This window comes from Macrotis lagotis, chromosome 1, assembly GCF_037893015.1.
Source record: "Macrotis lagotis isolate mMagLag1 chromosome 1, bilby.v1.9.chrom.fasta, whole genome shotgun sequence".
Taxonomy (NCBI): domain Eukaryota; kingdom Metazoa; phylum Chordata; class Mammalia; order Peramelemorphia; family Peramelidae; genus Macrotis; species Macrotis lagotis.
Window position 1 is genome coordinate 442,327,113 of NC_133658.1, and position 271,807 is coordinate 442,598,919.

General features: G+C 35.5%; 5 protein-coding genes, 1 long non-coding RNA gene and 1 pseudogene across 12 annotated transcripts; 3 read left to right on the forward strand and 4 right to left on the reverse strand.

The window, feature by feature from the left end:
- Nucleotides 1–2,926: 2,926 nt before the first annotated feature.
- Nucleotides 2,927–39,806, forward strand: GNPNAT1 (glucosamine-phosphate N-acetyltransferase 1). 5 transcript variants are annotated; one of them, XM_074213338.1, is made up of 7 exons: nt 2,956–2,972; nt 12,251–12,320; nt 26,482–26,649; nt 27,722–27,784; nt 28,237–28,364; nt 29,960–30,021; nt 35,878–39,806. In XM_074213338.1, exons 3-7 carry the CDS (start codon nt 26,496–26,498, stop codon nt 36,017–36,019), a joined length of 549 nt encoding a protein of 182 aa, XP_074069439.1. In that variant the 5' UTR covers nt 2,956–2,972; nt 12,251–12,320; nt 26,482–26,495; the 3' UTR covers nt 36,020–39,806. The 5 variants fall into 5 exon arrangements, with proteins under 5 accessions (XP_074069442.1, XP_074069439.1, XP_074069440.1 ...); XM_074213337.1 differs by lacking the exon at nt 2,956–2,972 and adding an exon at nt 3,013–3,061; XM_074213341.1 differs by lacking the exon at nt 12,251–12,320 and having other exon boundaries at nt 2,927–2,972.
- Nucleotides 34,665–39,842, reverse strand: LOC141506511 (THO complex subunit 3 pseudogene; annotated as a pseudogene).
- Nucleotides 39,843–40,106: 264 nt separating this feature from the next.
- Nucleotides 40,107–92,779, reverse strand: STYX (serine/threonine/tyrosine interacting protein). Of its 2 annotated transcripts, XM_074213343.1 has the most exons (11): nt 92,426–92,756; nt 72,800–72,832; nt 71,400–71,453; nt 61,253–61,350; nt 56,884–56,944; nt 51,653–51,689; nt 51,018–51,057; nt 50,886–50,936; nt 49,701–49,773; nt 42,961–43,054; nt 40,107–41,070 (listed from the first exon to the last, which is right to left on the reverse strand). In XM_074213343.1, the coding sequence occupies exons 1-11, from the start codon at nt 92,480–92,482 to the stop codon at nt 40,997–40,999; spliced, it is 672 nt and encodes a 223-aa protein (XP_074069444.1). In that variant the 5' UTR covers nt 92,483–92,756; the 3' UTR covers nt 40,107–40,996. The 2 variants fall into 2 exon arrangements, with proteins under 2 accessions (XP_074069444.1, XP_074069445.1); XM_074213344.1 differs by lacking the exons at nt 71,400–71,453; nt 72,800–72,832 and having other exon boundaries at nt 92,426–92,779.
- Nucleotides 92,780–97,161: 4,382 nt separating this feature from the next.
- On the reverse strand, nt 97,162–123,196 carry PSMC6 (proteasome 26S subunit, ATPase 6). Its single transcript, XM_074213342.1, has 14 exons — nt 123,051–123,196; nt 121,957–122,036; nt 121,838–121,877; nt 119,827–119,879; nt 113,232–113,299; nt 112,660–112,774; nt 111,074–111,161; nt 110,199–110,260; nt 109,987–110,110; nt 109,597–109,658; nt 108,135–108,255; nt 107,935–108,015; nt 103,006–103,077; nt 97,162–97,379 (listed from the first exon to the last, which is right to left on the reverse strand). The coding sequence occupies exons 1-14, from the start codon at nt 123,175–123,177 to the stop codon at nt 97,261–97,263; spliced, it is 1,212 nt and encodes a 403-aa protein (XP_074069443.1). The 5' UTR covers nt 123,178–123,196; the 3' UTR covers nt 97,162–97,260.
- Nucleotides 123,197–143,816: 20,620 nt separating this feature from the next.
- On the reverse strand, nt 143,817–146,858 carry LOC141506514 (uncharacterized). Its single transcript, XR_012473909.1, has 2 exons — nt 146,628–146,858; nt 143,817–144,178 (listed from the first exon to the last, which is right to left on the reverse strand). It is a non-coding gene; the product is annotated as an uncharacterized LOC141506514 (long non-coding RNA).
- Nucleotides 146,859–147,045: 187 nt separating this feature from the next.
- On the forward strand, nt 147,046–247,133 carry TXNDC16 (thioredoxin domain containing 16). 2 transcript variants are annotated; one of them, XM_074213345.1, is made up of 21 exons: nt 147,046–147,550; nt 151,462–151,572; nt 152,281–152,479; nt 154,260–154,342; nt 161,342–161,415; nt 162,516–162,590; nt 170,341–170,462; nt 180,022–180,112; nt 184,427–184,583; nt 189,938–190,104; nt 190,503–190,563; nt 196,227–196,359; nt 217,504–217,650; nt 218,412–218,471; nt 222,268–222,436; nt 222,765–222,901; nt 229,796–229,880; nt 232,275–232,413; nt 234,140–234,300; nt 235,508–235,698; nt 240,179–247,133. In XM_074213345.1, the coding sequence occupies exons 3-21, from the start codon at nt 152,311–152,313 to the stop codon at nt 240,340–240,342; spliced, it is 2,385 nt and encodes a 794-aa protein (XP_074069446.1). In that variant the 5' UTR covers nt 147,046–147,550; nt 151,462–151,572; nt 152,281–152,310; the 3' UTR covers nt 240,343–247,133. The 2 variants fall into 2 exon arrangements, with proteins under 2 accessions (XP_074069446.1, XP_074069447.1); XM_074213346.1 differs by having other exon boundaries at nt 222,268–222,433.
- Nucleotides 247,134–255,623: 8,490 nt separating this feature from the next.
- Nucleotides 255,624–261,817, forward strand: PTGER2 (prostaglandin E receptor 2). The gene is made up of 2 exons (XM_074213347.1): nt 255,624–256,475; nt 257,584–261,817. Exons 1-2 carry the CDS (start codon nt 255,624–255,626, stop codon nt 257,773–257,775), a joined length of 1,044 nt encoding a protein of 347 aa, XP_074069448.1. The 3' UTR covers nt 257,776–261,817.
- Nucleotides 261,818–271,807: the final 9,990 nt, after the last annotated feature.

Below are 271,807 nucleotides of genomic sequence, written 5' to 3' on the forward strand. Positions count from 1 at the left end.
AACCTGAAAAATATATATTTTTTTTCCAATTATATGTCAAAATATTTGCAAAGTTTTCTCCCCTTCCCTTCCCTACCCCAGCTCTAGATAGCAAATAATCTGATATGGGTTATACATGTATAATCATGTATTGCATATTTCTATATTAGTCACATTATGAAAGAAGAATAAGAACAAAAAGGAAAAATAATGAGAAGGGAAAAACAAAAACCAAATTTTAAAAAAAAAGTGAAAAATAGTATATTTTGATCTGCATTCAGATACTGTAGTTCTTTTTCTGGATGTGGATGGCAATTTCCATTTCAGGTCTTTTAGAATTGTCTTTGATCACTGTATTGCTGGGAAGAACTGGATCTATCATAGTTGATCATTGCACAATATTCTCCTGGTTCTGCTCACTTTACACAGCATCACTTCATGTAAGTCTTTCCATGTTTTTCTGAAATCTGCCTGTTCATTATATCACAACTTGTTCAACAATTCCCCAATTGTTGGGCGTCCCCTCAATTTCCTATTCTTTGTCACCATAAAATGATGATGTTTGTCTTTTACGCTCCGTGAAGACCATGACATCAGGGAGGTGATACCATGACAAGCACATGAATTGGATTTGGGTGAGGGGGGTGCTGTGCTCAGTCACCAGCTCTACTTTTTCCTCCAGAACCATCTGGGTCCAATGGCCAGATATGAATCGGGATGACTGAAGATGGTCCTGGATGCAAGGAGGCAATCAGGATTAAGTGACTTGCTCAAGGTCACACAGCTAATTAGGGTCATAAGCAGTTTAGGACAGCTTGGATAACAAAAGGCTAGGCCAGTTGCTTGGTAGAGAGAGATTGAGATAGAGAGAGGGAGAGGGAGATGAAGAGAGGGAGGGATAAAAACAGAGAGAGACAGAGGACTGGCTCCAAGCTGAGGTCCAGCTTAGTTTTCTATAGACTTGCCCCTTATCTGGACACTGATGGCAAAAGGGGAAATCCCTTTCCCTTTACAACATAAGTAGAAGATTGGGGGGGGGGGGTTGGGAATGAGAAGGGAAACAAATTTTATATTAAACAAGGAAACAATAGGAGTCAATTTACATCTCAAGAGCAAAGCTCCTTCCACACCTTTAACAAGATTCCCAGATATAACCGCATTAAAAATTACAGAATTTGTTTCTGATTATAATTTTTCTATATAATTCTCTCATCACTGGTAGATATTTTAGAACCTTGCCAAGGGACAGGATGTAGTATGAGCAACATTTCTTACTCATAGGCTAGGTTTACAACAACTACTAAGGCTAGAAGAACAACAAAGGTTAGGCACCTTTCCCTAGATGGACAATGAAACCATTCACAAGACTGAATTGTTTTTTTTTAAAGATTTTTGCAAGGCAATGGGGTTAAGTGGCTTGCCCAAGGCCACACAGCTAGGTAATTATTAAGTGTCTGAGGCGGGATTTGAGCTGACTCCAGGGCTGGTGCTCTATCCACTGCGCCACCTAGCCTCTCCATAAGACTTAATTATTCAGGGGAATAAAGCTCATACAATTTAAATAGTTTTCTGGTCACTGGAGGCATAAAAATCCTGGTTATATAAGGAATCAGATCCTCAGGCTTGATGGACTTTCTGCTACTTTGCAAGCCAATACATCCTTCATTTTATGTGCATCCTTCAGAACCTGTCTTGTATCCTTGTCAAATGTTCTTTTTAGTGCTGTTTACATAAGCTTTTTTTCCTATTCTATATAATCTACGCATCATATTTTGTTTCAATCTTAAAAAACTTGCTAAATGATTGACTGACAAACTGTTAAGCCCTTGCTAATTCTAAAACGTTGTGCTAAGCATTGAGAATACAAACAGTAAAGTAAGACAGTTCCTGCTCTCAAGAAGTTCAGTCTAAGGGAGATTTCAGGTTCCATGATCCTTGGGGTGCAATGGCAATGCAACTTCTTTAATAACATTTCTAATGAATATCCTCTTCTGGTGCTGAACTATTTGACAGTGCTAAGGTGTCTTTGGTGGTGAGAACTTTGCTTTCTCTGTTTTTTGTTTTAGTAGCTCTTGCTACAGAGGAAGCAGGGGCAGCAGCATCTCCAGAAACAGCTAGGTCTCTCTGAGAGAAATGTTTATTTAAAATAATCAGCAATTGGGTAGATCCATTTTTTTTTCCCCTTTCTGGATCCTCATTCTCTATAGGCCAACTCAGCCAACATCTGATGGATGCAATTACCCAAATGACCAGGCAGTATCCTTTCCATGCTGGATGGGAGTATCTACCCAACTAGAATTTAATCATTCTGGCCCATTGTGTTCCAGTCAGCCAGGAAGCAACTGAGGCCAAAAAAGTTTATATGAAAGTTGCTCATCGCACAAGTAGTATTGGTAAACTGCAGAGCTGGAACTCTTCTGTACCATTTGTACCTTAACTACATAAGAGCTAAGCGAAAAATAATGGAAAGAAGAAACAACAGATGAACCAGGGTGTTAAGGAAAATCTCCCTCCTTAGGGGCTTGGACTAAATCACTTGTTTTCAGAACTCTGAGTATTCGTCTGTGCAATGAGAGGATTCGAAAGGATGATTTCCAAAACTCCAAGTCGTGTGAAAGGAAACTAGCCATGGAGACGCAAAAGGAACTGCGTCTAGGGTGCTTTGTTTTCGCTGCTCCTCGGGGGTTGTTCACGAAGGATGACTCCACAGTCCCGGAGCTGCGAGGACAGGCGGGGTCGGACACGCCGTGGGCTGGCGCGACTCCAGGCCGGGCGGCGGAGCGCGGCGAGGCGCGGGGCTCCCGGAGCCCGCACCGGGCTGGCGCCCGGCCCCGCCGCCCGGCCCAGCCCTCCCCGGCTCAGGCGCCGCGGGCACACCGCCCTCCGCTCGCCTCATGCGTCAGGGGGCGGGAGCGCCGGCGCTGCCACGTTGGAGCCGCGGCGGGCGGAGCGCGGGGACGGCGAGCCGGAAGGGAGCGGGAGCCGGCGGCCAGGTGAGCCGCGGGACCGGAGCGCCGCGCAGCGCGCTGATGCCGGAGGGGCCGAGGCGGCTCGGGGCTGGCCCGCGGTGCGCTCGGGGAGGGTAGGTGCCGGGTGAGTGCCGACGGCGGCTTTAGGACCGCGTGGCGCTTGTGGTGTCCCCGGGCGCGGGGCTGGGGGCGCAGACCTGACCGGGAGAGCGCCCCGAGCCTCCGTCTGCCGCTACAGATGAGCACCGCGACTCCCCGGGACTGGGCCGGGCTGGGGGAGGTGAGGGAGGGCCCGGCGCGGCGGGGCCCGGCGCGGGGCCGGCCCCGGGCTAGAGGGAGGGCTGCGCTGGCGTGGACGAGGCTGCCCCCGCCTCTGCCTTAACGCTTCCCAGCACGAGGGTTCAGTAGCCTCCCGTGGCCCCGAAGGAGCCGACCCGCGCAGGCCCGGGGCCGGGCTGAAGGGGAGACGGCTGCGTCCCCCCCGCCAACCGGGGTCCCTTCTCCCCTCAGCGATCTGTTTACAAGGATCAGCGTTTTCTAAGATTTGAAGAAAGCAAATGGTATATATTGTAGTGGATGAGAGATACTCGCTTATTTAAAGGAATATCTTCACCTTCATTTATTCATATTCAATAGCATGTGTTACAGATGGATTATTGTTTTCATCGAAAGCATGAAAATAATTTAAAGATAAGAAGTCTATTATAAATATTCCAATCTAGTTCCTGTATTTTATCAAGGAAACGGATTGATAGCTTCGCTGGCTTGGCTCCAGTTTCATGGCTACTAGTACAATTGGAAACACAACTCAAGTATCTTCAGTTTTTCTCATTATCGCTTTTTCTTTCTAATCTGAGTAGCATCGATCTAAACTAAGATTAAGTCTGAAAATCTTAAAAGTTAACTTAGGCAGAGCTGTTCTGTTGAAGTGTTATTTGAAACAGACGACATGATGTATTGAAAGAAAAACTTACCTCTTGGACTCTTCACAGGGACTTTTTCTTCTTAGGTTTTTGTATGTAAATTCAGCAAAATTGGAGTATTTTGTAGATTGCTAGGCTTGACATTCTTTGCACTTAGGAAATCACAAGTCCTCTAAGATACTCTAAATTCTTACTTGTGGGTTTTGACTAGCTTGTGATACTGGACAAGTTATTTGACTAATGCATTGAGTAAAACAGATATAAATTTATGTTTTATATACTGCCCAAATTGTGGGACATGAATGGTACAGAGAAGGTGTAGTACTCTATGAGCAAAGCAGAATTTAAATAGTTCAAAAGAAACCCAAGATGCTCAAATTTTGAGAATCTGCTTCAAACATTCACTCAGCCTGCCTGTGGTAGGGCCTTCTGAACTAGTTATCCGTCTGATTAGCCATAGTCAGGCACTGAAACTTGATCCTACCTTAGTGATGTCATTTTAGACCTCTTTGAGAGGAAGAACAATAAGCAATTAAATTATAGAAAATACAACAGTGAATGTTATTTGAAAAGTAATTAGAGAAACCAATGGCCCAATAAATGTGATAACTGTGAGCCTGGCATGAATTACAAGTCAGAAGGGAAGAAAGATAGAGAATGCCAGAAGGAAGCAGGAGTGTTTTGCAGGGAGTATATTACAGAACGGTTTTGAATTAGTCTTAGCTCCAGTGACATTTTCCCTTGGGGTTATGACTACATACACTAATTTTATTGGAAAGAATACTGGGATTTAAGTTAGAATTTTAGTCATGATTCTGCCTCTTTACTTTGTAGTCTTGGGTGCAGTTTCTAGACCTGACTCGGCCTCAGTTTACAATTTGTAAAATAATACTTAAGCAGCATAGATAATAGTTTTAGAGTTGGGAGGGACCTAAGAGACCATTTAATCTAGTCTATTTCTTTTCACCTTTTTTTTTTCTTTTGCAAGGCTGTGGGGTTAAGTGGCTTGCCCAAAGCCACACAGCTAGGTAATTATTAAGTGTCTGAGGCCAAATTTGAACTCAGGTCCTCCTGACTCCAGGGCCTGTGCTCTATCCACTGCACCACCTAGCCGCCCCTAGTCTATTTCTTTTATGGATGAAGAAATTGAGACCTGGAAAAACAGCTTGCACAAAGTCACAAGGAGGAAAAGAGCTGAGAGTTGAACTTTTGAGATTTTTGACTCCTAATCTAGCACATTTTTCACTGTATCACATCTCATTTATCTGACTTCATTAGGAGATAAGTAATGTCTCTTCCAGATGAATAAATTTTATTACTTTAAATGCAAACCCTTTTTAATTTAAATATCTTTTTTTTTGTGGGGCTGGGTTTGGTTTTGCAAAGGTTAAGTTGACTTGCCCAAAGTCATACAGCTAAGTAATATTAAGCCAGCATCAGACACTTAATAATTGCTAGCTGTGTGACCTTGAACAAGTCACTTAGCCCTGTTACCTTAAATAAAATTTTTTAAAAATATTAAGTGCCTGAGGTTGCATTTGAACTTAAGTCCTCCTGACTCCAGCACCAGTGCTCTATCCACTGTACCACCTAGCTGCCCTTTAAACATTTTTTTCAGGAAAATCTTATAATAAAATTTTGCTCTTAAGGTTAATTAAAACTCAAATGAGAATTCAATATTGTATTTTGCTGCAATACAGTGAAGCCTTGAGAATCCTTTGAGGTATGTTGGGATGTTAGCCCCCTTTACCACAAAACCTCAAAATTCCTATGCATTTTTAGCAAAAGGAAAGTTATGACAGAGTATATAGAGAGCTGACCTTAGAATCAGCAAGATTGAGTTCCAGTCCTGTCTTAACATATCCTGTATAAACAGGATAATGTTTGGGCCTCTCAGTATTCCAGGTGATTTATAAAAAAACAAAACTTTTCAACCAAATCTCAGGTTGAATGTATTTATATTGTATATAGTGTTACATTAATAAAGGTTTTGCCACATCTTCTAAATCTTGTATTTTTTACTTTTGACATAGAGTATATTTATCTTTATTTTAGTCAAAACTCAAAAAAGACTTGCAGTGATAAGTTTCCTCATTAGGAAGTCTCTATACCAGTGAAATCACAGGTCTGTCTAGAAGGGAAAAAATAAATAAATAACAAAAAACAAGCCTACTAGCTATTCCCTTGGAGTGTACACTCAAATGAGTCACAGAGTATTATTGTACCATATGGGATCTAATGAATAAAAAGCTTGTGCACTTCCTGGAGGTTCAGTCCAGCCTCTTGTCATATACTGGCTCTGACCCTTGGTAAGTCACTTAATCTTTTGCTGTTCAAGGCAACTTTCTATGATTGCAAATTATAGAGAAAGTGTTAACCTGCATTGAAAAAGTCCTCAACTAGGAGGATCCTTATATCAGTAAAATAATAATTTGCAATCCATATTCCTATCCTTTAAATATAACACAGTATAATAGACACTTTTTTTTTTGCAACTAAAAAAGCTGAAGCTTGGACAGGTTAAAGGACATGCACTGAACCAGGATTTCACTACATCCTGCAGCCTCTCAGAGGACCTTTTTTCATTTCTTCTAGGTACTTGCCTGTGTTGTTTCGAATAAATAATGTCCGAATAAGAAGTACTTTAGAAGTGCATGAATATAGAGTACAACTGAAAAGGTTTAAAAAATACATTCGTATACTATTAAAAAAATTTTGTGCCAGTTTTCCTGCAGGTCCTCCAACACTTATCATTTTCTTTTTTTTTTTTGTCAGCCTCTCCAGTCTGATAGATGTGAGGTTAAATATCAGAGTTGCTTTAATTTTCATTTTTCTTTTTATTAGTGATTTGGATGCAATTTTCCAGTTGTTGATTGATTGTTTGAATCCCCCCCCTTTTTTCTTCCTGTTTAGTGTTTAGTAAAGCCAAAGATTATATTTTCTGAGGAAAACACTCCCTGTTTGATAAAAAAAAAAAACTATGGGGGGGGAAATGGAAAGTAGTTTGGAAGAAATTAGGTATAACCAATATCTCACAATATATAATAAGATAAACTAAATGGATATGTGCACATCTTAGGTATCTTAGAGAAACAAGAAAGAAATACCTTTTGGATCTGTGGAAAAGGAAAGACTGAAGACTAATCACTAAATATGACTGAAGTGATAGAATCACAGAAGATTTAATGGACAATTTTGATTATATAATAAGTTTTTTGTATAAATATCTTACATCATTAAAATCAGAAGGGAAATAAGTAATGGGAAAAATTCTTTATGGGAAAGTTTTTGATAACTATCCAAGTTACATAAGGAATTAATTCAAATCTATAAGTCTTAGAACTATTACCCAAAAGATAAATGGTCAAAGAATAAGAAAAGCAGTTTTCTTTTTTCTTTATATTGTTATACAAAAACCTATCTATACAGTATAGTGATTTAAAGCTTCAAATCCTGTCTATTTTAATCTTATGCACTTAATACATTTTTTAATAAATAGTACCCAAGTTATTTCCAATAAAAGTGATGTGAATTCTTTTGTTCAACCCAAACAAAGCATTGCATTTAAATTTTTTTATTTTGATAGCAAAGTGATGTAATAGTTTTACTATTCCTTTTTGGCAAAGTGGTTTAAGTGAGTTTAATTCAGAGCAATACCACTATACCAACAACCAGTTATATTGAAATGAATGTGGCATATCCTTTGATCAGTTGGGGGAAGGGATTAATGACCTCTTCTGCCAACTGAGCAAATTAAAAAATAAAACAAAACCCAACCTCTGAAAAATAGCATTTTAAGTTCATTACCTCTATTGGGAGATGGGTCACATATTTATTGGACTCATTTATCATTGCATTGATCAGAGTTCTTAAGCTTTTCAAAATTGTATTTCTCTAGGATGTATAAATTCTAGTTCTGTTTACTCTGCATCAGTTCATAGTAGTCTTTGCAGTTGTCTTTGTAACTTTCTGTTTCATCATTTCTTAGGACATTTCATCATACATAATACAATCTGTTTAGTCATTTAGATACCAGGAAAATAGCTACTATAAATGTTTACTCTTTCTCTTTCACTGATTTCTTCATGGCCTAGACTAAAAGTATAATTGAGTCATATACATTTTACTACTTTGGGCATAGTAATAAATTGTTTTCCAGAATGACTAGGGACAATTTATGACTCCATCAAGAATGCACTAGTGTGTACTTTATGTAGTCTTGACTCCTTTCTTCCTTCTTTCCTTTTTCCATTACTGAACTGTGCTGTTGTTTCCAATCTGGGCCAGTTTGCCTCTGCACACCTCCACGCCTCCTGGTAGTCTTTTTGGAGTTGGTCTTAGATGGGCAGTTTTCCAAGAAAGAAATCTCAATTGTCTACAACTATATGAAAAAATGCCACAAATCACTAATAGAGAAATGCTAATTAAAGGAATTCTGACAAAAAAAGGGCAATGAGAAATGTTGAAAAGACTTCAAGAAAACAGGTACACTATATTTATAACAACTCTTTATAGTTGCTCCAAACTAAAAAGTAAGACAGTTGGCCCTTATTATCAAGAATGATTAAACAAATTATAGTATATAAATATAATGGAATAATATTGTGCCATTAGGAATGATGAAACTAGGAAGATTTCTATGAACTGATAGTGAAATGAACAGAATTAGAACAATTTAAACAACATTATGGGAAAAAAACTTTAGAACTGATAAATGCTCTGATTAACTACAAGTCCAGAGGACTATGTAAAATAATAATAGTAATAACTGGCCCTTTATATCGTGACTTAAGGATTTGCAAAACATTTAGACTTGCCCAGGATAACATAGCTAGTGTCTGAAGTAGTATTTGAACTCAGTACTCCCTGACTCCACCATCTACTCTTCAACCTAACTGAAGCTGAAACATGATACCCACCTCCTCCCATAGAGTAGTTGATGGGCTTAAAATGTAGACTTGGGGTGTACATTTTTGGACATGACCAATATAGAAATTTTTGCTTGATTTTGCAATTTGTTAGGTTTTATTTTTTGTTTAAATTGTTCATGGGGGAAGGGAAGGATAGTAGACTTATAAAATAATTACATTTAATTTTTTTGAAGGAGCTACCTGTTTATATCCTTTGACTCTTAGGCTTTGGGAGTATTGATTTTAATTTTTATGAATTTGAATCAGTATTTTATAGATCTTGAATGTGAGACTTTTATCAGAAACTTGCAAAGATTCCCCTCCCCAGTTACCTAATTCCCTTCTAATTTTAACTGCATTGATTTTGTTTGTGCAAAAGCTTTTTAATGGTACATAATGTCCACTTTATTTTCTGTGATACTCTCTATCCCTTGTTATTAGGGTCTTGTCCACAGATATGAAAAGTAATTTCTTCCTTGCTTCTATAATTAATTTTTTATATTTCCTTTTATTTGAGTTTTCTATTCATAATTTCTTAGCAGACTATTTCTGAGTTTTCTCAGCCCTTTTTGTCAAATATTAAACCCAGCAGATGGTTTCTTTAGGGTTATTTTCTCTTGTTATGTACATAATCTATTCCACTGATTAACTTAACTTTTAACTAGTACCAAATTATGTTGAATACTGTTTTGAAGTACAGTTTGAGATTTGGTATCGATAGACTCCTCACTTTTGTTCATGATTTTCTATGAGATTCTTTTTTTTTTCTTTTTCTTTTATAGGTTTTTGCAAAGGCAAATGGGGTTAAGTGGCTTGCACAAGGCCACACAGCTAGGTCTGAGGCCGGATTTGAACTCAGGTACTCCTGACTCCAGGGCCGGTGCTCTATCCACTGTGCCACCTAGCTGCCCTGATTCTTAACTTTTTGTTCTTCTGGTTATCTAACTGTAAAATAATTTTTGGTAGCTTGATTGATGCAGCATTGAATAAATATTAGGTAGCATTGTTAGTTTTCTAATATTGACTTGGCTTACCCAGGAACAATTATATATATCTCCAATCTTTAGGTCTCTGATTTCCATAAAAAAATTTTGTATGGGGCGGCTAGGTGGCATAGTGGATAGAGCACCAGCCCTGGAGCAGTACCCGGGTTCAAATCCGGTCTCAGACACTTAATAATTACCTAGCTGTGTGGCCTTGGGCAAGCCACTTAACCCCATTTGCCTTGCAAAAACCTAAAAAAAAAAAATTGTAGTTAAATTTACATTGTTCCTTTATATGTATGGAAAGACTTCAAAGCATTTTAAATATTGTTATTTTGAATGGAGTTTCTCTAGTTGTATTTGCTTGGATTTTTTAGGGTTTTGTCTTTTGTCAAATACTTTTTGGGTGTCTATTGATATAGTCTCGAAATTTTGTTATTTTTATTGTTGATATTTTGTGTTACATTCAGGAGCAGATAGTTGGTGTCAGGAAGACTCATCTTCCTGAGTTCAAATGTGACCTCTAACGGTGGCTATATAACCTGTGGGACCGCTAGGTGGCACAGTGAATAGAGCACTGACCTTGGAGTCAAGAGGTCTGGTTCGAAATAGGCCTCCCACAACTGACAGACACTACCTTAACCAGGTTACTTGACCGTGATTATCTTTCCTCCAGGGCCATCTCCAGTCCTTCTGATTCATATCTGGCCCCTGGAGCCAGATGACACTGGAGGAGAAAGTGAGTCTGGTGACTTGCACAGGCCCCCTCACTCAAATCCAATTCATGTGCTTGTCATGGCATCACTTCCCTGATGTCATGGTTTACTTTGAGAAGGAAGAACAAATATAGTATGACCCAGGGCAAGTCATTTAACCTTGCTTGTTGTCTCGGTTTCATTATCTATAAAATGAGCTGGAGAAGGAAATGCCAAACCACTTCACTATCTTTGCCTAGAAAACCCCAAGTGGAATCATACAGAATTGGGCATCTGAAATAACTGTACAAACAATAAGAATTACTCTCCTAGTTTTCCTTATATCAGACCAATCCCACATTCCTGGTATAAACTCTTATTGTATCCTATTTGCTTACATTTTATCCAGTATTTTTTAGTCACTATTTATTTGGGATATAGGTTTGGTTCTCCTACCCACCCTGTATTGGCTTTGTCTCCCTGGTTTGCATATCAAGACAATGTTTGTATCATAAAGAGTTTGGAAGAGTTCATTTTCCTATTTTTGCTACATTTTGTATATTAATTTTTTGATTGTTTAATAGAATTTACTTTGTAAAGTTGTCTAAACCTAAAGTTTTTTTTTTGCTTTGGGCATTAATTTATGGCTTGTTCAAAGTTCTTTTTCTAGTACCTGGACATATAATCTATTTACTTCTATTAATCTGGCCTTAAAATATACGTGTGTGTGTGTGTGTGTGTGTGTGTGTGTGTGTGTGTGTATTCATTTCATCTAAGATTCAGTTTTATTAACTGGTAATAGAGCAAAATCATTTTTCATAAGTTTCCTTTTTTAATTTACCATAATTTCTGCAGCTCTCCTCCCCTACCCTATCTTTGATAGGAACACTTTGTTTTTCAATCTTTTTAAAATTCAGACTAATCAATGTCACATGTGTATTTTTATTTTTATTTTTTGCTTTTACAAGGCAATGGGGTTGAGTGATTTGCCCAAGATCACACAGCTAGGTAATCATTAAATAATCCAGTTTGATATAGGATTTGAACTCAGGCCCAGGATCAGTTCTCAATGCATTGTGGTACCTAGCTTCCCTTGTTATGTTTATTAATTTTTAAAAAACAAATTTAGTTTTGTCCATTATGTTTTTAAAATGTTTGTTTTAAATTTTATTACTATTTTTTATTTTCAGAATTTGATTTAGCTGGGAAAAGTTTGATTTGTTGTTTTTTATTTTTTTTCCATTTCATGCTAGATTAATATTTGTCCTTCTGTTCATGAAAACATTTAGAGATATGAAATAACCCCTAAATACTGCTTTATATATGTACATAAGATTTGGTTTGTTTGTATTGGTCTCTGACTTGTTCTTTGCCTCACAAAAGCAACATGTCTACTACAGTGCCCGGCACCGTGGGGATAAAATAAGATAGGCAAAAACAGTCCCTGCCCTAACATCTCACATTCTAATGAAAGACAATGTAAACAACTATGATTATATAATATTTATAGGCAAACTAGAGGGAGGCTAATAGCATTTGATGGGACTAAGGTAAAGTCCTCTTGCCAGAAATTAGGATTTGAGTTGAATCTTACTAGCATTGGAAGCAAAGAGGCAGAGATGAAGAAAGAGAGAGAATTCACTTTATGGGGACTATTACCTCAGTTCTCTCATCTGTAAAATAGGGATTATAATAGCACTTACCTCACTGAATTGTTGTGAGGAATAAATGAGATATTTTGCCTAGAATATAGTAGGAACTTTTAAAAAATGCTTATTTCCTTCCTTTCAGTGAAAAAGCATGGAGAGATGGAGAGCTTGGTTTGAAGAACAGCATTGTAAAGTATAAGAAGGCTGGAAAGGTAGGAATGGTTGAGGTTGTGAATGGCTTTAAAAGCCAAATAGCATTTAAATTTGATTCTGGAGATAATAGGGAGTTACTATAGTTTATTAAGTAGGAGAGACAGTGCTTTAGGAATATTACTTTGGAAACGGAAGAGAAGAAAAAAGAGTAGGGAATAATTGAGGCAGAATAAATAGGCTGAATAGCTCTATCAGAAGAGAGAAGGGGACATATAAAATGTAGCAAAGGTAGAAATGACAGGACTTAGCAAAAGACTGGATGTGTAGAATGTATTTTAGAATTGTAGCTTATCTGCAATTAATTTTAATTCTTCAGGGGCTCTTTGTTGAAGATAATTTAGTATTTGACTTTTCTTCATTTGTTATGAGGATTTTATGGCACAGTGTAATTTTATTTTTTGTAAAGGTGTTAATGCATAAATTCTGTTGACCTTTAGTAATGAAGAAAGATCTAATTCTAATTTTTTTTTTTGCAAGGCAAATGGGGTTAAGTGGTTGCCCAAGGCCACACAGCTAGGTAATTATTAAGTGTCTGAGACCAGATTTGAACCCAGGTACTCCTGACTCCAGGGCCGGTGCTTTATCCACTGCGCCACCTAGCTGCCCCAAATTCTAATTTTTTTAAAGCTCTCTCTTTAGATCCTGTATCTTTTTTGTTAGATTTGTATACAATTGAAAGGGATATATGTTGAGGTCCCAATATTATCATTTTACTTTCTTTCTCTGCAATTTAATAACTTTTCCTTTAAGTATTATATGCTATGACAAAAGTTGAGTTCACCTTTGTGATCTATAAATGATGTGATGTTTCTGCTCCCTTGCCTTTTCCCTATCCCCAATCACTTGTCTTTATGCTTTCTTTCTTTTTATTTTCCTGTGTTGGACTTTTGATTTACTTATGACTATTTCATCATTTATTTTGTCCTTCTTTTACCCTTTTCTCTCTCTCTCTAGCCTCTTATTTCCCTGTTCATCTAGTGTATTTCTACAGTATGTTTTGAGTGTGTTTGAGTGTTCTACTTTCTTTTGCCCAGTTTAGGAGAAAGTGAAGTTCATAGGATACTTCTTTCCACATCCCTTCCTCTGTATTTACATAAGTTTTACTCTCATATACTCTTATTATGTAAGTTTTTTTTCCCCTTCTCCTTCCCTCCCTAATAGAGTCCTCTATCCTTTTCTAATTTTTTCTTATTATTATCAGAATAAAACTTACCTTATTTGGCTATATATATGTAAAGACATTAGGTCTCTGATAGAATACTTCTTCCCTCTCATGTAAATAATGTAAATAATTTGTGCTTACAGTCATTTCCAGTTGATAAAAACAGGTTTCTCTTGCCTCTTGTAATTGCATTTCAAAATATTTACTCAGTTCAGGTTATTTATTTATTTGTTTGTTTATGTTGAATCAGAATATGTGGAAATCCTTTATTTCATTAGATGTCCATTTCTCAAGACTTATGGATCATGTCACCAACAAAAAAGAGGATTAGATATTTTTTCTGATCTTCACAACCTTCCTCTAAAATACAAATTATGAGCCAGCTATATAGCAGTTTAAGTGATTTTCATTGTCTGGGACACCAAGAGCACAAGGTTAAAAATAAAATCCCATGAACCACACTCATTCAGTATTCCTTCCCCTTAACCCATTGGGCTCCCACTAGCATGCTTTACTATCCATTCAACAAGCAAGCTTGTGAAAGAAAACTACTCTATCTTAATCACTTCTTCTACTGCCTCTTTTTACTGCAGTGGGAATCCAAATTCTAAATTACTGAAATGTACTGAGACAACTGTTGCCAAAGCAGGAAACAGAGAGGGAGCAGGATAGGATATGTGTTTGGGTTTAACATAGAACCCCTATATGCTGCACTATCCTTACCCTGCTTCAAGAAACCCAAACTTTGATCATCAAAAACTTGCTCAGAGCTGTTAACACTGCAATGCTGGGTAAAGGACTGAGAAACAGGGGCCTTGAGCAAGACCATGTGGCACAACATTAAACCTGAGTCAAACTGCCCAGCATCCAATTGGAGCCAGTTCTATCATCTCAGAGTCAACTGGGGTAGAGATCTAGGGTAGTGAATTATGAATTGCCCGGTGTGGGAGGAGTCCAGCTGAAATGCTTTGAGATCCAGTCTGGGGGAAACCACCATCAGAGGAAAGTCAACAAGTGAGCAACAGAGGTATAAGATCATAGACAGAAGAAAATTAAAAGTCCTTGACCATAAGCAGAAATAGGGAAGACATGAACGACAGAAATAAGACGTTCTAGATCTAATAAATGAGTTAAAGTATCTTTTGAAGATATGCTATAAAACAAGAAAATGAATTGACATGCAATGAGGCAGAGAATCCTGTTGATTTGAGGAGAGCAAAGAACCCTGACATGCTGTTCTTGAGGGGTTTAAAAGAGAAATGAGAATTATGAATTTGTGGCCTACCTGTCAGAAATAACTGACAAAATAGAAAAAACTTGAGTTTGTGATGACAAGTCTCACCAAAGAAATAAAAGACAAAGTGATTGAGAGGCAAAAAAGCAGTAATATTAAAGAAAACATTCTGTCCATTGATTCTTTTAAGTAGTCTCCCTACTTAAATTAATAAAAATAAAATATAAAGAGACTTTAATTTTTTCAATTATATTTAAAGATAGGTTTCAACATTCATATTTGTAAAGTTTTCTTCTTCCCACCCCCACCCTTGCATAGCAAGTAATCTGATATAGGTTATACATGTACAATCCTATTACACATTTCTATATTTGTCATGCTATGCAAGAAGAGTCAGAAGGGGGGGGGGATCATGAGAAGGAAAAAAGCAAAAACCAAATTTAAAAAGGTGAAAATAGGTGTTTTGATCTACTTTCAGATTCTATAGTTCTTTCTCTAGATGAGAATGGCATTTTCCATCTCAGATCTTAGAATTATTTTCTTTGATTACCGAATTGCTGAGAAGAGCTAAGTCTATGATAGTAGATCATTGCACAGTGATGTTGTTAAGATGTACAGTGTTCTCCTGGTTCTGTGTATTTCACTCAGCATCAGTGCATATAAATCTTTTAAGATTTTTCTGAAATCTGCCTACTCACCAATTCTTATAGAGCAATATTCCATTATAATTATATACCACAACTTGTTCTACCATTACCCAGTTGATGGACATCCCCTCAATTTCCAATTATTTGTCACCACAAAAAGAGCTGCTATAAATATTTTTGTACGTGAGTGTTTTTTTTCCTTTTTTATGATCTCTTTGAGATACAGACTTAATAGTAGTATTGTTGGATCATAAGATATGCAGTTTTGATGCCCTTTGGCCAAATTGCTCTCCAAAATCACAACCCTACTTTTCTTTCCCTTCCAACATTTATTTCCCTTTTTAGTTATATTAGCCAATCTGATAGGTGTGTGGTGGTACCCTAGAGTTGTTTCAATTTGCATTTCTTAAATTAGCATTTTTTCAAATGTCTCTTGATATGCCTGTTTATATTTTTGGATTAGTTGTTATTTTGAAAGCATTAGTCCAACATTTTAATTTTTTGTGAATCTGTTTCAGGATTATTTATTGTAAATGACATAATATTGTGTTCTTCATTTTGATCTATCTTTTCATCTTTGAAAGATTGTTGAGGTCTGCAAGAAGAGAAAAGTACATTTAAGAGGAAATGTAAAATACTCATGAACAAAGTCCAATATAGGAAAATAAAGGCAGAGTAAAAGGAAAGTAAGTATGTGACTTAGGGGCGGCTAGGTGGCACAGTGGATAGAGCCCCAGCCCCAGCCCTGGAGTCAGGAGTACCTGAGTTCAAATCCAGCCTCAGACTGTGTGAACTTGGGCAAGCCACTTAATCCCATTGCCTTGCAAAAAGAAAAAAAACCTAAAAAAAAAGAAAGTGACTGGTAGCAGGGAAAAGTGAAGGGGGGGGATAGAGAGTGGCAGTAGGAGGGAATGAAGTTCTAGAGTACCCAGAAAGGGAAATAAATCCTATCTAGAAAGGGGAGCAGAAAATTTAATTAAAAATACTAAAGAACAAGATAAATTGAAAGAGAGGTGAGAAAGCTGGGATTCTATTTCTTTGTTTTTTTTAATTAGTTTTAATTAAAGATATTATTTAAGTTTTACAATTTTCCCCCCAGTCTTACTTTCCCCCCCCCCCCCACGGAAAGCAATTTGTCAGTCTTTACTTTGTTTCCATGTTGTACATTGATCCAAATTAAGTGTGATTAGAGAGAGATCATATCCTTAAGGAAGAAACAAAAAGTACAAGAGGTAACAAGATCAGACAATAAGATATCTGGTTGTTTTTTTTTTCCTAAATTAAAGGGAATAGTCCTTGAACTTTGTTCAAACTCCAGTTCTTTATCTGGATACAGGTGGTATTCTCCATTGCAGACAGCCCACAACTGTCCCTGATTGTTGCACTCATGGAATGAGCAAGTCCTTCAAGGTTGAACATCACTCCCATGTTGCTGTTAGGGTGTACAGTGTTTTTCTGGTTCTACTCATCTCACTCAGCATCAGTTCATGCAAATTTCTCCAGGCTTCCCTGAATTCCCATCCCTCCTGGTTTCTAATAGAACAATAGTGTTCCATGACATACATATAACACAGTTTGCTAAGCCATTCCCCAATTGAAGGACGTTTACTTGATTTCCAATTCTTTGCCACCACAAACAGGGCTACTATGAATATTTTTGTACAAGTGATGTTTTTATCCTTTTTTATCATCTCTTCAGGGTTTAGATGTAGTAGTGGTATTGCTGGATCAAAGGATATGCACATTTTTGTAGTTTCAAATTTCTCTCCAGAAAGGTTGGATGAGTTCACAGCTCCACCAACAGTGTAATAGTGTCCCAGATTTCCCACAGTCCTTCCAACAATGATCATTATCCTTTCTGGTCATATTTGCAAGTCTGAGAGGTATGAGGTACCTCAGAGAAGCTTTAATTTGCATTTCTCTAATAATTAATGATTTAGAGCCATTTTTCATATGGCTATGGATTGCTTTGATCTCCTCCTCTGTAAATTGCCTTTGCATATCCTTTGACCATTTGTCAATTGGGGAATGGCTTTTTGTTTTAAAAATATGACTCAGTTCTCTGTATATTTTAGAAATGAGTCCTTTGTCAGAATCATTAGTTGTAAAGATTGTTTCCCAATTTACTACATTTCTTTTGATCTTGGTTACAGTGGTTTTATCTGTGTAAAAGCTTTTTAATTTAATGTAATCAAAATCATCTAATTGGTTTTTGGTGATGTTCTCCAACTCTTCCTTAGTCATAAACTGCTCCCCTTTCCATAGATCTGACAGGTAAACTAGTCCCTGATCTTCTAATTTGCTTATAGTATTGTTTTTTTTTATGTCTAAGTCCTGTAACCATTTGGATCTTATCTTGGTAAAGGGTGTTAGGTGTTGGTCTAATCTAAGTTTCTTCCATACTAGCTTCCAATTAAAGCTGGGATTCTATTTCAAGAAAAAAGGGGAAGAATTAAATATCAGCTAAAAGCAGAAAAGAAAAAAGATAGGCAAAATTTTTTTCCCCCAAAGATAACAAAGGAAAAGGAAGGAGAGTTCAGAGTGAAGGAAAGAAAGCCAATGTAAGTAGAGCCACCTTAAAAATTTAACTTAATGTAAATGAAGAAATATACTATTTATAGCAGAAGGGGGGAGGAAGACCTCTAATAATAGAGACAACATGAAAAAAATATAGAAACTTTAGAAATGACTGGATTAAACAATCCAAGAAAGTGAAAAAGTGACAGTCTAAATAAGAAAATTAAACTTATTGCTTATAAGAAGCACATTAAAAAACAGATGTATACAGAATAAAATAGGTGCTGAAAAAATTTATTATGGTATCAAATGAATTCAAAAACAGAAGTTGCAATCATGCTATCAAAGCAAGAACATATTTAAAAAATCAAAATGGTATAAACAAAACATTATTTTAAATGGAACCTTAGAAAACCAATCAGTATCAATATCAAATACTCCAAATAGTTTAAAAGTCGAATTCAAGGGGTGGCTAGGTGGCCCAGTGGATAGAGCACCGGCCCTGGAGTCAGGAGTACCTGAGTTCAAATCTGGTCTCAGACACTTAATAATTACCTAGCTGTGTGGCCTTGGGCCAGCCACTTAACCCTGTTTGCCTTGCAAAAACCTAAAAAAAATCAAATTCATAAAAAACAAAACAAACAAAAACTATCAACTGAGCTATAAGAAGACACAGACAAGGACATAATAGTGATAACAGCAGTGTTGGAAGGGATGTGGGAAATCTGGGACCCTAATATATTGTTTGTTGGTGGAGCTGTGAACTCATCCAACCTTTCTGGAGAGCAATTTGGAATTTTGCTCAGAGGGCAACAAAAATGTGCATACCCTTTGACCCAGCAATACCACTACTGGGTCCATACCCTGAAGAGATGATGAAAAAGAGTAAAAACATCACTTGTACAAAAATATTCATAGCAGTCTTGTTTGTGGTGGCAAAGAATTGGAAATCAAGTAAATGTCCTTCAGTTGGGGAATGGCTTAGCAAACTGGTATATGTATGTCATGGAACACTATTGTTCTATTAGAAACCAGGAGGGACAGGAATTCAGGGAAGCCTGGAGGGATTTGCATGAACTGATGCTGAGTGAGATGAGCAGAACCAGAAAAACACTGCACACCCTAACAGCAACATGGGGATGATGATCAACCTTGATGGACTTGCTCATTCCATCAGTGCTACAATCAGGGACATTTTGGGGCTGTCTGCAATGGAGAATATCATTTGTATCCAGAGAAAGAATGGTGGAGTTTGAACAAAGACCAAAGGTTACCTTCAATTTAGAAAAAAACTATTATCTTATTATATAATTTTGCTATCTCTTATACTTTATTTTTCTTCCTTAAGGATATGATTTCTCTCTCATCACATTCAACTGAGATCAATGTATACCATGGAAACAATGTAAAAACTAACAGAATGCCTTGGGGGGGGTAGGGGGAGAGAAGCAAGAATGGGGGAAAATTGTAAAACTCAAAATAAAATCTTTCTTAAAAAAATGATAGTTATCAGAGAAGACAAGTGAATCTTTATTAGCTATAAATACTGTATAAAAACATTTTGATTTTTTTAGTGGTATTCCTGCTTGGATTTGGAAATATCCATTATTAGGGTTATTTATACATTTGCTTTTTCTAGACAGTATGTTTTGATGGAAAATTTAAAATTTTTTGAATGGGAGGGAACTAAAGTGAAGTTTCTGCCAGATATCTCTTACAAAATCTTATTTTTCATCCACACCATGATGTCCAATAATCCCAGGCCATCTCCCCTGCAATAGCTGTTCTCTTTCATTTTTCTCATCTTTACCTTCATGAAAATATTTTGCTTTACAGTATCCTCTCTTGAATCCCTAGTCTAGTATCATTTCACCAATTAATCCTATCAAGCCTCAGCTATGGATCATCTGCCACTTTCACTCCTATACATTTGAAACTGAATGAAGGTGATGAAAATCGTGCAACTGCCCTGACTATAAATTAGTCTATTAACTTAACTGGACTGTTGTTAGGTAGACTTACTTGACCTGCCTCATCATTCCCACTTCTCTTGGCTGAGAATTTTGTCTTATAATTTTATAGAAAAAGTGAAACCATTCACCATGAAGTCTTTTTTCTTCCCTCTTTTTTATATCATATCAGATGTCTCCTGCCACTTTATTATTCTTTCATGTCTCGTATAATGAGGTGACCTTTTTTTGTTGTTGTTTAGGAATCAGGAGCTAAAAGTTTTTACAGTTTTTTTTTTTAATTTTTGTTTTGCAAGGCAATGGGGTTAAGTAACTTGCCCAAACTCATACAGCTAGGTAATTATTAACTGTTTCAGGCTGAATTTGAACTCCTGATTCCAGGGCTGGTGCTCTGTCCATTGCAGTTGATCATCATTACAATACTGTTGTTGTTGTTGTATGCAATCTCATATACAAGAATCTCTTGATTCTGCTAGTTCACTTGCATTAGTTCATATAGGTTTTCCTATATTTTTTTCTGAAACCATCCCTCTCTCGTCATTTTTTTTTTACTTTTTTCAAGGCAATGGGGGTTAAGTGGCTTGCCCAAAGCCATACAGTGCCACCTAGCCACCCCCTCGTCATTTTTTAAAAAATTTTTTCCTTATTTAATATTTATTCTCATTTTGTACAAATAATTTTTTATACGTTAATAAAATATTCTTGTTTAAGAGTAAACAAAATACTGCCTCCCCCCAAAAAATATAAACTAACTTGAGCGAAAAAGTAAGGGGGAGAGAAAAAAATTAAAATTTAAAAAATAATAGTAATAATTGTAGGTATGGCCAGGTGGTGCAGTGGACAGAGCACCAGCCCTGGAGCCAGGAGCACCCAAGCCCAAATCCAGCCCCACACGCCCAACAATCACCCAGCTGTGTGACATGCAAGCCACCCCAACCCCACTGCCCTGCAAAAACCAAAAAAGAAAAAGAAAAAAAAGACCCAAAATAAAATAAAATAGTAATAATAGTAGGGGCGGCCAGGTGGCAGATAGAGCACTGGCCCTTGAGCCAGGAGCACCTGGGTTCAAATCCGGCCTCAGACACCCAATGATCACCCTGCCATAGGGCCCCAGGCAGGCCACCCAGCCCCATTTGCCCTGTACCCCCCCCAAAATAATAATAATAATAAATGTGCTTCAGTCTGTGTTCCAACACCACCAACTCTGTCACAGGTGGATCACATTCTTTATGATAAGTCCATCACAAAAGTTTCTTCCATATTTTTCCAACATTGCCATTGATGATCGCAACTCCCTCCTTTCATATTTCTTCACTACCATGTACTATATTTTCTCTCTCCTTTCACTCTGACTCTGCTGTTAGGGTAGCTGAGTGGTGCAGCAGACAGATCCCTGGCTCTGGGACCAAGAGGCCCCGAGCCCCCTTACCACCCCTTAGGCCCAGCATCCACCAGGCTCTATGGTCCCAGACAGGCCATCCAATCCCAGCCCCTTGCAAGAAGTAAAAAAGAAATGACCACTCTCACCCCATGCCTTTCCCCGTCCCCCCCTCCTTCTTACTCCAGATGCCTTATACCCCATTGAGTATATATGCTGTTTCCTCTCCTAGCCACCTCTGATGAGAGCAAAGATTCCCTCATTCCCCCTTGCCTTCCCCCCTTCCATATCATTGCAATAGCTCATAGTAATAAAGAAAAATCTTATTATATGAAATATCTTGGCCTATTTATTCCCCCTCTCCTTTTTCTTTCTCCCATTAACATTTCCTTTTTTTCTATTGACTCTATTTTTACACCACATTTTATCTTCAAATTCAGCTTTCTCCTGTGCTTCAACTATAAAAGCTCCCTCTACCTGCTCTATTAACTGAGAATGTTCATATGAGTATTATCAGTATCATTTTTCTATGCGGAATACATGCAGTTCATCATCATTAAGTCCCTCATATTTTCCCCTTCTCCTCCACTCTCTATGCTTCACCTGAGTCCTGTATCTGAAGATCAAACCTTCTTTTCAGCTCTGGCCACTCCAACAGGAACATTTGAAATTCCCCTGGTTCATTGAAAGTCCATCTTTTTCCCTGGAAGAGGATGTTCAATTTTACTGGGTAGTTGATTCTCGGTTGCATTCTAAGCGCTTTTGCATTCCAGTATATTATATTCCAAGCCCTACGAGCTTTTAATGTAGTTGCTGCTAAGTCCTGTGAGATCCTGATTGCAGCTCCATGGTATTTGAATTGTGTCCTTCTGGCTGCTTCCCTTTGACTTGGGAGTTCTAGAACTTGGCTATAATATTCCTGGGGGTTGGTTTTTTTTGGATCTCTTTCTCAGGGAGATCTCTCGTCATTTTTTTTTTTTTTAGGTTTTTGCAAGGCAAATGGGGTTAAGTGGCTTGCCCAAGGCCACAGGGTTAAGTAATTATTAAGTGTCTGAGAACCAATTTGAACCCAGGTACTCCTGACTCCAAGGCTGGTTCTTTATCCACTACGCCACCTAGCCGCCCTATCTCTCCTCATTTCTTAAGAGTACAGTAGGGCAGCTAGGTGGTGCAGTGGATAGAGCACCAGTCCTGGAATCAGGAGGACCTGAGTTCAAATGTGAGCTCAGAGACTTAATAATTGCCTAGCTGTGTGACCTGGGCAAGTCACTTAATCCCATTGCCTTAAATAAAATTTTTTTTAAAAAAGTACAGTAGTATTCCATCACAATTATATGCCACAATTTATTTAGCTATTTTTCCAGTTGATGAGCATCAATTTCCAATTCTTTGGATGACCTAACTTCTTTACAAGGGCCACCCTTTTATCTGTTTAAGCAATCCTGTTTCTATCCTGTCTCCTCAAACACTGATCTCACTTTATCACTTATTTTCAAACTCTTCCTTTACCGATTTACTTCTTATTGCCTACAAACAAGTCTATGTCTTTCCCCCATCCTAAAAACATCTTTGAAACCCTATTTCCTCATGTATAAGATGCACCTTGAAAAAGGAATATATAATATAAAGTTATTGAACTGAAGTTTTATTCATCATAAAATTCATACAGCTCCTCATCACTGTCAAAACTCCCATCCATTAACTTGTCCTCATCTGTGTTTGATGATGAATCACTATCTTAGGAGAGGCTGTACCTGCTCTCCTGCCTGTACGCTGGTTCGGGGTTGACCACACCTGACCATACTTAGTCCATTCTGTTTCATGAACCTGAAGCACCAACTGTGTCCTTTGAAATCAGTCACTTCTTTTTCATCACAATTCTTCTGACCTCCTGCTGACCCATCTTTGTGGACACAGGAATTCCACTGGTCCTTTGCTCTTCAATCCATCTCTTCAATTCCCTTTCTAACTCAGACCATTTGGCTGCCTTGCCTCTCATGGCCCTCTTCTGCCAAGGCATTTTCAGTCAGGTTTCTTCTTCTCATAGCTAAGCTGGGATAGTTTTCCCAGTTGGAGGAGGACCAAACTGACTTTCAGCAGCATTTCCATTCACTCTTGCGAAGTGGATCACTTTGAACTTGAATTCAGCACTGTTCGAAAATCTTTTTTGAGTCATTTCTGGGCTGAACATGGCAAAACGTAACCTAATATACTTTTTTTTTGGGGGGGGGGGTGTTGGATTTTGCAAGGCAATAGGGTTAAGTGGCTTGCCCAAGGCCACACAGCTAGGTACTTATTAAGTGTCTGAGGCTAGATTTGAACTCAGGTACTCCTGACTCCAGGGCCAGTGCTCTATTCACTGCACCACCTAGCCACCCCACTAATATACTATTAACAAATGCAAAGCAATGAGTACAAAGTGCGAAAAAGCAAGAAAGGCAAGTAAAAAAATCCACAACTGGGGTGCCTAGGTGGTGCAGTGAATAGAGCACTGGCCCTGGAGTCAGGAGTACTTGAATTCAAATCCAGTCTCAGACACTTAATAATTGCCTAGCTGTGTGACCTTGGGTAAGTCACTTAACCCCATTGCCTTGCCAAAAAAAAATCCACAACCACTGTATAAGATGCTCCCAGTTTTTAGACCCCATATTTTTCAAAAAAGGATGTCATATATGGGGAAATATTCTGTTCCTGCTAACTAGTTTCATGTATCTTCTCTATTTTAAACTCCTCAAAAAAGACTATCTGCTATGTCTCTTTTCATTCTCTTCTTAACCCCTGGTTCTGGCTTCTGACCTTATCATTTCAGTGAAATTTCTTTCTCCAAAGTTAGCAGTGATCTTTCTCAATTATTCTCCTTAATTTTTCTATAGCCTATGACACACATTTCTCTTTGATACTACTCTTTTCTAGGCTTTTGGGATACCACTCTCTTGGTTTTCTTCCTATCTGACCACTCCTCATTCTCATTTGAATAGATCCTTCATCCAGATAATGCCCTCCCATATGACTTTGTCTTGGACATCATGGACTATTTCCCTCTATACCACTTCAAATGATGATTATCAACAGCTCCATGAATTTAATTATCATCTTTATGATGATAATTTTCTTTTCTGTTTTGCATCTTCAGCTACTTTTCAGACATATCAAATAGGATCTCAAACTCATTATATTTAGAATTCATTATCATTCCCCCTGAACCCTTCTTTGTCCTCCCCCATACTTTTTCTATTCCTATAGAGGACAACATAATCCAGTCCCTCAAATTTGATATCTAGAAATGATTCTCTTAGGAGTTATCCTTTACTACTCATTATCCTTCATCCCTGTTAGATCAATAGTTCTTGGCAACAGATTGTATATCTTTGTAGCCTGCAGGTAGATATACTTACTTCTCTCTCTGCTAAACATGCTCCATTCAGTCACTACAGTGATTTTCCTAAAATGGTCAGATCATGTCACCCTCTCCACTGTAGTGATTTCCTCCTACCTCTTGGAGAAAATACAAAATCCTCTGTTTGACATTCAAAGCCAATCATAATTCAGCCCTCTCCTACCTTAAAATTATAATCTTAATCATCACAATGTATTCAACTCAGTGACACTGTCCTGCCTTTTCCATAAGATACTCCGTCTCCCAGCTCCAGGCATTTTCTCTGACTGTCCCTCATGTGCTTAATTCTAGTGCCTTCTCTTTGTTAATTATTTTCTATTTATCCTAGGTGTAGCATGTTTGTTATTTGTTTGCATATGTTCTTTTTTGTATCACCAGTGCTTAGCATTGTCAAGTAATAGATGTCTGTTAAATATTGATTGATAAATTTGTGCTAGCCAAGTTCAACTGAAGCTCCCAATCCCCCCTTTTTGCAAGGCAATCCTCTTACACTTGCCCAACTAATGAGACATGTATGAAGCTGTAACAAAGGAGATGTTGAGGAACGTTCAGATCCAGACTTTGAAAGGAAATGTGAGCCTATTGTAGACAGCTTTTCAAGTTTAGCTAAGAAAAGAAGGTAGATTTATGGGACAAGAGCTGATAGGAATCATTGAATTTAGCAAGGATTTTCAAAGGCTATAGAACTTGAGCATATTTGTAAGCAAAAGATGGGGGGAGTGGCTAGGTGGCATAGTGGATAAAGCACTGGCCCTGGAGTCAGGAGTACCTGGGTTCAAATCTGGTCTCAGACAATAATTACCTAGCTGTGGCCTTTTGCAAGCCACTTAACCCCGTTTGTCTTGCAAAAACCTTTAAAAAAAAAAGATAAGAGGTTAAATATTGGGAGAGGGGCAATAGGGTGGATAATAAAGTGTTGGGAGGGGATTAAAGCTGGCCTTTAATGAAGAACCATCTTCTCATCAAAGACTGAAACAAAGGAGGAGCTAGTCAGACAATATCAGGGATTTAGAGGAAGAAGAGGTAATATCTAAGAAAGTGGCCTCAATTTTCTTTAGTTACAACATGAATGTTTTAGAAGAGAGGGTATGGGGGCAGCTAGGTGGTGCAAAGTGGATAGAACACTGACTTGGAGTCAGGAGGACCTGAGTTCAAATCCAGACTCAGATGGGTAATAATTACTTAACTATCACCTTAAGGGAAGAGGTTCAGAGCATCTATGGTATATTGATAGGAAAATAAATTAAGGAATGTGAGAATCCATTTGAGATTTGCATAAATTTATAGTATTCTCTGTCACTATGATTTCACTATTTTTTCCATTTCTGTTAAGCACTTTGTTAAGGAAGAATAAAGGAGAAAGGTGGTGTATTCCAGGTTTGGAGTGTAAAAGGAAAGGAAAATAAAGAGTTTCAAGGGAAGAGGAAAATGTAGAATTGAACTGATTCTTCCTAGATTGGGAAAGCAGGAAGTAGTAAAGGGAAAGTACTGAAGGCTAGTGGGGATTGGTCAGAGGTTGGGAAGTAGGATCTGAGTTTTTCCCCAAAATGTTGATAAAATCTGAAAATGGTAGAAATTTTGAAATTTTATAAACTAACTCATATTTCTTTCATGGTATAGTGGACTTGGAGTTAGGAAAAGCTAGGTTCTTAGCCCTATATGCATAAAATATTTTACTAATATAAATGTGAGATATGATTTTAAAAGTTTTGTTGTGGCAAATTGGCTTTCATACCTTTTAAAAACTTAAATTTAAGTGATACTTTTTTATATTATTGCCCTGCATAAGAATTTAAAAATCTATTTTTTTTCTGAGACAAAGTTTTTTATATAGATTTTATTATTTTAATTTCAGGCCTTATTGCAATCATGAAACCTGATGAAACACCTTTGTTTGACCCAAGTCTGTTGAAAGAAGTGGACTGGAGCCAGAACACTGCAACATTTTCTCCAGCCATTTCCCCAACACACCCAGGAGATGGTTTGGTTTTGAGACCTCTTTGTACCGCAGATCTAAACAGAGGTAATTGCACATTTATTAATCTTGATTTGAATTGGTTTATTCTCTTTCTTGTGCTAACGAAAGCCAATTATTATTGAAATATATGACAAAATTTAATGTTTATGATGTATTTTTGCATCTGTATATTGAAACATTGTATTCAACATTAAATAAATTAGATACATAATGAAGATAATTCAGGAGGAATGGTAGAACTCTGCCTTTTTTCCTCACCCTCTATTCTCCAAATTTCCTTTCTTCTGGGAGAAATACCACCTTCACTTTTTACTTCTAGCTCCCCCCCAAAATAGCTTATTAAATAAATGCCCTGATTTAAAAGTAAACAATGATCTCTTTTCAGGCTATAAGAAATTACTAAGTAGACAAAATCATTTTCCCACTTTTTCTCCAATAATAATTTTCCTAGATAAGTCACACTGGAAAAACCTTATGGAAAATGAAACTAAATACATAGATTGTTTCACCAGATTAAACAAACTGAAATATCTAAATCTAAAGCAAAATGGCTGTCATGACTCTTAAAGTAAATGTTTCCAACTTAAAGCTGAACAATATGATTTTATAGCTACAAGAATTTTTTAGGTTTTTTTTTGCAAGACAATGGGGTTAAGTGGCTTGCCCAAGGCCACACAGCTAAGGTAATTAAGTGTCTGAGGCTGGATTTGAACTAGGGTACTCCTGACTCCAGGGCCGGTGCTCTATCCACTGCACTACCCAGCCGCCCCTGCTACAATAATTTTTAAAAAGATTTCGATCATTTGAGAAAAAAAATTATTTTTAAAGCAGTTTCTGTTTCGGATGCATGCCATAAATTCTGGGCTAATTAAAAATTGTCATGTTTTGTGTAATAATTGGTATCACTTATGAATGCAATCCATTTATATTAAATTTTTTGAAAAATATGCTATTTTAAAAAATATTGTCATTTGAGATAAGTATGACACTTAAATGCGTTTACATTTTTTTTTGAGGGGGGAGTGGTAGAGAATAATAGTGATTATATGTAAAAACATAGACCTGAGTTTTAGTTCTTCGAAAATGCAACTTTGTTTCATTTGTTTTTCTGAACTAGGATTTTTTAAAGTACTTGGTCAGTTGACAGAAACTGGAGTGGTCAGCCCTGAGCAATTTATGAGTGAGTATACATCTGTCTATATTATCTGAAAAGGAATAAAGGTATCCCTTTATTGTCTTCGCTTGGGCTTTGTTGTGCCTAAGTATTTAAGTATTTATTATATGTAGCTTACTGTAGTCTAAGTTTGAAACTTACCTCTCTATTTCCGTGGATTGATGCAATTCTTATCCTGATTTGGAAAGTTTCTCCTGTTTTAAAATATGAAGGTTCCACTGTATGTGGAACTTCTCCACCTAGCTGCTTTATCAAAAAAAAAAAATAGGATTGTTTTAAAACATGCCATCCACATTTGAGACTGGAGTATAATCTCTAGGTCACTTTTCACAAAAGATTTTTTTTTTCTCCACCAATTAAAATTTGTCTAAAATGTTCAGTTGGCAGAACTAGCTGTTCTGTGACCTGGTATAGTTGCACATCTAGTGTATAATGATATCTTTTCTTGTTCCTTACAGGATCATTTGAGCACATGAGGAAATCAGGGGATTATTATGTTACAGTTGTAGAAGATGTCACCATAGGGCAAATTGTTGCTACAGCTACTCTGATAATAGAACATAAATTCATCCATTCATGTGCAAAGGTATACTTCCCCTCTTATTCCAGACATGACCTTTCTTGATCAAATGAGACAAGATACATTTAAACAAATTAAGTGTTTAAAACAGTTATACTTCTAAGAACAGTGAACTTCAGAACCAGGAAACCTGGTTTTAGATCTCAGTTGTGACAATTATTAGTCTTGTGATTCTAGGCAACTTACTTAATAATCTATGTGAGCTGACTTCCTTTAGCTTGAAAGTAGGGATAATTAGTCATTTATCCTGTAGGGTTTTTGTGAGAAAAGTGCTTTGTCAATTAAAAAAAAAAAAAAAACTGACAAAAGTCAGCTATTATAATTTCCACCAATGTATCTTTTTTCGATGATTCTTATAAAATTAAAAATCTTTTCTTTTGGAAGAAATTTTGCAAAATTATATTTAACAAATGGAATAAAAATCTCAGAATTGGGTACAGAAAAAAGATCCAAACCATGTGCATGAAGTCTTAGAAGCCAGGTATCTAGAAATCTCTACATTTGCTACATTTGTTGCTATCTAGATTACATCTAGACTGCTATATTTGTTGCTATCTTTAAAATTAGCAATGCTCTTCCAAAAAGCTTTATCTCTTTTAAAGCATTAATAGTTCTAAGGAGAATCCCCCAGTTTTAAGCATGTGAAGTCAGGGTCTGAACTGGGAACAAGATGGTAAATTTAAGATGACAGCACATTTGCTGCTGGGTTCTGTGCAAGTTCTACTAGGGAGGAGTTTTTTTTTTTTGCAAGGCAAACAGGGTTAAGTGGCTTGTCCAAGGCCACACTGCTAGGTAATTATTAAGTGTCTGAGGTGAGATCTAAACTCAGGTACTCCTGACTCCAGAGTTGGTACTCTATCCACTTCTCTACTTAGCTGCCCCTAGGGAGGAGTTTTTAAGGCAAAATTATTGCTTTTTTTTTTTAAAGGTGAATTGGAAGTGGCAGCTAGGTGGCGCAGTGGATAAAAGCACCAGCCCTGGAGTCAGGAGTACCTGGGTTCAAATCCGGTCTCAGACACTTAATAATTACCTAGCTGTGTGGCCTTGGGTAAGCCTTAACCCCATTGCCTTCTAAAAAAAAAAAAACCAACCAACCTAATTTAAAAAAAAAGGTGAACTCATACCAGACAAAACATATTTCTGAGATAAAGAAATCATTATAAACAGAAAGATTAAGAAGATCTTTCTGAAGGCATATCAAGGAGCAGAGTCTTTGTTTTGTTTTGTTTTTTTTTAGATTTTTGCAAGGCAAATGGGGTTAAGTGGCTTGCCCAAGGCCACACACACAGCTAGGTAATTATTAAGTGTCTGAGGCCGGATTTGAGCCCAGGTACTCCTGACTCCAGGGCCGGTGCTTTTATCCACTGTGCCACCTAGCCACCCCAAGGAGCAGTCTTGACAGAGACCAGGGTCTCTGATTCCAAATCCAGTAATGTTGTCAAAATAAAACCATATTCTGGTAATAGTGCCATACAAGCATATAAATAATACACATTTCATCTTACTATTTATCAAAAGGGTGCCAGTAATGACTATTTTTACTTGCTAATTTATTGGATAAAAGTTTTCAAATAAACAAAAGGATAAAAATATTTTCACAGAGAGGAAGAGTGGAAGATGTTGTTGTAAGTGACGAATGCAGAGGAAAGCAACTGGGAAAACTGTAAGTATTTTTCTACAGAAACAATATCAACTTTGATGTTCTTCATTCATCTTCTAGTCTGGCTTCAGATATTTAGTAGCTTTGTGACCCTGGGCAAGTCACTTAACCCTATTTGACTCTGTTTCCTCTTATTTAAGAAATCAGCTGGAAAATGAAATGGCAAAAACACTCCACTGTTCTTGCCAAGAAAACCCAAAATGGTGTCTTGAAGAGTTGGACACAACTGAAAAATGACAAGAAAAATGAGCTTAAAACTTCTTACAAATTCATTCTTTAAATACCTCTTTTCAAGTCATCAGTTTTTATGTTCACATTTAAAACAAAAAATATTTATCAAGTTAGTTTTAAAATTCCAGTATAAAGTAAAATGAGCTATACTTTTTTGGTGGCAATTTTTTTTTAAGTTTTTGCAAGGCAGTGGGGTTAAGTGATTTGCCCAAGATCATACAGCTAGGTAATTAAGTGTCTGAGGCTGGATTTGAACTCAGGTTCCTGACTCCTGACTCCAAGGCTGGTGCTCTATCCACCCTTGGTGGCAACTTCTAAAATATGAGAAATGACTGATAGTAATTATAGACCCAGAGAACTTTATGATGACACTCCATGGTCTGGAATCCTGGAAAATCCTGTCATGGACCTTAGATTCACCATAGTACCATACACTCTGGCACACAGTTTTCTGAAATTGTACACGGGGAAAGGGCAGTAGGTTTTAAGTCAGTTTGGGTTCAAATCTTGGCTCTACTGCTTGCTACTAGTATGACTTGGGAGTTCAGTAGACCTCTCTGAGCTTCACTTCTTTGAAATAATAAGACTGGGCTAGGTAGCCTTTATGATGGACCCTTTCATGATTGTTTTAATTTTGAAAAGGTTCAAATCTGTACTCATATATATATATATATAAAATTTAGACTCATACAGAAGTCAAATGTGGGAGGAATATGACTATTTATGGCATTAACTAAAGATTTAAGATTTATCAAATATGGGTGGCTAGGTAGTACAGTGGATAGAGCACCAGCCCTGGAGACAGGAGTACTCGAGTTCAAATCCAGCCTCAGACACTTAATAATTACCTAGCTGTATGACCTTGGGCGAGTCACTTAAACCCATTGCCTAGCAAAAAAAACCCACAAAATTATCAAATAGCCTTAATTTATCATCCACTAACATATATATATATATATATGTATGTATTCTGTATACATGAATATATGTGCATATATATGTGCACATACAAATATATATATAAATATATATTCAAACCTATTTATAATTATAGTATTTTTAAACCTTTTTTTTCAAAATTTAAGGAATGAAGAAATTCATCAAAGAGAAACAATTACAATGAAACCTAAAAGAAAACTGTGAAGGAAATTGATGAATAATTTAAGATTTTTTAAAAACAAAATTTATTTTTTTATATTTTTTAAAATTTAAGGCAATGGGGTTAAGCGACTTGCCCACGGTCACACAGCTGAGGTCGTATTTGAACTCAGGTCCTCCTGACCCCAGAGCCAGTGCTCTAAACACTGCGCCACCTAGGTGCCCCTAAAAACAAAATTTAAAATATTTTTTATTAATTCCTTTTAAAATGTATTTATTCTCTAACATACCCATAAAATCATTAACATATTTTTAACAAGATTCAAGAGGAATACACCAATTTAAATTTTAGGCCATCTAAAATTTGAATTGCTTTCAAGTTCCAGGTTGTGTTTTTTCCTTTTATTAAAGATTTTATTTATTTTGAGTTTTACAATTTTTCCCCTAATCTTATTTCTCCCCCCACCCCTGCCACAGAAAGCATTTTGTCAGTCTTTATATTGTTTCCATGTTGTACATTGATCCAAATTAAGTGTGATGAGAGAGAAATCATATCCTTAAGGAAGAGACAAAAAGTAGAAGAGATAACAAGATCAGACAATAAGATGTTTTTTTTTTAATTAAAGGGAATAGTCCTTGAACTTTGTTCAAACTCCACAGCTCTTTATCTGGATACAGATTGTATTCTCCATTGCAGACAGCCCCAAACTGTCCCTGATTGTTGCTTTGATGGAATGAGCAAGTCCATCAAGGTTGAACATCACTTCCATGTTGCTGTTAGGGTGTACAGTGTTTTTCTGGTTCTGCTCATCTCACTCAGCATCAGTTCATGCAAATCCCTCCAGGCTTCCCTGAATTCCCATCCCTCCTGGTTTCTAATAGAACAATAGTGTTCCATGACATACATATACCACAGTTTGCCAAGCCATTCCCCAATTGAAGGACATTTACTTGATTTCCAATTCTTTGCCACCACAAAAAAGGGCTATGAATATTTTTGTACAAGTGATGTTTTTACCCTGTTTTATCATCTCTTCAGGGTACAGACCCAGTAGTGGTATTGCCAAAGTGGTATTGCACATTTTTGTTGCCCTTTGGGTATAGTTCCAAACTGCTCTCTAGAAGGGCTGGATGAGTTCACAGCTCCACCAACAGTGTAGTGTCCCAGATTTCCCAAAACCCTTCAAACAATGATCATTAATTATCCTTTCTGGTCATATTGGCCAGTCTGAGAGGTGTGAGGTGGTACCTCACAGAGAAGCTTTAATTTGCATTTCTCTAATAAGTAATGATTTAGAGCAATTTTTCATATGACTATGGATTGCTTTGATCTCCTCATCTGTAAATTGCCTTTGTATATCCTTTGACCATTTGTCAACTGGGGAATGGGTTTTTTTTTTTAAATTTGACTCAGTTCTCTGTATATTTTAGAAATGAGTCCTTTGTCAGAATCATTAGTTGTAAAGATTGTTTCCCAGTTTACTACATTTCTTTTGATCTTGGTTACAGTGGTTTTATCTGTGCAAAGGCTTTTTAATTTAATGTAACTGAAATCATCTAGTTTGTTTTTGGTGATGCAGGCTTTTTTTTTTAAACTAGTTTTAATAGTTCAAATTTTAGTTTCTAGTTCATGTTAATTTGAACATAATTGTTACAGGATATTTACAGGTCTCTTTCTAGAATGAAGTTCTAAAACATGGCCTAAAAAAATCTTTTTTTTAAGAATGCCCCAAAATTTAACTCTTATTTAAAGTTAAAATATCAAAATTATTCTTAAGAAATACTTTCGGGGTGGCTAGGTGGCACAGTGGATAAAGCACCGGCTCTAGAGTCAGGAGTACCTGGGTTCAAATCCGGTCTCAGACACTTAATAATTACCTAGCTGTGTGGCCTTGGGCAAGCCACTTAACCCCGTTTGCCTTGCAAAAACCTTAAAAAAAAACTTTCCCCCAAATGTTACATTCCTCTTCACCACTCTGGACCCACAAGTACAATGAGTATAAGCAGAGGAGAGCTCTCAAGACATATCATATATAAGCATCATCCCAAATGAGGTAGTAACTTGGATTTTTGAGGTCATGCTATACCACCTACAGTCACTCAAGCAAAAATATCTAGACTAACCATGTAACCCTTGGGTAAATTACTTAGCCTCTTTATGCCACAATTACATCATCTGTAAAATAGGGGTGATAAATCTCTATACTCTCCCCCTAGGGTTATTGTGAGGAAATTATTTTGTAAGCCAAGTGCTATAAAAAATGGATCACAGTAATTTAGAAGTCATCTAATCTAACCCCCCTCCCCCCTTACAGAGGAGGGAGCTATTATTTTCAGGAATGTGGCACTAAGGTACCAGTCATTCTTTTTCATCTCTATTCAAGATGAATAAATGAAATTACAATATGGGTCATGAAATTTTTGATCAAGGAAGTGAAGTCATCTCTTAAGATCAACAAACTTTGAGAGTCTGCAAAGGTTATGAAACATACCTTTACAAAATCTTCTCAAAATTAAAAAGGAGAAAACTATTCAGCTACCTGAAGAAACTCCTAGGACTCTTTAAAGTACACAGGGCAAGCCCCTAAGAAAGAAAGATAATGGGATTTAATAATCCAAATCCCTCATTTTAAAAATGAGAAAATGGGGTGGCTAGGTGGCACAGTGGATAAAGCACGGGCCCTGGAGTCTGGAGTACCTGGGTTCAAATCCAGTCTCAGACACTTAATAATTACCTAGTTGTGTGGCCTTGGGCAAGCCATTTAACCCCATTTGCTTTGCAAAAACCTAAAAAAATAATAACAAAAAATAAAAAAATAAAAATGAGGAAACTAAGGCCCAGAGAGGCAAAGTTCCAAAATAGAACTAAGCTGTGAACAGAGACCCCCCCCATCTCAAATCCAGCCCTCTTTCTATTGTGCTGACTCCAAATTCAGTGTGCTCTTTGCATTAAGAGATTACAATGGAAACTCTTACCACTCTACAAAAATACTGCAAACAAACATGGTATTCAAACACGTGGAAATGGAAACAACTTTTTTTTCTATAGGCATGTTTGGGGACAAGGGAGAGTTTAATCAGGGAGACACAGACAAAATAAACTGACAAAATGAAGCCTGACTTTCCCAGGTCTTTATCCCAGCCTCTCGAGGTCTCTTGAGACGCCAGGCCACCATGAATGTCGGGGACTCACACTGTACCTCCCGGAGCTTATCACCTGTCTCTACTTAAGCAGTGTCAATAAAGTGATCTTCAGATGCTGATGCAAGCATCTTCCCATCATGACTAAAGTTGAGGGTTCTAACTGGCCAATCCACACACACACACACACACACACACACACACACACACACACAAATTCATCAACATCCCAAAGGCTAACCAGTGCATCTGCATCTTGAAAAACATCACACACACACACACACACACACACACACACTAATTCATCAACATCCCAAAGGCTAACCAGTGCATCTGCACTTCCTGTGGCAAAGTACTTCCCCATGGGGTCAAATTTGATACAGATGCAGTTGGAAGGATGAGCATAAATTGCACAGGTTTCAGCTCAGGATAACTGAGAATGTTGATACAACCATTGCCATTTCTCAGGAAGAACATATTGTTATCACTATTGCAAGAGATTTCAATTTACTTCAAATTTAAATTGTTAAATTGTACCTCTGATTTTGAACGATGGGTTTTGGCATCAGTGCAAGTTACTACATCATCTTTGTTGCTCACAGCAATGGTCTGCCCATCAGGACTCCAGCAAATGTTAATATTCTCCCCTTTAGTATTCACAATAGCCATGCATTTTGTAGTTCTAACATCCCAGATGCAAATAGTTTTGTCCCCAGATGCAGTGACAAAGAGGTCTGGATTACTTGGATACCAACAAAGTTGATCCACACTGCCCCCAAGTCCTTGGTAGTTATTTTCTTTTGCCAGGCAACCCTTCTCCAGCAAGAAGACACTGGTCATCTTGTCGAAGGAGCTTGAGGCCAGGCGGTGCCCATCACAGCTCCAGGCCACCGAGTGCACCTTGGCGCTGTGCGCCGGAAACTCGCGAATCTTCCTGTGGCTCCGAAACAGCTCCTGCATCCTGGCCACATAGTAGGACGGCCCCCAGTCAAGCCACCCCAGGACCCAACTCTGCCAACGGTGCTCAGTGCCAGCACAGAGCTCCCCACAAGGGTAGAGGTGCTGGCCACCCCATGCACAGAAAGCTGGTCCTGGGTTTTTATTCTTAACACTGACAAGCTTTTTGTTTTGTTTTTATTTAAAACATTTGTGGCAATTTTAAAAAATACTACCATCTTATTTCCATAGATCATTGTGTTTTTTGTATATGTAATAGGAGTACATATCTAAAAATCTTGTAGTTGATAGATGATATAAACTTTAATCACATTTATATTTTAATTTTGAGAAAATCCTCAAAGTATAAATTTTAATTCATTTAAAAATTGCATGCTGATAATAAAGGATTTATGAACGACCCTATTCTTATAGTTTATTCTTCTTTTTCAGGTTATTGTCAACACTTACTCTGCTAAGTAAAAAACTGAACTGTTACAAAATTACCCTTGAATGTCTTCCACAAAATGTTGGTTTCTATAAAAAGTTTGGATATACTGTATCTGAAGAAAACTACATGTATCACAGATTCTAAAGTAATGTTAGCAAAAATGATTTTTAGAATGAAAGCAAAGAAATTTATTACAACTAGGTTATTTTAGCAAATCAAAGAATTTTATTGCTACAAAACCAGTGACTTCCCCTTCCTCCCTTAAAATATGGCAAAAAAAAGTTTGGCATATTGGAAGATTAGAATAAAAGATTAAATTGAGTTCAGCATATCAGACTATAAATGAATGTTATGAAGGAGATGACTTTTAACCAAAGGAATATATTTTTAACTTGAAATTTTTTCCTGTATTTTTCTAAAGTTGGATTTTATTTCTTTGTAGTCAGAATCTGTTTTTACTATCTTATTTGTTGACTATCTTACTTTTTATTCTTAAGAAACAGATTGTGAAAGAGAATATCCTCTAGTGTACAAAAATTACTAGATAACTAGTTTCTTTAGTTATAATCAAAGACATGGGTTTAATTGCAGGCTAACTTCATAATATTAATAAACTAGCCAGTGTAACTCATTTGAGGAGCTAATAAAAATTAAAAACTTTCCACTTGTGGTGGAATTTGATGAAAACCTATTGAATATAGAGGGGAAATGATGAGATTCAAAGTAAGAAGTAGCTGTTTTTACTCGTGAAATGTAATGTAATTTGCTACATTGTGGTAACCTTAGTTTTCCCCAATTCTGAAAACATATCTCATGACTTTGATGCACACATTAAGTTTTGATGAATGATTATTTTATGGGAAAATTACAGTGCTTTTCATAAATTTGATGGGAATTTTATCAGTGATAACATGCACTTTTTAGTATCAAATAAAAATTTAAAGTTAATATTCACATGAATAGTAGTAGTACTCTTGATAGAATTGTAATTTTTTTTCATGTGCTTCCCTAATTTTTCTTGATCCTCAGGTAATGGTCAGTGTTACTAGGTATTAGTTGTTTGCAAATTAATAAAAGATCATCTGTTTTCATCATCTGCTATTGCTTTGCTTCTGATTCCTACCTACCAAAATGGCAAGTGCTCTCCTGGATATATTGTTTTATAATAGCAAATTTATAGTAATACTATATAAATATTAATCACCTTTTTGAATATTTTGAAGACATTTTTGAAATAAGTAGCTTTGCCATTCATAGGTGGTGCCTTATTCTTTATTAGTGAGGAAAACATGCTGAAAACAAATGAAACAAAATAAAAGGGAAAAAACTCACACTCAAGCTGGAGATTTAAGATTTAATAAAATCTTAGTGTTTCATATCACTACATCTAATCCAAGAGAATTTAAATTTTAAACTATTAGACCTAGAAGGATAATTTTATCTGGTATTCAAGTATTTGAAGGTTGTGACAAGGAAGAAAGATCAGATTTATTCTGCTTGAAATCACAAGACAGAACTAAGCAATGAGTGGAAGCTGCAGAGTAATTATTGAATTCCCAGTAATTACTGACATCCAAAAAAGAAAATGGAATGCCTGAAGTGGATTCTTATTAAAAGTTCTGGTTGGACTAAATGATCAGTTCCTATGTTCTTTTCTAACTCTAGTTTCTGTGATGTAATAATTCTACTTAACAAATAACCAATATAACTTTTAAAAAATGAATTATCAAAAGTCAGTTTTGGTGATTTTAAAAATATAAGATTCTGAACTGAATGTTTTTTATGTAATTTGAATTTTAAGCCATTCTGGACTACACATTATACTTGCAAGGTTCTCAAACCTAAAAATACATAAAAGCAATTCATGATATTAAATGGTTAAGATCAGTTTTAAATGAACCAATTCTTTTTTTTTAATACAATGGCACAATATGCTATTGTCCATCTTGTTTAAAGTGTAATATTTTCACAAAATAAATTTTTAGTATTTTTGCCATTTGCAATCATCCCAAAATGTCCTTTGTCCAAAATACATTGTTAAAAGTAGTCTTAACAAGCTGTTCTTTTTGAATGATTTTGCTGCACAGTCAAAAACATGTCAGTAAAATATTAGCAATTCAGGGGGGCAGCTAGGTGGCAAAGTGGATAGAGCACTGGCCCTGGAGGCAGGAATACCTGAGTTCAAATCTGGCCTCAGACACATAATAATTACCCTAACTGTGTGGCCTTGGGCAAGCCACTTAACCCCACTGCCTTACAAATATATATATATTAGCAATTCAGGATATACCCTGAACATGACATCCTTATAGGACAAAGCTAGCTTGTAAACCTGAATATTTTAAATGATTGTTAGCTGCCATGAAGGAGTAAAAAGAAACTCCAGCATTCAAAAATCATTCAAATGACAGGGTCATGAGAATTTTTTTTTTGTAAAAATCATTTTTAAACACAAATGATTCAGATAAACATGGAATATATTTCATAATTGAGGTCATCATTGTAAAATTAGCAGTTGCTTGTAGACATTTACTATAATAAATTGAGGTCCCAATATATATATATCCCAGTTAAGTATTTTAGATTTAACTCAGTTGAAACACTATGAAACAGAACATTTTCAAACAGTTCCTCTTGGTTTTCTGGAAAGCTAAGACAAAAAACTTAATATTCTGTTTCAAAAGTTAATTAGTGGGCAAAAACTCTTGCTGTTAAAATTTCTCACCTTATAGAAGTAACCAGCAAACAGACTAGACTAGAGAAAGTACCATGAAAAAAATGACAAATAATTAGGAAGCAAGAAAAAAATTTCAATTCCAATATATGAAAAATAGTTGATGGTGAAATGTTACTTTTTTCTGCAAAAAGGAATTAGTAGATGTTCAAGACAGTATGTATGTATATGTGTGTGATTAATATGGATTTTGCTTTAACTTATTTGTTCCTACAAAGGTTCCAGATTGGGCTCTAAAAGTCACATTGACTGAAAAACTAATGTATTCATCATGAAAATCATAATAGTCTTAGGCATAGTTCATTTCAAGCACCAAATGAAAAATTTTAGATTCACAAACTCTAAAGACTAATGTTGGAAATATGAATGGAAAAAAATTCCATTAAGGAAACAAAAATTAAACAACAATTAAAAGAAAATAAGACATGGAAAATCAGTACCAAATTTGTTCTTAGATATTAATTTCACTTTCAAGACTATTATGGTCTGTGAGGCACTGTTTTAACTTAGAGTGCTACAAAGGCACTTCAGTGAGATATGAAAAGAAAAAAAAATCACAAATCAATGGGTACATTTAAATATGGATTTCTCTAAACTAGTAGAAAACAGTTTAAGAATAAGTAATAAGATAAGCTTTTGGGGCCTATATACTATTTTTAAAAATTTTAAGAGAAAAATGACTAAAGAATGAAACTGTATCAAGTATTGAGAATATGACTAACAATAAGGGGCTAAATGACATTTATCCCATAGCAATCCATTTAAAGCAAACTAAATCAAAATCCAATCGATGATTTTGGTTAAGTCTCTAATGAAAATCTGCAATGTTGTACTAACTAGTAATACTGACTAATTAGTTACTAACGCTACAAAACTGAATACTCTAAAATTACCCTAGGGCTTTGTAAGAGTGATGATTTTTAGGTATTTTTAGGACTTAAGGTATTGAAAAGATTATGTAACTCATATGACATTAACAGGAAGCCAAAAAATACCAACTAAATAGTTATCCTGAAGTATTAAGTTAAATGTTATATGATTTAATAATGTATGTTTTTATTGGCATTTTTTGTAGGTTTTAGGGGGAGGGTGGGCAGAAAAGGGAAAGTCCAAACTAACAAAGTATAACAGTATGTATTCTGTTGCATAGTATCATTTATTGTACCTACCAGGGAAAATTCATTAAGCACTGAAAAAGGTGAAGTATGGTTTAAGTTTAGATTTTTTTATCCAACAAAAATAAAAAGGGGAAAAGAGATACATTCATTTCTGTTTCAACATTTTAGAAAAACAATAAATATTTTCTTATAATACCTTTTGTTTGTAAGTAAAAATATTAAAACCAAAAACCATAAAAATGTTTGCTTTAAACACTTAATTGATACAGAAACCATTATGAAGGGCACTGCAAAGAGAAGTTTCTGAGACTATTATATTCATAAAGATAGCACAGAATGGGTTGGGAAATTTTTATAATAAGCTTTTTCCAGTTTAAAAAAATAACAAAATTTTTGGTAAACATTTTAACTACTTCTAAGTGCTATCCAATTTGTTGGCTACAATAAAGCTAATTAAAAAAATAATAGAAGGCACTTTTCTATTACTTAGAAAATATGTTATCCAGAACTATTCCAAATATAACTTATAAAAGAGAAAAAGCTAGACATTTTTCCAAAAGAAAATCCAAAAAGGAAAATTCACTTGAAACTTCTAACTCAATCTCTATTTCAGATATACCAGTTCTGTATTTGGCAAAAGGAGGTATTTTCCTCTTGTGTTAAAAGTTTTACAAAGGTTGCCATGATCTGAGGTGTATCAGAAGTCCAAGGAAAGTTTTCAAGCATGAAAGGGTGATTAAGGTATATAAAAATTTACTCAAAATGTGGTAGATTCTTGCATTAGTATTTCAGTGAGAAGTTCCACCATAAAACTCAACTGTAAAATTATAAAAATGTATAATCAACACAAAATGAATTTTAACAAACTTCTTTAGTAAATAGTTATAAATTACAAATAATTTTTATAAACAAGCCTCCCCAACTTGCAATTTGTTTTAAAGTAATAACTTTATATCATACAAATAAAGAAATTTTCAAGTATGAAAAGTGCATTATTGCAATAATACTTCTTTTGCAAGTCCAAAAATCTTGTTTTGTAATAAAACTGTAAAGTGTTAAAAAAAAAAAAAGGAAAACAATCAGTGCCATCTATTCAAGAAGTCCATCATTTTCTTAAAATGCTGCTGAACAAGTTGCAGAGAAACCTTTGTTTTGTTGGAAGCAACATGTTTTGTGGAAAAGAAGCTACTTGCATTTTTCTCATTTTACATTGTATTTTCCCCTTCACATAAAGGAATTCAAACATTATAATATGGGTCTGAGGTACCATCATCCATTCTGGGCAGCTGCAACTTGCATACTTCCAAATTCCTCCTCTTCTTCATGTGTACGTTTCAAGCTACCTGAAAATTAGAATATAAACAGAATATAAAGCTGGCTTGTTGGCAGACATTCAGGTGGCAAATTAACCCAGCTATGACCTATAAAAAATTACTGTGAGATTAAAGACTTGCATGGCAGAGATGGTTTTTACAACTATTTTAAATGCTTATATGAGATACCTTTCAAAAATTGTGTTTTTTAAAATACTTTTCTTATTATTAAGTAAGTTGCTCAAGATCACTCAGCTAGGCAATTATTAAGTATCTGAGGCTGAATTTGAACTCAGGTCCTCTTAACTCTAGAGCTCTATCCACTAGGTCCCCTAGCTGCCCCTAAACTATTTTTCAAAAACTGGTTTTATAATGTTCTTTGTACTTCTGTTAGGCTACTCCAAACAAGTGATTTAAGTCAGACCTTTCTAGCAGGAAGAAATACAGAAAATCTTCCTGTATTTGGAGAAAAATATTCAATTTTAGCATTTCATTTTTTAAAAAATTATTCTGTTATATATACTACAGTATATAGTATTAGGTGCAGTTGTAATCATTAGTACCAAGAACATGTTGCATAGTTTTATAGTTGCTACTTTCAGATGAGGAATCTGCTACAAAGAAGTTTTCTGGGACATAGGCAGGCATCTTTTGAAAAAATACCCATTCCAGTCTTTTCTACAACTAACAAAAAAGCAAGAGATTTCGAGATTTCAATAAAGGAAAAACTACAGGGAATAGAACAAATTAAACAGGTGAGGAAAGGAAAGGCAGCTTCATCAGAAAATTCTTTTTTACTTATATAAAGATTGTGTTATAATAATGGGTAGGTATTAGTTCAATGGGAAGATTCAAGCATGAAAATAGTCTTGTACTTTGATAAAACATCCTCTTTATCAGCAGAAGGACCACTTAAACTACTTTTGTTTTCCAATATTCATTTTCATTTGGTGTCATATATAGTACTAGTCAGAAAATCTGAATTCTAGACCCAGGTTCCAATACTAATTATGTGATCTGTTAAACTTCTCTCATGAATTTTCTTATCCACAAAAATGAGAATTTTATAGAGAGGGGAGGTAACTAACAAACAGAAAACCAGCCTTTAGGATATAGAATAGTTACCCAATCTGCATAAAATGAGTTCTCTACTCCAATACAATCACAAATATGGGGGAAAATAAAATAAAATATTAAATAAATTAAATAAAAATTAAATAAAACTAAAATTAAAGTTCAACTACCACTTCCCCAAATCCTCAAATATTTTTCCACATGTGGAAAGAAAATAGAATAAGAAAAAAAATTTGTGGTCCAAACCTGTGATTTCATCTGCATAGAAATCTCTCAGTAGACTTTTTTCACCACTGCAGATCTGCAACTTGTTCACTACTGTAAGCCAGACCTGCCCTTTGTCAGATAGTATCACCCAAGTATCAACCAAAGTGACTTTTATCTTTTCTCACTATATCACATTTTTTCCTCAAGAAATTATATCAAATGAAAATGAATTATTGAAGAATATATTTTAATATCCTAGCACAATGAGAGCTTGGCAGAAATTAATTTAGAAATAAACATACCAGGTATGGAAGAGAAATACATTTAAAAAACTTTAAAAGAAATTGTATTTCAGGAGTTCTTAACATTTTGGTAACTTTCAAAATAATTGCTTTTGGGTTTGTAACATAAGAAACCTTGGCCAATTGAGTAATCAAATTAATTAGGTGGCTAAATGTTTTCCTTAGTCAACTCTAACATAAGGCATTGATGTATATATCTTACATTTATAATTTTTTGTAACGATTCACTAATGAATTATTTAAACCTGAAAGTTAACAACTGCTTAGTGCTGGGCCCAAGTGAAGAAAAATACCAGTTTTCATCACCTTCCCTGTGAGCTCAAGACAAAATTCTCACCTGTAGTACCAGACTGAACAGATAATGATCTTTCCAGATGCAGCGGTGACATCATCTGTATTGTTAATTTTGCTAGATAAATGGCCTCATATTCCTATTTGAACAAAAAAATTATTGTAAATATTAATTATGACTTCTTTCATGTAAAACACATTCAATGAATCCTCCATTTATTTATTTATTTATTCATAGAACTCTTTTGAATCCTCCATTTAAAATGAGGCTAGGTTTTATAGTTGCTAAAAATGATTATAGAATTGCAAATAGCATCACACTATTTAATAATTTGGTGACTAACAAATCAAGGAGGTAGTACTGAGCTAGTGATCAGCACAGTAATGAGATGAGCTAAGTTCTACAACTGTATTCTCCATTTTTTCAGTTAGCTGTCTATATGAAGTTAAGCATCTATGAGGATTCTGTAAAATGGAGATAACACCTGTCCTACCTTTTTCTTTTTTTCCTTTTTTTCAGGTTTTTTTTTCTTTTTGCAAGGCAAATGGGGTTAAGTGGCTTGCCCAAGGTCACACAGCTAGGTAATTATTAAGTGTCTGAGACCAGATTTGAACCCAGGTACTCCTGACTCCAGGGCTGGTGCTTTATCCACTGTGCCACCTAGCTGCCCCTGTCCTACCTTTTTCACAGGATTATTAAAAGGAACAAATGAAATACTATGATACACACTAATTAAATGCTACTAATTAGTATGGCACAATTGGCAGCAAAAATCAACACTGGCTTTGCAATTTCTTAAAATCAAGTATGTTTTATTTAATCAAGTATTTTAAGTATCTATATATGCCAATAAGTGCTAAGAAGACAAAGACAAAAGTGAAGCAGTTCCTGCACTCAAGCAGCAAAGGGGACAATATATACATACATACATACATACATACATACATACATACATACATACAGGACTACAAATACAATTAGTACAAGTTAGCCTTAGGGAAGACACAAGCAATTAAGGTAATAGGAAAGGGCCTCACATAGAGAATAGTGCTTAAAATGAGAATAAAAGAATCCAGAAATTGATTGCAAGCCTTCCTGGCATTGAAGACAGCAAATACAAAAGCACAGAGTTTGCAGGAAGTAGGCTTTTACAGACTGAACTGTGGACATGGGTAAAGACTAGGGGAAAAAATAGGCAGGGCTATGTTGTGAAGAGCTTTAAATGGCAGAGGAATTTACATTTTTAATAAGGAGTCAAGTTTATTAAAGGGGAATTGGGGGGAGGGAGGTTTGACATAGTCTCTGTGGAGGATAGATTCAAAGCTTGACATAGCCTCTGTGCAGAATAGATTCAAATCAAAAGATACCAAGTAGTAAACTATTGCAATAGTTCAAGTAAGAGGCAGTAAGGATCTGAAATAAAGTGAAGGTTTGTGTGAATAGAGAGCAGTTGGATATGAGAAATATGGAGGTGACAAGATTTGGCAAAAGACTAGACAATTGACATGAAGAAGTGAGAAATTTAGGATAATAGTGAGATAATGAACCTGGGTAAACAGATGAATGCTGATGCTTTTAAAGGAAACAGGGTAATTTGGAAGAGAGATGACTTGAGAGGAATGCTGTTGAACTTAGTTTTAGGATACATTGAGTTTGAGATGTTTGCAGGACATCCAGTTTGAAAAGCCAATGTATGAAATTGAAAGTCTGAGAGATGAAGGATGCAAGATATTTGAACATATTTTATATACATACTTTAATTTGCATCTTGGCAGTGCCATTAAGATTTAAGGCAATGATTACTCTTAAATTTTTTAAATCTTAATAGTATTTTTCTCCAATTACAGATCACACTCTCTTAAATGTAGGACTTTTGCAAACCTGTAGCTTGGTTCTCTTTTCTCTCTATGGTCTTAGTGACCTCATCAGCTTTCATTGTTTTAATGATCATATTTATGTATCTAGTATAGTACTATATCACTAACTGCTTTTTGTATAGTTCAAACTAGATAAATCAAAGAATCCAGTAAAACAAAACTTACCTCTTCTTTCAGATCTCCCCTTTACAAAATCTTTCCTATACTCCTTGATTTCCCTCATGCTACATATTTTGTTATTGCATCTACCTCTTCTCTACTCACCTAGCTACTTACCTTATGTCAGACTCTCATTACCTCTCACTTGGTATATTGCAATGGCTTCCTAACTATCCCTGCCTTAAGTTTCTTGCTTGTATGTAGCTTTTAAAATGATTTTTTGAAGTGCAGATCTGGGGCAGCTAAGTGGCACAGTAGATGGAGCACTGGCCCTGGAGTCAGGAGGACCTGAGTTCAAATCCAGCCTCAGACACTTAATGATTGCCTAGCTGGGTGACCTTGGACAAGTCACTCTTAAACCCCCATTGCCTTAAATTAAAAAAAAAGTGCACATCTATCTCCTATTCAACAAACCACATTTCCTGTAGAATAAAATATGAATAATTTTTTTCCACTTTTTATGCCCTTTGGAACTTTTATAATTTGTATAAAAAGCACATCTTTCCAGTCTCAATATATTACTCACCTTACTATATAGTAAGTATATATGAAACTTCATTTCCCGACCTTGCTTTTTGCATTGACTGTCCTATTGCCTGGAATGTACTCTCTTCTCTGCTCTATCTCTAAGAATCCCTTACTTTTTTATACTCATTTCAAGCATTATTTCTCCAAAAAGCCTTGTCTGATTCTGATTCTCTGTCTGCAAGTAAAATCTTTACTGTATATTTCTTTTGAATATGTTTAAACATATATTAAAATATATGCTATCACAGGGATTGTTTTGTTCTTGTGGGGTTTTTGTCTTTGTATCACAGCAATGTCTAGCACATATTAGAGATATTTAATAAATTCTTTTTGATTGCTGGAGAAGTGATATTTAATAAATTCTTTTTGATTGCTGGAGAAGTTAACTGTAAATCAGTAAAATTGGTAGTGTATCACATTTTTTGTCTAGTGCTCTCTAATTCTTTTATACAGAGTGATTTTAAAAGAACTGACGATGAGTGAAGTGAGCTAAAAACTTATAAATTTTTTTAAGTCTGAAAACTTTTTAGGATTGAAATGAGAGCAGTAGAGAGGAAAAGTGGAAAAAATAAGAGCTATATAAGAAAGAACTGGAAAAGGAATCAACAGCTTGGCATGAGAAATACCTTAATCAAGAAACAAACTGAAAATTATGATGGGAACTCAAGATAGCATGTCGTATCAACACACTGGGATAGCAGCAACAAAGTGAAATTCTCTTTTCAAAGTCACACAAACAAGTCTCCGAACATTTTTTGATCACCTATTCCTATCAATAAAAAAAATTTCTGATCATGTACTTGCACTGAGTATATTTCCTTATTTATTAATTACATATGCTACTGTAGTAAATATTGTATACACTATAAAATCTTCACAAAAATAGAAATTCTTAAAATGATATAAAGATGAAATAATATTTGATCCAAGGGTCAAACTGAGTAGGGAAGTGACATGGTCAGAGCTGTAACCTAAGTAAATAATCTTGGTACCTGTGTATATGGGGTAAAGTGAAGAGGAGAAGGCTGTGAGGCAAGAGGACTGAACCAATTTGGGAGACTATTGCTGGAGTCCAGAAGAGAGGTGGTGATTGTATGAGCAAAAACAAGAGGGTAAGTATGAAAACTGACTCCCTGAGTGCCTATAAGATTGGTAGTGTCCATGAGAGTTATAGGGAAATATGATACATGAGCGAGTATATCTATGATTAAGATCACAATACGGCAATGCCTGTTCATCCTACCTAACTCATTCTGACCCACTCAAAATGAAAGGTGGGAGTAAGGCTCTCACTTGCCTCTGCTTTCCAATGGGAATGTACCACTGCCAGAAGGTAATCTGGCAGTGTATTCTGTTAACAGCATTTGCAGATTGGTTAATTTAAATTATAGTTTTCCTAATACCTTGAAACTCATCTCTGAAAAAAAAGACTGGAAAAATTTAAACAGCAAAAAAGCAAGGATGGAGTGGGTGTGTGCTAAGGGATAAGGGTAAATGTGGTTGTATAAAAGACAAGCTGTCTGTTCGCCCTCCCAATGGTTGATAACAAGATTTGGATCATTCTCATCCTAGAAACCAATAATATAGACTACTCCAGTGTAATAAGTACTACATATATCATCTCCATTTTATAAGAGTTTCCTAGAGGAAAAACCTGAGCCCAGGGTCACATGGTTATTTAAGTGCAATAGGAAGCTAGGTATTTTGACTCTCAGTCAAGCACTTTTTTTTCCATTCTACTATCTGGTCTGCTCAAAACTATATATTATTTTTTTAAGTTGTTTTTTTTTTTAAGTTTTTGCAAGGCAATTGGGTTAAGTGGCTTGCCCAAGGCCACACAGCTAGGTAATTATTAAGTGTCTGAGGCCAGATTTGAACTTGGGTACTCCTGACTCCAAGGGCCGGTGCTCTATCCACTGCGCCACCTAGCTGCCCCCCAAAACTATATATTATTAAATAAGAATTTGTCTAATCCTGCTATTTTCATTATTATTATTATTATTTGTTCCTATAATATTCGAGGTTAATTTCTAAGATTCTGGGTAGCTTAAATATCAAATGCCTCTGAGCTACTTCTCTCATCTTTAAACATTTAAAAAAGGTTTTAAAAAAATTTTTGAATACCTCTTGTCTTATAACAAGGAATTAAAAGAATAGATCAACAAAACTAAACAACACATGAACAAGTTATACACCCACAATCAGTATCTCACCTCAACAAAAAAAGGGGAGGGAGACACATTTTCTTATCTTTATAAAGGATAAGTTTTGGTTACTTTAAGTTCTTAGTATTCAGTTTTGGTTAAAAAAATATTTTTAAATTGGTATCATTGTAATAAGAATTATTGATAAAATAACATAATTTAAGATTTAATAAGAGTCTCAATAACCATCTAATCTAAACCATACCCTGTGAATACCCAATGTAACACAGCTAACTCTAGAATTAAGTTTCTTCTGACATTAACTCTAAATTGACCTCTTTGCAAAATCTACTTTCTACATGATAGTTTTTCAAATATTTGAACACAATTTTCAGATTTCTCTGAATCTTCTAATGCAGGCTAAATACCTCCTTGATATTCTCCACCCCCCCCCCAGTTTAACTGGCACCTCATTTGTCATGAACTTAGGGCATTTCTCCAAATTGGTTTCTCCTTGTGGACATTTGCCAGCTTATCAATTTCTTCAACTATGGCATCTAAAAGTGAACATTATACTCCAAAAAGGTCTGATGAAAGCAGAATAAAGAAAGAATACCAACTATTTCCTATAAATTATGCTTTTCTTAATGCAGCCCCTAAAAATCTGACACTTCACACTAAGTCATATTGATTGATTTTGCTCCCAAATCTTTTTTCAGACAAAACATAATTCTAACTTCAACTTCTAGCTGTGAATTTTTTTGTGCTTTTATATTTTTTCCTGATTTCATTTTATTATATTTAGCCCAATATTTTAGCTTGTTAATATATCTCTTTGGGGGCCACTAGGTGGCGCAGTGGATTAAAAAAACCCAAAATACATCTCTCTGGATTCCACTGTGTTAACTATCACTTTCAGCATATTTGGTAAACATGCCAACTAGGCTTTTATTCAAGTAATGAAATTGTTAAACATTTATAAAAAAAAATAGTCTAAGAAAAGTTATAACAATCTTAGTCCTGGTCAAAGAAACTGATCATAAATTTAAATGCAGGTAGGTGATCAATAACTGTGATAGCACTACTACCATTATAGACCCAATATTATGACAAAATTTTGCTAAAAGTCTAAACTGAATACTTTCTTAAGAGGCTTCCTCTTAACACACTAGCAAATAAACAGATTTTTTTTTTATATTTTTGCAAGGCAAATGGGATTAAGTGACTTGCCCAAGGCCACACAGCTAGGTAATTATTAAGTGTCTGAGACCAGATTTGAACTCAGGTACTCCTGACTCCAGGGCTGGTGCTCTATCCACTGCGCCACCTAGCTGCTCCTCAACAGATCATTTTAAAGTACCTACTATATGCCATTTAGTTAGAAAGAAAGCATTTATTAAATGATTATCTATTAGATACTGTGTTAAATACTGGGTATATAAGTACATAAAAGGAATCAATCTCTATTTGCAAAGTATTTACACCTATAATTATTCTTTAATTCCAGTCATTCAAGTTGTTCTAAATCTATATAACTGCATTACTGTTTAGTTTACAGCCATTTATTGATGATGATGGTGATGTTTGTCCTTCATCCTCAAAGAAGACCATGACATCAGGGAGGTGATGCCATGACAAGCACATGAACTGGATTTGAGTGACAGGGGGCTATACTAAGTCACCAGTCTCACTTTCTCCCCAGAACCATCCAGGTCCAGTTACCAGATATGGATCAGGATGACTGAAGTTGGTCCTGAATGCAACAGGTCAATCAGAATTAAGTGATTTGTCAAGGTCACATAGCCAGTTAGTGTCAATTGTCTGAGGCTGGATTTGAATTCCCATATTCCTGACTCCAAGGCCAGTGCTCTATCCATTGCACCCACTAGTCACCCACATCTATCTACAATAGAATAGGGATGACACTATAGTATTTTGGTACAGCAAATTAGTGAGATAAAATAGTACTTTAAAGATCTTACAATCAAACACAGTATTCAAGTTGTAGCTATAACTACATTGGCAATCTTACCTAATTAAAGCAAATACCTAAATGAAGAGGAGTCATAGTAATTACCTGAAGCTGATGGACAAATCCAGCATTAGGATTAATACAGAACCTTCTTTCTTGAACATATGTAAATGCCTCCCTTAAAATAAAAAAAGTTAAAAGATGTACCTGTAAGTGTTGTGGATTCATAAGTCTTTCAGAAATACTGCTTTATAAAATAAAAAAAAATCACTGCTGAGAGGTATAGTGATAAAACAGAGAAATCAATGGATAGGATATTAAGCAGGATCTGAGTTCAAATCCTATTACGACAATTACAAGCTATGTTAATACTAAGTACAACACAGTCTCTCTAAGTCTTAGTCCTCTCATTTGTAAAACACGGTTAATTCAACTTATACTATTTCACTGGATTGTTATGAAGAAACTTCCTACACTAAATATCTCTAAGACCAGTATTCATTTATATTCACATCACATTCTATCTAGACAGAAGATTCTGAAAATTTATCTTATGATATTTACACTTTGGGACATAACCAATGTGGAAATTCATCTTAATTGACCATACATATATTACAAGGGTTTTTCTCTTTCTTCTTTCTTTTTTGAGGGTAGGGTGGAAGAGAGAAGGGTTATGACAGGCTTCCAAGAAAGATGAAAAGAACAGAAGATGAGAAGGAACCACAGACAAGCAGGCAGGCTTTAATAGTTATGTGTTGAATTTATTCAATACTTAAAAAACAAAACAAGTGCTATATAGTAGAAATTTGCAATTTCCTAGACAAATCAACGAATTTTAATCCACAATGTAAATAATGGAAATGTTCATTTTATTTGGTGTTTATCAAATTCAGAATAAATTTTTTTGAAATTTATCTTGACTGAGAAAAATTAGCTACCTATATTTAAATTTTAAAAGAAGTTAACCCTAAGTTCACAGGAAGAAAAAATATAACCAGAGTTTAAAATGTATCAAATGCAAAACATTAGGTCACCAAATTTTTTAAAAATCTATCTGTCCAGTACTGGTGTGGCATACAAAGAGTTTCCATATTTTTTTTCTTCTCTTTTTGATGTAAATTTAAATGGCAACATTAAAAGTTCTCCTAACAATCTTACTCCTGTCTGATCATAAATTTAAATGTAAGTAGGTGATCAATAACTATGACAGCACTACTCCTACCAAATAGACCCAATATTATGACAAAGTTCCTTTCTATTAAAAGTCTAAACTGAATACTTTCTTACCTGTATTTCACTCCAAATGTTTCCATAATGTATGCAATAACTAAGGCAGCACTGAAAAGAAAAATACTTTTAAGATAATCAATCAAAATTATTCATGAATTAAATACTTTACACAAAGGGACAGCCTAATACCTTCTGGAAATTCCTGCATTTCCATGGACAAGAACTTTTCCTGAAAAACAAGAATTTTTACATTCTAACAGATATATCTGAATCATTAACTAATTAAATATACTAATCATTTCATAAATATAATTCACAAAAGTCCCTCTCTTTAAAAAGGTTTCTAAAAGAAACACATACTTCTTTAAAGATTTTATTTAAGAATTCAAATCTTTTTTATTTAAGAATTCAAAAGCCTCTTCAATCCATTATTTGTATGAATTTATATAATTAGGATTTTAAAAAAAATCCAAAACATTTTCTGGTATAGGGAGCCACCATGAGGAATTTCTACCAAAGCAAATCAATAGCTTCTGTGCATAATAATATAATTAAATCATGATAATGCAGCACTAGACTTGCAGCATATAGAAGTAAAACTTTTTTTAGGCTGTATACATCAACAAAATTCTATGAAGACAGTTTAAAAAGCTCAGAAAATAGTAATAATCTATACTGAAAAATCTCCAGTCTTGTATAAATGGTATAAACTTGCCATATCTTGATTTCTAAATCAGTAACTAAACAATTCAGATGTTTTAAAAATTCTTTGAATCCTTTCCACGAATAATAAAAATTAACTAAGAAAAGAAAAGAAAATTTACCTCCTGTTTGTAAACTTCCATCAATAAATTCTTTAGTCTGAAGATAAAAAAAAAATAGGTTGCTAAAAGAAAATAATTAAGATTTATAAAAAAATCATATAGAACTGAAAATAGTTGAAGATACACAGGTTTTAAAAATAAAGTTGCAGAATTTTTCATTTTCAAGCATTTAACTTGTGTGTGTGTGTGTGTGTGTGTGTGTGTGTGTGTGTGTTCAAGGTAGTGAGGTTAAGTGACTTGCCCAAGATCACACATCAAGGTAATTATTAAGTGTCTGAGGCTGGATTTGAATTCAGATCCTTCTGACTTCAGGGCCATGCTCTATCCAGTTTGCCACCTAGCTGCCCCTTAACAATTATATTTTAAATATCTTTTTTGGTTTTTTTGCAAGGCAATGGGGTTAAGTGGCTTGCCAAAGGCCACACAGCTAGGTAATTATTAAGTGTCTGAGGCCGGATTTGAACTCAGGTACTCCTGACTCCAAGGCTGGTGCTCTATCCACTGCACCACCTAGCTGCCCCACAACAATTATATCTTAAAGTAATTGATGAAGGCTAACTTTGTTCACTTGACAATTAAATTCTACCAAACTAAACAACTATTGAATGACAGTGTCCCCAAAAGACAATCCATAAAATATTTATTTTAAATTTTATATATATATATATATATATATATATACACACACACACACACACACACACACACACACACACACACACACACACACACACACATATTTTGGTTTTTGCAAGGCAAAGGAGGTTAAGTGGCTTGCTCAAGGCCACACAGCTAGGTAATTATTAGGTTGTCTGAGACCGGATTTGAACCCAGGTACTCCTGACTCCAAAGCTGGTACTTTATCCAATACACCACCTAGCCGCCCCTATTTTAAATATATTTTTTAAAAAATCAAGTATTACCAGCATCTCTAGGGAATGAGTTAATGAAGTTATATAAATTTTCCTTATAGCTAAAGACAATGAAGAAGTGGTGAGTAAAAAAGCTGTTTGCCATATGTTACAAAAAAGAAATTCTGAAGGATTACCAGAGCACAAAAATGTCATCAAAGAAATGCACAAGTGAAAAAGATGACCCAGTTCAATGAGCAAGGGAACCAAATAAGTCTACATGACGAAATTCCCTCTTCCAATGAAGTAGTTGCCTCCAGATCACTTTATAAAGAGGTTAAATGATATGTTCAGAGTCACACTCCCAGTATGTCAAGAGGTGAGACACGAATTGAGCTCTTCCTGGCTCCCAAATCAGTATTCTATTCATTCTGCCACAGTTATTCATCAAATATCATGGTCAGTCATTTAACAAGTGTTTATCAGGTATCTATTATGTGTACTAAGTACTGTGTTTTATAATAAGAAAAATATATTTGGTTTTGGATTTTATCATTTTAAAAATTTATGATATGCTGCATTTAACTGTAGATAATGTGACAAATAAAGCTAAATAGCTATGGCCCCAGCAAAGGTCCTCTCAGGCTCTTGACCATTTGCGTCTACTTCATGAATGAAATATATGAAGGGAAATGACTCCGTAGGCAGTAGAACATATCTGATATAAATGAGTCAAAGGTTTCAGCTTTCTTCAAAAGATTGCTACTGATGTTCTCTGATTCATAAATACCCTTCATGACACATATGATTTCTATAACATTAAGGCAAAATAGGTTGAAGAACTTTGTTAGATTGTACCCACTCTTCTGTTTCCTATATAAGGTGTTATGGAAAATTTATTCCAATATTTAAGAATTTTTATCACTGTTATTAGATTACAATACTATTTTTATTTTTTTTTAAAATCAGGTCTCCCTCTCTCACCCAAACCAGAACTATCACTCATAGACCTAATCTCTGCTAATTGTCATGGAAGCTATTACTTGCTCTATTTCCAAGCTGAAATGGTTCCTATTTTCCTTATACAGCTTGGTGGGTCCCTATTTTTTTTTTTAGGTTTTTGCAAGGCAAATGGGGTTAAGTGGCTTGTCCAAGGCCACACAGCTAGGCAATTATTAAGTGTCTGAGACCGGATCTGAACCCAGGTACTCCTGACTCCAAGGCCGGTGCTTTATCCACTATGCCACCTAGCTGCCCTGGTGGGTCCCTATTCTAAAGGCTCACTAATGGTGCTGGACTTAATTTGGACACTCAATCAGCTTTCACCCACTGCAAGACTAAATAATCTACTAATCTTAGCTTCCCTAATAGCAGGGTTTGCAATGCCTTTATATGAAGCTATATTGCAATACTTCTGAAAAATTAAGCCTGTTTTAACAACCCCTCTATAATGTTCAGAAACCAAGAATACTAAAAACTACATCTTTGATGTTAGAGGCATTTCAAAGCACTACCTGAATGCTGAACCAATTTCCTCATGAAAACTCTTATATGATACCCTGTGTCTACAGGTTGAATCAATGAGTCAACAGGTAGTTGTCAAGAGGATGTTAAAAATTTCTCAGATATTTTGCTCATGGTGAATAATACTACCATTGTCTGGCATTAGAAAAATTATCCTGTCAGTGATGTGCCTTTTAGAATAGGCACAGGGATGCCATTAAGAGGCTGAGATCTAAAATGACTCTGTCCAGAGACACTGCAGAGTTAACCTAATATCTAAAGTGCTTTTACTAAGGTACGTTGATGATCTGAGATATAACTAGCCCATTCAAGACTACTGAAACAGATTACAAAATGAAAGCTCTCAGCCTCTGGGAAAATACTAATATAGCAAAATAAATCTATGAACATTACTTAAATTTGCCATTATGTCAAAGATATGCTTTTTTCTGTGACTTCATCAATAAGTCAATCAAATAACAAGCATTTATTAAATGTTAAATGTATGCATGCAATATGCTAAGTTCTGAGAAAAAAAAAGACAAAAATAGCCTCTGCCCTCGAGGAACTTAGATTCTAGTGGAGAAGACAGTTTGTCAAAAAATGTTGAGAGGTCAAGAAGTATGAAAATTAAGATAATTAGGTTTAGCAATTTGGCAATTTTAGAGATCAGTTTCTATAGAATAAAGAGGTTGGAAGTCAGACTAAAGAGAATTAAGAAGAGACTGAGAGGAAAGGAAGTAGAGTAGAGTATTTTATGTACTTAATTACAAATATATTGTCTAACCCTACTGGGATTTATTGAGAGTCCTGGTGTTATGTGTCACCTCCATTTTTGATAAACACATCACCTATGTTTTTATTCAAGTTATAGATAAAAATATTAAAAGTACAATATCTATACTTTTTTTACTTTATTTTTCTTGAGGTTTCTTTTTCGGGGGGAGAGTCTATGGGTTTTTTTTATAGCAAGACTATTATGAAAATGATCTGCATTACTACACATTTTTAATTTATATCAAATAATTTGCTTTTTCAATGAGGCAGGGTTGGGTGGGAAGAAGGGAGAGAATTTAGGAACTCAAAGTTTTAAAAATGAATGCTAAAGCTTATTTTTTATATGTAGAAAAATGTATATATATATATGTGTGTGTGTGTGTGTGTATGTACACACATATACATATATGTTCAGTTAAAAAAAGTACAATGCTTAGTACAGATCTTTGGGACCTATCTCAAGATACTAAAATTAAGACAACCAGAGTTGTCATATAATTTGGATTCAGACTTAATTTTTTAGGTGTATTCAATGTGAAACAATCAAACTGTATTACCAGTTAGCCTACATATTATTAATACATGATTATGATATAACTCTCACAAAGAGGTTCATACTTGGCAAAGTAATTAAGGATTTTGCACAACTGGTAATATTCCAGCTAAACTGGAGCCATCTCTTAGATGATAATGATGTTTGTCCTTCTTTCTCAAAGAAAACCAAGACATCAGGGAGGTAATGCCATGATAAGCACATGAATTGGATTTGAGTAAAGAGGTGCTGTGCTAAGTCAAAAGCCCCACTTCCTCCTCCAGAGTCATCTGGGTCCACTGGCCAGATATGAGTCAAGACAACTGGAGATGACCCTGGATGCGAGGCAATCAGGACTGAGCAATTTTGCTCAAAGTCACACAGCTTGTTAAGAGTCAAAGCACCAGCCTTGGAGTCAGGAGTACCTGGGTTCAAATCCGGTCTCAGACACTTAATAATTGCCTAGCTGTGTGGCCTTGGGCAAGCCACTTAACCCCGTTTGCCTTGCAAAAAAAAAAAATCTAAAAAAAAGAGTCAAGTGTCTTAGGGGCAGCTAGGTGGCGCAGTGGATAAAGCACTGGCCTTGGAGTCAGTAGTACCTGGGTTCAAATCCGGTCTCAGACACTTAATAATTACCTAGCTGTGTGGCCTTAGGCAAGCTACTTAATCCCAATGCCTTGCAAAAACCTTAAAAAAGTCAAGTGTCTGAGACCAGATTAGAACTCCCATCCTCCTGACTCAGAGGTTAATGCTTTATCCACTGTGCTACCTATATAACCCTATCTCCATATCAAAATACTATAGTAGATGGATGTGGGTAACTAAGGGGTACAGTGGATAAAGCAATAACTCTGAAGTCAGGAACACAGGAGTTAAAATCCAGCTTCAGACACCTGACCCCAACTAGCTGTGTGACCTTGAGCAAGTCCCTTAACCCTGATTGCCTCCTTGCATTCAGGACCATCTCTAGTCATCCTGATTCATATCTGGCCACTGGACCCAGATAGCTCTGGAGGAGAAAGTGAGACTGGAGACTTAGCCCAGCACCCCTCATTCAAACCTGATGTGCTTGACATGGATCACCAATCTGAGGTCATGGTCTTCTTAAAGAATGAAAGATAAATCCTTAAAGAATGAAGTATCATCTGTACTAGAGAAGGGAATATCCACACCAATGAGTTTATAGGTCTGATATGCCTAAATACCTAGCATAATCCTTGGCACAGAGTAGAAGTTTGATAATACTTGCTGACTGATTAATCCATCTAAAAATCAAAAGGGGAAAATCACAGTATATCTTTGTTTTCTTGAGTAGGCCAACCTTAAAAAGTGAATATAAATTGACTTTTATAAAATGTTTATAAATGTACCAATATATTTTAGTAATCAGTATAATTCAAATATTCGAGGAAAGTTTGAAAAAAGGTACTATAACCCTCATAACTACAGAAATATGAATTATTATTATTATCAGATTTCTCTAGAAAGGTAGATTATTTTCTTAGACAAACTGTAGAGTTACATTCAAAACTAAGTTACAGTAAGAGTCAATTGTGATACATACATACCATTGGGAAAAAACGTATTATATTTTCAACTGGATTATCTGCAATATCCAGTACCAAATACCTGAAAGTGAAATAAACAATTTAGAATTAAATTATCTTTTTTGAAAAGGAACAATAAACAGTTAATACTGAACATTTCTTAACTGTAAAATATATTAGAGTTTAACTATAAAAATGTAAAGAATACAAAATTTAACAGGAATATAATCAATATTCAGTATTCATATTAGCTCATATTGCTTCATACTCTCAAAGAATTCTTTTTTTAATCTGTACAAACATATGATAAACAATATCATTTGCATTTTATAGAAGGAAAATCAAATGATACATGAAAGTTAAATATCTTAGGCAAGTTAAAAAAATTTGAAAAAATATTTCTCTTTGATCTCAAGTCCTTAGCATGACCTCTTATAAGAAACATCCTAATAAAACTTGATTATTTATTGCCACTTTATTTTGTAACCACAGGTCACAGCATATTAGAATGCTCTTAACATATGCTTGTTGACAGGACACTTCCCAAATTTGAGGAGCAGGAAGAAGTAATATAGACCAGTTCTCTGTCAAAGCTGTTTTGCAAAATCCTAAAATATGCACCAGACCAATTTTTGCCTGGGAGGAAAAAAAAAATCACAATGGGCAAATATTCCAGCCTGGGTCATTCATTATAGGCAAACAGAAAAAATATCTGAGAATACTAAGTAAGGTAAGGGGTCTAGGCAGTGGAAACCAAGCCTTTCGGAACAGAAACTGAATTAGAATCTATGTATTAGGCAAGAAAAGGGTCAGGAAGGAAGGACGATAGGATAGAATTCAGAGAGCAGTACAGCACTGTTGCTTAATCCTAGACATGAATTAAGAGGGAGGGTGGCAGTTTAGCAAAAGAACAGGCATCAGGCTATGAACTGAGCAAGAAACAAGTTCAGAAGCAAGTGGTAATTCTGTGACTCTGACCTCAAGAGCACAGTAAAGTCTCAAAAACAATCCCCAGCCTAGTCTGAAACCTGAAAGGGAGAGCTCAGATCAAGGAATAACCTACAATTCTTTCTGTCTCTCTGTCTCTGTCTCTGTCTCTCTCTCTCTCTCTGAAGTTCCTCAGTTTTCCAGCTAGCTTACAAAGACTGGGGACAATACTGATAGCAGCAGTCTACTGGAGCTCCAATCAGGGGTAGTTCCACAATGATGTTGCTTAGGCCCAAACACAAGTTAGCTTGTAAACTCAGACCAGAAAAGTAGTGATCAGACTTTGTTCTGGATCAGATCATTCTGGGCACAGTGAAAGCTGGCCTAGGTAGCCCTCAAGATCCTTGAAGAATATAGCTGTCGATATCTGAAGAAAACAGCAGAAGCCATTAGAATACAAAAGAGGGCCATGCAAGACCCAAACATTATTTCCACAAGTGTGCAATGCCCTAACATAAAAACCTGAATTTAGGAAGCAAAACTGGAAGAATGAGTAAAAAAAAAAAAAAATCCCTTCATAAAGAGCTATTATAGTAATAGGAATGTCCAATTTATAAGCCTTAAAAAAAGAGGATAACTTTGAAATATATTGAATCAAAGACTCAAATAAAAATACAGCTTGTGCACAATTTCAACTAAAATTCTGGGAAGAAATCAATCAAGAACATGTATAACTATAGCAATATTTGCTGTCTTGGAATGGGGAGGGGGAGAGAAATTTGGAACTCAAAGTCTTATAAAAAACATGCTAAAAACTTCATGTATTTGGAAAAAAATAAAATACTATTTATAAAAAAAGGGATTAAAGCAAGATATTTAAAAAAGTGAAGACTTTACAAATGAGAACTCTAGAGGAAAGAAGAGAAAAAAAGAGCTATGCTGGAAAGGACTTGCAAAAAAGATTAACAGTTTAACACAAAAAGCACAAATCCTAACCTAAGCAAAAAAAGTGCTTGAAAATTTGCATGGACCAAGTATATTAGGTTGATAACTCTTTGAGAAAATGAGAAATATTAAAATAAAGATAAAATATTTTAAAAAAAGAAGAAATATAGGGTAACTGATATGGAAAACAGATTGTAAGATAACTGCCCAGGTAGCTTATAATCAAAAAAGCAAAGTGAAAACAAAGACTCCATCAGTCAATACCTCCTGAAATAAAGCCTACAGTAAAAATTTCCAGAAATATCATAAAACAAATCCACGACTTATAGGTCAAAGAAAAAAAGATTTCAGGTCTCAAGGTGTCACAGAATTATATAAGATTCAGCAGCCACTACTATAAATAACCAAGTCTGAAATATGATATTCCCAAAGATAAGATTGTAGGTTTATAACAAAAAAAAATTTATCCATCTCTAACTTAAAAACTGAGATCATCAATGAAATGATCAGCCACAATTTCAAAGGGCTCATGATGACATTACCTATCTCTTAACTTAGGATGCAGACTGAGATTTCAGTGGGGGTTTTTTGGATGTGGTCAATGTGGTAGTTTAGCTTGACTGTATATTTGTAATAAAAGGTGTTTTCTTTTTTTAAATTTAATGACAGGAAGAATTGATAAGGAGAAAAATGAAGACTTGTCAATTGAAATTAGATTTAAAATTAGAATTAAAACTAGATTTAAAGATGATTATTCAACGAATGTTTCTAATATACAACTTCCATATTTAATTTTCATTCTAAATATGTAAAGAAGACTATGCTTTCTTGACACATACAAAAATGGGATATTAACTATTTCCATGAAACAAACAGGAATATATTTGGAAAAAATATTATCTGCAAGTAATCATTGAAGAAAAATGCTAAGGTCAGTAATCTTCAAACTTCTAAATATTTAAATACATTTTAAACTACTCATCTCTTATCTAGAGGCAGAAAATTACCAGATCCTCCTGAAGTCAGAAGAATAAGCATCCTGAAATGTCATTCTTATCTTTCAATTATTGGTTGTTTTTGTAAATACCACTATCTGCCCACTAGGACACCCAGCAGTTCCCAAACCCTTTTAAGTGTTTTTACTTCTAAGGACAATCTAAGAAGAGTGTGCAATGAAATCCTAAGCTTTCACCTTCAGTTTCAGATTGCTACTTGTTCTTTCCAGCTTGACTTTCTATCCACATGTTCTAAAGGAAAAAAAAAGAAAAGGGTAGAAGGGAAAAAGAAAGACAGAGGACTCTCAAGGCCCAGATAATGAGTTTGGGCTGCTGTACTACTCTGGAACTCTTTTTCATTGCCATCTTAAGAGTTCAGCATGCCTTGATTTCTTTTCTGTGAGCAAAATAAATTTGAGAACTAAAGTTCTAAAGGGAAAAAAAAGACAAGGTTCATGATACCAAGAATAAAAAGTACGTCCTACCTCTAGAGGTAAGAAGGTGAGGTTCAGTTTGAGAGCATTTTACTCACATTCAAAGATCTCAGGGTGACTGGAAAAAGAGTCTGCGCACTTGAGAGGGAAGTTTATAATGGCCCAAAAATACACACACACACAAACACACACACACACACACAATCACACAGAAATACACACAGACACACACAAATAAAATGAATAAGTAATTTGCCATGAAATGAAATCTACCTAAGAGATCACCTACTGAAAATCTGTCAAACCTCCCTCCTCTTATTTCAGAGGTGAGAGACTTAGGGTGTATAGAATGTCAGACATAGTAATACTGCTCATTTTTGCTTTTTTCCTTTCTTTTTTAACCTGTTAGAAGGTCTTTGGGCAAACATGAGAAATAAATAAATAAATAAATGAAAGCAAGACATCGCTAAAAAATTTTTTTAATTTGCCAAATGAGATGCAAAAGGACTACTAAAAAAAGGCATTGTAAAATATAAGATCAGTGTTATACTAAGTATTCTTAATGATTTTATACTTAAATGCTACAGCAACTAATTTATGAAACAATGATATTTTGAAATTACCTCTTAAGGGTAATATTATTAAATGTATTTATTTCTTTTTACTGGAATATAAAGTTGTTCTTAAGAAATCTGGCAATTTATTTAAATGATGAATGACCTTAAATCCTGGGATACTGAAAGGAAGCTCTGAGTCCTAGGAATTTGCTAACAATGATGCACATTAAGTAAAAAGAGTACAACATAAAATGCTATTTCATAAAATAAATTATTTAGGTTAAGACACTCTATTAATTAATTTATCTTACACTTTGGTAAACCTAAATTATAAATGATCTTGATTTTAAAATCACCTGGCACAAGTCATTTTCTATGAAACCAAAGGGAAGGCCATTCAATAAGACTTCATACCAACAACCACCACCACAAAAAGCTTTTATTAAGATTTTCTGATGACTAGTACCTGATATTTTGAATCACAGTTCCCAACTCTTCCCCACCCCAAATTACACCTACACATATTTCTTACCTAAATAATTGTTGAAAGTTTGGTTTAATAAAGTTTGCTTCAATGTTTTGTCTTATGCATATTACATGGGTTATTCCATGTTTCTGTAGTATAGGTAGCTGTAAAAAAAGTATAGAAGTTTAAAATATGAAATGTCTTCTTAAACACATTTTAATAACATACTAAAATCCTCAGAAAGAATAGGAAGTTCTCATGCTCTGTGTTGTTTGTGTGTGTGTTTGCCTGCACTGGTGTTGGGGGTGCTTTAGAGAACTTACTGTACACCAACACCAATTGTCACTAACAGGCTGTTAAATCCAAAAGTTCTTGGAATAACATTGCTCCCCCAGACCAATGCATCTCTACTTCTAGTTCAACCCCTGCAGAAAATGTCCAAGGAACAATTTGTTCCTCTTTGGTGCTAGAACCCCAACTTCATCAGCAGCCTGAAGGACATGGAAAAGAAAATCTCATCACCAAAGTCCTTGGCATTTTCAAATGGTTCAATATTAGATACAGATATGGTTCTGTCAATGGTAATGACATTAAAAAGAGTATGTATTACGACTTGCTTTGCTGTTGAATAATAGGGATAACCAGACTTTTCCGTCTGATTTGCAGTTAAAAACTTTTATTCATTGTCTTTCATCATTAGAATGTGAGATTCTTAAAGCTGGGGCTGACTTACTTTTTCAATTATATACCTTGTGTTTTGCATATAGTAAGCATTTAATAAATATTTTTTATTTATTCACAACAGAGAAACCAGAAGTGGTGATCATAGTAACATAGTTTAGAATTACTAGAATACAATTTTCAAACAATTAAAATATATTTTGAGTGCTTTCATCTGTACAGATGATGTGCATAAAACTAAATTTCTGAGCTGATGAGACCTTATTTTTACAAATTGAGTCTCACCACAAGGGATTTTCCAAACTTTTTCATCCCTTCTCAAACCTCCCATCATCTTTCCTTCCTTCCTTCCACCCTCAATTGAAAACTCTGCCTCTTATTTCACCGAAAAAGAAAAATGAGACCATTAGATAAAAACTAACTCTTCTCTTCTGTTCCTCCTTATACATCACTCACATGCCTTTTGCCACTATTTAAATCCTCCTTCACCTCTATCTCACAATTAAGAGGAAGCCTCTTTCCCATACCAGCAAACTTTTCTATATTAGCAAATGATTCTCTAGAACAGATTGCCCCCTCTTTCATGCCGACTCTCTCAATAGTCATCAGTATTTTCTAGGCTACTGGCTGCTTTCCAGTCTACTAAAACCTACAAATATTTTCATGTCTCAAAAAACTCACTTGATTCCATCTAACTCTACTGAAATATCCTAAATTTCTCCTGCCTCCTGACTAAACTCCTACTTCCCTTTCCTCTTACTCTTTAATTAGCTTCCAACCTCAAAATTCAACTGAAACTGCCCTCTCTATAAAGTCACCAATAATTTCTCAATTGACATATCTAATGACATTTTCTTGATCTCCAACACTTTTGATATCTCTGCAGCCTCTCATGCTCTCAATTACCCTCTCCTTCTGGAAACTCTTTTCTCATCAGGTTTTCCTGACACTATATTCTCCAGATTTTTCTCCTACCTGTGTGACCACTCCTCCTATTTGGTAGTTGACCCAGGTCATGCCCACTAACAATGAATATTTTGGATGCCCTCCAAAGGTTGTCCTGAGCACTTTTCTCCCTCAATACTATTTCACTTGGTGATCTCAGTCATCCAATAGATTTAATAGTCATCTCTTTGCTGATGATTCTCAGATCTATATATCCAATTCCAGCTTCTATACTGACCTCCAATTCTCTCATCTCCCACTGCAATATGTTGTAGATATATTAAAATTAAAATGTCTAAAACATTGTCTTTTCTCCAAGACTACTTTATTTCTAACTTTCCCATCACCATCAAGGGTACCACCATCTTCCAAGTCATCCAGGCTTGAAATCTAGGTATCATCCTTAATTCCTTACTTTTCTCTTTCCTCCCCCCTCAATCCCAATATCCAACCTGTTGCCAAGGTCTGAGGAGTCTACCTTCATTTTTCTTATAGACTCTTCTCCTTTTTAGTACTGATAAAAACCCTGATGCCCTTCCTCATCAACTCAGCTGAACTACTGCAAAAGTCTCCTGGTTAACCTCCTGCTGTCTTAAGTCTCTATTCTAATCCATCCTTCACTCAGCTGTCAAATTCATTGTCTAACTACAATCGCAAATTTCAGTGACTATTACTTCTAAAATCAAATACAAAATCCTGTTTGAATTTTTTAATCCTGTTACTACCTACTTAACATCTTATTTCCCTCCACATACTCTGCAATCCAGTGATACAGAACTCTCCTTGCTCTTCCTAACACAAGATTCTCTCTCCCAACTCCAGGCATTTTCCTCCTTCATATTTTACTTGTGGTTTCCTTCAAATTCTAATTAAAATGACACCTTCTACAAGAAGTCTTTCCCTCTTGCCCTTAATACTAGAGCCTTCCCTCTAAGATTTTCTCCATAAATTCATTAGAATTTATGAATTCTTAGAGAGCAGGGACTAATTTTTGCCTTTCTTTGTATGTCCCAGAACTAAGCACAGAACTTGGTTGAGAGCAGGTGCTTAATAAATGCTTACTGAATTGACTGAGACTCTGGATAGGATGACAAAGTATATACACAGCTGGTTAGTGATACAACTGGACCACACCTAATCCTTTTGGATGCTAGTTTTTCCACTAAATGCTAGAATGAATTTAGGTAGATTCAAATTATCAATTATTTTCAAATTTCCTAAGTCTTTAGTTTTTTAAGTTTAGAATCTACAACATCCAGTATGATAACTTCCAATTATTTTTATTCTTAGATTTTGGGTTTTTTTTTCAAGGCAATGGGGTTAAGTGGCTTGCCCAAGGCCACACAGCTAGGTAATTATTAAGTGTTTGAGACCGGATTTGAACCCAGGTACTCCTGACTCCAGGGCTGGTGCTTCATCCACTGCGCCACCTAGCCGCCCCCTGTAATGTCACTTTCCATGAGGTATTCAGCCTGTAATTCTACACAGCTAATCCTCTATCTGCAGTGAACAATGAAAGAGATAATACAGAAGAACAATTAAATCAAAAATATGTTCATTTTTGTAGCACCTTCACATGTCTCACATAGGTTACAACTGAGATGACAAGTCTCAGTATTGAAACCTTAAAAATAAGAGGATGCAAAATGTTTTTCCAGCACCCTTTATGCCTGGTCTCTAGTCTACAGAAGAAGTAGGGAGGGCACTGTCTCCTGCCTATTCTCTCTACCCATTTTTCTGATCTCTAGTCTCCAAAGGAAGAGAAGAGCCAGTTCAAAGTACCAGTCATCTGTAACTGTGGTGAAGGGAGAGGACCCATGTTCTAAACATAAAGTTCTGACCTGGACCCCATTTCTCTTATCCCTCTACAAGAGTAGTCAGCAAATTACCACACATGCAGACTTTCTATATTACCCAAAAGCAACAAATTGTTTTTACTTTTTTAAATTAGAATAAACTTTATACATTTAAAAACTATTTTTTAGCTCTTGGTCTATTAACATGGAAAAAAAAAATACCAGGCTTTCCATAGTTTGTCATACCCCCTTCTCTGTATTATTTCACTTGGTGATCTCATTAGCTCCCATGGACTCAATTGGCATCTTTATGCTTATAATTCTCAAATTTACTTATTTGAGATTAAGCATTAAGTTCACTGCTGACCTCCAGTCTTATATCTCTAATTTCCTAGCATCTGACACTGGATATTCTAAAGACATTTTAAACCTAACATGTCCCAAACTTTATCTTGCCCTCTCTGACCTTTATTTTCTTCTAAATTTCCCTCAAAATCTAGTTGACATTCTCAACTCTTCATTCTCTCTCATCCCTTCAACCAGTCTGTTGCCTAGGCCTGTCAATTCTAACTTTGTAACTTTACTCACAAACATTCTCTTCTCCCTTGTGATATTCTCACCCTGGTATAGGCCTTCATTATCTTATGTCTAGATTGTTGTAATATCCTACTAGTTGGTCTACCTGTCACTCCCCACTTAGTCCATCCTCCTCTCAACTGTCAAAGTAATTGTCCTTAAGGATGATAATGTTAACACCCTACTCAGTAAATGCAGCAAATCTCTTATTTACAGATTCAAATATAAAATTCCCTAGCATTCAAAGACCATCATGACCTTCACTTCCACCACCTTTTTAGTCTTCTTACTCCTTATACTCTAGCCCCCTACCTTTCCCCCCACCTATATACTGTGGTCCAGTGAAACCAGCTTCCTTACTATTCATAAAACAAGATACTCCATCTTCCCACTCTGACCATTTTCACTGTCTATGTCACATAATCTCCTTTCTCATCTCCAACTCCTGTTTTTCCTAACTACCTTCAAAATTCAGGAAGCCATTCCTAATTTCCTTAATTCTATCCCTAATTCTATCCTTTCCTGTTGATTATTCCTCATTCATCCAATACAAAGCTTATCTGTACATAGCTATTTGCATCTTGTCTTCCTATTACTTTGTGAGCTCTTCCAGGTCAGAGATTTTCTTTTGTTAATACAATACCTGGCATAGTAATTATTTAATATTAAATGGTTACTAACTGACTACAATTTTAATTAATTCATATTCCTTGAGCACACAGGCAGAAGTAGGGAAAATTAGGAAAATTAGATTAGGATTTACAAAACACTCCTTTAATACATAAGTAAATGATCTACAAGCAACTAACAGAATTGACTGCCACTTAGTCACCAGTGAAACCCAAAATTACACATTAACTTTTACAATGATTATCCAGAGTTCTCAGATGATATTTTCATTAATATCATCATCATCAGCAGCCTCATAACTACCACCACCACTACTATCACTAGGATTTGTAAAGCACCCATGTGAAAGGCATTATGCTAAGCATTTTATAAATATGATCTTATTCTTTTATTCTCACAATAACCCAGGTATTTTATCCTTATTTTATATCCCCATTTATCCTCATCCTTCAATTATAGGGATGCAAAAAAAAAAGGAAAAAAGTAAATAATAGCAATGAAACATTTTTAAAACATCTAGAAAACCATATAAGTTCAGAACTGTTTTGTAATTACTACATGAAAGTTAATAATCTTATTTTAAAGCTGAGGAAATTGAGGCAAACAAAAATTAAGTGGTTTTTCCAGAGTCATAAAGTAGTATCAGAGACTGAATTTGAATTTAGGTTTTCCTGGATCTTGGCCCAGCACACTATCCACTACTACCCACCTAACTGACATCCTTGTATTTTTTTTCCCAGAATCATAATCAATAATTTTCCAGAATCATAATTAGTAACTGAGACAAGACAGATGAAATGAGTCTTCAGGGGAATTGGGAAGACAGAAATATAGGGATACCAAAATGGCTAAGTTTATTCTATTCCTGTAGACAATCTGGTAGCTTCTAATCCATTTATTGAAATTTATAAAGTACAGTTATCCCTTATACATTGTGGGGATTAGGGGAGTGATGCCTCTGTGATCTAGAAAAAATTTTTTTTTAGGTTTCTGCAAGGCAAATAGGGTTCAGTGGCTTGCCCAAGGCCACACAGCTAGGTAATTATTAAGTGTCTGAGACCAGATTTGAACCCAGGTACTCCTGACTCCAGGGTTGGTGTTTTATCCACTGCGCCACCTAGCCACCCCAATCTAGAAAAATTTTTAAAAAAATTTTTGGCTCCCCCTGAAGTCTAAATTATTATAATTTCAAAAGATAAAATATGCTGATATTATACAATACTATACATATATTTTATACATTTCTAAGTTTCTAAACTTTTTCCTGCGTTGTATGATGGCTTTCCTGTATCATCTGTAGCTTCTGCAAAGCTCCCCCAAAATTAACAAATAATTTCATATGCTGGTCCAAGGGGGAAAGTCATGATAGGGAAGGAATAAACTGTACATGCTAAGTAAAAAGCATTGTGTAACATACCAGCTATAAAAACAATTCCTTCCCTCTGGGACCTATACTAGAAAATAAAACATACTACATATAAGTAAAATATAGTTTGAGTAGGGAGAGAGCATTATTAAATACAGGGATAAGGAAAAACCTATAGGAAGCAGCATATAAACTCAACCTTGAGGAAAGCTAAGAATATATCTTGTGTGTGTGTGTGTGTGCGTGTGTGTGTGTGTGTTTGTTTGTGTGAGTGCATCAAATGAATCAGAGTTGAATGAGCAGAATAATATGAAATTATGACCATAAAAAATATAAACAACCATGTAATATTTCAAATATTGAGCAATATAATGAGTAAAGAGGACTTAAGAAGCCTAATCATAAAAAGCATGACTTCATGACAAAGTGCTCTTGGAATAGAGGCATAAAAACATATAAATTACAAAATAGCCAATGTGTTGATTTGTGTTGTTTGACTGACTTACTGATGACAATAAGTATAGTCCAAAAAGGCTTCAATTATAAGGAATGTAAAAATAAAAAAGGAAAAAATGCAAATAATATCAATGACACATTTCTAAAATATCTAGAAGAGTGTATAAGTTCAGAACTATCCTGAAGCTATTACATGAAAATTAATATATACTTCTGAAAAAAGAAACGTTAACAGAAGTTTTGCAGATAATCCATTTATTTATCCTTCATAGTTATTGGTATTTAAGTTCATAGAATAAATTTCAGAAGAAAAAAGAAAGTACAGTAGGTATTAAATTAGGAACTTGATAAAATCTATGAACATTTTTCTATATAAACCAAGCTTTAAAGAATTTCTAAGCTAGTTATGTTTATTAGATGAGAGTACTGATAGTACCTAACTGGAAAAGAATCAGTAATTATCATACCTTTGGCACAATAAACATATTTACTAAAAAAAAAAAAACCAAACCAATGTTAAGTAAGATCAGTTAGTTGGCTCAATGGAGAGAGTGTCAGACATGGAGTGAGGAAGATTCATCTTCCTCAGTTTAAATACGACCCTCAACATTTACTAGCTTTATGATCCTGGTCATGTCACTTTAATCCTGTTTACTTCACTTTCCTTATCTGTAAAATGAGCTGGAGAAAGAAATGGCAAAACCCCTTTAGTATTTTTGCCAAGAAAAGTCCAAATAGGATCATAAAGAGCCAGAGACAACTGAAATGACTCAACAAATAACAAAAAAAAAAATGTTAGATTTTTAAATCCTGTGATGTCCAGCATGTCAAAGGGCTGGCTAATATCTTAATTCATCATCAAAAAATCTGAAAACTTTCTGATTTTATGTCAAGTTTAGGGTCAGGTTGGCTAGAATAGAGAGTGTACGTAAAGAAGTACTTTGAAATAAGCCTGAAAGATATGTTCATGGAAGATGGACTGGAGAGAGAAAAGATTGGAAACTGAGAGTCCTTATTAAGAGTCTACTAATGTATTAGGTCCTACCTAGGATTATAAAAAAAGGAATGAAATAATTTTAACTCTCAGAGAGCAACACAGAAGACAAGCACATATACAAATATACATAACATAAATGCAAAGTAGATAAATACAAATAAAGTAGTTATATAAAGTAAGGTGATAGGGATGGCACTAGCAATTAACGGGATTAGGAAGAGGTTAATGGAAAATGTGTTTGAGATGTGTGTCTTAAGAAATGAAGTCTTTGAAATGGAGATAAGGAGGATGTACATTCCAGGAATATGTGAGAAACAAAGGCATAAAGAAGATGGAAGGTCAAGGGGTAAGGGACAGAGAGGTCAGGTTGGCTGAATCAGCGTGTAGTCAATCAGCAAGTGTTTATTAAGCAGTTATGTGCAAGGTACTGTGCTAAATCCTGGGGATGATAAGAAACAGAAAATATTCAAGGGACTTATGGGCTAGAAAGGTTGGGACCAGGCTAGGGTTTAGTTTTAAAAGTTAAAAAGAAAAGTTTAATATTATCCTAGAAGCAATAGGAAACAATAGGAACTGGCATTAAGGAACAGATTTGTTCTTGAGGAAAATTACTTTGGCAGGAGTATATAGGATAGACTAGAATAGGAAAAAGTTTTCAGGCAGAGAGACTGAGAGGCAATGAAAGTCAAACTAAGTGAGTAGCTGAAAGAGTAGACAAAAGAGGTTTGATTCAAGAGCCAGTATGAAAGAAGAAATGACTGATTATGTGTGGTAACAGAGTAAGGAATCCAGGATAATGCTACATTACTACCCTAGAAGGTTGGTGATATCTTTGATAGAAATAGTAAGTTTAAAAAGGGGAGAAAAGATTGGGACATTCTGACTTTGAAATATCTCTTGAGACACTAGTTCCATGATCTAAAATGTCTGATAGGCAATTGGTAATGTGGGAATTGAAACACAGGTGAAAGACTAGATACATAGATCATGGAATCATTGGCAAGTAAGTTTAAACCTATTGAATCTTATGAGATTACCAAAACAGAATAATGTTGAGAGAGTACGACAGAAACTTGCGGAACAGTGGGCATGATATGAATGCTGAGGTAGTAAAGGAGAGTGAGGAGAAACAATCAGGAAGATTCTTGAACCAGAAGGGCATAGAGGCACAATGATAAATGATTTGGGGGTGGAGGCGAATTAGAAGCAGAGGGAGCTTGGAGACAAGCTGGAAAATATAATGAGTTGTTTTTATTTTAGGATTAATATGGGATATCCAGTTGGAAATGTCCCATATACTATATGGTTCCAGAGCTTAACTGATTCCTAATCATTCTTTAAAGGCCAACTCAAATGGTATCTCACCCTTATGAAGCTTCTCCTCATCACCCAAGTTGATTAAGGTCTTCTCCCAACAGAGTAGAGAGAGGACCTGGTTTCAAATTCCACTCTGATTTTTATTACTTGGATGACCTTTTTAAAGTTACTTGCTTGGACTTCAGTTTCCTTAACTGGAAATCAGGAGTTTGCCTCGGATGACCTGAGATTCCTTTCATCTCTAAATCTATGCTCCCTCAGGCCTCTGCAACCTTAGAAAGTATTTCTGTAATATTCTGTGTCATCTGTTTTTCAATCCTACTAGACTACACTGAATGTGACTTGAGTGTACTGACCATGTTTCACATAATCTCTATGTATAGAAGCTAATACAATGTCCTGTTAATAAGTAATTACTTAATGTATTTGAGTCACTTAAATCTCTCAGTGCTCTGGCCAACTCTAAGACTAAAAGTTGCAGAGATGGTGCTGACCTATATAAGTTGAGGAAGTTTCTTTAATTATTCTAGGTGTCAGCTACCAATGAATGTTCAGCCTCTAATGTCTATTCCACAAAAACAGTGTATATGTGTGTGTGTGTGTGTGTGTGTGTGTGTGTGTGTGTGTGTATACTGTAATCACAAAGGCACACTCATTCACTTTGGCTCTCTAGCTTGACTTATTTTATTATAATTCATATAGAATTTGAAAATAGTGTTTAAAAGCTAATTCTTATATCCTCAAGACTTTTTTCAGATCTAAAGTTTAAGTTGTGCCTTCAATAATGAATTCCAAATGTAGCATTTCAAAGCAGAATTTAAAAATTTACATCTTTTACCTCTAAAGAAAAAGATCAGCATAAAACAAAATTGTGTCAATTAATCCAGAGCTAATTTCAACTTTTACTTTATGTGAGCCTAGCATAGAAGACTTTTCTAAAGTGATTCTTATATTCAGTCCTTAAATTTTTTCTTTAAAATTAAACATTAGGAAAACAAGAAGTCAAAATAATAAATTTAAATTGTGTCATTTCAGACATGTCTCCATAATCCTATTTGGTGTTTTCTGGGCAAAGATATTAGAGTTATTTCACATTTCCTTCTCTAGCTCATTTTACAGATGAGGGACTAAGGCAAAAAGGATTAAGTGCCTTGTCTAGGATCCCACAGCTATAAGTGTCTGAGGTAGGATTTAAACTCAGAACCTCTTGACTCCAGGATTGGGGCCACCTAGCCACCTTCATAAATTTAGATATAAATTTAATATATAATTTTATATAAAACTATAAAGCTTTATAAGCTTAAAAAAAATCACTGACTTTTTAGGATACTATGTCTATGTACTTTTTTTTTATAGCTCCCACCCCAAACAATTTTTTGTTAAGATACCTTGCAACAGAAAATTTGGTTAATAAGTTATCTCTACGAATATAACCTAAAAAAGTCATACCTTGCTTTTCATAGCTGAAGAATATGGGCCCAAAAATAATCCAGGTAAGATTTCCTAAAAGAAAAACTAATTATAATTACCAATGTAAATCCACAAACACTGACCAAAGACAAGTTTGGGTAAGAAAAAAAAACCTTAAGAGATCATCTAGTCCAACCACATTATAGAGATAAAGAAACAAAGAGCTGAAGAAAGAGGAAATGACTTGCCCCAGGTCACATTATTAGATGGTAAAGACAAATTTAAAAATCAGGCTCTGACTTCTAATCCAATGTACTTTCTATTAAATCACACCATTTTATATTATATTCACTGATTTGAGAGGGAGTTTTCATTAAGTACAAAATATGTCCAAAGCTTCTGTAAATATATGCCATATGCTAAAATGAAAAATTTAGTCTTTAAAACCTTACCTTTATGAACTATATTTAGAACTCATTTAAACAGCTAGTTCTAGTAAAAACATTAGATATGGTCACTTTTTTAGTGGCTATCTCAAAGTTCTCATATCCTCTTATTCTCCATCCCTTGCTAGATTCTATGATCAAACTGGAGGAAGAACTCCTTTTTTGAGCATTAAAATCAAATCAACTGTGATGGCAGAAATAGTTACTATTGTACCTTTAGCAAAAAAAATAAACAAACCATAAATTTAATATTTGAAATAAAAATTGTACTTTCTGAGTCTAAATAGACAGCTATAAAAATGCTGGTGTTAAAAACTAAATACATCAAATTATGAAGTTAGAGACTTCATAGAGCAAGTAAATATTTACAAAAGTTGAAGAATTTTCACTCCGGTTCTGTGTTAGATGATAGTACCTACTTGGTTAAGTATAATATAGTAGTCCAGCTTTAAATACCATGAATATTTGTATTAAAAAGAGAAACAAGTTGAAAATGACTTTGTCTTAAAATACATGCTTCCCAACATGTAGAAAAGCTAATCAATAACTTAATTCCTTTCATCTAAAAAGTTTTCAGTTGAGTATGTTGAGGACTATTTTCCCATGAGAAATTAAGCACCACAGCAATGATCCAAAGTTAATTCAGCTAGAACTAATATAATCTTCAAATGGTTATAAATGTTATTTTCATTTTAAAGAACTGATTTACTCAAAATCATATAAATTAGACAAGAAAAATTATAACTGCATCTCAGTCTATTTTCTAATAATTAGTCAAGATGACATCAGCAGGCTTATTTTCTAATAATTTATCAAGATGTCAATGTTATAATAATTTCATCAGCATTCTAAGTGGAAAAGCATTTATTCTCATTTTTTCTGGTCATCTGATTTAATATATTTACTTTAAACATAGGGACAACTAATGCATTAACATGACAAAACTATGACCTTTAAACAAAAATTAAAAGGACTAAAGGTTAAAAATCATACCTGCATCTCTCGCCTCATGGGATAGGTCCAATCCTTAAAACACACACAAACAAAAAAGTTAAGTAAAAATTTTCCTCTGATTTAATAAGCCAAAAATTAAAATTTGCAAAGTATTGTATGATTTTTTAAAAATAAGTATTATAAAAGAAAAGAATGGATAATTGATGTTTGTTCTTTGTTCTTGAAAAGACACCAGGGCAGTGATGCCAAGACATGTACATGAACTGACACCAGTCTCACTTTCTCCACTGATCCATCTAGGTCCAGGAACCAAATATGGATCTGGATGACAAAAGATGGCCCTGGATTTGAGGCAATCATGGTTAAGTGACTTGCCAAGGTCACATAGCTAGTATCTGATGCCAGATTTGAATTTAGGTTCCACCTAGCTGCCCCAATGGAAAATAATACATAATGGATAATAACCTTATTTTGATAATGCTATTTGCAAGTGTCAAGAAACAAACACTAAATAGGTATAGATATAAATAGATAAGCTAAAATTCTGGAGATATGATTCTGATTTTATTAATAGCACACAACAATATTATCATTAGTCATATTCAAAAAGCTAACAACAGATTACTCAAAAGTATTTCATCCTTTATCTTAGGTTACTGTAGTGAAATAACCAGAATTTGAGCCTAGGTCCTTCCACACTTGATCCAATCCTCTTTTCAATGGCTTTTAGGAAAAGCACTGGGAATGGGGGATAAAATGAAACGAAGATAATCAAGATTATAGGAGATAAATCCTGAACTGGTAGGAGGAGCTGGGGCTTTTCCAAAGAAAAAATTTAGAGTAGACATGATAGCGGTCTTCTTTATTTGAGGGACTGATAAATGAAAGAGGGATTAGACTTGTCCTTCATGGCTTCAGATTTCCCCAACAAAAACAATTCTAGTGTAAAATTATAGAGGTTTGATTAAATATAGCACTTTCCCTTTTTCTATTTATTTGCTTTGTTGTGCTGTTTACAAATTAAATACTAAATTACAAAATAAACACTGATTTCTGTGTTAAAAGACTTTTTTTTCTTCCATCTATTCTCATTAGAATTTTAAAAATTTATTATTTTATTTTTCCTTAATTATGTGTAGAAACAATTACTATTCACTAAAAATTTTTTTAGTTCCAAAGTCTCTCCATCACTGTTCTTCCTGCATTGAGAAGGCAAGCAATTTGGTATAATTGTACATATGCTATCATATAAAACATATTTCCAGGTTAGCCATGTTCTAAAAGAAAACAAAGACCATAAAACTTCACAAAAATAAAGAAAAAGTAAGCTCTGCTCTGCATTCCCAACTCCCTAAGTGCTTACTCTGGAGATAGATACCACTTTTCATTATAAATCCTTCAGAATTGTCCTGAATCACTGTATTGTGAAAATAACTATTCACATTTGATCATCATACATCTGGTTCTCTTTACTTTGTTATCAGTTCATGTATATCTTTCCGGGTTTTTCTGAGAACATCCTGCCCATCATTTTTTAAAGCACAATAGTATTCAATCACAATCACACACAAATCACATACATCTCTTCAATGTCCAATTCTTTACTAATGCTAAAAGAGCCGCTATAAATATGTTTTGTAAACAGAAGTAATTTTCCTTTTGTTTAAATCTCTTTCCTCCTCTTTCACCCTTTATCCTTGTGAATTGTGCTATTATGTTTATTATAGTGAGAGGTATTCTGTGCAATGCATCCTTCTCACTTGCCTTTACCAGAATAGTATACCACTTCAGCAACATGCATTAGAATTTCAATTTTCCCACATGCCCTCCAACATTGTCATTTTTCTTTTCTGGGATATAAGTCAATCTGATAGGTATGAGGTGGTAGCTCACTGTTATTTTAATTTGCATTTCTTTAACTAAAAGTGATTTAGAGCATTTTTCATGACTGTAGTTTTGATTGCTTCATTTGAAAAATCACCTACTCATATCCCTTAACCATTTGTCAATTGAGAAATGGATCTTATCAATATTTTACATATTAGAGAAATAAGGCTTTCTATGAGAAAACCTGTTATTAAACTTTTTCATTTATGATTACTATGTATATTCCCTCCATCCTATATTTTTCTCTCTCCTTTCACGATGTCCATCCTCAAAACCAATCTGCCTTCCCTTCCATCAGCAGCACCACCCGCTCTCTTATCCCCTTCTCCTATTTTGCTGTATATTCCCTCTGATTCAATTTAGATGAGACCCCCTCCAACTTTCTCCTCCACTCTAAAAGCTTTTTAAATATCTTTTATGTAAGATAATTTATTATTTTCTCCCTCTCCCTTTTCCCCTTCAAGCAATACATTACTCTTTCTCTCCCCTAAATTTTATTTTTTCAGACTCCATCATATTCAACACACATTGAGTCTATGCATACTCTTTTTTTTTTTGCAAGGCAAATAGAGTTTTAAGTGGTTTGCTCAAGGCCACACAGCTAGCTAATTATTAAGTGTCTTGAGACCAGATTTGAACCCAGGTACTCCTGACTCCAGGACCAGTGCTTTATCCACTGCGCCACCTAGCCGCCCCCTATACATACTCCTTCTAACTGCCCCAATAATGAAAAAGTTTCTTTGGAGTTTACAAATATCATTTACCCATTTGGAATGAAAACAGTTGAACTTTTTTGAAGTCATTATGATTTCTCTTTCATGTTTACCTTTAAATGTTACTCAAGTATTGTATCTAAAAGTCAAATTTTCTGCTCATCTTTTTTCATCAGGAATGCAAGAAAGTCCACTATTTAATTGAATGTTCATTCTTCCTCTCCTGTCTCCACCCCCCCCCAAGTTGGTGATTTTTGGTGGCAATCCAAGCTCTTTTGATTTCAAGCCTTCATATCCTTTAATGAAGAAACTGATAAATCTTTTGTTATCCTAACTGGATCCATGATATTTGAATTGTTTCTTTTTGACTGCTTGCAAAATTTTCCCCTTGAGGGTTCCAAACATGGGTGATATAACTGGTGGCATGAAAGGGGACTCCTGTAATCTCCTTCTAAGCCTCTTATCATCTGTGGGCTGAGAGGTCTGAAAATCATCACTTCTGCCAGTGATTCAGTTAGCCTCCAAAGTCTATTGCTGGTTTACTAGGGTGGCCTGCACTGGACTGTAATCTACTTTCAACCTGGTGCAAGACTTTTTTCTTCTTTTCCTTTTTTTTGAATTTTACAACCCCCCCCATCTTGCTTCCCTCCTCCCACAGAAGGCAGTCTGATAATCTTTACATTGCTTCCATGCTATACATTGATCCAAATTGAATATGCTGAGAGAAAAATAATGTGGGGGGTATGATTTTGTTTATAAGTATAGCCTGATCCATGGTCATTTTAAAGGTCCTTATGAAAATAAAAATACTGTGTTTCTAATTTTTTAAATGAATATTTGATAATGAAAGCAAGAAAAGGGTAAAGCAAGAATCTTCCTACTCTTATTTCACTAGAAATTAATTGTGATAGTAAGACAAGATCAAAATTAAAGATATAAATATGAGCATTAGCAAAGAAGAGAAAAAAACTATGCCTATTTGTGAATGACCTATTTATGTGCTTAGAAAACCTTTTCCTTAAGGAAAAAATAGAATATAAGAGATAGCAAAATTATATAATACATAAGATAACTTTTTTTAAAAATATTTTTAAAGTTAAAGGTAATAGTCTTTGGTCTTTGTTTAAACTCTACAATCCTTTCTTTGGATACAGATGGTATTCTCCATCACAGATAACCTAAAACTGTCCTGATTATTGCACTGATGAAATGAGCAAGCCCCATAAGATTGATCATTGGTTGCTGTTAGGGTGCACAATATTCTTCTGGTTGTGCTCATCTTCCTCAGCATCAGTTCATGAAAATCTTTCCAGGCTTCTTGCAATAGACATTTTTGGTCAACCTTTTAAGTTGTCTTGGACTGGAAAATTGTTTTCCTCTGTACTTTTGTGAATTCTGCTGCTGCTCCAGAATTTCTTTTAAGGTATTACTTAAAAGTTTTTTGAATGGGTTTTGGGAAGACCTTAGAAAATTCCCTGCCCTTTTCCCACCATCTTGGTTCTTCCCCTTCCATTTAAAATTAAAAGATGATGTCTAGTCTTTGCTTTAAAATCTCCAATGAGAGGGAACATACTATCTTGTGAAATAATATATGTCACTCTTAGACTGCTCTGATTATTAGGAAAATTTTCCTTAAATCAAAGGTAAAGGTGCTGCTTTACAGTATCCACCCCATTGCTCCCAATTCTGCCCTCTGGTTCCAAGGAAAATAAGTACTTGGTAACTCTTGAAGGTGGAAAGATGATGGTGTTTGTTTTTTGTCCTTGAAGAAGACTATGACATCAGGGAGGTGATACCATGATAAGCACATGAATTGGATTTGAGCAGGAGGTACTGGGACCAGTCTAATTTTCTCCTCTGGAGTCATCAGGATAACTAGAGATGACCCTGGAGATGAGGCAATCAGGGTGAAGTGATTTGCCAAAGATCACCTGACTAAGAAACTGTCAATTGACTGAGGCTGGATTTGAATTTCCAAGGTCAGTCCTCTATCCACTGTGCCACTTAGCTGCCCCAACTCTTCATCTTTCTCTATCACATCTTAGTTTCTTTTCTAGACTAAAATATACTAAATCTCCCTCAGGCAGATATCATGAACATGTATAGAATAAGGACTCTTAATTTTGTCTTATTTTGATGTACTTCTAAGAAATATGACATAACAGGAAAGATCTATGAGCAAATTTAGGCATTGCTATTTCAAAAAAACACAATTTTTTAAAAAGTTAGTTTTCCTCAGCATGAAAAAAGGTGCTTGACTTGCCATTCTTTCCCAGAATATATTTTTTGGGGCTTTGCAAGGCAAAGGGGGTTAAGTGACTTGCCCATGGTCACATACCTAGATAATTATTAAGTGTCTGAGGTCCTATTTGAACTCAGATCCTCTTGACTCCAGGGCCTGTACTCTATCCACTGCACCACTTAGCTGCTCCTCCCAGAATATTTTAATCACAGTAAGTCACTATATCTCCACCAATTAATAATCTCATCACTCTCCTAACTTTGTACTTTCTGCCCTATTATTACATATCTCCTCTCCCTTTCCTGACTTTCAAAACTATATACCACTCAGTTTGTCCTGCCTTCTCAATTCAGTTTTAAAACTATACATTGTTCAGCTTGACCAAGCTTGTGAAAGTTCAAGGGTAAGTGTCCACAGTTCAGTTTTTTTCCTGTGCAAGAAAAAAATGCTTTGGCTACACTTAAAAAATGCAGAAAACCAAGTCAATTCTTCAACAATTCTTTTCTATTTGGTTGGTTGACTTCCAGCTAATCACTGTCCTTTCCAAAATATAGCTCCCAGAAATGAACAAATACTCTAGAGATGACCAGACCAAAGCAGAATACAAGACTATCAAATCACCTGTTTCATGTTCCATTAGTTGAATTTGTGGGACGTTTTGGCTGCTAAGTTATGATCAAACAGTTGATATCTGTAGCACTGGGGGGGGGGGGGGGGGGGGTGGAGCCAAGATGGAGACAAGGAGAGGACCTTCTCTCAGTTGCTCTGGAACAAAACTTATAAACCAAGGACTCTAACTACATTTTCGAGAGACAGAACCCATAGAGGGACCCAGTGAGGCAGTTCTCCAACCCAAGGTAATCTGGAAAAGAGCGAAAAGGCTTGGCTCCACCGGTCAGAGGGGTGGCCCACCAGAGTGAAGGAACTTCAGACTCCTGGAGGCAGCCCCAGGGTACTGGGAGCTGCAGCTCACAGCAGCACGGCAGTTTCCTGATCTACACCCCAGGAAGCACCAGGCAAAACTTGGGGGGAACAATAGGGGGACCTCTGCACTTGAAGCCCAGCCCTCACAGGGCACAGAGCAAGCAGTGTGGCTGGGGCAGCCCAGATCCAGGAAACAGAAGCAGGCGGAGCCTGTAAGCAGGAGCCCCCAGGGCATGAGCCCATTGAGCTGAGGGAGGGGAGTGAAGAGAGACTACAGAGCTCTGTCCTCTGGCTCTGGAACAGGACTCTGGGGCTCTGACCACATTCAGATCCTGATCACAGTCTAGGCCCCCCACAGAACAGCAGGGACCCCCCACCTCAACCCCATGGCAGAGGGGGGCACATATGGTTATTCACAGACCAGGAGGGAGGACAAGAGCCTCACACACTGAGAGCCTTGTGGGGGTGTCCTAAAAGCTCAGGAAGCACCCCAAAAACAGGCTCAGGCTGGGAAAATGAGTAAGCAGAGAAAAAAGAGGAAGACCATTGAGAGAGAGGAAGCACAAGCTCCTGCATCTAAAGACTCCAAGAAAAACAGAAACTAGGCTCAGGCCATGACAGAGCTCAAAAAAGACTTTGAAAATCAAGTGAGGGAGATAGAAGGAAAATTGGGGAAAAGAAATGAGAGAGATGCAGGAAAAACATGAAAATGAAGTCAGCAGCTTAGTCAAGGAGATCCAAAAAAATGCTGAAGAAAATAACATGTTAAAAACCCAGCATAGGTCAAATGGATAAAACAGTTCAAAAAGTTATTGAGGAGAAGAATGCTTTAAAAAGCACAATTGGCCAGATGGAAAAGGAGATAAGAAAGTTCTCTGAGGAAAACAAGTCCTTCAGACAAAGAATAGAACTCAGGGAGATTGCTGATTTTCTGAGAAATCAGGACTCAATACTTCAAAACCAAAAGAATGAAAAATTAGAAGAAAATGTGAAGCATCTCATTGAAAAAAACAACTGATATGGAAAACAGATTTAGGAAAGATAATTTTAAAATTACTGGAATACCTGAAAGTCATGACCAGGAAAAGAGCCTTGACATCATTTTCAAAGAATTACTACAGGAAAACTGCCCTGATATCCTAGAAGCAGAGGGCTAAATAGAAATGGAGAGAATCCACCAATCCCTCCGAGAAAGAGATCCCAAAAAACCAACCCCCAGGAACATTAAACCCAAGTTTCAGAACTCCCAAGTCAAAGAGAAAATATTACAAGCAGCCAGAAGGAGGACACAGTTGAAATACCATGGAGCTGCAGTCAGGATCACACAGAACTTAGCAGCAACTACACTGGAAGCTCGTAGGGCTTGGAATATAATATACCAGAAGGCAAAAGTGCTTAGAATGCAGCCAAGAATGAACTACCCAGCAAGGCTGAATGTCCTCTTCCAGGGAAAAAGAAGGACTTTCAATGAACCAGGGGAATTTCAAATGTTCCTGCTGGAATGGCCAGAGCTGAACAGAAGGTTTGATTTTCAAATACAGGACTCAGGTGAAGCATAGAGATTGGAAGAGAAGGGGAAAATATGAGGGACTTAATGATGATGAACTACATGTATTCCTGCATAGAAAAATGATACTGATAATACTCATATGAACCTTCTCATTTAAGAGAGCAGGTAGAGAGAGCTTTTATAGATGAAGCACAGAAGAAAGCTGAATTTGAAGATATATTGTGGTATAAAAATGGAGTCAATACATAAAAGGGAAATGTAATGGGAGAAAGAAAAAAGGAGAGGGGGAATAGGTTAAGATATTTCATATATTAAGATTTTTCTTTATTACAATGAGCTATTGCAATGATATGGAAGGGGGGGGCAAGGGGGAATGAGGGAATCTTCGCTATCATCAGAGGTGGTTAGGAGAGGAAACAGCAAATATACTCAATGGGGTATAGACATCTGGAGTAAGAAGAAAAGGGGGGGAAGGGGGAAGGGGGGGTGATATGAGTGATGGAGGAGAGGATGGACCATGGGGGGAGAGTGGTCAGATTTTCTTTTTTACTTCTTAAGGGGCTGGGATTGGAAGGCCTGTCTGGGACCATGGGGTGGTATGTGGGTTCGGGACCTCTTGGCCCCAGAGCCGGGGATCTGTCTGCTGTGCCAATCAGCTACCCTACAGCAGAGACAGAGTGAAAGGAGAGAAAAAATATAGTTCATGGTAATAAAGAAGTATGAATGGAAGGAGTTGCAATCAGCAATGGCAATGGTGGAAAAATATGGAATTAACTTTTGTGATGGACTTATCCTAAAGAATGTGATCCACACATGACAGAGCTAGTAGTGTTGGAACACGGACTGAAGCACATTTTCTTCTTCTTCTTATTATTATTACTATTATTTAATGGGGTGTGTTGCAGGGCAAATGGGACTGGGTGGCCTGCCTGGGGCCACACAGCTGGGTGATTGTTGGGTGTCTGTGGCTGGATTTGGACCCAGGTGCTCCTGGCTCAAGGGCCAATGATATGTCTGCCACCCAGCTGCCATTATTATTATTATTATTATTATTATTATTATTATTATTATTATTATTATTATCATTACTATTATTATTTTGGGTCTTTTTTGGTTGTTTTTGTAGGGCAATGGGGTTGGGGTGGCTTGCATGGGGTCACATAGCTGGGTGATTGTTGGGTGTCTGGGGCCAGATTTGGGCTTGGGTGCTCCTGGCTCCAGGGCCAGTGCTCCATCCACTGCGCCACCTGGCCATACCTACAATCATTATTATTATTATTATTATTATTATTATTATTAATTTTTCTCTCCCCTTTACTTTATCACTTATGCGGGGTCTATATTTTCTTGGGGGAAGGGAGTATTATGTTTACTCTTTTTTTTAAATTTATTTTTATTAAAGATATTATTTGGGTTTTACAATTTCCCCCCAATCTTGCTTCCCTCCCCCACCCCCCCACAGATAGCACTCTGTCAGTCTTTATTTTGTTTCTATGTTGTACCTTGATCCAAATTGGGTGTGATGAGAGAGAAATCATATCCTTAAAGAGAAGAGAAGTCTAAGAGGTAACAAGATCAGACAATAAGATACCTATTTTTATTCTAAATTAAAGGGAATAGTCCTTGCCCTTTGTTCAAACTCCACAGCTCCTTATCTGGTTATCTGGATACAGATGGTACTCTCCTTTGCAGCCCAAAATTGTTCCTGATTGCTGCACTGTTATGTTTACTCTTAAACAAGAATATTTTAGTAATGTATAAAAAACATTATTTGTACAAAAATAAGAATAAATAGAATCAATACATGATATTTATAGCACTGTCATATTATTAACACTTCCTATCTTTTTTTTGGGGGGGGGGCAGGATTCTTTTTTGCAAGTTAATGGGATTAAGTGACTTGCCAAAGATCACACAGCTAGGCAATTATTAAGTGTCTGAGGCCGGATTTGAACTCAGGCCCTCCTGACTCCAGGGCCGGTGCTCTATCCACTACGTTACCTATCCTTCCTATCTTTTTAAAATGATATTCAACTATACCTTTTTGTTACTTACTTTAAAAAAAAAGTTTCATTGAAGAATTTTGTCATTATATTAGTCATTTTCAAGTACTTTCAGATTGAACCCTCCCCTCTCTTATGACAAAGAAAATCAAGCAACAAAATTCCACACAGAAATTTTTCTGCAACTAAAAAAATGTTCTGTGCCTGCAATGCTCTACCTTTCTGCCTTAAGGGTGCAAGGTATGCTTTATTACCTCACTTCACTAACTTTTCCAATTCTTCAGAGTTCAATTTCCTTTTATTGAGCTACTCATTTACATTGTTTTTCCATACTGGGCCTGATTCAAACTAGGAGGGGACTAATGTATGCCTGATATGTTGGGATGCAAAGGGGCTTGTAGATCATTCAACATTAAAAAAAAAAAATTTTAGGGGCAGCTAGGTGGCTCAGTGGATAAAGCACCGGCCCTGGAGTCAGGAGGGCCTGAGTTCAAATCCGGTCTCAGACACTTAATAATTGCCTAGCTGTGTGGCCTTGGGCAAGCCACTTAACCCCGTTTGCCTTGCAAAATAACTTAAATAAAAATTATTCAGCCATAGCAGAAGGATATTCAACAAGGATATATACTAATGTCAACTGAGCTGATTTAGCACAGTGAAGCTCTATTACTGGAGCTGTCCACAATGATTCACTAATCAAATCGTCTTCTAAGTTCCTCATAGTTGTTTTCTATTCTGACAATCAGGAAGTGATGTCAAGAGCCTGAAGCCTGTAGTCCCCTATGCTATCCAAATATCAAGAATGGTTTGGGGAGCAGGTAGGTGGTGCGGTGGATAGAGCACTGGCCTAGGAGTTAGGAGGATTGGAGAAGATCTATCCTCAGACACAATGGTTACTAGATGTGTGATCTTGGGCAAGTCACTTAACCCTGATAGCCTCTCCTCCAGAGGCTCTTCAGTCATCCTGATTCATATCTGGCCACTGGATCCAGATGTCTCTAGAGGAGAAAGTGAGGCTGGGGACTTAGCATAGACCCTCCCTCACTCAAATCCAATTCATGTGCTTGTCATGGCATCACCTCTCTGATGTCATGGTCTTTAAGAACAAAGGATAGGCCAGATGTGGGCTTGGGTGCTTGTGGCTCCAGGGCTGGTGCTCTGTCCATTGTGCCACCTGGCCATACCTACAATTATTACTATTATTTTTTTTATTTTAATTTTTTTCTCTCCCCTTTACTTTATTGCTGAAGCAAGTCTATATTTATGGGGGGAGGGGGTATCTCGTTTACTCTTAAACAAGAATATTTTACTAATGTAAAAATAACATTAATTGTACAAAATGAGAATAAATATTAAATTAAAAATTTTTAAAAAGAACAAAGGATAAACATCACTCTAACCATAATCTTATGGTCTTTGTATATTTTGTTCAATTGGTTCTGTTTATCTGGATCTATATCACGGAACACAGATTCAGAATCTGAAAGAAATTATGGAGTCAATCATAACTATTTTACAGATGAGAAAAATTGACAGTTCATAAAAAAGTTCATTTCTGGCTTCTCAGAATTTTCATCCTCTTGAAATCTTCATTTTTATGATTTACTCATGTACCATAATATTCAATTACATGAAGTTCCCTGCTATCAAAGTACTGCTATAAGTATTAAGGTATATATGCTGGGCCTTCCCCCCCCCGCCCCCCGCTTTTGAGATTTTTGATAGTATAAACAAGAATTTAATTTGAATTTGATGCAGCAGATAAGAGATGGTTGAAATTCAATGCCCTTCCAAAGTAAACTATTAAATCTGGTACCCTAGCTAGGCTGACCTTGTGAAGAGCATAGATAAAGTTTTTTCTCTCATCCTTGAGAAACTGAGTTTCTATTATAATTAACTACCAACTGTGCCTCAGGAGAGGAAAAGGGGGCTTCAGAGGGAGAATTGTTGACTCAGTCTTGGGTAAAAGCTGACAGCCTGGGAAAGTACTGTCTCCCTTATCTATGGGACCCGGCATGAGAAGATCTTGGACAAATCCTTCTTGATTTCACTCCTCTCTTTTTACTCTGAACTTCAACTTTGGTAACTTCATAAGTGGAAAATTCCCTAGCCTTATAAACATAAGGTATAATCTGGCTGACACCCAGGCTTACACCTCGCCTCCCCAAGGCAGTCAGATGATCTACCTTTTTGACTCCCCTCAGTTTTTAAGCATCAATATAGATCTATTGACTCCTTTTTGATTGAAAGATGATTCCTGGGGTGGCTAGGTGGCGCAGTGGATAGAGCACTGACCCTGGAGTCAGGAATACCTGAGTTCAAATCTGACCTCAGACACTTATTACCTAGCTGTGTGGCCTTGGGCAAGTCACTTAACCCCATTGCCTTGCAAAAAAAACACCAAACCTCAAAAAAAAAAAAGATGATTTCGTAAGTGAAATTCAATGATTTAGAACCAGGGATTTCAGAACTCTGGGATGCTTCCAGAATCTCTTGGGATTTTCCATGACAGTTTAGTTCACTTTTCTTTCATAATCCCTAACTGATAATAAAAACAGTTTAATTACCTCACAACTCCAACAATAGTGTGTGTGAATCAAAATTCCTGACTTCTCAATCTCTCCAATATTGTCTATTATCATTTTTTTCATTTTTGCTAAATGATATTAAAGTTAAATATTAGGTTTTAATTTGCATTTCCATCCCTTCAAGAAAAATGAGTCAATCTAGGACAGTCCTAGATGTCCTTGGACAGGATGGGATATTAGAGCAGGGAGTGCTTAGAAAATCCACCAGTGTCTCCACAAATTGTTCTCCAGTCCCTATACTCAGTTTTGTGTAAAATATACCATACACCTAACCCACATGAGAAATGTTGACATTGGCTTCTTCAGAAACCAGGTTGAAAGTAGACACATTAAACTTCTGCTAGTCACCAGACTGAATATTCTTTGTCTATTATTTAGCAAATTTATATATTAATATATTAATAATTATATTATTAAACACTAGGCAATAGTCATAGTACTTAACAATGACAGTGGTTGTAGAGAAAAAATGTTTTCTTAAACAACCATAAGTGCTGTGATGTTGAATTACTTGACTTGATTATTTGGGGGTTGAAGAAATCAGTTTAAATCTTAACAGTAGATTTAAGAATATTCAAATAAGACCCCCTCCCTATCACTGATAAGATAGTAATAGGAAAAAAAGGGCTACTATAGCTTTAAAAAAGAGGGGAGGGGGGATATACCAACTATAAAAAATGCATTTATGTATATCAATCCAACAGAACAATCACCAGGTGAGAGCTCAGGAAACCAGAATAACAAAAATGCCACTCGGCTACCCTCATTTTCTGGATTTCAAGCATGTGTTCATTTACAATTATCAACTTCGGTTATCTACCGGGGAATGTCCCTCAATGCCACATATTTATTTTAATTCCTTGGATATTCTGGATACCAGACTGATATCCATTTATCACCCACTAGTGATGTTGGTTATAAATATTTTCCCTATTTTATTTCTTTTAAATCTTCTCTTCAATGCTTTTATTCATTTTTTTAAAATTTTATGTAGTTAAAATTATTTTTTATCTTTTATAATCTCTATTCCTGGTTAAGAATTCTTCCTCTAAGTCATAATGCCACTAATACACTTTTGTTTTTTTAACCAATTAGTTTTGGTTAAAATCTACAAGTTTTGATGATCTCGACTCCAAAAATTGAAATCTCATTCATATCTTTACAATTTTAGATCATTTCTTCTTCTAGATTAATTTTATTGTTTATTCTAATTCAAAAAAGTAAACTGACCTGGCACAATCATGAGTAGTGGATTTTTTGCCAATTTTGCAAATATATTTATGTAAATCTTATGCCTTGATAAGATAACTTCCATATATCTTACCTAATGTATGATTATTTAGTATAATCATTTCTTATTATTATTGATTATTTGGGTGGCGTTGTAGAAAGAGCACCAGCCCTGGAATGAGGAGGACCCGAGTTCAAATACAGTCTCAGACATTTAATATTCGCTTAGCAGTGTGACTGTGGGCAAAGTCACTTAAACCCATTGCCTTGCCTACCCCCCCGAAAAAAATTAAAATACTATATTGAAATTCTGACTTTTATGGCTTATATTCTATTTTTATGGTTTTCTTTTTTCTTTTTTTTTTTTAGATTTTTTGCAAGGCAAACGGGGTTAAGTGGCTTGCCCAAGGCCACTTTTTATGGTTTTCTAAGTACATAAATAGGTCATTCACAAATAGGAATAGTTTTGTCTCTTCTTTGCTAATGCTCATATTAATATCTTTTAATTTTGATCTTGTCTTACTATCACAATTAATTTCTAGTGAAGTAAGAGAGTAGGAAGATTCTTGCTTTACCCTTTTCTTGTTTTCATTATCAAGTATTCATTTTAAAAAATTAGAAACACAGTATGTTTATTTTCATAAAGACTCTTTAAGTTTTCTTTACTGTTCCTTTAACAAAATTTTTTTTAACTTCCTTATTCATTTTCTACTATTTTACTTGAAAACTCAATTCATTAATATTTTTGTTCTGGTAATACAGTTTTCCTTCCACATCACAAGGGTTAAAGGTATGGTGCACCAGTGATCTGGAAAAAAATTTTGGCCCTCTTTTTATATCAGAGAAGTCTGAATTTTTTTCTTGTTCTTTTAAGGGATATTTACAGTACCTTATTGTAAAATTTGGGTTAAGTAGTTGGTCATCTGCTAGCCTTTTGGGTATCATCTGTGGCTTCTGCAAAATTTCTTTTACCAACCCACAATATGTCGAAACTGTGATGGAGAAAGTTGTGATGTGGAAGGGACAAGGGTATAACTTTTTAGAGACATACAAATATTCTCTGAGGTCCTTAAAAGAGATCCTCAAGGCTTTCATATGTTCATATTATTATTTTGACTATAAATATTTGTTGTGTCTATGGCTCCTTATGCTCTAATACTTTATTAATTTTTGTAAAGGCAACATAGGACATTAAGAAATTAAGAAATGTGTGTTCTTGCATATTTCCATTCAGAAATTACCAAAGATCAGTAAATTAAACACCCTGAACAATTGACTATTTTAACTTTTGTTTATCTTTCTGATGGACTTATGAAGTTTCCAAGGGTACTATTACAAAATTATAGAATTTGAGTGGGAAGAGACCTGAGCAAATAGATATTCCAATCCATACAGGAAAAGAATCTCCATTATAACATACTAGACAAGGGGTCATCTAACCTCTCCCTGGAGACCACCAAGAAGAGGGGAAATAATCAATTCTCTAAGCAACTCACTCTACTTTTGGACAGCTTTAATAGTTATGAAGATTCCTTTGAAATACTTGAAGATTGGTCCAGTCTTCTTTTTTTTAAGCTAAATATGCTAGGTTCCTACAACCAAACCGTATAATACATGGTCTCAAGACTCTTCACTACCCAGGCTGCCCACTCCCCAGATAAATTTCCAGTTTAACCACATCCTTTTTAAAAACTGGAAAGCACAGAACCGAACACAAACCTCCAGATAAAGTCTTCTAACAGGGCAAAGTAGATTGGAATCATTACCTCCCTATTCCTAGAAGTTATGACCCCTGAAAGCTTTTTTGCTTCAAGACACCTTTACTTATTCATATAGAACTTGTTGTAAAACCTCCAAGTCTTCTTTCAGAACAACCATTATCTAAACATTCCTTTCCATTCTTTGGCTTGTGAAATGTATTTTTTGGGGGCACCCAATTGCAAGACTTTACATTAATCCCTAATGAATTTAAATTTATTAGATTCTACCAATGTTGATGCCTGTCAGTTTGGAATTCTGTAATTCAGTATATTAGGTATCTCTCTCAAAGTGTGGACATCTGCAAATTTGAAGAGCAAACAATCCATGCTTTTAAACAAAATCACTGATGAGAAAAGTGACTTTCTATCTCCAATTATCTTCACCCAGAATGGAAACTTGGTTTCCACATCTGGCTCCCTGAGATCTGAGAAGTGAACTTTTTGCCTTCTCTTGCTGGGACTCAGCTATATGATACAGTGGCTATAGAGCAGTGGGACTGGAATCAGGATGCTCTGAGTTCAAATCCATTCTCAGACATTTACAAGCTCTGTAGCACTGGGCAAGTCACTTAAAAAGAAGGCAAAAAACACCATGTACTCTCCAGACTCTTACAACTTAACAAGAGAGACAACATGCCAACAACTATGTAACATACAATCTATAGGATAAAACGGAGATAATCAACAGAAGAAAGACAAAAGCATTAAAAGGTACTGGGAAAAGCTTCTTGTAGAAAGTGTGATTTCCCCTGGAGCTTGGAAAAAGCTAGAGAAACTAAGTGGCACAGAGAGGGAAAGCATTCCATGCATAAGGGAGAGTGAAAATTCCTGTAGTCAGGAAAAAGGCAAACTGCCATGCTGACAAGAAACAGCACTCTTAAGTTCAATCATCAAACTATCTGTATCCACCAGATTATATTCTCATCTAATATTTTTCTTCCATCTTTTCCACAAGAATCAGATGAAATACTTTATAATTATATTTGAAAAAAATCTAGGCAAACTAGAGCCACAGGATTCCCTTTATCTACTAGTTTAGTTATTTGGTCAAAAAGGGAAATGAGAATAGTTCTTAATAAAGTCATGCTAGTTCTTTGTAATAAACAATTGCCTTTCTAAATGTTCACCAACTATCTCTTTAATAATATTTTCTAGAATTTTTCCTTGCAACCTGGCAAACCTTTTCTAGTGCCCTTCTGAACACTGAAAAATTTGGCCTTTCCCAATCCTGTTACAACTGTTCCATTTCCCATGATTTTTAGGTTTTTTTGCAAGGCAAACGGGGTTAAGTGGCTTGCCCAAGGCCACACAGCTAGGAAATTATTAAGTGTCTGAGACCAGATTTGAACCCAGGTACTCCTGACTCCAGGGCCGGTGCTTCATCCACTACGCCACCTAGCTGCCCCTCCCATGATTTTTCAAATATTAATATATGTGACTTAGAAATCATATCTGCCATTTTTGTTTTAGGATATGTAGGAATGTCTTTAATTCATCAAGCACTGCCAGATACACCCTGATCATAGATATCAATTTCCTGTTACTCACTTTTGTGATTCTCAGTGTAAAGCTGATTTTCTTTTTAGAAAAAAATAAACAGGAAAAATTGAGCAGGTCTGTCTTATCTCAGTTCAGATCCCATATACCCAAAACAAAAACTTTATTCTTCAATTTTTTTTCTAACTTTAAAAAACAAATGGAAAAAAGACCACAAATGCCTCTACCTTTTTGTTGACAGTTTCCATTGTCATCTTTAACTCATTTTAACTTTTAGAGTTCCTCACAATGGAACTAAGTCACATTCATATGTGTGTATATATATACTTCTATATATTTCTTTGTAAAATCTGGGTGAGCTGATCAGTTCGCTCCTTGATCTCTTCAGAGAAATTAAAGTATTTCATCCTCATTAGAATTGTTTACCTTTGTGTCTATATAATTTCATTCTTGAACATCTTCCATCCCTCCTAAGCCAACTTTCCCTGAAAAATTTGGAAATCTGCCTTCTCCCAAATATAAGGAACATCCCAGAGTAAGCCAACCCTTTTTTGTCAATCCTCCTCAAGAACATGGACTGTTTTGGTGTCCCTAGTATTCAGTACTTAATAAATGTTTACTAACAGACTGGCATTGGAATCATTTAATAAATGCTTATTAATGTGATTTGAAACATGACTGGAAAGGTAGTTGGGCAGCTTAGTTGTGAAGTGTCTTGATTCCAAGGAATTTGAATTTTATTCTAGAGAGAGCAGGTAGCCATTGATGATTAGGGATGGGGAGGGTCAGATCTGTTTTAGGAATATCAATTTGGCTTCTGTGTAAAGAAAGATTGGAGGGAGCAAGACCAATTGGAAGATTTTTGCAGTAGTTCTGGTAAGAGCTGACAAGGGTCTGAACCAATATAAAGATTTTTTCGAGTGAAGAGGAAAAAAAATGGAAAAAATATGGAAATAGAATCAATAAGACCAAGCAATTGGTTGAATTGGGTAAAAGGGAAAAGGTTAAAAAAAAAAACAAAGGAAAAAGGAAAAGTCAGAGTTAACTTCAGGATCTGAAATCTGGAGTTTTCACATCTCTAAAAGAGGAATAATAATTATCTCACAAAACTGTTATAAGATCAAATGGAATAAAGTATATAAGATGTTATAAATTTTAAATATAATGCAATATCATAATAACTGAATTACTAAACTCCCTGCAGATCTTTTTCACTTCTCAATCTGGCACTTGTTTCTGAAAATAGAGTTTTTTTTTTCTCAGAAATTAACATCCTTGAAGGCAGGTACCCATTTAATTATTTTTGTCTTTGTAGTCCCAGTGGTCAGAACATAGTAGACAACTTATCAAATTTAATCTAATTTTACATTTTGTTCACCTATTCTAACTTGCTGAAATCTCTTTGCATCCTGATGTTCAATACATGGAACCTGAAGTTACTTTTTTTTTTTTTTTTTTTTTAAGGTTTTTGCAAGGCAACGGGGTTAAAGTGGCTTGCCCAAGGCCACACAGTTAGGTAATTATTAAGTGTCTGAGACCAGATTTGAAGCCAGGTACTCCTGACTCCAGGGCCGGTGCTTTATCCAACTATGCCACCTAGCCGCCCCTGTGAAGTTATTTTTAATGGTACTTTACCATTTCTCAATTTAATAAGCATTTTAATTCTCCTTTTCAAGGTGATGAAGAGTGCCATGCCTGGATCCAGGAAGACCTGAGTTTAAATCTGGTCTCAGACATTTACTAGCTTTTTGTGACCCTGCGCAGATCACCTTACCCTGTTTGCCTTACCTATCTCATTTGTAAAATGAGCTGAAGAAGTGGCAAATCACTTCCATATCTTTGCCAAGAAAACCCCAAATGGAGTCACAACTGAAAAACAGCCAAACAACAACTTTACTTCACTGTTCTCCTCTTAGTTCCCTATAAGACAATCCTATATTTTCACTCAAGATATTAGTTCATCATTCCGACAGTTCAAATTATAAACATAAAGTATTTGCCTGAAAGTCCTACATTAAAAATTAGGAAGGCAAATAAACCAATGTACAAACCATAGAGATCCTAGAGTAAATATCCAACTAAGTATTATGAGATAAATTCACAATCCTTAAGTGATTTTTTAAAAATATAATACTATAACATTACTTTGTTTTCAGTTAAGTAGTAAGCACCCCCAAAATCTGCATACTCAATCTCTATTACTTTTGTTGCTAATTTTATAAAAGGTTCTTAAAAACAACTGACCATACGGTAAATCTTACTTCTCTTTTTCACTTCTGAATACAAGAAAAACAGGTTAAAAACCTATTTTTTTAAAGTCTTTCCATCATTTAGGTAAATGGCTAAGGAATGACAGTAAGAAATTTTTATGTGCAGTAGTAAACTGTAGCAGTGGTTCTAACATCAAAAGACAGACTGTTTGGTTAAAGAAGAGCCCAGACCTGGTTCAACTAGTTCATATTCTTGGTCTCCAGATCTCCAGAATAGAGTAAATGCACATACCAGATTCTCTTAGTTTAAGAGTGTAAATGTTGACAATAAATGCCTCATTTTCTGATTCATCTTGAAATGATTCATTTGTTTTCTCAAATACATTTTTGGGTCGAGTTTGGGATTTGAAGTTATGATCACTAGTGATGTTATAATGATTTCTTTCTAACTCCATACATTCACACTTCTGAAACCAATAAATTATTTCAATATGTTCACAGACTTTAAGAAAGTCAACTTACCAAATAAAGTGCACTTTAAGTAAAGCACAACAAAAGTAGTAAATACAAACAAACGAGTTGGCATACTGAAATTCTTTCAAGTTACCTTACTCCTCATATTAATCTCAAAGAGTCAAATTTTTTAAGTTGTTAATCAACTCCCTCCTTCCCCGATGAGAATTCTAGCTAAATTTTGGAAAATCTCAACGGTACTTGCAAAGTCCTGCCATCCCATTCCTGGGGGTTGGATTATCTGTCCCGGAGGGACGGGTTGAAATCGAGGCTAGCTTTCGATAAAAAAACAAAACCCTCAAATGTCTCGCCAGGCAGGGGAAGGGCATCTAGATTCGGGCCGGCCCGGCTCGGCGCACCAGAGGAATGGGGCAACGCCGCCTGGCGTGGCACCGGGGTCCGCGGGAGGCGCGAGCCTGGGGCCCGCCGCAGCGCCGGGGAAGCGCCCCCACGCCGCTCCTCCGGGCGAGTGCCGGCGGCCCGCGCTCGGGGTCCGCGGGAGCCAGGCCGAGGCCTCGCGGGCCCTTAGGCCGGCGCGAAGGCCCGTATGTGGCGAGGGCTGCCGATGCACCCCCGGGCCCGCCTTACCTCCGCGTCTTCTTTGGACTGTGGCAGGGTGGGAAACTCCAACTTCACGTCCTCCATGGCTACAGCCGGATACGATGCGGGCTAAAGGGCCGGGGCCGGGCCGGCCCGCACCTCCCGGGCACGCTACGGGGCTGCCGGCGGCGGCTGCAGCGGGCAGGAGGGCGGCGGGTGCGGGCTGGCTACTGATACACGAAGGCCACAAGTCCTCGGCGGCTCCGGCGCAGGCCGCGGCGGCGCGGCTGGGCGTTGGGGAGCTCGCGCTCCGCCGCCATGCTGGTCCTCACGGCCGCCCCCGCCCCCGCGACCCCGCCCCTGCAGCTCCCCGCACTCCGGAGCCGCCGGTTCCGCTCGGCCCGACCCGGGGAACGGCGGCCCCGCCTCCGCCCTCCCGCGGCCCGCCCGCCCCCCGCAGGGCTACGTCCGCGTGCGGCCCGACGCTGCGCCCCCGAGTCACCGCGCAGGCTCGGCCACGCCCCCGGCCCGCCGGCGGAGCTGACGCAGCCGCGGGCCACTTCCTCCTACGGAGCGCTGCGCGAGCTGGGCGTGCCGGGCCGCTGGCCTCACGGAGCGCGGCTCCGGGACAGCCAGGCCGGGCTGCATCGCCCTGCCAGCCCGGAGTACTGTTTCGTTTTACCTAATTGCCCTGCTTAATATACGCGGTGCCGTCCACTGGCGATGGCTTCAAATTCATACCAAAAGATGACCCCTAATGTGTGAACATTGAGGCACTGAGTCCTAAAATCTAAAGTGAGTCTTAGTATTTTTCCCCACTTAGGATGATTGCACCACCTGCCTCCCCCCCACCCTGTTTACATGTAGGAATAGTATCAGAAGTATTTCCATTCGTGTTTCCGTAAAAGAACAAAAGAACTAAATGCAATTCATTAACTTTAGTACATATAGAGAGGCAGCATGGTGTAGAGAGAAAGTTGACTTGAGTCATAAAGACAGGGGTTCAAGTAATATATCTCTGACACCTAGGGGCAAATCATTTAACCTTTCAGTGATGCCAAACAAGTCTCCAAGACAATAAAATTACTAAGCTGAAGCCAGATCTATTGTTTGATGTTCTCTAGAAAAATGAAATGTCTAGTAAAAAAGGTGTAAATTGCATCTTGCAAAAATGCCATATTATTCATTACATGTAATGACAAATCAAATTATCTGTTGCTTTTTTTAAACAAAGTATAAGCTAGGGAAACATTAAGGATAGAGCAGTATGATGTGAGAAAAGCAAGGAGGAAGCTGCTGCTGAGGAAATCACTTCAATGCAGACTGGCCACTGCTCCATACTTTTCAATCTCAAATTTGAATATTGGAGAACTGGCCCTTCAGGTGGTCAATATGGGTCAGTGGGGCCTTTTCTGCCTAACCTCTAATTTGATTCCTGACCACTATTTCTTTTTCTATTATGTACAACTTTCCTACCTTTTTTCTTAAATATTTGTATTGATTGCCTAAAATGTCAGAAAATTAAATTCTTTTCCCTCAGTTTCAAAGATAAGATGGCAAGTAACTGAATAAAGGAAAAACTATTTGGGTTACAATAACTCAGTTTATGTTCACAAAGAATCTTAGAATGTTAACACTCAAAAGGGACAGCATTTGGTCCATCCTTATTTTCCAGAAAGGAAGTTAATAGTTAAAGTGACTTGCCCAATATTATGCCAGTAATAGGTGACACGTGACCTTTTCCTAAAGTTTTAGCTAGAAAATGTCATAAGAAAATTATAATTTTCATATTGAGCATATCAATATATGTAATGAACATGGTAATTGGAATTGTCAGATCTCCTTTTTCAAAGGAAGATTATAGTTTGCTAATCATGAAAACAGCCTGGAACTATTCATTAAATCCTGATAGGGCCTGTATTCTCTCCTTGACCTATACTTGCCTGTTTAATGAAATTAGAAAACTTCATAACCTAAAACTAAATAACCTATAGTACTCCCAAGACTATACAATCAATTTAACCATTCCCACAAGACTTGAGGATATCTGTAATGTCCTACTTGGATGGCCAAGACTTGATGTTTGTTCTGAAATTGATTGTTCTGTGTTGTATGATCTATTTTTCTCTCCCCCTTCCTTTTGATCACCTATATAATCTTTGCTTACATGGCAAGGAGAAATCTTGAAATTTGCAAGTAATTAATTAAACCATTACTTGATTGATGGCACTGTCTCTGGCATGCTCTGTCATGTCTAGGTTAGAAACTGGATCAGTAAAAATCCTGTAAACATAAATAATCCTAAGAAAATTTAAGTTAACAGGTTACCAAAAACATTAGTTTCCATTTTTTTCAAGATGTATTACCACATATTTTATGTATCTGTTGATGAAAAAAGGTTTAACCTTGCTGGTTTTTTTATGTCAGAGTTAAAAATCTTTCAAAAACAGCCAGTTAAAAGTAGAACATCTGATGAAATGATTTAGCTGATTTTTGTCAACTTATTAACTAAAGTAAAACTGTTATTTTTTATGAGCAAACTGCAGCAGAGGGGAAAAAATACAATTTTAGGGGCAACTGAGTGGCACAGTGGATAGAGTACTGACCCTGTAGTCAGGAAGATCTGAGTTCAAATGCAGTCTCAGACACAAGAAGGGACACCTAGCTATGTGACCTGGGCAAGTCACTTAACCCCACTGCCTAGCCAAAAAAAAATTAAAAAAAAGGGAAAAATACAATTTTAAAGATGATTTCATATAAATCCAGATAAATTCATTTCAGGCAATCCAGTGCCTACTAAAAGCACTCTAGTCCTTTACTTATCCCTCACCCCCAACTTTAATCTAAAGATTATCACAGAATCAGGGGCAGCCCTGTATTGCCAAGAACTGCCATTGCCAGGGATGTCCTATTTTACTTCACCTAGGCTGCTTGACTCAAGAGTCTGGATAATATGGGTGTTAATTACTCCTTCTAATGAAAAGGAGAATCACTAGACTATACCATCTGCTCTTTCAAGGCATCCTCAGATACTCTCATCATCTGATCTGCTTCTATTCCCTGCAATCCCCAGTCACTGTCATCTTAACTACCTTGGGATTTCTAAGCCTTGAAATCGGTTCTGTTGCTACATATCTAGGCCTACAAAGACCTTTCAATCAATGTGACTTCTTGTTGTGAACATAGACTGTCTCAGTTTTACCATTTATATCAATAAAGCTTATTAGTATATAATAAATGGGTAATAAATGTGTTTTCATTCATTCATACACGATACATCAGGACCGACAGGTTAAATCTGGTTATTTATGTTTGAACTTGGTATTAAATGAGCCACTTTGCAGAATGACAGTTAAAAAAAGGTTTACTTAACCTTGGCAGAGGAAGGAAATTCAGAGCAAGAAAATGATATTCAGTTTTACTACCTCTGTGTTACTCATGATATCTGAGATCAGAAGCCTAAGAAAAGGTGACTATTGCTACCCCAGTTTTTGTATTTTTCAAGAAAAACCTAGCCTTTAGAGGGGCCTAAAAGATACCCTTCCTGAACACAAATATTCATTTTAATTAAATGAGTTACCATTAACACAATATTGCATGCAAAATATTTATAGGAATTGTAGTTATTAAATACTGTTAGTTGTTTAACAATATAAAACAATCCCAGGGTGTTTTCCATTGGATCCTCCCTCTTCTAGTATATGTGGAAGCCATGATCATAGGATCACAGATTAAGAACTAGAAGGGATCTTAGAGGACATATAGTTCAACATGGAAGAGATTTTTTAAAAGGGCACAGAATACTCAAGCTAATGTTCGAAGGTTATTTAGTTTTAGTAAAAGTGCAGTTTTGAGAAATGATGCTAAAGTAATTATCAAACTAAAATCTTTTTCAGCCTTAGCACTTTCAATCAGTATCAAATAAATTTCCTTCTAGCCTTTATTGTCTTATCATGGGGAAGATCTATGCACAGAGAAAGTCTTTTTGGATCAACAGAAATATTCCCTTCACATATTAAAGTCTGTCCAATTAGAAGGCTGTATAACCATCAGGCACAGCCAAAGTATTAAATTCTTTAATAATCAAACACTTTTTTAATCTCAGTAGGGGAAAACAAGGAAAAAAATTTTTCCCAATTCAGGAAAGGTTTAAAAAAAATTTTTTTTTCATGGAAGGATATACACAAGTTGATTTGAGAGACACAGTAATGCATTATAATGTAAACAGGAATCTATGATAACTGACCAATATGCATTATTTTATTTTATTTTAAGGTTTTTGGAAGGCAAATGGGGTTGAGTGGCTTGCCCAAGGCCACACAGCTAGGTAATTAAGTGTCTGAGACCGCATTTGAACCCAGGTACTCCTGACTCCAGGGTGGGTGCTTTATCCACTGCGCCACCTATCTGCCCGATAAGCATTATTTTAAAATTAACTTTAAAATCCCTCAAATTCAAGAGACACCGATTTAGGCTGTCATAAATAAAACTTTAAAAAGAACACTAAACAAATGTGACAAATGTACTTTTGGCCAAGGTTACTATGTTCAGAGGACTGATTCAAACCAATTTTATTCAACTCTTTGGAATAAAGAAAACAAGTAAAATAATATGAAATGTCATTTTAAAAATGCTCTTTAAAACCGATACCTCAAGCCTTTTCAATATTTTGCAAATTGCTCACAAAGTATTTCAAAACCCTTGTCCAACTCATCTCATTTCATCTGCTACAATAAATGTAACCTTGACAAATGTAGTCTTTTGTACCAGTATTGTACACAGAATTCATGGTAATATGCCTTTAATGAAATCATATCTGATACATACATTATTTTCCTCAACTTTATTTTAATATTATGCTAACGTATTTTAAGAAATATAGCTCAGACAGGTTTATAGTCTAGTTTAGATTCCAACTTCTTAGAATCAGCCACTTTTCTGACTGCTTTCATGAAATCTTCCTGTACTACAAAATCATGATCAGCCCGTATTGCAAACATACCTGTGAAGAATAAAGTAACATAATTAAAAATTCAGCTATTTATTAAGTTATTTCTTTTCATTTTCACTTTTTTTGTTATAAAGTCCAACAATGAAAAATATTTTCCCCCAATTGACAAGTCTACCTTTTCTTTCTCCTCCGAGTGGTAAACTCTGCCCGCCCTCCCCAATCTCTTAGAAGCATCAAGTGAAACACACTGCCACACAAATCATGGAAAAAAATCTGTACTGTGTGCATTACCCCTCTATCAAGCAATGGGTAGGTAGTACATTTCATTATGAATCCTCTGGAATCATGGTTGGAAATTAATTGTGTTGATAAGAATTCCTAAATCTTTCAGTTGTCTTTTCAAAACTGTTATTGTATGCTGTAACATATTATTGTATAAATTATTCTCCATCAGTTCATACAAGTCTTCCCAAGTTTTCTATCCCCCTTTATCATTTCTTTCAACGTGAGGTATTTCACCACATATACTATAATTTGTTCAGTCATTTCTCAATTGATAATAACCTGAATATTCTATTCCTATAAAATATTTTTGTACATATGGATTCCTTTCTACCTGCCTTGATCTCTTCAGAGTAGAGACTTAGTAGGGGTATAACTGGGTCAAAGAGTATGGCACAATTTTTGTGCCATAGTGCCAAATTATTTTCCAAAATGGCTAGATCAGTTTACAGCTCAATCAACAGCACATAAAAGTGCTTGCTTTTCCAGTCTTGTGGCATTTGTCTTTTTCCTTTTTTTTTTGGATAAATCTTGCTAATTTGAAGGTCTGGTGGAATCTCAGAGTTGGTTTAATTTGTATCTATCTAATTATTGGTGAATTAATTTTTTTTCAGTTATTTTTTTCTCTGAAAATTTCCTGTTCGGGACAATTTTGGGCTATTTTCAATGGAAAATATCATCTGTATCCAGATAAAGAGCTATGGAGTTTGAACAAAGTTCAAGAACTACTCCCTTTAATTAAGAATAAAAAAAAACAGATAACTTATTATCTGATCTTGTTATCTCTTATACCTTTTATTTCTTCCTTAAGGATATGATTTCTCTTTCATCACACTCAATTTGAATCAATGTATAACATGGAAACAAGTAAGATTGGGGGAAAAATTGTAAAACTCAAGTAAAATCTTTAATAAAAGAAAAAAATAAATAAAAATTTCCTGTTCCAAGGATTTGCATGAACTGATGCTGAGTAAGATAAGCAGAACCAGAAAAACATTATACATCCTAACAAGCAACATGGGGGTGATGATCAACCTTGATGGACTTGCTCATTTCATCAGTGAAACAACCAGGGACAATTTTGGGCTATGTGCAATGGAAAATAGCATCTGTATCCAAAGAAAGAATTATGGAGTTTGAACAAAGACCAAAGACTATTACCTTCAATTTAGGAAAAAAAAAACTATTATCTTATTATGAAATTTTGCTACCTCTTATTTTTCTTCCTTAAGGATATGATTTCTCTCTCATCATATTCAACTGAGATCAATGTATACCATGGAAACAATGTAAAGACTAACAAAATACCTTCTGTGGGAGGTGGGGGGAGGGAAGCAAAAATGGGGGAAATTGTAAAACTCAAAATAAATAAAATCTTTCTAAAAAAAGAAATTTAAAAAAAAAAGAAAATTTCCTGTTCAAATCCTTTTATCATTTGTCAACTGGGAAATGTATTATCAATATTTTTACTGAATCAAGCACCAGTCAAGATATTGACTTTTCCCTGTGAATTCTCAAATGATCAACTGGATTACCAATAGGCAGATTAATGTTTTGCTAAATTATACACCCATATAGTAAAAGAACTAGGAGTAACATTAAATGAAACAGATTGATTTAAACTACTTACAAGGATAAATATTTTACTACTCCAGGTGCTGACTAAAGCCTGAATTTATTATTTACAAGATAAGAGTTCTAATTCTTACTTCATTTTCAATGTCCCTTTTATTCCTTTTAAATTAAAAAAAATTAACGTTTCCTACTCCTAAAAGGCCTTTGGTGTTATTCTGGGACTGACAGGGAATTGTTGTTGAACAACTAGTTTCATTGCTTCTTATTGTGGCTAACTTCCTATAGGCAATTTTTGATTGTCAAAACTTTACAAGGTAAAAATCAAACCAATCGATTCTATCTGAATCCTTTTAAAAATTTTACTGAGTGAAGAAACTGAAAGTATAAGACTAAATTATTTTCTAGATTGGAAATTTAATATACCTGAATAATCCATTTACTATGAATCACAAATATTCACAAAATCTAGTATTTTGCTTAAGAAGTGTTCATAAGCTTAAGGCTCATTAAATATTTTACAATGTCACATTTTAGTCAATCTCAGATCTAAATAGTACATTTTGCTAACTGTAGTTTTTGAATAAAAACAATGTTTCCTTCCCTTCATCTTCAATTCTTCTCCATAGCTGAACAACTAAATTAAATTAACCCCAAAATAGTTCAATGACAAAAAAAAAATTAGACTTGTAATCAGGAAATCTTGACACTTAAATAGCTGTATGATCACAAGTCTCAGAAATAGAGATAGAACAGGTCTCTAAGAAATCATGTACTACAACTCCTTCAATTCACAGTAGAGAAAACTAAAGGCCACAGGGGCCTTTTTAATGAGCCTTGTTAATACTACTCCCCCCACTCTCCCTTTTATAAGGTCTACTGAAGTATGCATCTTTGTTCTACTCCTGAATTCTCCTTTGTTTTGTTAACATCCTCATGCCTCTCTCTTTTTACTATTAGGAGACACTCTATTGTCCAGGGCTAAAACCCAGAAAGCTAGCTATGTCCTAATTTGGCATTACAATAATCCTTTCTGGCTCACCCTCTGGATGATCTGCTGGATGTCACAGCAAAATCCCAGAATTGTTTCACATCATTATCTAAGGTTCTGAGCATGGACAAGCACTTAAGAGTACCTCTATTCCAATCATAAAGTCCTCAGACTCAGACTTATCTCACTGTTACTGTTAAAATCTTTGGTAAGAGCTATAGCCCAATGCATAGCCATTGATAGAAGAACTGAGATTTGATAACACGAAAGTGAGCCCTAGCACATGTGTATGGGTCCCTTTTCCAAAGGAATAAAGAAAATTTTTTGTTTATGACTACTGTTATCTCGTAGTTTTACTTTATTTTATTTTTAGAGTTAACTGTGGTTTTGATAACCTATGTGAACTAACTGATTTTTTAAAAGAGTTAACAGTGGGTGCGTGACTTTTGTCCACAACTTCAGGTGAGTTTCTTGTATACAGTTTCTTGGATCATTTTATCTCCTTTCATCTTAGATATGTCCTTCCATTTTTGTTTATAGTTATTTCTATGATGGCCTGTACTTTCTTTCTCCAAGTCTGAATCACTGCTTCTTAAAAAAAAAGGGAGTAAAAAATACATAACACTAGTAATCTATATTAAACCAATGTTTACCCCAGTTGCCCCTCTTACTCTTTCCCATCACCTAAATTCTGACTGCAGATTTTACTTTCTTTTTTGTTTTGTTTTTTTTGCAAGGCAATGGGGTTAAGTGGCTTGCCCAAGGCCACACAACTAAGTAATTATTAAGTGTCTGAGGCTGAATTTGAACCCAGGTACTCCTGACTCCAGGGCCAGTGCTCTATCCACTATGACAGTGGAGTTTCTTTTGCCCCTATACCACTATACCCCTATACCACTGATCCTGCCCTATCATCACCATAACCACTATGTAACATTATTTTTATGACACTTTACAAATGTTATTTCACTTGATCCTCACAAGCTCCTACAAGGAGGGGTACTATTGTTATTCCAACTATACAGATGAGTAAACTAATACAAATAAAGATTAAGTAACAGCTAAGGTCCTACAACTAGTGTCTGAGATTGGATTTCAACTTCAGGTTCAGTTCTCATAACTACTGGATTGCTCTTCTTTCTCCTTCTGGTCTGCACTTATTTCCTTGGTAGGTTTGATTTATTTTATTAATTTTTGGGGGGGTTTTTTGCAAAGCAATGGGGTTAAGGTCACACAGCTAGGTCATTAAGTGTCTCAGGTTTGAACTCAGGTCGTCCTGACTCAAGGGCTGATATCTACTGCACTACCTAGCTGCCCCCCAGAGTTTGATTTTTTTTAAAAATTTCAGTGTATGTTTGCTCACACTGTCATGTATGTATATTGTATGTTCACACTTTTGTTCTATGTCAAGATAAAAGTGACTTTCATGGAAAAGTCCATTCTTACAATTCTTTCTTCCTAGTTGCAATTTTTTCACATGTACCTCTACTGTGTGAAATAGTGAATTCTTAACCCTTGGTTCCTCCTCTTCTCTCCAGTATAATCCCCTCTTTCAACTTTCATTCTTCTAAGGCCATCAAAACAAAACAAAAGCAACTCCTATCCTACTTTTTTTTTTTTTAAAGATTTTTGCAAGGCAAATGGGGTTAAATGGCTTGCCCAAGGCCATGCAGCTAGGTAATTATTAAGTGTCTGAGGGCAGATTTGAACCCAGGTACTCTTGACTGCAGGGCTGGTGCTCTATCCACTGTGGCACCTAGCCGCCCCCCTACCCTACTTTCTTATTTAATTTCTCAGACTTTTTAAAGACATTTTGATTTTGAGAAGACATTTGTTTCTTCTCCCCCATTAGAATGTAAACAACTCATTATTATACAATTCCTTTAAAATTGATCAATGTATTGTTTACTTGTCTATATTCCTCTTGATTACATCATTTCAAAATTTCTACTCAGGTCTGGTCTTTTCATCAGGAGTGACTGGAAATACTCTAATTAAAGGTCCCTGTTTCCCAATAGAATTTTCCTTACTTTTTCTGGGCAAGTTATTCTTGGTTCTAAGTGTCTATTGCTTCTGGAATAATATTCCAAACTCCTCTAATCTATATATCATGGCAGCTGTCATTATATCATCGCATCTCTTACTTCATTTGTTCTAGTACTCTTAATAGTCCTGGTAAAATCATTTTTATTCTCTGAGGCTCTAGTTGGATATGCTGTATTGTTACTCTTTTCTTACAGGTTTATCTTTTGGATTTTTGCAGGATTGTGTCAGTCTTTAGGGATTTTTGCTCTTCTGGGTTCTATCATGCAGCTATCTTCCAATTATTTCTTAATATCTTTCCAAGTTGTTTAGGGACATCCTCAGCTCTATATTACCTTTAAAAAATGTTCACTTGCCTGCCACCTTCTCAAACAACCAACTTTTATCTCTGCTACCGACACTGGCTTACTTTCAACTCAACTCCTCAGCTCCTGGCAACTTATTTAAGCTTCTAACACTACAACTCAAGTTAAAAGAATGTCAAAGATGTCACATTTATTAATTTTCTTAATGATCTCATGAAATAATTATTATTTTAAAAATAAAACATGGTAGTACAAAAATGCCAGGAGGTCACATTGAAAATGGAGGTCACAAAGTAAGTCAATACTAGAACTAATCAAGGATTATCTAATATAGATAACCAATATTTACAGAACCTTTACATAGAGCAATTTATCAGTATTCTAAGATAATGTCCTGCCCACTCCAGTGTCATAAATTGCAAGAATTCATACTTTTATCAAATTACAGAAACAGAAGACAATGTGATTTGAAAAAATCTCTTACCTGCTTCAGTGCAAACATTTCTCAGATCTGCACCATTAAAGCCATCTGAGAGCTTCACTATTGCTTCATAATCTAGACATAAAGAATATTGGAAATTATTTGAAATATATTCAATTTTACTCTGATACTGAAAAGTTGAGATTCAATTTCCTTCCTTGAAATTATTAAAGCTTTGTTATTTTTAATGACATACCATAAGAATACTAAAAAATTAACAAATTTATTATCCTGGATTACATCTGTTACAAGTACAAGTCAGCAATGATGAGATTTTAAACCAGAAAATAAAACTTCCAGAATCATAACTTGTTTAAATGTATTAAATTTTATTATTTCTAAGTGCCCCTAGCTACTTGAGAGGTAAAAATAAAAAAGATAAGAACTTTTAAGTGCAACAACTAAGGGACTTGGTAAACAAATGAAAAATGAAAATTGATAAGATAAAGGAAGGTGGTATAGGTTAACTCAGCAACTCAGGTGATATGCTAAGCCCACTGGCAACAGTGTAAAATTTGGCAGACTTGTTAAAGACTGGCAAGGCAATACCTATTTAAAATTATGAAAATCAAAACCATTATTAAGTCTAGCCCTTGACTGGGATAAAATTTATCTCAATATCATGAGTTCTCAAAGATTTTCATAGTAGTACAGTCAGTTTAAGTATTGTTTAAAACATAAGTTATGCATAGTTTCAAAAAAATGTTATTTTGAAAATAAGAATCTGTTCCAACATAATTAAGATATCAGGGAATATTCTAAGCATAATTCAAATTCCGAGTTTCCTTCCATGAGATTTCAAGGAACATCAAAAAAACAGAAATTCATAGTAACACAAAAACTGAACTCTTCCTGAGATACTCAGGAACACACACAAATCTTTTTTTCAATTGTAATATTAATTGCATATCTTCTGGTGTAATAGCCCCTCAGAGCAGATAAAGGCTGTCTATACTATCCTCATTCCTAAATGGCTCTGGACTTGCAGGGTTGCTTCTGCAGACTTGAGATGTAAGCTGAGTAGCAGACAGATATGGTCAATGTTTATTGTAGTACCTTACTGTATTATTTACATATTTCTTAACCATTTAATATGGATAAAAATTGTGTGTTAATAGGTTCCTACCTTTTCTTTTATGTAATGGACAAAGTTTTCGAGCACTGTTCCCACAGTCCCAGTTTTCACATAAGCTCTATAGTTTTTATTCGCACAATTTTTCTAAGTAGGGTGCTTTTCTGTGATTGCATGTCAAATTATAACAGAACTAACTGTAAATGCATAAATTAATAATAACCTAAATGTGCAATGATGGAATGGTTAAATACTTGTGGTACTTTGATCTAATCCAGGAGGTCTTAACTAGGCAAGGGAACACGATCAAACCTATACTTCAGAAAAATCACTTGGGCAGCTAATATGTAGAAGATGGTCTAGCATGGGGAGAGAGACCTGAACTCAAATGGGAAGACACTGCTAATAATATGAAGTGGTAGGGCCTTGAATTAAGAAACTGAGTGAATGTGTGATGTGAAGGTAAAGTAAGGAGTTAAGGTTAACATTAGGTTAAAAAATTAAAGAGGTTGGAAGAGTAGTAGTGGCACTGACAAAACTAAGAAAAGTGACCAAATAGATAGGTTTTGGGGAAATAAAAGTATTTTTGGATAAGTTTGAGATGTTTATGGATATTTAGTATAAAATGTCCAACAGACAGTGGGTGATGGAACAGAAGCAACTAAGGTTAGATATATAAATATAGGAGTTATCTAATCAAGATGATAATTTATGGAAGGTAGTATCACTAAAAAGGAAAAATAAATTTCCTTAATATTCAATGTGCATGATATGAGCCAATTAAAGGAAACTTAGATGTGGAAAAATAGGAGAATATCATGAAAACCCAGTGGAATGAGAATGTGAAAAAGAGGAGAGGGTTTCAACAATGTCAAATGTTGCAGAGAGGTCAGAAGGATAAAGATTGAGAAAATGATTAGATCTGTTAATTTTAGAAAAAAGAGTTTTGGTTTTAAGTTGAAGTCACATTACAAAGGGTTTAGAAAAAAAGAAAGTAAGATATAGGACAATAGCCCAAAGAATGCTTTTAGAAAGCATGAGGAACAAGCAGATTAGGGTTTCTAATGGGGGGATTAAAGAAGATGGATCAGAACTATCTCATTATCAGATGCTTGCTAGAGAAAAATAGGAGAGCTCCAGGAAAATTGCTTATCTCAGTAAATTATGAGATTAAAAAGTGTATTGAGTACACTATAGTGTACTTGGAAAAAGATTAATTTGGGAAAAACTCAGCAGGGAATCAATTATAGCATAATCAAGAGTAGCCTCAGACATCTCCTTTCCTACCACGCTATACTCATTTTTTTACTTCTTTGGTTTCTTCAAGTTGCTCCAAATTGAGTACTTTCCCTCCTCTATATCTTCATCTCTCTTCAGGTTTCTTATGTTGGCTTTCCCAGTTAAATTCCTTAAGGGTAGTGATTATCTTTCTTTTTTTTCTGTATTTTTATTCCCAAAGCTAAGCATAGTGCCTGGCACTAAATAAAAGTTTACTGACTATGAGTTTGACCTTGGTGCAGAGAGGATCCACTTGTGGTTATGTAACAAAGTTATGATGTAAAGATTATTTAAATGAAACAGTTTACCAAGCAAGTTTTATTGCCTGTATTTGTCCAGCTATTTTTTAAATTGGAAACTGAGGGGATGTCCATCAATTGGGGAATGGCTTAATAAACAGTGGTATATGTATGTGATGGAACACTATTAGAAAATAGTGTTAGAAACCAGAAGGGATAGAAATTCAGGGAAGCCTGGAAGGATTCTCATGAACTGATGCTGAGTGAGATGAACAGTTCTTCTGAACACTGTACACCCAACAGCAACAGGGAGTGATGATCAACATTAAATGGACTTGCTCATACCAACATGGCAACAATCAGGCACAATTTTGGGGTATCAGCGATGGAGAATGTCATATGTATCCTGAGAAAGAATTGTGGAGATTGAACAAAGACCAAAGACCTTAATTTTTAAAACATGTTATCTTATAATGTAATTCTGCTTATCTCATACTTCATGTTTCTTCCTTAAGGATATGATTTCTCTCTCATCACATTCAACTTAGAGCAATGTGTACCATGGAAACAATGTAAAAACTAACAGATTATCTTCTGTGGAGGTGGGGAGAGGGAAGCAAAATTGGAGGAAAAATTGGAAAATTCAATAAATAAAATCTTTCAAAAAAAATAAGACATTTTAGCTTTTTTTAAGTACAAATCAAAGAATCCCAAAATTCTGGTGGTATAACTTCTGTTGTTATAAAGAAAGTGAATTTCAACCAAATCTTAACAACAACAACAAAATACAGGCTAATAATAGTAAGAAACCTATTAAGATTAAAAAAACTTGACAGCTAAGGAAAATGAAAAATTATGAAAATTTACAATTTGTAATAATCAGAACTAAACTCAGGTAAATGGAGACGTTATTTCTAATCTTTTAAGACTATATATGTAATGCAATATCTCAGAGATCAGTCTCAGCTAACATTTTATTTTACCTTGGTGGGAAAAATATAATGCACCTTTCCCTTCTCCTTTCATGAAAGTTGAGTTAGTTTTTTTTATTAAAAATATATTTAAAAAAGGGCAGCTAGGAAACATAATGCATAGAGTACTGGTCCTGGAGTCAGGAGGACTTGAGTTCAAATCTGACCTCAAACACTTAATAATTACCTAGCTGTGTGACTTTGGGCAAGTCACTTAACCTCATTGCCTATTAAATAAATAATATATATTAAAAGGATAATCAAAATCTGATTGACTCAGAGGATTAAAAGCTATGATTGCCCTGAAAGGATGTGCATGAACTGATGCTGAGTGAGATGAGCAGAACCAGAAGAGCACTGTACATCCTAATAGCAACATAGGAGTGATGATCAACCTTAATGGACTTGCTCATACCAAAAGGGCCACAATCAGGCACAATTTTGGAATATCTGCGATGGACAGTACCATCTATAGCTTGAGAAAAGAATTGTGTTGTTAGAACAAAGACTTATCTTTAATTAAAAAAAAGTTTTCTTATTATGTAATTCTGCTATATCTCATACTTTATGTTTCTTCCTTAAGGATATGATTTCTCTCTTATCACATTCAACTTAGAGCAAGGCATACCATAGAAATAATGTAAAGACTAACAAACTGCCTTCTGTGGAGGGTGGGGGGACAGAAGCAAGAGTAGAGGAAAAACAGTAAAATTCAAAATAAATAAAATCTTTCAAAAACTAAAAAAAAAAAGTTTCATATTCAGACACACACACACACACAAAAGCTACGCTTGCTTGACAAAACAACCATAAGAAGCTCCAGACTCTTTCTAAAGTTTGGCTGGCAAACCACAATGGATTATCAGAGGACAGGGAGCTTCACTCAGCTAAATTAAAACTCATTATGTCCTCACTGCATATCACTCCCCTAGGTGACCTAGGTGATGCAGTAAATAGAGAGTATTGAACCTAAAGTCAAGAACACCTAAATTTAAATCTAATCTCAGGACCTGCCCTGGAGTCAGGAGTACCTGAGTTCAAATCTGACCCTCAGACACTTAATAATTACCTAGCTGTGTGGCCTTGGGCAAGTCACTTAAACCCATTTGCCTTGCAAAAAAAAAAAATCTCAGACACAAACTACCCCTGGTTTCCTCATCTGTAAAATGGGGATAAAAAATACTCAAATCAGATAATAGGAGGCACTATATAAATACTTGTTCTTTTTCCACCACGCTTCTTTTGAATAAATTACTTACAAATCTTTCATTTTATTCCCATATCAAATCTAATTTACTAAGAGACTGGCCTGACTCAAGCCATATTTTAATTTATAAAAGACAAAATATTAGATTTTAGGTTATTTTCATACCTATTTCACCATGTTTTGTGATAGGACCTGCATGAATCTTCAGTATGTCTAATCTTGCTTGTTCATTTGGTAAATCAATATCTGAAATTAATAAATAATTATTTAGTATATTTTAAATCTTATTTTTTTATAAAAAGAAAAAAGTAGTGAAAGGAAAAGAAAGGAACATATTTTAAAAAGTAGAGTTGAAGCTAACTTACGTATTTTTCTATCTAATCTTCCTGGACGCAACAAAGCAGGATCCAATGTATCTGGTCTGTTTGTAGCCATGATCATTTTTACTCTGTGTAAAGTATCAAATCCATCCATCTGATTCAGTAACTGAGAACAAATTGAAAAAAACTATAGTCTGAAATGCACAGTAAAGCATACTATGTTCACTTTTTTAAAAACTTCTTTTATGCGTTTTCTTTCTTTCTCCTGGTTTTTATCTTTTCCCGTAGTTTTAATTCCTCTTTCACAACATGACTAGAATGTACATGAATTACCAGAATGTTGCCACAGGGAGGAGGGAGGGAAGAGAATGCTGACAGAAAAATGTGGAATTCAAATTTGCAAATGAATGCTGAAAAGCTACCATTGTATATAATTGGAAAAATAAAATTTCAATTAATACTGATTCACTCTTTGGGAAATCTGATAGGAAATATTTCATTTATAAGAAAAATGGATGTATAAAGGCACAATTTCCTTTTCAAATGCAATACTATGTGTTATGAATAATCAAAAGAAAACAAATATTTATGTAATTGAAAGAACTCAAATATTAAAAAATATTTATTTCTAGAAGGCTGTTTTAAATTTCACAGAAAGAAAAATTATACTTTAAAATACAAGTTAAATAACAAATATGCATTTTCCAATTTGTATATTAACTGATTAAATGCTATTCACATAATAGGTGAAAAATCTAGGTTAAGTTTTAAAACTGAAATTATTTTAAAAAATAATTTGTAGGGATGGTTAGGTGGCACAATGGAAAAGAGCACCAGCCCTGGAGTCAGGAGTACTTGAGTTCAAATCTAACCTCAGACACTTAGTAATTACCTAGCTGTGTGGCCTTGGGCAAGCCACTTAACCCCATTTGCCTTGCAAAATAAAAAAAAAATCAATTCCTTCAGAATTTCAATCAAATTCTTCTAAAGCTAAACCTAACAACAAAAAATATAATTTGTCAACATACACCTTTCTCTGAAGAATTTCAATTTAATTTAAAATTTCATGCCATTCTTATAAAGCAGTATACTTTTTTAGGCAGAGTTAGAAATCTGCCACTATTTACTCTCTAACTGCCAAATCCAAGAGTGTTTGAGTCCTTATCCTCAGTTTTTCTGTTGCAATTGTTACTTCTGACTACAGATAAATATGGAGAAGCCAAGTGAGTTGTCTTGCTATCAATGTTCTGATACTGATTTGGGATCTTAAGGTTAAATTTTGTTATAACCACACAAAATTATCAAAATAGAACCAGACACTAGCAAATAAAACTTGTTAGTTTAAAAAATCAGTTTTAAATTTAAATTAAAATCTCTACTTAGAGATTTGAAATTCTTAAATTGTCATAAGCCTTAAATGTGAAATTTTAATGTTTATTTTAATATTTAATATTTTAATAATAAATTTAAACAGACTTCCCTATACATACAATTTATAAAACTTTACCTCCATCAGAGTTCTCTGAATTTCTCTATCAGCTGAAGTACCTTCAGAAAAACGACGGCCACCTAAAGTGAATATGATTTAGAAATTTATAAGTATTTCTATTTCCTTTCATAGAAAATATTTACCAAAAGAGAATGTCATGCTTAAGTATAAGACATTTTTTAAAGTTACACTGTCAAATTCAGAATTAAATGTTTATTAAGTTCATTAATATAGTCAAAGATGCTGAATATATATAATTCTATAAAATTGTTATATAAAGCATATCCTATTGTAGTTCTAAAGATAACATCATAAAAATAGGGGGGGGAATCAAACTCCTTCAGAATTTCAATCAAATACTTCTAAAGCTAAACCTAAAAAATAAAATTTGAAATCAATTCATCTTACCAATAGCATCTATTTCATCCATGAAAATGATGCATGGTTGGTGATCCCTGGCATAATTGAACATTTCTCTGATCAAACGAGCACTTTCACCAATGTACTTATCTACAATAGAACTGGACACAACCTGATGAAAGCAGAAAAATGTATTAAAAAAGTATAAAAATTTTTTTCATTGAAAATACAATACAAATTATGAAAAAAATTTACTTTACCTTTAAAAAGTTGCAATCCAACTGGCTAGCAACAGCTCTTGCCAATAGTGTTTTTCCTGTTCCTAGGAAGGACATTTAGAATGTCTCTTTAAGTTGTGACTAAATTTTAATACGTGCTCCTAATTTATCATCTTCTTGCGGAGTCCTCCTTACAAGGGCCTAATAACTTAAGTCCCAAACATAATTCTATTGCCAGGGTCATACCTAACTAAATAGATTTATAAGTACATCAAGGTAAACACGACCAATTCATATTTTCAAATGTTTGAGTCTTTCCCTAAGTCTTCTGGATGGTCCAATATCATGCTGGACATGAAGATCCAAAAAGTTACAACCCCCATATTACCTCAACAGGGAAAGGAAGCATGAGGAGAGAATACATTCTGGGGGAGGGATATTGTTGCAATAACCTACAACAGCTTCTTCATTTGTTGGTGTCAGTTCTTTATATGACTCTAGAGCAGGGGGGCGAGGAAATTTGTATTGGTCTGGGGTTGCCAAGAAAACCATAGGTGGGACTTGAAATTCAATACATCTAGAAGTATTTAAGAGGTGAATTAATTCAATGTTTGATGACATATAGCCCACAAATAATGTTATAATTATCCAAATGGTTCTTGGCAGAAAAAAAGGTCCTCCACCCCTGCTCTATAAGAAATGAAAGCTTCTGTAAATACTCTACTACTCCCTTTAACAACCTGTCAGTTCTAAAGAGAAGACAAAGACACTCAAAATTAAATGAAACTGAAGTATAATAGAGAATACTAGAGTTCCACTGTAATTCATCAATAATTTGAGGGTCTCCTTAAAAAGCTCAAGGAAACATGACACAAAAATTAAAGCAAACATTATAAACATCCAAATTATATACTTACCTGGTGGTCCATAGAGCAAACAACCTTTTGGAGGTATTATTCCTACACGCTGGAATAACTCAGGGTTTGTAAGGGGTAATTCTATTACCTAAGAAATACCATAGGTACAAAGGATAGAAAATATTAACAATTGCTGGGATGTTATGTTTTATGAAAAAGTTCTTTTATATAGAAACAGATATTATGCTTAATTAGGTTGAGTGCTTTGTATTAGTTTTGAATTATTGTAATTCAACTAATTTTGAACTGGTTTTGTATTAAACATAACTGAATATTTTAAAAATCAAAATTTATCTATAGAAACAAACAGTGAGACCAATAGTGCAATAGCAGATGGTATCTTGGATACCATGTCTCAAGTAAAATCTCAAGTTCTATGACAGTAGTTTTTTTTTCAAACTTTTTTCCATATTCATACCTAATCTTTTTTTGTCCTAAGGAATATTGGCACATTGAAGGAGAGTTGAAAAATTCATAAATAGGCAAGAGATTGCAAAGGTTAATTTCCTACTATTTGTAGCATACCTAACAAAACTTATGGTACACTAGTGTTTTTCACCCATCCCTTTGAAAAACATTGATCTATGGAGTTCCTACTTATATTGGTAATAAATTCAAGTTTATAATACTATCACGGTGTTTCAATACAGTAGTAAGCTAAAGAATGAAATAGGCTTTCTAGAAACAGATATTAAATTAAAAATGTCATAAATAGGAAAACTAAGTAACTTTATAATTTTTAAGGAACTATCTATTCTCCCCCCCCTTTTTTTTATTCGCAAGGCAAATTTGGTTAAGTGGCTTGCCCAGGGCAAGCTAGGTAATTATTAAGTGTCCGAGGCTGGATTTGAACTCAGGTACTCCTGATTCCAGGGCAGTGCCACCTAGCCGCCCCTTGGAACTATCTATTCTTTAAAGATAAACTTTATAACTAATTTCACCCCTAACAGGTTAAAAGAAAAGTCACTTATAAAGTGAATATTTGATTAAATAGAAGGACATAACTTTAATATACTTTGAGGTATAGATACCCACCTTATTATTATTCCAAGGTTAATAGAAGCAAATGATTAAATGATTTTAAAAGGATGCAATTATAATTTAAAATAACCATGTAGTAGAAGAAGATTTTTTTCTTTTGGACATGATCTATGATTTCATATAGGGAGAGCCTGCCAATGAAGGCCAGCACCTTCACTGAAACTTATTTTAGAAAATTGTCTTGAGGCCTTAAAATATGAGGTGACTTGGAAATCAGGCTTCTGGATTTTCCCGACTAGTTTAACTTCTTTTTCCTTAGGGTTCTCTACTTCTTTTACAACATAATGTAGTTCCTGAATAGTGAACATTTTTCTTTGATCTTTTCCTTCCATCAAAGCCAAGATAGGCATTCATTTGTTTCCAAATTACCTAACAACATTAATATTTTTCACAGTTCACTTTCTTCTCCCACAGTTATAGATATTAATTGATTCATTATAAGTGACAACCTTTTATTAATGGTATTGTCATACCTTTACTTCTTTCAGGCATCCTAATATTATAACTTATGTAAACTTAAAAAAAAACACACCCAGAAACTATACCTCTCTCAATTCTCTGATTTGTTCAGATAGTCCTCCAATCTCAGAATAAGAAACATTCCCAGGGTCCTCATGAGACATGTTGTAAACCAGTGGATCAACTTCTCTTGGCAAGTATCTGTAATGTTAAAATAGGCATATTATTTTAAAAGACTTTTATTTTTAAACTACAGACATGGTTGAAAATAATTATCTTATGAAGAAATTATTTAAGAGAAAATGATTTAAAATGTACAAATAGTCATTTAACTATGACATCTTTTTTTTTTTGGTTTTTGCAAGGCAGTAGGGTTAAGTGGCTTGCCCAAGGTCACACAGCTAGATAAAAAGTAAAGGTATGACAATTCTGTGCCACCTAGCTGCTCCTACATCTTCTTTTAATGAACTGGAATTTTATAGATACATCCAACAAACATAGGTCAATTAAATACTAATTATACCAAATTAGAAGAAAAGGAAAAAGATCAAGGTTTTTTTTTCCTTATGTGACCAAGGAGATCATAAATTTTTTAGATAAAACTTTACACCTTTATGAAAATAAAAGGATGAATTACAACATGAGTTTGCAAGCCTACCTCATGATAGTTAGTGTAGTCATATCCAGAGCAACTCTTGTCCCTGGCTTCAGCTTACTTTTGTCGAGCTAATTTTACAAAGTAAAAGTATAAGACAAACATTAAATAAAGCAAGATAAATTATTTTACTCCTACATTTGCAAAGAATATGCTATCACTGTTTATGCCTTTGTATATCCCATTCTAAGAGACAGTCTGAACTAGTGACTAGAAAGTAAGTGTCAGAATCAGAAAGATTTAAATTCAAGTCTTGCCTCTAACATCTACTGGTTATCTAACCCCTGGGAAAAGTCATTTAATTCCTCAGTGTCACTAGAAATTCTCTGAAACTGAAATTACAAATGGTTGTTGATAATAATAGTAAAAATATATAAAATACTTAAAGATTACTAACTTTACATATATCTTATTTGATCCTAGGAACCATGTAAAGTAGAGATGTAGGTAGTATTACCTTCATTTTACAGATGAGGAAACTTGCCAAAATTTCACAGCTTTATGTGTTCCTAACTCCAAGTTCTCCCTTCACTATTCCATGTTATTTCAATCTAGATTGGCAGAATGAATTCCCTCAACAAGAATTCTCAATATACAATTATGAGTCTGGACAAAAATATTAATTATCTAATTCCTATAAACGTTTTTGGGGATTTTTGTAAGGAAGGCAATGGGGTTAAATTATTAAGTGTTTGAGATCAAATTGAACTCAGTTCTTCCAGGCTCCAGGGCTGGTGCTCTATATCCACTGTGCCACCTAGAGGTCCCTACTTTCTATAGATACTAAGCCCCATTCTACTACACAAAATTGTGCCATGAAATATTTTTAATGAAAATAGTAAAAGAAAAAAAAAAGTCTTTTGAGAACTGAAGGATTTTTTTGAAAGGGCGTGGACATTTAGCACTTGGAGGTCAATTAGTCCAATCTATTTTACACATGAGGAAACTGAGGTCCAGAGAGGATAAGAGATTTGCACAATGATAAGTGGTTTTTTTTAGTTTTTTTTGCAAGGCAAATGGGGTTAAGTGGCTTGCCCAAAGCCACACAGCTAGGTAATTATTAAGTGTCTGAGAACGGATTTGAATCCAGGTACTCCAGACTCCAAGGCTGGTGATTTATCAATTACACCACCTAGCCACCCCAAGCACAGGTTTTCTTAACCCTTGTCCTATGACTTAAAATCTAATACTCTTTCCTCTGGAGCACATTGATTACTAAAGTATCTTAATGAATTTGAAAAAAATCAGAACTATTTCCTAAATAACATTTTTCCTTCCTTTTATACAGAAGATTTCTCCTAAATTGATTTTTTCAAATTCTTGCTCCTTAAAATAAGTATGAAAGCAAAATCATCTAAGACTGTTTCAAAGAAGACCAAAGGTCCTTTACCTCCCTGCATTGTCTCCTATATACTAAAGTCTAAGGATAGATTATTCTTTCCATGAAAAACACAGTAGTGGTCACATAATAATTATATCAAAACAATTGTTAAACTCCTATGAAATGGGGCGGCTAAGTGGCATAGTGGATGGCTAAGTGGCATAGTGGATAAAGCACCAGCCTTGGAGTCAGGAGTACCTGGGTTCAAATCCGGTCTCAGACACTTAATAATTACCTAGCTGTGTGGTCTTGGGCAAGCCACTTAACCCCAATTGCCTTGCAAAAACCTAAAAAAAAAAAAAAAAATTCCTATGAAATCATTAGCTTCTAGTAACTAAAGTGAACAAAAGAATCTAAAATAAAAATTATCTGTAGTTTTCCCCCACTCCCTCAGTCTAATATTCCTGGGAAAAAAACCAGAACCATTATAAGCTAAGTGAATTTCTTGGAATTTTTCTTCTTAATATTGATAATGATCACCTAACAATAACATCTCTTTTACATTCAACTATTAATTATAAGTATGTTTAATATATCTAGTCAGTCTGTTCTATCCAAGTAGGTAAAGAGAAAGAAAAAAAAGGGAAACAAAATGATTGCATGCAAAGGCATTCGTTTCTGTAACTCCATTTCAATTTTTTAAAATACCAAATTAATTAGATTATCTGTTATATTATCACTGAAGGATTATGCTATAGCACTATTGTACTCCATTGTTTGAAATTGGTAAATTGATTTTTTTAAAATATTCTCCCTACTGGGACAAATAGTGATAAAAGAAAAAAAAAAGAGATAGTCAAAATGGACTGAAGTTTTCTAAAATATCTCTAGTAGAACTCCTTTATATATCATAAAAAAATGCTGACAGGAGCTAAAGGAGAAAAAAATTAACCAGAAGGGCCCAAAGAGAAAGGAAATAAACGAGAGAAGGAAAAAGAAGAGAACTGAAAGAACAGGATTTCAGAAAAAAATGGGAACGGCAGTGAATAGAGCACCGGCCCTAGGAGGACCTAGCTGTGTGACTTTGGGCAAGGCACTTAACTCCACTGCCTTGAAAAAATAAAAATAAAAAAATGAAGCTGAAAGATAGGATAAGAGACTACTCCTAAGTCTACCTAACTAAGACCTCCAAGCCAACTCTGATTTATTTGAGGGGACTCTCTTGAAGTCCACTACATCTGAATTCCTCATATCATTATTTACCATAAAGGATCCCAAGACAGCATCTGGGCTCTGCCTGCAAGAGGACATGCTCTTTGAGAACCTTAGGTTCATGTTCATTGGCTGCCCATCAGGGGTGGAGTCAAATCACTAAACACCACAGCAGCAGTATGAAAAAGTCAGGAAGACCCCTTGCCATCCTGGAGTCCTTCTGTATCCTCCAATGTATAGGTAAGTAGACAGAAGAATGGGAAGGGCAGAGTACTGGGATTTGGAGATGCCCTGCAGACTGGTATCTAGACCAACACAGACTTGGGCTTGGTTTCCAAGACTGCCAAATAAGAAGGTTCTCACTCCTATAAAGTAATTTTTGAAAAGCATGCAAAGCACTATACAAATTTCATCTCATTTGAAACAATCCTATAAGGTTGGTACCATATAAATTATTAGTCCATCTTTACAGATGAAGACACTGAGGCTGAGATGTTTCATTTCGAGGGAAGCATTTGAACCCAGATCTCCCTGACTCCAAGTCTATTATCCATTCAGAAACTGTCTTGTCAAAGAGAATTAAGATACGAAATTCTGAAAAGCAAATCAAAATATAGTAATGAGAGACTCCTAGCCAGATTCTGTCACTCCTCAATGGTATTGTTTTTGCTTTATTTTTGTTTTAGCTTCTCCTTTTCCTCTTATAAGCATGGCCTAATCAAGCATCTTGAGTATCAGAGGCTAAGAGTGACTAATAATGTCCCCAAAGTTCTCTATACCTTATCACCAAGGGATAGAATTTGATAAGGACAGTATCCTAACCCCTACTCCCCTGCCAGTTAGTTAATTTTTCCTTAAGTTATTGAGATCCAACTAGATTTGTCCCAGAGCGAATAAGGAATTTGGATTTAAAAATTTATTCTACTCAATAAGGAAATGGGGGGTGGGGGGAGGGAGAAAGGGGAAAAAGGGATTGATAAAAGGGAGAGTGAAAGTAAAAGTAAATGTAAAATTAAAGTAAAAGGTAAGGGAAAATGGTTGACAGAAAGGCTAATGGAAAGGCAACGTAGAAGGGATAATGGGAAAGGAGAGTGAAAAGCATAAATGGGGGAAGATGGCATGGTGGGAAATACAGAATTAGTAATCATAACTGTAAATGTGAATGGGGTATATTTTCCTTCTTTCTTGTGATTTCCCCCCCCCTTAGTTCTAATTCCTCTTTCACAACATTTTTTTAAAGGTTTCTGCAAGGCAAATGGGGTTAAGTGGCTTGCCCAAGGCCACACAGTTAGGTAATTATTAAGTGTCTGAGACTGGATTTGAACCCAGGTACTCCTGACTCCAAGGCTGGTGCTTCATCCACTACACCACCTAGCCGCCCCCACAACATTTCTAATAGAGAAAAATTTTTTACCAGATTGTTTGCTGCTATGGGAAGGGGGAGGGAAGGAGAAAAATGTAGGTCTCATAAATTTATAAATGGATCAATGTTGAAAATTACTTTTGTGTGTAACTAAAAATTAAATGCAATTAAAAAAGAAACAAAGAAAGAATAAGGGATGGGACTTCAGAAAAGCCTGGAAAGACTTGCATGAACTGATACTGAGTGATCAGAAGAAAATTGTACATACCACAACAACATAGTTTGAAGATCAACTATGTTGGACTTACTCTTAGTGGTACAATATTCAAAGACAATTCTACAGGACATATAATGCACAATATCTAAAAGTAATTAAGGAAACTGAATGGAGATCAAAGTTTACTATTTTAAAATTTGTTTATATTTTTTCCTCCTCTCATGGTTTTTTCCCCTTTTTGATTTGATTCTTCTTTCACAACATGACTAATTATATATATTTAATATAATTATACATGTACAACTAATATTAGATTGCTTTCTATCAGGTGGAGGGAGGAGAAAGATGTGAAACTCAAAACCTTTGCATGTAGTAGGAAAAATAAATTAAAAAAATATTTTTTAAAAAGGTTCAAATTTGATTAGCTCAAGTGAATAAAGGTTCAGGCAGTCAATTTCTCCTTCTTAATCACTAAGCACAGAACTATGAAGAGTTCCACTGTTATAACTAAACCTTTTGCTGTTAAATGGTACCTTAATTCTTTTCCAGTATCAAACCTGAAGTACTAGAATATTAGCTTGAGTCAGGCCCAGCCCAGAATGCCTCCACACACTGTGATCCAGTCATATTAACCTACTTACTGTTATCAATTCAACACTCTACTCTAAGCCTTTGTACTATGATAGCTGAAATGCTTTTCCTCCTCACCACTGGAATCCTTGAATCCTGTTTATTTTTTTTTTATTCAGTTCAAATTTCATCTGTAGGAAGCCCACTCCTGGTCCATTGGTGCCAAGGTTACTTTGTGTCTTCTTTGTATCCCTCCATAGTATATGCCATCTATCTTAATACAACATAAGCTCCTTGAGGGAAGTTTTGTTTTACTTTTGATTTTGTAGCCCTAATATATAGTGTATGTAGAGGATTAATATCCTGTCTTCACTAATCACTTTTATAAAAGTGTTACTTACTTAGTAAGACAACACAAAAAAAGACACCTTCAATACCAATCTTTCTAAAATCAAAATCCTAAGCTACGAAATTTTCCCAAATGTGGCTTATACCAGGCCTCCTTTTTCTTTCCCAACAAAAGAAAAAGTTGGGTCTCTCTAAGACCTGAATTCAAAGATCTCTAAATAAATCCCTACTAAATGAGAGAGAGAGAGAGAGAGAGAGAGAGAGAGAGAGAGAGAGAGAGAGAGAGAGAGGTAAATAAGAATTATGTACAAAATACAGAGAAACTGAAGCAGTGAAGCACTAACAAGTTAGGGGGATGGATGACAAGTTCCCAAAGAGATCAAGAAAGAAGTCCTAAAGGTGAAGTTTGCTGGAAGCATGGGAGATTTTTTTAAAAGGTAGAAATGTGAAAAGGGAAGCATTCTAAGAATGAAGACGGGTTATGTAAGTGCAAATGTAAAACTGGGGTGATGGAATGTCATTCTGGGAAATAGCAAAGAGGCTAGGATATATGTAAGAAAAAGTAAATGGAATAAGATTTGAAAGATGAGTGGGAGCCAAACTGTAGAGGTCTTTAAATACCAAACAAAGAGTTTGCACTTAATCCTAGAAACAACAGAGAGTCAATGAGTCTTAGGCAAAGGAAGAGCTATAAATGAAAGTACTGGCATTAAAACCTTTTGCAATCCAGGTGAGAGGTTATGTGAATCAAAAGAACAGAGGATGTAAGATATTGTAGAAGTATAATCAGCAAGTTCTGGTAGCTGGATGAATATAGGAAGAGTCTAAGTATGATTGCAAATATGAATGAATATAAATAAATAAAAAAATTGAATCAGGAGGAAAAGTCAAGACTTTAGTAAAAAGATCCATTTTAACAGGTAAGATCACCAAGGCAGAAGTTTGAAAAAGTGGCCCTAACAAAACATTGACGAGGCAGATTGTGAAAGAACAGTAAAAGAACTGGGCAGATATTATCAAAGTATTATCTTTTTTTGAAGAAATTGCCTTCACAATAGATGAAGAAGGGCTGGACAAAGGGAGAGAATTTGGAACTCAAAATTTAAACATGAATGTAAAAAATAAATAAAATTAAAAAAGAAAGAAAAGTAACTGGAATGGGAATATACAGTTTCTACTGTCAAAAGTTCCTGAGAGATGAAGCTAAAAACCTGAGAAAAAGCCATGAAATCAAGAAATTACTGATAATCTTTGAAGAGTAGAGTAATGCAATTCTAATTGCAAAAAATCAAGAAGTAAGAGGGAAGTGATGGAAATAAATTTGGCTTCATTGAATAGTATAACCTCATTGAAAAGCATAACCTTAATAATGGTTTGAAACACAGAATTGGTTATTTAAGAATTCAAATCATGACTCTTGTATTAACTAGCTGTGTAATTTTTGAATGTCACTCACCTCCTCTATGCCTTAGTTTCTAAATCTACAAAAAGAAAGAAAGCTCTAAAATTTTATTTTTTCAATAAAAGAATACTTAGTCAAATAAGATGAAAGCTAAAACTGAAATACCTGACGCCGACAGCCCACAACATATCTTGGTCCATTTGTTGCTTTGACGATGACTAGAGGGGGAAAAAAGGCCAGAATAATTTTTTTAAAGGCATTTGCAAGAAGCAATTTGGAACAATAATACAAAAGTCATTGAAATTATGCTTATGCTTTCATCCTAATATCCGTACTAGGGCATATACTCTAAAAATAATTTAGCCTTCTTTATATGTCAAAGAGAGAGTTTTTATCCCAATAGCTGGACTCTGGGTTTATCAAACAGCAGATTACTATAATGGTTTCCTGCTATTGCACCTAGTCTATTCCACTGGTCCACCACGCTATTTCTTAGCCAATACCAAACAGTTTTGATGACTGATACTTTATAATTTTAGATCACGTAGGGCTAAGCCACCTTCTTTTGCACTTTTTTCATTAACTCCCTGGATAGTCTTGACTTTTTATTTCTCAATATGAATTTACTTACAACTTTTTCTAACTCAAAAAAGTAATTTTTTGGAATTTTGATTGGTAGGACACTAAACAGGTAATTTAGTTTTGGTAGAATTGTCATTTTCATTATATTAGCTCTACCTATCCACGAGCAGTTGATATTTGCCCAGTTATTTAAATCTGACTTAATTTGTGTGAGAAGTGTTTTATAATTGTTTTCAAAAAGTTTCTGAGTCTGCCTTGGCAAACAGACTCCCAGGTATTTTATATTGTCTGAGGTTACTTTGAATGGGATTTTTCTTTCTACCTCTTCCTGCTGTATCTTGTTAGTCATATACAGAAAAGTTGAGGATTTATGAGGGTTTATTTTATATCCTGCAACTCTGCTAAAATTGCTAATTGTTTCCAGTAGTTTTTTGGATGATTTCTTGGGATTCTCTAGATATACTATCATGTCATCTGCAAAGAGTGAGAGTTTTGTTTCTTCCTTCCCAATTTTAATTCCTTCAATTTCTTTTTCTTCTCTAATTGCTGAAGCTAACATTTCTAATATGATATTCAATAGTAGTGGTGATAATGGGCATCTTTGTTTCACCCCTGTTCTTAATGGGAATGCCTCTAGCCTCTCCCCACTGAATGTAATGCTTGTCGATGGTTTCAGATTATTCCTGCTTATATAACTTATATAACTGCTTATTATTCTAAGGAACAGTTCGTTTATTCCTATACTCTCTAGTGTTTTTAGTAGGAAGTCTTCTTTATATGTACAAACTTATTTATGACAGCATTTCATGATATAGAAAACCTAGAAAAAAAAAGGTGTCATTATTTGAGGAAGGCTAAAAAAAATTCTGATATATAAATATAATGGAATACTATTCTACCATAAGAAATTATGAATGGGAAAGAATCAGAGAAACCTTGGAAAAGTAAGGCAGAATAAAATGAACAAAACTAGAAGAAAAATTTATACAGTGACTACAATACCATAGAAGACAACTGTAAAAGACTTAAGAACTCTGATAAAGGCAATATCTAATTATAACACCAAAAGATTAGTGATAAATTATGTTTTTCTCTTTTGGTAGAGAAAAGATAGTCTATAGGGTAACCAAATAAGACATATATTTTTCAGAACAACCCATACAATGCAGGTTCATATTGTTTGATTTACAAGATAGTGATTGCTATACAAGAATAAAATGTTATCAAAGAAATTTTTTAAAAAATACACATTAAAGGAAATTCAGAATTCATATAAAAAAGCAATATGGTAATAGCATATTAAATTTGAAATATGCAAAAAACCACTAACCTATACCCTAGACAAATTTGAAATACAATCCTCATTTTCTGACCTTGCTGTATAAAGAAATGTCCATGGTTATTCACAATACAGGCATATACATATGTTTATGTTTTTAAAAAAGATATCTGCAGGAAGGAATAGTATTTTATTTGAATTGTCAAAATTTTAAAGTCAGTTTAGAAACCACAAGTTGAACCTAGCTTGTAAAATTCTTTTAAACTATTTGAAAAGAAAAGCATATTTGTGTGTATATTTTGACCATCTACTTACATTTTTCTTCTGTTAATTGTTTAAGCACTTCACCCACAATCTATAAAAGAAAAAAATAGCATTATTGTTTAATGTCATTATTTTTATTAGCCAAAATTACAATCAAACCAATAGCTTACCTGCCCAACACTTTGTAAGGCCTTCAGATCATTCTCAGACTTTTCATATTGCTTGGTAAGCTCTTTCAACTGTTCTCTTACTGAAAAGAAAACCAACTAGTATATTAAACAAGTGTTTACAGCTTAGGATTTTACCTTAATATATTTAGTTTTTATCAAAATCAATCAAAATTTTATATCAGTAATGCATCAAATTTCTTATTAAAATTCTAAGAGGTGATATAAACGCCTATTAATTTAAGACTGTAAGGAGTGATGGTTGATTTAATTAAGTGGCAACCAGATTACGTTGTGTGAATGAAATGAATGAATCAGGGTTAGGTGACTTGTACAGTCACACAGCTATTAAGGGTCAGGTATCTGGGATTTTAAATCAAGAATATTTGAACTCAGGGCCTTTGCTCTATTGGCTGAGTCACCTAACTGCCCTGGCTGAGGTATTTTCTCTACAAAGGTTGTTCATGCATACTGACATATTAGGATAGATAGTTTTCATGCCTCCACATCTTGCATCCTGATCATTCTGCGACCCAAACACAAAATTCTGCTATCAAGATCCAAGAAGCCCAAATAGAAGACGCATTATATTAAAAATGCTGGCATGCCTTTCATTTAGGAGATGAAAGGTGGGAGATAAAGCTAAGGGCACCTGGTGATTACGGGGTCCGGGAGGCGGGTCCCTGGCCCCCCACCCCCTCACGTGCCCCCCACTAGAGCCGCACTCCTTTCCCCTTGCTGTGCTCCCAGGCTCGGGGGTTCTCAACCGCGGAGCCTCCCTGCATTCTGCAGCCCACATCCTTTGGGCCCCCTCCCCCTTTAGGCGCCCCGGTCCTAAGGCCCAAGCAACTCCTGCACTTCAGCCGGCCCTCGGGCGCACCCCGAGGCCTCGTCCCCTTCTCGCCTCCGAAGGCGGGCTTCCTCCCGCGCCCCGGGCCCGCGTCAGCCCCGCGGCCGCGCCCCGCAGCACGGCGGTCCGGGGCACGCTGACAAAAGCGCCCGGTGCCGGGGCGGAGGGCTCGTCATTCGGGGGCCGCCCCGGAGGCGGCCGAGAAGCCGGGCGGCGGCCAGAGCGTCTTGCGGCGGCGGCCACTTACACTCTTTGAGGCGCCCGTCGATCTCCTTGTGCTCCAGCAGTTTCTTGCGGTAGTCCTGAAGAGCCTTATCTCTCGGGTCCGCCATGATGAGAAGACGTTTTTCATAGGGGATGCTGGGACTGTCCATGGCCGCCGGGGGGGGGGGGGGGGGGGGCGGGACTGGGAGGAGGAAGAGGGGGAGGGAAAAAGGAACTGATCCGTGGCCCCGCCCCTCGCCTCCACTCTCCCACCCACGCCTCCCCCTCCCATCCCACCTTCTTTCCCAGCAGGCATTTCGACTTCCTCCCCGCACACAGGCTTCCGCCGGCTGCGGAGTGGCGGTCCGGCCGCGTCCACGGCCCCCTGGCCAAAAGGGGGGCCCTGGCTGGCTTCCTCGGAGACTTCAGACGTGGCCCGACTCCTGCACGGGGAAAAAGGGCCTCGAATGATGATTGATAGAAAAAAATCAACGAATGCGTTTCCAAACATGTCTGAGATGCCCCTCATCTTATGCAGGAGCCTCACCTTATTTTTCAAACTCCTTATAATAGTAGCTGATAGTTCCATTTCTGAAATTTAGGATTTTTCCTCTTTTGTACACCAGCTTTCATGATTTCTAATTTCTTTGGAAGTCAGAAAAGTCAGTTATCCTGAAAATCGTTGAAATAATAATGTATATAGTGCTTGTTCAAAAACCATTTTACTTTGGTAGCCACCTCCTTGGCCCCTCCCTGCCTCTCTCCCTAACTGGCACCGGAAAGACTCTACCTGTGCTTCTAAACTTAGTACAGCTCCCCCTCCCCCGCTTGTTTACCCTTCTGTTGTTAGCCACGGGACACAATTTGTTGTTCAGTGGACCCTTGGGGACCCCAGAGGTTCTCTTGCCAAAGATACAGGAAGGGAAGATTTGCCATTTCCTCCTCCAACTCATTTTACAGCTTAGGCAGAATTAATTGACTTGCCCAGTCAAACAGTGAATGTCTAAGGGTACTTTTGAACTCAAGTCCTGACTTCAGGTCCAGCACTCTATCCAGTGATGCAACACTCCACAGGACACCATTAGCTCAAAGCAAAGGCATAAAGGAAAAAAATGGTAACAAAATATCTCCCTCATAAACCCGGGAAGTATTATATTTGGAATATAAATAGCATCAGTAGGAAGACTGGCCACTCTTAGAATACATTGTGGAAAAGCACATAAGGAGGGTACATGTTACTAAAACCTCTAAAGGCCTAGCAAAGTCTGTCTTCTACAGATGGCTGACATGATGTTCTCACTCTCCTCTTCATGGGATATAACATAACTGCTGGCTGAGTCACTGTGATGGGCTCCTTGGGCCTGCTCCTGGAAAAGGCATGGGGCTCAAATGCTTAAGCATGGCATCTACTTATCTCCAACCTTAGGCTCAGTCAAAATCCTGACCTAGTTTGTTACTATGTATTTTTATATTTTTAATTTTTTAGGTTTTTGCAAGGCAAATGGGGTTAAGTGACTTGCCCAAGGCCACACAGGTAATTATTAGGTGTCTGAGGTCAAATATGAACTCAGGAACTCCTGACTCCAGGGCCGGTGGTCTATCCACTGTGCCACCTAGCCACCCCATTACTATGTATTTTTAAGAAGAATCAGAAATCATATCCTAAGACTACCAGGAGTTTCAGTTCTCAGGCCTAATATCTGCTAGGCAGAATTACAACTTTAGGAACCAACCTCTCAATTTTCCTTGACAACTTGAATTTAGATGTACTCCTTTCCACTTGACTTTTTCACAGTGTTTCTGCTATTTGACATCAATTGCCAATAGAAAAATGGGAATAAAAAGAAAGAATCATACTTTCCCCAACCCAGCCTTGTTGTGTTTTCAATGAGGCATAACGAAAAAAAGTGAAAGGCAAAAGTCATCTCAGAACTGACTATTAGAGACTACTGACTGATCCAACAGACCATGAATGGCTATATTTCTCTATTCCAGGTCATTTATGTATCCATCCTATATTTCTATCAGCTTTATTGGGTAACTTTTCTTACTGGACTGTTTAGGGAGCTTCCCTACATATCCCTATATAATTTTAGAAAAACTCCTTAATATTGCTCATATGTAGCTCTAGCTTTAGTAGCCCCTTCTATAGGGTCTTGGACAATGTTACTCTATCGTTAATACCGTTATCTGTGAGATGACTGCTAGTTTAACTTTCTGTAATTACTGTTAACTGTGATGTTTATGGAGGACTGTCTGCAGACAGAATAAGGTCTTCTTTCCTCAGTGATTTAACTGTCAAGGAGAAGAAGTCTGAAGAGATATTTCTTGTGAGAATTGAGTTTAACTCTTCTTGTCTTCCAAATAAATATTATGAAGTGGATTCTTGAGAAGAGACTTTTACATTCAATTTGGAATTCAATGAAGGTGGGGGGATGAGGAGTGAGAGAGAAGATAATGTTTATATTATCTCTTCTCACTTCTCAGACTTTTTCATCTAACTTGTGACTCTTCCCTAAACTGAAACTGCTCTCACCATAGAAAAAGAGGAGGGAAAGCTGTAACATGGTTAGAAAATAGAAAAGCAATAGAAAAATTACCTTAGCAACTGAGTGGAAGATCTATTAGTGTAGGAAGATTTGAGCCTAGAAGATCTTTTAGAAAGCTGTTGAAATAGTCCAGGTAATGACAGTATGAATATGGAAAAAGGAATATATTAAAGATGCTGTGAAATGAGAAAATTTGACTACTGATTGAATATGGATGGTGATTTATAGTGAGGAATCAAGGATGATATCTGGTGGCAAACCTTGTTCACCGGGAGAAGGTGGTTTCTTCAATAGTCCATAGGGAGGTTCAGAAGTATAGACCAATAACTTACACCTACTTTAGGGCAGCTAGGTGATGCTGTGGTTAGTACACTATCCACAAATGGGAATTTGAATCTTGCCTCAGTCATTTGATATCTTGACCTTGGTCAAGTCACAACTCTGATTACCTCTCATCCAGAGCCATATCTAGTTATCCTAATTCCTATCAGGCCACTGGGCTGAGATAGTTCTGAAGGAGAAAGTGAGGTTGGCAACTTAACATAGCATCCCCTCACTCGAATCTAATTTATGTACTCGTCATGGCATTAACTTCTTCTGATGTCATGGTCTTCTTTGAGAATGAAGGACAAATATCATCATCATGAAGTGGAGGTTAGGAGGAGGAAGATAATTCTCTTTTGGATATATTGGGTTTAAAATATTCATGGGACAGAACAGAGATACTACTACTATAGTTAAGGATAAGTGACTATAGAGAGGGTGGAACTGGATATGTAGATTTGAGAATCATCTCCATAAAAATGATCATTGAGCTACCAAGAGCTCAGAAAATAACTAAATAAAGCAGGCCATGAACAGAGCCATTGGGGTCATCCATATTACAGGTATGACATCCTGAACTATGTTAGTAGTACATTAGTAACTTCCTAATTGATCCCCCTGACTCAAAGTTGCCATAGAGATATTTTTTTAAGTTTTTGCAAGGCAAATGGGGTTAAGTGGCTTGCCCAAGGCCATACTGCTAGATAATTAATAAGTGTCTGAGGTCAGATTTGAACTCAGATACTCCTGACTCCAGAGCCCATGCTCTATCTACTGCACCACCTAGCCGCACCAGAAAGAGATATTCTTAAAAAATGTCCAGTTCACTCCCAAGCTCAAGAAATTCTCATAGGTCTCTATTAATTCTGGGTTCAGATACAACCCCTTTGTTTGTCATTACAAGTCCTTTCCAAACTGATACTAGCCCATCATTCAGTGATTGAGTCAATCTGACTTCTATCTGTTTTTCAACATTATATATTCTATCTCCTCACTCAATGACTTTGTACAAGTTGTTCCTTATGTCTGGAATGTACTGTATGAACTCTCTAAAGTACAAATCTGGTTTTGTTAGTCCCCTACTTAAAAATATGTTCAGTAGCTACTGAACATGGTCTATTTAACAAACCTTCCAAGTCTGACTTTATACTATGGCCCCTTACATACTCTTGGTTCCAATTAAAATGTTCCACAGTCATTCCTTACTTCTCTGAATTTGTATATGCTGTTTTATATGTTTATAAAATGCTCTTTATGTCTTATCTGCTTATGTGATTCTGAATAACTTAAGAAACTGTGTTTTTTATTCAGTCTTCAATGCTTACCTTGTAGATACCTAACAAATATTTATTAAATTGAGTTGAATTTAAACCTACTAAAGACAAACACAAATATATTGGTTTTATTTCCCCGCCCCAAACCTTCCCTCCTTTCAATTTCCCTATTACTAGTGAGGGTAATCACAATCCTCCACATGCCAGGCTTTAGTACTCATCCTCATTTCCACAATATATCCAATTCATTACCACATCTTGACACTAATACAGTATCTCTTGTGTCTGATCCATTCTTGTTACTCATAAAACCATTGCATATTAACTCCAGATTCTCATCATGTCTTACCTGAACTATTGGAATAGCTTCTGTCTTAGTTTCCCTGCCTCAGGTCTCTCCTCATGTTAGTTAATTCTACATTCAGCTGCCAAAGTATTGTTCCTAAAATGTAAGTCTGACAATAAACTCTATATTCCCCTTAGTGTGAGGCTAGAAAAGATGGCAGAGTAGAAAGAAGCAATTCAGCCCAGCTCTCTCCCATAACTTGGAGTTAGGTCAATCCTACACCACCAGATATGAACAATCCTATTCCCCATCCAGAAGAAGAAAACATGGGCAGCTGGGTGGCACTTTGAATAGAACACAGTCAGGAGCACCAGAGTTCAAATTCAGCCTCAGACATTTAATAATTACCTGGCTAGATGACCTTGGGCAAGTCACTTAACCCCATGGCCTTATTTTAAAAAAGCCTACAGAATTTATATTTCTTTTCTATCTCATGGTTTTCATTCTTTTCCTTTAATCCTAATTCCTCATACAGAAAGTGACTATTTGCTCTGAGGCAAGGGGTGGTGGTGGAAGGAAATTATGTAACTTTAAAATATGTATATGCATATGGATGAATGTTGAAAAGCTTTCATAACGTTAAAAATACAAGTTTTTATAAATTATTTTCCTGCTCAAAGGTTGTTTTTCTTAGCTATTGTGAGGAATGGAATGTGTCCTCTTTAGACTTTGAAAGGAAGATTTATTATACTCTTTAATCTCTTTATAATTTGAAAATAAAATCTTAGCTGATGCTCTTTAAAAATCAAGAAAAAAAGGGGCAGCTAGGTGGTGCAGTGGATAGAGCACTGCCTCTGGGTCAGGAGTACCTGAGTTCAAATCAGGCCTCAGACATTTAATAATTGTCTAACTGTGTGACCTTGGGCAAGTCACTTCACCTCATTGCCTTGCAAAAACCAAAAAAATAAAAAAATAAAAAAAACCCCAAGTACTCATCCTGCCCTACTAGTACTTAAACTCAAAAATGTTACCTCCCTCAAGGAAAATAGCATTGTAGAAGAATGGTCCTCTGAAATCAAATAACAGAATGGTCTCTAGGCAAGGTTGAGGTTTTGTCAATTTTTGTTATCTATAATTCTGTTCCTCTCCCCATGTTACTGCATGAAATTTTCTAATCTTACCTAGGGAAGTTCATTCTGAGATGGTTTCTATTACCAAATGGTGATGAGTAATTCCAAGAGAAATAAAACGTCATGCCTATAATTTATTTTTCTTTATTGTTATTTTAACTCAGTTTTAAGGTTCTTAATTTTAGATTAACAATCTACTTAGAAAAATGAAATATCAATTGAAACAAAAAAAAGATGACTGTCTTACTATAGATGACTCTGGTCCATGGTAACTATGCCAGAGTTGTCATCATTTGTGCTATGGTCCTAATGTTTCTAATGCTTTTTCTGTTTTTTATCATTGCTTTACAACAGCAGACCCATTATGACCTACAAATTTGGTATTACCCACCACATGTACCAAATTGGTCCTTCAGTAGTCAGGAGGTGAATCACTTCTTCATAATTCCCTTAAATTTTATTTGTTTCCTTGGATTTTGCCATTGTTTACATTTTCCCCCTCTTCCTTTCCTTTTAGGACAGCCTATTTCAGGCTCTTTCCATTCTTCAAATTAGTATTTAATTTAAAATAGAAAACTATTTTCAAGTTTTAGAGATTATCAACAGGGGGTGGAAGCTAGGGAGCTTTAAAGTCAGCTACAGATTGCAATCTTCTTGTAAATTACACTAATTCAATTAAAAGATAAGGAAGTTTTCTCTAAATTTGCTTAACCTGGGGGACAAAAGTTACATAGTCATTGTCAGTTTCCTGGAAGATTTACCTATGGGCATAAAAATGCCTGCCTACTTGGAATTGGGACTCTTTCACACCCTGCCCTGTAGCAAAATTTGTTTTAAAGAGAAAATAGAGGCCCCTACTAGTGTTGAGTCTCTTTGTTATAGTTAAGTAAATCTTTGATTATCTATGAGTACTTCATTTCATTCCAACTCAGATTTAAACAAGATTGTTAGTTTACAAAGGCCTGGGCCTACCTATATGAGTTGTATTAGACAATCTGTTGATTGGAGAAATTTGTGATAAATTGAATCTATCAGGTTGCCTAAAGACAGATGACAATAGGCAAGTAAAAGATATCAGAAAGTTGGCATGTGCTCCTGCACTAACCTAGGGAATAGGACTGGGCCATATCTGATAATGAGGAAGTAAAAATCTTGATAGAAGAAAGAGTAGTTATGCCAATAACAAGGATTGTGATTCAAGAAAGAAATCACTAATAAGGTATGGAACCCTAAATTCTTATAAAAGAAAAGGGGGAATTGTGAGGAATATGTGGGTTTGGGTTCCACATGAATGTGAAGGGAGGATTGTTAGTTTACATTACAAAGACTGGGGTCTACCTATATTGTTGCCTATGAGCAAGGGACTGATTTAAAGTCAAAAGACAGCCTCCATCTGATCAAAAACTGATGAGATTGCCCCACCTATTTTTAAGTTAACCTGGAGTCTTGACCTTCTCCTTTGCTCATGCCCAAGGAGATGGCTGTTCTTGCTCTTTAATATAATGAGCAGGGGTTGGGGGAATGTATGGGGACCAATGTATCAATTTAGATTGTGACCACAGTCTATGGCTGGCATGAAGGGGGCAGGAACAAAACCTTTCAGAGTGCCTAAAAGAGCTTGTATTTTGGGTTTTCCCTGCCCCTCTCTCCTACCATGAAGGAGGTGAGCCATTTTGTTAAGATATCTTAATTATACCTGGATTCAAATCTGGTCTTGTACCTGGGTTCAAATCTGGTCTTGTACCTGGGTTCAAATCTGGTCTCAGACACTTAATAATTACCTAGCTGTGTGGCCTTGGGCAAGCCACTTAACCCCATTTGCCTTGCAAAAAAACCTAAAAAAAATATCTTAAAAAAAACCATTTTAATCACTCATGACTAAGTATTCACAAACTATTTAAAGAATTTGGGCATTTGTCCATGATATTGATGTAAATCTCTTCATATTTTCCCGGGAGAACTTGGTGTTCTATGCGGGGGAAACAGCTTAGAGATTCTTGGGAAGATTGGTCTGGATTTGGAGCCTAGCACTTTCTAAGGTGGTGTTGGTGGCCAGAACCAGCCTGACTGGCTGAGAAGTCCTTCAGGTGGGAGATCTTTCCCGAAGGAGGGGTCAGAGGATAATAAGTACCCCGAAGGGAAGGGGATTTGGGTTCCCTCTCCAGGAATTTCCCCAAAATCTTAAAGAGGGAAGATTACCTCCAGTCTTTGGGGACAAAGGTCATGTGGTCAGCAGCTGGAAGCCAAAGGAGCTAGAAGAAAGTAAGGCGATTGGATCCAATCTGATGTATGAGTGAGTTTAAATGTTCCCTCGGGAGTGGGTATATTGTTTCTATGTCCTGTCTTGTGTGTCTGGGTTAGGCATTTCTGGGTCTAGGGACTCTGTCTAAGTTTTTTTCTTTTTTAGGTTTTTTTTTTTGCAAGGCAAATGGGGTTAAGTGGCTTGCCCAAGGCCACACAGCTAGGTAATAATTAAGTGTCTGAGTCAGATTTGAAATCAGGTACTCCTGACTCCAGGGCTGGTGCTCTAACCATTGTACAACCTAGCCACCCCTCTCTAAGTTTTAAACTGGGGGAGCTATAAGTTGGGCCAGGAGTTTCAGAGAGTCTGGGGGGGGGGGGAGTAAGTCTGCAGCATCCCCCTATAGAGCTTCCCCCAACCCAGCAGGGGGAACATGGGATCTTTCTAAGTCATAAGAATAAGAAATCTTCCCTCCTATAACTTCAGTCTTTCCTTTAAAAGTTCCTTCTCTCAAACTCTCCCCAACCACAACTTTTTCTCTTTAAGAAACCCCCTCCCCCCCTTCTCTTTAACTCTCCACACCTGCACAGCTGTGGCTGGCTCAGTGAGGGAGGGGCTGAGCTCCTCTAGAGAGGAGGAGTGTCCCACCCATCCATGTTTGGGGGGAATGTGCTGGAGACTTAAAAGTCCTTAAGCCTTAAAGGGTAAGAGACCCTGCCACAGATATAATGTGTTATTGGTAAAAGAAGAAAATATAAAATCCAGGGATCGGAGGTACATTTATTGAAAGGAAATCTTGTTTAATGAATATCTCTGCTCTGGCCATGTGGCCTAACAATGCTGGCTAACTCGTTTTTTAAGGTTGACCCTTTTCTGAACTGGAGTTTTAGAAATCACTCTGAGGGTTTTAAAAGAGGGATATTAGTTGCTGCCAGAATTTATACAGAATGGGAGGAATTAAATAACCAAGAATGTTAAAGTGGTTTGGGATTTTAAACGCTTGTAATAACTTTGAGTTAAAGGAAAGTGGTATTAAATTCTTGGAGGATCTGAGTACAACTGATAGGAGGGGCTCTGACTGATGATTGAACAAATAGCAATTGTGAGGTCCCACTGTAAGGTAACTTATTGATGATGTGATATTGTTTTGTCACTGCAAAGAGATTATATTTGCAATATTTGGTTATCTCTTGTGAATATATAAGCTATTAAAATATTGTATTGTTAAAGCCTAGGATTAACATGTGATTGCTTTGAAAGGAAATAAGGGAAATATCAACAATTATAACCCCTTTTGGAATATATCTGTAAGTTCATGAATAATGTAATAATGGAAGGATTGCTTTGTACAATCTAGTAATTTGTGTGTTATTTTTTTTGCTGTTTTGTTATACTGGAATTCATAACACATGTTGGAAATTTAAAGTCACCTAAGATGTTCTAATGCTTTTAAAGAATTCTGAAAGTGATAATTTGTATTTTAGGGGGCAGCCAGGTGGACAGAGTACTGGCTTTCGAGTCAGGAGAACCTGAGTGCAAATCTGACCTCAGACACTTAATAATTACCTAGCTAGATGACTTTGGGCAAGTCACTTAACCCCAATTGCCTTGCAAAAACAAAAATAATTTGTATGTTAAGGATGGGTAGTAGCTAAATAAATTTATGTATAGAAATTTCTAGCTATATATGTGAATTGGGAATATTTTGGATATTGTTTGCACCTATATAATATGAACTTTATTGTTATGTGAGAATTTAGGAGATGATAGGTAATCTCCTGGACCAAGGAGGCATTTATTTGTTATAAAATACACCAGGCTAGAAGGAGGGTTTTCTAGCCAAGGGGAATCTAATATACCATCTCTATATTGAGATAGAGTAGATATGATTTCAGACAAAGAGATGTGAGTCTGGAAATCAGAGACCTCAGTAAGATGTAGGAGATCAAGGGTCAGCCATAGTTGGAATTCCTGGTTTTAGCCAGGACCCAGGAAGGACACTCAGAGCTTTAGATGGTGACTTCATTAATTGGGAGCTGATTTAGACTATAATTGGAATTCAGTGGACTTTTGAAATTCTAATTAGGTAAACCAATTAGTTTAGATAATGGGACTTTTAATAAATTTTCTCTTTTTATGCCAGATAACTGAATGGTTAGCAAAAAGGAAATGTTATTGGGTCAATGTGGAGCCAAGGAAGCCAAAGGGCTGAAAATGTCAGTTGACAGGTATACAGGCAACTTTTCAGTATGGCCTGAGGCTGGACCCTTTTGACCTGATTTCCCCAAAATGACATTTAATGTCTCACCTGTAGAATAAATCTGGCCCAAGACATTTGACACTATCCTCATGACCTCTGCCTGGACACTGACAATCAGTACTTGCATCTGTAAAGGAAATAAAGGAATTTTCCTTTGATGTCCTGAATCTTATTAGTAAGCATTTAATAGCCAGATAGCTTAGGTGTGTGACTCTTGATGCCTACTGTCAGCTACGTGTTAAAATAGGAATTAAGTTTCCTTAATTTTTATGTTAGAGGGGATATATAGGTAAGAAGAATGGGAAATTTTTAGGATAATTACAGTGTCAAGGTTTAGTTTAAGGAAAGGACTAAATGAAAGTCAGATAAGTACATCAGGAAAAATGAAAATGTATGGTATATTTGGGAATATTTTGGGAAAGAAAATCATTTTGTTATAAGCTTAAGTTAATGTGGTAATTCTCATTGGAATTTACTCATGCAGTGAAGCAGTTAAGGAAGTTTATTGTGTTAAAGTGAAGTGTATTGTACCTCGATATGACATTGAGTAAGGCAAAATGTAAATTGTAATAAGCTCCAGACTTTCATTGTCTTGTGATGGAAACATGTTTTGATCTGAGTAAAATATCAAGTAGTTTATCAGAAGACAAGATCTCAACAAGTCACCTGAGTTGGAGAGAAGCTTTTTGGAACAGATTCAGAAGATGCAGAGAAGGACATTCGATGTCTCCAGAAGAGAAGAAAGGATAGACACTGGACCAATTCATCTCCACCATCTCTCACCTATGTGTACATTGTTTAGTTAAAGGGTCTGTACCTGTAACTTTCCCTTGATTCTATAAGTATGACACCCCTACTTATGCCCCTCTCCTTATGGAAAGGAGTAGGAGAAGGCACGGCGAACATGTTCTCCATTGAGAGAAAAGTAGGTTGAGATTATTGGGTGGCATGATTATATCCTACATGAGTCTGTATATTCTCCCTTGGGAGAGTTCTATCTCTGATTTAGAAAATGGGGTATTTGTAATAGCAGGAGGAAAATCTAGCTGACAGAAATCATTGCCCAGTCTTTTGGTGTGGCTAACTGTTGGACTGGTTTGAGAATTGACCTTGCTTGAAAGTTCCCCTGGGTCCAGCCCAGATTGGTCATAGATGCACTATGGCACAGTATTCTGGTCACAAAGAGAGAAACACCATTGGCTCATGACTGAGTCAGTTCACAGAAACTATTATTTATACCAGTCTGGACAGGATATTTTATTTCTTTTTCTCTCTCTCTCTTTCTTTCTTTCTTTCAAGATTTAATTTGAGTTTTGAGTTTTACAATTTTTCTCCCAATCTTACCCCCCCACAGAAAGCAATCTGTTAGTCTTTATTTTGTTTCCATGTTGTACATTGATCCTTTTTTTTTTTCTAAATTAAAGGGAGTAGTCCTTGAAATTTGTTCAAATTTCATGACTCTTTATCTGGATACAGATGGTATTCTCCATTGCAGACAGCCCCAAATTGTCCTTGGTTCTTGTGCTGATGGAACAAGCAAGTCCATCAAGGTTGATCATCACCCCCATGTTGCTGATAGGGTGTACAGTGTTTTTATGGTTCTGCTCATCTCACTCAGCATCAGTTCATGCAAATCTCTCCAGGCTTCCCTGAATTCCTGTCCCTCCTGGTTTCTAATAGAACAATAGCGTTCCATGACATACATATACCACAGTTTGCTAAGCATTCCCCAATTGAAGGACTAAATATTTACTTGATTTCCAATTCTTTGCCACCACAAACAGGGCTGCTATGAATATTTTTGTACAAGTGATGTTTTTACCCTTTTTCATCATCTCTTCAGGATAGAGACCCAGTAGTGGTATTGCTGGATCAAAGGGTATGCACATTTTTCTTGCCCTTTGCCAAATTTCTCTCCAAAAAGGTTGGATGAGTTCACAGCTCCAGCAACAGTGTAATAATGTCCCAGATTTCCCACAACCCTTCCAACAATGATCATTATCCTTTCTGGTCATATTGGCTAGTCTGAGAGGTGTGAGGTGGTACCTCAGAGAAGCTTTGATTTGCATTTCTCTAAGTAATGAATGATTTAGAGCAATTTTTCATATGGCTATGGATTGCTTTGATCTCATCTATAAATTGCCTTTGGCATATCCTTTGACCATTTGGACAGGATATTTTCCTGGGGAGTAGCAAATATCTGTGGACTTATGTTCAGAAGCAGGGTACATATATTCTGAACTGTACAAGAGATAATGTAATGTAATGTAGTGTAATGATGTTATCTTGATTACCACTGCACTGCATATACTCATCTTCTAAGGATTGGAGACTTATGGGCCTGCTACCTGGGCACCGGATGGGAGTTGGTGCTCTGGAACCCCAATTTACATCCTGATTAGATTCTAAGCTTGGTGGAAACAATTACCAGTTAGACAACTAGAATCTTGTACTTGCTGGCTAGCTAAACCATGGAAGAATGAGTTATTCAACAGAGTTGTATTAGACAATATGTTGATTGGAGAAATTTGTGATAAATTGAATCTGTCAAGTTGCCTAAAGACAGATGACAATAGGCAAGTAAAAGATATCAGAAAGTTAGCATGTGCTCCTGCACTAACCTAGAGAATAGGACTGGGCCATATCTGATAATGAGGAAGTAAAAATCTTGATAGAAGAAAGAGTAGCTATGCCAATAACAAGGATTGTGATTCAAGAAAGAAATCACTAATAAGATATGGAACCCTAAATTCTTATAAAAGAAAAGGGGGAATTGTGAGGAATATGTGGGTTTGGGTTCCACATGAATGTGAAGGGAGGATTGTTAGTTTACATTACAAAGACTGGGGTCTACCTATATTGTTGCCTATGAGCAAGGGACTGATTTTAAAGTCAAAAGACAGCCTCCATCTGATCAAAAACTAATGAGATTGCCCCACCTATTTTAAGTTAACCTGGAGTCTTGACCTTCTCCTTTGCTCATGCCCAAGGAGATAGCTGTTCTTGATCTTTAATATAATGAGCAGGGGTTGGGGGAATGTATGGGGACCAATGTATCAATTTAGATTGTTACCCCAGCCTATGGTTGGCATGAGGGAGCAGGAATAAGGCATTTCAAAGTGCATAAAAGTACAAAAATAAATTTGGGGATTTCCTTGCACCTCTCTCCCATCTTGAGAGATGTGCCATTTTTTATAAATATCTCTTGCTACTCTCTCTTGATAGTCATGAAAACTTCTCTTTCAACAGAACACATTCTATCCTTGGTTTTTCATCTCCAGGCAGACTGCTTTTCTGAGATCCTAGGTCCCTAATCCTTACCACATTGGGCCAGAAAGAAGAATCTGCCAATTCTTTGTTCCTCACTGCTATTTACATACCTTCTTTTTGGTACCATTTTTGTTGTTGTTGTAAATGCTCATGACTACTTACTCCAGAGTGATTAAAATGTTTTTTTATTAAGACATCTTAATAAATGGCACACCTCTCTTAAGGTGGGGGAGAGGCCTGAAACCCCCAAATGCTAGATGTTATGCCTTTTCAAAGGCTTTGTTCCTGCCCTGTCACAGCAATCATTGGCTGGGGTAACAAATCTAATTGATACATTGGTGCCCCCTCCCCCCCAATACTTCCCCACCTTGCTCAGAAAACAGCTACTTCCTTCTCCACATATAAGGGACAATAGCATAGATTCTCATTCAACCTATGCAAAGTTATTTAACCTTTTCCTTTTATAAGATATTATCCTTTGTAATATATTATCTGTTGAGATTCTGCTTTTTATACTAATGAGCAAGAACAGCTACCTCCTTGAGCGTGGGCAAAGGAGAAGGATATAGATTCTAGTTAATTTAGAACTAGGTAGGGCAGATCTGGCCTAATCTCAGAGTTTTTTGGTTTGGTTTGGTCTTTTGTCTTGGCTCATATAACTGTCCATAGGCAGCAATACAGGCAGACCCTAATCTTTGTAATGTAAACTAACAATTCTCCCTTCACATTTTTGAATAACCCAAAGACCCCCATATTCCTCACTTCTAACAATTCTTTTTTGCAAGGCAAATGGGGTGAAGTGGCTTGTCCAAGGCCACACAGCTAGGTAATTGTTGTCTTATATCACATTTGAACTCAGGTCCTCCTGACTCCAGGGCCAGTGTTCTATCCACTGTGCCACCTAGCTGCCCCCACTCCTAACAATTTGATAGAAATTATGCATGTGTAGAAAAGCAAAGCATAGTTGGAAAAATAAATCCTTAGTTTTCCTATAAGTAATACTCCTGTGCCTTTCTATAGTATTGAGAAAGACAAAAATCTTCCAGAAAAATAAGATGCTGCTTGAAGGCATTGTACCAAACACCTATATGTCATTTAAGAGATTAGCCTAATAATATATTGAAGAAAAATACATAATAAAGGCCAGGCCTGTTGTCCAGATTATAATATACTAAGGATATGGGCTGTATAGATTACAATTACTTAAGACAGAAAATAAATTGAGTCTAGAAATGAAAAGAATAAAGGGGACAGGATTGTATTTCAAATTTAGATAATCACAAACTTTTAAAATTTGTGAATGTCTTTTTGTTTATATCAGCTTTGATGGTTCAGTTGTTTTCTGTCATGCCTGACTCTTTGTGTCCCCATTTGAGGTTTTCTTGTCAAAGATATTGGAGTAGTTCACCCTTTCTCTCCAGTTAGTTTTACACATGAAACAAAAAAAAAGCTGTTTAAATGGCTTGTCCAAGATTTCTTGGACAAAGTTGTAGGAATCTGAGGCCAGATTTGAACTCAGGAAGATGAGTCTTCCTCATTCCAGACCTGATATTCTAACTACTGTGCTGCCTATTGCCCCAACATCACCTTTCTCTCCCTTACCCACTGAGCTATGACTTTGTAACCAAGAATAAAATAGTAGAATAAATATTTCAGGAAAATCAACATATACCAGGTAAAAATTGTATGATTTTTTTAACACCCATAGTTCCCTCCAAACCAAAGGGGAAAAAGGAGATAAATATTTTTCTGAATTCTTGATTAAAGACAAGCATTTCTGTTTTTTCGTGTTTCCAATTTACCTTACTGTATTGTTAATAACATGTATTAAATCTCATTTTAAATGATGTTTTCCAATTAAACGTTGTTGTATATACATCAAATAAGGGGACCATATAAAATGATGGTGAGGATGTGAATCATCGAACATTCATCTACAACGAATTAAAATCATTTTTGAGCCAAAGAGTAACCTTAAAACATATAGTGTATATAAATAATAAATATCTTTACTTTTGTTTATCTGCATGTCAGAAGTTATATGAGAATGTTTTTACCAATGTTAAAAAAAAAGGAAATGTGCATTTATGTAGAATGAGAAGAAAAATTGTTAATACAAGTCCTGTGCTGTCCTCTAGGATATTCTTAGATCTGTTATGGGGAATTTAAGATAATATATGGACAAAGGATGAAAAGATGTGAATGAAATTGCACTAATGGAAGTAGTACTCACTCTCATATTGATTTCTATTGCTGCACATAATTACTCACATTTATGAGATAAAGGTTTCCAAATACATTTTACTCAAACATCCTGGGGAATAATATTTGAATTATCTACCTCACATGCTACAGAGGAAATCTTGATCAGAGCCATATAGCTAATTAAATGTCAGAGTTAGAATTTGAAGCCCTACCTCCAAAAATAGGCCTTAGTTATCTACCAATTTTTTTGATGTGTGCTAGGAATTTTAAAAATCACTGAATGATAATTCTTTTTTTAAACTTTTAGATTTTCTTGTTTTTAAATCAGATTAAGTATTAAAAAGATTATCTTCCCTGAGCAATAGTTATACAAGTACAGATACAGCACTGATTGTACCTTTGAAAGTTCAGATTAGATTCTTGATACACAGGTTCTATAGTTGCTCTGAGATTCATTGTCATAATTCAGACAAAGCAACATTGGGGAAAAAGGCCTCTTGTCTTTGAATAATTTACTGCTGTATTTTGGAGAGAACATAATTTACTCCATTTTGTTCTGTATTTGCTAGGGTTATGAAGTATTTTTTTTTTTGGTTTGTTCCTTTGTTATGTGTCAGCATGTATTTCAAGGACAACACAAAAAAATCTGTCTTCTAAAATACCCCCCTTATCATTTTACAAAAGACAGTTGCAGGAACTGTCCTCTCTTTATCATAAAGTAGGCAGTAGAGGCTTAAGGAAAGGTGATAGGTGAACTGATTAATAAAGAATATACTACAGTTATCCCCTCCACATATGAATATATACAAAAATAAAAACATTCATATATCCATGTATATATACATACACACAAACATAACCACCCATTCTATTTATTTGTTAAATTGTGAGACACATATCTATCACCTAATGAGGGTATGTATTATATAGTCTTGGTTAGTTAAATAAATTGCAGTGTACCTCTATATCTGCATCCTATCTGGTTCATCTGGGCAATAGCTGGAAGGACCTTGAAAATTCTTACAATGTTATACTTGAGAAAAAAGTCTTAAATTTAGGATAGAAAACATATAAATAGTATGTATTCCTTACACATTTTTTAAACTTTTGATATTAGTATTAATTCTGCATTCCCTGTACTTGGGTATCTAGTCCTATTACTTGAGTCTTGGGATTCTTCTGTCATTTCCCTGTTCTGTACTTACTTGTCCTCTCCCTGCTGAGCTAACTCATTTCTTTTTGTACTTCCAGGATTCCTAACAAAGGTAGAATGGCTATTAGGACCTTCCTAATACCCCATAACCCTAGCAAATACAGAACAAAATGGAGTAAATTATGCTCCCTCCAAAATACAGCAGGACCTTCCTAAGCTAAGTAGTAAAGAGTGGGCAATTTTGTATCACCTCAGGAATATGTATAATAAAATATTTATAGTATCACTTTGAGTCCACTGAACAAATCGTGATATATGAAGGAAATTAATATACAAAATAATAGATAAGAGGAATTTAGAAAAGCATGTTAAGATTTGTATGAATTGATGTAGAATAAAGCAAGCAGAATATACATAATAGCTAAAATCATGTAATACTGTTTATCCTTAATTCTCAAAGAAGATCATGGTATAAAGGGAGATGATGCCATGAAAAGCCCATGTATTGGATTTAAGTGATGGGGACTGTGCTAGGTCACCAGTCTTACTTTCTCCTCCAGAGCCATCTAAGATCCCGTGGCCAGGTATGAATCAGGATGACTGGAGATGGCTGTGGATGTGAGGCAATCAGGGTTAGGTGACTTGTCCAAGGTCACACAGCTAGTGTCAAATGTCTGAGACTGGATTTGGCCTCCCATCCTTCTGATTCCAAGGTCAGTGCTCTATCCATGTGCAATCTAGCTGTCTTAATCTAATTATGTAAATGATTAGAATAACAGAAAATGTAACTTATACAAAGTGTAATGACCAGTCTCGAACAACATATATTGAATTGTTAGAGGGAGGGAAATTATAGAATTTTGTATACATTGAGAGGGACAGTCATTATATTGCTTGGTTGTGCTCACTTTAAAATTTTTTGTAAGGAGGGCAGATTTAGAAATAAATAATAGAAGGCATTAAAATTTGCATATTTAGTCTGGTGAAAATCTGGCAAGACTCACATATTTGTCATCTCAATGATTTTCTCCTCTAGTCCTATAATATTATTGTAGAAAACTCTTGGTTATGAAACTTTACTAATACAAGTTTGTTCCACAGCTGCAACTTAAAGCCTTAGAGAGTTGCCTAGGATACTGAGAGGTTAAGTAACTTGCATAGGATCACACAAATACTCTATGTCAGAAGCAAGATGTGAAACAGATCTTCTGGTTTTGAGGTTGACTTTTCTCTCCACTAATGCCACAATACCTTTTTAACTATAAAGCTTCACTGATCAGGAAACAAATTAGTGAGAAAGACAGTCAAAATTGTTAAATCTAAATAACATCTTAATTTTTAAAAAGTTTAATACTAAATTTAGAGCCAGAAGACACTGTTTCTTCTTTCAAGCAGTTAAGTAGCACTGTAGAAAAATGCTGGATTTGGTATCAGAAAGATCTAGGTTTGATTCTTTCATTAGAAATTTAATTAGCTGTATGACCCTGGGCAAGTCATTAAACCTCTCAAATGAACTTCATTTGTAAATTGCAGATTAATAATAATAATAAAAACAATAATAATACTTAGGTAACATCTCCTAAGTCAGTATGAAAACTTTGCAAATCTTAAAGCACTATATAAATATTAGCTAATAGTGCTTTTATGTCATCTCATTTTCTTGTAAAATGACTCAGATAAATTCCAAAGTACCTATCAATGTCTAAATCTATAATCATGACTTATTTTTAATTGACTTAGGAAAGTGATTTTATTTTAATTTTAGGCAATGGGGTTAAGTGACTTGCCCAGAGTCACACAGCTAGGCAATTATTAAGTGTCTGAGGCTAGATTTGAACTCAGGTACTCCTGATTCCAGAGCTGGTGCTCTATCCAATGCGTCCCCAGGAAAAGTGATTTCTAAATAGAATGTTTTTAAGTAGGTGTTTCTGAATAGCTTGAAGAGGTTTGTTCTTTATTAATGTATCGTGGAATATGAACAGAAAGGACAATGATCACTGTTGGAAGGATTGTGGGAAATCTGGGACACTAATACATTGTTGGTGGTGCTGTGAACTCATCCAACCTTTCTGGAGAGCAATTTGGAACTATGCCCAGAGGGCAACAAAAATCTGCATATCCTATGATCCAGAAATACCACTGCTGGGTCTATACCCTGAACAGATGATGAAAAAGGATAAAAACATCACTTGTACAAAAATATTCATAGTATCCCTGTTTGTGGTGGCAAAGAATTGGAAATCAAGGAACTGTCCAACTGGGGAATGGCTTAACAACTTGTGGTATATGTATGTCATGGAACACTATTGTTCTATTAGAAACCAGGAAGGATGGGAATTCAGGGAAGCCTGGAGGGATTTGCATGAACTGATGCTGAGGGACATGAGCAGAACCAGAAAAACATTGTACACCCTAACAGCAACATGGGGGTGATGATCAACCTTGATGGACTTGCTCATTCCATCAGTGCAACAACTAGGGACAATTTGGGGCTGTCTGCAACATCAACATCCAGAGAAAAGAATTGTGGAATTTGAACAAAGAGCTTTAATTTAGGGGAAAAACAACTGATATCTTATTGTCTGATCTTGCTACCTCTTATGCTTTATGTTTCTTCCTTAAGGACATGATTTCTCTCTCATCACATTCAATTTGGATCAACTTATACCATAGAAACAATGTAAAGACTGGCAAATTGCCTTCTGTGGGGGGTGGGGGGAGGGAAGTAAGATTAGGGGAAAAATTGTAAAACTGAAAATAAAATTTTTTTTAAAAAAAAGAAATGTATTGTGGAGTTCTTTAAAAGCTTCCCATTATTAACTTGACCTTTACTTTTTTTCCCATTATATAAATATTTTGTTTTCCAATTATATGCAATAGTAGTTTCTACTTAGCATTTTATGGTAAGGTTTTGAATTTTACACTTTTTCTCTCACCCACCCTTCCTTTCTCCCCCTCCCCCACAGAAGACAATCTGATCATCTTTACATTGTTTCCATACTATGCATTCATCAATTTTTTTTTAGATTTTGAGTTTTACAATTTTTCTCCTAATCTTGCTCCCTCTCTCCACCCCACAGAATTGTTAGTTTTTACATTGTTTCCATTGAATACATTGATCTAAGTTGGATGTGATGAGAGAGAAAAATCATATCCTTAAGGAAAAAAAATAAAGTGTAAGAGATAGCAAAATTAAGATAATTTTTTTTAATTACAGGTAACAGTCTTTGGTCTTGTTTAAACTCCACAGTTCTTTCTTTGGATACAGATGGTATTTTCCATCACATATCCCAATATTGTGCCTGATAGTTGCACTGATGGAATGAGCAAGTCTATTAACGTCAACATTGATTAAAATTGAATGTGTTGAGAGAAAAAACATATCCTTGAGGAAAAATAAAACATTAGAGATAGTAAAATTATATAGTACATAAGACAACTTTAAAAAAATTGAAGGATAATAATTATTCTTTGTTTAAACTCCACGGTTCTTTCTTTGGATATAGATGGTATTTTCCATTGCAGATACCCTAAAATTGTCCCTGAGTATCGCACTGATGAAATGACCAGGTCCATTATGGTTGATCATCACCATGTTGCTATTAAGTTCTATAATCTGGTACTACTCATCTTGCTCAACATCAATTCATGAAAGTCTTCCCAGGCTTTTCTGAAATCCCATCCCTCCTGGATTCTCATAGAATAATAGTGTTCCCTAACATACATATACCACAATTTATTCAGCCATTTCCCAAATGATGGACATCCCCTTAATTTCCAGTTCTTTGTCATCACACCCCTTTTCATGTTTTTTCAGGGTATAGACCCAGTAGTGATATTGCAGGATCAAAGGGTAGGCACATTTTTATTGCCCTTTGGGCATAATTCCAAATTGCTCTCCAGAAAGGTTGGATGAGTTCACAACCCCACCAAAAATGCATTATTGTCCCAGATTTCCCACATCCCTTCCAACATTGATCATTGTCCTTTCTGGTCATATTGGTTAATCTGAGAGATGTGAGGTGGTACCTCAGAGATGCTTTAATTTGCATTTCTCTAATCAGTAAAGATTTAGAGCAATGTTTCTTTTTTTTTTTTTAGTGTTGGAACAAAGACTCAAGCACATTTTTTTATTATTATTTTTTCGGGGGGTGCAGGGCAAATGGGGCTGGGTGGCCTGCCTGGGGCTGCATAGCAGGGTGATTGTTGGGTATCTGAGGCCGGATTTGGACCTGGGTGCTCCTGGCTCAAGGGCCAATGCTCTGTCTGCTACCCAGCCATCCCTACTATTATTACTATTTTATTTTGGGTCTTTTTTCTTTTTTTTTGGTTTTTGCAGGGCAGTGGGGTTCGGGTGGCTTGCATGTCACACAGCTGAGTGATTGTTGGGTGTACGGGGCCGGATGTGGGCTCAGGTGCTCGTGGCTCCAGGGCTGGTGCTCTGTTCATTGTGCCACCTGGCCATATGGCTGGCATTTCTGTAGAGAAGAAAAGGCTCATGAAGTTGGAATTCCAAATCTTTGTTCACTGGTTCTACAAGGTTCGTCATATTGAGTCGATTCACAATCGTGAAGCCATGGAAAGGTGAAGCTGACCTTCTATATACAAATTAAGTCCTTTCTATGTCAGTTTTCTCCCACTGGTTGGCCTCGGGGCTGAAGGTGTAGAGCGCGACCTGGCCCATGAGGTTGGTGGCATGCTGGTGATGTAGGGGTCGTGGCGCCTCCAGGCTCATCTCGCCCCCAGCTTGGCTCACTGCCTCCATCTTGGCCACACCCCCCCCCCCCCCCCCCCCCCCCCCCCCGCAGCCAGCAGCCGCAATGTTTCATATGACTATGGATTGCTTTGATATGGATCGCAAATCTGTAAATTGCTTCTGCATATCCTTTGACCATTTTTGACTTTTAAAGGGTATAGCTCCTTTCTGCACCAAAGTTTAGGGTTCTTAGCAGTTCAGACATTCATTGGATTATTATGTCAGAAAACTAATTCTATTATTTCAAAGTGTCGTCATGGAAGTATAATTTGAATGTCTTGAGCTTAGATTACAGAAGTCAATCAAACTCCATTTCAATACTGACATTGAATGCAGACTTAGAATAAAAATATCATTTGAACTCTTGAACCTTTAAACAATAATTTCACAGTTAAGGAAAATCTATAAATAAATTAGAATTTAGTATATACATACTCTTTCACATAGAGCTGTCAAAATATTTCCAAGGCACAGGTCTGACTGTGTGAGATAAAGACCCTCACAGGAATCAAGAGTTCAGTGTCTGAGTTAGGGAGCAGGAAAGGACATATCCATTGCAAAATAGCATCAAGGAGGGAGTGTGGAAGACAAAAGATTGCAGGGCATTTTTATAGTAAAAATAACCATACCTCTAAATTCTGTCTTATCCCACCATTGGCTAGTGAGACAAGTTCACAATCTTTTCCCTAATATATCCAATTAGTGCAAATTCAATCCTCATTATCCTAATTATAACAGCCATTAGAAAGTTATAGTTTCCAATCCCTTATTACCATAATTCATGGATAATATACATCTATAAAAATATTTTACGCAATCTCATCATGCATTTCCTTTGACCAAATTTGACTATATCCAATGGGAAAGAGTCAATTCAGTTCCCCTTAAGATGAACTCATGTTCCAAGGATATGGAGACCGACCAGACAGTGTTTTTGTCTCCCAGCAAACAGTACTACTGATGAGGGATACAATAACATTCAAGAGGAAGTTTCATTTGAAGGTCATTCTCACCAAAATGTGCACAAAAGTGTATTGATGAAGAAACTTCACTTGAATGGCCATCATTCTCACCACTTGTGCAATATATGAACAACAAAGCCCAAAGGCAAGAGACAGAGAAAAATTCCATTTAAAAGTAATTGTAGAAAACATTAAATCTTTGAGAGTCTACCTCCCAAGGCAAAACCCAGAAACTCTATGAGAATGGTTTTCATGAAGAAACTTCACGGGAGACCATCTCTCATACATGATCATGTCAAGCCTTCGCTCAAGAGATTTCTGTTAAAATACAAAGTACTTTGACATTTTAAGCCCTACACTCTGTCTTCAGTTTTAGCAGTTTAATTTCAGCAGGACTGTTGAAAAATACTTTTTTTTCCCCTTCCTGACACTTTGTTTATTACTGCAATTCACTCCCAGTCTCAGTTCTTTCCCTCTCCGCTTCTCTTTTCCTCTACTTGGGAGTTTGAGAAGACCAAGTGCGGGGAAACTGAGAGAAGAAGAAAATCAGTACAAGAGCCAGCGGGGGAAGAAAGGGGGTTAGAGGGGTGGGCAGAGAAGGGGGCGGCGGAAGAGAGAAGAGTGGTCTTAAGTGCTGAGCCCCAAAGGAGGAGGAAGGGGCTCTGCCTTCGGAAAAGCAGCAAAAGTGGTCTTAAGTGCTGAGCCCCAAAGGAGGAGGAAGGGGCTCTGCCTTCCCAAGAGTGGTCTTAAGTGCTGAGCCCCAAAGGAGGAGGAAGGGGCTCTGCCTTCGGAAAAGCAGCAAGAGTGGTCTTAAGTGCTGAGCCCCAAAGGAGGAGGAAGGGGCTCTGCCTTCGGAAAAGCAGCAAGAGTGGTCTTAAGTGCTGAGCCCCAAAGTGCTGAGCCCCAAAGGAGGAGGAAGGGGCTCTGCCTTCGGAAAAGCAGCAAGAGTGGTCTTAAGTGCTGAGCCCCAAAGGAGGAGGAAGGGGCTCTGCCTTCGGAAAACAGCGGTCGCAGGCGGCTCAAGGAGAAGGGGACGGCACGCAGCCAGGTTGTTGCATGCTCCGTGCAGGGGCCGCTACTACTTTGCCTTTCTCAACTTCACGACTGGCCATCGTTGCCCCCTCTCCCTCAGCCGCAGAAGTGAGCCGCGGAGACCCTAACAGTGAGCCTTACGGGGGGAGGAGGCACGGCGAGCAAGAAAAGCCCGACCTGGAAGTCTCCACAGTCCAGGCGGGAAGCAACCTTGGTCACACGGTCGGGATGGGGTCTCGCAGCCTCAGAGGCTCGGCGCTTCCGGGTGGGGTGAGCGTGGAGGATAAAATGCGAATTCTTCCCCCCTCGGGCCCACCGCATCAAAACAAACAAACAAAAAGGTCCGAACTCGGGATAATCAGCAAGAGAAGCCGCGCGCGAGTGGAGCCGGGCTCCGCCCCTCCGGCTTCTCCGGATCGGCGCAAGCGGGCGCGCCTCCGCAAGCCGGGGCCCAAGGCCGGAAAGCTACGGCTCGTGATTGGGCGCCGACCTTCTCTTATTTACATTGCTTATTGGCCCGGTGTCAGCTCCTGCGGCTCCTTTGGTTGGAGGACTCCCTAGCCGTTCGCCGCCTATGGGCTTCTCCGGGCCCACCTACTTTTCTCCCCATTGGCTTCGGGAACTTGTGCGTAGATAGCTCGGGGAAGGCTTTGGGGGCTTGTTTTTCTTTTTACTCTTTGGGGGCTTGTTTTTCTTTTTACTCTTTGGGGGCGGAGAGTCCTTCTCAGGTAGGCGTAGATTAGTCTCCTTAGTTGGGGAGGCGCGGGCTCAGGACTGGAGTAGTTATCCCGTAGCTCAGGTTCCCGCCTCACCTAGTCTCCTTACTCAGAAGCTGCAGCCTCTTTTGTGCAGCCTGTTCCCCACGGAGAGACTAGGCCACAGGCAGTGTCCAGGCATAGCAGGCGGGTGAGTAATGGTGATTGGTGGGGTTTTTGTTTTGTTTTTCTCTGCTCAGAACTAGGGCTGACTCCCGTTTTTTCCTAGTCTTGCATCCTTACTCTCATTCGCTGAGCCAGCTACTGTGTATTAGAGTGCAGTTGGTGCGAGGAAGAGGCCAAGGCCTAAGGCCTTTGTGTGGCACGGACTTTCTTATCAGTGAGGTAAAATACATGGACTCCTTTGCAGAAAGATTTTAATTGCGTAAAAAAATAAAACATAGCATGGCAAAAGAAATCAATACTATTGGAAAAGTTATCAAAATTTAAAGCAAATTCACAGACTGCAGATTTAGTAGTATTTGTCGGTTGAGATAGAGATTTCTCAGTCTTCTGGTGGTTGAGGGTTGGGAGGGAAACTAGGGAAAGTTTAAAGTTAACGTTTGGTTGGTAAAGTCCACACTTAACCAAATATCCAAGGGAAATAAAAAAGAAGGGAAAGGAATCTGGGTATTCTCCGTTGCAGACAGCCCCAAATTGTCCATGATTGTTGCACTGATGGAATGAGCAAGTCCATCAAGGTTGATCATCACCCCCGTGTTGCTGTTAGGGTGTACAGTGTTTTTCTGGTTCTGCTCATCTCACTGAGCATCAGTTCATACACATCCCTCCAGGCTTCCCTGAAATCCCGTCCCTCCTGGTTTTTAATATAACAATAATGTTCCATGACATACATATACCACAGTTTGCTAAGCCATTTCCCCAATTGAAGGACATTTACTTGATTTCCAATTCTTTGCCACCACAAACAGGGCTGCTATAAATATTTTTGTACAAGTAATGTTTTTACTCTTTTTCATCATCTCTTCAGGGTATAGACCCAGTAGTGGTATTGCTGAGTCAAAGGGTATGCACATTTTTATTGCCCTTTGGGCGTAGTTCCAAAAAGCTCTCCAGAAGGGTTGGAATTTCCCTTTTTTCATGAGTCACTTCATTTCTGAAATGCAAATTTTGAAACTTTTGTTAACACAGCTCCCAAATCTGACTCTGTAGAATCAGTAAAATAATCTTCTTCTCTAGCTGGTAAAACAGTATTCCAGGGGTGGGGGTGGAAGGATGATGTATTTTTGACTGCAGTTCAAAAAACGCGAAGGAAGAGAAAAAAATCTTCCTAAAAACTTAAATTAGCTAATGACAGAGAGATACATAAATATAGATGCTTGAAGCACAGACCAACAAATCCTTTGCTAGCATAGACTTTAGATCTATAAATCAAATTAAAATGCACATTCTCTTAACAATCACATAGGTAATGGCATTTTTCAGGGCCATGTATCTATCAATTTTAACCCTTGTCAGTTTCCTTAGGGGATCGAAGCCATCTTTGGACACTATTTCCCATGCACAGACAGAAACAACAAACAACCCTAACCTTGTGTTTCCAATTATATGTCTATATATCTTAATTTCTTTGTTCAGTTGAATTCCCAAGGAGAACTAGAACTCAATTTTAATGTACCCTCTTCACCTGCACCACCTCAGCTAGCACCCTGGATTTAGGGCTAAAACAAAGGCTGGATAGTTTCTAACAGCTCCTCTCAAAGTTCTTTTTGACTTTATTCTTTAAGATAGGGACAACCAAACTTGATCCAGTTCTAGCTAAGATCCATCCTGCAGCCCACTTTTCCAAATTGAATTTTCAAATCTGCATGGAAAACCCTTAAACAAGGCCTTCCCTTTGTCCCATTAACTGTGGATAGCGTGCTTTTTCTTGTAATGGGGAACTCAACCCAAAGAGAGGGGAGTTCAAGATTATGAGTAGAGAACTGAAAATTTCTAAATCAAAGATCTGATAGAGGTTGGGGGAAAAAACCCCTATGCAGGTCCGTCAGGATTGCTTTCTTTCATTATAGCCAACTGCTGCCATCATTTGTAAACAGGTAGTCACAAAATGAAATTTTTGTGAATACCGGGTTTATTACAAGAGAAATGTATATATATATATATATATATATATATATATATATAAAACCCAAAGAGTTCACAATCCATACAGAAATTTGCATATATATGATAATAAATGGACAATGGAAGGAGGAAATACCATATATATATAAACAAATATATTTATAAACAAATTGTGATATGTGAGTGTATTGGAACACCATGATTCTATATGCTGCACTGGCTACTTGAATTCTCTGAAGAGCAGAGAACTATTCTTAGCTTGCAGTGAATGAGACAGGAGGCAGAGATGGTAAAGCACTCCAAATTTTTTTTGTTTAGATTTTTCTTTTTTGCAAGGCAGTGGGGTTAAGTGGCTTGCCCAAGGCCACACAGCTAGTTAATTATTAAGTGTCTGAGGTCAGATGTGAACTCAGGTACCCCTGACTCCAGGGCAGGTGCTCTATTCACTGTGCCACCTAGCCGCCCCAAGTACTCCAAATTTTATTAAGGTCACACAGCAGTTTATGTCCTAATCTACTTTCATACTCTTGGACAACTCATGTTACCAGTTTGAGCACCAGTCATATTAAAGATTTCTCATTAGTTAGTTAGATCATTACACATTGGTTACACATTCTAATGCATACTTCATTGCTCTTTGCTATAATGTGATTCTTGATCAGTGTCAAGAGGTACAAAGGAGCTGGGTCTTGCTGATCTTATGGAAAAGCAAAGGGGTTTGGGTTATGCTATTCTCCTGTGACACTGAGTCAGTATGTTTGCAAAACAAGAGGCCAAGAGAGTCTTTAAACCATTACCTTTGTCATTTCATAAGTGTGGTCCTCAAGGATTCCTTAACAGGATGGGATTTCAGAAAATCCTGGAAAGTCTTATATGAACCGATGCTGAATGGAATGAAAAGAAGCAGAAGAATACTGTATACACTAACAACATGGGTTGATTTACTATGATGGACTTGTTCATTTCAGCAGTACAATAACCAAAGTCAATTTTAAAAGACTTATGTTGGAAAATACCATCCATATCCAGATAAAGACCCGTGGAGGTTTAAATGTAGACCAAAGATTGCTATCTTCAGTTTTTCAAAGTTGTACTATCGTTTTTTTCTCTCATTTGGATTTGATTCTTCTTTTACAACTTGATTAAGATGGATCTATGTTTAACATGGATATATAGATAGATCTTTATTAGATTGTTCTCTGTCACAGGGGAAGTGGGGAGGGAAGAGAGAGAGGTAGAAGAATGTAAAACTCAAAGCCTTGCAAAAAACAAATGATTGTTGAAAACTACCATTGCATGTAGTTGAAAATATAAATAAATAGAATAAAAAAACCACCCCACTGACTTAGAAATTACGTGGTGCATCAGTACAAAAGAAACTAGCAAACCTCTCTCTCCTCTCTTCTGTCTCTCTATTGAACAATTGCTTAAGTAATTTTGATTACTAATGCTTTAAAATATGGTTTGAGAAAAGATAATGCCAGTTCTCACTTATTCTTATGTTTTTAAAAAAATTGTTTTCTTTGAGATCCTTAGTGTTAAGTTCCCTTTATATTGTTTTAACTTCTCAAATAGGATAGCAATACAATAAAAGTTCAGGAAGGTAACAGTAGCCTAGAAGTTCAGGTATTGGTGTGTGTGGTCTTGGCAAGTTATTTCTACTCCCTGAGCCTCAATTTATTACTTTATAAAGATAGAATTTAGAACTTTTTAAAAAGACATTAAAGATCACCTAGTCTAAATCCTTTATTCTGTAGATAAAAAAAAAGTCTGTATAAATGTTCAAAGTTATATGAATAAATTGGAAGAGCACAGAATTGTATCTTTTTTTAACATAACATATTTCCTTCAGGTAGTCTAAAAGCCTGGATCTGCCATTTTTTTTTTGGATTTTTCAAGGCAATGGGGTTAAGTGACTTGCCCAAGGCCACACAGCTAGGTAATTATTAAGTGTCTGAGGTCAAGTTTGAACTCAGGTACTCCTGACTCCAGGGCCGGTGCTCTATCCACTGCGCCACCTAGCTGCCCCTAGAATAGTTATTTTTTAAAGATATTTTATATATAATACAAAATTGATACCTAATATCTGACCTGCTGAGGAGATATTTAGTCCTTTTAAGTATAATGATATTTGAGATTCATATGATTTTTTTCTTTTTCTTCATAAGATGTGGACTCTCTTTGGAAAAAAATCAAAGAATAACTTGTTTAGGATAAAACTTAAGGGTAAAATTTCAAAGAAAGAGTATGACCAATGCATACATTAGAGGAAGAAAAATGTAAGTATGCAAAGTCAGATTTAGCAGATAAGTTGGTAGAAAACATAGAATGTGATGCAAATAGAAAAAGTGTATTCAAGTTACAAATATATCTTAAATTAATGCAGAATGGTTAATCAATATTAAAATCTAGTCTCATATTGTTTTTACATATACTTTTGGAAATTCATTTGTGATCAGATTCGCTTTTTATGTATTTTTTCTATGTAAAGCTCATAAAATGATTCTTTGAAAGTTTAGTTCATTAATTTCCTAGAGTTAGATTCAAAATTTCCAGTATAATGCCAATCTTTTTTAAGATTTTTAGCTTTTTTGCAAGGCAAATAGGGTTAAGTGGCTTGCCCAAGGCCACACAGCTAGGTAATTATTAAGTGTTTGAGACCAGATTTGAATCCAGGTACTCCTGACTCCAAGGCTGTTGCTTTATCCATTACACCACCTAGCCACCCATAATGCCAATCTTTAAAAAAAGATCATGTAATGCCAAAGGTCCTCACTGAAGTTAGTTTTATCTCAAAAAAATTTTCCTTATATATGTATTTGAGATGTATTATAAATGTCAGAAATCAGTGGTATAAACAAAGAAATGATGTTTGAGGCTATGTTGATAACTGGAAGAACCAGAATAAAAAGATATTTGAATAATTAGTATTACAGGACAAAAAAATTTAAAGGGTACAAACATAATTCCATTATTTTTTCTTTCAGATTCTGCTTCATTTACATTTCTAGTTGTTGATGTCTTCCAGATTAAACATGTGGATATACAGCATCTCTTTTATGCTGATATGTTTGCTTTATAAGTCTATAGCAATAAATAGAAACATACTATTGGAATTAAGTCTCCAGGAATATTTCAGCATTTTACAAACAGGAAAACCCTCCCTAGTTTATTTTAATCGAGATGGTTAGTATTTTTAATTATTTTTTAAATAAGAGTTAATGTTTGAAAAAGATTCCTATTACCAATGTTTAGTATTGTTTCTCATTAATATTTTCTTGTGTTTTCTATTTTGTAACCTTATTTATTATGCTTTTCTTTCTGTCAAACATAATGGTATTACATTATCAATACTAAATATTTTATTTTATACTTTTATATTTTATCAATACTAATGTTCTTTATATTACTATTGAATCTAATTCCTACTTCTGCTTAGAGTTTAAATTTATACCTGTCTGTAATTGCAAAGCACTGAAAAAATTGGTAAATATTAATTTTAAAAGTAACATATGTGAATTGTCTGGTATACCAATTTTTTTTAGAAGACTGTTGAGTTATATTTTTGACTGTGTTACATTTTAAAAAAAATAGCTGTTTTTCCAACTACATGAAGTGGTAGTTTCAACAATCATTTTTTTTGCAAGGTTTTAAGTTTCACATTTTTCTTCTTTCCTACCCACCTACCTCTGACAGAAAATAATCTAATAGACTATCTATCAATCTATCTACCTATCTATAAAACCATGCCAAACATAGTTCCAAATTAATTGTGTTGTGAAAGAAGGATCAAATCAAAATGGGAAAAATACATTAGAGAGAAAAAATGTTATACATAAGACAACTTTAAAAAATTGAAGATAGTATGCTTTGGTCTGCATTTAAACCATAGTCCTTCTTGGATTATGGATGGTTTTTTCCATCATAAGTCTTTTAAAATTGGCTTTGATTATTGTACTACTGAATTGAAAAACGACCATCAAAGTTGATCATCACTCTACGTTACTCTTATTGTATATAGTCTTCCAGTTCTGCTCACACTGTGTTCATTTTTCACCATAGTCTGACTGAATTCTTATTGTGGGTGAGGAAATACTAGTTTAATAATGAGTGGCAGCATGAAACTATTAGAATACTTGGAGTCAGGAGATCTGAATCTGAATCCTGCTTCAGATGCGTATCAAGCCATATGTTTAATCATTGAGTATTTTGTTTAACTTCCAATTTCCTCTTCTGTAAAATGGAGATTTTTTATTTAACTATACAAGGTTAATGAATGATTTAAATCAGAATAGTGGGTCTTCAAATTGTTACTTTTTATGTTCTTTGTTTATTATTCCAGTGCTTTGGAATATGTTTTACCAAACCAGAAATGCTTGAATTACAAGCCCAGTCATGAACATTTTATTTGTCCTTCAAGGCTCAGACTAAATAAATTTAAGACAGTGTAATCACCAGAAGGTTGGCCAAAGGATGATGAACTTTTTCATTCACAACAACCTACAAAAGACAATGAGTATAAATTATGATTGGTTATTAGTGTAGTGAGTTTTAAATATTAAGCCAGATATATATTTTTTTTTTTTAGGGTTTTTTTTTTTTGTAAGGCAAAGGGGTTAAGTGGCTTGCCCAAGGCCACACAGCTAGGTATTTATTAAGTGTTCTGAGACCGGATTTGAACCCAGGTACTCCTGACTCCAGGGCCGGTGCTTTATCCACTGCGACACCTAGCCGTCCCTCAGAGATATATATTTTTTAGAAAAATTGCTGAAACATACTGTACATAAAGTATAAAATGTTAAAATTTCCAAAGTATTTTGTGTATTATTTGTTGGATCACCTGACATAATTTTTGTATTTAGTTATAAGGCTCTGTCTTTGGATAATTTCTCTTGAATTTTCAAATTTCCCTTTTTAAGAGACAAATAATATTAGAAAAGAAAATATTTTTTTATCTTTATTTAAGTTTCTCTAGATATTACTGTATTTCTTGAAGAGTTGAAAAAAGCAGCTGGACCTCTTCATAACTATGGGATTTCAGTTGCAAAGGTAAAATAATATTTTATTATATGATCACTAATACTTTTTACTTTATTGTCTTCTGACTAAGAATCCACAAGTGTTTTATATTGTTAGCATTTTTTACAATATTCTCTAAGAGTGTGGAAATATGCATTCTTGCTTATTTCAGAAAACAGAAACAAAGGCAAATCTGTTCATTTAAATTTCCATACATAGTCTGTATCTTTTGTGCTGTTTTATGACATTAAGCCTGGATGAAAATCCTAGGCACATTCCTCTTTTTGCCAGATTTTTGCTGTCAAACCCTTGGTTCTAAAATGTAATTTAATAATACGAATTATGGAAATATTGTAACTTAATAAAGATTCATATACTTTATGACATTAAGCCTGGATGAAAATCCTAGCTAGGCATTTTGTGCTGTTTTAAGTAGGTCTCTGATAACTTTCTTTTTTAAAAAAAATTATGTAAATATTTTATTTGTTTTCCAATTATATACAATAGTAGTTTCTACCTATCTTTTTTTGGGGGGGTTGCAAGGCAGTGGGGGATAAGTGACTTGCCCAAGGTCATACAGCTAAGTAATTATTATGTGTCTGAAGTCCTCTTGACTCCAGGACCTGTGCTCTATCCACTGCCCCACCTACCTGCCACCTACCTATTGTTTTTTGGTAAGGTTTTGAATTTTACACTTTTTTTCCACCCTCCTTTTTCTCCCTACTCCCCCCCTACAGAAAACAATCTGATAATCTGATAACTTTCTATTTTTAATTAGTTTTTGGTTGTTTTTTTTTGTTTTTTTTTTTTGTTTTTTGCAAGGCAGTGGGGTTAAGTGGAGGTTGTTAGTTTTGATATATATATATATATATATATATGTATATATATATATATATAATGGAATCTTACTTTGGGAAACACACCCAGTAATATTGTTGCTGTATCAAAGGATAGGCACAGTTTGATAACCTTTTTGGGCATAGTTCCAGATTTTTCCCCATAATGGTTGTTTCAATAATTCATTAGTGTCCCCAGTTTTCCCACTTCTCCCCAACATTTGTCATTTTCATTATCTGTTAGATATGACATGATTTCTCATAGTTGTTTTAATTTGCATTTCTCTAATCAATAGTGATATTTCTATTTGGTAATAGCATTTTTTTCATATGACTATAGATAGCTTTAATTTCTTGATCTAAAAAATTGCCTGTTCATATCCTTTAATTTATCATATGGAGAATGACTTGTAGTCTTACCAATTTGACTGTTCTATATATATCTTAGAAAATGAGATTTGAAATTTATTTGAAATACTAGTTATAAAAACTATTTCCCAGTTTTCTGCTTTCCTTCTAAACTTTTTGGCTTTGTATTTCTTTGTGAAAAACCCTTTTAATTAAAGTTCAGAATTATCCATTTTGTACTTCATTGTTCTCTATCTCCTTTGGTCACAAATTCTTTGTTTCTCCTTAGATCTGATAGATAAACTATTCCTTGCTCTCTTAAATGGCTTATGATTTCATTCTCTATGTCTAAATCATGTACTGGTTTTGACTTTAGCTTCATATAGAGTTTCTTTGCTGATGTGTTACATGCTGATTGTTTTAGATAGATCATTTAAAAATTTTTTATAAATGTCTGAGGGCAGATTTGAATTCAGGTCCTCCTGACTTCAGGGCCAGTGCTCTGTCTATGGTGCCACCTAGCTGGCCCTTGGATAGATCATTTTAAGGAAAGCTCTTTTTATTACTGTGCTCTCTAGTGTTTTTAATAGGAATGGGTACTATATTTTGTTGCTTTTTTTAGCATGTATTGATCAGATTGTCATATAGTTTCTGTAAGTTTTATTATTGCCATGGTCATTTATGCTGAATCCTTTCCTAACAGCCAGCACTGCGTTTTTAGTATAAATCGCAACTTGTCATAGTGTATGATTCTTGTGATTTATTTCTGTAATTACCTTACCATTATTTCATTCAAAACTTTTACATCAATATTTATTGAGGAAATTAGTTTTTAATTTTCTTTCTCTGTTTTGGCTTTTCCTAGTTTTAAGTATCAGCACCATATTATTATTATAAAGGGAATTTGGCAGGACTCCCATCTATTTTCCTAATATTTTATTTAGATTTGGAATTAATGTTTGATAGAATGAACTTGGTAGAATTTACTTGTAAATTCATCTGACCCTTGAGATTTTTTTCTTAGGGATTTCTTGAATGCCTTGTTCAATTGCTTTCTCTTTTTTCTTATTTAAGTACTTTATTATTTCCTCTTCTATTTATCTGGGCAACTTTTTTTTTTGAAAATTTTTTTCCATTTCACATTTAGTTGGGAAAAATAGCTCTGAATTATATCTATTTTATTATTTTTTTCTTAAAACAACTTTTAATATTATTTTTTTGTTAAGTAGTATTCCTACTTTCATAAATCCTTTTGATTTTCAGAATTTCTAATTTGGAATTTAATTGTGGATTTTTTAATTCATTCCTTTTCTAGCTATTTTAGTTGCATACCCAATCCATTTATCTGCTCTTTCTCTATTTTATTCATGTAGGCATTTAGAGATAAGAAATCTTTCCTAAGAATTGTTTTGACTGTATCCCACAAGTTTTGGTATATTGTCTCATTATTCTCTTTGATGAAATTTTTGATTATTTCTATGATTTGTTGCTTGACCCATTCATTCTTTAGTATTAGATTTAAACAATCTAGTTAAGTTTTAAATGATTTATCATTTGTTATTTATTTAGATGGTTCTGTATTTCACATAATTTTTATTGCATAATGATCTGAAAAAATGCATTTAATAGCTCTAACTTTATATTCAATCGGTATAACTTCCTTAACTTCTTTATTCTTTATTCTGAGAGAATATTATCTATATTATCTATTTTTTCCTTTGTATCTTACCTAATTTCTCTTCTAAGTATTTGAATAGTATGCCACTTGGTGTGTGTGTATGTATGTGTATATGTGTGTGTGTGTGTGTGTGTGTGTGTGTGTATATATATATATACATATGTATATATATATATATACATATGTATATATATATATGCGCTTAGTATTGATATTACTTCATTGGTTTTTTTTTAGGTTTTTGCAAGGCAAATGGGGTTAAGTGGCTTGCCCAAGGCCACATAGCTAGGTAATTATTAAGTGTCTGAGACCGGATTTGAACCCCAGGTACTCCTGACTCCAGGGCCGGTGCTTTATCCACTACGCCACCTAGCTGCCCCTAGTACTAAGTATTTTAATAGGAAGATATATCTCATTACAAATGAAATCATATAAGACAAATGATTCTCATACTAATAGTACTTGTAGATACATATAAGACTCTACTGGTTTAAATTCATAACTGTCATATCAGCTCAAAATATGCTGGGCTATTACAACATTGTTAAAATTTCTTATTCTATTATTTTAGATGGAGGGATGGTAAGGCATTATGATTTTTAGGCCAGGCAAAAGACTCTTGGGCAGTCTGGAGTGTGACCATCCTTTCTCAAACTGAATTTCTTTCTCTGGTGGACTTATGATAAAGAAACCAACTTAGCCCATAGACATATCCATTTGAATCTGAAAATAGACTGAAGTACATATTTTTTTCTCCCTCTATTCTTGAGGTTTCTCATCTTGGGGTTGAAGGGGGATTTATGTTTACTCTTATAACACATTCAATTTCAATCTTTGTGTAGCATTGAAAGAACGTAGAGACTATCAGACAGCCTTTTGGGTGGAGGAAAATTGTAAAATTCAAAACCTTACAAAAAATGATAGGTAGATACTACTATTGTATATAATTGGAAAACAAATAAAATGTTAATAAAAACAAAAACAAACTGAAGCTCTTGAGAATTTAATAGGGATTATGATGACACAAAGGCATAGAGCTCAGAGAACATATGATTTTCAGTTTGTATGCTGTAAGAAATCACTAAACCCTCCACTATTATTTTCTAGAATGGAGCAAAGAAAATGATTTCCAATCATTATATAGTGACTGATTAATAGATTTATATTTTTTCCCACAAACCAGCAAAATTTACTCTAGTTTTTAATTTTAGAAGAGTTACTTATTATAGTACTAAGATTATAGTATATAATATTTATATGTGTAAATATTATATATTATGTTACTTCCTATAGTACCAGGAAGTAAAAATTTCATGACTTAGACAGTGTATGGGTAAAGATATGAATTGAATCTCTTTTCTTTGTAATTTTTTTTTATTGCAAGGCATATGGGGTTAAGTGACTTGTCCAAGGTCACACAGCTAGGTGATTATTAAGTGTCTGAGGCAGGATTTGAACTCAGGTACTCCTGACTCCAGGGCTGGTGCTCTATCCACTGTGTCACCCAGCTGCCCCTTCTTGTAATTTCTAGATGCATTTATGGGTAGAAATAATAACAATATATTCTCAACTAAAATTAAAGCAGCATTCTCTTGAGTGTGGGACTATAACTTGAAATATTAAAGTGTGAAGGTTTTCCCAGATGTCAGAATGTTGCAAAGTTCGTGCCCCATTTTCAACCTTAATCACTCAATAATATTTAACACTTGCTAATTAATTTTTTTCTTTCTTCGTTTCTTTCAAAGCAAATATTCTTGATATAAAAGCATGAGACTTTTGTATCATCTAAAAGTCTTTGACTTTACTCATTTCTTTTTTCCTGAGCAATGACTTCATATATTCACCTTTTCCTATTTTTTTTCATTGAAGTGTCCCCATCAGTGTCAGCATATGCTAATTTCATTTGGAAGGCCTTATCAAATTTTTCATAGAATATTTCTACTATTTCATCCTCAGCAGTCAGTGTTGGTATATAAACCATAATTGGTAGACATTTCACAGATAATTGTCATTAATATTGAAAAATACATGACCAATACCCAATGAAATCATGTAGCTGTTACCCCTGGATATATTATAAAATCAATTCAACTAACTCCCTTATTGATCTTTATGAGAAATAATTGTGAGTTATCCTTTCATTTTGCTCTAATTTCCTTGTTTATTTTGGTTTCATATAAAGTGACAATATTAAAATTTATATGATTCATCCCTTCCAGCAATATGTGTGCTCAGTCATAGTCAGTGGACAAGAATCTCTCATTTAGACTAGCATCAGTCAAGTGTCAGTGGTTCAAAATCTTTGTGAACCCTTTTATGTATATTATATAGTTTAAAAACAACCAAACCATATGTAATAGGTTCAGTTTTATTTAAAACCCTCTTTTTATTTTTGTATGTATTTTTGATTGTATTAGCTAAGATACTGTTTGTAATAAAAGGAAAATTTAAATTTAAAAATAAAAATTAAACTATCCAACTTTCTTCATCCTTTCATCTGTTGATTGTACAATGTGACTTAAGTCTTTCAGGCTTTTTTTTATAGTAGAGGGAGCTTGGTATCAGCTTTGTTACTTTGTCACTGAAATAGCAGTGTGTTATATTGGTCAAGCTTGTTAACCACCTGGATCTCATTTGTAAATTGAGAAAGTTGAACTAAATAATCTCAAAGATTGTTTCTAATTCTTTTATTACTGAATATTAAGAAAACAAGACCTCAAGTTTCTTTTCCTCTTGATGGTCATTTTGGATTATTCAGTTATTTTTAATAACTAGCACTGGTGATGCAAAGACAAAAATAATATGGTTACTGCTTTCTAGAAATTTATAATTAATCAGAAGAATGAGAATGCAGAAAGTATACAGAATAAATACAAAATAAATAAAGGGCACTAATATTTGTGAAATCAGAAAAGGCTCTTATAGAAAGCATTTGAACTCAACTTTGAAATGAGATAGGAGTTCTCAGAAGTATACTTGAAAGCATGGGGATCAGCCTCTGGTGCTAAAGAATTGAGACAGGAGATGTAACATTTTTACAGTATAGAACAGAATAACAATAGAAAATAGACAACTAACATCAAGGGGAGTTAAGTGAAATTATTTTGGAAAGATAAGGTGGAAAAAAAGTTGTGAAAAGCTTTTAAATATCACATAGGGGTCCTAGAGCAGAGATTTTTAATTTTTTTTCATTGTTCCTTTTGAAGTCCAGTGAAGTTTTTAGATTCCTTAGTAAAATGTTTTAGTTTATAAAATAAAAAAAATAAGATTACAAAGAAAAACTATTATTTTGAAGTAGAATTTTTAAAATATGTAAAAAACCAAATTCAAGGAACTCCTGTCCTTAGAGGGCATAGGGAACCACTGAATTGTTTTGAGCAGAAAAATGTTGTGGTTAGGAATATTAAATTCTATTGTTATATGGGAGTTGGATTGGTAAGCAGGAAGTTAGATGTGGCAAGACCAATTAAAAAGTTGTTGCACTAGTGAAGAAAACTTGAATTATTGTGGATGTGAAGTGAGTGAAAAGAATTTTAACGTTGGATAAGACTTGGCAACTGGATGAATATGATATTTGAAGGACTAAAGAATTAAAGCTAGCTCCTACTTGTAAATCTAAGGGACTGAAAGAATGGTGGTACTGTTGACAAAGATAAGGATGTTAGAAGGAGAGGCAGATTTTAGGAAGAATGATAATAATTTCTGTTTTGAGCATCTTGGATGTTCAGTGCTTAGTAAAATATTAGTAAAAGAAACCAGTATTTTAGCAGAGATAGTAAATATGTTACAAGGTTAGAAACTAAAAAATATATTTATAACTGGATATTTTGGTTTAAGATTTTCAAAACATTTTATGTTTATGATCTTATTAGCTACTCTGAGAAAGTAGTACATTATTCTCCCTATTTTACAAAAAAAGGAAATGGACATGCAGAGAGAGAGTTTAGATGATTAACTCATGTCCCAGCAACTATTAAGTATCGAAGACAATATTTGAACCCAGGTATTTTTGTATATCTAGTATTCTTTTTATTCATTATCTTGCCTCCCTAAGATAAGACCAGTTTGGAGATAAACTATGATGTGAATAATTGTTTTTTTAATATATATATATATATGTGTGTATTTTGTATGTCATAAAACTTTAATATTTTAAACTTTTTTCAGGTTAATTGTGCTAAAGAGGAAGCATCAAGATACTGTCGAAAGGAAAATGATTTGGCAAATGCATATTTATTCCGGTAACATTTTTATATGTGATTAATAGTGAAAAGTATGGGGAAAAGAAGGAAAGGATAAATGTAAATTTTAAGTTATGAGATTAAAATATGTAATTTCATTTTTATATTGCAATTTTTGAGACAAAAATATTGTTCACAAAGGTTGGACAGTCAACCAATAAATATTTGTTAACTGCTATGTTCCAAGTACTGTGCTAAGTATTAAATATGAATATGAAAATATAACAATAAAAAAAATCAGTTCCTGCCCTCAAAAGATTGCAATCTAAGAAGAAAACACACTAAAGTGGAAAGTAAGGACAGTTGGGAAAAGTAAGGTAAGGTATTTGGTATGGAGGTATGATGAAGTCATGTGTAACCGAGTGGTAAATGAAGAGGTTGAAAAGAAAATATAGATAAAACTTTTTAATATCTAAAGTAAATATCACTCCTTTTTATGAACTGATCTGCCAGAACAGTAATTTTTGGTTCAATGAATGGATTTGTCTAACTTTTTTTTAAAATAGCATTGTATTATATTTTATCCAAATATTATATATATTCTTTAGCATATTGTTTTATAGACTAGATATTTAAAGTTTTTTCAGTTTGAACTTATATTTAACAATATGTGAATATTTTATATTCTGTTAGTGTAAATTTTCCTCTGAACATTCTGAAATAATTTCCTATTTTAAGTTTCTTACTTCAGGGTCTTCAGATCCCTTATAAATATGAGACTTTTTTAAGTAGATGTTTTTAAGTTTCTACTCTATATTGATAGAACAATAGAATTCATTTTATTCATGAAAGTTAAAAAATGAATGTGTTGCATATCATTTTAATGACTTACAACAACATAACATCATTCTTTTGGATACTGTCTTTTTCATAGAATATAACATTTCAAAGTACTCAGGAAATATCTTTCTAAGCTAATGAATACAGTTGTTTATAGAACATTGTGAAGGGAAAGAAAATATGACAAATGAAATAGATTGATTTGAATTAATATTGTTATATAGTTGGGGGTAGATGTAATAAATCATTTATAAATGATTTTTAAACGATAAGTGTATGAAGTGAATACTACATGAAATGAGTTACTTTTTTTTTGACAGAGGTAACATTTTACTCAGAGAATTCCCCACTGATGCTTTGTTTGACGTGAATGCCATTATAGCTAATGTTCTCTTGTAAGTAGAAGTAAAAATTTATTCATTTGTTATTTTTCTTAGTTGTCTTAATTTCATTTAAACTTTTGTTTTAAGAATTTTTGTTTTGAGATTTATAAATTATTGATTGTAAAATTCACATTGCCTATATCTGTTTTAGGAGGTATTTTTTTAAACTAAAAATGTATTAAGTATGTCTTATTTTTTGCATCATCATAGTTTTCCCCCATATCCTCTGTATTTTCTTCTTCCTCCCAGAAGTCTCCCATGTAACAAATGATAATAATAATAATAAATAGTACTTTTAAAAGACATAAAAAGAAAAAGAAGAGGTACAACTGATCATTTCAGTGAAAAAGTCCAAAAGCATGTACAGTGCCCTACATCTGTGAATCTTTCACCTCTGGAAGAGTGGATTGGGGATGTCCTCTCATATCTTTTCATTTGAATCATACTTGACCTTTATAAATTTTCTAAATTTTCTTTGTGTTATTTAATCATTTCCATTTCTATAGTAATTGTGTTTACTTTTCTTGGTTGTGCTTATTTCTTGGCTGTGCCTTCCTTTATTCATCAGTCATAATTTCTTATAGTTCAGTAACATATTCCAATGAATTTATCTACCACAATTTATTTAGTGATTGTCCAATTGGCCTCCCTCTTCCATTTATGGATGACTTCATCTTAGTCATATTCACCAAAAAAGATCGTTCTGTGTTTCCCTTTATCCTCTTCTCTTATATTTTCCTTCTGTTTTCTTTTCTGCTCTTTGTTTTGCTTCTGAGTACTATTTCCCTTAATCTCTATATGACTAATCTTTCCTCAGTCTACTGTCCCATTCTTTTTCCTTTTTCTTTTAACCTCTTTTTTGTTCTCATAGGTGAAATGTATTTTTGTACCCAACTCTGTATGTGTATTCTTCCATCCTTTAACCAATTCATATATGAAAAAATCCATGCATTGCTTGATGCTCCTCCTTCCTGTATAAACTTTTTTCATATTCCATTTAAGTGAGATAATTTTCTCCTTCTTTTCTTTGCATTCCCCAACTCCTTGACCTCCAGATCCATTTCTGCTCCTTTTCCATTTTTCTTTTACAATCAACAAGACATAACAGAAGAAATCCTTTTTAACAAGTCCTATTTAATAAAGGGAATCTTTATTAATGATATCTAAAGAAAGTAATGTTCTAAGGGAATATACATATCTACCCATATAAAATTGTAAATATTTTTTGTTTAGTCCCTTATCATTACTTCCTCCTTTTTCTGCTTTTCTTCATTATATGTTAGATATTTTACTAGCTTCTTGTTTTTTTAGGAACACTTGGACATCCCTCTATTTTTTTTGTTTTGTTTTATTTTATTTTATTTTTTAATTCTCATTTTGTACAAATTTTTTTTTTACATTAATAAAATATTCTTGTTTAAGAGTAAACAAAATACCCCTCCCCCCATGAATATAGACTTGCTTGGGCAATAAAGCAAAGGGGAGAGAGAAAAAATTAAATAATAGTAATAATTGTAGGTATGGCCAGGTGGCACAATGGACGAAGCACCAGCCCTGGAGCCACGAGCACCCGAGCCCACATCCAGCCCCATAGAACCAACAATCACCCAGCCGTGTGACATGCAAGCCACCTGATCCCCACTGCCCTGCAAAAACCAAAAAGAAGGAAAAAAAAGACCCAAAATAAAGTAAAATAGTAATCATAGTAGGGGTGGCTGGGTGGCAGACAGAGCATTGGCCCTTGAGCCAGGGGCACCCGGGTCCAAATCCGGCCCCAGACACCCAAAGATCACCCTGCTATGTGGCCCCAAGCACGCCACCCAGACCCATTTGCCCTGCACCCTCCCCCAAATAATAATAAGAAATGTGCTTCAGTCTTTGTTCCAACACCAACAACTCTGTCGTGGGTGGATCACATTCTTTATGATAAGTCCATCACAAAAGTTACTTCCATATCAGATTGATTAATATGATTATAAAAGATTTGGGGACCAACTGAATCATTTCTCACAGAAAAAAAAAACTGAGCAAAACTGAACTAAAGCAACAGAGAAAACATTCTGTACCTGTAGTTACCACTTCTAGTGAGAAGAGAGAAGTGTGTTTTCTTATACATTCTCTAGAAGTGATGGCCATATTTATTTTAACCAGGGGCTTTTTCCTGAAATCTTTTTTTTAAATTTATATAAATCTTCAATTTTTTTCCCAATTACATACAGTGATAGTTTCTCCCAGTCATTTTTTTGCAAGGTTTGAATTTTGCAATTTTTTTCCCCTGCTTCCCTGCCTTCCCTCCCCCAACAGAGGGCAATCTAATATATGATATAGTCTTTATATTTGCTTCCATGATATGCATAGATCAAAACTGAATGTGTTGAGAGAAGAAACAGATCCAAAAGGAAGAAAGAAAACATACTATAGTAGCAAAATTACATAATACCTGTGATCACTTTTTTCCTGAAACCTAAAAGAGGATACGAATAGGAAAGTCTTAAAAATCTGCAGTTTATACCAACTGCTAGAAACTCCTGAGACTTTGTGACTACATTACAAAACATGACACATACCAGAGTTGATAATATTAATTCATATGTATGTTTTACAAAGTACTTTCTTCCATACCTATGAGGTAATTTATTAATAAAAGTATGATTGGCAAGATGAATAAATGAAGAAATTGAAGCTCAGAAAAGTTTAGTGGTTAAGCCATAGTCATATGACATTATCAGGATCTGAACTCCATTCTTCTTATGAATTCCATCAATAGGAATATGATAAATATGCTTCTTGTAGATAAAATAATTCAAATTATATTTAGGGGATAATGTGTTTCCAAGCTATTGGTTGTGACTGAGAAAAGGGATATAGTTGTATTTGGACAACTATATTAATACCTCAATAGATCTACTATCTCAATAGCTACTGGTATAGCTTCTTTTTCCAGCATTGCAGATCACAACCCATTAATACTTGTTAATCCTATATTTTTCTTGCCCATGTTCTTCTATACTTCTGCTATAAGGGTATCCATTTAATGTCCTGAAAGCCTTTTATTTTTGTGGAATTGTGCATACATTTATATATATATATATAAATTTTGCAGGAAGTCTGTCAATTTGATTATCTTTGTGAAAATGTCATTTTTTCTCTTCATACATTACAGTAATGACAACTTTTATATATGTTAATAGCTTGCAAAATTTAAAGCCCTATATAAAATGAGTCATCATCATCAACATCATTATCATTCTCCTCTTTTTCTTCTTCTCATTTTCAGCCTATTCCATCCTTGCCATGTACTTTTCCATTCTCCTTTTAGGTGATCAAGGTATTTTCCTTTTTCTTTATGTAATACATGATTTCAAGATTTCTGTCCTTTTCTAGTGATTGTAGCATAATCCCAATAAGATTATCAATAAGTGTGATTCTTACTATTCTTCCATGACAACTTGTGTTTTTTTTTACTTAGAAGCTTTTGGTTCTAGATCATTCCCGAGTGTTTTCAATTTGGGTTTTCTTTCAGGCCCAAAAGTAGAGTTTTCCTATTTTTTCTTTATCCTTAGCTTCTGTTATTTAAAAAAAAAGAAGGAAAAAAGACTTCCAGAAAAATAAAAGGACCTCTTGGAATACAACATACAGATTTTTTGTTTGTTCTTATTTAAATTCTATCTTCTCAATTTATTTTCCGTGTACAATTAATGTTTTCTAGCATTTTTTGTCTTTTGACTTTGTCCGAATATTTCTCTCTCTCTCTCTCTCTCTCTCTCTCTCTCTCTCTCTTTTTAGGTTTTTGCAAGGCAAATAGGCTTAAGTGGCTTGGCCAAGGCCCCACAGCTAGGTAATTATTAAGTGGCTGAAGCCAGATTTGAACTCAGGTACTCCTGACTCCAGGGCTGGTGCTCTAATCCATTGTGCCACCTAGCCACCCCTGTCCTAATATTTCTTAATGTCTCACTGAATCTTTGAGTTTGTCTGGTTCATTCTATTTTTTTAGGTAAAGCTTTCTATCGTGTAATCTCTTCATTCTGATTCTAGATTTTTCCTTTAGAACTTTCATTTATGTTTCTACTTCATGTTTTATTTCTTGACTATTTTATTCTGGACATTGCTGTATTTCTTTTGCCCAAAACTTTCTCATCTCCATGACTCTATTTGAAATCATTTTGGAGTAATCCTTCTTTTTGGTCTTGCCTCTTAGATTCTGTGTGTGTGTGTGTGTATATATTCAAATTTCCTAGTTTAGTTAAAGAATTCAAAATTTCTGCCTTCTCCACTCTTGGAATGTATTGGCAGATCTCCTTCAAGTTTTATTCGTTCCATAATTTGTTGTTTTGGATGAAGTTGCTGGTACTAGGCCCTGATTTTTTGCCTCAATCTCTGAGTTCTTAGTTTCCTGGGACCTAATGAAGGTAATCGGGGCAAGGGTGCTGGTGATACCTCCCTAGTTTTTTACATAATTCTCATTTTGTAGTTTGTTTTGTTCCTTGCCCAGACAGATCTCAAGTGCTGGAGTTTGTTCTTCTCAGGCTTCCTGCAATATGGTCTTATTGATCTTGTTTGTTAAACTGGCTCTGTTTCCTCATGTGTATCTCAGTGCTCTAAGGAGGGCATGTCCATTGCTTGACTTTCTCTACAATGACCTGTGGAGGCTAGTTCTTGTATCCTGTTTCTATTCCTTGAATGTTAATTTATTTTTTCAATTACATGCAAAGGTAGTTTTTAACATTTATCTTTTTGTAATCTTCTTGAGTATCTTATTTTTTTACCTCATTCCCTTCCCTCCCTTTTCCCCCAATTACCATGAGAAATCTCATATAAGTTATACATATACAATCATCTTTAACGTATTTCCATATAGTCATGTTGTGAAAGAAGAATCGAAACTAAAAGAAAAACAAACCATGAGAAAAAGAAAAAAAATAAATTAAAAAAAAGTGAAAATAGTATACTTTGGTCTGCATTCAGACTCTATAGTTTTTTCTGATTGTGTATGGCATTTCCATCACAATTCGAATTGTCACCATATGATGATGCTGTTTTTTTGTTTTTTTTTTTACGTGAAAAGTATGCTTCACTCAAACACTATCAGCTCTCTCTCTGGGAATGGATAGCTTTCTTTAGCAGTTTGACAACATTAAATTCCTTATGATTTCCCTTTTTCCTTGTTTATGTTTCACTTGAGTCTCATATTTGAAGGTCAAATTTTCTGTTCTGCTCTGGTCTTTTCATCAGGAAAGTGCCCTATTTCATTGAATGTCCATCTTTTCCAGAAAATCTGCTTAATTTTGCTGGATCTTTGATTCTTTGTTGTAATTCAAACTCAGTGTCTTACAGAATATCATATTTCAAAGCACTATGGTCCTTTAATGTAGGCTGCTAAATCCTATGTAATCCTGATTGTGACTCCATGATAATTGAATTGTTTCTTTCTGGCTACTTGAAATATTTTCTCCTTAATCTGAGAGCTCTGAAATTTAGTTTTTAATATTCCTGGGAGTTTCATTTTGGGATCTCTTTCAGGAAGTAATCAATGGCTTCTTCAATTTCTATTTTACCCTCTGATTCTAGAATATCAGAACAGTTTTCCTTGATAATTTCTTGAAAAATGGTATTTAGGCTATTTTTTAGATCATGGCTTAGGTAGTACAATAATTTTTCAAATTATCTCCTGAATGTATTTTCTAGGTCAGTTGTTTCAGTGGAATATTTCACATTGTCTTCACATTGTCTTTTTCATTCTTTGGGTTTTGTTTTATTATTTATTGATTTCTCACAAAGTTCTCCACTTTGCTAAATTCTCTATTTTAAGGAATTATTTTATTCATTGATTTTTTTGTATCTCCTTTTCTGTTTGGCCAGTTCTGCTTTTTAAGACATTTTTCTCCTCATTGACTTTTTGATACCTCTTTTTTCATTTGACCCAGTTTGATTTTTAAGATGTGACTTTCTTTAGCATTTTTTTTTTTTTTAGATTTTTGCAAGGCAGATGGGGTTAAGTGGCTTGCCCAAGGCCACACAGCTAGGTAATTGTTGTTTGAGACCGGATTTGAACCCAGGTACTCCTGACTCCAGGGCCAGTGTTTTATCTACTGCGCCACCTAGCCGCCCCTCTTTAGTATTTTTTTGTGTCTCCACCAAGCTGCTGACTTATTTCATGATTTTCCTGCACCACTCTCATTTCTCTTCCCATTTTTTTCTCTTTCTCCTTCCCTTTGTTTTCAAAATTGTTTTTGAGCTTTTCTGTGACCTGAGACCAATTCATCTTTTTCTTGGAGATTTTGGATATAGGACTTTGTTATCTTCTGAGTGTGTATTTTAATCTTTCTTATCCCTATTGTAACATTCTATGGTCAGATTTTTTTCCCCTGCTCTTTTTTTTTTTTACTTCACTCTCCTCATTTCCCCTAGTCTATGACTTGATTTTAACTCTTTGTTAAGGTAGGATCCTTCCAGAGTGGAGGGCTCTTTGTCACAAGCTTCTGGGTTTTTTGGTAAATCTTTTCAGAAATACTGCTGATTCTTGGTCTTCTGAGATTGAGTCTGTATTGCTGAAGTCTGCACCAGCCTGTGCTCCACTCTCACCTCAGTGAGACAGACTTTTCCTGTTGACTTTGCAAGCTGTCCTTGGTAGTCTCTGGGCTGAGAGGTCTACAAACTGCTATAGCTGTCGCTCATCTAGTTACCCAGCTGCCTAGAATGCCAGGGCTGGTTCGTGCAGACGTGGATGTTGCACTGTGCTCCTCTCATTTTTGTGCAACAGACCTTTCTCACCAGTCTTCCAAGTTGTCCTGGATAGGAAGATTGTTTTGTAGATTCTTCCACTCTAGAATTTGTTTAGAGTTATTTTTTAAAGGTATTTGGTAGGGTTTGGGAGAGAGCTCTGCAAGTCCCTGCCTTTAGTCTGTCATCTTGGCTCTGCCCCTCTCCCCCTACTTCTATTCTGTCAGGCTAGGAATGAAATTGTTCTGGCTTCAGGCCTCAATTATTAGAATTTACACTGTCTTTTAACTTTGCCCCTCCTCTCTTAAAATTTTTTGTCCAGATATTTTCCATTTTTTCTGTTGTCTTGTTTGTCTTATAAATAGAAAGAGAATGATTACTTTCTTTGTTAATTCCTTTGCCAGGATTTCTTAAGTTGTCACAGTAGATAAGAGTTCTGACCTAGATATTAGAAGACTTCAGTTAAAATCTGGCCTTTAAACACTTTTTAGTTATGTGACCTTGGACCCACTTTTCTCAATGGAAAAATTAGGGAAAAAACCTGCCTTAAGAATGGTGCTTGTCTCTTTCCTTCTTTTTCTTTCCTTCATTAAGCTGATTTTTCAATAGGAGCTTTTCTACTGTGTTAACTGCTATAATTCTCCACTTAGCAAGTAGATTGTGTTTGTTAGCTGAGTTAGATTCTAGGTTCTTTTATTTTTCCTTTTAACAATTGATTTGAGTCGGTTGAATTTCATAGTAAATGGTTAGTACAAGTCAATATCTACTCTTTCATCTATTTACCATTTTTCCTTTCCAACAGGTAATTTATATAGGTTTAATTTCAGTTTTAATTAAATGTCATAAATTTTTCTCATTTTTATTCTTCCAGTTTTGTATACCTTTAGAAGTCTAAATAGGAGGTGATATATTTGTTTAGGGATTGTTTAAATTGGTTTACTTTTTTCTATTATCATGGAATGAGATATTTGAGATAAGTTGACTTTTTATCTTTTTTCTTTGTTAAAGAATATCTATAAACTAGATTTTTTTTCTTTCACAGTGCACTTCTATTTAATGAAATAAAATACATTACTTCACTAGAGGACTTTGAAAATATACAAAATGCTATGAAGGGAAAAACAAATATTGTCCTCATATATGTGAGAGCAATTGGAACACCAGGTACTAAGTAAAAACTTTTAATTTGTTTTGTCAGCATATTTCTGTATTGTGTAGAAAGTAATCAATAGATTATAAACATGAACGGAAAACTTAATATATTCTGTATATCATGTCTACTTTCTTACTTTGTTATTTTGTGGCAATTAGGTAATATTGAAATTACTGAATCTTAAGCTGGAATTGGTCTCTAAAATCATACTGTAAAGAAAAAAATACATTATCAAAATTATAGTCTCTGTAGGAAATCTCCAAGTATAACTGATTTTGGCAGGTGAAGAGGGGAAGTAGCCATGCTCAGTCAAAGGCATAGTGGGTATAGAATTATTTGCTCTATATTAACTGTTCTTAGTCTCTCTTCCTCTTTCCTTTCTTTCCTCCCTGTTATCAAGATCTCAGTTTAAATCTAGCCTCAGACATTTAAGTAGTTGGGTGACATTAGGCAAATTATTTAACCTCTCTTTGACCCAGTTTCCTCAACTATGAGATAATTATGAGATAATATTTTTAAAGTACCTCTCATATATACTTAAAAAGTTTGTTTCCTTTCTTTTCTCTTTTTTATATACAATGTGTATAAATGTCAATTTTGTTAAATATGTTATATGACTTCACTATGTATATTTTGTAGAAATTGCTGTTTATCAGTTCTTTTTTTACTTATTTTTCTTTTATGATTATTATTTTTTTCACAAGAGCCTTGTGAGGGAGAGCAATATTATTTTGCTGTTTTATAATGGAATCAATTATTGATTATAAACAGAGGTTTTTGTTGCAGCTAAGCCTTTCATGATTTATCATCACAGTATTGATGTTACTGTGTGCAATATTCTCTTAGTTCTACTCATTTCATTTTGCATCAGATCATGTAAGTGATTCCAGGTTTTTCTGAGAGCATCTGGGATCATCTTTTATTATGGCATAATAGTATTTCATCACAATCCTATATCAGAAATTGTTTATCCATTCCTCAGTTGATAGGCATCCTTCTATTTCCAGTTTTTTATCACCACAAAAGAGCTAATATAAATATTTGGTTATAATTCCAAATTGCTCTCCAAAATGGTTGAATCTATCACAACTCCAATTTTCTCACATCCCTTCCAAAATTTGTTATTCTTCTTTTCTGTCCTGTTAGCCAATCTAATAGGTGTGAGGGCAGTATCTCAGGAGAATTTTAATTTCCATTCCAATCAGTAGTGATTTAGAGAATTTTTTTATGGCTATAGGTAGCTTTGATTGAACTGAATATTGACTTCATATTTTTTGTACATTTATCAATTGGGCAATGGTTCTTATTTTTATAAATAGGACTTTATCAGTGAAACTTGCTTGAAAAGTTTTTTTCACAGATATAATTACTAACTGTATTTCTACTTATCCTATTTCTTTTCTTTTTTACTTTTAGCTTGTCCTATCTCAAAAATATTTTTTTCTATTGACTTGTTCAACTCAGTCTTCCTTTTATGACTACTTCCTTCTTTTATTCCCTTCCCTTCCCCCCCCTTCTTTCTATAGGGTAAGAAAGATTTCTCTACCCAGATGAGTATGTATATTATTTCCTCTTTGAGCCAATTCAAATGAGAGTAAAATTCAAACTTACTCTTGCAATCTTCTCCATTTTACTCTCCACTGTCAAAGCTTCATCTTTCCTCATTTATATCATATAATCTACCCCATTATACCCCTTTCCCTTTCTTCCAGTGCATTCATCTTTCTCATTACGAAATTTCTTGTTCTAGGTATCATCCTATCATATTCACCTCAAACCTGTTCCCTGTTTCTGTATTGGTCCCCCTCCCCCTTTTTTTTTTTGTTTTGTAAGGCAATGGGGTTAAGGGACTTGCCCATGGTAACACAGCTAGGTAATTAAGTGTCTGGGGCCGAATTTGAATTCGGGTCTTCTTGACTCCAGGGCTGGTGCTCTATCCACTGCGCCACCTAGCTATATACATACCCCTTTTAACTGCCCTAATGAGAAAATTCTTTTGAGTAGTGTAAACAGATTAACCTCTTGAAGTCCCTTATAACTTTCCTTTCTCAATGACCTTTTTGTGCTTTTCTTGAATTTTGTATGTCAATTTTTTTATTGAAGATTTTATTTAAGTTATATAATTTTCCCCAAATCTTACTTCCCTCCCCCCACACCCCCACAGAAGGCAATTTGTCAGTCTTTACATTGTTTCCGTGGTATACATTGATCCAAGTTGAGTGTGATGAGAGAGAAATCATATCCTTAAGGAAGAAACATAAAGTATAAGAGATAGCAAGATCAGAGAATAAGATAATCAGTTTTTTTTTTCTAAATTTAAGGAAATAGTCCTTGGTCTTTGTTCAAATTCCACAGTTGTTTCTCTGGATACAGATGGTATTCTCCATTGCAGAGAACCCCAAATTGTCTCTGACTGTTGGCACTGATGGAATGATTGAGTCTATCAAGATTGATCATCACCCCCATGTTGTTGTTAGGGTTTTTCTGGTTCTGCTCATCTGACTCAGCATCAGTTCATGCAAATCCTTCCATGCTTCCCTGAATTCCCATCCCTCCTGGTTTCTAATAGAACAATAGCGTTCCATGACATACATATACCACAGTTTGCTAAGTCATTCCCCAATTGAAGGACATTTACTTAATTTCCAATTCTTTGCCACCACAAACAGGGCTGCTAAGTGATGTTTTTACCCTTTTTCATCATCTCTTCAGGATAGAGACCCATTAGTCGTATTGCTGGATCAAAGGGTCAGACAATTTTTCTATTCAGCTCCGCCCCCCCATTTATTTATTTATTTATTTATTCATTAATTCATTCATTTATTTATTTTTATTCTTATTTTGTACAAATGGTTTTTTTACATTAATATTCTTGTTTAAGTGTAAACAAAATACCCCCTCCCCCTCATGAACATAGACTTGCTTGAGCGATAAAGTAAAGGGGAGAGAAAAAAATTAAAATAAAAAAATAATAGTAATAATTGTAGGTATGGCCAGGTGGCGCAATGGATGAAGCGCCAGCCCTGGAGTCATGAGCACCTGAGACCCAACAATCACCCAGCCGTGTGACATGGAAGCCATCCGATCCCCACTGCCCTGCAAAAACCAAAAAGAAGAAAAAAAAAGACCCAAAATAAAATAAAATAGTAAACATAGTAGGAGTGGCTGGGTAGCGGACAGAGAATCGGCCCTTGAGCCAGGAGCACCCGGGTCCAAATCTGGCCTCAGACACCCAAAGATCACCCTGCTATGCAGCCCCAGGCAGGCCACCCAGCCCCATTTGCCCTGCACCCTCCCCCAAATAATAATAATAAAAAATGTGCTTCATTCTTTGTTCCAAAACCAACAACTCTGTCATGGGTGGATTGAATTCTTTATGGTAAGTCCATCACAAAAGTTACTTCCATATTTTTCCAACATTGCCATTGCTGATCACAAATCCCTCCTTTCTTATTTCTCCACTACCATGTACTCTATTTTCTCTCTCCTTTCACCATGACTCTGCTGTAGGGTCGCTGAGTGGCTCAGCAGACAGATCCCTGGTCCTGGGGCCAAGAAACCCTGAGCCCCCATACCACCTCTTAGGCCCAAAATCCACCTGGCCCTATGGTCCTGGGCAGGCCTTCCAATCCCAGCCTCTTGCAAGAAGTAAAAAAGAAAATGTGTTATATCTGACCACTCTCCCCCCACAGACCATCCTCTCCTCTATTCACATCCCCACCCCTTCCCCCTGCTCCCCCCTCCTTCTTACTCCAGATGCCTATACCCTATTGAGTATATATACTGTTTCCTCTCCTAGCCACCTCTGATGAGAGCAAAGGTTCCCTCATTCCCCCTTGCCTCCTCCCTTCTATATCATTGCAATAGCTCATTGTAATAAAAAAACTTATTATATGAAATATCTTGGCCTATTCCTCCTCTCCTTTTTCTCTCTCCCATTACATTTCCCTTTTTTTACATTTCCCTTTTTTTCTGTTGACTCCATTTTTACACTATATTTTATCTTCAAATTCAGCTTTCTCCTGTGCTTCAATTGTAAAAGCTCCCTCTACCTGCTCTGTTATTTTCCCCCCTCTCCTCCAATCTCCATACTTTATCTGAGTCCTGTATTTGAAGATCAAATCTTCTGTTCAGCTCTGGCCATTCCAAAAGGAACATTTGAAATTCCCCTGGTTCATTGAAAGTCCATCTTTTTCCCTGGAAGAGGACATTCAGCCTTGCTGGGTAGTTCATTCTTGGCTGCATTCTAAGCTCTTTTGCCTTCCGATTTATTATATTCCAAGCCCTGGGAGCTTCCAATGTAGCTGCTGCTAAGTCCTGTGTGATCCTGACTGCAGCTTCACGATATTTGAACTGTGTCCTTCTGGCTGCTTGTAATATTTTCTCTTTGACTTGGGAGTTCTGGAACTTGGCTCTAATATTCCTAGGGGTTGTTTTTTTGGGATCTCTTTCTCGGGGGTATCTGTGGATTCTCTCCATTTCTATTTTTGCCCTCTGCTTCTAGAATATCAGGGCAATTTTCCTGTAGTAATTCTTTGAAAATGATGTCAAGGCTCTTTTCCTGATCATGACTTTCGGGTATTCCAATAATTTTTAAATTGTCTTTCCTAAGTCTGTTTTCCATATCAGTTGTTTTTTCAATGAGATATTTCACATTTTCTTCTAATTTTTCATTTTTTTGGTTTTGAAGTATTGATTCCTGATTTCTGTTAAATTCATCAATCTCCCTGAATTCTATTCTTTGTCTGAAGGATTTGTTCTACTCAGAGTTTTCTTATCTCTTTTTTCCATCTGGCCAATTTTGCTTTTTAAAGCATTCTTCTCTTCAATAACTTTTTGAACTGTTTTATCCATTTGACCTAAGCTGGTTTTTAACATGCTATTTTCTTCAGCATTTTTTTGAATTTCCTTGACTAAGTTGCTGACTTCATTTTCATGTTTTTCCTGCATCTCTCTCCTTTCTTCTCCCAGTTTTTATTCCAACTCCCTCATTTGATTTTCAAAGTCTTTTTTGAGCTCTGTCATGGCCTGAGCTCAATTTCTGTTTTTCTTGGAGTCTTTAGATGAAGGAGCTTGTGCTTCCTCATCTTCAGACTGAGTATTTTGATCCTTCTTGGGCTCATATGCAAAATATTTCTCAATGGTCTTCCTCTTGTTTCCCTGCTTGCTCATTTTCCCAGCCTGGCCTGGTTTTGGGGTGCTTCCTGAGCTTCTGGGGCACTCCCACAAGGGTCTCAGTGTGTGAGGCTGTGTCCTCTCTCCTGTTCTGTGAATGACCATAAGCACTCCCTCTGCCATGGGGCTGAGGTGGGGGGTGCTGCTGTTCTATTGGGGGTCCTAGACTGCCATCAGGATCTGAATGTGGTCAGAGCCCCAGAGTCCTGTTCCAGGGGCAGAGGACAGAGCTTGGCAGTCTCTCTCTTCACTCCCCTCCCTAGGTTCAGTGGGCTTATGCCCTGGGGGCTCCTGCTTTCTGTTTCCTGATCAGGGCTGCTGAAAGACCATGCTGCTCACTGTGTGCCCTGAGGGCTGGGCTCCACATGCTCGCACTGGCAGAGATCCCCCGCTGTTCCCCCACTTTGTGCCCGGTGCTCCTGGCGGTGCAGCTCAGGAGACTCCCCCCGCTGCTATGAGCCACGGCTCCCAGCACCCTGGGGCTGCCTCCGGGAGGCTGAAGTTCTTTTGCTCTGGTGGGCTGCCCCTCAGACCCAGGGAGCAGAGCCTTTCTGTTCTTTTCCAGGTTACCTTGAGTAGGAGAACTGCCTCACAGGGTCCCTCTGTGGGTTCTGTCTTTCGAAAGTTTAGTTAGAGTCCTTAGTTTCAAAGTTTTATCACGGAGTGCCTAAGACTCGACCCCTTGTCGCCATCTTGGCTCCTCCCTGACTCATAGTCTCTGGTCTTTTCAAAGTCCCCAATTTCATTGTATATGTTTTTCTCCCAAAAGATTAAATTCAGTTTTGCTGGATGAGTGATTTCTTGGTTGTAATCATATCTAATTTGACCTTTGGAATATATTCCAAGCTCTCTGATCCTTTAAAATAGAAACTTGCTAAATCTTGTGTTTTCCTGACTGTGGTTCCAAGATATTTGAATCTGGCTATTATGTTTCTGGGAGTTTTCATTTTGTTATCTCTTTTAGGATGTGATTGGTGGATTCTTTCCATATCTTATTTTGTCCTCTGGTTCTAGAATAACAGGACAATAATTTCTTTTTCAATTTTTGCAAGGCTGTGGTGTTAAGTGGGTTGCCCGAGGTCACACAGTTTGGTAATTATTAAGTTTCTGAGGCTGGATTTGAACTCAGGTACTCCTGACTCCAAGGCCAGTGTTCTATCCACTTTGCCACCTAGCTGCCCCCTTGATAATTTCTTGAAAGGCGATGTCAAGGTTTATTTTTTTTTCTTCATCACTTTAAGTGCAATAATTTTTACATTATCTGTCCTGGATCTATTTTACATGTCAGTTGGTTTTCTAATGAGATAATTTCCATTCTCTTCTAATTTTTCATCCTTTTGGCTTCATTTTATTGTTTCTCAGTGTCTTAGAGAGTCATTAGGTTCCACTCATTTAATTATTTCTTGGCCCATTCTATTTTTTTTCCCATACACTATTAGCTCTTTCTTTAGGCATTCTTTATCATAAATCCATCAGAGAATTTGCTTTAGTATTTTTTTCCCACAGTTGCTATTGCTAACTGTATTTCCATCTTATTCCTTCCCACCCCCATTTATTCTATTCTCTCCCTTCTTTCACCTTGTCCCTCCTCAGAAGTGTGATATATCTGGCTACAGTCTCCCATGATCTTCCCTATCTTCTGTCACCTGTACCCCCTCCTCTCCCCTATCCCCTCTCCCTCATCCCTTTCCTCTCCTTTTTTTCCTCTAGGGTAAGATAGTTTACTATACCCAATTGAGTGTATATGTTTTTTACTGTCTGAGCTACTTCCAATGAGAGGGAAAAACTCTCACTCCCTCTCATCTTCCCCCTCTTCCACTCCATTGCAAAAATATTTTCTTGCCTCTTTTATGTAAAATAAATTACCCCAGTCTTCTTCTCCTTGTCCTATCTCCAAGTACATTCCTTTATCAGCCATTTACTCATCTTTTAAATATATAATTCCTTCAAGGAAAACAGAAAATTGGGGAACAATTTTCACAGATGGGGTTCTGAAAAAGGTCTCATTTCTTAAAAATTTAGAGAATTGATTCAAATTTATAAGATTGCAAATCATTCCCCAACTGATAATGGGCAAAGGATATGAAAAGACAGTTTTCAAATGAAGAAATTAAAGCTGTATAGATAATCATATGAAAAAATGCTCCAATTCATTATTGATTAGAGAAAGGCAAATTAAAACAACTATGAGGTGTCACCTCACACCTATCAGATTAGCTAAGATGACAGAAAGTCAAAATGATCAATGTTGAAGAGGTTGTGGCAACATTGGGACATTAGTGCATTGCTGGCCGAGTTATGAACTGGTCCAACCGTTCTAGAAAGCAATGTGGAACTCTGCCCAAAGAGCAATAAAACTGATCATATCCTTTGACCCAGCAATTTCAATCCTAGGCCTATATTCAGAAGAAATCATAAAAAAATAGGAAAAATATAATATGTTCCAAAATATTCATAGCAGTTCTTTTTGTAATGAAAAAGTATTGAAAATTGAGGGGATGCCCATCAATTGGGTAATGGCTGAACAAGTTATGGTTCACGAATACTATGGAATATTATTGTTCTGTAAGACGTTATAAAAGGTCAGACTCTAGAGAAGTTTGGAATGACAGGAATTGATGCTGATCGAAGGGAGCAGAACCAAGAAAACAGTACAGATTAACAACACTGTGAGTTGATCAGCCTTGATGGCTGCAACCTCCTCTCAGAAGTTCAGAGAGATAGGACAACCCTAGGAGACCAGGTATGGACAAAGTTATTCCTGTCCTGAGGAAGAAAAACAAAACAAAAAAAACTCTTCAGCATCTGATTGAACACCGCATTCACTTTTTAAAATTTCTTCTTATGTATTTCTTTTCTATCTCATAGTTTTCTTTCTTTTCCTTTAATCTTAATTCCTCATCCTGAAAATGACTAACTTGTAAACCTGTCAACACTATGTCACTCAGTCATTCTGTGGGTTCTTCCACTCTAGAATTTGGTTAGAGTCATTATTTAAAGGTATTTGGAATGATCTGGGGGAGAGCTTGCAGTAGTTCCAGCGTCCACTCTGCCATCCTGGCTCTGCACCTCCCAGTTTTATTTTTTTTATGCATTCTTTTCTTCAGTGAATTTTTATGCCTTATTTCCTATTTGGCTGATTTTTCTTTTTTAAAAAAATTATTTTTTTTTTCCAATTACACATAGAGATAGTTTTCAGTATTCATTTTTTTTGTAAGATTTTGAGTTCTTTCCTCTTCCCTCTACCCACCCTCCCCTTGAAAGCTAGTCAGCCTGATAGATAGGTTATACATGTACAATCATATTTCTTTGTAATACAGATGTAGTAGTAGTAGTAGTGCTAGGTAATTATTAAGTGTCTGAGGCAGGATTTGAACTCAGGTACTCCTGACTGCAGGGCCAATGTTCCATTCACTGCACCATCTAGCCCCCCCCCCCCACCCCAGTTGTGTTTTGTTTTCTTTTTTTATTTCTATGTCTGGATGTGTATAGCATTGTCCATAACAGGTTTCCCAGGGTTATCCTAGCTCTCTGACCCTCTGAGAGGAGCTGCATCCCATCAAAATTGATCAATTCACAACTACTCAAATTATTCAGTACCATTACAAACTAGCAAAAAATTATTTTGCACAGATAAATAGTAACAAAATTCATATAGCAGAACAAATAGTCAAGAATATCAAGGGAATTTATTAAAAAATGCAAAGGAAGGTGACTTCCTGGACCTGATTAAAAAGCAGCTGTCATCAAAACTGTCTAAACCAAGTTAAGAAATAGACAGAATCAGCATAAGTACAAAAAACGTATTAAATGACTACAGTAATCTATTGTTTGACAAACCTCAAAGACTAGCTTCTGGGACAAGAATTCACTATTTGGTGTTGCTGCTTGATCACTGGATATAGTGGGTTATGTGGGGAAGTCCCCACATGGTATTTACCTAGCAGTTTTTGGAGTTGACATCTACCCATTTCCCTTGCCATTCTGATGTGTACATGAGGGGTCTTGATGATGGAGTTTGCATGCTTTACCACATGGACTCAAGACCCTCCTACAGGTTTGGTAAGGCAGGGCTTGCTGCTGCTTTGCTGGGATTCTTCTTATGCTGGACTGTACTACCTTTTTACCCAAGTGAGATATATCTTGGCAAATTTCCAGGTTTCTTGGACTCAAACATTGTTTCAGCACCTCTTTTTGTTGGTTCTGTTGTTCCAGGATTCATTGCGGGGTGGGGGGGGCAGACAGTGTTCTATGGTTCTTTACAGGTGAATATGGGAGAGTTACAGTGTTTTCCTGTTTACTCTCTCATCTTGGCTCATCCAAGTCTTTTTTTCTTGTTTTCTTATTTCTTTTTTCCTTTGGAAACTAAATTTACTTTTCTTCATCTTTTAACAGAACATAGAGCAGTAATGGAAACTGCTTTTGTTTATGGTACTGAATATCAGTTTGTATTAACTACAGAAACTACTCTTTTGGAAGGAATTGGGTATGTATTTGATATGCCTGTACAAAATTTTAAACTTTTATTCCCTTGTTTGAAATCAGTTATAATAACTGAAACTGAATAATTAAAGGCAAAAGGTTTCTCCTTTTTGAGATACCTGTTGTGTTGAAATATATAATAAAGTTAAAAATTTCTTCTATTCTGTTGGAGAAAGCATTTTAGGTATACACTTCTGCCTAGATAATCAAGATAATCTAAACTTCCAGTAAAATCTTGCTAAAATATTTAAGATGAATGTCCTAAGAAGGATATCAGAGACCGATAGATTGCCTCAGTCTCCCAGAAAGTCTTTAAATTATTAAACTAGTGGTCTATCATAATAATCTTACTCTGTATTTATAATTTTCATAGATATTTGTTCTTTTTTTTTTTTTTTTTTTTTAGGTTTTTGCAAGGCAAATGGGGTTAAGTGGCTTGCCCAAGGCCACACAGCTAGGTAATTATTAAGTGTCTGAGACCAGATTTGAACCCAGATACTCCTGACTCCCAAGGCCAGTGCTTTATCCACTATGCCACCTAGATGCCCCCCAAATTGTCATTTTTATTACATTAATGTGATCTATCCACGAGCAATTGTTTTTTTTTTTGTTTGTTTATTTGTTTTTTAGGTTTTTGCAAGGCAAATGGGGTTAAGTGGCTTGCCCAAGGCCACACAGCTAGGTAATTATTAAGTGTCTGAGACCAGATTTGAACCCAGGTACTCCTGACTCCAAGGCCAGTGCTTTATCCACTATGCCACCTAGTCGCCCCTGAATATTTGCTTCTTAATGTTTATTTTCTGGTCCAGCTTACAGTTATTTTTCTGATAAGAAAGTTAGTGTGTAAAATAAAAGTACCTCACATTCACATAAGTATAGTTTGCAGAGTGATTTTTTTGTACTTCCTCATGAAGTATATAGTAATAACATTATTATTATTATTTCCATTTTATAAATGTGAGAATTAAATGTCAAAGAATCAGTGACTTTTATAAATAATATGGTTCTCCTCATAGTATATTTCATTTGTTTTAAACTGGAAGAATAGTTGCAGACTTTACAACAGAAACAAGAAATTGAAAGTTGTGGAGGCAGAACTTAATACAGCTTACTGTCATTCTTATTTTAAGTTTTCAGCAGATCATTAGAAGGATTCTATCTTGCTATTGAAATGAATCTTTGCTTCTCACATCACTTTACATATTTACTATTTTTAATTAGTATGAATTATTTTAATGCAAAGTAATACAAATACCATACTGGAGTATGTAGCTAAATCTAAGTGGACCAAATCTTCATGATCTTTTGCAACAGTCAGTTGGGTTAGTCTTAGGAAAAACTTTGAAATTGTCATTTGACCCCTCAGAAGTTTGGTTGCTAGACCCAGATCTTTGGAATTCAGTTTAGAAAATCTTTTTAACCTCACTTTCTTTCACTTGAAGGAAATTCAGGTACAGTCCTGAATTCATCCCTATTGCAGTTCTTTTGTTCTTAGACCTAGGAAACAGAAATTAATTTGCCAAAATAGGACAAGTTTGTTAGTCACTTTAGTCATTTTGACTTTGATTCCACATGGAGCATGTAAATATAAATAGCACAGGTCCTGAGTTAGGCTTAATTTCAGGTTTGGATGTGCAGCCATATCACTCTCAACAAATTAGGTTATGTAAGATTTTAAAGTATAGCTAAAAACAAGTAAATCTGACCTCAAGTTGATAGCAAATATAATAAATTCCTTTTGAATGGTCTTCTGAAGCATGTTAGGTGAAGGGATCTGTGCCTTAATTGTTTTGAGTTCTTTGGAGAAATGGGGAGAGAAGGAATGGGAATGAAAGGAAAATGCCCCAAGGCATCTTGGGGAAATTGGCAAATCAAATTGACTTTTATTATACCATAGTGACTCCTGTGTCAAACTTGTTGCCTCTATGTTTTAGTGGCTGTGATACCATGAAATGATAGTCTTTTTTTAAAAATTGTAATTTAAAGAGAATCAGATTTGGCAGCGCTAATCCCTGCAGATAGGGCAGAGGTTGAAACTAATTTCATTTAATTTTTCACTTAAAAACACTTTGTATTTTATTTTCTTATTTTATTTTCTTTTCACTACGTGGGGGAGGGGATATCTTTTTTGTTTCAAAGAGGGTGACAAACATTTATATACTATATAAGCAAACATTAACCAAGAAAAAAAAAAGGAGCAGGTAAGTAGTAGGTTGCATGTATTTAAGTAAAGTGATGTACAATACTTGATAGCACATAGTTTTGAATATGATGTAAAAATGAAAGTACAGGGAGAATTTAATTCTGATCTTTTTCTAGAGGCAATAAATTCATGTTAAATATTTGGAGTGAATGTAATAATACATTATGTTCCTTTAAATAATAGATGTAAATACTAGATATAGGAAGGGAGCATATTTGGGAACTCTTGGTACAGTAGATGTTCCTGAAAATGTGGCCCATTCTAGGGAAGTACTTTCATTTGTTGGCATGAGTCACAATTCATGTGTACTAAGCATGAGGGTGGAAAGGAAAACTGGAACTTCCTTGTAAATTTAACTTGATAATAAAAATGGTATTATGGAGGGGAAAAAATAATATGGTTCTATAAGTATCAACTTGCTTTCAGACTACAAGTTCAGTTTTTTTCATATATCACAACTTTGGACCTTTTTTAATTCTCATTTTTGAAAATGAATAATCAAATTTTAGTTTTTTGAGAAATACTATCTGAAAGGAATAATTTCTACAAATTTTCAAGTGTCAGGAATTACCAGATTTTTATAATTCTTTAAATTATTTAAATACTAGAATTTCGTCTGGAAATTTTAAAAAAACCATCCTAAAAATCAGGGACACTGATTACCGGGGATTTAGAGGGAAATTGATCCAGATGCAGCTAGGGTTAGTTGCTTCTTTTGTTTTTTTTTTTTTTGGAGGGGAGGGACTTTAAAAATTAGAAACATTAAGCATATTTATAAAATATAAACGAACAGTTCTGTATTGTGACTAGTTAAGTAAAGTGTCAGAAGAAAGACCCACAAAGGGATACTAGGAACTGGAAAGGGAGCCTGAGGTAGAGAGAGAGAGAGACCAGCATTTCTTAGTCTAATCCCTATTCCCTTACTGCTCCCTCCCAAAGTCCCCCCATCTGGCCTTTGGATTGGTTCAAGAATTTATTAAATATTGTAATTTAAGAATAAATTAGTTTGGGGTATAGTTCAGTAGGTGATCATGGTGTTCTGTGAGGAATCAACTTTTTGATATTTTTATTTTGAGGAATATCTTTCTGTCTTTGGACTATTTTGTTTTTTCTTGTCGAGTGAACTATTAAACATGAAGGGAAGCAATAGTTGTGACTAATGAAAAATCTAAGAAACAATTTCTGAGTAAAAGCCAAGGAAAAACTTCCAGAACAGTTAAATACTCTCAAAAAAGTGAGTGTTCCCAACAAAAAAAAAATCAACTCTGACTGGTTAACAATAAGAGAATGAATATTATAATGAAAGGTGGGCTTATTTCAATTAGTGACCAGTGGATTAGATTTTGGTTATTTCACTCTTATGCCTGATAAACAGATACCCTTATCACCCCTGCCTGGGAAAATCTAGACAAAAAGCTCTATTCCCCACCTAGCTTACATGAGTAGAACATTGGTGGAGTTATTGTAAAATTCCACCTGGGTAAAATGATTTTTACCCTTTAATCGGAACCAAATTTTCTCATTTGTGTGGGGTCCTGCCCATGACTGAACCTAATCTTTTCATTAACCCTGTCCTTTAATGGCTGCTTGACCTCATAATTAAATGATGAACTAGAAAGTGGGGGGGAACCCCTGGATACCCTCATATTTCTTGTTGGTTATTAGTAATTATTTCTCTCATTGTTGCTAATTTCTACCACATTTAAAATAAAAGCAAATCTCTACTTAGTGTCAGATAGTTTTTGTTCTTTCAAAACATGAGTTTTGATTTTAGGATAAGATTAGAAAGTTTATTTGTACTTCATTACATACTTTTATTTAGTATATTTTAATAAAAATTCAAGTTAAGTTTATATCCTCCCTCTGGTAAAGAATTATGTAATTTTTTAGTACATGTGCTGCTGAAGTGAGCACAAGAATTATGTAATTTTTAAAAAAACTTTTATATGCCTTTTTAATAATCTTTGTTGTGATTCATGGTCATAGCATGGAAAACATGGAGGCAGAAAAGTATATCATTGAAATCATGGATCCTTCGAATGCACATATACACATACACATACCGGTACATTGAATCTTAGATGGTAAATATGTTTATCTGTCTTTCATTATTAGGGCTGAAAACTCTGATATAATATCTGGAAGTCTTTTCTTCTTTCACTGTAAACTTGTCTTAGACTTGACACAGAAGTGCCGAAAGACACTATTAGAACAGCCATTGACTATAGTAAACATTCATCGATTTCTCAAGCTGATGGATGAACCTTTGTTGGTATGTATTAATGATAAATCACAAGTATGAATTCAGAATATTTTTATTTCATGACTGGGAGCCAAACCTGGATGAATTTCTTTTCCAAAATAATATTAGGCACATTGCTTTCATTTATGTATTGGAATGAACTTCTTTTAAATTTTTAAATGTGGAGTAAAGAGTATATCATTTATTCACACCACCCTTCAAGGAATCTAGTTATGATAGCCTGGAACATATTACTGAATCCTTTAAATTCTTCAGTATAAATACTAAATATGGTTAGGTACTGCGGATGTATACAGATAAGCAAATACAAAGTAATTTCAAAGATAAAGTGTTAAAAATTGACAGGGGATTGGAAGATAGGTGCTGTTTTTAACAAAAGACCTTCAGTCTCATAAAGGGACATGAAACAATCCAGTCACCAATTAAAAGCATTTATTTTCTGTGAAAAAGACTTGAAGGGGAGATAACATCCTTCAAAGGAGGAAGAAGGGAGAGGGTTCTCTAAAGTGGAACCTAAGGGAGAGAACTTCTGTAGATACACTCAACTAAGCAGAATGTTTAGAAAGTCCTGAGCAAGGTCTTGAGTCTACAACTTCTCCTCAAGGTTACTTAAGCTGATCAAGGCTAGTTCAGTGGTTTCTGGCAGCTTTGGGCATCTTCAAATTTGCCTAGAGTTCACTTGCCCCTTCTAATTGGGTAAATGTTGGATTTAAGGGCCTTCTACCTGGGCAAAGGATGGGAGTTGGGGCTATGGAACCCCAATTTATATCTTGAATAGGCTAATAAGACTCCCAAGTTGTAGTGGAAAAATCACCAATCACACAGCTAGGGCCTTGGATTTGCTGGCTGACCAAACAAGAGAGAGGAGTATTCAACATAGCTTGGTACTAGATTACCTGTTGACCGAGGAAGCTGCTGCCTAAAGATAGATGACAATGGGCAGGTGATAAAGAAGATAACCAGGGATATTACAAAGTTGGCACATGTTCCAGTTCAAACCTGGACAAGCCTATTTAGTTCCTCTTGGGCAAATTGGTTTACTTGTTAATGGTGGAAACAGTTACTGGGTATCTTACTATTGACCCTAAGTAGAATCCTATTAGCCATGTGCATCTCTCATGTATGATCCAGTTAATAACTCAAAGTATAAGATTCTATCAGTAAATTAGTACAGGTGTACAGTTCTAATAAGGAAGAAGTAAAGATATTGATATGGAAAGTCAGTAGTCCTGTTGAGGATGAGGATTGTGAATTAATTTGAGGAAGACACTGCTGGTGAAGTGTGAAGACCAAGTTGTTATTAAAAAGAAAAGGGGGGAGTTGTGAGAAATGTAGGGTGTTGGTCTTCACAGGGTGTGGAGGGGAGTCCTTAGGGAATCCATTACGAAGGGGGAATGGCCCAGCGAATCACAAGACTGGAAGAATTTTCCTAATCCCATTCCAGGGGTACCAAACCCCAAACCGATTCAACCGGTCAAGAGTGACCTAGAGATCTTGACCTAATGCTACTGAGTTTGCACAATTAGGTAATTGAATATTAACCCACACCCCCCCCCCCCCCGTTATGATTTGGGTTATTTAGCATATCTTGCATTGTATGATATGTGGGGGGGATCAAATTAGGGGCATGCCATGGAATGGGTGGACCTTTTAGATTGTTACTCAAACTCTGAGAGCCTATGAACATCCAAGAGGGAGGGCAAAGAGTTTCTGAAGACCATAAATTACCTGACTTTGAAGATTAATTCATGCATCACCCCTAGGTGAAGTACCTGTACCTTGTAAGGTGTATCTTGTAAGGTTCATGAATAAAATGTACAATTTTCTCTCAAAAAAAATTGTTCTGCTGTCTTATGAAGAATAGAAGTACAGCTCTTCTATAATAATGATCTTAACCAATATCTCAGTTAATGAAATGAGCCTGCAAATCCATCTAGGACCAGGCCTTCTATCCCTTCTTACTATGTTAGAAGAAATGGACATGGAGAAATCCATTTGTTTATGTCTGGAATAGTGTTACATAAGTAGTTTCTACAAGAACTTGGGCTGCTTAAGCCCAAGGATCATTTGGAAAGATTGGGGCTTCCCAAACACTTACATGACTTACTTTAGATATGCTTTGGATAGTTCTGGAGGTAAGAATGCATCTCCTAGATTGGTCAGCTTTGTAGCAGACTTGATATGTGACCATTAATAGGGAAACTTATTCATTTTCCCTTCCTACTTAAGAATGTGATATACTTCAGAAGACTAGGATCTCTGTACTTTGGCTACTTCATTCTTCCAATGTTTTTCCTATCCTAACAAATCTGTTCTCTGATTGTGGTTACTATGTTGGCCCCATCAAAGCTTCCCAAGAAAGTGACTGTTAATACTTGCCCCTTGCAAATGATCTTGGTAAAGAACTGTTTGCATGAGCCCCATGTAAATAATGTTGGGTGATACTGACTTTGGTGTTGTCCCCAAAGCAGAGCTCATCATGACAGGTTCCGACTGCCACTATTTTCTTAAGTGCATGACACAATTCTATGATTATCATCAATCAGAATTGAGATTCATAAGTTTAGGGTCTGTATCAGTTCTTTGAAGAGAAATCCATTTTCCATTTCCCTACTGCCTATCACATGACTCAGCAGCCACCTCATTCTCATCGGTAATGCTGATGCCCATTTTTTTGGAAGGATATTGAAAGTGATTTTGAGCTGTTCAGAATCTCTCTTTTTTCTTTTGTATGATATTGGCAATGAATTTGAGCTGTTGATGACCCATATCAAATGAAATTGTACCTGTAAAGAAATTAGCCATAGTAGGCACTTAATAAATGCTTATCTTATCCAATTACCTCGATGGGTGCTATTTCCAGTGTTTTCTTGGGGGTTGCTACTATAATCACAGATCCAGATTATAGTTTGCTTTCTGTATGTTTGTATGCATTCTATCTCCTCCATTAGATTGTAAATTCTTTGAGGACTGGGACCATCTTTCCTCTCTTTTTGTATCCCTAGTGCTTAGCACAATGCCCAGCACTTAGTAGGTATTTAATAAATGTTTATTGATTGATTGAGATCCTGTGAATGATCTCAAGTAGTCTATCTCTCTTAACAGCTTCACTGAGACTTGGGGTAGCAATTACATTTTTGGAAAGCTTGTTTCCAGAGTGTCATTTATTTTCTTATGATCATTACTAATGATTTTAGTTTTTTCCTATTCACCATTTCTTCAAAGGCTCACATCTTGACTAGTAGGGCATATTGCCAATCCTTGACATTATTGCTGATGATTTTGATGTTTAGTGAATCCTAGTTTTCAGAGCCCATGATGTGCACTTTTGGGGGTGAGGCTACCATGTCTGAAAAGTTGTGCCTCAACACCCTACTGAGACCAAGCCACCCAGAACAAGATCATCTACTCTTCTGCTTTCACTATTGCTTTTTAAACATGATTTTATTTTAGTTGATTGGTATAGTGCAAAGGAAAGAGTAAAGTATTTTCAGAGGATTTTGATTCAACTATTTGATAACTTTGTGGTCTTGGGCAGCCATTTCTTTTTTTTTAAATAAAAGTTTTTATATTTTTGAATTTTACAAATTTTTCCCCTAATCTTGCTTCCCCCCCCCCCCCCAGAATGCAGTCTGTTAGTCTTTACATTGTTTCCGTGGTATACATTGATCAGTTAGCCAGACTTAACTAGTTTTTAGACAAGGGTATTCACTATGTGGTATAATAAGAACCATTGACAGGAAAACTTAGACAAGATTGACTCACAGCTCCTGGTTACTGGAAATTCTTTTCTTCCCTTCATGAATTTCTTATGAATTTCTCCTTCAATATGATATAGTTTTCTTCTGACTCCTTTATTTTTTCATTTATTTTATATTATTACAATAAATTTTGTCATAAGAGTAAACATAAGTCCAGGTTTTAATCCCATATCATAATCTAATTGAATGGAATAGTCTTAAACTCAGAATGTTCAAAACAGAAGTTCTCTTTTTTTCTCAAATAATCTCCACTTCCAAAGTCAATACCATCTTCCCAGTCTACCAAATTTGCAATTTTGATATAGTCCTCACATATTCTCCTTCACTTCACATATTCAATTAATTGTCAGTTTTGCTGTTTCTCCCTCTACAGATCTTATGTCCAGCATCTTCTTTTCTACTTACACAGTTACCATCTTAGGTTAGATGCTCATCAATTCTTTGACAAGTTTATTGTGGTGACTTTTTAATGGTTTCTCTGCCTCTAGTCTCTCTCCTCTCCAGTTTATCCTTCAACTGCCAAGGCAAGTGCTGTCATGCTACCTTAAATGCAGATCTGACCATGTTACTTCTTTACTCATAGTGGCTACCAAATACCTCTAGTATGAAATATAAATTTTTTTCATGTGTAGTTTTTAAATTCCTTTGTATTTTCCCCAGATGATCATGACCTCTGAATCCTTGACCCCTCAGTTCCTCTCCCACATTATCACCCCTGCATTGGTTACACTTTTCTCTCTTGCCAGTGACAAGTCAGATGTGTGTCTGAACATCTGTAGAGATATGCCAAAAAATGTCATGAAAGTCAAATGAACACCTAATGTCTTTGAAAACCATCTCAACTATATTGTCTTATCTCAGATATGACAAGTCAGATGGAACTTAGCTACATGACTTCCCTAGTTAAATTTAAGATATTTATCCTTGAAGTCTGTAAACTTCCTTATCAGTAAGTTTCCCATACACTTCTAGCTTTGCAGATGTTTAAGTCAGGGTTCATTGTTGAGCTGACCAATCTGTTTAATGAGCTTATCCTTGGTGACTTTAGTTCCAGGGACATCTGTGTCCTCACTCCTATGGAAGCTGGCCCTCAACATCTTGCTAAATCACTTTAACTATACACCGTCCTTTTCTTTTGAATTCCTTACTCTTTATTTTATCATTGATCCTGCTCTTCTAAGCCTCAGTACTGCTTCCACTTTTGCTGTTACTCATGTACTATTAAAAATAGCTATAGAAAATCACAAAACTGCTGATTTTATCCACAACAAGCTGACTCTAAATAACCTCAATTGGACCCTCAGGACAGCAAGACAATCTTAATTGACTTCTTATCCTATTCAATATTTTTCATATATTTTCATCTTTATCACAATTTTAATTTTCACAGTGAGACTCAGTGATAGAAAAATTTTTGTTTATGTTATATATTTTGTTCATAGATTCTTATCTTTCATAGTGCTTAATAATTTTATTAATGCTTAAAATTATGTAAGCATAACAACTTTTATTGTGTTGATTTATTTTAATTTTAAATGTAAAAAAAAGTACAGAACAGTAGTGTACAATAATTAAAACTTAATCTTTCTTTTTCTTATAAAGACTGAAATTACTGAAGATCCTGAAAAAGTTTCAACTATTCATCTCCAGCTTGGTTTACCACTGATTTTCATTCTTAGTCAACAGACCACCTATGAAGCTGATAAGAAAACTGCAGAAATAGTGGCTTGGCGCCTCCTGGGAAAAGCAGGAGTCACGTTATTGTTAAAGTATTGTAAAATTTGATTATTTAAATCAGAATTTTTTCATGTTTAAAGTTAAAACCTTTTTAAAAATAGCAACTCTTGTAACACATATTAGTTCAAACCATAAGAAATAGAGATAAACCAACAACTAATTAGGTAAACGCTCCCTCCTAAATAGGTAGAAATCTAATTTTAAAAATATGCATATTCCACCTACTACAAAAGACTTCAAAGGAAGATATACTGCATCATCATGGCAACAATTCCCAACTAAAATTTTATGAGAAAATTTGTTGTATGTTAGTAATCTTTCTCATAGTAATTAAGCATTAGTTACAAAGGCATCATTTAGACTTGTTAGATCTAGAGATGACTATTCTTTTCATGAACTAACTTAAATATTGATTTCCATTTTCAAACAGAGACTCTTCAGATTTGAACATTCCTGCTCATGCCAATGTCATCTTCAAAAGAGGAAAAGAGGTGTGTCTTTATTATTTTAAAATGTTGCTTATTTCTATTATGGATATTAGAAAAATGTATTCAAGTTCAATAATTTTGTTTTAGTCAATTAAATTCTCCTTTTTAATCAAAAATTATAGATTTGAAATTTAAATCATCTCATATCAACAGAGAATCTGGTACCATGTTGCATTTGTTAGTAGGGCAATGGCCTTCGGAAAGTCTTACTCAGGTGACCCTGAGTTCTCTTAAGACAATAATGGTAGATTGTTATTTCCTCATTATAGCAATTAATATACTTGACTAAACTTCTCTAATAAGTTGTTTTAATTGGCATAAATATTATTTCTTTCCATTTCCCATAAGTAGATTAAATTAAAATTGTATTGGTTCAATTTTTTTTAAAAGATCACTTTCATTTTGGAGTATGCTTTTTTTGTGGTCATTATATCCAGTGTTTTCCAATTCTTTTCAATTTCAAGCTAACCTTTTAATTTTTTCCTAATCAACTCTCCTTCACAGTTCCTAAAGCAGTTATTCAAAAATTTTTATATAACTTCTCAAGCTAGATCCCCATTCCTTTTAGCAGAGATGTCATAACTTCCCTGAAAAATTTGAAACCATCTATTGAAAACTTTCCATAATTCCATATCATCTTAGCATCATACTTCACCTTGTCCCATTTTGTCCTAGCCTTGTAGGGTAAGTTAGCCTTTTTCTTTCTCTACTGATCTCAATCCCTTCCATCTCCAGGATTTTTTCCCCTTCCTTTCCTTCCCTCCTTCCCTCCCTCCCCATCTACATCACTCCTCCTAATTTTAATTTTCTGTATCTATTGGCTCATTTTGTATCATTTTTAAATTTGCCCAAATATTTCCCCCATTATTTAAAGAAAATAATCAAGCTTGTCTCTTCCCCTTTCAGAGTAAATTCCTGTTTTAAAAAAAAAATTTTTTTTAAATCTATTTGAAAATTTTGAGTTCCTAATCTTCCCCTAACCATTGTGGAGGCAATATCTCAGGTTCATATATGAAATCATTTCCATATTAGTCATGTTACAAAAAAAAAGAAACAAAAAGGCAAGAAACATAAAGTGAAAATATATCTGCAATCAGCACCCAAAGTTCATCAGTTCTTTCTCTAGAGTTTGATAGCATTTTTCATCATGAATATTTTGGAATTGCCTTGGATCATTATTTTTGTCAGATGATACCTCTCATGTAAAGTCACATAATTATTTCTTTGAGGGTCTATAATAAAAAAGAAGAACAATCTTTACCCTCAAGAAGCCTACAGTTTCCTAGAGGTTACCATATGTTCAGAGATAGTGATCCTCCAACAGATGTTTCTATAAGAGACAGTTTAGATGATGAACACTTTTAACCTGGCGACCTTTTAGGGAGTGAGTAAGATTGATTCTCTTTGACCATGCTTGGTCTTCCCTCTGGAACTCCAAAACAATGCTTAATCTCTTGACATCTCTGTTTCCCTTTTCTTGACTTGGGGTAGAGAAAAGTCATAATACTAAGGTTCAAGTCAATTTATCTGCTTGGAGATAATGGGGTTTTTTAAATTAGAGTTTTTGACCAGGAGGACAAGTATTATTTCATCCATGACTTTTATTTTCAAAACTAGAAATTTATAAATACAATTCACATAATATTCTGAGTTCCCAGGTAATTATTTGATTGCCAAACCAGAAAGGTAGTCTAGGGAGGTGGTCAATTATTGGTGTGATAAATTATTCATAGGTCTTTCCTTCCCCTCAAGCACATTATTTATAGCAAAATTGCCCACAATGCTGCCTATTGTGTAGCAGGTGAAAAATGAAATGACTGAGGAAACAAAGGTTCAAGCTCTCAAGAATATTTATTAAGCTATTTCAGTTACCTAACGATTTAGGATTGGGTTCCTTCTTCAGCTAAGGACCCTGAATATAGAGGGAGATAGATTTATGAAATTGGTTAAAAACAATAAAGGATGATCAACTAAAAGGAATTGATGCAATATTAGATATCAGATTTCTAAGTGATGGAAAGATTAGGTACTTTGCAAATTGGTAATGGGGAGAGTGAACAGCTGCAGTTCCCTGAAATCCAAAAAGGAGATGTCCTACTCCCATTTTGATTGTCTGTAAATAAGCAAAGAAACATAGAAACAATTGCTGATTGATTAGTATGGGACCAGTTTTCAGAGATGAGTTGCTTGAGATTTACAATTCTTAGACAATTCCTTGCATCTAACTTTGGATCTTACTGAGTTTTCTGTTAGCATAATTTAGGTCCTTAGGTAAGGCTCTCTTGGTTAAGTAAGGAGAGGTGGTCCAGATTTCCCAATCATGAAGGGCTAGTTCAAACAGTGTTGTAAGATTTTCTCCCATTTCTCCCATTCCCCATTGAATAAGATTTCTCACTTTTCAGAATTTAGCCTAGACCTAAAAATTGAATAGAAGGGGAACTGAGCTAACTCTAATATTGAATTACAAGAAAGAGAAAAGTGTGGTTCATTCCTTTCCACAATTAACCACTTTACTATTTTAATCCCCTCAGTTCCCTCTGTACTATACAATAATAAAAAAGAAGGGAGAAACAGAGCAGAGTAAATTCATTGTCTTAGAGATTCCTCTGTTTAGGTTTAATTTAGTCACTTCCTGCTTTGATTCTCTCAATAAGCTGAGTGTAGGAAAGGAAAATGCTTCAGCCCTTACAAGACTAAAAGTCAGTACCCTAGAAGACATTTTTTATCGGTATCCTAGAAAACATTTTTTTATCTGCTATTACTGCTCCACTTAAATGTCACTTTTTAAGGTTTTTTTGCAAGGCAAATGGGGTTAAGTGGCTTGCCCAAGGCCACACAGCTAGGTAATTTTTAAGTGTCTGAGACCGGATTTGAACCCAGGTACTCCTGACTCCAGGGCTGGTGCTTTATCCACTGCGCCACCTAGCCACCCCTAAATGTCACTTTCAAAATAAATACAAGAAATTATTTTTTTAGGTGGAAGGAGCACTAACAACTGGGGAGAACCAGGGAAGTCCTCATGAATAATAGACTTAGATGGTATAGTCTTCGGAGTACACTTGAAAAATTCTCCTTACTTCCTTGAAGTATGTCCTTATTTGTCCTCTTATTGGTCATATTCCATGCTATTATAGTGCTTTTTTCAGTCTTGTCCAACTTTTTGTGACCCCATTTGGGATTTCCTTGGTGAAGATTCTGGAGTGGTTGGCCAGTTTCTTCTCCAGCTCATTTTACAGATGAAGAAATTGAGACAAACAGGGTCACACACCTAGGATATATTTGAAGTCACATTTGAATACAGGAAAAATGAATCTTCCTGACTACATATCTGGAATTCTATTCACTGCATCATCATTGTGTTTGTTTATAGAACTCAGTATCACATTGCTTTTGTCATCATTTATATATATATATATATATATATTCCCCCCCCCCATAGGGCTATTTTGTTTACCTGTCTCTGATTATCAATTAGTTTCCCTACCAAGTTAATCCTTTTTCAGTCTTTGAATCCTCTCAGCTACCTTGACAACAGATTTGATAAAGAGGTCATTATATAAATGAGCATATAGTGCATAAAGAGTGGAATGCTAATCCAAAGGCTTTTCTTTAATGGAATCAGATTTTGTCCTTGTTTCTCTTTTGCTTTTTTAAATATTATTTGTGAAGCTGAGATTATATTTGAATTTTCTTGTAATTTTTTTAAAATTAGAGTTTGTAGACAGTAAAAGTTTTCTTCTTGTAGTGTTTTACTTTGTTACATGTTTAGTGGCCACATAGCATCTACCTGGCATCTGTTGAATGATCAGAATTCTTTTTTTTATTTAATTTATTTTTTATTCTCATTTTGTACAAATGTTTTTTATATTAATAAAATATTCTTGTTTATAAGTAAACAAAATACCCCTCCCCCCATGAATATAGATAGACTTGCTTGGGTGAAAAAAGTAAAGGGGAGAGAAAAAAAATTAAAATAAAAAAATAATAGTAATAATTGTAGGTATGGCCAGGTGGAGCAATGGACGAAGGAAGCACCAGCCCTGGAGCCATGAGCACCCGAGCCCATATCCAGCCTCGTAAACCCAACAATCACCCAGCCGTGTGACATGCAAGCCATCCGATCCCCACTGCCCTGCAAAAACCAAAAAGACGAAAAAAAAAAGACCCAAAATAAAATAAAATAGTAATAATAGTAGGGGTAGCTGGGTGGCAGACAGAGCATTGGCCCCTGAGCCAGGAGCACCTGGGTCCAAATCTGGCCCCAGACACCCAAAGATCACCCTGCTATGTGGTCCCAGGCAGGCCACCCAGCCCCACTTGCCCTGCACCCTCCCCCAAATAATAATAACAAAAAATGTGCTTCAGTCTTTGTTCCAACACCAACAACTCTGTCTTGGGTGGATCACATTCTTTATAAGTCCATCACAAAAGTTACTACCATATTTTTCCAACGTTGCCATTGCTGATCTCAACTCCCTCCTTTCTTCTTTCTCCACTACCATGTACTCTATTTTCTCTCTCCTTTCACCATGACTCTGCTGTAGGGTCGCTGAGTGGCTCAGCAGACAGATCCCTGGTCCTGGGGCCAAGAAGCCCTGAGCCCCCATACCACCTCTTAGGCCCAAAATCCACCTGGCCCTATGGTCCTGGGCAGGCCTTCCAATCCCAGCCCCTTGCAAGAAGTGAAAAAGAAAATGTGTTATATCTGACCACTCTCCCCCCATGGTCCATCCTCTCCTCCTTTATTCACATCCCTACCCCTTCCCGCTGCTCCCTGCTCCTTCTTACTCCAGATGTCTGTACCCCATTGAGTATACCTGCTGTTTCCTCTCCTAGCCATCTCTGATGAGAGCAAAGGTTCCCTCATTCCCCCTTACCTTCCCCCCTTCCATATCATTGCAATAGCTCATTGTGATAAAAAAAATCTTATTATGTGAAATATCTTGGCCTATTCCCCCTCTCCTTTTTCTTTCTCCCATTCCATTTCCTTTTTTTTCTATTGACTCCATTTTTACACCATATTTTATCTTCGAATTCAGCTTTCTTCTGTGCTTCAACTATAAAAGCTCCCTCTACCTGCTCTATTAACTGAGAAGGTTCATATGAGTATTATCAGTGTCATTTTTCTATGCAGGAATACATGCAGTTCATCCTCATTAAGTCCCTCATATTTCCCCCCCTCCTCCAATCTCCATGCTTCACCTGAGTCCTGTATCTGAAGATCAAACCTTCTGTTCAGCTCTGGCCATTCCAAAAGGAACCTTTGAAATTCCCCTGGTTCATTGAAAGTCCATCTTTTTCCCTGGAAGAGGACATTCAGCCTTTCTGGGTAGTTCATTCTTGGCTGCATTCTAAGCTCTTTTGCCTTCTGGTATATTGTATTCCAAGCCCTACGAGCTTCCAATGTAGTTGCTGCTAAGTCCTGTGTTATCCTGACTGCAGTTCCACGATATTTGAACTGTGTCCTTCTGGCTGCTTGTAATATTTTCTCTTTGACTTGGGAGTTCTGGAACTTGGCTATAATATTTCTGGGGGTTGGTTTTGGGGGATCTCTTTGTCGGGGGGATTGGTGGATTCTCTCTGTTTCTATTTTGCTCTCTGCTTCTAGAATATCAGGGCAAAAATGATCAGAATTCTTAATTATATTATCATTTTAATATTTTCAGGGAGAATCAGTTGACTTCTTGGTTTTACATGATGCTAACTCAATAATATCCTTTGTGGAAAATTATGCACCCATCCGAAATAATGAGCCAGTTAAGGAATATGAAGAAGGTGAAATGGAGACTCTAAATCTAGGTAATGCTTGTGTTTTTTTCTATCATGCTAAAATTTGTTTTGAATATTATTAATTTTTATTATGAAATATATTAATATTTGGTCCTACATGATCACTTAAATCTACTTTGAAAAACTAAGACTTTTAAAGTGAATAGTTATGTAATTACTATAATTTTCTCTACATTATTGGTCAGTGACATCCACACTTAGGATCTGTATTGTTTGTTTTGTCTATAGTCTTTCAAAAAAATTAATTGGGCATCATTTCTTTATGACTTCTGGCCTCTTCCAAGGTCTAGAAACTTCTGCCTATTTTTTGGCAAAGATTTCCTCATACTAGAATGTTCTAATATTTTATTTTAATCTATAAAATAGCAATGTCTCATTATTATACATTACTTTAAGATTTTTAAAGTGCTTTACATACATTATCTCAATTGATTCTTGCAACAGCCCTTTGAAGAATCTACTGTTATTATTTCTCTTAGTCAAAAGGAGACTGTAACCCAGAAATTTAAGAGTTTCCCAGGGTCTCACAGATAGGATGGCTCTGAGGTGGAATTTTAACTTAGATCTTTCTGAGTTCCACCAAAGTGGAAGACAGTAGTAACACAGGACTACCTAGTATGGCATGTCCTCATAAGAGAGGGTGCAGTGCTCTATTAGCAAGGAAGAATTGAAGTAGCTCAAAGGAAACGTGAGATATGTGGGTTTAGCTTAATCTCTCCAGATGTTCACATTGATATTTTGTGCCTACCTCGTGGTAGAGCATTCCAGCTTGTATTGGTCTGATCAACCACAGTTGAATACACTTAACTTATCTTAACATAGTCATGTCATTTTGGTCATTTTGTCTCCTTCAATAATGAAGAACAAGAACCAACCAACCAACTAACTAACCAATCCTGATACTTCATTGTGGCATGGATATTTCCTTGAGTTTTTTTTTTTTGTTTAATTAAATTTTATTTTCAGCTCTGCATTCTCAGTCACCCTTCTCTCCCACTAAGAAGACAAAGAAAACAAAAAATCCATTATAAACATACATGGTTATCCAAAACACATTTATACATTGGCCATGATCAAGTAAAAATCTCTCGTGACTGATAATATCAGAGAACTTGGTCAGATTGATGAACATTATATATAGACCTCTGTTCTGCTCCTGGAATTTCCCCTGGAATTGTTAGGCAGGAAACACCATATCAACCATTCCTTTGGCCTTCCAAAAGCCATATTACTTCTCAGATAGGTGACCATTTTCCAGGTGAATTTTTGTACTTGTAGAGTTTTACTTTGTAGTCAATTAAGGAGGACTGGCAAGAATCTTGCCAGTGGTAACTAAGAGAAAGGACTTCCCTCCTTCTATGATTGTCACAGAAAAATCTATTTCCTTTACCTTAAAGGCATGGATAATAGAGGGATAATGGACTCCTGGGGAAATAATCTCTTCTTGCCATGTAAACCAGAAAATTTCAGTCAACCTTTTTATAAGCAGTGGACCCTTGCCGCGCTCTTCTCACCTTGCATATCTCAGCTGAACTAGAATCAGCACCAGGCTCTTTGCCATACAACAAGAGCTAAATGGCATTCAAAACCCCTTCTTCATTTGGAAATTTGGCTAGAGAGGGATTGACTTTAACTTGCGATATTCAGTCAATGACATCAGCATTGATTGATGACAGTCTGTTGAGAATACTATAGCCCATCTCTTCCCTGATGATGTCTTTATCACTCATCAATTTGGCACTGTCCATAGAGAACTGAGTTGGACCATAGATCTTTGACCCATACATAGCCTTCAGGGCATCACAAAAGCACTTTGGATTGTTACTATCAGCATGAAAATGAATTTCATCTACCTTCTTACTCATTCAAGAAAATTGTGTTTCTCTAAAGCTTCACTTGCACTTTACTTTTTATAGAATTAAATTCTGTCTTCTTATAGATGGATAAATATCCTGCTGATAAATCCTATGAAGTTCTTGTTTTTCATTTAGATCTTCTTAATTTCAGCATCATTTTTATCAAACCAATCTTGATGTGTGCAAATGATGTTGCCCAGATGAGTAAATGCAATGCTGTACACCAAATCTCTGAAAGTTTCCTGTTGCTTTTCTACTCCACATCTGTTTTCTTCCAAGTTAGCAACAAACTACTCTGACTCAGAGAAATACTCTGAGTTGAAGTTAAGTCTTCTGGTAATCTCACCTTGGGGCTGCTTTGATTAAATGTGAATATTTAATTTGTAGAGAATAAGTCTATGATCACTCTGCATCACACATCTCTTTGTCACTTTCACATCCTTTCTGTCTCTTCTCCTTGCAGTGACATAATCTGTTAAGTGCTAATGTTTGCTCCAAGGATGCATTCATCGAGTTTTATTGTGTTTAGGTAACTGGAAGACAGTGTTGTTGATGAGATGGTCATGAGATGCACAGGTCTTCAGTAGTAAGTGTCCATTGCTTTGCTATTTCCAACTCCATTCCTCCCAAGGTCTTCTTCCCATTTCTAGTAGTCTATGCCTACTCTTGAATAAAGTCACCCAGAATTATAAACTTTTAGCACATTATTGATAAGGGTCCTCCAGGTCTTCTTAAAATTCTTTGACCTCATCATTCATTATAGTAGGAGCATATCCTTTGATAATGGCTTGGCATTTTCCCATAAGTAGCAATTACATTGCCATGAATCTCTCCTTTTGGGAGCCAAGATTGTTTACTAGATTAGGTTTGATTGTGAAACCTATGCCAGTTCCCCATCACTGTGAACACTCCAGGAAAAATTGTGTACTGTTTTGACTTCAACAACATGATCTTCATTTGCCAGCCTTGTTTCACTCAGAACTGCTTTCTCTCTAACTAAGAAAACAAGGGAAAAAAACCCATTATAAACATCCATGGTGAAGCAAAACACATTTCTGCATTGGTTACTGTTGTGACTGACAACATCAGAGAACTTGGTCAAATTGATGATAGTGTATTGTGTATAATGTGATACCTGCTTAGTTCTCTTGCAGCAAGAACTATTCATTTTTCAGGTCTACTAGATTTCTTGTTGTCTCTGTGTAAAGATTCCATGTACTGAATGTGTATTATCTTGGCAAAAGTTTTTATGTATATATTTTTTGCGATTTTGACTGCAGGGGGTATCCCCATCTGTTGCATTAAGCAGTCTAGGGTTGAGTGAAACAGACAATTTTTAGGATACCTTTTCTAACCCTTTCCTCACAACAAGTGGTGAGCAGTGTAGTCTTTCAAAAAGACTGCTTAGATACCCATGGGTGTCTTCTACTTCAATTCAGTGAGAAGATAACCCTATGGCCTCATGCATGTATGTGCAGCATTATTTTATTTATTTATTTTTTTATTTTAGGTTTTTGTAAGGCAAATGGGGTTAAGTGGCTTGCCCAAGGCCACACAGCTAGGTAATTATTGAGTGTCTGAGACCGGATTTGAACCCAGGTACCCCTGACTGCAAGGCTGGTGCTTTATCCACTATGCCACCTAGCTGCCCCTATGCAGCATTATTGCTATAACTTCCATTGAATCTGTAACTGCTTTTTTGTCACATGCCTGTCTCCACAGAACTTTGAGGTAGGTAAAATATGATAAAATAGTATGTCTTTTGATTTGTGCATAAATTATATTTAATTGAGCCAGAGTTGCATGAAATTGTTGGCCTCACTTTCTGTTCCAAAGTCATTGGAGTCCAATGGCAAGATGACTATCGATAGCTCAGGATACAGTGGATTACCTTGGCATCTTCAATGTTTAGCCAAACTCTAAGGACTCCATATTTCCTTCTTCAGCTTCCTTCATGGACTTTGGAACAAATTGTTCTGGTTTGCCTATTCCATTAGAAGAAATCTACAGGGGCAGCTAGGTGGCGTAGTGGATAAAGCACCAGCCCTGGAGTCAGGGGTACCTGGGTTCAAATCCTGTCTCAAGACACTCAATAATTACCTAGCTGTGTGGCCTTGGGCAAGCCACTTAACCCCATTTACCTTGCAAAAAAAAACTAAAAAAAAAAAAGAAACTAAAGGAAGGGGCGGTTAGGTAGTGCAATGGATCAAGCACCGGCCCTGGAGTCAGGAGTGCCTGGGTTCAAATCCGGTCTCAGACACTCAATAATTACCTAGCTGTGTGGCCTTGGGCAAGCCACTTAACTCCATTTGCCTTGCAAAAACCTAAAAAAAAAAAAGGAAGAAAAGAAAATTATGGTAAAGGCACAAAAAATTTTTGAAGAAAATAGCATCCTAAAAATCAGAATTGGCCAAATGGGAAAAAGAATAAAAGTCTCACTGTAATTCCTAAATTCCTAAAACTTTAGAATTGTATATGTGGAAGCTCATGACTATGAGACATAAATAATAAAACAAAGACAAAAGAATAAAGAAATAGAAAAATATGAATTATCTCATCGGAAAAACAACTGATCTGGAAAATAGATTGAATTGAGCTAATTTAAAATTGAAAGCTATGATAAAAAAAAGGGACTGGACTAATTTTATTTTTCAAGAAATTATAAAAGAAAATTGCCGTAAACAAGAGGGTTAAATAGATTTTGAAAAATTCTACTGATTTCTATTTGAGAGATCCCAAGATGAAAACTAGTCAAAGTCCCAAACTGCCAAGTCAGAGAAAAAAAAGCATCTGGAAACAAAACATTAACATCATATGTATAATATGTGCATGGATGAACATATTTTTATACATGTGCACAGACTGCACTGTATATGGATATAATAAGTGCCTATGTTGTCTTGGACTGGAAAACTTTCACTTAGTCTTTTTGTGGGTTCTGTCACTCTTGAATTTGTTTTAGAGTTATTTAAGGTATTTGGGGGAAGCTCAGGCAGTTCCCTGTTTTTAGGCTGCCATCTTTGCACCACTCTTTTCCCTTTTTTATTACCAATTAATGGTATTGTTGGATCAAGGATAAATTTAGCTTGGATGACCTTTGGACAGAAATTAAAATTGCTATCCAGGATGGTTAAATCAAATGCATCAGTATCCCACTTTTCCCACATCCTCTCTTTTATCATTTTCCTTTTTTGTCTTGTTACTTAAATCTAAAAGGTATGAGGTAATACATCAGAGTTGGTTTAATTCACATTTCTCTATTCAAATGTGATTTAGAACACTTCTTATATCTATGGATAGTTTTGATTTCTTCATTTATATAATTAGCTTTTCATATCCTTTGATCATTTATCAATTGGGGAATTGCTTATATCCTTAAATTTTACTCAGTTCACTATATATTTTGTATATCTACTAGAGACTCTTGGTATAAAGATTTCCCAGCTTTTTTCTCTCCTTCTAGTCTTGATTGCCTTGATTTTGTTTTTATAGAAACTTTAATTTAATATAATCAAAATTTTCTATTTTGTTTTTCATAATGTTCTCTTATCTTTTGTTTAATCATGAATTATTCTCTTCCCATAGGTTTGACAAGTAGATTATTCCTTTCTTTTATAATTTGCTTACAGTGTTAGGCTTTATGTCTAAATCATGCCCATTTTGACTGAATTAATGCTAACTCCTATTTGGTTATGAATTATAACCTTTCTCATTGATTTTGACTATTCCTTGCTTTTTTAATTTGTTTATGGTATCACCCTTTATGTCTAAATTATTATGTTTTTATCCTGGTATATGGTATGAGATGTTAATTTACACCTAGTTTATATCTCTTTTCCTAGTAGTTTTGTTAAACAATGAGTTCTTATCCCAGTTTGGGTTTATCAAACACTAGGTTACTATGGTCATTGTCCACTGTGTCTTGTGTACCTGATTTAATCCATTGGTCCATCCCTCTAATCTTAGCCAATACCAGGTAGTTTTGATGATTATTACTTTTTAATTTATTTTGATATCTGGTATTGGTAGTTTACCTTCCTTTCTTTTTTTTTTTTAGGTTTTTGCAAGGCAAATGGGGTTAAGTAGCTTGCCCAAGGCCACACAACTAGGTAATTTTTAAGTGTCTTAGACCAGATTTGAACCCAGGTACTCCTGACTCCAAGGCTGGTGCTTTATCCACTATGCCACCTAGTCACCCCTTTCCTTTCTTTTTTATTAATTCCCTTGATATTCATGACCATTTGTTCTTCTAGATAAATTTTCTTATTATGGTTTTCTTTTAGCTGTATTATTTAGTAATTTGATTGGTATAAAACTGAATAAGTCAATTTGTTTAGGAAGAATCGTCATTTTTATTATATTCACTTAGTCTGGCCATGAGTATGTGATAACATTTCCAATTGTTTATGAATTTATTTGTGTGAAAAGTATTTTATAATTGTGTTCATATAATTCTTGGGTTTTTCTAGGTAGGTAGACTCCTCAAAATTTTATATTGTTTACAGTTATTGTAAATGGAATTTTTCTTTCTTTCTCTTATTGCTGGACTTTATTGATCATATAAAATGCTAATGATTGATGAGGATTTATTTTATATGCTGAAAGTTTGCTAAAGTTATTAATTAAAGTAGTTTTTAGTTGAGTTCTCTGGATATACCATTATATTATTTGCAAAAAGTGATAATTTTTTTCCCTCATTGCCTATTTCTAATTCCTTTGAGTTCTTTTTTTTCCCTTATTGCTATAACTGATATTTCTAGTACTATATTGAGTAAAGGTGGTGACAATGGGCATCCTTGCTTAAATCCCTGATCATATTGGTAAGGCTTCTAGCTTATCCCCATTACAGATAATGCTTACTGGTGGTTTTAGATAGATACTGTTTGTCATTTTAAGAAATGCTCCTTTTATTTCTATGGTCTCTATAGTGTTTTTAGTAGAAATGATTGCTATATTTTGACAAAAGTTTTTTCAGCATCTCAGTTAATCATATGATTTCTTTTGGTTTTGTTATTGATATTGTCAATTATGTTGATTGTTTTTTCTAATATTGAAACAATCCTGCATAGAAACAATCCCACCTTTTGATATATTTCTGTGAATTTTATACAAAATTTTTGCAACAATATTCATTAGGGAAATTGGACTGTACTTTTCTTTACCTATATTAACTTTTCCTGGTTTAGGTTATCAGCACCATGGTTATGTCACAAAAGAAGTTTTGTAGCACTTTTTTCTTCCCCTGTTTTTCCAAAACTTTTGTGTAGTATTGGAATTAATTGTTTTTTAAATGTTTGATAGAATTCACTTGTGAAGGCATTTGACCTCAGGGATTTTCTTTTTTACCAAGTTAATTAATGACCAGTTCAGTTTTTTTAGACATTGCATGCATACACACACACACACACACACACACACACACACAAACAAACAAACATATATACGATGTTATTTAGATATTCTATTTTCTGATCTATTATTTATTGGTTTGTAATTGGGTAAAATTTTCTAATAATTTTTTAAATTCTTTATTGGTAATAATTTCACCCTTTTGAGTTTTGATACTGAAATTTGGTTTTCTTAATTCTTTTTTTTAAAATAAATAAACCAATGACTTATCTGAGTAGTTTTTTTCCCCTTAGACTAGCTCCTAGATTTATTTATTAGCTCATTAGTTTCTTTTTTTTTTTTTACTTTCAGTCTTAATCTCATGTTTGATTTTCAGGATTTCTAATTTGTGCTATATTGAGGATTTTTTTATTTTTTTCCATTTCTAATTGTTGAAATATTCTTTTTTCATTTTGTTAATGTAAGAATTTAAAGAAATAAAGTACTAGTTTTGATGCATGGTATCATTGGTATCATTGTTGTCATTTTCTTTAATAAAATTGATTGTTTCTGTGACTTGTTCTTTGATCCAGTTATTCTTTAATATTATATTATTTAATTTCCAATGAATTTTTAATCTCTTTCCACTTCCTTTTATATTTGATTTTATGCTTTATTACATGGTCAGTTTTTGTGTAGGTATCATGTGCTGCTCAGAAAAATCTATCCCCATTCACTCTCCTCCAAATGTCTGTCATATTTAACTTTTCTTTTACTTTACCAGCTTAATTTCTTGTTTAATTTTTGCTTTGATTTATCGAGTTCTGAGAGGGGACAGTTGCGGTCTAGATGCTAGTATAGTTTTGTTGTCTATAACTATAGTTTTGTTCCTATAACTTTTTACAAATTGGATGCTATGCCATTTGGTACATATAATGACTAGTATTGATTTTTATATTGATATTGATATTTATATTGATATTGCTTCATTGTCTATGGTCGGATATAGTTTCCTTCCTTTATCTTTTTTAATTAGATCTATTTTTTTGGTCTTACTTTATCAGATATCAAGAATACTGCCCTTACTTTATTTTAAGATGCATAAAACTTCTGTTCCAGTCCCTTAACTTTATTCTGCATTTGTGTGTGTGTGTGTGTGTGTGTGTGTGTGTGTGTGTGTGTGTGTGTTTCAAGAATATTTCTTATAACAAGCATATTGTGAGATTCTTGTTTTTGATCTACTATTGCTATTTATTTCTCTTCTTTGGGAGAGTTCATCCAATTCACATTCACAGTTATGATTACTACCTATGTATTTCCCTCCATCCTGTTCTTTTTCCTATTTGTACTCTCTTTAAACTTTTCAGTCCTTTTTTTTTGCTTCTTTCTGCTACCTCCTCTGATTTGCCTTTACTTCTCTCCATCCCTTTTCACTTAATTTCCTTCCCTCCTACTCTTGTGTCAGGTAAGATAGGTTTCTACATTAAATTGATGGGTGTATATTGTTTCCTCTTTGAGCCAATACTGTTGAGAGTAAGTATTCAAATATCCACAGCAAACCCTCCCAATCTTACCCTCCACTATAATAGGTCTTTTTTTTTCTTCAAGTCAATGAGTTTAAGTCACACAGCTAGGTATTTATTAAGTGTCTGAGGCCATATTTGAACTCAAGTCCTACTGACTCCAGGGTCAGTCCTCCCTCCCTAGCACCACCTAGCTGCCTCTGTAATAGATCTTTCATACTTATTTATGTGAAACAATTTACTCCATTCTATCTCTCTCTTCTGTACCTTTTTCTCATCTCTTAATCTTTTTTAATGTCATTCCTTCAAATTCACTTTATACTTGTACCATCTTTTTTGTGTCTGTTCCTTCTATCTCTCACAGTTTATAGTGATCATTTTTTTTTTTTTAGGTTTTACAAGGCAAATGGGGTTAAGTGGCTTGCCCAAGGCCACAGCTGGGTAATTATCATTAAATGTCTGAGGCTAGATTTGAACCCAGGCTGGTGCTCTATCCAGTGCACCACCTAGCCACCTCTGTGATAGTTTTTTAAGAATTACAAGTATCATCTTCCCATGTAGGGATTTAAACAGTGTAACTTTAATCTCTTTTCCTTTTAACTTCTTGAGTCTTGATATTGGAAACCAAATTTTTGTTTTTAACTGGTCTTATAAAAGCTTGAAATCCTTCTATTTCTTTGAGTCATCATTTTCCCTCTTGATGCATTATGCTTAATTTTGCTGTGTAAGTGAATCTTGATTGTAGTTCTCACTTTTTAGCCCTCTGGAATATCATGTTTCATGACCTAATGTCTCTTAATATTGCAGTTGTCAAGTCCTATGAAATCCTGATGGTGACCCTGTGATATTTGTATTGTTTCTTTCTGGCTACTTGCAGCATTTTTTTCCTTGATCTGATAGTTCTGAAATTTAGCAATAATGTTCATTGGAGCTTTTATTTTCAGATCTCTTTCCTGATATGATCGATAGATTCTTTCAATGCCTGTTTTGCCCTCTCATTACAGAATGGCTGGGCAATTTTCCTTGATATTTCTTTGAAGATGATATTCAGGCCCTCCTTTTGATTATGGTTTTCAGGTATTTCAGTGATTCTGTTAATGTTTCTCTTGGATTTATTTTCCAAGTCAGTTTTTCACATAAGGTATTTTCCATTTTTTTTCATTTTTTTTGAAATTGTTTGATTACTTAGTAATATCTCATTGAGTTGATTTGCTCAATTAGCTTTTGTAATCTTTTTCACTTGACCAATTCTACTTTTTAAGCAGTTGCTTTCTTTTTCCAAGCTGTTTGTACTTTTTCATAATTCTCTTACCTCTGATTTCTTTTCTTGGTTTTACTTCTACCTCTCTTATGATTTTTTAAAGTCTTTTGAACTTTTACATTAGTTCTGTCTATATTTGAAACCACTTCCCATTTTTCTTTGGAGTTTTGCCATAGATGTTTTGACATTGCCCTCTTCTGAGTCTGTGTTTTGCTTTTTCCTGTCACATAACTGTTTTTGGTAGATTTTTTTTTTTTTTGCGTTTTTGTACTTAAACTTTCTTTCTTTTAAATTTGAACTTTACTTCTGGGGCAAATGACATACTGTCTCAGGCTTTTTGTGCCAAAGGCTGCAGGTACTGGCTGTTCATCTGGTAATACATTAATGTTGCTCTGAGGCTCAGGGGGACCCTCACATCTGTTGTTGCACTAAGAAGATAGAGTGGGTATGGTAGTTAATATTGTTGGAGGTCAGACTGGTCTGGCAGCTTCCCTGATGCTGACCTGGGTTCTTAGTCCTAGTGTCTGGTTTATGCTGAGGCTGGTTTGGGGATCCTGCATTTCCTAGGACTACACTAAAGCACAAGGTGATCTGGATAATGGTTACTTCCTGTTTGCCCATAGCTATTCTGAAGCACATGACAGGGGTCTGGACTTGTAGGCTTCTGGTTTGGTTGGTGTTTACCTATTTCCCTAGGGCTACACTGAAACATATAGAGGTCCGGTCACTGGAGGTTACCTGTGTGCTTACCTATTTCTGAATTACATAGGTCCAACCATAGAACATTGCCTACTTGTTTGTGGCTACACTGGAGCACATGGCAGTTTTCAGAGGTAGAGTCTGCCCATTCTTCTGGCTATCCTGAGGCACATTAGGGGTTCTGGTATTGGCTTTTGCTAGATGCATTATACTGGGGCTCAGGAGCTACTATTGATTTGCTAAGATGGACTTGGCTCTGGCTTGCTGACAGTGCATTCCTTTTACCTGAGTGAGACGGATCTTTTCTGCCAATCTTTCAAGTTTATTGTACAATAAAGCTCTCTCCTGTGTCTCATCTATAAAACCTCCTTCTATCTGCCCCATTAGAGAAGGTTCATATGAATATTATCAGTATCATCTTTCCACGCAGGAATATATGCAGCTCATCATCATTAAGTCTGTCATAATTTACACTTCTCATCCCCCCTCTCTATGTTTAACCTGAGTCCTGTACTTGAAGATCAAACTTTCTGTTCAGCTCTGGTCATTTCAGCAGGAACAATTGAAATTCCCCAGTTTCATTGGAAGTCCATCTTTTATCTTGGGAGAGAATGTTCAGTTTTACTGGGTAGTTGATTCTTGGTTGCATTCCAAGCTCTTTAAAAATGTAGTCAAGGCTCTTTTCCTGATCATGACTTTCAAGTAGCCCAATAATTTTTAAATTACCTTTTCTGGATTGCTTTTCCAGATCACTTATTTTTTTTAATGAGATATTTCACATTTTCTTCTAGTTTTTCATTCTTTTGGAGTTGAATTATTTTCTTGATTTCTTGCAAAGTCATCAGCTTCCTTTAGCTCCATTCTACATCTAAAGGATTTGTTTTCCTCAGAGAGCTTTCTTATCTCCTTTTCCATCTAGCCACTTCTGCTTTTTAAAGCATTCTTCTTCTCCTCAGTAACTTTTTGAACTGTTTTATTCTTTTGACCCAAACTAGGTTTGGTTTTTTTTTTTTTGGTACTCTGCTTTTTTTTCTTTATTAAAGATTTTCTTTATTTTGAGTTTTACAATTTTTCCCCTAATCTTACTTCCCTCCCCCATAGAAGGCAATTCGTCAGTCTTTACATTGTTTCCATGGTATACATTGATTCAAATTGAGTGTGATGAGAGAGAAAAATCATCTTTAAGGAAGAAACATAAAGTATAAAAGATAGCAAGGTCAGACAATAAGATATCAGTTTTTTTTTTAATTAAAGGTAATAGTCCTTGATCTTCAAACTCCACAGTTGTTTCTTTGGATACTGATGGTATTTTCCATTGCAGAGAGATCCAAATTGTTCCTGTCTGTTGCACTGATGGAATGAGCGAGTCCATCAAGGTTGATCATCACCCCCATCTTGCTGGTAGAGGGTGTACAGTGTTTTTCTGGTTCTGCTCATCTCCCTCAGGATCAGTTTATGCAAATCCCTCCAGGCTTCCCTGCATTTCCATCCTTCCTGGTTTCTAATAGAGCAATAGTGATCCATGACATACATACCACAGTTTGCTAAGCCATTCCCCAATTGAAGGACATTTACTTGATTTCCAACTAAACTGGGTTTTTAATATGTTATTTTCTTCAGCATTTTTTTGAATCGCCTTGACTAAGCTGCTGACACTGTTTTCATGTTTTTCCTGCATCTCTAATTTCTTTTCCCAGTTTTTCTTCTACCTCCCTAACTTAATTTTCAAAATCTTTTCTGTGCTCTGTCTTAGCCTGAGCCTAACTTCTATATTTTTTATAGCCTTTAGATGCAGAAGCATCTGTGTAATGTACTAAATCACATTTATCATCTTCTGATTGTGTATTTTGGTCTTCCATAGGATCAAAGTAATTGTTTATGCTAAGGTTCTTTTTTTTTTCCTGTTTAATTATTTCCCCAGTCTGTGCCTGGGGTGCTTCCTGAGCTTTTGAGTATTATTTGGACACCCCTTCAAGGACATCAGTATATGAGGCTTTGACTGCTCTCCTGGTCTATTGAATGGCCACAAGCTCACCCCTCTGGGGCCCCCGACTGTGATCAGGGTTTGAATGTGATCAAAGCCCCAGAGTCCTGTCCCTGGGACAGACCTTAGCAGTCTTCCTCCACTCCCTTACCTTCTATGGGTTGAGCTATTAGGGATCAGTTGCTGGGCAGCTCCACAGTCCTGCTTCCATTTCCTGGGATCTAGGCTGCATTGAGGGCTGTGGCCATACCGAGGAGGGCCCCACTGGCCTGGGCTTCATGCTTGCTCTGGAAGAAGTCTCCCTGCTGATCTTCCAAGTTGTACTTGGTGCTCTCTGGGGTGGCAAGTCAGGAAGCTGCTTTTGTTGCCAAGATGGGTTTCACAGGGACCCAAGTACCCTGGGACTGTTCCTGGAAGTCTGAAACTCCTTTGCTCTGGTGTGCTGCCACCCCTCCAACCCTGTGAAACAGAGCCTTCTCACTATTTTCCAGGTTACCTTGGGCTGGGGAATTGCTTCACTGGATCTTTCTGTGGGTTCTGTCTCTCAAAACTTTAGTCATAATTTTATTTATTTTTTATTTTTTCAAAGATTTTATTTATTTTGAGTTTTATAATTTTTCCCCTGATCTTACTCCCCCCCATCCCCACAGAAGGCAATTTGTCAGTCTTTACATTGTTTCCATGGTGTAATGAGAGAGAAATCATATCCTTAAAGAAGAAACATAAAGTATAAGAGATAGCAAGAACAGAAAATAAGATATGAGTTTTTTTTTTCTAAATTAAAGGTAATAGTCCTTGGTCTTTGTTCAAACTCCACAGTTGTTTCTCTGGATACAAATGGTATTTTCCATTTCCAGTTTGTCCCTGATTGTTGCACTGATAGAATGAGCGAGTCCATCAAGGTTGATCATTGCCCCCATGTTGATGTTAGGGTGTATAGTGTTTTTCTGGTTCTGCTCATTAGAGTCATAATTTTAAGGTTTTTGAAATATTTTGGAGAGCACACCTAAGAGAGACTTTTCTCCTGCCACCATCTTGGCTCTGCCTCCTCATCAGTATTTATTTAGCATAAGACTCCTCTAAAGTTTTATTTCTTTTTTTTCTTTTTTTTCTTTTTTTCTTTTTATTAAAGATATTATTTGAGTTTTACAATTTTTCCCCAATCTTGCTAGTTTTATTTCTTTGTATTGATTTTCACTGTTTTTTTTCCCAAGGCAGTGGAATTAAGTGACTTGCCCAAAGTTACACAGCTAGGTAATTATTAGTTGTCTGAGGCCGAATTTGAACTTCTCCTAACTCCCAATGTCGGTGTTCTATACCCTGCACCACCTAGCTGCTACCTGATTTTCCCCAGTTTAGTTATCATATTTGTGATAGAAAGAATTTGTCCCAACATTTTAATTTTTAAAAATTAGGTTTATTCACTTTATTTTTTAACATTTACTGTTTTTTTAAGTTGAGTACCAAATTTTCTCCCTTATTCAACCCCCCTGCCACCTTTTGAGAGGGCAAGAAATATGAATGATACCTAATGTGAAGAAATACAAAACATATTTCAATATTAGACATATTGCAAAAACAAAACCAAACCAAGAAAAATAGAGTGAGGAAAAATGTCCTTCAATGTGAATTCAGAGTTCAGCAGTTCTTTCCCTGGAGGTAAATGACCTTTTTTCATTAAATATCTTATGGAATTACAGTTTTGATTAGAAATAACTTAGTGTTTCACAGCTGATCTTCCTTACAATATTGTTGTTATTGTGTATAATGTTCTCCTGGTTCTGCTTACTTATCATTGCATTAATTCATGTAATTCTTCCCAGGTTTTTCTAAAGATGTTCTGTTCATCATTTCTTAAAGTACAATAGTATTCCTTCACAAACCACAACTTGTTCAGCCATTTCCTACTTGAAGGACATTCCATCAATTTTGAATTCTTTGCCACCAAAAAAAAAAAGCTGCTATAAGTATTTTTGTACTATGGATTCTTTTCATTTTACATTTTTTTTACGTCTTGGAATTTAAACCTTTTAGTGATTGCTAGGTCAGGAGGTATGCATAGTTGCAAAATCCTTTGAGATGGTTCCAAATTGCTCTTCAAAATGGTTGCATCAGTTCACAACTTCACCAGGAATGCTTTAGTATAATTATTTTTCCACATCCTCCCCAAGTTTTGTTATTTGCCTTTTCTGTCATGAATCCAATTTGAAAATTATCAGGTTGCCCAGAGTTGTTTTAATTTGCATTTCTCTAATCGATAGTGATTTAGAACATTTTTTCATGTGAATGTTGATTGCTTTGATTTCCTTTTCTGAAAACTGCCTATTAGTTAAAGAATGGTTCTTTTTTTAGTTGTTTTTTGAATTTTACAGTTTCCTCCCTCCCTGTATTGTGATTTTAAATGAGGTTCGGATTCATTCCTGCAAATGACACTCTTGCTGAAGGTATTTTAATTTCACAACACAAGGAATAGATTGATTACAATAACATCCAATACAGCAACTAATACATTAAAGACAATGGGTTAGTAATACTATAATCAAAGTAGAAGAAAAAGATAAAGATAACATCACCAATTTGGGGGAGCACCAACTCTGAACAGTCCATGGCTGGGGGAATCCTGTGTTCTTTTCAGCCTTTTGAGTCCCGATTGGGAGAGAAAGGAAGAAAGGAAGGAAGGAAGGAAGGAAGGAAGGAAGGAAGGAAGGAAGTCCCAGGGAGAAAAAATTCTCTATGGGTGAGATTCCCATTGGAGCCTCAGAGTATTTATCAGTGGAGAACAAAGAAGGCTAGTTGCTAATTTAGTTAGGAGGGATTCCTGAGTTCCTTTAACAGAAATATGGGAAAAGCCTACAAGTCTACCAGTTTGAAGACTTCAAGGAAATGCTATAGGAGGCCTGGAAGATTTGAATAAAGTCAATACTGTGAGAATAGCCACTTCTCCCTAGTACTACCTGTGTGTTCCAAGGAGTGGCTGGCTTCTGGAATCTTTGGAATGCGGCCAAATCACCTATGTGTGTGGGGGTAAATTCGTGAGGAAGGCACATCCTCATACAGGCTTGAGAGAACTTACTTATAAGAAAACTTCATTTTCTTATTCACCCCCCCCCATCTTGCTTCTGTCCCCCACATTCCCTACAGAAGGAGTCTAATAATCTTTACATTGTAGTTTCTATTGATAAAGATTGAATGTGTTGAGAGAGAAATCTTTCTTAAGGAAAAAAATAAAATATAAGATATAGCAAAATTACATAGTAAGATACCTTTTTTAAAAAAAATAAAGTAATAATTGTTGGTCTTTGTTTAAACTCCGCAGTTCTTTCTTTGGATACAGATGGTATTCTCCATCACAGATACCCTAAAGTTGTCCCTGATTGTTGCACTGATGGAATGAGCAAGTCCATTAAGATTGATCATCAGCCCCATGTTGTTGTTAAGGGTTCTGCTCATCTCGCTCAGCATCAGTTCATGCAAATCCTTTCAGGCTTCTCTGAATTCCCATCCTTCCTGATTTCTAATAGAACAATAGTGTTTCCTAACATAATCATGGTTCTTTTTAAAATTATTAATACCAGTTTGTCTCCGTTCCTTGTATTTTTCAGAATTGAGTTTTTTTATCAGAAAAACTTGATATAAAACTTGATATAAAAGCCTCCTTTTCTTCTTTCACCTCTCCCTCCCCCCTATTTACTGCTAATTTGGCTGTGTTGGAATTGTCTGTGCAAACGCTGTTTAATGTAATTGAAATTATCCACTTTATCTCCTGTCATCTTCTTTCTCTTTCTTTTGGTCATTATGCATATATCTGATAGGTAATTTTTTTCTAAGCTCCACTTATTTGTTTATGTTATCACCCTTGATGTCTAAATCATATATCCATTTTGACTTTATCTTGATACATGTTGTGACATGATGGTTGTGCCTATTTTCTGCCAGTCTGCATTCCAAATTTCTGAGAATAAAAGTTTGGGTTTTTATTCATATGAGAACTTTGAAGGCTGAAGTAGAGAAATGTTCCATGTGAACAGCACTTGACCATGGGTGAGTTGCTTCTGAGAGATAGGTAAAAAAGGAATGGGAATGGCCTCTATTGTCCTTGGCTGATGAAAAGGGAGTTGGGTTCAGATCCCTAAATCTGAAGTGGTAATGATGGACACCATGAAGCGTCCAGGGCAGTGAAGCAACTGATCTTGGAGAAGTTACTGGTGGGAACCTAGGGGAAAGTTCTCTTTTCTTTTTGAAGGGCAGGACTGCCCTGGAATGAGTTCAGATCAGCTTTTGGTGATCTTGAATCCAGGAGTGTGTGCTTGTACAACGGAGTAGCTTAGATTTCTAAATGATAAGTTGGCTTTATCATGCTGTTAAACACTTATTGCCAATTGTGCTATATTGTTATGTAGTCCATCATGCGACAAGTTAGCTTTACCATACTGGAGAAAGAGTATCGGTCATAAAATTACTATACTGACAATCAGAACTTCGAACTGTGTGTGTGTGTGTGTGTGTGTGTGTGTGTGTGTGTGGTGACCAGTATGTCTCCAGGATTGTTGGATTGCCATGGTGCCTCACTGATCTGGGAGGGACTCACATCCATAATGTTAAGGACTCCCACAGCATCAAGACCATCACCAGAAATCCCATTTCCTATTAAATCAGGCCATAGGATGATAATATTTCTGGAAAGGGCAATTGGTTGAATTTGCACAATATTCCCCTCACGATAATAAACAATGTGCATCATATATGTGATGGATGATTCTTTTCAATTACAAAAGACAACTACTAGTATTATCAAATACTAGATTGCAATGGTCATTCACTTCTGTGTATTGTGAACCTAATTTTTTCCACTGATTCATCACTCTTTTTAAGCCAATAACAGATTTTTTTGATTATTACTATTTTTTTTTTGCAAGGCAAATGGGGTTAAGTGGCTTGCCCAAGGCCACACAACTAGGTAATTATTAAATTTCCGTTTCTTGTCTTATTGCTATAATCTAGCATTCTAGCACAATATTGGATAATAGTGGTGAGAACAAATAGCCTTGTTGGATCTTATTGGAAAGTCTTTTGTTTTTTCCTCCATTATAAGTAATAATTGTTCTATTGTTTTATACATTTTCTTTTTCACAATTTGAGTCTATACCCTCAATTAGTCAATAGCTGTTTAATAATTGCCCCTTTACCAGCCTCTGTGCTCCACGTTGGTGATATCTCTCTCTGCATGTAACCAATATAAATTATATTTTTTCATTTTATGGGTGAGGAAAATGAGACCCAGGGAGAGTAATTGCTGGAGACACATAATAAGGATAAGGGTTGGAATTTGAACACAAAATCCTTTATCCTTCTTGTAGTATGTCTTCTTACATCTGAACAAGAATCTCCTCTAAAAGACCCCTGCAAAGTGGTCATTTTGTCTCAGCTAGAAGACTTCTAGAGAAGGGGAACTTAGTATTTCTTAATGTAGCCCATTTCTCTTTGGGAATAGCTCTTATTGTTAGCAAATATTTACTTACATCATCCCCAGACTTGCCTCATCATCTATGAGCAAAAAAAAAAAAGAGTCCTAGTCACATATGGTCTAACCTATGATAACTTAAGTCTGAAACCTATGTAAGTAACCTTTACCCTGCTCCACTGACCAGTGGTGTTTTCACATGGAGATAAGGTGGTCCAAGTCTTAAAAAATTAACCATCAGGGGGTAGCTAGGTAGTGCAGTGGATAGAACACCAGCTCTGGAATCAGGATGACCTGAGTTCAAATCCGGCCTCAAACACCTAATAATTGCCTAGCTGTGTAACCTTCAGCAAGTCACTTAACCCCTTAAATTGCCTTAATTAAATAAAATTAAAAAAAACTAACTATATCCTGATTATGTATCCTTTATGGATTATATTAAATGTTCAATGACTTGCCTATTTCTCATTTCATCCTAACATTGAATTCGACATAAGAGAGCCCAGTACTAAGAGTCATGCCAACCATTCTGGAGAGCAATCTAGAACTATGCCCAAAGATCAATAAAACTGATCATACCCTTTGAACCAGCAATACCAGTATTAGACCTTTATCCAAAAGAAATCATAAAAGGTTGGAAAAATCCCACATGTTCAAAAATATTTATAGCATCTCTTCTTTTAGTGGTAAAGAATTGGAAATTCTGAGGATGCCCATCATTTGAGAAATGGCTGAACAAGTTTAGTATATGAATGTTATGGAGTACTATTATTTGGGCTTTAGGAAAGCATGGGAAAAAATCTCATGAACTGATATTGAGGAAAGGGTACAGAACGAAGAGAACATTGTATATATCAGCAAAAACTCTATGAGTTGATTAACTATGACAGATGCTGCTCCTCTCTGCAGATCTAAGATACTCTGACAGGGACCTATTATGGACAATGCTATCCACGTCCAGAGGAAGAAAGTAAACAAAAAACAAAACTACAGAATTTGAATGTATACTGTGTTCACTTTTTAAAACATCTTACCCTTCCCATGTCATGCTTCTCTTTCCTTTCCCTTATTTCTAATTTCTCTTATATACATTGAATAGTATGAAAATATGTTAAATAGAAATGTAAACACATAGACTATAACTGCCAAGAAGGGAGAGGGAAGGAAGTAGAAAATGTGTATATAAATTTGCAAATGGATCAATGCTGAAAAACTACCAAAGCATGTAATTGGAAAAGTGAAATAATTTTTTCCTCTCTCTCTCTCTCTCTCTCTCTCTCTCTCTCTCTCTCTCTCTCTCTCACTCTCTCTCTCTCTCTCTATATATATATATATATATATATATAATATCTATATATGTATGTATTCATTTATTTAAAAGAGTCATGCTTCTGACATAAGGATCATAGCAAACTAAACCTGAGATGGTTGACTTGGACTGAGATTTCTCATACCCTGACTATATCATTTCAGCCAGTTGGTATTCATTTTCTTCATATACTGTTGAATATTCTAGTCATATTAAGCTGTCTAAACATAGTTTGAGATATGAGAGAAATGAAACAACCAAGACACAGGGTAAATTCAAAGAAAATAAATTTTTTTACTTAATAACCAACATAAAAGATACAAAAGCAATTCAATGATAGGTGTCAAGGTTCAAGGATTTTGATCGGACCAAACTCCCCTTGCCATTCATGATCTCTGTAGGTGTGAAAAGAAGTTTTTACAGAAAACAAATTACATTAAATATCATAGCAATGTGTTATTAACTTCAGGGATCTTATGTATTTTGTCACCTTATTCTGGTTCTGGGCCACAGATATATCCTCCAACTATCTCTTGCTTCATGGCACTAGTTTAGTGTGAACAAAAATAGAGTTAGGTTGAAAAATATATGTAGACCATGAGGTCTACAGGTTTCATTCAATTTGGGGAGTGTAACTTTACATTTTATAGTAGCATTTTTATTGTCCAGACCCCCAGAGATTATGCCCAGAATTGAACAATTCTGTTCAGATTACCTTTGGAAACTGCAGAATTTTTTTTTTAATGATACCAAGTTTCTCCTTGAGACAGAGGCTTATCTTTTTTAATACCAGATGTCTTTTTTGGTTTTGTTGTATGTTTGTGAGTGGTAAAACAGTGCAGTTTCTGAAGAAGTGAAATTGAGAAAGGGAATGGAGTCAATGGAGAGTTACTTAGTGGACACGAGTATAAATAGGAATGATAGTGAAGAGGTCTTATAGATAGGTGATGGATCAAAGAAATGTATAAATAAAAAGGGAGAAAGGTTGAATTTCTTTCTTTATTTTTTCAAGGCAATGAGTTTAAGTTCCCTGTCCAAGGTCACACAGTTAGGTAATAAGTATCTGAGGTGGAATTTGAACTCAGGTCCTCCTGACTCCAGGGCCAGTGCTCTATTCACTGCACCACCTCATTGCCCCAGGGCAATAGTTCTTAGCAGAACAAGGGATAACTGATAGAAAACTCCCAATGTCCACTGATATCGTCATGATTTCAGGAGAAAATTAGGAAGACATCTAATACATAGAATGAGTTCCCTTGGTGAATTCATGTAAAGACTTGGACAGGAGGTACACACACAACAGATTGGAATTAACATTTTACAGAATAACCATTTGGTTATTGAGTATTCTAGGTTCATATAACAACAAAGTAGCATTATAGTTTAAAGTCAAAGTTAAACCACTGTTGCTGGATTCAACATATTATTATAATTAATCTCAAAAATGTAAAACTGCAGAAAAAATGATTGAAAACTACCAATGCATGATGTATTTGAAAAAACAAATAATTAAAAATATTTAAATTGAAAAAAATCCTCTATATCTTTGATATAGCCTTCTGTAAACTGATAATCTAGATCCTTGAAGAGATGGTGTCTAAATTATCTCATATTTTACCTTAGATGAAAAGTCACAGTTTTTTTACTTTATTATTAAACTTGTATATTTATTTTTCAGATTAACTAGATCGTTTTCAATTACATACTATTTAATTCTTTTAAAACATTATAGATGTTCAAGATGATCAAGTGGTTGAAACAGTTTACAGAGACAGGAAGAGAAATTTACCCTTGGAACTGATAATAGAACTAACTGAAGAAACATTTAACAGTATAATAATGAATACTTCTAACAGCATAATACTATTTTATGCTAATTGTAAGTATACCATTCAAAACACAAATTTTATTTTAAACTTGAAAATTGAGGTTACTTTTATTTAATATTTTGAATGTAGCTAGAATTAAAATGGAATAGAAGCAGCAGACTTTCCCCAATTTCTTTTTTCCCTCTTTTTCTATTAATACACTTCTATACATATCATCTGTACACATGGGACTGATATATACATTATTTTTTGTGAAATGTTTTATGATATCTTTACACCTGTCTAATGTTTAAAAACTTCCTATATACATTTAGAGTCTCAAGCCTTATTTTTAAAAAAAAAAAAAAGTTAAAGCCAGTTATTAAATAGAACAAATTATGTAAGAAATTTGGGGGATACTTTTATAACTTTATTAATATATTTTCATGTTAGAGTACGATAGAATTAATGTTATGTTGACAAGTCTGAAAATTTGATAGAAGTATGCCATTTAAATTTTGAAAAATAAAATAATTCATCTATTTAGGAATATTTGTCAATATTTCCTTAATAGTTGAATTTTTCAAAAAAAAGTGTTACAATTCTTAAATACATTCAATTTAAGAAGTAACAATTTGGTTGAATAATATTTTAACATTTTTAAAAATGTATATCCTTGTAATAAAATATAATTTTAAATAATACCATTGTAAACAATGCAATAACTGTTCAAATGCTTTATCTATATATTTATTATATGTATATTTATATTGTATATATATTTGCATCTAGATAGATAAATAGATACACATAAACTTTTTTTCATGTGCAGGGGAAGCAGTGTCTTTGGCATTTTTGCAGTCCTATGTTGATGTGGCAATTAAATTAAAAGGTATAGTACTGAGGTGTAATAATTTCTGTTATGTCTATTTAATTTAGCAGAGACCCCAAGACAGACCTATGCACAGTATAATTGTATGATGGTAATAAAAATCTTTTATAAAGATGCTATTCAAAATTATTTCAGTATTGGGGCAGCTAGGTGATGTAGTGGATAGAGCACCTACTCTGGAGTCAGGAGGACCTGAGTTCAAATTTGGCCTCAGACTCTTAATAATAACCTAGCCGTGTGACCTTGGGCAAGTCACTTAACCCCATTTGCCTTGCAAAACCAAAAAACCCTATTTCAATATGTAATAATAGCTTGCTAGAAAATAGGTACCCCAGTGTATTTATCAACCACTCTTATTTAAATGACCAGAGAACTCTGCTGTCAATTATATGCCCTAGGTTGTATAGGCATACTTTCATAAGCTGGAATATACGCATATATATGTATATGTATATACGTGTGTGTGTGTGTGTGTGTGTGTGTGTGTTAATAGATTCACAGTCTTTGGTTTTAGTAGTTCATGGCTCCAGTGAAAACCAAATCACAATCTGTAAGATTTGATTGAACATATCTAGTGTTTTGTTGAACCCCCCTACAAAGCAAGGAATGCTCTGTTTTACATTATTGTTATTATTATTAAAATATATTGTGATAACATTAAGAATTATCGATATGCATATTTCATGAGTAATAACAATATTTTTTTTGTTTGTTTTGCAAGGCAAATGGGGTTAAATGGCTTACCCAAGACCACACAGCTAGGTAATTATTAAGTGTCTGAGGCAGGATTTGAACTCAGGTACTCCTGACTCCAGGGCCAGTGCTCTATCCACTGCGCCACCTAGCCACCCCAGTATTAACAATATTATTAATGAACATGTATTTATTATTAAGTAGCACTGAGCTATAAAATAGTAACATAATATAGAATCAGGTTGACCACATTGTACTAAGTAAGTTCTATTTGTGACTCTACCACTTTGGCACATAGATCTTAAGTCAACTTTAGCTCAGCTAAGTTTGATTTACTGTCTGTTTGATTTACTCTTGTATTTCCTCCTAGTGTTGCTGGTATTGGCTGTTTTGAAAAGTTTTCAACCTTTTGATTTCTGATCCATTGACTCCTTTCCCCCGTATGAAACAATATTCACTGTACGCCGTTTGTATATGTAAAGTTATTTGTATGCTGTCTCCCGTTATAATGTGAGTTCCTTGAGAGCAGGGACCCTGTTCTTGTATTTCTTTGTACCCCATCCTCACTTGCTTCCCTCCCCCAGCTTAGCACAGTGACAAGTTAGAGCATGAAGTGAAGAGATTTGAGATGAAAGGGACATATGGTAATGGTAGAGCAGTAACTCTAGAGAGCCCCCTGAGAAGAAAGATGAGGTCTGTGTGTATGTGCACACACACACACACACACACACACACACACACACACGTCTCCTGAGTGGAGAACCCTTCGCTCTCTTTCAGCACCTGCTGAAATAATTGAGGCATTCTTTCTATTCCATTGAGACTTTATTCAATTTCTTTTTTCTTTTTTTTTCTATTAATATATTTCTATGCCATATCATCTATACACATGGGATCTTCCAGTATTTCTTTGACTCCTGTGTTTGTCTTTAAAAGATTTGCTCTGTTCTAAACTTTCCATTTTGAATATTTGAATGTTCTCTTTCATTAAAGGCCATTTAATTTTAGGATGGTTTTTATATTTTTATATATAAGACTTCATAGTCCTTTAAAACTATCAAGTCTTACATGATCCTAACCATGATTACTTGATTTTTTTTCTGGTTACTAGTATTATTTAATTGAAATATGACATCCAAGGATTTTTTTTAAAGATCTTTTTGGTCTAAATTTTCAGATAGTTTAATATTCTAAAATTAACTTTCCTTGATTTGTTTTCTAGATTAGTTGTTTATATAACTATATATAACTTTTGTAAATAACTATATATAACATATACCTTGTATTTTCTTATGATTTTGGGTTTAATATTTCTTGTTATCTAATGTAAATCCTTTTTTTCTCTTTAACCTATTCTAAGTTTCTTTGGGGTTGGCCTTGTTTTTTTGTTTTTGTTTTTGTTTTTATTTTTGTCTTTTTTAGATTTTTGCAAGGCAATGGGGTTAAGTGGCTTGCCCAAGGCCACACAGCTAGGTAATTATTAAGTGTCTGAGGATTTGAACCCAGGTACTCCTGACTCTGAGGCTGGTGCTCTATCGACTGCTCCACCTAGCCGCCCCCAGCCTTACTTGTTAATTTAGGCTGAGAATTTGACTTTTACTAGTTAAGGATTAAAAAAAGGGTATTTTAGTCATCACATAGAAAGGATACTCAACATGAATCCAGCATTTAGCTCCATCGAATGAAAGAGCTAACTTCTGTCTGCAACTTTTTATTGATGTTTAATGAATAAGACACATTAGACAAATATTCAGCAATTCAAAAATTGCATATTGATTAGTATTGGGATAGGACCAGAGTGGCCACTGTACTTCTATCCTAGGTGAGATAGGGAGACTTCTCAAAAAAAGACTGTCTCAAAAAGAAAAACCCAATTCTTATCTGAATGAAAATTCAGTCATAAGATATGTTCTTAAATCCTGCATTTGAGAAACTCTTAATAACTCTGTGACCAGAGGATTGGTGTTGCCAATTTAAGGTTGAGAGATCTTGACATTGAAAGAATTTGCATACAGCTCTGAAGTTTTAAAGCCAGCTCAGGATTTATTACACAAGCCTGCAAAGTATATAGATTAAAACTTCTCTTGGAGAAGCAGCAAGCAGTTTGTAAGCTACTTGAGGGCAGAAATGAATAACAAAAGCCTAGAGGGAGAGAGAGAAAGAGAGACAGAGAGATAGAGAGAGAGACAGAGACTGAGACTGAGACTGAGACTGAGACTGACAAAGAGAGACAGGCAGTCAGGAGACCTGACTGAGTGTGAGAGGGAAAAGGAGATAGCCAGAAGAACTGACTTAGTACAGTCACATGGCAGAGGGGTCTATAGTTTTTCAACAGGGAGCCAGGAGCACCCTACCTTAAGAAGAGAGGGAGAGATCGATCCCCCATCTTTGCAGGGTGAAGGTGGGCTGAAGAGAAAGTCTCAAGCCTTATTTTTCTGGTTTGGCTTAAATCTGGGTTGGGCAAAGGTGGTGTCCTTGGGGAGTGGTCTAGCAACTGGCTTCTGGTATTCTCTAATAGGCAAGCTTGGTACTGGTCCTTGCTGTCCCAAGGTGCATGACCTCTAATGATGTCCTTTACATTATTTCCTGTGGAGGATGACTGTCATGTTAGTGTAAGCTTGTTGCATCCTTGGTCAGGAGGGGGAAGAGCTGAGGCCATCCCATCTTGGCAAATTCACATTTAGCAATGGAGTCACTTTGAAAATCAGGTAGTTCCCCGATAGGCACAGGCAGTATTTTTCCTTCTGCAAAATTTGTTTCTAATCACAATATCTCCTATGCCCATAATTCCCTTCATCAGCTCTATTAATAAATAGTTTAGTTAGATACATTTCATAGCTTTTTGGCAAGCTTGACAATTTAAAGAATCATCAGGAGCAAAGTTAATTATTTCTTCTTTCCATTCATTGAACTTGATAATTAGCATATTTCATTTTTTATTTCTTTTGTGCTCAAGATGCTTTTAAAACAGTATTCAAATTGTTTCCCAAATAATATGTTTATATGTCAGAGTAAGTCCAGTACTTTCTTATCCAATTAATTCTGAATGACTATTTTGGGGATTTGATATTTAGAAAAATATTCTTATTTTTCTTTTATTTAGGGGTGTCCAATATATTATTTACTAGAATCAACTGTGGAGACTGGTCTAATGTTTGTGCAAAGCAAAATGTCACTGAATATCCTATTATAAAGATATTTAAGGCGGGAGAGAAGCCAGTAATTTATGCTGATATGCTAGAAACTGAGTATCTTCTAAAATTCATAAGGTTGTAAGTATATACACTTAACTTTTGGAATGACATAAAATCCTAAAGAAGTGGCAGAATTTTTAGACAGATAACTTCTAATTATGGATCAATTAATTATGTATTTTTAAGTTTGAATTTTTAATAAATAGAGAAAACCAGCAGTTAGAATAACTGAATAGAATGGAAGATTTTACAAGATATTTCTTACATTTCATCATTTTATTAAAAACTGCCAAAGTTTCAAAATAGTAATGCTTAGTTATTCTAAGAAAAGTATCAGAATTTTATTTTTGATCAGCTTAAATATTGCTTTAAAATAATTTAGTATGTGGTTATATTTATCATTCAGAAACAGAATTTCATGTCCAGTGAAGATAAGAACTATTGAAGAAGCAGAAGAATATTTAAATGGGAAATTATATAAAGAATTAACATCCTATTATAGTATGTCAGTTCTGGGAATATTTAGCTCAAGCATGACAAAAGGTAATTATTTAGTAATTAAATACATTTTTGAAAACTCATTGTTTGCTATTTTTATTGCTATTGATTAATAATGACATTTGTAAAGTGTGAAGCTGAAAGTCATATCAATACTGGCTATTATAATTTTTAAAATCCTATCTTACTCTAAAACAACCTTTTTAAAAATGCATCTGTAAAATAGTTAATTTTTCTGTTTTAAAGACATTTAATAGCCATTAATATTGCTCTCCTTAATCTAGTAAATTTATAAAAATATTTTTGTATTATGACAAATACAACACAAACTGACAATTTTATTTCTGCTAGGTTTTGATCAAGCCTTTTAAAAAACTGAAAGAATTGAGTAATTGGAGATAATTTATGGTTATTTATTCTGAGAAACTCTTACTTTTTTTCTCCCATGTTAAATGATTATTTCCTCTAGCTGCTTCTTCTGTTAAGATACTTACAATGTTTGCCTTTTCAAACCTCATCTTCAAAAATGTCTATTGATGTCATTTGAAGACTTTAACAGTTAGTCATATACTTGAAAACTTTCCATTTTTGGGACATGGCAAGAGTTTGCATTCTACCAGCATAGATTTTGAGAAGCTAAGATCACTTCCAAATCATGATTAGGCATTTGAAGAATAAACAGTACTTTGTGGTACCTTGATACTCTTCATTCCAGAACTCTTGACAAATGGTAAAACTGACCAATAGGGAATGAATTTTTCCCATAAGAAAAAATGTAGTTAGAAATAATTTTATTGGGCTAATATTAAATAATGAGATTGTTTTGTAATGTTAATATCTTAAAACTAAACAGACATGGATGGAAAATAATTACATAAGAATAAAATAAAATTTAACTTCACTTTACTGGTACTGAGAATAGTTCCTGGCATAATTAGTCGTTGTTTCTCCTTGCTCTGGAAGAGGACTATGACATCTCCAACCTCAGATACTTAATGCTTATTAGCTATGTGGCCTTGGGCAAATCACTTAACCTTGATTCCTTGTATCTAGGACCATTTCAAGTTGTATTGATTCATACCTGGCCACTGGACCCAGATGGCTATGGAGGAAAAAGTGAGTCTGATGACTTAGCACAACACTCCCCCTCTCTCAAATCCAATTCATGTGCTTGTCATGACATCACCTCCCCTGAGACATGGTCCTCTTCCAGAATGAAGGACAAACAAAACAAAGAAGAGGGTGGGAGAGTTTGGGAAATCATGTGCCCCTGAGCAGACTGGCTTCCCACAGGAAAGACAAGCAAGCAAAGAGTAAGTAGTAAAGAACAAAAAGGGGAGGGAGGAAGAGTATCACACTCCCTAAGATTGAGGCTAGCTTTAAGGAAGACAAGCAGCATAAGTAACAGATGGGATAAGTAGTAGAGAAGGGCAAAGGATGAGAGTTTGGTGGATGATGCTTCCTCCAGATGGGGCTGAATTGACATGAATAATAAAGAAGGGTAATGGGGTGGGGGATGTCAATGCCCCCAGCTCTGCCTTCAAAGGCAGAAGAGCAGCACAATTATGTGGAGTATGCTGAGTTTTTTCAGGAGGATGTAGGTGGGGGGGTAGACCTGTTGTTGAGGGGCAGTAGTTCAAAAGAGCATAGATGAGATAATGAGGGATATTCAGATGACTAGTAGCTCTAGATTTAATCCCTTAAGGGCACGACAGATCTATTGTTTTACTGATAGGGGCTTATCTTTTCCCTGAAATGGGCAAAGTTCATTGTTGAGGGCAGCTGGATGGTACAGTGGATAGAGCACTGCCCCTAGAGTCAGGAGGAAATGAAGTCAAATCTGACCCCAAACATTGGATACATAATAACCCTGTGATCTTGGACAGTAACTTAAACCCACAAAAGCCAAAAAGGAGTAAAACCTCAGAAAAAAATAGCAATGAAGGAAAACAATAAAAAAAGATGGAAGATTGAGCCATTTTTTAATTGAATCAGTTTATCTATCATCTTGTAGCAATTCCCCAATCAAGGTTTTTTCAGCATGTAAGACAATTCTAAAAGAGCCTAATGTATTTGCACCCATGTTTTCCTAATGACTACCTGTTCTAATTGTGGGGATTTACCATAAAAGGAAAAACCTGGGACATGATTATATCAAAATAGTCCTTACTGTCACAAAGGGCATAACCAATCATTTGCTATCTCCTGCATCAAGAACATCAGTATACTAATTTGTATTCCTTTCTTTCACAGAAAGGAAGCAAAAATTTTCTTAAAAGTAGAAGGTAGGGGGTGGAGCCATGATGGTGACAGGAGAAGATCCTCTCTTAGGTGCTTTCTCTAATATTTCAAAACTTATAAAATAAGGACTAAGTAAATTTTTGAGAGACAGAATCCACAGAGGGATCCAGTGAGGCAATTCTCCAGCCCAAGGTAACCTGGAAAATAGCAGAAAGGCTCTGCTCCACAGGGTTAGAGGGGTGGCCCCCACAGAGTGAAGGAACTTCAGCCTCCTGGAGGCAGCCCCAGGGCGCTGGGACCTGTGGCTCATGGCAGGGGGGAGCAGTTTCCTGAGCTACACCCTGGGGAGCACCAGGTACAACTAGCGGGGGACTTCTGCCAGAGTGAGCACATGATTCCCAGCCCTCAGGACACTCAGCAAGTAGCATGGTCCAGGCAGCCTAGATCCAGGAACCAGAAGCAGGTGGAGCAGGTAAGCAGGAGCCCCTAGGCAACTCAGCCTTGAGTGCTCAGCCTAGGGAGGAGAGTGGAGAGAGACTTCCGAGGTCTGTTCTCTATCCCTGGAACAGGACTCTGGGGCTCTGACCACTTTCAGATCCTGATCATAGTCTAGGCTACTCACAGAACAGCAGGTCCCCCCCCCCCCAACTCAGCCCCGTGGCAGAGGGGTGCACTTGTGGTCATTCACAGACCAGGAGGGAAGACAGAGCTTCACATACTGAGATCCTTGGGGAGGTGGTCCCAATAATACTCAAAAGCTCAGGAAGCACCGCAAAACCAGGCACAGGCTGGGGAAATGAGTAAACAGAGAAAAATGAGGAACACCATTGAGAAATACATAAATCCCAAGAAGGATCAAAATACTCAATCTGAAGATGACGAAGTACAAGCTCCTTCATCTAAAGACTGCAAGAAAAATGGAAATTGGGCTCAGGCTATGACAGAGCTCAAAAAAGATTTTGAAAATCAAGTGAGGGAGAATAAAAATTGGAAAAAGAAATAAGAGAGATGCAGGAAAAACATGAAAAAGAAATCAGTAGCTTAGTCAGGGAGATCCAAAAAAAATGCTGAAGAAAATAACATGTTAAAAACCAGGATAGGTCAAATAGATAAAACAGTTCAAAAAGTTATTGAAGAGAAGAATGCTTTAAAAAGCAAAATTGGCCAGATGGAAAAAGAGATAAAGCTCTCTAAGGAAAACATATCCTTCAGATCTAGAATGGAGCTGAAGGAAGCTGCTGACTTTATGAGAAGTCAGGACACAATACTTCAAAACCAAAAGAAAAAAGTGAGAAGAAAATGTGAAGCATCTCATTGAAAAAACAACTGATCTGGAAAACAGATTCAGGAAAGATAATTTAAAAATTATTGGGATACCTGAAAGTCATGATCAGGAAAAGAGCCTTGACATCATTTTTAAAGAATTCCTACAGGAAAATTGCCTTGATGTCCTAGAAGCAGAGGGCAAAATAGAAATTGAGAGAATCCACCAATCTCCCCTGGAAAGAGATCTCCCCCCCCAAAAAAAAACAAACCCCAGGAATATTATAGCCAAAGAAAATACAAGCAGCCAGAAGGACACAGTTCAAATATCATGGAGCTGTAGTCAGGATCACACAGGACTTAGCAGCAACTACATTAATGGCTCGTAGGGCTGCAAATATAATATTTTGGAAGGCAAAAGAGCTTGAAATGTGACCGAGAATCAACTACCCAGGGGAATTTCAATGTACCAGGGGTATTTCAGTTGTTCCTGTTGAAACAACCAGAGCTGAACAGAAAGTTTGACCTTCAAATACAGGACTCAGGTGAAGCATAGAGTGGAGAAGGGTAAATTATGAGGGACTTAATGATGATGAACTACATGTCTTCCTGTATAGAAAAATGTTACTGATAATACTCAAAGAAACTTCTCATTTAGTAGAGCAGGTAGAAGAAGCTTTTATAGGTGAAGCACAGGAGAGAGCTGAATTTGAAGATATATTGTAAAAATGGAGTCAATAGCTAAAAGAGAAATGTACTGGGAGTAAGAGGAGAGGAGGAATAAGCTAAGATATTTTATATAATAAGAATTTTTTATTACAATGAGTTATTGCAATGATATGGAAGGGGGGAAGGCAAGGGTGAATGAGGGAACTTTAACTCTCATCAGAGGTGGCTTAGAGAGATAACAGCATATATATATTCCATGAGGTATAAACATCTAGAATAAGAAGGAGAGAATGGGATGGGGCAAGGGTTGGGGGATGGAAGATGTAAGTGATGGAAGAGAGGGTGGACCGTGGGGGAGAGTGGTCAGATATAACACATTTTCTTTTTTACTTCTTGCAAGGGGCTGGGATTGGATGGCCTATCTGGGACCACAGGGTGGATGGTTGCTAGGCCTTAAGGTGTGGTATGTGAGCTCAGGACTTCTTGGCCCCAGGGCCGGTGATCAGTCTACTGCACCACTCAGCTACCCTATAGAGCATTTAAGGAGGGACAGAGTGAAAGGAGAGAGAAAATATAGTGTATGGTAGTGGGGAAATACAAATGGAGGGAGTTGTGATCAGCAATGGCAACAGTGGAAAAATGGAAGTAACTTTTGTGATGGACTTATCCTAAAGAATATCATCCACCCACGACAGAGCTAGTGGTGTTGGAAGCATGTTTATTATTATTTTTTAGGGGGGGTTAGTTTGTGGGGCAGATGGGTTAGATGGCTTGCCCAGGGCCACACAGTTGGGTGATTGTTGGGTGTCTGAGGCCGGATTTGGACCCAGGTGCTCCTGACTTTGGGGCCGGTGCTTTGTCTACTGTGCCACCTGGCCACCCCTATTATTATGATTTTATTTTCTTTTTTGGGTTTTTTTTGTTTTTTGTTTTTGTTTTTGCAGGGCAGTGGGGTTGGCTTGCCCAGGGTTGCATAGCTAGGTGGTTGTTGGATGTCTGGGGCTGGATTTTGAGCTTGGGTGCTCCTGACTCCAGGGCTGGTGCTCTATCCACTGTGCCACCTAGCTGCCTCTATTATTTTTTTATTTTAATTTTAATTTTTTTCCTTTTTCCTTCATTCCTCATAAGGGTCTGATATCTTTTTTGGGGAGGGGTATTATGTTTACTCTTAAACAAGAATATTTTAGTAATGTATAAAAAACATTTGCACAAAAATAAAATTAATATAATTAAAATTGAAAAAAAAAGTAGAAGATAAACCTTCCTAGTCCATATGATTCCTAGAACCTGCAAACAGTCTAGGTTGGCTCTGCAAAGGGTCTAGGTTGTGTCCCTGACATGTTGAACTTTCCCCACATTTCTCTGAGGACAACTCTCTTTTCATAAAAAGATACAGGTTTTTAAACTATAAAGGAAGGAAATAAAAATGTAACCCTTCAGAAATGTTATGAAATAAAGATTCAGAGAATTACGTGAATAACTTCATTGGAGAATATCAAAGAACCTTAACTAAAAGTCCTGTGCCTTAATTGAGAGGGCTACTAGAACAAATCTCCAACTGGTTTGTAACTACTGATAAAATTATGAGTCTGTGTCATCCACTTCAGCAAGTTGTGCTTTCAACTTGCTTTAAATAATTCCAAGAAAATAAGATTGCCTTTTGAAATACAGAGTTACCTTCACTCTTAAAATCTGAATAGCAGTTTGTGTTGACTTACATATTGGTGAGAAGACTCTACTTGTCCCAGTTTTCCTTCCAAATACCATCTGGTAATCTAAAATTTCATAGTTAGAGCTTTATTCTTTTAGATTAATGCTTTATTGAATTATCAAAATATAGATGCCACTAGGAGGGGTAATGTTTTTTTTAGTTTTTTTTTTTTTTGCAAGGCAAATGGGGTTAAAGTGGCTTGCCCAAGGCCACACAGCTAGGTAATTATTAAGTGTCTGAGACCGGATTTGAACCCAGGTACTCCTGACTCCAGGGCCTGTGCTTTATCCACTGTGGCACCTAGCCGCCCCGGGATAATGTTTTAAACTAAATCATTTGTATGTTCATGTGAATAAATTTAAGATTCTTAGGCAGAAGCAAAAGAATCATCAATTAAGCAAATTTATGAGTTGTAGTGCCCTATGATCAGGTATAAATGTAGGGTTTGAAAAGGTAAATAAGTATCTATAAGGAACAGAGCAGCTAAAGATTATAACCACTTAATATGGGAGGAAAAATGTAGTGATGATTACAATAGCTATCTTAAATCTTTAAGTTATGTTTATTTTTATAAGAATTTTTTGCAGTCTCTAAATTAAATAAAAAACAAAATAAATTGACTTATGTACTCTTTGGGCAGGCCAGCTAACACAATCAGCACATTCTCAGGGGAGGGTTGGGAGTGGATACAACATCCAACTGAAGCTGAAATCTAACTCATAAAGAAAGATCCATGAAGAAAGGTGTGGATGTGGAGTACTGTTGTGACAGATAGGAAGGGGAGTGGCAACTGATAGGAGGAAACAGGTAGAAGAGAGTGAAGGTATATACATATTAGCATCAATATTTCTTGATACAAAAAGTAGTTAAACCTCTAGGTATAGTAATATAGTATTAAAAATGTACTGTTAAAAATCTTTAAGATATCAATATTCAGATATCTTTAAATTTCTCTGGATTTTGTTGGGAGTACACATTTTTATAACTCAATCAAATTTATAATCTAACTCTTAAAGGGAACTTTTAAAAATTTGCATATTTTTATATATTTCTAGAAAAAGAAACTTTCATTGAAGCAGGAAACAGTCTAAATGGTTTTGTCATCACAGGATTCTATTCTGAAGATGATGTCTTGATCTTGTAAGTTTTTTGCTTTCTTCAGTTTTGGGGTTTTTGGATTTTTTTTGGCAAGGCAGTGGGGTTAAATTACTTGCCTAAGGTCACACCACTAGGTATTTATTAAATATCTGAGGTCACATTTGAACTCAGGTGGTATAATTAAGTTAGGCATTTTACCTATACTCTTTAGGTTTTTTTTTTTACAAGGTAATGGGGTTAAGTGGCTTGCCCAAGGCCACACAGCTAGATAATTAAGTGTCTGAGGTTGGATTTGATCTCAGGTACTCCTGACTCCAGGGCCGGTGCTCTATCTACTGCACCACTTAGCTGCCCCTACCTATAACTCTTAATTAAGTCCCAGACCAATACTAGAATGACTCTGATTTGCTACTTCTTCATCTTTCTGATTTTTCTGATCCTGTACTTTTTCTTCTGTCATTTTTAGGGGGTAATGGGTGGAGTTGGATAGATTTACAAGCTTCTCTGACCATATAGGTTTGTTTTCTTGTGATCACTGAAGTTAATAAAATTATTGTTCTCCAAAATCTGTGTTATTTATGTATTTTATTCTGTCACATAATACTTGTAATCAGAATTGGGTTTTTTTTTAGGTTTTTGCAAGGCAATGGGGTTAAGTGGCTTGCCCAAGGCCACACAGCTATGTAATTATTAAGTCTCTGAGGTCGGATCTGAACTCCAGGGTTGGTGCTCTATCCACTGCGCCACCTAGCCACCTCTATAATCGTTATTTTTAAAACTTTTAGTCATGTTATATTAATGTCTAAGATTATTTTAAAATTTCACTTGCTAGAATTTAGCCACGAAGTGGGTCAAGTCATAGCAGTGTGTAGTTTATCCTTCATTCTTTCCTTTCTTTCCTCTTTTCCTTCCTTCCTTTCTCTACCTTTTTCTTTCATTCTTTATTCTTACCTTCCTAACTTCATTTCTTTTCCCAAATTTTGTCTAGTCTGAAAGCACAAGGGCTCATGGACTAATTTTATGGTAGTAAAAGTAGGGGAGCTTGACCTACCCTGTTTCCTGATCTGAATGGTCTTTCCTTTTCTAGATAACCTGGTTGTCTTATACTTGTAGGGGCTCATGATATTGGTTCCAGACTTCATATGCACACTTGATCATCATAATTCCTGTAGCTTAGAACCCCAAAGTTCAAGAAATCTGCCAGTTTCAGCTCCCTCAGTAGCTGTATTTACAGCCAGATACTGCCATTCCTGAGTATTTAATTTATTTAAACATATTTCCAACTAGTTTAGTTTCAAGGCCTTTTTTTTTTTTGCAAGGCAGTGGGTTTAAGTGACTTGCCCAAGGCCACACAGTTAAGTAAGTGTTAAGTGTCTGAGGCCCTATTTGAACTCAGGTCCTCCTGACTCCAGGGTCAATGGTGTATCTACTGTGCCACCTTGGCTACCCCCCAAGGACAATTCTAATTAGGATACCTCATACAGTCTAGGCCTTTTTGTGCTTTTCGTGACTAATTCTAAACTTTTTATTATGATCCTTTCTTCCATTATCCTGACTACTCCTTCTGTAATTAATATCATATGAGGGGGTGGCTAAGTGGCGCAGTGGATAAAGCACTGGCCCTGGAGTCAGGAGTACCTGGGTTCAAATCCGGTCTCAGACACTTGATAATTTACTTAGCCATGTGGCCTTGGCAAGCCACTTAACCCCATTGCCTTGCAAAAACCTTAAAAACAAAACAAAACAATATCATATGAAAACCAGGAGCATGCTTCACCTGTGTACTGATGAAAATATTAAATTTTGGACCCAATATTTCTGTGAAATACCACACAAATCCTCCCCATTTTAACAAATCTCTTAATAGTCACTTTGGTTCTTTAGACAATTATGTACTAATTTAGAGTGTGAGCTTGGCTTAAGATTTAAATATAGTTGCGTTTTTTTGGGGTGATATTCAGGTTATTCAACCTCATTTTTATAATGTCTGTTTTTTTATACGAACTAGTAATGGACATATGACTTGGGTAAATTCATAAAGAACTTCATTATTGTCTTATCTCAGATCTCTGTAGTTTTTCCCATTTAATTGAGAATTTTGATTGAAAGTGATTGAGTTCTCTTCTCAACCTAAAGAGTCTTTAGGTCAGAAAGGCATTATTAGTTGTTTTGCCAGTATGCTAATGGTAGGTATATAGTATAGAAGAGAATTTGGAAAACCAAAGTTTATATTTGTTGCTTCTTCTGAATCTACAGGTCTTCCAACTCCCCCAAAATCAAGCAATTAGAAATGTATGTGTAGCATTGCATTTCTTTTTCCTTTTGATTAGAGTTTCCTATTTAGTCTTATGATTTCACAGATTGCTTGGGCACCTTATTTGGATTTTACATACTTAAGTATGTTTATTAAAAGTATCTTAACCTGTCCATCTACAGGTCAAAGAAATATGCTGTTACTCTTCCAGCACTACTGGTTGCCAGACACAAAGAAGGGAAAATAGATAGCATTCTGCTCTCTAATTCTGATGCTAAGGATATGGTTCAAATAATAAAGAGTGCATTGTTGGAAATATTTGTGAGTATGTTTTTATAGCATCCGTTGTATTTGAAACTAGAAAAACTAAATCTAAAAAAAAGATTTCTCTCTGTATATACATATATATATGTGTGTGTGTATATATATATATATACATATATATATGTGTGTGTGTGTATATATATATATATATATATATATATATATATATATATATATATATATATATATATGAAATCTACTAACTTTTTTTGGTCTTGACCACTGAACTGAAGCCTAGCTGCTAGATCTTATAATTTAACTTACATAAATACAACTTTCCTAATCTGCTACCAATATTTAATATGCTTTTGGATAATTTGTAAACTAATATGATTGTTAGTTAATAGTTATAAGTAGGTGGTGTAAGATTTTGTTTATCATACTTCCTTTACAAAGCAAGTATTAATACGTAGTTAGATTAAAAAATAGATGAGAGTAACTACCACCAAAAAATTCCTACAGCATAAGATGGTGTGTAGGAAGAGGAAGACATTAAAGCATGAAAGCAATAAATAGGAGAAGAGATATGGGTGATGGAAAGAGGAAAAGGAGAAAGATCCTCCTGAATTATAAGAAAAGGGAAAACTAAAAGAAATTTAAAGTGTTTATTTTATTATTTTTTGTTACTTTTTACTTTTTGCTAGACAGTGGGCTTAAGTGACTTGCTGAAGGTCACACAACTAGGTAATTAAGTGTCTGAGGTTAGATTTGAACTCAGGACCACCTAATTCCAAGGCCAGTGCCCTATCCTCTGCATCATGTAGCTGCCCCACTTGTTATTTTTTTAAAGGAAGTTTGAAGTTAGAAAATTGGGCTCAAATATATGAGGAGTTTCCTCACAAGTTTTTTCCATGTGAATTGTGATGAAATTATAAGTCTTCTCTATAAAGTTAATTTGGGTATTAAGAAATACATTAACATAATTTCTGTATCCTTTACCATCATCATTTATTCCTTCCTACAAATTTCCAAAGCAAAAATTCTCTTAGTAATCATAAAAACTCATATGGTTTAACATTATGTTATATATATTGACTTATTTTTCTCTAGTTATTTTCAACCAGGAACAGTGTAGTAAATTAGTTTTACCTCCTCACTTGTTTATGATCTTCTAAAAGCATATTATGAGATATTTTCAAATACTGTGTGAAATTTTATTTTATTTAAAAAAACTTAAGAAAATTTCAAAATTTTAACATTAAAATTTTTTTCTTGTGAAATTAATATTGCAATGTTAATAATTTGAACATTAATATAAGTTTGTAAGTATTTGTTATGTGTGGATTAGTATTTTTGATCCTGGATTTTCCAGATGAGACTTCTTACAGTATAAAAAGTTTGAAATTACTAGAAACATATTCTTCTTGTTAAATGAGTAAAGCTCTTTATCATTAAATTTATTTTTAAATATTAATACATGAAATGCTAATGTTTTCATTATTTTAATGTGTAGAAGTGAAAAATTCAGCATTTTTTGGAGATAATGTGGATAGATATTAATGACATCTTTAAAAACAAAGCATGAGTTTTATAATCAGTTGACCAATATACACTACATAGGAAAGTTTGTAATTAAATAAAACCTTGCATTTAAACTAATGCTTGGTATCATTTTTTAATTTTGTAAGTGATAATCTCCTATTCCGTTTTTTTCCCTTTTCTTCTGGCTTCCCACCTCCTATCCCTAATTTATTTCTTCCTTCCTTGTTTTTGCATTTAACAGCCAGAAATAACAGTGGAAAATCTTCCCATATATTTAAGACTTCAGAAACCATTGCTTATTTTATTCAGAGATGGCAATTTAAATCCCAAGGATAAAAAAGAAATGTTACCTCTTGTAAAGCAAAACTATCTGGAAAAACTCATCCCTTGCTGGTTAAATCTGTAAGGATACCATGACATTTTTTCTTGTTTTTTACTGTAATTAAAAGTGTCTTGGAGAAAATGTTATAATTTTTTACTATATGAAAAAAAATGCCAGAGTTTTCCTATTTAGTGTCCATTCTGTGAGAACAGGTTGTAGCTGAAATAATACATTAAAGTATTTTTTGTATTTAAATGAATCATACTAGGATGAATTATGCTCTACCATTAGAGTTCTAAGTGGGTTCCAATAAATTTAGTAGTGATAGCTTTTTAAAATTTATTCAAAACACATTTTATTTATTGTTAATCATTTATTTTATTTATTAATAATTTTTCATTAATTTATTAATAGTGTATTAATATATTTAAATAAATATGTTCAATATTGTGGTTAATGTATTAATATAATAAAATAAATTTTAACATTTAAAATATATAGCTTTTATATATATATATTTTACAAATGAAACACTTTAATTGTGTATTAATATAATCAATATATGCTAATAACCTCATTCATATTAAGCAGATAGGACATTTCATTTTTAGCTCATTAAATCTGAATTGATTTTAACCATTTTAACAGAGTCTTTTGGTTGATATAATTGTTACGAATTGATTTTTGAATTTTACAATCTACTTGAAGAAAAATGAAAATTTTTAAAATTAAAAATTAGAAGGAAATACATTTAAATAAAATATAAGAAAAATGAAAGAAATAGGTTTATCATTTGTTGTTCATTAGATCTGTGGCAAAGATAATATCAACAAACTTGCATTAGGGTAATAGAAAGACTTGCGAAATGACTTGAGATAACTAATGACTTACTCCATGTTTAGATGGAACTTAAAAGTTAATTACCAATTGATTTATAAGTACTAAAGTCAGTCTGGTATGGTGAATAGAAAGCTGTCCTCAGACCCAGGAAGATCTGGGTTCTAGTGCTGCCTCACACACAATGGCTGTGTGATCTTGAGTACATCTTTCACCAGAGGAACACATTATTCTATCCTATATTTCCCATCAATATTAGGTACAACCTGTATTTCTTCCCCAGAAGTCACAGAAAGCCATATCCTCCATAAATTTTTACAGTAGATCTTTATTATAAATAGAAATTATCTATATGTTACAGATTTGAAATTTACTTTCAATCAAAATATAACCTGAAGTATTTTGTTTTAGAAATAAAATATTAACTTGTTGAATTGTTCATTTTTATAGTAAGACTACTCCTGTGGGGAAAGGAATACTGAAAGTCTACTTCAAGCATGTGCCTCCACTGCCACTTCTTGTTTTAGTGGATCTCCATTCACGGGGCCAAGTATCTGCATTTCCACTGGATCAAACTATAAATGAAAAAAACATTTTGTTGTGGCTTCAGAGATTAGAAGCAGGATTAGAAAGTCATATCAGTAAGTATTTGGATTTATATGGTACAGTGAGATGTGAATTTTGTTCTATGAAAATTTAAACTCTTTTTATGTCCAGTTCCAAACTATAATTTCAGTCTCTTTAGACATTGTTCCCCTATTTGAGCTATACAGTCTAGCCAAAATGGTTTTCTTCTCTTCCTCATGCATGAGACTGCTTCTCCCAATTCTGTGCCTTTGACCATCCTTCATACTTCTGCTCCAATTCTATGACAAAGAATCCCTCACAACCTTGAGGACTTAGCTCAAAAGCCATATTTTGCAAGAAGCCTTTCCTGGTAACTCCTTACTGCTAATGATTTCTCTCTCTCTCTCTTTGGATCATGTATTTTATATTTATTTTGTATGTAATTCTCCTTCTCCCCTGTCTCCCTTTAGAATAGTAATTGTGCCATTTTTTTGTCATGGTGTCCTCAGTGCCTGACACAAAGTAGGCTCTTAAAGTTTGTTCATCAATTACTTAGATCTAAGGCTTAGATAATGCCAAAAAACTTGCATTAGAGTAACAGAAGGACTTGCTACATGACTGGGATAACTAGTGACTTACTTTGTATATAGATGGAACTTATAAAAGTTAATTTCCAACTGATTTATAAAGACCTACAGTCAGTCTAGTATAACAGAGAGAAAGCTGTCCTTAAAACTAGGAGTATCTGGGTTCTTCTAGTCCTGCCTCAGATATATAATGGCTGTATGATCTTGAGTATATCACTTACCCACTCAGCTCAGGCAATTCTTGACACTAATCTGCAGAACAGGTAATGCTCTGCATTGGTAGAGGGAGTTTTTTTTTTTAGTATTCCCCTATATTAATGAAATATTATTTCCAGCCTTCATCCATATTACTTCTTTGAATTTGGGATTTGGACACCAAAAGCTCTTCAGTTAGTTTATGTTTGTCCTTACGGTAATACTAGAGTCACATTTGTAATCTCTCTAACTAAAGAACCACGGGACATTTTCTGAAATAACATAATATAATATACTATGACATAATTGGCAGCTAAGTGAGCGCAGTGTATAGAACACCAGATCTGGAGTCAGGAGAATCTCAGTTCAAATCTAACTTCAAACACTTAATAGCTTTGTGATGCTGGTTACTTAATCTTGTTTACCTCAGTTTTTTCATCTGTAAAATTAGGTAGAGAAGAAAATGGCAAACCTCTCCAGTATCTTTGCCAAGAAGACCTCAAATAAAGTCACAGAGACTCAGAAAACTCTTAATGACTGATAACAACAAAAATAACTATGACATACTATAGTATATGATAACATTTGATATAATGTAATTTAGCAGAGCAGCAATTTAGCAATATTAATATGATATGGAAAGTATAGTCTTGGAGAACCATGGGCTTGTAAATGAAGCTAAGGATTTAAGTCTTAAAATAACTAATCTGTTTCTTCAAGTTGATTTGCGAAATTTTATTTAAATTTGGTATGCTCAGTTGTCAGAATCAGACATCAGGCAAAGGTGTCATGTTTTTCCCTAGTAAATTTTGAATTTACTCTTAATATAGAGCCCAACTTCTGTAAGAGTATTGTTTTGATATGTTTCTTAGATTTTATGACAGACATGAATTTAAAGCAGAAATATTAAGTAACTAATATATGTTTTGAGAAGATGAGATTTAGAATTTTTACACGTTTCTTACATGTGACTGTCAAGTCATTCATGGATTTTACAATGTCTGCTTTTTAAAATCTTCCTTATGCATTTCAGTTTTGTTTTTGTTTGTTTGCTTTTTTTTTTTAGGTTTTTGCAAGGCAAATGGGGTTAAGTGGCTTGCCCAAGGCCACACAGCTAGGTAATTATTAAGTGTCTGAGACCGGATTTGAACCCAGGTACTCCTGACTCCAAGGCCGGTGCTTTATCCACTATGCCACCTAGCCACCCTCATTTCAGTTTTTTAAAAAAGAATATTGGTACAGTATTATAGAAATATTTAAATTCATTTCTTTATCACCTTTGAACTTACTTACCTCATCTGTAGAAATCACCCATCTAAAAGGTAATGTTTTGTAATAATGTCAGTGAGGCCATTTAATCATGGCCTAAGTTAATACTTGCTTTCAAGTTCTACCTCTGATTCATATTGGTTTGTGACCATTTTCAAATCACTTAGCTTCTCAGTGCCTCAAATAAGTTACTCTTTTTAAAATGAAGAGTAGAGGCTGATCTATATCAACATGAGTTCCCTATAGCATTGAAATCACAGATCCAGTCTAAGTTTAAAAAAAGAACATTAACTAAAAGTACCTGTGTTATGAGAGGAAGAATATAAATTTATATTTGTAAACTTTTTTGTTTGATTACAGTTTGATAATTATTACTTTATTGAAACAGCTTGATTCTTGAACTTTCAAAAAATCTTTTCTGAGGGTGTTTTTTTTGCTTATTAGAAATGCTTAGACATTTCTTATTTGATATTTAGGTAAAAGTATACAGTTTCTAGAAAGTAGAGTGCATTTTTCTTTTGGATTTATATTTTTAAAAAGCTTTGGATATACATATGATCTATAGGAAGTTGAAATATATACAATTAGAAGTTCAGAATGAATTTATAACTAATCATTTCCTTCCTAATCTCCCTTATTGCTTTACGTTTTTTCCAAAAAGTATTTTAGAAAATTTCTGCTAAATTCCAGAATTTGTGTTTAAAAGGGTTATCTTAAAGGAGAATTATAGGAGATAAAATTAAGAATCATTTAACTTAATTTTTAATTTAATTTATTTCTTTCCAATTACACGTAAAGATAGTTTTCAACATTGATTTTTTGGGTAAGATTTTAAATTCCACATTTTTCTGCATCCCTCCCCTTTCCTTCCCCTGCCTTATGACAGTAAATGAATTGATATAGGTTATATAAGAACAACTTAACACATTTCCATGATAGTCATGCTGTGAAACAAGAATCAGAATAAAAGGTGGGGGAAATGATGAGAAAGAAAAAAATAAAACCAATTTTAAAAAATGGTCGATCAGTTAACTTATCTTATATTTCTAGTATAGTGATAAGAGGAGATGAAACACCAGTCTCATTTCCATTGCCTCTCTCAATTTTATCTTTTCCTATAGTAATGGAAAAACACAGCATTTTTTAATCTTAAATTTCTTTTTTACTATATTTAATACTTTTCAGAGAAAAATCAAATTACTTTCCAATTTCTAAATCAGTCAGTTCATTTGGCAGGCTTTTTTTGTGTACCACTATACATTCACACATGCTATATACAAGCATATGATACATTCTTTTTTGTTGTTTATTTAATATTCTCATTTTTTTTTACATTAATAAAATATTCTTGTTTAAGAGTAAATGAGGGGGCGGCTAGGTGGCACAGTGGATAAAGTACTGGCCCTGGAGTCAGGACTACCTGGGTTCAAATCTGGTCTCAGACACTTAATAATTACCTAGCTGTGTGGCCTTGGGCAAGCCACTTAACCCCATTTGCCTTGCAAAAAAAAAACCCTAAAAAAAAAAGGAGTAAATGAAATGCTCCCTCCCCCCCATAAATATAGACTTGCTTGAGCAATAAAGTAAAGGGGGGAGAAAAAATTAAAATTAACAAAATAATAGGAATAATTGTAGGTATGGCCAGGTGGCGCAATGGACGGAGCACCAGCCCTGGAGCCACGAGCACCCAAGCCCACATCCAGCCCCATACACCCAACAATCACCCAGCTGTGTGACATGCAAGCCACCTGAACCCCACTGCCCTGCAAAAAACCAAAAAAGAAGAAAAAAAAAAGACCCAAAATAAAATAAAATAGTAATGATAGTAGGGGTGGCTGGGTGGCGGACAGAGCATTGGCCCTTGAGCCAGGAGCACCTGGGTCCAAATCCAGCCTCAGACACCCAACAATCACCCTGCTATGCGGCCCCAGGCAGGCCACCCAGCCCCATTTGACCTGCACCCCCCCCCCCAACTAATAATAAAAAATGTGCTTGAGTTTTTGTTCCAACACCAACACCTCTTGTCGCAGGTGGATCACGTTCTTTATGATAAGTCCATCACAAAAGTTGCTTCCATTTTTTTCCGCCATTGCCATTGCTGTTCACAACTCCCTCCTTTCATTTCGTATTTCCATATGATATATTCTTGACATTGAATGAAAGAATTTCAAAAAGAAAATAATTGGGGCAGCTAGGTGGCATAGTGGATAAAGCACCGGCCCTGGAGTCAGGAGTACCTGGGTTCAAATCTGGTCTCAGACACTTAATAATTACCTAGCTGTGTGGCCTTGGGCAAGCCACTTAACCCTGTTTGCCTTGCAAAAACCTAAAAAAAAAAATTTAAAAAAAAAATAATTATAATCCCAAGAAAAACGCATTTACCAATTTTCTAGTGAGAGTAAAATGTTTCTCTTGCACAAATAGCTGAAAACTGTGATCATATATTTTCATTAATTAGCTTTCTAGTAACTACTTTTAACTCTTAACAATATTCTTTTCCTAGTAACTTTATCTGATGAAGACTGGAAGCCTCCTCTTCCTGCTTACAATTTTCTTAGCAGGATGGATGCCGCAGTTTCCTACACAAAAATTACCCAGTTTCCTACTCAGAATACACTTAGATGTGCAAAAACAACTGATCTTCAGCAGCGTGACAGAGAACACTGAAGATAAATCTGCAATCCAAAAGGAAACTTCTTAAACAATGAAAATGAAGCTCTGGAAATGAACTCCATTTAAAAGAACTTTAAATTTCAGGAAAGCTGTTTAAATATGGTGATAATTTCTGATTTTCAAAATTAACTGAGGCATTTTAGGAATTATGTCAAAGGCTTTTTGACTGATCTGACATTTGGATAAAATTTATATTCCATAGATTGTATATTTAGGTCTAGATACTGGAATGTCCCATCATACTGCAGACCAGTTTAATTTCATTGTGTGTTTTTTTTAATTATATGAGAGGTTATAAAGAGAAATTTACTTCATGATTTACAGAGTTTCTTTTTACATCCAGTTAGTTTAATTAAAAAAATACTTAGCACCCACTATGAGCAAGGGATGTAGTAGGCTCTGGGGCTAAAAGACAAGATTCACAACCCATTCCCTCAAAGAACTTAAAGTTCCTGGGTTGGGGAGGAGGATACATACATACATACATACATACATACATATATATATATATATATGGAACTTATCTATTCTCAAGAAAGGAAATTTAAAATATATAATGTGATTTCAAGGGGGAAAGTGTACTAATAACTAGAATAAATCATATGAAAGAGAATCTGAAAAATTTTGCTTAAGAAGTGATGTGGGAACAGTACTATGAAGGAAGAATAGGGATTCTCCCAGAGAGAGAGGTGAAGAAGGAATAAGCTTCATATATAGAGATGGCTTGATCACATAAAGTGTACATGCTTAATCTCATACTAAAGAGTTCAACTTTTGTCAACAGTTTTATTATAGTAGTCTACATCAGGGCTGTCTAACTTTACTTTTAAAAATTTTAGTGAAACAATAGACAATATATTTTGATTTTCCATTTTAATAAAAGCTCTGCGGTAGCTTAGCTTTCTTTACTAAAGCATTAGTAAACCCATAGGGGCTACCTAAAATCTCACTGTTTATAGCACTCAATATGTAATACACTGGGATGATTGAATTTACTTTTCTGGTTCATTATTGTTATACATACATACATACATACATATATATTTTATTTGTGTATATATATATATATATTTATGTATATATGAGAAGATGGATGTGAAAATACTTTAAAAGATGGAAACTATTAAAATAAAATATAAGGCCTTCATGTAGGCATAGCCTGATCTTGCTGTAAGGTATATATATTTCTAGTATTTCAAAAAATGTTTAAAAAGCCTGGGAAACTTTTATGAATCTTCCTAAGACTCAAAGATTCATATTTATATATAATTAAAAGGTATTTATTTTAAAATATTTAAAAATTACACTCTTGTTAAATTTTAGATAATAGTAAAAAAATGAAGTTGACTGTTACATTTCTCTTCAAGATAGGCAAATTCTTTATAACACTTCTACTAATTAATTGTTTGACTTTGAGGAATTAAAACTCTGAACCTCTGTTTCTCTGTTTGTAAAATAATACTACTTTTTATTAGTATTTAAAGTCTACCCACTATATGGAGCTGTGATAATAAATAAAAAGTGGTACATGTTATATATTATTTATATTATTATTATTACCATTAATAATTGTGAATTTTAAATAAGATAAATAGCATTGATTATAATAAAAGGATAGTACCTTTAAAACCTAGTCTTAGTAGCATAATAGTAGGTTCTATCAAAAAAATGCAAAAAAAAAGTTCCTAATGTTTAAAACTCTGCATATTTATACTAAAACATTCCATTTATGAAAAATACCTAATTCCCTTGTTGGTTGAACTCAGGTCCTTCTGATTCTAAAGCTGGTGCTCTATCCACTGTGCTACCTAGCAGCCTCAGAAATTATGCTTCAACCCTTCTAGATGCAGATAAAAGTTTCTAGTAGCAATAAGATTTCAAATTATTTAAATTTGAAGATTTTCTTTTTTTTCAGGAAAAAAATGGAATCTACATGCAAATATATTTCATAGATGAACCATGTGTTTTTTAGTCTCTTTTCTCTATGGAGTATTAAAAAAAAAGTTAGCTGGGGTAAATAGGTCATGCAGTGGTTAAAGCATCAGTCCTGGAGTCAGGAGGACCTGAGTCTAAATCCGACCTCAGCACTTAATAAATTACCTAGCTGTGTGACCTTGGGCAAGTTACTTAACCCCATTGCCTTGCAAAAAAAAATAACTTATATTTAAATAAAGTATTTATGAACTTCCTACACTATTTCTCTATTTCTTAAACTGCACTTAATGCTTGGATAGGACACCATGACCTAGATGACACTCTGATGTCTGTTTTATTCTTAGCTGTTTTTTGTGCACAGGAGATTACCTATCTAAACTAGCTAGGGATTCCTTTTCTGATTAGAAAATTCTGAGTTATAATCACAGAAGAAATTTAAGAGTTTAAGTTTTTTTAAATATAAAGGTGGAATTGATTAACTTACTAACTTACTCAAGTCACCTCTCTTACCCCCGCCCCCCCATACACACTTAAAGTAGATGAAAAGATGTCCTATCAGTCTCAAACATATGCTTTAGACTAACTAGAATCTGTACTCAGATAATCTGGGGAAGCCTAGCTAAATTCTAGGGATCCTCTATAAATTAACAGAATTATTTGAGAAGTTGGAGCAAACATACTGCTCCAGTAAAACACCTAGGGAGAAAGGGGGATCTTTGACTTTAATCTTGATCTAGGTTCCTTTCCCATCTATTTGCCTGCTGTGGTTTAAAAGAGAACCTTGTGAACTTTGAAAGGTCTGGAGGATGGTAGATTTTCTTTTTGTGTTCTTATACCTCCAGATCAGCAGAAATCATTATCTACTTTGTGAGTCAGAGAAAAACTAGACATAGATTTGTATCTCTATAAGGAACCCAATAAAAAAATTTGGTCTATGCATAAAGAGAACTTTTTTCTCTCATTTAAAAAATTTTTGAGTTCAAAATTCTCTCCCTCCCTCCAGCCCATTGAAAAGGCAAGCAAACATGATACATATTATACATGTGTAGTCATGCAAAATATATTTCCATGTAAGCCATATTGAAATAAAGGCAAGGGGCAGCTAGGTGGCACAGTAGATAGAGTACTGGCCTTGGAATCAGGAGGATCTGAGTTCAAATCCATCCTCAAACACTTAATAATTGCCTAGCTGTGTGATCTTGGGCAAGTCTCTTAATCCCATTGTCTTTAATAAATAAAATTTTAAAGAAAAGAGGCAAAAAAGTATATTTCAGTCTGCACTTAGAGTTTATTAGTTCTCTCTTGTATTTTTTCTATCACTATCTCAACTGCCCCTAAACAATCCTATCAACTCTCTGCTCCACTTGCCATCACTCTTTCAAATTCTGTTATCCCTCCTCAAAGCTCCTGTGCTTACCCATGTCCTAATTTTGATATAGATTATACATGTGTAGTTATTCAAAATATTTCCTTATTAGTCTTGTAAAAGAAAACAGAAAAAGCCTAAGAAAAATAAAGGTATGCTCTGATTTTTATTCAAGCTCCATCACTTCTTTCTCTAGTGATAGTGTTTTTCATCATAAATCCTTCATAATTGTCTTGGATCATTGTATTTCTGAATAGCTAAGTCATTCACAGTTGAACATTGTATAATATTACTGTTAACAGTATATACAATGTTCCCCTGAATCTGCTCATTTCACTTTGTGAAATATTAAGTCTTTCTAGCTTGTAATTTCTTATAGCACAATAGTATTATATTACAATCTTTCCTTTCTCCTAATTCCTTATAATCCATCTCAGTGCCATCATTCTCCCAGAATTGTCTTATCAAAGTTCCTAATCATTCCTCAATTATCTAATGGTATGATCTTTCTCCTTCTTAATTTCTCTGCAGCCTTTGACACTCATGATCAACTTCTCCTTTATACTCTGTTTTCCGAGATTATATGGACACTACTTTCTTCTTGGTTTTCCTGTCTTACTCATTCTCCTTTGCTGTATTCTCATGTCCTTTGACTAGGTATCCCTCGTGGTTCCACTTTGGGACTTCTCTTTCTTTTCATTTCATTTGATGATTTTATCAGTTTTCATAGATTTAATTTTTTTGCTGATGATTCTTAATTCTACCTATCTGTCCCTAATCTCTCTACTGATCTACAATCTCAGAATTCCAATTGCCTTTTAGATATCTGGAACTGAATATCCAGAAAACATCTGAAACTCAATGTCTAAAATTGAACTCATCTTTCCTCCTCAAACTTCTGCCTCCCTGCTAAATTCCCAATTTCTGTCAAGGGCAACAATATCCTCCAAGTCCTTCAAGCTGTCATCTTCAACTCATCTCTCATCCCTAATATCGAATGTGTTGCTGAGTGTTATCAATTTCACCTCTGTAATATCTTTCAAATATGCCCTTCCCTGATGCTGCCAATACTATGTTACAGACCCTTATTACAGTTGATGAGTTTATCTGCCTCTCCATTCCAATCCATCCTCCATTGAGTCACCAAGGTTATTTTCCTAAAGCTCAAGTCTAATCATGTCAACCTCTTACTCAAAAAACCCCCAAGGCTCCATATGTCCTACAGGTTCAAATACAAAATTCTCTGTTTGGCATTCAAAGCCCTTCATAACTTGGTCCCACTCCTACCTTTCCAGTCTTCTTATGTATTATTCCCTGCCACATACTCTTTAATCTGGTGACACTGACCTTCTTGCTATTCTTTAAATAACACATTCCATCTCTCACCTCTTCTCATTTTCCCTGTCTAGGATGTTCTTTATTTTCATCTCTCTCTCCAGACTTCACTTCCCTGGCTTCCTTTCAGTCTTACCTAAAATCTCATCTATAGGGAGTCTTCCCAAACTCCTCCTAGTTCTCTTAGTTCTCCATTAATTATTTCTAATTTTCCCCCATATATAGCTTGTTTGTGCAAATTTATTTGCTTTTTATCTCCTGTTAAATTGTGAGCTTTTGAGGACTAGGATTGTATTTTGTATCTTTGGGAATCCCTAGATTAGTACGCCTATAATAAATGTATATTGACTGACAGATTCCTGAACTATGTTTTATTCTCCATTGAAAGATCTCTAATTTCACTTTGGGGCAGCAACAGTTGTTTTAAAAAAACCTTTTTTTCCACAAAAAGTCAAAAATGAGCTCTTTACAACTTTCACCTATTGCTTCTGATTCTACTTTCTGGGGACATGCTCACCAAATTAAATCCCTGTTTCATACTCGAAATCATACTTGAAGACAGTTGTTATTTCCCCTGTAAATCTCAAATTAACACCTCAATGTCCTTTCAACTCTCAGAATGCATCATTTTTAGTTCTCCTCGATTAATCACTCTTCTCAGAACTTGTCAGCATTTTTCCTAAATGTGGCATCTAGAATTTTATGCAGTACTGAGCATATAACCTTTCAGTTTCTAGATACTTTGCCTTTCAAATCAGTCTTAGATCCCATTAACTTTTTTTAGCTACCTTATCTAAGTTTGAGGTTAACTAAATTTCCAAATCTTTTCCCATGACATATTGTCTATCTACATATCCCTTATCTTATACTTTATGATTTTTTGAGCTTGTGTGTCATATTCTACATTTATCTCTCAAATTTCTCCTTCAAGCAAATCAACTTATTAAGTATTTACTTTGTGCCAGGCTTCATATTAAATGCTGGGAATGCAAATATAAGCAAAAAACCCATAAAAGACAGGCTCTGTCTTCAAGAACTTTACATTTTAATGGGGGAAGACATTATATAAAAGTAATCTTGTAAAAGTAGGAAAGATGAGAAGGTACCCCTGTAAGGGAATTGTGGAGGAGTCTTGAGAATCGGGAGCAGAACCAAAAAAGTAGTGATAGAATGAGCATAACTAGATTAGGCATTATGTCAGAATACAGAGTTCAGGGAGAACTGAAGTGGGAGGAGGAGACTGCAGTGGACATTACATTATTTACTAAATAATTACATTTACTAAATAACATTATTTAGTAAGTTAACTCAGTCTATAAATTTTATAAATATTATATTTACATATTAATTTAGTTTATTAACAAAAATGTTTTCTCCATCCATAAAGTACACTATTGTAAATTTCCTTTACCTTTAATATTCCCATTAATCTCTACTCTGAATTCAACAATTCAGTCAGTTCTGAATCTGTTTGTATCCTTTATTCAGTTGTTTCTTGTGTCTGACTCTTCATGACTTCATTTGGAGTTTTCTTGACAAAAATAGTGAAGTGATTTGCCATTTCCTTCTGTAGCTCATTTTACTGATGAGGAAATGAGTTAAAAGACTCACTCAGGATCACATAGCTAGTGTCTGAGGCTATGTTTGAACCCCCCAAAATAAGGAAAATGAGTTTTCCTTACACTGCACCATGTAGATGCCCCTATTTAAAATCTACTAGGTCCCAATTAGTGCAAATAATGAATCCCATTAAGTTGTCATGTTCAAATTTGCATATTTGAAAATATAATTACACTTAATCCTCAGCATTCCTGTCTTTAACTTTTGGGACTTCAAGCATTCATCCATATGATTTTATTGATAACCTCATTTTCACTTCACATTGGCAACTGCATATATTCACTGTGTTCAGTAGAGGAAAAAAAATAGAAGGCAAGATTTATGTAGGTTTATGGAGTGGCTGGTATCCTACTAGGTGCTTTAATAGTCTTGTTTACCATACTGTTATAAGAACTCCATATATGTTCATTTCATATTTTCATTGTTTGCCCTTAATTCAAATTTTATGTTGCAATTATGTCCCCGAAGTGTGGTGTGAATCCTATTGTCTCTAAGCCCAAGTGTGCAAAGTCTTGATGTAGTTTACTGAAAAAATAAATTTATTAGATAAACTTTGTGCTGGAATTAATGTAGCCTCTGTAAACTATGAGTTTGGTGCTATGAATCATTGATTTCATTATATTCACATAAAGGAAGAAAGTATACTTTAGTACCATATTGTTTGCTGCCATCTGATATAGTAGAAAGTAAGATTCAGGTAAAAAAAAGTTTAAAGAATTTTATTTGCTATATATTATTTATGATCTAATAGATTTCACATGTTATAAAAAGTGAATATCATCTGAAATCAATGGTGGTTTTTTAAAAATTGATCTGTTTGTACAAAAGGTCACAGAATCCTAGTGAATTACTAGCAAGAAAAAAAGTTACCAAATTGTGTTAACCCATCTTAAGGGTTATTTTGTGATTACTGTATTAAAAAAGTGCATCATCAGAATTAATATTTTTATAAAGAATTATATGTAGGAAAGGGTATTTTCTACAATTTCTAGTGAAAGGAGTGAAAAAAATATTGGAAGAAGAAGGGGGGGAGGTTGATGGGATAAATTATTCCACATAAAATAGGTTTGAACTATTAGAATGAAGGGAAGGGGAATATTCAGAGGCAAAACTTAAAACTTATTATCATCAAAATTGACTCAAAAAAGGAAATAGTGTACACTCAGTTGGATAAAGAAATATATTTTATCCTATAAAAGAGGTAAAGGAGATGAGGATAATGGAAGGTGGAGGAGGAACTGATAAAAGGGAGGGTATAAGGGAAAGATGATGACACTTGTGAGGAGGGAAATTAGGGGTAAGAGAGAAAGGGGGTGAACAAGTGAAAAACAACATGGAAGAAATACAAAATTATCATAACTATATATGAATGGGTTGAACTCATCCATAAAATAGAAGCAGATAGCAGAATGGATTGAAAATCAGAATCCAAAACAGATCTGAAACAGAGAGCTACACACCCAGACTGGACAGAATCTATTGTGTTTTTGCAAGGATAGCAATCATGATCTGAGATAAAACAAAATCAGAAATAGGTCAAATTAAAAAATTTGAAGGAACAAACTATAGAAATAATAATTTCATTAAAGAAAGTGATAACAATAAGAAAATTTGTGTGATGCAGGCAAAATAGTACTTAGGGGACTATATCATTTGTTTAAATCAATAAAATAGAGAAAAAAACAGATCAATGAATTGGGTATGCAACTAAACTAGAAAAGAACGAAAAACTAGAAAAAAATTAAAAATTCCTAATTAAATAACAAATTGTAATTCCTGAAAATCAAAGGAGAGATTAATAAAATTGAAAATAAGGAAATCATAGAAGCAATAAATGAAACTAGAAGCTGATTTCACTGAAAAACCAATAACATAGTTAAACCATTGGTTAATTTGATTTTTTTTTTAGGTTTTTGCAAGGCAAAGGGGGTTAAGTGGCTTGCCCAAGGCCACAAAGCTAGGTAATTATTAAGTGTCTAAGACTGGATTTGAACCCAGGTACTCCTGACTCCTGGACCAGTGCTTTATCTACTATGCCACCTAGCCGCCCCTGGTTAATTTGATTTAAAAGTGGAAAGAAGAAGATCAAATTACTAACATCAAAATTTTTAAAATTGCAGGTGAATTCACTGTGAACGAAAAGGAAATTAAGATAATTATTAGGAGATAGTTTGCCCAATTTTGTGCCAGTAAATTTGATGATCTAAATGGAATGTATGATGATCTGCAAGAAAATATAAATTACTCAATTAACCAAAGAAGAAATACTTAAACCAATTTTTTAAAAAAAGAAATTGAATAAAACCATCCATCAACCTCCTAAAAAAATCTCTAAGAGCAGATGGATTCATAAAGCAAATTCTACCAAACATTTAATCTAATCCTATATAAGCTATTTGGAAAAATAAATGGAATCCTACTAAATTCCTTTTATGAACAAATATGATGCTGATACCTAAACCAGGAAAAGTCAAAACAGAATGAAAATTATAGATGGATTTCCCTAATGACTATTGATGCAAAAATTTTAAACAAAATAAAAAAAAAAGAATATAGGAATATATCACAAGGATCACATACTGTGACCAGGTGAACTTTATGCCAGGAATGCAGGACTGGGTTAACATTAGAAAAACTATAACTGATCATATAATAACAAAACAAACAGAAATAATGATTATCTCTATATGAACAGAAAACTTCTTTGACAAAATATCCATTTCAATTAAAAACACTAAGAGAGCATAGGAATAAATGCAGCTTACTTTGAAATTAGTAGTAATATTTATCTAAAAGCATCAGCAATGTAATGGGCATAAAAACTAGAAGCCTTTCCCATTTAATTGGACTAGGGCATGAATGCTCATCACCTCTATTTAATTTTGTAATAGATATTACAATAATTTTGTAATTTATTATTATAATAGAAATTTTAGCTATAGCAATGAGAGAAGAAAAAGAAACTAAAAGAACTAAAATAGGCAATGAGAAAAAAAACTATCATTTTTTTGCAGATGATATTCATCAACTAAAAAAACTTCAAATTGTTAAACACTTTAGCAAAGTTGTAGAATACAAAATAAACCCACATAAATCATCAGCATTTCTATATAATTACCAACAAAGTCAAGCAGCGAGATAGATAAAGAATTCCATTTAAATAACTGTAATCAATATAAAATACCTGTAATCAATATAAAATACCTGTCAAGACAAACCCCAAAACAATATGAACACAACTATAAAACAAACGAAGTCAGATCTAAACAAATGGAAAAATATTGCTCATAGGTAAGCTGAGCTAATGTAACAAAAATGACAATTCTACCTAATTGATCTATTTCTTCAATGCCAGGCCAATCAGATGATTTTTAAAAAATGTATAGAGCTAAGAAAAATAGTGACAAAATTCATCTAGAAAAACAAAATCTTGGGGCGGCTAGGTGGCGTAGTAGATAAAGCACCAGCCTTGGAGTCAGGAGTACCTGGGTTCAAATCCGATCTCAGACACTTAATAATTACCTAGCTGTGTGGCCTTGGGCAAGCCACTTGACTGCATTTGCCTTGCAAAAAAAACAAACCTAAAAAAAATCTCAAGGATATTGAGGGAATCAAGGAAATATGCAAAAGAAGGTGGTCTTAGCTATATCAGCTCTCAAACTGAATTATAAAACAGTATTTATCAAAATCAGGTATTGGCTAAGAAATAGAATGGTTAATCAATGGAATAGAATTTTACAATTTACATTATGGCAAATGACCAGAAAAAAGAAAAGTATGTATATTTACAAAAATATAACAGTTCTTTTAGTGGTAGCAAAGAATTAGAAATTGAGGGGAATTACTAAACAATGTTGTTGCTTATGATTGTGATAGAATACTATTGTACTAAAAAGAATGACAAGCAAGATGCTCTGAGAACAACTTGGAAAGGCTTACATGAACTGATGTAAAGGTGAAATGAGCAGAACCAGGAACAGCAATACGGAATGATGATCTACTGGAATAATTTATGCTCAACAATACTAAATAACTTACTTATTCCCAGTGTCAACTGAATCCAACCTCTTGGTCTGTAATGCAGTGTATGATAAACCCAAAGATCCAAGTTTTGGGGACAAAAATTAATTATTTGACAAAGTCTTTTGGAAGAACCAAAAGGCAGCATGACAGAAACTTGTAATAAATCAAAATCTCACACTGTATACTAAGATAGGAATAAAATGAATACATGATTTGCACATAAAGGGGGAATACCAAGGGGTGACTAGGTGGCGTAGTCCGGGCGTCTAGGTGGTGTAGTCGGGGCGTCTAGGTGGCATAGTGGATAAAGCACTGGCCTGGGAGTCAGGAGTACCTGGGTTCAAATCCAGTCTCAGACACTTAATAATTACCTAGCTGTGTGGCCTTGGGCAAGCCACTTAACCCCATTTGCCTTGCAAAAATCTAAAAAAATAAAAAAAAAATAAAGGGGGAATACCATAAACAAAAAAGGGAAATGTTGCATGTAGGAGGGTAAAGGTAAAATGGGGTAAATTATCTGATATAAAAGACTTAAAAGAAATTTTACAGTGGAGGGTAAGATGGGGGAAGGGAAGAGCATGTGAATCTTGCTTTCAGTGGAACTGATTCAAAGAGGGAGCAATATGCACACTCGGTTGAATGTAGAAATCTAATTTAGAGCAGTAGGATGAGAAGGAGAAAACAGAAGAGAGGTGCTGATAGAAGGAAGAGCAATTAGTGTAAGTAAAAGTCAGAAGCAAAACATTTTTGCAAATGGACAGGATTAAAGGAGAAAAAGGGAGAGAGGATAAAGGAGAAAATAGAATGAAGAGAAACAACTGAAAAAATTCATAGCAAGTTCTTCTGCCAAAGACTTCATTTTCAAATATAAAGTGAACTGAATTAAATTTATAGAAATAAGCCATTCCTCAGTTGATAAATGGCTAAGCATATGAGCAAGCAATTTTCAGCTGAAGTAATCACAGCATCTCTAGTCATAAAAAACACTCTAAATCACTATTGATTAGAGAAATGCAAATTAACAAGATTTGGAGCTACCATCACACACCTAACAGTTTGACTAATATTACAGAAAAGAAAAATAAATAATGTTGAACAGGTTGTAGGAAAATTGAGACACTAATGCACCCTTGGTGAAGTTGTAATACTTCTTTACATCTCAAAGAGATAAAGAATAAAAAAGAAAAGTATGCATATTTTAAAAAAATATAACAGTTCTTTTAGTGGTAGCAAAGAATTAGAAATTGAGGGGAATTGCTAAATAAGTTGTTGCTTATGATTGTGATAGAATACTATTGTGCTAAAAAGAATGACAAGCAAGATGCTCTTAGAAAAACCTGGAAAGGCTTACAATAAAGTGAAATGAGCAGAACCAGTAACAGCAATACTGAATGATGATCTACTGGAATAACTTAAGTATGCTCAGCAATACTAAATGATTTACTTATTCCCAATGTCAACTGAATCCAACCTCTTGGTCTGTGAAGACCAAAACCTAACACACAGAGCAGGTAAGAACAACTTTGCAGAGACTAATGCAGAAGGCTATTTTCTATAGTGAGGGAAAAGACTTGCAAGCAAGGAGGCAAAGTAGACACGTGTCAGGCTACCCCTCCCCCAATTCCCTACTGAGGAACCTGAGGCAATGGGACTAAACCTTGATTTATATATTTCTGACTAGACAAAGAGTCAACCAGTATAGTATAGCAACAGTAATGAGGCATAAAAACAGTGAGACAAGGTTGTCTAGTGACAAGTCTATTCATAGAAAGTCTGACTCTATTGGTGTTTGCCCAAGCTCAGGAAATATCAGTTTTGTGATTTAATGGAAGCAGTGTCATCCAAAGGGTGAGGCCAAAGAAATATTGTTATGATAAGCTAAAGACATAGTTTGCTTGCTGGTTCTCAGATTTGGAAAAGAGGGTATCTCCTGTTAGTACCATCAGCAATACATTGAAGACATTGAAGACATTCTGAATGACATGTTGAAAGGTGCTATCCATTTCTAGAGAAAGAACTGATGGAGCATAAATGCAGACTGAAGATACTTCTTATTTTTTTAATTTCTTTTTTGACTGTTTTCCTTTCACAGCATGACTTACAAAGGGAATAAATGTGTTTTGCATGACTAGGCATATATGTCATATTGTTTGCCTTCTCAATGGGGAGGGTGGGGAGGGAGTTTGGGAATCAAAATTTTTGGGGAAAATGATAACATTGGTTTTACATGTAATTGGGGGATAATAAAATACTAAATTTAAAAAGTGACCTTTAGTAATTAGTCTAGTTTTAGTAGTTTAGTTTAGCTAGTTACAGTAAATCAAGAGAACTATATCTTCTTTACCAGTCATTTAATTAATCAGCATTTTATTAAGTTCCTAAACATGCTTTAGTAGATAAGTTAAAGAGAAGTTGAGATCATGGAACTATAAAGGTCCTACGAGTTTTCTTTTGAAAGCTCAGTGAGTAGTGGAGACATTTAGTATGTGTCAAAGTGGCATCATGCAGAAAAAAAAAGAAAAATAGCAAAAAATCAGCATGTTTCTTTCATGGTTTCATTGTTAAACTAAGTCTTTTCCCTGGTATAAGATGTACCATCAGTTCTTCTTCTGCATCTTTGCTCACTTTTCCACCATCTATTTATTTTGTTAATTTTTATATATTTTAATTTACTTGGGATCATTTATTTAGAAGTGAAAAGGATCTTAAAGGCCATTTAGGCCTTAAAGGCCTTCATCTTCCAATCCATATAAACATATGTGTATGTGTGTGTGTGTGTGTGTGTGTGTGTGTGTGTGTATCCTTTTGCTTGAATATAAACTTATGTCTTTATTTTGCCATTCTGGCTCTGTCTTAGAAGGTAAGCTTCTTTAGAATATGTCTTACTCCTCTTCTTAAGAAACTTCAGCAACTCTCCATTTCCTTTAGATTAAAATAAAAATTTCCCTGGCATTTAAAACTTTTCATAACCTATTTTTCCTGATTGGTTTACACATTTTCTCTCAATGAACTTCAGTCCATCTGGTCTACTTAAATTTTACCTTTATAAAGGTAAAATGCTTTATAAAGCATTCTGTTTCCCACATTTTTGTCTCCACATATTCTGTCCCCCATACTCAGAATATCTTCTCATCTCTGCTTCTTATAATTCCAGAATACCTTCAAGAATCTTTTCTTATTCCTTTGGTTGTTAGTGTCTCATGTATGGTTTATTTTGTTTATATCTTCTGTTTACATGTTACATAATCTCTTTGCACACCCCATCTGTCTCTTCTATTTTAGTGTCTTGTTTCTAACACTGTCCTAGCATAAAATGAATATTTAATGAAAAATTTTAATAAAGTTGTTGGTTGATTAATATCTTTATTATGTGTCCATGTAAAATATGTTGATATGTTCATATGAGTTGTCTAAATGTATAACCTTAGCTTGTGGATGGCATGAATAAATATCTCTAGAATCTAACCCATATTTCTCCAAGGGAATCAGATTTTTGCTTTGCAAAGAGAAGAGCTGCAATTCCTTCCTTTAACTAAATGGAATATCTTTGGTCCAAGGTTACAATGTTTAGTGGTTCAGAAGAAAGGTTTCTGGTCATTCCTAAGGGAAAGAGTGAGATATTTAATGGTAAATGCTTTTCTCACCAATCAGCAGTTACTCTAAACACCATCAAAATAGCAAAAAACAGAACAGGAGGCCAAAATTGAGTATGTTTTATAGATTAGAATATATTAGGGTGAATGATTTCTTCCACTAAGAGCATGATAAGAGTTCACTTTTAACTAAAAAACAGATCCCAGTTTCACTATAAAGTCTCTGGAGAATCATGCAGGAAAATCAGGGACATATTGAAGAGCTACCTTGCCCTACAGTTTCCAAAATCTTTTTCTCTCTCTTAAAGATTCTGGTACTAACTCCTAGAATGTATACAAGGTAGGAAGCACCCTGTCAAGGCCAGTAATCTCTCCATCAAATTGGTGTTTTCTTTCCTTCTCAGCCACATACAAAATGCCCTAGAATTTTCATGAACTGATTTGGAAAAATTTCCAGCTATTCCAACTATTCTCTCTTGTTCTTTTCATTTTAAAAGTCTGACTTTTTTTATTTTATTTTTACTTAAACTTTACTTAAAATTAATTTTACTTCATTATGACTTATGGCATGGCATATTGACATGAAAAAGTGAAACTAGTTCTAACAGCAAATTTTGAAGTCTCAAGCATTTTTGAATGAGCTTAAGGTGTATGAAGGAAGTTTGTCTAATCAAATTATTCCTTCCTTAAGTTTTTCTTTCATTTATTTTTCTTCCCTAGAAATGAGTCAGGATTGTCTTTTCCTAAATGATTCTTTCAACTGTCTCCTATAAGTAAGCTATATCTGAAGCTAGCGCTTGACAAAAGAGCCTAAAGAAAGCCATTAAAAAAAAAAGGTTTTCTCGAGAATCTAGATTGTTTCTAGACTCCTTTCCCTTGTACGGTCCGGTCTTCTTTGTCCAAGTCTGCAAGTCGAGGCAGGGCCGGCTGCGAAGCTTTCAGGAGTTTCCAGCTGAGTTTGTCCCCGGCCCCGGGAGCTCCGCTGTTCGCTCCTCAGCTGTCTTAGAAGACTCGCAGCTTCTAGCAGAGGAAGCCAAGCCCTTTCCTGTGGTAACGAGAACTTAAATTTCTATCCCCTTTCCCTTTTCTTTTGTTCCTTTGTAAATCAAAACGGTGCAAGTCCAAATTTAGAAGGGCCTTGGAGCGAGTCCCGGGAAAGCGTGCCTTCCACGGAGGCTCGGCTCCCTGGCTCGCGCGGCGCCCCCGAGCCGCCGGCGGCCCCCGATGCCGGGGCTGCGGTGCTGCAACGCTGGAGCCGTTAGCTCAAGTTCCGCTGGGCCCGGGGAGAGCCTGAGCCAGGAAACCGAGCGCCCCGGGGTGCCGGAGGGCGGGGCGCCCTGCCTCGTCCCCGCAGAGTCCCCGCGCCATCCCGCCGGCCTCCGCCTGCTCTTCTCCCCACGCTCATGGACAACGTCTCCAACGCCCGGGACTGCAAGGGGCGACTGTGGCTGCCGCCGGACGAAAGCCCGGCCGTCAGCGCGGGGATGTTCTCCGCCGGAGTGCTGGGCAACCTCCTGGCCCTGGCCCTGCTGGCACGCCGCTGCTGGCGCGGCTCTGGCCCGAAGGAGCAGCGCCTTGCCGGTGGCTTCTGGAGGACGCCCGCGTCCCTGTTCCACTTGCTAGTGACGGAGTTGGTGTTCACGGATCTGCTCGGGACCTGCCTCATCAGTCCGGTGGTGCTGGCGTCCTATTCACGGAACCAGACGCTGGTCGCTCTGGCGGCCGGAGGCCGGATGTGCACCTACTTTGCCTTCGCCATGACCTTCTTCAGCCTGGCCACCATGCTGATGCTCTTTGCCATGGCCCTGGAGCGCTGCCTCTCCATAGGCCACCCCTACTTCTACCAGCGTTGCATCACCTGGCGTCTTGGACTGGTGGTCCTGCCGGGCATTTATGTCTTTTCTCTGTTCTTTTGCTCCTTCCCGTTGCTGGACAAGAGGCAGTATATGCAGTACTGTCCTGGAACCTGGTGTTTCATCAAGCAGGAGAAGTCCTCTTATTTGCAAATATATGCCACGCTGTTACTGCTTCTCATTGTTGCAGTGTTACTCTGCAACATCAGTGTTATCCTGAACCTAACCCGCATGCACAACCGAAGAAAGAGCAGCGGCAGCGTGCCCCGCCTGGAAAGAGGCAAGGGCAAGACAAGGGGCCTCAAGAAAAGGGAAAGAATGACCATGTCGGAAGAGATAGACCACCTCATCCTCCTGGCTATTATGACCATCACGTTTGTGATCTGCTCTTTACCCTTTACGGTATGTCGCCCATTTATACTGCTCTTCACCTTTCTATATTTTTTTTTTAATATTTCTCCTTTGAACCTAAAGGTTGTTGTAAGTTTACAAAAAAAAGTATCCTAATTTTCCTGTAGTCAATATTTTTAAAATGTTACAACACAATGACCTTTTTGAAGAGTTGATTAAAAAGGGGACATAAGGGGCGGCTAGGTAGCGCAGTGGATAAAGCACCAGCCCTGAAGTCAGGAGTACCTGGGTTCAAATCCGTTCTCAGACACTTAATAATTACCTAACTGTGTGGCCTTGGGCAAGCCACTTAACCCCATCTGCCTTGCAAAAAAAAAACCAACTTAAAAAAAGGGAGGCATAAAACCACTCCTTACACAGTAGATTACTTTGAGTACATGCCATTCCGCTGTTTTTTGAGTTAAAATATGATCTCTCCTGATTCCAAAAGCACTTATATTTGTTCTGAATTTGAATCAAAATCTTGTTACTTCCCAATGAACTCGAGAAAAAAAATCACCTCACCTAGCTGGACTTTAATTTTCTCATTTGTAAAAGGGGGATTGGATAATGGGATCTCTTAATCAGTTCTAAATTCAATGAATCTATGAATTGCAAAAAACCTTAAATATATTCACTGTTATATTATTTAAAAGTTTGACCTTTTGTTTTTCTGCTGTTAATGGCAAAAGCCTGGGATGGAGTGAAAATGAAAAAGCAAAGGTGAGAGAGAATCAGAAAATGGGGAGAAAAGCAAAAAAAGATGAAGATTTGTGTTTATATTTTATTATTCCTCAATTGTCAGGTGAAATAAAAGTACCTAGACTGGTCAAGACTTTATTTTTGCTCTATTGCCACATTCTAGTACACAATACAGCAAAAAAGCCTGGGTTTGGTTCATTTCTGATAATATCATCTAGACCATTGGAGATACTACAGTTTGAAATGAACAAGGAGAGAAGAGACATTATTTTTCCCTTCTAACAGCCATGTATTAGGTCTTTTTTGGCAGCATTTCCTAAGAAATAAGAAAATATGTTCTAAGGTCTTCCATTGAGGTATTAATCAATTAACAAATTTTAGTTCAAAATTAACATCTTTTTTTCTTTACTTTTTACAGATCTGTGCATATTTGATCAAACCTTTCTCCAGGGAGAACAAATGGGATCTGCATGCACTTAGATTTTTATCAATTAACTCAATAATTGATCCTTGGATCTTTGTCATTCTACGACCTCCTGTTCTGAGACTGATACGTTCAATACTATACTGTCAGATTTCATTGAAAGCACATGATGCTCCGCCAACATAGTAACCTTTGTGCATAATGATTATCAATATCACACAGCATCTGGAAATCAACTTTGAAATGGTTCCTTGGGGGTGACTAGGTGGTGCAGTGGATAGAGCACCAGCCTTGGAGTCAGGAGTACCTGAGTTCAAATCTGGCCTCAGACACAATAATAATGACCTAGCCATGTGACCTTGGGCAAGTCACTTAACCCTATTTGCCCTGAAAAACCTAAAAAAAAAAGAATTTAAAAAAATGAAATGGTTCCTTAGAGAAATGAGAGAAATAAAAAAAAAAGGAAAATAGAAAGGAAAAGGAAGGGAAAAAGGAAAAAAGAGTAGAGGAAAGAAAGAAAGAAAAAGGAAAGAATAAAAGAGGAGAGAAAAAGAGAGGAGACAAAAGGAAAGGAAAAAAAATAATGCTACTCTAATAAAAATAATTTTGAGCAATAACTAGACTAGACCAATGAGAGCCAGCATGAAATTTGTCTAAAAAGATTGCAAAAAGGTTTTCTAGAGTGAGTAAATTGTGTGGACTTTAGGGGAAACTAAAGCATCAACATTTGAGAATCTTGATGAATACTTGGTAACTATATTCAGTTGCCTTTAAATTTAAGTTTCCCTTTGAACTGAGAATTCATGCTGCCTTAAAACTTATTTAAACATCTAAATTGTTCTGGTCATTTGATGTTATTTTACTATCTTGTGATTATAGTGATAAAAGACATATAAAATCAGATAAAACATTTTTATTGTCCACTTCACCATGTATAGAGATGACTACATGGAAATTGTTAGTTGTTTAATCACCAAGTCCTGACTTTTACAGTTTTTGTAGTCAGATACATATTCCAGTCTTCTTTTTTCTCAAGTCCAAGAATCATAAGACTCCACTCTAAATTTTACTTTCATCTTCATCTTACATGCGTAAATCCCTTTTCAAATACACCCTAAGTGCTGAATTTTTTTTTTACTTACTGGTGTTTCTTTTCCTTCTTCATTGTATTGTATTTTTCTTTGCCTTTTGACTCACCCTAAAGTTCATCACAAATAAAAACTCATTGAATCATAATTCTTTATCTTAAATTTTGAATCCCTAAACATAGTAAGTCATCAAAAAATATTTTTAATTGATTAATTACACATTTGTTGATTGTGGCAGAAAAAGGTCTAGTGAGCCTTTCTTCTAATATTGACTATCTTGAGCATTTATTTGGGTTATCTGTCCCTCAATTTTCTAATATAAAGAGACATTTGATCTCTAACAGCTCCAAGAATCTATCTGTATTCTTGATATTGACTTGATAATAAAGCAGAAGGGGCATTGATTCAGTAATCAGAGGCCCTGTGTTAAAATTGTTCCTGAACTTAAGTGACCTTGGGCAAATCCTTTATCTTCTTTTTTTTTATCTCATTTTCATTTATAAATGAGGGAATTAGGGATTGTAAGACAATGGTGGGTTTTTTTTCCAGGTACTAGAAAAGCTCAATTCTATCACAGACTTCCAATAAAGCTTTTAAAATGCACAAGAACCCCAAATGAATCACCTAAAAATTTCTGCTATTTCAAGATAGCACAAAAAAATTCAGTGGAAATGTATAGAAGAGATAAGTTACATGCAAGGCAAAGTAAAAAACAATCTTATGTCCATAGCAAGAGATAAAACTAGACCATTGCCTAGAAAGAAAAGGGCAACACTTGGATTTCATTCTCATATGTAGCAGGCAAAAGATAAGGTCAAACCAAAGTTGAGCATGGCAAGATATATTTCAAGGAGCTGAGTTCCCATCTGATACAAGACATAGAGACAACCTAACTCAGTGAAGTGTGAACCAAGGCTTCATTACTACTCAGCAGGAAACTAGGCAAGACCAGCATCATGATGAAGGACCACAGGAAGCAAGGCCAGACAATTCAGGGACTCATCAGACACTAAACTCAGGATCCAGCAAGGGCTACCCACATCATTACTGAAGTATGGCTCAAACGAATAAGCTCTCAATTCAGAAACTGAAACTGAAAATACGAATAAAACAAACAGACAAAGTACACAAACAGAAGGAATTCTAGATACTTTTGAATGACAGAAATTCTAGGAATGAACCCAGAAGTAGAAATTCTAAAGTAGAGTTTCAGAAAAAAGAATTGTCCTGGTCACGAACCCTAACCCTAACCCTAATACCTGGAAATGAAACAAGATATGCACCAAAATAATATAGAATCCAAATTTATAAAAGAAAAGTTAAGTGAATTACCAGAAGAAGCAGATAGTAAAACTATATTAATGGGGAATCTCAACAGTCTCCTCTCCAAACTTAATAAATCTAACTAGAAAATAAACAAGAAAGAAATTAAGGAGGTGAATAGAATTTTAGAAAAGTTAGATATGACAGACCTCTGGGAAAAAATTGAATGAGAATGGAAAAGAATATACCTTTTCCTCTTATACATAGTATCACAAAAAATTAAATTTAGAAGGGGAAAAATATTAAAATCCAACTCATAATGCACTAAAAATTACATTCAACAAAGGGAAGTAGAAAGATAAAGATTAATTTGAAATTAAAATCCTAAAGACTAAGTGGATCAGGAAATTTCTGGCCAAGTTAGTGGTACTGTTTTAAGCTCTCCTGGCTTTCCCTCAGAACCACTATGAATCAAATCTCTGAACAGATTTTGTAGAGACAAAACCCAGTGGAACAGAGTAGAACATCTTCCAGCAACGTCTGTCATAGGAAAACATGGGCATGGCTAGGGCAGAGAATAGAGACCAGCTGCAGGGTGAGGTGGGGAACTAATCTGAGAACCACCGCTGTCAGAGTGGAAGCATTTGCAAGTGGGTGGCACTGTCAGTGGACTGGGAGAATTCTAGCATAGCTATTCAGGACACATATTACCTGGAAAGCCCCTGGTGTTGCAACAGGAGATTTGCAAACAGCATAGATACAGCTCCAGGTGTTTGCACTTTACCTGGATGCCCAGAGTATGGGCAACTAACTTCCCCAGTGCCAACTATCCAGAGAAAACCTCTGGCATTTTGAAACCTATCAACCTGTCACAGGGACAGCTCAGACACAGCCTCAGACATTCCCAGCATTCCTAACTGTCAGAGTGGACAACTGACATCCCAGTGGAGACTATCCAGAGAGATAATGGCATTTGCAGTCCTGATAGCCTACCCCAGTGACTGAGTTGCAGTGAGGACAGCCCAGATATAGTCCCAAGCATAAGGAGTGGGTGGTTGATATCCCCAATGCAGACAATCCAAAGAGAACCTATGGTGTTCTTTACTAATTGAGTAACCCCTGGAGTTTCTAACATCTATAATTCCAGGTCAGTAAGCAAGCCTCTACTGTTCTCAACACAGAAGGTATGCAAGCAGGCCCCTCCCTACCAACAAAAGGCCCTTGGGATAGGTAACAAAATCCAAAATGAATAATTTCTTATTCAGAGAAAAGCAGGGTTATTCGAATGTTACCTTGGAGATAAGGGTACTAGTTCAGAAAAGGAAGACAGGAGGGACACTACATGTGAAGCTTCATAGAAGAATATGAATTGGTCTACAGTCCAGAAAGATTTCTTAGATGATTTCAGAAGTGGGTTTTAAAAATCAAATGGAAAAACTGGGACAAAAATGCAAGAAAAATTTAGCATCTTGCAAACAAAAAATTACAGAAGAAAAAAACTCCTTTTTTTCTTTTTCTATTTTTTAAATTTATTTCAGGCAGTGGGATTAAGTGACTCTGCCCAAGGTCACACAGCTAGGCAATTATTAAGTATCTGAGTCTGGATTTGAACTTAAGTCTTCCTAACTCTGGTGCTCTATCCACTGCGCCACCTAGGTGCCCTGAAAACAAATCCTTTTAAAACAAAATTGGACTAATGCAAAAAGAAAATAATTTCCTCAAAAACTCAATTGGGCAAATGAGAAAAGGTAACTCCTTTAAAAACAGAATTGACCAAATGGAAAAGGAGATGCAAAAGCTAAATGGAGAAAATATCTCCCTGAAAAAATAGATTGATACTAATGGATGCTAATGACTTCATGAGATACCAAGAATCTGTAAACAAAATAAAAAAAAATAAAAGAAAATGTCAAATTCCTTATTGGTATAAGAACTGACCTGGAAAATAGATCCAGGAGAGATAATTTAAGAATCATAGGACTACTTGAAAACCATGATCACTAATAAATAATCTCATTGATGTTAATTTTCTTTGGTATTTTTCAACAGGATTACAGATGGAATGTATGGCACAGAATTATGGCACACCTTTATACTGTTGTGTTGTTGCTTTGTTGTTTTGTGTTTGCTTTGTGTCTTTGTTTATTGTATTGGTGATGCATTACTCCACTTTCTAAGAAGTTAGGAAGCAACCTTTTAAGAGCCTTGGCCTCAGAGCCTTGTTCACTGAACGTGGATTATAGTTTTTATTATGGAAGTGACCCTTGAATAATTATTTTATTTTAATGCAGCCTTAAAGATAACCTAAGGCTGGACAGCCCTGTTGTAACCAAAGTCCAGAATTATCAGATCAAGGAGAAAATCAGCAAGTAGCCAGAAAGAATTAATTCAAATATTGAGCAGCTGCAATCAGAATTACATGGACTTGATTGCATCAACATTAAAGGGTTGAAGGGTCTGGAAAATGAAATTCTGGAAGGCAAGGGAGCTTGAATTGTAACCAAGAATCAAGTTAATGGAACCAATATTGTTCAAACTTTCCTGTTGAAAAGACAAGAGCTAAACAGAAACTTTGATTTTTTTAGAAAGATTTTATTTATTTTGAGTTTTACAATCCCCCCCATTTTTGCTTCCCTCCCCCACCCCCCACGGAAGGCATTTGGTTAGTTTTTGCATTGTTTCCATGGTACACATTGATCTCAGTTGAATATGATGAGAGAGAAATCATATCATTGAGGTAGAAAAATAAAGTATAAGATAGCAAAATTACACAAGTTTTTTTTTTTCCTAATTTGAAGGTAATAGTCTTTGGTCTTTGTTCAAACTCCACAATTCTTTCTCTGGATACAGATGCTATTCTCCTTTGCAGAGAGCACAAAATTGTCCCTGGTTATTGCACTGATGGAATGAGCAAGTTCATCAAGGTTAACCATCACCCCCATGTTGCTGTTAGAGTAGACAGTGTTTTTCTGGTTCTGCTCATCTCACTCAGCATCAGTTCATGCAAATCCTTACAGGCTTCCCTGAATTCTCATCCTTCCTGGTTTCTAATAGAACAATAGTGTTCCATGACATACTTATATACCACAGTTTGTTAAGCCATCCCCCAATTGAAGGACATTCACTTAATTTCCAATTCTTTGCCACCACAAACAGGGCTGCTATGAATATTTTTGTACAAGTGATGTTTTTACCCTTTTTCATCATCTCTTCAGGGCATAGACCCAGTAGTGGTATAGCTGGATCAAAGGGTATGCACATTTTTGTTGCCCTTTGGGCGTAGTTCCAAATTTCTCTCCAGAAAGGTTGGATGAGTTCAACAGCTCCACCAACAATGTATTAGTGTCCTAGATTTCTCACATCCCTCCAACATTGATCACTGTCCTTTCTGGTCATATTGGCCAGTCTGAGAGGTGTGAGGTGGTATCTCAGAGATGCTTTATTTTGCATTTCTCTAATAAGTAGTGATTTAGAGCAATTTTTTCATATGACTATGGATTACTCTGATTTACTCTTCTGTAAATTGCCTTTGCAACCCAAATCCAGCCCCAGAAACCCAACAATCACCCAGCTGTTTGACCCTGGGCAAGCCACCCAACCCCACTGCCTTGCAAAAAAAAATATCTTATATATGACTACCCTCTCCCACTACCCCAATCCTCCCTATCCTCTATCACCTACACCCCCCTTCCCTTTCCCATCCCCTTTTTCCCATTTCTTTCCTTTCTTTTTCCCTCTAGAGTAAGATAGATTTATATACCAACTGAGTGTGTATGTTGTTTTCTCTCTGAACCATTTCTAAGGAGAATGAAGCTCACTTATTCCCCATCACCTTCCCTCTTTTATCTTGACTCTTTTACAAGAAATATCTTAGCCCATTCTGCTTCTCCTTTCCCTTCCCCCAGTATATTCCTTTTTCTCCATCTTTATATTATACCTTCATATTCAGCTGTCTCCTGTGCCTTGTCTATATATGCTACTTCTAGCTGCTCTCATAAATGAGAAGGTTTATATAGGTTATTAGTACCATCTTCTCATACTGGAATACAAGCATTCAACATCATTGAATCCCTCATCATTTGCCCTTGTCATCCACCCTCTCTATACTTCATCTGAGTCCTGTACTTGGAGATCAAACTTTCTGTTCAGCCCTAATCATTTCAGCAGGAAAGTTTGAAAGTCCCCTATTTCATTGAATGTCCATCTCCTGAAAGAGGAGTTTTTGCTGGTTATACAGCATCTGTTTAAAGGCTTCATTTAAAGTTGTTTCAGAGGTAACTGGGAAAACTGGGGAACTCCTTGATTCTCTCATCCACATTAACTCTGTCCCCCTTCCAGCACTTTTTATTTTTAAACATTTATATTTTAGGTTTGAATTCTAAATTCACTTTTTCCCAACCTTTGAGAAAACAACAATATACTATTTTACATGTAAAGTCATTTCCATATTAACCATGTTGTAAGAAAAAAGAAAAAGGAAAAAGCAAGAAAAATAATGCTCCAATCTGCATTCAGATTTCATCAGTTCTCTCTGGAGTTAAATAGCATTTTTTATCACAAGTTTTTTGGAATTGTCATGACTCATTGTATTGATTAGAATAACTAAGTCTTTCACAGTTGATCATCCTTAAAATATTGTGCTTAGTGAATATAATATTCTCTTGGTTCTGCTCGTTTCACTTTGCATCAGTAATTCTTACCAGGCTTTTTCCAAAACCATTTTTCTTCTCATTTTTCCAGCTCGATCATTTATGACAACTTGTTCAGTCATTCCTCAATTGATTTTTTCTAATTCTTTGCCACCATAAAAAAAGTTGCTTAAATATTTTTGTATAAATAATCTTTTCCTTTTTCTTTGATCTCTTTTGGATAGAGACCTAGTAGTGTTATTGCTGGGTCAAAGGGTATATATATATATATATATATATATATATATATATATATATATATATATATATACTGTTTTATAGCTTTTTTACACATAGCTCCAAATTATTCTCCAGATGTTTGAGCCAGTTAACAATTTCAACATCAAGTTGTCCCAGTTTTTCCATGTCCCTTCCAGTATTTACAATTTTCCTTTTCTGTTTAGTCAACCTGATATGTATGAGGAGGTACTTGTTCCAGCTTGCATTTTCTGTATTCAGAAGTGAATTAGACATTTTTTTCCTGTAACTATAGATAGCTTTGATTTCTCCTTCTGAAAACTGCCTATTCATATTCTTTGACCATTTAAAAATTAAGGAATGGTTCTTATTATTGTAAATTTGTTCCCTATAAACTTGAAAACTAGATATAAAAATTATTTCCCACTTTCCTATTTTCTTTTTAGTCCCTATAGACTGGTCTTGTGTGTGCAACCCCATTCTCAATGTTTTCTTAATTTACTAATGATATCTTAATTTACTCCCTAAATTATATACCCTTTTTTATATTGTCTTATCTATAGTATGAAGTGTTAATATATGCCTAGTTTCTGACGAACTGCTTCTCTGTTTTATTAGTAATTTTTGTCAAATGGTAAATTTTCACTTAAGCTTTGATTTGGGAGTTTATCAAATATTATGCTATGACATCCATTGATTATTGTGTATTGCTCACCTGATCTATTCTACTGATCAACCACTCTATTTCTTAGCCAGGGGCAGCTAGGTGGCACAGTGGATAGAGCACTGGCTCTAAAATCAGGAGGACCTGAGTTCAAATCTGGCCTTAGATACATAATAATTACTAAGCTGTGTGACCTTGGGCAAGTCACTTAACCCTACTACCTAGCCCCCCCCCCCAAAGAATCTCCATTTCTTAGCCAGGACCAGAGTACTTTAATGCTTTATAATATCCATCAGATAAGTTTGATTATTTTTTAAATTGTTAAATAATTCTTTAGTAGTTCAATTGGCACTGAATAAATTAATTAATTTGGTAAGGTTGTCATTTTTATTATATTGGCTCAATCTACTCATTAACTATTGATATTTTTTCATTTGTTTAAATCTACCTTTACTTGTGTCAAAAGTGTTTTGTAATCGTGTTCATATAGTCCCTTGGTTTCTCTTGACAGGTAGACTCACAAATAAATATGTTACATATTTTCTTAGAGAACTCATTTATAGCTTATTCAGTTTTTTTACCTTAGACTGGGTTACTTAGGAGTTTAATTTTTCCTTTTGTTAAAACCCAGAGAATTTGTATTTTTGTAAATTTTTGTAAATTTCACTTAGGCTGTCAATTTTACTGATGTATAATAATACCTAATAATTCTTTTAATTTCATCTTCATTGGTGGTGTATTAACCAGTTTTCATTTTTAATATCAGTTTTTTCCTTTTTGAAATAAAATAATCTATTTTATTTTTTCATTCAACCTGTTTTTAGTTTTAGACTTTTTACTTTCAATTTTATCAATCTCTCCTTTGATGTTCAAAATTTATTTTGGTGTTTAATTTAAAACTTTTTATTTGTTTTTTCCTAACTGTTTTAATTTCATGCCCAATTCATTGATCTACTCTTTTTATCTTTTATTAGAGATATAAATTATTCCACTTATTTGACTATGCCCCAGAAATTTAGGCATGATGTCTCATTGTTGTAATTATCATTAATTGAATTATTGATTCTATGATTTGTTCTTTGACCAATCCATTCTTTAGGATTAGATTATTTAATTTCCAATTAATTTTTAATCTGTACATTGCCATACTTTTCTGTTCATTCATTTTTCAGTGGTGTTCTTCATGACTCCATTTGGGGTTTTCTTAGCAAAATAACTTTGGTGGCTTTCCATTTCCTTTTCCTGTTCATTTTACAAATGATGAAACTGAGACAAAAGGGTCACAAAGCTACTAAGTGTTTGAGGTCAGATTTGAATTCAGAAAGGCTGAGTCTTCCTGACTCCAGACCCTTCACTTTCTCTACTGCATCACCCAGCTGACAATACTTTACTGAATGAAATTTTAATTGCATTATGATTTGATAAGAGTGTATGTAAATATTTCTGATTTTCATCATTTGTTTATAAAGTTCTTATGTCCTAAATTATGGTTGGCTTCTGTGAATGTGCCATTTAGAGCTGAGTAAAAGTCTCTTTTAGTTCCATTCAGTTTTTTCAAGAGTTCTATCATATATAACTTTTCTAAAATTCTACTCATTTGCTTAACTTTTTTATTTATTTTTTGTTAAATTCATTTATGAAAGGGGAAAGTTGAGATCTCTGATTAGTATAGCTTTATTTTCAATTTTCTCCCATCATTTATTCAATTTTTTCTGGATGTTATTTTAATAAGGTGAAATCCTGGGGGTGGCTAGGTGGCTCAGTGGATGGAGCACTGGCCCTGGAGCCAGGAGTACCTGGGTTCAAATCTGGCCTCAGACACTTAATAATTACCTAGCTGTGTGGCCTTGGTCAAGCCACTTAACCTCGTTTGCCTTGCAAAAAAAAAATAAGGTGAAATCTTGCTTTTACTTTGTCTAAAATCATAATCCAGTCTTTTGTCCTCAGCTGCAAAATAAATTCTACTTCAGACTATATTTTTAGTCTTTGTGTGTCTTTCTATTTCAAGTATGTTTCTTGTAAAAAGCATATTGTTGAATTCTAGTTTCAAATTCGCTCTGCTACCTGCTTTCATTTTGTGGATGAGTTCATACCATTCAGTTATGATTACTAATTGTACATTTCTTTTCCTATCACCTTCCCTTCTTTATTCTTCCCTACTTAACTGAGCAAAATACATTTTGATATCTTCTGAATGTATATACATACATACTGTTGCCTGCCACTTGCCTTCCATTTTACCTTCCACTCCAAAATCTCTTCCTTGTATACTGTTCTTTTTTTTTTTAAGGTTTTTGCAAGGCAATGGGGTTAAGTGGCTTGCCCAAGGCCACACAGCTAGGTAATTATCAAGTGTCTGAGACTGGATTTGAACCCAGGTACTCCTGACTCCAAGGCCGGTGCTTTATCCACTGTGCCACCTAGCCGCCCTATTGTATACTGTTCTTATGAAAGATAGTTTTCCACCTTCCCTCTTCTCTGAGTATATTTCTCTTTTCTCCCATATTCATTTTTTTTTATCTATGTAGAGACCTTCTACTTGTCCTTATAATTGATAAAGTTCTTAAGAGTTACAAATAGGGTACAGTGGATACCAGTGGATAGAGTGGATAGAGCACTGACCCTGGAGTCAGGAGGACCTGAATTCAAATCCAACCTGAAAAACCTAGCTGCGTGACCTTCGGCAAGTCACTTAACCCCATTGTTTTGCAAAAAAAAAGTTAAGAGTTACACATATCACCTTCCCTTTTAGGAATGTATGTTTATTTTATTGAGTCCCTTATGTATTTGACTGTCAAGTTTTCCAATTAGTTCTAAACTTTTAATCAGGAATGCTTGAAAGTCCTCTTTCATTAAATATCAATTCCACAGAGGATTATACTTAGTTTTGCTGGGTAGGTTGTTCTTGGTTGTTCTTTGCCTTCCAGAATATCATTTACCGAGTCCTCCACTTTTTGAGATTTTTTTGGCAAGGTGATGGAGTTAAGTGATTTGCCCAAGGTCATACAGCTAAGGCTTTTATTAAGTGTCTGAGGTCAAATTTGAACTCAGGTCCTCCTGACTCCAGAGTCAGTGCTTTATCCACTGTGCCATCTAGATGTCTCCCCCCCCCCCCCACTCCTTTATTGTGGAAGCTTCTAAATCTTGTGAGGTCCTGGCTGTGGCTCTTTGTATCTGAATTGTTCCTTTTTGTCTTCTTACAATATTTTTTTGCTTTACCTGGTAGCTCTGGAACTTGGCTATAATATTCTGGGAGACTTTTTGTATTCTCTTTGAGACGATTAGTACATTCTTTTAATTTCTATTTTTGCTCTTTTCTTCTAGGATAATGGAGCAGTTTTCCTTTAAAATTTCTTGAAATATGTCTAATCTCTTTTTTGATCATGGTTTTATTTATTTCATAGCTCTTGTCCTTACATAGGATTGGCCTGTGATACTTTGTAATTGAAATCACTATTAGTCTTCAAGGCCTCTGGCCCCCTGTGACTGAAATGTTCTTCAATCTTTATCCATGACCAGGAAGTAGACATGGGCATTGGGAATACCAAATAGCACTCTCTCCTGTCCAGTGCTAGCACAAGGGTCCCCTAAAATATCTTTCTGAGAAATTATTCTATCTCCAATTTGCACTGGGCTAGCACCCATCCCAGTACTACAATCCTTTCTTTCTGATCTTTTAAGTTGTCTAACACTGTAAGAATGTTTCACCCTGAACTTTTGTTGACTATCATTCCAGAATTTGATTTGAAATGCTATTTTAAGCTTGTTTGGAAGGGAATGTTGGGAGAGTTCAGTAGTAGCATCATCTCTACCCCAGAAGTCCTTCTCATTGTTCTGGATCAGTTATTTCTGCCTTCCCCCCCCATTCTTTTGGTATCTTCATCTTTTTTGCCATAGTGTATAGATATAAATTTACAATTGGAAGAGGTCTTCAAGTCCTTTAAATCCAACACCCTCATTTTACAAATGAAGACACTTAGGTAAAGAAGAAACGATTTGCTCAGAGTAGCAAAGATACTGATTATCAAATGTGGGATCTGAATCTAGGTCTTCTTGACCCTATGCCCAGTATTGCATCCTTACATCATATTGCCTCTTGAAATAGTAAAGTTATCTTTCAATACTTTTAAAATTGTTTCATCTCTGGCATGATATTCTCATTGATGCCAATTTTCTTTTAATTACCATTTCTGCTTCCCATTATAGGGCAATGGGACTGAACTGTTGCGTTTAACAGTATATAAAATACAGAATAAGATAGTTTCCCCACTAGAAGTTCTGAATACAACTTTTTTTTTTAGGTTTTTTCAAGGCAAACGGGGTTAAGTGGCTTGCCCAAGGCCACACAGCTAGGTAATTATTAAATGTCTGAGACCAGATTTGAACCCAGGTACTTCTGACTCCAGGGCCGGTGCTTTATCCACTACTCCACCTAGCCAACCCCCGAATACAACTTTTGTGGTTAAAAAAGGATCTGCTTTTGTAGCACCATTTACAATTCTGTCCTTTCAATATCTATTCAGAAGGGCCATTTTTTGTTTTGATAGAAACACTATCAGATAAATTTTCAGTTGATAAATATTAATAATGCAAGGTTTAGCAAGGATTCTTCCGCTTCTCATTATTAAGTGACATAGATGAAAAGTATTACTATATAGTTTTTAATAGACTCTAGGGCTTATTCTCCTAAATACACTTTGACTTTTGTTGTATCTCCAGAGCAATCCCTTCTCAGGATTCTTAATATTAAGTGTCTGAATACTCAGGTCCTCCTGACACCAAGGCTGGTGCTCTATCCACTGCGCCACCTAGCTGCCCCTACTATGTTAACTTGTTAAAAACTTCTCATATGTTTTTCCTTCCTATGTCATGGTTTTCTTTCTTTTCCGTTTTCCTAATTCTTCTTAAACAAAATAACTAATGTGTAAAATACTAAACAGAAATGTACATGTACAACTTTTACCAAACTGTTCACCATTAAGGGGAAAGGGGATGGTAGAAAAATGTATAACTTATAAATTTGCAAATGGATGATTGTTGGAAAACTACTAAAGCATGTACCTGGAAAAAAAATCTATTAGAAACATTACAGAGAAAATGAATAACTTCAGTAAAGGAGCAGTATGCAAAATGAATCCATACAAACAATCAGCATTTCAATATACTGGATGCAAAGGCAAGGGGAAGCAATAGAAAGTGAAATCTCATCCAATATCTCTAGCAAATAAATAAAATAATCTACCAAGAAATACTGAAGACATGATATTTGTACTTTGTTCTCAAGAGAACCATAACATAAGGGAGGTGATGTCATGATAAGCACCTCAGTTGGATTTGATAGAGGTGGTACTGTGCTAAGTCACCAACCTCACTTTCCCTTCCAGAACCATCTGGGTCCAGTGGCCAGATTTGAATCTGAATGACTAGAGAAGACCCTGGATATGAGGCAATCAGGATTAAATGTCTTGCCCAAAGTCAATGTAGCTAGTTAAAGTGTCTGAGGTGGGATTAGAACTCCTGGCCTCCTGACTCCAAGACCAGTGCCACCTAGCTGTCATTGCCGCTGCCCTTGCACTTGGAGTTGGGAGAATCTGATTTCAAATGTGCCTTCAGACATGTGAGCCTGGACAAGCCACTTAATTTCTGAAGACATATACCATTGCACAATAAACAAATTAATACTTGCTAGAGACATTTATTTCTCATGGTTGGATTATTTCTAATAAAAAATATATTCCCTAAGTGAACATGCCTTTTTAATTCTAAATCAATTAAAACTAAGAACTTTGCAAAATAATTAAATTTTAAAGAACAAAAGTTCAAGAATCTCAAGGAAAAATGAAAAAAGTAATAAAGAAAAGGGAATAGCACTTCCAGATCTTAAATTTTAACATAAAATTTTTATTAAAACTACTTGATAATAATTAAAAATAGAAAAATTGACCAGTAGAATAGACTAATAGCTGAATGTAATGGTTTCATATTGTGACTAGTCTTTCTTAGTCTTTTCTACCAGCTATTGATTTAGATCATATCCACTAATCATGGGGATCTCCCAAGGACCTGTTCTGTACCTTCTTCTTTTTCTTCTTTATATTATTGATTTTAATAATTATAACAATAAATATTGGATGTAAATTATTATTAGTAGCAATTATTCTCTAATTTTATCAGCTCTCATGAGTTTGAATGACATTTCATTCAAGTTATTTCCAGATTTATATGTTCAGACTTAGTTTCTCTACTTTTTCCCCTCAGGCTCTTATGGAGACAGTCCAGGGCCCCAGCCCAAGAGCCTTGGGAATAACAATAATAAA

Bases quoted from the DNA above. Each gene is read 5' to 3' on its own strand.
- PTGER2 (XM_074213347.1), top strand. From the start codon at position 255,624: ATGGACAACGTCTCCAACGCCCGGGACTGCAAGGGGCGACTGTGGCTG. The intron at 256,476-257,583 runs GTATGTCGCCCA...TACTTTTTACAG, and splicing joins TCTGCTCTTTACCCTTTACG to ATCTGTGCATATTTGATCAA.
- PSMC6 (XM_074213342.1), bottom strand. From the start codon at position 123,177: ATGGACAGTCCCAGCATCCCCTATGAAAAACGTCTTCTCATCATGGCG. The intron at 122,037-123,050 runs GTAAGTGGCCGC...TTTTCTTTTCAG, and splicing joins CGACGGGCGCCTCAAAGAGT to TAAGAGAACAGTTGAAAGAG. The intron at 111,162-112,659 runs GTATAGTTTCTG...GGTATTTCTTAG, and splicing joins AAATCAGAGAATTGAGAGAG to GTAATAGAATTACCCCTTAC.
- STYX (XM_074213343.1), bottom strand. From the start codon at position 92,482: ATGGAGGACGTGAAGTTGGAGTTTCCCACCCTGCCACAGTCCAAAGAA. The intron at 49,774-50,885 runs GTAAGAAAGTAT...TTTTATTTTAAG, and splicing joins ACATTTGGAGTGAAATACAG to GGAGGCATTTACATATGTTC. The intron at 41,071-42,960 runs GTGAGAATTTTG...TCTAATTTTCAG, and splicing joins TGTTCAGTCTGGTACTACAG to GTAGCTTGAAACGTACACAT.
- GNPNAT1 (XM_074213341.1), top strand. From the start codon at position 26,496: ATGAAACCTGATGAAACACCTTTGTTTGACCCAAGTCTGTTGAAAGAA. The intron at 27,785-28,236 runs GTGAGTATACAT...TGTTCCTTACAG, and splicing joins CAGCCCTGAGCAATTTATGA to GATCATTTGAGCACATGAGG. The intron at 30,022-35,877 runs GTAAGTATTTTT...CTTCTTTTTCAG, and splicing joins GGAAAGCAACTGGGAAAACT to GTTATTGTCAACACTTACTC.
- TXNDC16 (XM_074213345.1), top strand. From the start codon at position 152,311: ATGTCTTCCAGATTAAACATGTGGATATACAGCATCTCTTTTATGCTG. The intron at 190,105-190,502 runs GTATTGTAAAAT...ATTTTCAAACAG, and splicing joins GGAGTCACGTTATTGTTAAA to AGACTCTTCAGATTTGAACA. The intron at 229,881-232,274 runs GTAAGTTTTTTG...GTCCATCTACAG, and splicing joins GAAGATGATGTCTTGATCTT to GTCAAAGAAATATGCTGTTA.